At 43.4% G+C, this 287,800-nt stretch overlaps 2 protein-coding genes across 5 annotated transcripts; both read left to right on the top strand.

Annotated features, from left to right (window-relative positions):
- The first annotated feature begins 57,307 nt into the window (after window positions 1-57,307).
- MTFR1L (mitochondrial fission regulator 1 like) lies at window positions 57,308-94,712 on the top strand. The gene is made up of 6 exons (XM_040337128.1): window positions 57,308-57,545; window positions 64,054-64,158; window positions 78,596-78,705; window positions 91,018-91,226; window positions 93,707-94,010; window positions 94,470-94,712. The coding sequence occupies exons 1-6, from the start codon at window positions 57,447-57,449 to the stop codon at window positions 94,579-94,581; spliced, it is 939 nt and encodes a 312-aa protein (XP_040193062.1). The 5' UTR covers window positions 57,308-57,446; the 3' UTR covers window positions 94,582-94,712.
- Window positions 94,713-145,249: 50,537 nt separating this feature from the next.
- Window positions 145,250-260,849, top strand: LUZP1 (leucine zipper protein 1). 4 transcript variants are annotated; one of them, XM_040337124.1, is made up of 5 exons: window positions 145,250-145,465; window positions 225,615-225,693; window positions 242,051-245,200; window positions 255,499-255,658; window positions 258,161-260,849. In XM_040337124.1, the coding sequence occupies exons 3-4, from the start codon at window positions 242,189-242,191 to the stop codon at window positions 255,634-255,636; spliced, it is 3,150 nt and encodes a 1,049-aa protein (XP_040193058.1). In that variant the 5' UTR covers window positions 145,250-145,465; window positions 225,615-225,693; window positions 242,051-242,188; the 3' UTR covers window positions 255,637-255,658; window positions 258,161-260,849. The 4 variants fall into 4 exon arrangements, with proteins under 4 accessions (XP_040193058.1, XP_040193061.1, XP_040193060.1 ...); XM_040337127.1 differs by having other exon boundaries at window positions 255,499-255,669; XM_040337125.1 differs by lacking the exon at window positions 145,250-145,465 and adding an exon at window positions 200,328-200,346.
- The last annotated feature ends 26,951 nt before the right edge of the window (window positions 260,850-287,800 follow it).

The following is a 287,800-nucleotide window of genomic DNA, read 5'->3' as shown; positions in this document are numbered from 1 at the left end:
AACAAAAAATATATATATATATATTTATTTTTTTTTTGTTTTATAATATATATATATAATTATAAAAAAAATTATATATATATATATATATTATAAAAAAAATTATATATATATATTATAAAAAAATTTTTTTTATATATATATTATAAAAGGCTTTAAAGAAGTTAACACAACTTTTTTTAAACACTGGTTTTAATGTTCAAATCTAAAAATAGTGCATTTTATGCAGAGGAAGATATGGGATCTCACATTACCTGTTTATACAGTATTTACATGTACAAATTGCCTTGCTTTAAAGGTATGTTGGGCCTTGTGTGTGCTTTAATGTGTATGTAGTGCGCTGCAAAGTTTTTTTTTTTCTTAGGAGAGGATGCTTTAAAAAAACAAAAACAAATGTTTATGTGGTAAACTACAAAGTACATTAAAAGGAAAATGCTGTATCAAATTTTTTGGTTTCCACCCTTTGACTTTAGAATCTATTCACATTTTTGCGGTTGGGTGCATTGCAATAATGTTTGTGTTAGCCCATTGCAGTGCTATTTATTCTTAATCGCACCCCACTGTATTAAGGCAACACAGCTGCAGTGCACCACAACTCGTAACAGATTTCTGTGTGTTGTGCTGCATTTGAATTTTTTTTATTCCTGTGCACTGGCAGCCCTTTCAAAATTAATATGCTGTTTTTAACGTACAACACAGGAAGAGAACTGAAATGGCCCCTAAAAACGGCAGTAAATTTCCTTTTAGTATACTTGCTCACTCAGCACCAGCACGTAAGTTATTCTGTGTGTTTAGCTCTCTGTTGCTTCTATCTTTTCTTGTAATTCCAGATGAACTCAAAGCTTGTAAGATCAGAGCTTTGCAGGCGCCATAACCTCTCACGACTCCTTGTTCTTTTTACTAAAGATGGTTCCTTTATTTTGGCTGTATGTTTTAGGGTAATTTTTCTGCTGCAAAATTGGGATTGATCAGATGCTTGCTTGATGGTATTACATGATGCATTTCTGTACTTTTTAGTATTAAGGAAACCATCCATTCTGACCAAATCCTCAACTCATTTTTAAATAAAAATATAACTAAAACCTGATATTGGAAAATGTAAATCTGATATCGCATATGCCTGTTCTTTGGCTTTCAGCAGGCTCATGAGAACCATTGTATATCGAATATGCGTAAGATCCATAGCATGCATAGTTGGTGTATAACAAATCATAATTTAATTCTATGCAATATGTTGGTTGTCAGATTGTAAAACATTGTCCTCTGTAAATATTGATATAATTAGAAAAATTGACAAACGCTCTCAGCACACCCTCCTAAAACACTTTCCTTGGTTATGTCATTTTATGTTTAACCTTGTGACATAATTAGATCTTCAAAATACCATGCATCTTGCTAAATATTTTGGGGGTATCTACTTTCCAAAAGGGGTTGTTTAGGGTAATTTGTACTATCCTGGCATTTTAGGGCATAAAGAGGTGGTCAGAACATTAGGGTTTTAAATGTATACATTATATTTTTTTGAATAAAAGGTAGCTGAATACAGTTTATATTTTATTTATTTTTTCTTAAAATTATGAAAGCCTATTGGATTTTTATAACCGAAAGGAAGAAAAATCGTTTTTAAATTTCAGTCCATTTTCCTTTACTGTAGTATAAAAACGGTAGCTGTTAAAGTGGTTGTACACCCACCCTGTACAATCACTTTTACCTACAGGTAAGCCTAGATTAAGGCTTTACCTGTAGGTGCTAGAAATATCTCCTAAACCTACATAGTTTTTAGGGGATATTTACAATAGACTTGTGCCGATGTCTACGGTGCATGCGCCGCAGACGCTCTTTTAGAAATGGCGGTCATGCCGTGACTGGTGGCTCCCGCATGCATGTGCGGGAGTGACGTCTTCCCGACTTCGGCCGAATCACAGCGCCGGAGCTGCGATACAAGGAAGTAACTCAGGGATGACATGTCGCCGGCTGGTGCTGTTGGGCACCGCAGCGGGGGCTTTGATCCCTGCTATGCATACTAGCTCATTATGCCTTTGTATTGCTGGTGTTAGTTTTTTTTTCTGTTAAGTGGGTTTACAACCACTTTAAAGGGCAGCTCCACTTTCGTGGAAAAAATATATAATATATACAATTGCGACACAAGTCCTATTATAATTGTTTTTAAAAATATTTTCTTTTCCATCTGCAGCTCTGTAATTTTCTGTGAAATGCAATATGGTTACTTGAAGGTGTGTACACAGAATGCCCCCCAGATATGTAATTTCTTGCTTGTGTGATTGGCTCACCGATTTTCCCAGAAGTTTTCACTAAGATACATGTCAGATTTTAGGCATCCCCTTCAACAAGTGCCATTCTTGATAAGATCTAGTGGGAGACTGCAATTTTCCTCTGAGCTTTGTAGGTGCAGCAGCTGGTTGATAATTAAACCACTTCCATTACTCACTTTTGCACATGGGCACAGACAAACAGATTTCTTTAGAATAACAAAAGGTGGGGATCTGCGACAAAATTTGTCAAAATCCTTGTGATGTACGTACATCACACAGGGGAAATTTTTAATTTTTTTTCTCAACAAGTGGAGTTGCAGTTCAAATCCCACCAAAAGGAAGTTCCGCTTGTCTCAAAAAATTATGTAAAATTTTAACAATGTTGCATGAACTATTTTCAAATTATTACAACACAAACATTACCTAGTAGTAAATGAGGTGAAACCTGCTGGTACCCAGGTGCTAAAGTTCGTAGAGTTTTTTTTTTTTGTGGGAGAGGCAAGTATTTTAATGGGAAGAACTGGGATACAAATTCCCCAGATATTTTATGAAGTGGGAAATTTTGGTAATGGAAAGTCTGAGTTATTAACTCCCCTTTTGCAGGAATCCTCTAGGATGGTCACATGAGAGATGGGCTCTACCTCCTACAGGTAAAACGAACACTGATATATTTAAAAAGGCCACCCACCCTGCACAGCAAATGCTAAAGTTTGAACATATGTGAACCAATACATATAGAAATAAGGGCAGGAATCCACCATCCTAGAGGACGGAGACCAGATTGATCCTGTAGTCCAGATAGCTGATTTGCAGATCTGCTTAATAGAGGCCCCAGCCCTCTTGGCCCATGAGGTAGCAGCTGTGTGCGTGGAGTCAGCGTTCAGTCCCGATGGACAGCTGCGGTTTTGAGCTGTGTAGGCCATTTTTATTGTCATTCTAATCCATCTAGCTATAGAATTTTTGGATGTCGGTTTTCCCTTATGTGCGCCCCCAAATAGTACGAAAAGGTTAGGCACTTTCCTGACCGATTTGGTGATCAAGTAGTTAAAGCGGAGTTCCAGCCACAATTTCACTTTTTTAAATATAAATACCCCTGTAATACACAAGCTTAATGTATTCTAGTAAAGTTAGTCTGTAAACTAAGGTCCGTTTTGTTAGGTTGTTACAGCATTTAGACATTTTATAAAATAGAAATTGACTGGGGCCATCTTAAGTGTGGGCATCATGAAGCCAGACTGTATGACTTCCTGTATTTCAGCCTTGCAGATCTCGCACATGCTCAGTGCTGCACAAGCAGTGTAATAGGTTTCAGCACCTGTACTGTCCAAGTCACATGATTCTTCGAGACTGGGGAGTGCACAGACTACTGGAAAGTTACACCCACTACATTCCCAGGAGTCTGTGCGGTGTAGGTTAGGAAGCTTTTTTTTTTCATTCAAATTTAAGTTTATTTTCAATAAAATAAATACATACATTTGTATTAAATTAGCAAGAAATAAGTCAATAGCACGCAGAAATATAATAATTTAAATACATTTCAATTCATAATAATCATTCCTGTCTTATTAACTGCCACTTATATCTATCCATCCTATATGCTCTACACCATGTGGTGAAAGTAAGGCAGTTCACATAAGCTAAATTAAAAGACTATTTCAAAGTAATACTTTAAACTTGAAAGAGAAACAGAATATTTTCATATATCAAGGAATTCCTAGGTCTAGCGTTATCACACAATAAGTTATAGAAGGGATAAAACTAATTGAGTGTACCAGATTAAATTACTTAGAATAATTAAAGGATAAGATATCCGGAGTGCATCAACCTCTCCGACACCCCTAACGGGAACTTTCTGTGTCCAAGAGGTTAAGCAAAACCTCCAATCCTTCCTTCCTCCCTCCCTCCCTCCCTCCAATAACTATTACTGGAACTCTCCGATAACCGAAAACAAATTTTCGGAATCCCCATCAAATCTAATTATTTCAAATGTTTGGTAGAATCCTTCAATTACTTAAACATAAACTTATCTTTTCAAAATAAAACAAACTGAGGACCAAAAATCTTAAGGATTCTATCCCCAGAGATAAAATAATGAGATAAAACCTAAGAAGAATCAGAAGAAAAAAAGAGAGTGACAAAAGACAAGAGGAAGTGAAAAAAGAAAGCCAGAAGAAAATCAGGAGAGATAGAAAATTAGCCTGCCTGCCATCTACCAGCATCGTCCAAAAGACACTGATGTCATCAAAACCTTCACGGAGTATAAGTTATCCCCATGTATTCCAACCAAGGTTCCCAGATTTCATAGAAAAGAGTAGACTTATCCAACATGGAGCAGACCCTTTTCTCTTGTTCCATAATCCATGTGACCTTTCTTTTCATATATAGGATGGAAACATTAGTCTTTTTCCATGCAGCTGCGAGTGTAATCCTGGCACCCGTCATAATATATAAGATGAGTTTTCTGGTAACCTTAGAAGTTAGAGGTAACATTCCGTTAAGTAAAGCAATAGTAGGAGATTGATGCAGGTTACAGCCTGTGACTCGTCTGATTATATTGAACACCTTATTCCAGTAACCCCGAATTTTGGGACATTCCCACCAAATATGTATCATAGACCCCAATCCATGGCAGCCTCTGAAACATAGGGGAGAAGTTGTTGGATACATAGAGGTCAGTTTGACGGGAACTAAATACCATCTAGTATAAATTTTTATGTTCGCTTCTATAAGAGAGACATTCACATAACCTTTAATGGATCTGGTATAATTCTTATACCAGTCCGACAAATCCCATTCGTTAAGTTCCTTTTCCCATGCCAGCATATGCGGCAATTTGGTGTCATTAGTAGCAAGTGAATTATATATAATTGAAATATTCCCCTTCCTGGACAAACCCTGATCACATTTACTTTCATAGGGTGTCAAACGTCCAGATATCGAGTCGTTATCCCATAGGCTTTGAGCGTAGTCATGTAGTTGAGAAAATCTTAGTTTTTCTGAAACAGGAAGGTCTAGCTTGTCAATAAAATGTTGCTCGGGGAGGGGACCCGAACGAGAAAAGAAGCGTCCTATACGATACAACCCCTTATCATGCCATCAATTTTAGAAGTAAAGAATGGGTCTATGAAAATATTCGATAAAGGCCTACCTTTAGAGATTAGAGAGGGATTGTTTTTAAGTGAATCCCATAAAACTAAAGTTTGAGATAGAGTCGGAGATAATATAGAAGGCCTTTTCTTGGTATGACTCCACATTAAATCCTCTATCGTTAGATTCGGAATCGCCTGTTCTTCGATGTCTATCCAATCAGGACGTTCATTTTTAAGAAAAATTTCTGATAATTGTGCTAATCTCGCTGATTGGTAGTACCATATCAAATTAGGCACACCTAGACCGCTTTGTTCAGATAAGTTATAGAGAGTGCGAGATGGAAGGCGTGGACCCTTGTTGTTCCATATAAACTTGGTAATTTTGCCTTGAAAGGATTTTAGTTGACTTTTGATTATCGGTATAGGTAATGATCGAAAGAGATACAAAAGCCTAGGGAGAAGAGTCATCTTGACCGAATTATTCTACCAATCCAACCTATATTCTGAGTACCCCAGTCTTTCAGATCCTTCTCAAGTTTTCTATACATAGGGGGATAGTTGGCTAGATATAAATTCTGAATATTGGGGGTCAAATTAATGCCTAGGTATTTAATATAAGAGGCGTCCCATTTGAATCTATAACGTTCTTTCAGTAGAGAAACAGTGGACTCAGTAAGTGAAACATTGAGGGCCCTGGATTTGGCTATGTTTACAGCAAGACCTGAAACCAGAGAAAATTCGTCCATAAGAGAGTATACTTCGGGCAGGGATGTTTCTGGTGCAGTCAAAAAAAGTAAAAGGTCGTCTGCAAATAAGGCGCACTTATGTTCCTTTTTGGCACATCGAACACCCCTGATATTTGCATTTTCACGAATAGCTATAGCCAGGGATTCAATCACAATTGCAAATATCAGGGGAGATAAAGGGCATCCCTGCCTTGTACCTCTACGGATCTCGATAGATTCTGAAAAAATACCTTGAAAGCGTACTTTAGCTTCAGGGGAATAGTAAAGTGCAGACAGGATACCCAGAAATTTAGCGCCAAACCCCCAATGGTTCATCACCTTGAACATAAAAGGCCAAGACACTGAGTCAAATGCTTTCTGAAGATCTATGGAAAGAAGCATACCCTTCTGACCAGTATCACCAGACCATCCTGAGTTCAGTATAGAAATCAGATCAATAGCTCTCCTAACCTGATCCGGACCTTGCCTCCCAGTAATGAAGCCAACTTGATCTTTACTAACATATTGACCGATGAAAGAAGATAACCTATTGGCCATTATTTTAGTAAGTATCTTAAGATCGTTATTGATAAGAGATATCGGTCTATAGTTCTCCACCAGGCTATGATCCTTTTCCGGCTTAGGGATCACCGATATATAAGCCAAATTGAGTTGTCTTTCTATAGGATCTCCCTCGGTCATGTGGTTGAAAAATCTCACCAAATAGGGCGTTAAAATGCTTGAAAATGTTTTGTAATATGAACTCGAAAATCCATCAGGTCCCGGGGCTTTATCTAATTTTAGGTGTTTAATCACTGTCGATACTTCCTCAATTGAAATGGGAGCCTCCATCACCTCTGTATGTATTTCAGACAATTTAGGAAGATTCAGATTGCTAAGAAAATCATCTATCCTCTCTGAAGAAGAATCCTCAGTAGAGGTATAAAGCTTAGAATAAAAGTCATGGAAGGCCTCCATTATTCTCCTAGGGTTTAGGGAGAATGAACCGTCAATCATCTTTATTTTAGGGAGAGTTCTTGATTGAAATCTAGGTGACAATTTATGTGCTAGCATTGGACCTATTTTATCTTTAAATTTATAGAAATTAGCTCCAGTCCATTTTATATCTTCCCCCGCCTTAGTCGTAAGTACCAGGTTCAGAGCAGATCTGGCCGCATCAAGTGCCTGAGTAGGAAAGTTATGAGGATCAGTTTTATGTTTTCTACACAGGTCTAAATAGTTGATTTCCAGTCTTTTTATTTCTAGGTTCTTCTGTTTTTTGAGGTTAGCGGCCAATTGTATTATTTTGCCCCTGATAGAAGCCTTGTGAGCAGCCCACAAAGTTTCAGGGGATATATCATCTGTATCATTGTGTTCAAAATATTCTAGAAGGGATTGCTCAATATCCTTTATTAGGACAGGATTTTTCAAAATAGATCTATTAAGTGTCCAATGAGATACTTTAGGAGAAGTGTCCTCTCTCCTTAGTGACAAAAGAACCATTGAGTGATCCGACCAGGAAACATCAACTATATTAGATTTAATGGCTGCCGGGACGTGATGGTTTGATATCAATATATGATCTATACGAGAGTAAGACTGGTGGGGGTTAGAATAGTGAGTATAGTCTTTAGTTCTTGGGTTTAATTCCCTCCAGATATCAGTCAGTCTGTTTTGATGTAAAATACGTGCTACTTGTAAACTAATTTTAGTCGGTCTGATGACCTTATCGGCTTTGGATTTGTCCAATCCAATGTCGAAAGCCAGGTTAGAGTCTCCTCCCATAACATAATGGACGGAGGGTATCAAGCATCTGAGTGAAAAACCGCTTTTGACCTCTGTTAGGAGCATAATAAGAAACGAATGTGTACATTTTTTCGTCAAGAGTACCTTTTTATCAAGATAAACCTACCTTCCGGGTCTCCATATTCCTTGATCAAGTTAAAATTACAGTATCTAGAGAACAAAACGGCCACACCTTTAGTTTTGTTTTCCGCTTTAGCTAGAAAAAATAATGGATAGTGAGCATGCATAAAAGTGGGGTTGTATCGTTTAGGGAAGTGGGTTTCTTGAAGGAAAACCACATCTACATGAAGAGATTTGTAAACTTGAAGAGCTTTGCGTCTCTTAATAGGAGAATTCAACCCCTGAGTGTTGTGAGTGACAACACTAAGGGGTTTAGATACATCATTTGATCCAGCCATAAGTCTTGTCTACTACTATGGTTAGGCAGGACCGCAAGGATATCATCTGTAACACCGTTATTACGAGCAATGGCAGGCAGGCTAAAGAGAAGAAGAGGGCGAGAAGGAAAAAAGGGAAACAGAAAGAAGAGGCAAAAAGACAAGAATAAAAAAACATACTGCACAACAAGTCACTAAATCGTGCAAGGTCAAATCGTGACCCAGAATGGGGGAAGAGAAAGAGTCTCCTTCCCTCATTCAAACGAAAAACATTAGCATAGTCCCTTAAATGGACTATATTCTTACCCATTGGGTCGACAAAATGTCGCTCCAAGAGGTAAGTTGAGGTCCAATACCTCACCGTCGTCAGTCGTCGACAGATTAAACTTTACATCATAAAAACTTTTTCAAGAACAATGGCATTCAATTAATAGGGACCATAAAAAATAAATAAGAGAGGGGTAAAAAAAGAAAGGGGGAAAACCATACTATATATGTATTATATTATATATTTCAGAAATGAAGAAGTAACCTCCTCCGTATTAAATAGTAAAAATAAGAGGGGAAAAAAAAAAAAAAAAAATTTCCCTCTCTCCTAAAAAAAATAAAAAATCATCTCTGACACTGTGTGACATAAAAAAAATCCTGAGAGATACTTCCTGGGTAAGACTATTCAATATTCAGGTGATGGAGTCTTTTCCAACTTTTCTGTATTTGACCTTGTTCCAAGGATTCAGATTTGGACTAGTAGGTGTGGTCCTCTTGCCTGATGGTAGTTGAGGTGAAGTAGTGTCCATAGCTGGTTTAAGAGAGATAATTTTTAGATCAATTAGAAGTTTTTCACCCTCGCGGAGATTATGTATCACATGGTGTCTGCCATTGTGATTGAACTTTAAGGCGAAGGGAAAGGCCCATTTGTATTTGATGTCATTGTCCATGAGGGCCGACAATAACGGTTTCATCGCTCTTCTTCTCTGGATGGTGTATGGAGAAATGTCAGAAAATATTTGTATTGTAGCACCATGGTATTGGAGATTCTCCTGTTGTCTAGATCTTTTCATAACATCCTCCTTGGCGGAGAAATAATGAGGCTTGACCACCACATCTCTGGGTAAACCATCTCTTCTTAGTGGACCCAATGATCTATGAGCCCTGTCTAATTCCATTTTTGGAGTAGGTATAGATGGTAGAAGGATTTTTATAATGTCCTGTATTGCTGAGTGGACATCCACAATGGATTCAGGAAGACCCCTGACCCTAAAATTCTCCCTTCTTGACCTGTTTTCTAAATCATCAATCTTATCCTGAGCAGCCTCCAGTTGATCTTGCAAGAAATGCATATGGCTATCATGTTGTTCAGTTTTCGAAACGTTGGCATCTAACTTATGTTCTATAGAATGAATCCTGTTGCCAAGACAATGAAAGTCAGCCCTGATATCGTTAGTGATTTTCTCGGCAGTAAGAGCTAAACCCCTTTCCATCATTTCAGATATTTTGTTGTACAGTTCAGCAACATTGAAAGAAGCTTCCGGAACATGTTCAGTATTTGCAGTTACCTGTTTAGGATCCTGAGAGACGGACTCAATAGGAATCATGTGGTCAGCCATTGTAGTTGTGAGAGCTCCCCCAATTGTAGAAGGATATCAATTTAGAAGCTTTGCTGAACCCAGAGAAGGAGGTGATGAGGTGGGAAGTAGAAGTGACGAGACTTGTCCGTCGAACTCAGTATCTCCAACAGATGTCTGAGGGCTTGTAGAAGGAGGGGAGTCTATATCATAAAGAGACTCTTTGATGATTCTATTTTTGTTTTTTTTACTTTGTTTCCCCCTATATGAAGTGTTAAAATAAATATCTGACAACAGTATTCAAATATCAATGTATTGCGAAATCTGCAGTGTACTCCTATACCAGCTCCCTTAGGTAGAACTCTCTTACCACAATTATCAGTCAGCAGAAGTTAATCTTGCGAACAGCCTAAACCCAGCTTAGAGTACATAAGTAAAGGAAAAGACCATCTTTATGGGAATGCCATAAATTTCATACCATTCAGATATCCTATTAATGTATAGAGAGTCAAATCTGCTTCTTTTGTCGACAGACTTCGGACGGTGTGTAAGAATACCTCAGTGAATTCCCATTACAGGGATAATCATAGTATAATCCGACGGTGTATATGACAGCCACTGAGAACTGTATCCAGTCGGTAGCCTGACTTTGATATCAGCGGACAGTTTCCTAGTGCAGTCAGGTGGTCAGGGCATATGAATAAATAATCCAGTTTAGAAAGAAATAATAGCACAAAATATAAAAAAAAAAATATATATATAAGAGAAAGAAAAAAAAAACACTATAAAGTTGTCAGAAATTCATATTGACATTGACAGTCCTGTTCCTTTAATCTTCACAAAACCGAGGTATTATGGTCCATTTGTATAGTGAAATGTTATGGTGTCCAGACAACTAGATTTAATAAGATACTGTCAGTGCCCTGTAAGCAAATAGCTGGGTAATGGTTTTATGCTGTAATAAACGTGTATACCACAAGATGGTGTTGTTACCTCAATGGAAGAGTTTCACAGTGCATCACAACCAGGCAATTCCTGCATTCAGGTAGCTAGATAGTAATAAAGCAATTCAGTAAGGGAAAGATTACCCGTTAGGTATCAAATATTGATAATATCAATAATAGACCGGGTCTTAAATCCTGCACTGTAGTGTGTTAACATGAATCACATAAATTGCAAACAGTTACATGAGACTTCTGAGGAGAAGGTGTTTCAGGCCCTTGTAAATATATTGCTGGATTATGAGCCTCTGTCCCCACACTGAGCTGCAGTCTCCTGAGGTAAATTATATGAGGACAGCGGTCAAGTACATTAATTATCACCTCAGTTTATGTATTTCTAGCACTTGGAGATCCTAAAATGGTTTTGGATTCCTATTATATAACATATAATTATCTCTTGTCCGTGCAGAGTCTACAAAAGAGGGATGTCACATAGCCTCCTCAGAGCATATCCATATACCTCCCGTCCTGGCCTCTGACACCCTTTCAACTGTTACATATAACCATCAAAGGGTATTATGCCATAAAATAAAGAAATGGCCTATCCACCTTGAAGGATGTAGGGGAAGCAGTATTGAGCCCTGAGGAGAAAGGGGTATATGAGAGTTGAGGCAGTGGGTGAAGCAAGATGGCCGCCAGGCCTCCGGAGGTAGGCCGAGACCACGGGCCTTGAGTGACTGAGGGAGGTGAGTGAGTGTCGCCTGTCACTTCCGACGCCTATAGCAGTGTATCCCGGGTGGACGGAGGGGTGGATGCAGCTTAATGGGCTCAGCGATCCGTACTCGAGTCCGGGGCTGTCCGATAATCTGTAGGCCTCAAAATGGCGATGACGCCACTGTATGAAGAGGAGGCCCCGGGTCACAGCAATGGATGAGTTCGTATCGAAACTCCTCAAGAAAGGTATTTTAACCAGTTAAGCCCCGGACCAATATGCAGCCTAAAGACCCAAGGTGTTTTTACAGTTCGGGACTGCGTCGCTTTAACAGACAATTGCGCGGTCGTGCGACGTGGCTCCCAAACAAAATTGGCGTCCTTTTTCCCCCCACAAATAGAACTTTCTTTTGGTGGTATTTGATCACATCTGCGGTTTTTAGTTTTTGCGCTATAAACAAAAATAGAGCGACAATTTTGAAAAAAATGCAATATTTTTTACTTTTTGCTGTAATAAATATCCCCCAAAAACATATATAAAAACATTTTTTTTCCTCAGTTTAGGCCGATACGTATTCTTCTACCTATTTTTAGTAAAAAAAATCGCAATAAGCGTTTATCGATTGGTTTGCGCAAAATTTATAGTGTTTACAAAATAGGGGATAGTTTTATTGCATTTTTATTAATTGTTTTTTTTTTACTACTAATGGCGGCGATCAGCAATTTTTTTCGTGACTGCGACATTATGGCGGACACTTCGGACAATTTTGACACATTTTTGGGACCATTGTCATTTTCACAGCAAAAAATGCATTTAAATTGCATTCTTTATTGTGAAAATGACAGTTGAAGTTTGGGAGTTAACCACAGGTGGCGCTGTAGGAGTTAGGGTGCACCTAGTATGTGTTTACAACTGTAGGGGGTGTGGCTGTAGGAATGACGTCATCGATCGTGTCTTCCCTATAAAGGGAATGACGCGATCGATGCGCCGCCATAGTGAAGGACGGGGAAGCCGTGTTTACATACGGCTCTCCCCGTTCTTCAGCTCCGGGGAGCGATCGCGACGGAGCGGCTATAAACAAATAGCCGCGCCGTGGTCCCGGATCGCTCCCCGAGCGGACCCGACCTCCGCATGTAGCGGGGGGGGTCCCGATCGGACCCCCCACCCGCTAATAGGCGAGGACGTACGTGTACGCCCATGTGCCTGTACGTGCCATATTGTGGACGTATATGTACATGCGGGGGTCGGGAACTGGTTATAGATCAGGTAAAGTCGCTGATACAGGATGGGGTGTTTTTGTAATTAAAACGGTAATACCGGTAACCGATGGCTCCAGATTAGAATCTGCTAGACAGAGCTCGTCCAGAAAGCGTCCATCACCATCCTCGTCCGGCCACGCCCCTCAGGTTAGGAAGCTTAAGCACCTAGGTGCAGGAAGAGGGAAGATTAACTATTCTGCCTAGCAACAACACTTTGAAGGCATCTAAAAAAAAAAAAAAAATTCTTAAAGGACTAATGACATTTTTTTTAAACTACTGATATAATGTTATATTTATGGGTGGAACTCCACTTTAAGAACACTTTTTTTTTTTTTTTTTCTCCTCGGTTAGTGGAATTTTGGCAAAAGGATGGTAGTGTGACTTGTTCTCTGGAATGAAGAGATGAATTTAGGAAAGAATAATGGATCAGTTTTCAATACAAGTCTATCTGGAAAGATGGTGAAAAAAGGGCACTTTAATGGATAAGGCTTGTAGCTTGCTCACTTGTCGAGGTGATGACCATTAGAAATGTTACTTTTAGCATCAATTTTTTTGAGATTCCCTGATGGCCCCAGAGGGGTGACACCCAAAGAAAATCCATTACTGTGCTCAAATTTTGTAGTTTCTGGTTAGGCGACATTTCAGTTGTATATTTGTTTTCCAAATCTTGGCAAAAAATGTCCTTGTTGCGGGTTTTCTGCTCTTCAGGAGTGAATCCACAACTCTTGCAGAGAGGCCTTTCTTCAATAAAACTTCACATTCAGGATCCATGCCAATATTTTCAGTGTATGGAGCTGTGGGTGGAATGCACGTGATTTGTAACGGTAGGTTGTTCTGCACCAGAAAAATCCAAGGAGGCTCCGTCACCATTTTTTCTAAAGTCGAAAACCAGGCCATTTTTGGCCAGTAGGGGGCTAACAGTATCACTCATGCTCTTTCTGTTTGAATTTTTACCCCGGGGAGTAGCTGAACCAGAGGGAAGGCATAGGGTAAAGGTATGTAAATACTGTGTTTTAAGTACACTATCGACCAATGCCAAAAAAATAAAGTGTATATGTATGTGTGTATATATATAATATATAATTAGGGTTGTCCCGATGCCACTTTTTTGAGACCGAGTACAAGTACCGATACTTTTTTTCAAGTACTCGCAGATACCAAATACCGATACTTTTTTTTTTGTCGTGACAGTATTTTTTTTTTCTATTTACATTTTATTTTTTTTATTTATTGCAATTTTTTTTTTTTTTTTTTAAATTAGCCCTGTTGGGGGGCTTTGAGATATTAGGGGTCTTAACAGACCTCTGACATCTCCCCTTTAAGACAGAGAAACTGTCTAAGGACACAGATTTCCCAGTCCCTTTCTCAGCTGCACTGGAAATGATGAATGGACAGGAGACAGATGCTCCTATCCATTCATAAACTGAAGCATCGTAAGCACAGTTTACAATGCTCAGTCATATGAATAGACAGTCAGTGATCACTGACTCTGTTCATTCAGAAAAGGTAGGAGCTGGGTTTAGCGGCTCCTACCGCCGCTCTCCATCCTGACAGAGGAGGCGGAGGAGGACACGGGGGGGACACAGATCACGGAGGGGGGAATCAGCAGCAGGGAGGGGGAGAGCAAAACAGGACGACAGCGGCACGGAAGGGGGGGGACAGAGCAGAGGGCAGCACGGCGGGGGGGGGGACAGAGCAGAGGACGGCAGCGGCACGGAGGGGGGGAGAACAGAGCAGAGGATGTCAGCGGCACGGAGGGGGGGACAGAGCAGAGGACGGCAGCGGCACGCAGAGGGAGTCAGGTATCGGTAAAGTATCGGAGCATTTTCCCCGAGTACAAGTACTCGGGAAAAATGCTTGGTATCGGTCCCGATACTAGTATCGGTATCGGGACAACCCTAATATATATGTATATGTGTGTGTAAATGCAGCTGCTGTTTCAAACCGAATAGGGAAGCTTGTGTTAAATTAATCCATTGGAGTTAATCGCATGTGAAAAAACAGCGCTTGCTAAAGTGTAATCCAAACAGAATTTAAAAAATATATGCAAAATCTATACAATAAAGTGACAAGTGCAACAAACTATAACATGCATTTCATGTGATTAACCACAGAGTCCAAGCAAATGCAGAAAATATCTGTAATCGGGATGTAATAGAGTTAGAAAGTTCTTTGAGATAAACTGCCTCCAAGCATACGACCCACACTGACTGGGTTCAGCATAGACCGCAATACGATATAAAAACCAACAGGATATGGGTGAAATTCCTACTTGACAGATGTTGACCCTCTATGCCAGGGGTCTCAAAGTACCGGCCCGCAGGCCATTTGTGGCCCGCGGACCGGTTTTAAATGGCCTGAAGGCAGGGCGGGTGCCGTGGAAGTGTAGATCGAGGTGCATGAAGAGTAGCGCAGGAAGCGTCTGTCATAAGTTCACTTGTCTCATGTCACACTGCTACTCCCCGGCGGCAGTGTCATCTTAAGAGCATTATAGGCCCCCGGGCAATACAGTGCACTGGGGCCCTGTCTACACAATCATGCATGAGAATTTACTGACAAAAATCATAAAATTTACTGGCAGAACCACATTTTTTACTGCCACTGCAAAAAAAGTACCTAAAATTACAGTTTTCAGTGCCAAACAATGCACATGTCAGTATTTAAACTATAAACCTATAGCTAGTGCTATTGGCAATGTGTTTAAGTTAAACAAAAGTAAAAAAAATTGACATGAAGGTCAGGTTACTATAACCCAGCCAGCACAGAGTTTCCTCTTACATCAGAGTCTGCAGGATTCCCCCTTACAGTGAAAGGGAACTCTTATGTAAAGGGGAACGCTGCAGATCATGATCTAAGGTGGGAACTCTGATATGGAGGGGGGCTCTGGTGACCAGAGACAACCTTATATCAAAGTCCACTGCTTTCTCTTTCCCACTTACATCAGGGTCTGCAGACTGAGTTCCCCCTTGCATTGCAAGGGGGAATCCTGCAGACTCTGATGTAAAGGGGAACTCTGATGTGGGGGGCACTCTGGTGACCAGAGACCACCTTCCGTAGAGTAAATACACTAAGGTAAGGGGGGTCACTAATATAGGAGGGGGAACCTTTATATCAGTGCCCCCTTACATTTTTGCATCACTCCCCCCTTACATCAGCAACCCCCCCGCACTCGTGGAGGACCGGATCTTCTCTGTGATTTCAGCAAACTGGGCATGGGCAGTTCTAACCCGTCACTCTCCACAATTTTTTACTGGGGTTGCTGGGCAGCCGGTGGGGCCCCCCAGGCAAGTGGGGCCCCCGGGCAACTGCCCAGCGTGCCCAATGGAAAAGATGGCCCTGCCCGGCGGCCCCTCCTCTCTTCTCGTCCATCCCCATTTGCTTGTGACATCATCTGAGATAGACGAGAAGAGACGGGGGGGCTGCCGGGGAGTAGCAGTGTGACATGAGACAAGTGAACTTATGACAGACGCTTCCTGCGCTACTCTGCCTTTGAAGAGAACAACAAGTAAATGCTGACCTGTGCCCTGGTGTGCTCTCATGTGCCCTGATTGTGCCCCATGTACCCTGATGTGCTGGGCTCTATACATCAGGGTACCCTGTGCCCTCTACCCAGATGTGCCCTGTCCTGATGTGCTCTCATGTGCCCCATGTTCCCTGATTGTGCCCCATGTTCCCTGATTGTGCCCTGATGTGCTCGTATGTGCCCTGATATGCCCCATGTGCTCTGATTGTGCCCTGATGTGGCCCATGTACCCTGATGTGCCATGGGGTACATGAGAGCACATCAGGGCACAATCAGGGAACATGAGGCACACCAGGGAACATGGGGCACATGAGAGCACATCAGGGCACAGCACATCAGGACAGGGCACATGGCACACCAGGGTACAGGGCACATGAAACGGCACATCGGGGTACAAAGCCCAGCACATCAGGGCACATCAGGGTACAGGGCACATGAAACAGAACATCAGGGTACAAAGCCCAGCACATCAGGGTACATGGGGTACCCTGATGTGCTGTTTTATGTGCCCTGTACCCTGATGTGCTGTGCCATGTTCTGTACCCTGATGTGCCATGTGCCCTGTCCTGATGTGCCCCATGTTCCCTGGTGTGCCCCATGTTCCCTGATTGTGCCCTGATATGCTCTCATGTGCCCTGATATGCCCCATGTGCCCTGATGTGCTTTGATTGTACCCTGGTGTGGCCCATATACCCTGATGTGCCATGTGCCACATGTACCCTGATGTGCTGGGCTTTGTAACCTGATGTGCTATTTCATGTGCCCTGTACCCTGATGTGCCATGTCCTGCTATGCCCTGATGGGCCGTGCACCCTCATGTGGCCTGTTGTGCTGTACCCCTATGTGCTGTGCTCTGATGTGCCCTGTACCCTGATGTGCTGGGCTTTGTACCCTGATGTGCGCTGTGCACTCATGTGTGCTGTGCCCTGATGTGCTGTACCCTGATGGTGAGTGGTCAGTGTGCAGTGTAGTGTAGTGGTCAGTGTGCAGTGTAGTGGTCAGGGTTAATAATGCGTTCGCTGACACCAGTACTGTTTTTGAAGTTTGAAAGTTTGCATGCGGCCCCCCATGGGATATGGAAACTTGTCTTGTGGCCCTCAGGTGATTTGAGTTTGAGACCCCTGCTCTATGCTATACAGCAAGAGGAGTCAAATGAGATCAATGGTCTTGGTGACCGGGGAAGTGGAGAAAACGGCTGACCCATCATCACGATTGGCTCTGGTGGTATCTCCAGCCAATGTCCCCCCTAGTACACAGCACAATGTCCTAGTCTAGCACACTCATGATCTTTCTGTTTGAATTTTTCTGAGTACCCTGGGGAGTAGCTAAACTGGAGGGAATGCCCTAGGGCAGGGATATGCAATTAGCGGACCTCCAGCTGTTGCAGAACTACAAGTCCCATGAGGCATTTCAAGATTCTGACAGCCACAAGCAGGACATCCAGAGGCATGATGGGACTTGTAGTTTTACAACAGCTGGAGGTCCGCTAATTGCATATGCCTGCCCTAGGGTAAGGGTAGATTTAAACCATGGGAACACCAGATTCAACTCCTATAGATTCTTTCTTCTTCCTTAGGGAAGATGAATTTCTCTGCCTTTTTTGATTTTTGCCATGGCAAAAATATCCACCTGCGCTGTACCCCATTTCAGTGTCAGCCTTGAGACATTTTGCTGATTCAGTTCGTATTCTGCTGGATCTAGTTGTCTCCCGCTTAGATCCACTAGAGCAGGCATGTCCAAAGTCAGGCCCAGGGGGCAATTGCGGCCCTTGTTTCATTTTAATGTGACCCCACTGGTAATTTGCATAGATCTCTCTCTTTTGTAGCCCCCAATGAATCTACGAGCGCCGGGCATTCAGAGGCTGCATTCATGGTACTGGTGAGGCTGCATTCATGGTACTGGTGAGGCTGCATTCATGGCAATGGCCGATAAATACAGTATATCCAAATAAAATGCCCAAGCTCATCTTTAGACTCTTCAACACACACAGCCACAAAGGAAAGAGAATTCTTGTTGGGCATTGTATTAGTTAATTTGCATTTAATTTTAATGATTCAAAGAATGTCAGGCAAAATGGTCGGCCCTCACGCATGTTCACTTAATCAAATCTGGCCCTCTTTGAAAAAAGTTTGGACACCCCTGCACTAGAGTATATTTTTTGATGTGAACAGCTGTGACCGATATCGGGCTTCTTGCTGCCCTCAACAGGGTTTTGTGGCATTGTTGGAGAGTACTAGCACATGTCTTCCCTACTGTTTCTTCCTTTGAAAGCTACCAGCACCTGGTGGACTGCTGTAATTTTTCTCAGATTGGAAGAAGCCCTTGATACATCTGTTTTCCAGAAACTTTACCGAACATGCTCATCCACCACCACAGACTTCTTGATATGAGGGACTGAAATATTTTCTTCCAAGGACTCCTTGTACTCCTTTATCTGGTCTGTGGTATTTATCAGTTTAAATCTATGTTCTGGCAAGATAAACTTCTGGAGGGCCGTGTCATAATCTTGGTAAATGTGCGATGGGTCGATGCTAAAGGGGAGAGCCTGATATGTAAGGTGCCGGACTCTCGCCATCCTTGGGTACTTTTGATGGCTTGGATGAATAGGTACACGCAGATTATGCATCCTTTAGGTCACCAGGGAACCTGATTCTGGGAGTAGAGATCTTTTCTCTTCCGTTCATGGACGGACACAGCAGCATTGACCTTAGGGTTATATACCTTCCTTTCAGGAGAGACTAGGCAGAAAAAACAGCACTTTAAGTGTTAAAAACACTTCTCTCAGTAAAGCACCTCCCAGGGGGCGTGTCCCCCGGGAACATCCAGCCTCAGTTTTTTTATGCCTAGCGTTAGGAGAAGACATGGCCTTTCTGGAGCCCATGTGCTCTGGAGATTTTTTGCGATTTTTCGCCTTTATTTGATTTTTTTCCTGCATTTTTGGATCCTGGGATCTTTCAACTGCCGACTGGGTGACAGGTTGGATCTTGATCCTTGTAGTCCCCCCCCATGTTCGGCCATCGAGCGTGTGCCGGCCTTTAGCTAGGCCAATCACGACATACCCCGTTGCTCCAGTGGCGGCCGGTGAGCTATATGCTACAGGGCACACATATGACCGGTCTCTATGGCTGTCAGTGTGCCGGGCCGACAGCCATGCCGTATCTACCTGCGGATGTTGGGTCTGTCTATAATGCCACCAGCCGGTGGTCGCAGGATGGGTAAGTAGTATCCCCTTGCCTCGGCAGGGTGGTTTGGCTGGTGCATTCCTGGGGAGGTCGACTGAGGGTCCTCCCTGCTTTTCTCTCTCCCTTCCTCTCCCTCCTTCCCCGTTCTGGGTGGCGGCTGTGAGGTGGGGGGTTCACCTGGGGGGGGGCTCTGTTACTGCCGGGGGGGCTGTGCTGCTGTGGGGTGCTGTTTTTTATTGTGCTTATGTGCTGTGTATGCTGGACAGTGTCTGCTGTGTGTTACTGGGTTTTTTAAACATGTGTACGGCCGCCATTTTACCGGTGACACGGTTCTATATATCGGCGGCCATTTTCTTGTAGCCCGCATGCGGTTTTTCTGCATGTCAGCGGTCATCTTGGAAAAGTTTTGGCCTCTAGTGTCTGGAATAACGGCGCCAAAGCTGCAGCATTCTTCCTGAGGGACGGCATAGCACGGACAGCGCTCTAAGCTCTGCACAGTAGTACAGCATGTTTTTAGGTGGTGAGTCCCCTGCTCTCTGTGACAGCCGGGAGGGTGGCCTGTGGATCCTGTTTTCTGCAGTACTAAGGCGGCATATATAGGTGGGTCAGCATGGAGTCTGAACCAGAGGCTTCTACCCAAACCATGCCAGAGTTAACCCTTAGTGCCCCTGCTCCTGCGTCCTCGTGGATGCTATGACGGCAGTCCTTGAGGCGTTTGTTGCCAGGATTGAAGCGGAAAGTGGCCAGTAGGAGGGTAAAAAGCGCCCCCTCCCTGCGCCTGCTTCTGGGGATGTCTGACGCGGAATCAGGCCCTGCTACTGCATCTGGCCCTGGTTCTGTCATGTCAGATGCAGATTTAGCCCACACGGACAGTGAGGATGACTCTGCTTCAGGGTCAAAGCATGATATGGAATTTTGTTGGAGCTCTTATCACTGCGGTGCGGGACATTTAAAAACTTGAGGATTTGGACACGCCGGTCCCTTTTGGGTTCCGCAAGCCACCCCGCACCGCAAAAGTGTTTCCTTGTGTTCCATATCTGGACAAACTGTTTATACAAGGAATGGGAACGGCCACAGAAAGTTTTTGCAGTACCAAAATACTTTGCGGTCCGTTACCCGTTTAAGGAGGATTTCCTAAAAAAGTGGGTATCTCCTCCGTCAGTGGACCCTCCGGTATCCAGGCTAAACAAGGCCACCACGTTGCCTGTGGAAGGGGCTCCCGCATTTAAGGACCCCGCAGATAGGAGAGCTGAGGCTGTGGCCCGCTCCATGTTCACAGTGGTGGGGTCGGCGGTGAGACCGGTTTTGGCCAGGGCTCTGGTGTCGCAGACACTTACCGAACGGGCTAAGTCCCTGGTGCAGGAGCTGGAGGCGCAGAATGCTTCTGAGACCTGCGTGGACCTGGCCGATCAGTTGGTGCAAGGCCTAAAATTTGCCTGTGAGTTGGCCCTGGATACGCTTCCCTTGCTCTCCCAGGGCCTACGCGGTGATACTACGCCGCCTTGTGTGGCTAAAGTGTTGGTCTGCGGACCAGTCCTCTAAGAAGGCCCTGGTGGACTTACCCTTTAAGGGTGAACGGCTTTTTGGGGCGTCCCTGGATGACATCATAAAAGATGCCACAGGCTGTAAGAGCACTCTGCTCCCGCAATCTGGGAAGGGTAAGGAGCCTCGCCGTAAGCAAGGGCCCTCATTTACTACCACCAAGCGTTTTTTCCGCCTGCCAAGTGCGTCAGGAAAACGTTTTCAGGGAGCTAAAGCGTCCACTGAAGGGCAAAAGCGCCCCTGGTACCGCAAGCCCAACAAGCCTGCCTCCGCATGAAGGTCTGCCCCTGCCCACATCTCGGGTGGGGGGGCCGGCTTCGCAAATTCGTGGCTCGGTGGAGGTCTCTTCTTTCCGACCGTTGTGTTTGCGAAGTAGTTTCCTCGGGGTACAAGATAGAATTTCTCTCTTGTCCACCAAACAGATATTTTTTCCCTCCAACCTCTGGCTTCCTCCGGATCGCTTGAAGGATCTGTCAGGGGCTGTCCAGGATCTGCTGGTCAGGGGAGTGATTGTCCTGGTTCCCTCAACGGAACAGTTTCAGAGGTTTTACTCCAATCTGTTTGTAGTCCCCAAGAAGGATGGGGTCCGTCCAATCCTGGACCTCAAGGCCCTCAATTGCTTTGTCAGAGTGCAAAAATTCAGGATGATGTTGATTCGCTCAGTAATGGCAGCGCTCCATCAGGGGGATTTCCTAGCATCCTTGGATATCAAGGACGCGTACCTGCATATCCCCATATGCGCAAAACACCAGAGGTTTCTGCGTTTTGCGGTCGGGGAGGACCACTTTCAATTTGTGGCCCTCCCGTTTGGCCTGGCCCCAGCACCGCGGGTTTTCACCAAGGTGGTCGACCGATTCTGGCCCTGCTGCGGCAGCGTGGGATACCTGGACGACATTCTTCCGAGAGCTTCCTCAAGCTCGGTTAGAAGAGGACGTGTCTATCACCTGTCAGACCCTCCGAGAATTCGGTTGGCTACTGAATATCCAGAAGTCAGTACTGGTACCGTCTCAGCGGCTGGAATATATGCGGTTAGTCCTGGATTCCTCAGAGGCGAGAGTTTTTCTCCCAACGGAAAAACTACAAAATTCAAAATACGGCCGCTAGACTTGTAACTGGGAAAAAACCTTGGGAATCAATCTCACCTTCACTGAGAACCCTTCACTGGTTACCAGTAAAAGACAGAATCACTTTTAAAGCACTCTGTCTAACGCATAGATGTATCTATGGGAATGCTCCCCATTATCTATGCGAAAAAAGAAAAGCTCATAATCCCAATCGCGTTCTGCGATCCACCAATCAAAATCTCCTCCAGATACCGAAAGCCAACTACAAGTCCAAAGGAGAAAGGAGATTTGCGGTCCAAGGGCCTAGACTATGGAACGCTTTACCAACCAGCATTCGGTTGGAGGAGAACCACTTGGCATTCAGGAGAAATATCAAAACTCATCTCTTTTGATACCAAAGGAGACAGGAACAACAACCGCCCAGAGGCGATTAAGTTCGCATGTGCTGCGCTATACAGGGAGTGCAGAATTATTAGGCAAATGAGTATTTTGACCACATCATCCTCTTTATGCATGTTGTCTTACTCCAAGCTGTATAGGCTCGAAAGCCTACTACCAATTAAGCATATTAGGTGATGTGCATCTCTGTAATGAGAAGGGGTGTGGTCTAATGACATCAACACCCTATATCAGGTGTGCATAATTATTAGGCAACTTCCTTTCCTTTGGCAAAATGGGTCAAAAGAAGGACTTGACAGGCTCAGAAAAGTCAAAAATAGTGAGATATCTTGCAGAGGGATGCAGCACTCTTAAAATTGCAAAGCTTCTGAAGCGTGATCATCGAACAATCAAGCGTTTCATTCAAAATAGTCAACAGGGTCGCAAGAAGCGTGTGGAAAAACCAAGGCGCAAAATAACTGCCCATGAACTGAGAAAAGTCAAGCGTGCAGCTGCCAAGATGCCACTTGCCACCAGTTTGGCCATATTTCAGAGCTGCAACATCACTGGGGTGCCCAAAAGCACAAGGTGTGCAATACTCAGAGACATGGCCAAGGTAAGAAAGGCTGAAAGACGACGACCACTGAACAAGACACACAAGCTGAAACGTCAAGACTGGGCCAAGAAATATCTCAAGACTGATTTTTCTAAGGTTTTATGGACTGATGAAATGAGAGTGAGTCTTGATGGGCCAGATGGATGGGCCCGTGGCTGGATTGGTAAAGGGCAGAGAGCTCCAGTCCGACTCAGACGCCAGCAAGGTGGAGGTGGAGTACTGGTTTGGGCTGGTATCATCAAAGATGAGCTTGTCGGGCCTTTTCGGGTTGAGGATGGAGTCAAGCTCAACTCCCAGTCCTACTGCCAGTTTCTGGAAGACACCTTCTTCAAGCAGTGGTACAGGAAGAAGTCTGCATCCTTCAAGAAAAACATGATTTTCATGCAGGACAATGCTCCATCACACGCGTCCAAGTACTCCACAGCGTGGCTGGCAAGAAAGGGTATAAAAGAAGAAAAACTAATGACATGGGCTCCTTGTTCACCTGATCTGAACCCCATTGAGAACCTGTGGTCCATCATCAAATGTGAGATTTACAAGGAGGGAAAACAGTACACCTCTCTGAACAGTGTCTGGGAGGCTGTGGTTGCTGCTGCACGCAATGTTGATGGTGAACAGATCAAAACACTGACAGAATCCATGGATGGCAGGCTTTTGAGTGTCCTTGCAAAGAAAGGTGGTTATATTGGTCACTTATTTGTTTTTGTTTTGTTTTTGAATGTCAGAAATGTATATTTGTGAATGTTGAGATGTTATATTGGTTTCACTGGTAAAAATAAATAATTGAAATGGGTATATATTTTTTTTTTGTTAAGTTGCCTAATAATTATGCACAGTAATAGTCACCTGCACACACAGATATCCCCCTAAAATAGCTAAAACTAAAAACAAACTAAAAACTACTTCCAAAAATATTCAGCTTTGATATTAATGAGTTTTTTGGGTTCATTGAGAACATGGTTGTTGTTCAATAATACAATTAATCCTCAAAAATACAACTTGCCTAATAATTCTGCACTCCCTGTATAAGTTTTCATTCATTCATACTGCAATCTGCGGTGCAGCGGTTGGCGACCCAGAAATGGGCGTCGCTTCGCTTTTGCATGAGAGTGCTGAGTCTGATGGTGGCCTCTTTCGAGGCAGTTCCGTATGCCCAATTCCACACCCGAGTGTTGCAGAAAGAGATTCTGTCACGTTGGAACAAGCTTCCTTTGTCTCTGGATTACCAGATTCCGGTGAGTCGACTGGTCAAGTCCTCCCTGGTGTGGTGGCTGACATATCCAGTACTTCGGACCGGAAAACCGCTTCTGCCGTGTCATTGGACAGTGATCACGACGGATGCCAGCCTCTGCGGCTGAGGGGTGTCCAGTCAGCCCAGGGGCGCTGGACTCAGGAGGAGTCCCGCGTTCCAATCAATGTACTGGAGCTCTAAACGATCAAGTTGTGTCTCTCCAAGTGGTCTCTGGGTCTGCAAGGCCAACCGGTCAGAATCCAGTCCGACAACGCACGTACGTCAATCATCAGGGGGGCACACGAAGCTCGGCTGCAGCGACGGCTCTGTCGGCAGTGTACATTCCGGGGGTGCTGAACTGGCAAGCCGACTACCTAAGTCGCCAAAAGCTAGACACCCGGAGGTGTTTCAGAGTCTGTGCCAAAAAATGGGGCACTCCAGACGTGGACCTTTTAGCGTCTCGTCTCAATCGGAAGGTGTCACGGTTCGTGACCAGGTCGAGGGACCCGTGGCCGGACGCGTCAGACGCGTTGGTGGCGCCACTATCGCCTAATATACGCACTTCCCCCTCTGAAGCTTCTTCCTCGCCTGCTGCGCAGAGTGGAAGCCGAGGGGATAGCAACAATCCTGTTCGCTCCAGATTGGCCGCGCCGTCCCTGGTACGCGGACCAGGTGCGTCTGGTGGCAGACGTCCCTTGGCGTCTACCCCTGAGAGAAGACCTTCTGTCACAGGGTCCTATCTTTCACCCTGTATTAGTCGCTGGCTTTAATGGCGTGGCTGTTGAGAGCCAGGTGTTGAAGGACTGAGGTCTGTCGGGCTTGGTGATCTCTACCATGCTACGAGCACGGAAGTCCACTTCACGAAAGATTTACCATCGTATGTGGAAGACCTACATCTCTATGTGTGAAAAGATGAAATGGCACCCCCGTACATACGTGATGTCCTGGATTCTGCTGTTCTTACAGCGTGGAGTGGATCAGGCTCTTGCCTTAAGTACGGTTAAGAGTCAGATTTCGGCTCTAGCTGTCTACTTTCAGCGACCCTTGTCGGCGCACTCCTTGGTGCGTACGTTTGTGCAGGGGGTCCAGCATGTGGCCCCTCCTGTGCGTCCTCCACTGCCTCCATGGGACTTGAATTTTAGTTATTTTGGTGCTTCAAGAAGCTCCGTTTGAGGACATTTGGAAGATTCCTTTGTTGACTCTGTCCCAGAAGGTGTTTTTTATGGTAGCAATTACCTCGGTCAGACGAGTATCTGAACTGGCGGCCTTGTCCTGCAAGGCTCCTTACTTGGTCATCCACAAGGATAAGGTGGTGCTGCGGCCGCAGCCATCATTCCTTCCAAAGGTTGTTTCGGCTTTTCACATTAATGAGGACATCGTTTTGCCATCCTTATGTCCTCGGTTGAAAAACCAGAAGGATCCCACTTTGCATTCCTTGGACGTGGTTCAGGCCCTACGGGTGTACTTGTCTGCTACGGCTCCTTTTCGGAAGTCGGACTCACTGTTCGTGTCGGTGACTGGTCCTAAGAAAGGTCTGGCGGTCTCGTCGGCCACCATTTCTAGGTGGATCAGACAGGTCGTGCTCCAGGGCTATGCCCTAAAGGGGAGGGCGCCTCCCTTTCAGGTTACGGCGCATTCGACCAGGGAGGTTGGTGCCTCTTGGGCTTTCCGCCATCAATCGTCTGTCTTATAGGTATGTAAAGCGGCGACCTGGTCGTCAATCCACACCTTCTCAAAATTTTACATGGTGGATGTGAGTCCATCTTCGGATGCCTCCTTTGGCCGCAAGGATTTACAGGCGGCAGTTTAAGGTTAAACTCTGGTTTGTTTGGGTTGAAGCCTGGTTTGCTGTGTTTTTTTTCCCACCCCTCAAACATTTTTGACACTGCTTGGGGACGTCCCTAAGGTCAATGCTGCTGTGTCCGTCTATGAACGGAAGAGAAAATAGGATTTTTGTACTCACCGTAAAATCCATTTCTCTGAGTTCATGGACAAACACAGCACCCACCCCTCCTTTGTTTGTACTGCTTGTCTACGAACTGAGGCTGGATGTTCCAGAGAGTGGGATGTACCCGGGGGACACGCCCCATGGGAGGTGCTGTACTTGGAAGTGTTTAACACTTAAAGTGCTGTTTTTTCTGCCTAGTCTCTCCTGAAAGGAAGGTATATAACCCTAAGGTCAATGCTGCTGTGTCCGTCCATGAACTCAGAGAAATGGATTTTATGTTGAGTACAAAAATCCTATTTAAAATAAGTTCTCCATTTTGACTTTTCTGTTTAGAATTGCCTTGTTTAGGGGCTTTGGGTTCAAAATCAAACGCTGTTTCCCAGATGGTTTGACTGGGAGTAAAAACCGAACTTCTGATGCAAAGGACGTACTTCGATATTAATTTTTCTGCTAGTAGCTCCAAGACTGTATCCTTCATATGCTGTCTTTTTTTTTGAGGGGGTTGTTAAAAATTTGACTGGGGGTCTTGACGCTAATTTTATTTTGTATCCTTGTTTGATAATTTTGTAGTATGAACTGTTGCAGAATTCTTCCCATTGTGGAACAAAATATTGCAGTCTTCCTCTCACTTACCTGCTGGCATCATTGGGACTTGGTTGCTGCTGCACTGCAGAATCAAATGTTGAGTTTGCCTCTTCCTTTATTAAACAAACGCTTATGTTGATTCTGGGTTTTTTCGTCCTTTGTTTCATTGAAAAAAAAACTCTGCCTTTTCCAGGGGGAACTGTTTTTTGTTCTATCTGCTGATCTCTCTAGTACTTTCAAGTTTGGGCTTGAAGAGCAGGTTGCTATCAAAAGGGATGCTGCAGAGCTTGTTTTTAGATGCATAATCCTTCACATGTTTTGAGCCATAATGCCCTCCTGGCTGTGTTGAGACCAGTGGTGCGTGCAGAGATCCTGACTGCCTCTGCCATGGCGTCAGCGATGTCTGCCACTCATTTCTTTACCACTTCCAGACCTTAGGTGTTTTTCAGATTCAGTGTTTGCAAGACTAAAACATTTTCTTCTGCTAGAAAATTACTTAAAACCCCCAAACATTATATATTTTTTTTTTCTAACACCCTAGAGAATAAAATAGTGGTCATTCCAATACTTTTTGTCACACCGTATTTGCGCAGCGGTCTTACAAGCGCACTTTTTTTGGAAAAAATTCACTTTTTTGAATTAAAAAATAAGACAACAATAAATTTGGCCCAATTGTTTTATATATTTTGAAAGATAATGTTACGCCGAGTAAAATGATGCCCAACATGTCACGCTTAAAAATTGCGCCCGCTCGTGGCATGGCGTCAAACTTTTACCCTTAAAAATCTTGATAGGCGACGTTTAAAAAATTCTACAGGTTGCATTTTTTGAGTTAGAGTAGGCCTAAGGCTAAAATTATTGCTCTCGCTCTAACGATCGCGGCGATACCTCACTTGTGTGGTTTGAATACCGTTTTCATATGTCGGCGCTACTCGCGTATGCGTTCGCTTCTACGCGCGAGCTCGTCGGGACGGGGCGCTTTAAAAAATTTTTTTTTTTGCTTTTCGCATTTATTTTTATTTATTTTAGAATTTTTAACACTGAAAAAAAAAATTATCACTTTTATTCCTATTACAAGGAATGTAAACATCCCTTGTAATAGAAAAAAGCATGACAGGTCCTCTTAAATATGAGATCTGGGGTCAAAAAGACCTCAGATCTCATATTTGGGCTTAAATGCAAAAAATAGAAAAAAAATAAAAAATGTCATTTTTTCAAATGACCAAAAAAAAAATTTGTCTCTTTAAGAGGCTGGGCGGGACTGACGTTTTGACGTCACTTCCGCCCAGCCGAGCTATGGGGACGGGCGAAGGAGATTTTTTCTTCAGTCTCGTCCCCGCTCACCAGCCGACAGCATCCGATCGCCTCCGCCGCTACTGACGGCTCCGGTAAGTGGCGGAGGGCGCGGGAGAGCGGCGGGAGGGGGGGGGCCCCTCTCCCGCCACCGATAACGGCGATCTCGCGGTGAATCCGCCGCGGAGACCGCCATTATCGGATTCCAGACCGCGCACACTAAAGATGGATACCTCGGTTGTGACAGCAGCTGCTGCCGTTACCGAGATATCCGTCTTTAAAAATAGGACGTACATCGTCGTGCGCAGGTCTGGAAGTGGTTAACCAGAAGCATAGTCTAATGCTTCTGTACCAGGAATCTTTTTTTCCAGGTGCAAGCGGAGCTGCTCTAGACAAAATAAACAGATGTGTACCCCCCCCCTTAACTGCTTGTGCACCCCTGAGTGGCATACCGCTTTTTTTTTTTTTTTTCTCTGCCTGCAGCTTCTCCCTGCACTGATCTGTCGGGCTGGGGAGCAGTGCAGGTGGGGGTGAAGTTGGGGCTTGATGTACGTGTTTATCAAGCTCCCCCTGTAGTTGAGAGGGCAAAGGCAGAAATCGCTCCTAGACCTCCTACTGACTTTGAGCCCAGGTTCACACTGGGCTGCAGGAGTGAAGCCGTGCGAGTTCAGCTGAACCCGCACGATTTCACTCCCGCTGGCAATTCCCATGTTCCTCTGTGCCAGTGTTTTGAGGACAAAGGAAACACAAGAACTCAGGAGAAGCCTGGGGCTGACCTTTTTAAATATTTCTGGGCTTGTGTTTCCTATAGGAGGTGGAGCCCATCTCTCATGTTTCCATCTTTCACCTCTTGACCACTGGGCACTTAAACCCCCTTCCTAACCAGATACATTTTCAGCTTTCGGTGCTCTCACATTTTGAATGACAATTACTCGGTCATACAACATTGTACCATATGAAATTTGTCCTTTTTTTCACACAAATAGAGCTTTCTTTTGGTGGTATTTAATCACCGTTGGGTTTTTTATTTTCTCTTCCGTTCACGGACGGACACAGCAGCCTTTGACCTTAGGGTTATATCCGCTTCCTTCCAGGAGAGTTAGGCAGAAAAAAAAAAAACGGAAAATTGAATACCTACCCTTCTGTAATTTTCCTTTCCTGGTGCCTATCCATGGCAGCATACATATGGTTGGTGGCTCTGCCCTCATCCAACCCACAGGACCAATTATAACTCTTTAAAAGAGAGCGACAGCCTCCCATCTGACATTCTTGTAACTAGACTCAAACAATTAAGGAATTTAAGAAAAGGAGGGCGTATGCTGCCATGGATAGGCACCAGGAAAGGAAAATTACAGAAAGGTAGGTATTCAATTTTCCGTTTTCCTGGTGCCTTCATGGCAGCATACATATGGTAAATAACTCGCTTACAGGGAGGGTGCTGCAAAACTAGTTTAATTTTCAATTACAGAGCGGACTGCTGTAAAGTTTTTTCCCCCCGAAGTCGCGGGAAGTAAGCACAGCTGGGTCCAGACTGTAGTGGGTCATGAATGTGGTGAAAGACGACCAACTCGCTGCTCAACAGATAGTTTCTGGAGAGACTCGTGCTAAAGCCGCCCAGAAAGACGCCACTCCTCGAGTAGAGTGAGCATTTACTGATTTGGGAACTGGCAGACCACTAGCCTGGTACGTTTTATGAATGAGTCGTACAATCCAACTTGCTAAAGTTGTCTTTGATGCGGCCAATTTTCTTGCCCCCCTTAGGGACTACAAAGAGACGTTGGTCTTTCCGGAAGGGTTGTGTCAGCTTAATATAATGCCTGAGAGACCTTGCCACATCCAGTTCATGCAGTTTTGAGGAAGATGAATCTTCTTCGAAAGCTGGGAGAACCCATTCCTGGTTAAGGTGGTATATGGAAGGGACTTTAGGAACAAACTGGTGGATTGGTTGGAGGACCACTCTGTCTGGAAAGAAAGTAATATAAGGGTCTTCTGCTCCTAAGGCTTGGATTTCAGAGACCCTCCGACCAGAAGTGACCGCGATTAGAAATGCTTTTTTGAGGGTAATGTCTTCCAGGGAACAGTCCTCCATAGGCGCAAACGGATGAGCCGCAAGTGCGCTGAGTACCAAAGGCAGATCCCACTTTGGATATAGTGACTTCCTTGGTGGTTTCAGTCTCAGGACGGCTTTCAGAAAACGTTCTACTAGGGGATTTAAGGCCCATCTGGTGTCCGTTAAGGCTGACAAGGCTGAGACCTGGACTTTCAGAGAGTTAAGTCCCAGACCTAAATCTAGACCATTCTGGAGAAACAAAAGGACTTCTTGAACTTCTGGTTTTAATGGGTTAAACATGTTGGCCTCTGAGAACTTTCGCCAGATTCTGTAATAGGTGCTATTGGTAGAGGCCTTCCTGGCCTGAAAATTTTTTTTGGATTACGTCCTTTGAGCATCTTAATTCTTCCAGCCTCTCCCGCTCAACCTCCAGGCCCTCAAATCCAGAATTTCTGGATGTGGATGGAAGATATCTCCCTGTGATAGCAGGTTGTGCGTGGCTGGGAGTGTCAAGGGTACGCAGAGAGAGAGCTTGGTTAGTAGAGTGAACCATGGTCTTTTCGGCCAGTAAGGAATTATCGCTAGAATGACTACTTGTTCTTCCGTCAGGCGCTGGAGAAACCTCAAAATCAGAGGGGTTGGTGGAAATGTGTAGCCCAAATGGAATGCCCATGGCTGGACGAGGGCATCCACCCCTGCCGACTTGCGAGCCGGGAGTCTCGTAAAGAAACGGGGAACCTTGGCATTGAGGGGGGCTCGCAAAAAGGTCTATTTGAGTGTTGCCCCAATGGTGACAGATCCAATGGAAGACCTCTTGGTCTAATGACCACTCATTGTTGCAGACAAAGTCCCTCGATAGTCGATCCGCCAGCTGATTATGGGGAGCTGGAATATAGGACGCTCTGAGATTGGTAAGGTTTTTCTCTGCCCAGAGTAATATCGGGGCTACCTCGCTGGACAACGACCTGCTGTGTGTTCCTCCTTGATTCTGGATGTAGGCTACAGCTGACCTGTTGTCCATTTGTAATAGGATGGACTTGCCTTTCAGGGAAGATGCCAGATGAGATATTGCCATCCAGGCTGCCCTCACTTCTAGAATATTGGATACTATGTTCTCCGTATTGAACCGCCATCTCCCCTGGACTGACTGATCTTCGAAGTGGGCTCCCCAACCCAGACGGCTTGCGTCTGAAGTAAGAGTGATCCAGTAGATTTTGGGCTCTTGTCCACCACCACAGACTGGATTTCATTGCAGATGAAATCAAGATCCTCGGAGTTAAGGATTGTCTCCTCCACTGGGAGAGAAACCCCTGTTGGAAGACACAGAGATGCCATCGGGCCCATTTCACCATCGGGATGCAAGAGGAGAACGTCCCCAGAAGACTGACATTCTGCTGCCGACATAGACTTGCTTGCCATGGCCTTCCCTACCTTGGCTATGAGCGATGGCATTTTTTCTTGAGGGAGAGACACCGTCCTCCTCGGGGTATCGAATAATGCCCCAAGATACACCATTCTCTGTGTCGGTAGAAACTGACTCTTGGGGAAGTTTATTAGCCAGCCGTATCTCGTCAAGGTATCGAGAACTTCCTGTAGATGAGACTTGAGCGTTTCTTTGTGCTGAGACAGGATTAATATGTCATCTAAGTCATGGAGGATACGTATCCCTTTCTCTCGAAGAGGATCCAAAACTGTCACCAACACTTTTGTAAAAGTTCTGGGGGCTGACGATATGCCGAAAGGTAGACCGCGAAACTGCAGATGGAAGGTCCCCGACCTTGAAACGTAGGAAGGGCTGGAAATCTTGATGGATTGGAATATGAAGATATGCGCCTTTGAGGTCTATAGAGACCATCCAATCCTCTGGTTGTACTGCTAAGATTACTGTATGGAGAGATTCCATCTTGAAGCGTTCTATACTGATAAACTTGTTTAGTCGCTTTAAATCTAGGACCGGCCTCCAGCCTCCTGTCTTTTTGGGGACCAAAAAGATTGGGGAGTAAAACCCCAAAAAAAATTCCGAGTCCGGGACTAATGTTACTGCTTGTTGAAGTATTAATGTCTGTATATACTGGAAAAGAATTTCTCGTTGGAACTCGGAATTCTGGTGGGCAGAAACGAAACACTGGGTGGTTTGTGTTTGAATTTTTCAGAAGTGGCCGTGAAGTACCGTGGAAGTGACCCAATGGTCTGTGCAAGAATTCACCCAAACTTGGGCGAAAGCCCTGAGACGGGCCCCCACAGGACCTGCAGTCAAAAAGACTTCTGACCTTCCGGAGCAGTGGGTGTGGCCTTCTGCTTTCCCATTCTCAGAAAGGTAGCCTGAGAACCTCTCCAGCCTCCGCGATATTCTCTTCCTGGTCTATATGACCGGGTGTCCTTGTTTTTTGGCTGAAAGGAAGGGCGGTTTATGAATCTCTTCCTTCTGTTCTTATCTTGGGGAATTAGGCCACTCTTTCCCCCTGTTACTCGGTTAATTGCTGTAACTAGCTTTTCACCAAAGAGGGCTTTACCGTCATAGGGAATGCGGCACCACGTCTGTTTGGAAGAGGGGTCTGCCGACCATGGCTTCAACCAGAGAGCCCTTCTAGCGGTTACTGAGTATAGCATGGCACGCGCCGAGCATTGCAAGGTATCAATAGCGGCTTCTGCCACAAAGTCTGAGGCTAGCCTCAGCTCATCCAGAGCTTTGATAATTTCTTCCACTTCGATACCTTGCCTCAGGGCTAGTTCGATATTATCAGTCCACGCCTTAGTAGCTCTGGATACCGATGTTAACGCCACTGCGGGTTTACATGCTACGCCCGCTGCTTGATAGGCTTTTCTGAGATCGTCTCGATTTTACGATCTAACACGATTTTAAATGAAACTGCATCTTCAAGTGGCAGTGTGGTGTTTCTTGCTAGCCTCATAATAGAGGCATCTACCGAAGGTAAGGAGTCGAAGAGCTGTGTGTCTGAGTCAGCTAGGGGATATAGCTTGTGAGAGCGGTTATAGGCGACTGGCCTTTTTTTTTTCCAGCTTCCGCCATTCCTCTTTAATTTCTTCCATAAGCGGGAAGCTTGGTGATTTTTTTTTTCCTCAGATGGGGAAAATACTTCCTCGATTTGGTGGGTGGCTCAGGAGCCTCTTCCCATTGGATTGCGTCTTTTTTTACCGCAGCTATGAATGGGTTGACTAAAGCAAAATTGAAGGAGGAGCATTTTTCTTCTGAGGCATCCCTGTCCTCATCTAAACTGAATCCTGCATTTATATGCTGCTCGGGAGCTTCTGTAGCAACCTCGCTTGATGAAGGAGTTGTTAAATCCTGTGACGATGCTAGCTCCTGAATTGATTCTTTAATCAATTTTTTCATAGTAGCTATGGACTCCTGTTTCTCCTTTTCCTTATCTCCAACTGCTTCCATGAAACCTTCGTTACAGACCGTTTGCCTGGAAGTGCTTCTCTTCCACAAACCCAGCAGGCTTTATCCCTGGGAAGATTCTGTTCTACTTTACTGAACACTCGAATGCTCTTTTTTTTATATATTCGAACTTACCTGGTAGTTGCAGCCACTTACCTAGTGGTATGGTGAGAGTCTTTTTGTGTTGCTGTACTGTGGGAGGCGGCTATTTAAAAGGAAAACCCCAGAAAAAAAGGTTAACCTTATAAGCAAGGAACTATAATAAAGCTATATAACTACCTGCACTATATTTGATCATGAGAACTGTCATACGCAGATGCGCACACACACACACTTTATATATATATATATCTCGCCTTGATTACTGCAATTCCCTTCTCATTGGCTTACCGCTGCATACTCTAACCCCCCTTCAATCCATCATGAATGCCGCGGCCAGACTTATCCACCTTACCAACCGCTCTGTCTCTGCTACTCCTCTCTGTCAATCCCTCCACTGGCTTCCGCTCGCCCAACGAATTAAATTCAAAATACTAACTACAACCTACAAAGCCATCCACAATTCTGCCCCCTGCTACATCACTGACCTTGTCTCCAAATACCAACCTAATAGCTCTCTTCGTTCTTCTCAAGACCTCCTGCTCTCTCATCACCTCTTCCCATGCTCGTCTACAGGACTTTTCCAGAGCCTCTCCAAGCCTATGGAACTCCTTACCCCAAACTATCCGTCTATCTCCTTCTCTTTCAGCTTTTCGAGGATCCCTGAAAACCCTCCTCTTCAGAGAAGCCTATCCTACCCACATCTAACAATTGTATTTTAACTTTGCCCACCTGATCACCCCCCACATCTACTACCCTCTGTTCCACTTCACCCTCCCTTCTAGATTGTAAGCTCTAACGAGCAGGGCCCTCTGATCATTCCTGTATTAAATTGTACTGTAACTAAATGTCTTCCCTGATGTTGTAAAGCGCTGCGTAAACTGTTGGCGCTATATAAATCCTGTATAATAATAATAATATAAACACCTACACACATATACATACCTACATATACATAAACATATATACACATATACAGAGGCACAAACATGCCTAAAAAAAAAAAAAAGATCCCTCAGATCATCACATATACAGCTGCATAACTATATCAAAGATGAAGTGAAAGCTGCGCTTCTCACCCTGGGCTGGCTCCATGTTGAGAATGCACAAGTCTGTGTGAGTTCACCTTTCCCAGCAGCGTGGAGGCGCTTCCCTGGACAGGACAACTGCCATAATGTGGGAGCCGCCCTGTTATATACACAAACAGTGATTTGGGTGTACTAAGATGGCCGCTGCCGATGACATCATCACTGTGCGACAGTGGAATAGATAAATCAGACTCAAACGCCTTGCGCAAAGCGCTGCCGTGCCCTGAATGGTGAGGGGGAAAAAAACAACCTGATGCATGCTGCCAGCCTCCCACGGATTACTCAACGCAAGTTTTAACAGGTGAGAGTGTGCCTTTATTCATGGAGCAGTACCCTTTTCCCAATATAAAAAGAGGAAAATCATACCTGAACTCCAGATCCCCCAAAAAGACTCCCAGAGAAAAACGGGTTCCCCAACTTTTCTGGCGCCTTTAGCAACCCAAGTTAAAGGGGACTTCATATACAGGGGAGCATGAACCTGTACTGGTTGAGCCAACACAGTGGCATAGTAAGGGCTGTATCCAGGTGATCCACGATCCTGCAGGTTTGAGGACAGAAAAAAGAATGTCAGATGGGAGGCTGTCGCTCTCTTTTAAAGAGTTATAATTGGTCCTGTGGGTTGGATGAGGGCGGAGCCACCAACCATATGTATGCTGCCATGAAGGCACCAGGAAAAGCACTTTAAGTGTTAACACTTTCCTCAGTGCAGCTCCTCCCAGGGGGCGTGGTTCCCCAGGTGTAACCCACACCCTACTCTAGCAGCTCCAGTTTTTTTCTGCCTAACAACAGGAGAGGACAGGCACTCTAGAGTCCTGTACTCTGGAGGTTTTTTTCTTGCGATTTTCTCGCTTTTTATTTTGTTCCTGCATTTTTGAATCCTGTGATTCTTCTATCAACAGCCGACCGGGTGACAGGCTGATGTCTTGACTCTTGTCGTCCCCCCATGTTCGGCCATTCAGCGTGTGCCGGCCCTCAGCTCAGCTCTGGGTCGTCCACAACCGGCCCCATTGCTCCAGGGGCGGCCTGGGGAACTACATGTTCCAGGAAACACATATGACCGGTCTCTATGGCCTTGTCACAGTGTGTCTGGCCGACAGCCATGCCGTTAGTGGATGTTGTGTCTGTCCGGGATGCCTCCAGCCGGTAGTCGCAAGTAGGGTAAGTAGTGGCCCCTTTCCCTGGCAAGGTGGTATGGCTGGTGCGGGTATATTGCGCTGCATTATTTCCTATACATTTTTGGATTTTGTGATTGTTCTGTCAATGTTCAGCTTGCATTTGTGAAGAGGGAGGTTTATTTTATTAAATTTTTGTGCTGATTGCACCCTTTTTGTTTCCTTTTCTTTTATACATACACATCGGAAGTAGAACGGCAGCCATCTTGCCGGAGTTCATGTCTCCCTACAGGCGGCGGCCATTTTCTTGGTTGGTAATCGTGAATGTGATTGATGTGACATAGTTCAATGTAATTGCACCTACTCCTGGCGGCCATCTTGTTGGAGTAAATGTCGCCATTATGTTGGTGGGTAATATTAGTATAGGCATAACTAGTGACAATGAATAGACAGCGCACATCCATATAAATATATAGCAAGTCTATTCTTGTGATAACATAACTAGCAGCTGCTTGCAAAATATATGATCTAATGGTGAGCACTGACTGGATCAATTTAAATCAGATAAAGTAAAGTATAAAATATAATATCTTGAAGTGTATATATATTAAAAACTAGTATCTTAAAGTATACTATTAAAAAGGGGATACCAAAAAATATACACATATATATATATATATATATATATATATGTGCTGTCAGTTAAACGCGCTATTAACGGCGTTAACGCAAACCCACGTTAACGCCGTAAATTTTTTTGTCGCGCGATTAACGAGGCGGCGTTCGGGGGTTATACCGGGATGATGCCTGCAGCTGCAGGCATCATTCCGGTACTGTTGTTTAGAGCGGGCGATCGGCTATCCAAACATAACAACCGATGCGGCTAAAAGCCGCTCGGTTGTTATGCTGGAGGAGCGGGAGGGGACACCCCCCCCCTCCCGCCGCCTTTCGCCGCTCTGACCGGGCCTCCCGTCCCACCGGGAGACCCGATCCTCCATCCGGCGCCTTCTGTGTCCAGGCGGAGACTGACACTAAGCCGTAAGCGGCTTTGATTCAGTCTCCGCATTGAAACCACGGAAGCGACGTCATGACGTCACTTCCGGGTTTCTCGGCTGCCAATGGCGCCGGATTTAAAAAAGTACACAGTATTCAGAATCGCCGTTTTCACCGATCTGAATACTTTGAAGTGCAAAGGAGGGCTCGGAGGTCTTTTAGACCCCCGATCCCTCCATAAAGAGAACCTGTCACCACCTATTGCTGTCACAAGGGATGTTTACATTCCTTGTGACAGCAATAAAAGTGATCAAAATGTAAAAAAATTAAAAAAAACAATTTAATATTATAAAAAAATAAAAAATAAATAAGAAAACCAAAAAAAATTTTTTGGCGCGATTAATAGTGAGTTAACTATGACATTAATGCGATTAATCGCGATTAAAATTTTTAATCGCTTGACAGCACTAATATATATATATATATATATATATATATATATATATATATATATATATATATATATATATATATATATATATATATATATATATATATAAAAACATTAGGAAAATTATTAAAATATAATAAAATAGCTAAAAATTATTTAACTACTTCCCGACCGCGCACCGCCGTTCTACGTCGGCAAGGTGGCTGTCCTAGGCGAGAGCACGTAGTATAACGTCCTCCCGCTCGCCCCCGACTCCCGTGCGTGTGCCCGGCGGGCTCGATCGCCGCCGAGCACCCGCGATTGCTCGTTACAGAGCGGGGACCGGGAGCTGTGTGTGTAAACACACAGCTCTCGGTCCTGTCAGCGGGGGAAATGCTGATCTTCTGTTCATACAATGTATGAACAGAGGATCAGTGTTTCCCCTAGTGAGGCCACCCCCCCCCCACAGTAAGATAACACCCAGGGAACATACTTAACCCCTTCCCCGCCCCCTAGTGTTAACCCCTTCACTGCCAGTGGCATTTTTATAGTAATCCAATGCATTTTTATAGCACTGATCGCTATAAAAATGCCAATGGTCCCAAAAATGTGTCCGAAGTGTCCGCCATAATGTAGCAGTACCGAAAAAAAATCGCTGATCGCCGCCATTACTAGTAAAAAAATATATTAATAAAAATGCCATAAAAATACCCCCTATTTAGTAAACGCTATAACTTTTGCGCAAACCAATCAATAAACGCTTATTGCGATTTTTTTTTTACGAAAAATAGGTAGAAGAATACGTATCGGCCTAAACTGAGGAAAAAATATGTTTTTTTATATATTTTTGGGGGATATTTATTACAGCAAAAATTAAAAAATATTCATTTTTTTTCAAAATTGTCGCTCTATTTTTGTTTATAGCGCAAAAAATAAAAACCGCAGAGGATCAAATACCACAAAAAGAAAGCTCTATTTGTGGGGAAAAAAGGACACCAATTTTCTTTGGGAGCCACGTCGCACGACCGCGCAATTGTCAGTTAAAGCGACGCAGTGCCGAATCGCAAAAAGTACTCTGGTCTTTGGGCAGCAATATGGTCCGGGGGGTAAGTGGTTAAGAAACCGTTAAGGTCAAATTCCACGTTCATACCATCAGGTACTATTGTCTGTAAATTATAAATCCACCTAGACTCCTTCTGGCTGATAGACCTGACCATTAGGGGTGCGCATCTTCATTAGCCTCACGATTCGATTAAGATTATCATGTCAACGATTCAATTAGATTGGATATCACGATTGCAGCGCAAGTGCGCATGGCTCTCCCCCCAAAATACTAAAGGAGATGATCAGAGACTGCAGACGTGGTACAGGAGATGATCAGAGACTGCGGGCATAGTACAGGAGATGATCAGAGACTGCGGGCATAGTACAGGAGATGATCAGAGACTGCGGATATACAGTCCCTGACAAAAGACTTGTCGCTTGTGTACAAATTGACCTGAAGTGCCGCTAAAATATATTTCTAATCAAGATTTTGTTACAAGAAATGGGTCATTTTAATCCCAACAGCTTTTGTAATAATGATTTAGTGCAAAACGAAACTGACAAAAAGTATTCTAATATTCACAGCTTGGTAAAGCCCATTGAGTCAATTTTTGCTAAGACATAAGTGTTGTCGCTTTGTTATATGAGCTTCACCTGTGACTAATAATGGATAAATTAGTTAGATTAGGCAGAAGGTAGATTTTTCAGATGAATCTTCTGTTGAATTACACCACAGTCGCTGCAAAAAGAGACCTACTGGAACCCGCATGGAGCCAAGATTTACCCAGAAAACAGTGAAGTTTGGTGGAGGCAATATCATGGTCTGGGGTTACAGCCAGTATGGGGGCGTGCGAGGGATCTGCAGGGTGGAAGGCAACATCAATAGTCTAAAATACCAAGAAATTTTAGCTACCTCTTATATTCCCAACCATAAAAAAGGCCAAATTTTGCAGCAGGATGGTGCTCCATCGCATACTTCCATCTCCACATCAAAGTTCCTTAAGGCGAAGAAGATCAAGATGCTCCAGGATTGGCCAGCCCAGTCACCAGACATGAACATCATTGAGCATATGTGGTGTAGGATGAAAGAGGAAGCATGGAAGACGAAACCAAAGAATATTGATAACTCTGGGAGGCATGCAAGACTGTTTTCTTTGCTATTCCTGATGACTTCATCAATAAATTGTATTAATCCTTGCCAAACCGCATGGATGCTGTCCTTCAAGCTCATGGAAGTCATACAAGATATTAAATTTGGATCTCACAGCACCACTACTTAATTTGCTGACATATTTTTGGATTTTCAGTAAAGTTGTTCAATTTCTATATACAGCCAACAAAACGTTTGTCTTGACAAAATTTCACCTTTCTGTCTTGATTAAATGATAAATCTTTTTTCAGTGAAACTAATTTTATTTCAGTGCATTACACATCATTTGGGAGGGCTTTAGCTTTTCATATGAGCTATTTCTAACACCAATTGATTAATTAAAAGTCAGGTTAATAGCAGGATTTTCTACAAAATAGAGAAGCGACAAGACTTTTGTCAGGGACTGTAGTACAGGAGATGATCAGAGACTGCGGACATGCTACAGGAGATGATCAGAGACTGCAGACCTGCTACAGGAGGTGATCAGAGACTGCGGACATAGTACAGGAGATGGTCTATATTTCTCCTCACAGCCCAGTTCCTGCTGCAGTGGCAATGACTTATCACAGGTGACACATCCGATTCCACTATATGCCCACACCCCCCTGTGTCCCTGGATCACAGCACCCCCCTCCTCCTCTGTACTTACATGCTGCTCTGCGCACAGAGAATGATTGGAGGGAACAATGAGGAAAATAAATTTTCCTGATTTTCTTATAGTGTGCACCCCACTTTAGGCTGGATTGTCACCATTCAATGCATGTTATAATGCATTTTATTGTGGATTTTTAAAATACACTAATGTGCATTTTCAGTGTGTTTTTATGTACTGCCATTGTCATCAATACACCCTTTAAAAATGCACAGATGGCAATGAACCCTCAATAAAAATATCAGTACAGCGAGGACTTGGACTTTTAAATACACTACCCTGTTATTTATTTTCTATTACAATTGACACATTTTCTCACACGAGTAGAAGCAATAGCACTTATTAGAGAATCTGATCTGTTTTCATACATTAAGTGACCGTTCTGCTTCTTAATATCACATAGATGGTGCCACACCACAGAAGTAAACTTCAGAGGTTGTAAAAAAATAGGGCTTGTTGAATACAGTCATCTTATCAGAGGTTGTAAACATTACTTGTGTCATTGCAGCCTTCTAATGAGATGGGCGATCTGCCTGCTCACCATCCCCCGATCTCCATTCCAGCTCTCGTCCATTCTCTCGTCAGCAGGGTGTTTGTATATGCCGCGCTCATGTGACTGACTGCCCGGCCCGCCTCTCTAAACTCTGCTCTCAAGTCTCGCGTCTCTCCTGGCGTCAGCCCCTCCTGGCTTTCTACTGATCTGATAGTCAGTGGGCGGGGCTGACGCCAGGAGAGACGTAAGAGGAGAAAGGCGGGCCGGGCAGTCACATAAGTGCACAATATACAAACACAAGGTAACATCTGAACGGAGCACTCTCCCGGACGGGGGCGGGGCTAAATATCGATTATTACGGTCGCATGCATCGGTAACACCCGAATCGCGATGCAGCGATTAAATTTGACACCCCTACTGACCATGTGTGCCCCCCTCCATGTTGTTTTTTATATTTTTATATTTCCCAAAAGGATAGATATGTGGGGTCTTTATTGTGGAATTGAGCAAAATGTTTGCTTACATTATGCTTAGGGAATCCTTTTTTTGATGTTTTGGATATGTTCCCTAATTCTAACCATGAGGGGTCTTTTTGTTCACCCTACATACTGTAGATTGCAAGTATATTGCAATACATAAACCACTTCCTCCGTGTGGCGACTAATAAAATCCTTGATGGTAAATGTTTGCCCAGTTTTCATGGAAGTAAAATCTAGTCTTTTAATTTGTGGTCTTTTTGAGTGTCTGCACGCATAGCAATATTTGCACGGGACAAATCCTTTACTTGAAGAAAAGTTATATCCACTTTTGGGTGGATATAGGCCCCAATGATTATTCTAGACTACAATTTTCAGCACCAGGAGGTTGAAAAATTAATAAACAAACACTGGCACATACTGAAAAGTGACAGACATTTAAAAAGTATATTACCAGACAAACCTAATATAGTCTACATAAGACCCCCGACGCTGAGAGACTTAGTGGTTAAAAATGTGGTAGAACCAGTGGCGTATCCAAGGTATGGCAGCCATGGCAAGCGCCATTGGGGGGGGGGGGCAAAAATAATTCTCCCTGCATGAAAAAAATTCCCACCCATTCTCCTGCGGCCGCCTCTTGCACTATAGCCCCAGTGCCGACGGCGGCACGGCAATTTACTTGGAAGTACCTTGGCTGGTAGTATAATGTAGGAGCGTGTCAGTTGCGGGCACCCCCATGCTTGTCTATCAGTGTGACCGGCCAGACTGTCTTTAGGCTAACTGGCGGAGGTGGAGCCTAAAGCTCCGCCTACCCTCCTCTTCGCAGCTTCATCTTCTGCCAGTGTGCGAGCGGGTCGGTGATGTCACCGTCGTCACCTCGTGAGGTGGAGATGCGCTGACTGAGAGGCGCTACTGGTGGCAAGGCGAGTGATGTCACTCATGGTGTGCCAGAATTGAAGGAGAAGGTGAGCTGTGCAGGCGGAACGGAGGAGCCATGGTAGTGGTCTGAGTATTTTCCTGACGATCCAGATTGTCGGGGACAGCGTGACAGCCCAGCCCAAGCATCCACAGCACAAACGGACCAGGACAGGCACACCTTAAGGTAATAAATAGAGGAGGTGCTGGAGGCAGGAGGGATGGTGTGACGGTGAAAGGCGGGATGGTGTGACGGTGACAGGAGGGATGGTGTGACGGTGACAGGAGAGATGGTGTGACGGTGACAGGAGGGATGGCTCATGGAGGAAGGATGGATGGTGTGATGGTGACAGGAGGGATGGATCATGGAGGCCAGAGGGATGGTGTCAGGAGGGATGGCTCATGGAGGAAGGATGGATGGTGAGCTTTGTATTCGAGTCAATCTCATGTTCAACTCGAACATTGTATGTTCGATCGTTCGTCGAATTACGAACATTTTGGGCTGTTCGCGCCAAATTCGAGTTACGTTTCACAGACCATAATTCGCTGCGGCATCGCTGACTGATGATTGGCCAAGCATGCACTATGACCCGCATGCCTGGCCAATCACAGCTTCCAAAAAACGGAGAGCCATAATTGGCCAAAGCCAGAGTGGCTTTGGCCAATTATGGCTCAGGGGGTTTAGTACACGCCCCACACTATAAAAGGCCGCCTGCAGGTCGGCCTTGTGTAGTGTGTTGCATCGGTGGTTAGAGAGAGACGGAGAGAGTGTAATTTTTTTGCAGGTAGATAGAGCAGGCAGGCTAGTCAGTTAATGTTACAGTGTGTAGAGAATATATATACATCCCAGGTGTTGTACATATATTTATACACTGTATAGTTTAGCTAGATCAGTTCTTCCTAATTTACTGGCAGGCAGGTGATTGTGCTAGCTGCAGTATTCTTACTTGGTTTATTGCCTGTGTCCTCTGTAGTTTGCACCTAAAGCTACTTGGTGTGAACTGCCCGTGTCCTCTGTAGTGTGCACCTAAAGCTACTTTGTGTGTACTGGCCGTGTGCTCTGTAGTTTGCACCTAAAGCTACTTTGTGTGTACTGGCCGTGCGCTCGGGGCCAGCTTTGTCATCAATCATTGCTCTTTGAAGCTTTTATCACACCAGGTGGGCTGGAGCCAAGCCCTCTTGCTATGCAGATTCTGATACGTTTCAAAGCTTTACAACTTGGGGCCATCTGGCTGTGTGAACCAGGAAGCGAAATTTCAGAACTATTATATTAACTCATGTTGCCTTCACGATTACTGATGCGCTCCCATTTCCTCTTGGAAAGAATTTACTGGAACTCTGCTTTGAATTAAAAATAACCTCTCTCCCTTAAAGTGGAATTCCACCCAAAAGTGGAACTTCCGCTTTAAGCACTCCGCCCCCTGACATGCCACATTTGGTGTGTCATTTTTTTTGGGGGGGGGGGAGTGTGTTTTCTTTTTAGTGGGACTTTCTGTCCCGGCCACCTAGGTGTCTTCGCTGGCAGGGAAGGGCGAGAGATCTTCTTAGACACAACATAGAGCGCAGTTCACAGCCGGGTGCCACTGCCCACAGTAGATATGACTGCGCCAAGGAGAGGAGGGGGAGAAGAGCGGGGCTCCGTGCAGCTGTTTTGTTGGAACGTGGGACAGGTGAGTGTCGCTTTAATAAAAGTCAGCAGCTAAACTTTTTGGGTGGAACTCTGCTTTAAAGAGTGCACTAATCCAATGCACTACATGGTACAGGAATTCACGCACGTGGCTGCTGGGAGGTCAGGAGGGATTAGAATCCACAACTGACAAACATCCCTTTGAAGTTCCCTGTCTTTGTACTGACATTTCTCTGGGCTCCCCTGTTTGCACCTTCCAGCACACCAGGAGTTAGCACAGTGCAATGTGCAAATGGTGGAAGCCGGACAAATGTCAGCACAGAGCACGTGTAGGACTAGGAGCCAGTGTAAGAGTACAAACACATTTGTACTCTACATACTGCTGTTAAAATACCTGTGTGGTAATAAATTCAGATTTATAATCCATTAAGTGCCCACCGCTGTATGTGCATTTTGACCACTTGCTTACTGGGCACTTAAACCCCCCATCTGCCCAGACCAATTTTCAGATTTCAGCGCTGATGCACTTTGAATGACAATTGCGCGGGCATACAAAGCTGTAACCAAATAAAAAAAGTAATCTTCCAGTACGGCACACCTGAGAGATGACTGGTCCACCTGACAGGAAACACAATCAACACATGAGGTTAAAAGGGAGGGATGCGGGTCCAGCCAGGGCTCAGTCCCTTCTCGGGGGGGTTTCCTATGACCGGTGGTATTCCAGAGTACTTTGGGGGGGGTGAAGGAACCAGAGGGTCTGCAGGAGTCCAGGCCGCTGGAGGAGAAAGGCTGCCGTTTTCCAGGCAGTGCAGTTCCATAGGAAATGCTGAAAACACTCCTAGGCGGGAGTGAGCTTTCAGGCCAGGTAGAGCAAGATGGTGCCGCTTCCGTTTCCTGGCGACATCACGTCCGGTTTCCGGTCCACGCCAAAATTGCGGATCCGGACACTAAAGGCCAAAATGGGACTACTTTCGGTAGCTGGACTCCAGCAAAATGGCGCTGATCAGCGTCCTGGCCATAAAAATCCAGTGGAGGTCCCACAGGCCCCTCGCTGCCTGGAATCTCGCAGCTAAGCTCCTGGGAAGAAGGAACCAGCTAAGACCAGGAATGGAAGGAGAGGAGGACACAGCGATGGCTGCAAACCTGGAGGGGACCACGAGTGTTGAGTCTTTCCTCTATTTTCACAAGGGGTGGGTTAAGGGGGGTCTTCTGACCTACTGCATTATCACTTAAAGGGATTTTATTGAATAGATTAAAACAATAGTCATACTCACAAACAGAGTAGAAAGACAGTGCTTATCAGACAATTATGCTGGTAGACAGTATCGCTCAGCAACCACGATAGCAAAACGGATCGGATGACATCAGACCGACATTTATGGCTTACGCGTTAGAGGTGAACCTCCTTCATCAGAGCCTCAGTGGTCAATAGTTGCTCCCTCATATAAAAAGCTCTCAGGTATATATACCCATTTTCTTTTATAGCTTTATGAATTCCCATGATTCTGAGAAGGGCTGCAAGACACTAGACTTTACACTGAAATTGGATGAGATTGCCCTATAGCAGAAAAACACCAGAGCTCAGGAGGAAATTTGTTTTGTGTTAAGGGGGATCTTACCACACCCCCTTGGTGGGAGGGGGGGCAGGAGAGAGTACAGCCTGCTAAGAATTTGTGCTGTCTTGTCTTTTGTCTCCTTAGAACCCAGTGGATCTGCTCAAGGGGCCCATAAAGTTAAAGGCAAAAGTACCCCTCCCCCTAGAGCAAAAAGGTGTGGGGATTGCAATGAAAAGCTCCCACAGGATCATGCAAAACCTTTTTGTGACAGGTGCATACATAAATTGTCGGGTAAGGAAACCTCACAGGTGATGAGGGACTTCCTTAAAGTACAGTCAGAGAGTGAGGGACTTCCTTACAGTACTCTTCTAAGGAAGAGCCTAGCACTAGTGGCAGAGAGGTTATGTCTTCTAGGGAAGGGACTTCATCTCTGGGGGATTTATCTGACAGAGGTCAGAGAACCCTGCAGAGGCCTTCCTCTTCTATTGCTTCAGGAGTAGATGAGCTGGAGGAGTCAGAGGAGCACTTATTAGAGGAGGGGGAAGGCTCAGACCCTGAAAGCCAGGACAGTGACAGTCCTAGACTTGGGCATCTCTTTCCCATGGAGGACATGGGACAGTTACTCAAGGCAATTTATGCCTCTGAAGATATCCCAGAACCTCCAGTGCAGACAACAGCACGGGATAAGTTGTATAACGGCTTGGGAAAACCTCAGTCCAGGGTATTCCCAGTGCACCAAACCCTTAAGGAAGTAATTCTGAGGGAATGGAAGGATCCGGAAAGGAAGGCCCTTTAAGCTAAAAACCTGGAAGAGAAGGTTTCCATTTGGGGAGGAAGAAGAAGAGAAGTTTTTCAAGACCCCCAAATTAGATGCAGCCCTTTCTCAGGTCTCTAAGAAATCGATTTGTCCTTTTGAGGACTCGGGTAGCATTAAAGACCAAATGGATAGGGCTGAAACGCTTCTGCGCAGAGCATGGGATGCCAATGCGGCAGCCATGGCTCCTACTCTAGCATCTGCCTGTGTAGCCAGGAATGTGAATGCCTGGCTAGGTAGGCTCTCTGGCCATGTTGCTAGAGGGGACAATTCCAAGGAGGTTATAGACTCTCTCTCTTCAAATAAACAAGTCAGTAGCATATTTGGCAGATGCAACAGTGGAGGCTGTTAGGACCTCGGCTAAGTCAGCGGCCCTCCTGAACTCCGCAAGGAGGGCAGTCTGGGTTAAATCATGGCAGGGGGACCATATGTGCAGGTCATGGCTCTGCGGGCTACCTTTTGAAGGTTCCCAGCTTTTTGGTCCTGGTCAGGATCAGGTCCTATCACGCTCTGCAGAAAAAGAGAAAAAGTTCCCGGTTAAGGCCAAGAGAGAAAAAGGCAACGTTTTTTCGTGCCCCTCCTAATCAGGGCCAAGAAGGACACGAATAGAAGATGGGGGAAGGGAAAGAGTGGACAAAAGGGTGACTTGCTCTTCTCCAGACCAAAGACGCCAGAAAGCAGTCAAAGTGATGTCAGGGTAGGGGGGGGGGGGAGACTTTCTTGATTTGTCCCTCAATGGAGAAGGATCTCCGAAAGCCCCTATATCCTGCAATACCTGACGGAGGGATATCATCTGGAACTTTCCTCTCCTCCCCTCAAGATTTTACTCTGACCCATCTCCCCAAGGAACCATTGAGAGCAGCAGGGTTGATGGACAATTTGCAGGGATTGGCAGACCAGGAGGTTATCGTCCCTGTTCCACCCGAAGAGCTCTACCAGGGATTTTACTCCCACGTGTTTTTGGTCCAGAAGCCGTCAGGACAATTTTGCCTGATATTAAATGTCAGGAAGCTGAAAAGGTTTCTGATACACAAGAGCTTTCGGATGGAAAGCATATATACTGTGAGGAAACCTCTATTGAAGGATGCCTTTATGGCCACAGTAGATTTGAGGGACGCGTATCTCCACGTGCCTATTGCCCCGGAACACCAATCCCTGCTGAGGTTCGCAGTCCTGACAAGCAAGGGAATACAACACTGGCAATACCGAGCACTTCCCTTTGGCTTAGCTGCAAGCCCAAGAGTGTTCACAAAGATATTGGCAGAGGTTGTAGCTTATCTGCATTTACAGGGGGTATTTCTGATATCCTATTTAGGCGACCTTATCTATGGACAGTCTTTAGAACAAGTGACAGCAGATATAAAGACAGTGATCTGCACCTTAGAGAACTTGGGCTGGATAGTAAACAGGGAAAAATTAACCCTAGTACCATCCCAGATAAAGACTTTCCTAGGATACTCAGTGGACAAAGGGGCTCAGAAGCTTCTTCTCCCAGAGGAAAAAAAGGTTAAAGGTAATATCAGCGGTTTCCTCTCTATTGGAACCCAGGGACTGATCTCGCAGACAGGTCATGAGGGTCTTGGCCTAATGACTGCCTGTATTCCAGTGGTTCCCTGGGCTCGGCTCCATTCCAGGGAGCTTTAGTTTTTCCTTCTATCCTCCTGGGATAAGAAAACAGAGTCTCTGAATGGGAAGGTAGCCATTCCAGTAAGAGTAAGGGCCTCCCTAGATTGGTGGCTGGGTCAGGGCAGACTCACGTTGGGTCGTCCCTGGGCCCAGTGGAACCCTATAAAAATTACTACAGACGCAAGTGCCTGGGTTTGGGGCGCTCACTTGTGGGACCTCCAAGCACAGGGATCCTGGGGGAGCGTGTCCAAGATGGCGACCAGGACAGACGTCTAGGTGCAGAGCTCCGCAGCCAAGGGGGCCTTTAATCCGATTTCCCCATCCTGCACACCTTCGATCCTGTCGGGGAGCCTACCATTCTGCTCCGGCAGATGACGAGGCGGAGATACCAATCTGGACTTCAAACGCCCAAATCTACGCCTGCTAAGCTGGCCAGAGACATAGTGCACGTGTCTGGGGCCTGGAGCATGGCCTCGCAAGCCTCGCCCGCCGCCCCTGACGCGGCTCCAGCTCTCTCGGCCCAAGCTAACTTTGATGCCCTGATGCAGGCGATAGCCGGGTGCCAGGCCACTCTTACCTCCAAGATTGACTCCCTACAGATGGAGGTGAGTCTCGTGTGGAGAGACTTTGACAAGATCCGTGGCCGAGTGGATGAAGTCGAGCACCGGGTGGGTGACACCGAGGACGTTGTTAGAGATCACTCGGCCACCCTCCATACCGTACAGCAGAGACTGAAACACCTTGATTCCCGTGCCGAAGACGCCGAGAATCACAACAGGCGCAATAATCTCCGCATAGTCGGCCTACCTGAGGGCAGGGAAGGGTCGGACACCACGGCCTATACGGAACGCCTTCTCCGCATGCTCTTCCTGACCGCCCCAGTTTGTGGTGGAGAGGGCCCACAGGATGCCACCTGTTCGCGGACCTCCGGGAGCGCCACCTCGCACCTTTATATTCAAGCTATTGAATTTCAGAGACCGGGACCTAATTCTTAGGGAGGCAAGGAAGATGGATGATGTCCGCCATGGAGGCGTCGGAAGTCCTTTGATGCGGTCAAGCAATCCCTGAGATCCCGCAACATCAAGTATAGTATGCTCTTTCCTGCTTGCCTCCAGGTGGTGGATGGTGAGTCTACCCGTTTTTTTGTTTCTCCGGAGGAGGCTGCACACTGGGTGAACACTCTGCCTCGGGCTTAAACCCCTGCTCTTGGACTCCTGCAATGCCGACATGTGAGTACTGATCCATGAGACTGTTCTCCTATCCTGACTTTAAATATTTATTTTTATTTTTTTGGGGGGAGGAGGGGGGTTTATATTCCTTATATTTTTCCCCTTGTTTTTTGTTGCCCCCTTTTTTCTTTTTTCCCCTCCACGTGCCCCGGATTCTTTTCTCTTCCCTCCACTGGTTCTGGGGGACTCCCCGCCGTGCAGACATGCTGCTTGCAGGGTGCTTTATCTACGGACGGTGATTACCCTGTCTCCGGGACGCTCTGCTGTGGGAACTGCTGGAGCCGATGGCTTCCCCCCTCCCTCTGTGGACTCACATGTGAATAAGTTTGTGCCCCCGACATTGGTCGGGTGAAGTAGTTCTTTTGCGCTGTGCCCCCACTGGCAGCGTCTCTGCAATGTACCTCAGCGCCTTTGGCCTGGGGTGTACTCGCCTACTTGTCTGTTGTACATGACCCTCTGTGGTGGTTAACCATGTTTTTTAATGGGATCCAAATGCATCGCAGTTGGGGTGAATGCATCTTCTGTGTTTTTTTTGGGGTTACTGTTTTTGTTCTGTTTAATGCTGAAGGAATGTCTTTATTTTTTCTGAGGAGCGGGACCTGTGCTTTGGGGGGCGGGAACGGGCAGATCAATGTGGGGGGCTGTGCCCCTCGGCTGTCCCCTCTTTGGGGTTCGGCCGGGGGGAATGGGCTTCCCGAGATATATCTCATCCCACTGACATGGCTCCAGTGACATTGATATTGTGGAATGTCCGGGGGATGAATTCTCCCATTAAGAGGTTTTCAAATTTCTTAAAGATTACAACCCCGATATTTGCATACTCCAGGAGACTCATTTGGTGGGGGGTAGGGTCCTCGGCCTTAGGAAGCCGTGGGTGGGGCATTATTATCACTCTACCTATACCTCTTGGGCTCGGGGGGTTAGCATTCTTATCCGTAGAACACTCCCTTTTGTCCTACTGGATCTAAAGTTAGACCCTGACGGTAGATTTGTGGTGATGCACGCTACAATTGATAACCTCCCTATGGTGGTGGTGGGTTTGTATGTCCCTCCCCCTGCTACGATTGGGCTCCTCTCCAGGATAGCGCAGCTGGTGGCCGAATTTCCGGTGGCTGCGGTTGTCCTGGCTGGGGACTTCAATATGGTTCCGTGTCCGAATCTGGACAGGCTGACACCGGACCCGGCCCTGGACTCTCCTCTCTCCCGTTGGGCCTCGACACTGGGATTTACTGATGTCTGGCGGTAGAAGCATCCACGTGGCAGGGGGTAAACATGCAACTCAGCCACGTACTTGGTGATGTCTCGTATTGACCTCATTTATGTCAGCGGCCCTATTCTGAATAAGGTGGAGGAGGTTACTGCCCTACCTAGAGGCATCTCAGACCATGCCCCTGTTCTTTTGAGATTGCGGATTACTGAGGCGCCGGTTAATTGCCTCTGGAGGCTCTCCAGATACTAGGTCACAGACGAGCGGGTGGAGCCGTGGATCGAATCGCCGTGGTGTCGTTCTGGTCCTCTGATCCCCCCCACAAAAGTCCTCCAATAGTTGGGAATGCTTTAAAACCTATATCAGGGGGCAATATCAGGGGGCCATCGGCTCTGCCTGCCGGTCCTCCCGGGAAGCTCTTCTACAGGCGGAATCGTCGGCTCAGGCGCAGGAGGCTAGGTATGTGGAGACTGGGGAGGAGGGCCACCGGCTGGCTCTCTCTGCGGTGCTCCAGGAGGTTCAGCTGCTTAGGGTCTCAGCTGCCAAAAAACAACTGCTTTATAGGTCACAAAGGATTTTTGAACATGGTGAGAAGACGGGGCGTATGTTGGCCTGGCTCTCTAGAGAACAGGCGGCATCCACCTTGGTGGCTAATATTAGGGACAGTGCAGGGAGGTTGGTGACGGATTCGACTGACATCAATTCATGTTTCGCTTCATACTATGCTGACCTTTATGCTTCTAAAGCCGACTATTCCACAGCCGACCTTCAGTCTTACCTTGACACTGTTGACCTTCCTATGCTCACGGCGGAGACCCGGGTGAAATTAGATGCCCCATTCACTCTGAAAGAGATTCGGAGGGCTGTGACATCTATGCAGGCGGGAAAAACCCCGGGGGAGGATGGCCTCCCGGCCGATTTCTTTAAAACACATGGTGAGTCACTGATTTCCATACTGGGGGAGGTCTTCAAGACCTCGATCGGGGACTCTCAGCTGCGGCCCTCAATGTTACGAGCAATTTTCCCTAAGCTGGGTAGGGATCCCGAGCTCTGTTCTTCGTACAGGCCCATATCCCTGCTTAATGTCGTTGCCAAAATCCTCACCAAAATCATGGCCAATCGACTTAATGGAGTGATATTGTCCTTGGTGAATGGAGATCAGACAGGTTTTATGCCCGGGAAGGGCACGAATATTAACCTGAGGTGATTGTTCACAGTGATTGACCGTGTGGCTGGGGGGGAGGGGGCGGAGGTGATTGCCTTCCTGGATGCCGAAAAGGCCTTTGACTCGGTGGAGTGGGAATACCTGTGGGCAGTGCTGCACAAGTTTGGGTTCGGACCGGTTTTTATCTCATGGATAAAACTACTCTACTCTTGTCCCACTGCTAGGGTCCGAACTGGTGGCATTTTGTCTGCGGCCTTCCCACTCCGCCGAGGCACTAGACAGGGCTGCCCTCTCTCCCCCACCCTCTTCACACTGGCTGTTGAACCGTTGGTCGCACTTGTGCTGTCCCCTGGTGAGGTGGATGGTATTCGGGTGCCCCCCTGGTAGAGAAGATCTCTATGTACGCTGATGACACCCTCTTATACTTGAGCCCCTTTTATTTTACATACCCTCTGATGGCATATCGGGAGTCACTCACCCATACTAAGGATACATGCTATCAGGCTATCAGCATTTGGGTTGCCTATCGGATATCATCGATCCATGTCTCTTAGGCTGGGTTCACACTACGGTTTTCCCGTCCGTCAGCCGCATACGATTTCAGTATTGAAAACGTACGGGCACGGACGGAAAAACGTATAGATAGACAATGCATTGCAAATCGTATGCACTCAGATGCATCCGGGTGTGTACGATTTGCTGGCAAAACGTTTTTTAAACGTACGCAAAACCGTGTTCAACCACGGTTTTGCGGTCGTTTTTAAAACAGTATGGCAACCGCATACGTTTTCCTTTAACATTAATGTCAATGGAAAACGCACATATGTGCGGTTCCATACGTTCCCGTCCGTTTCAGCCGCATACGGTTTTTCATATAAATCGTATGCGGCTGACGGACGGGAAAACCGTAGTGTGAACCCAGCCTTACCAGGCTGTTTATGATCTCCTATAATTTAGAGATCGTCTCCATTCGGTAAGAGGCTTATATGACTGTGGTGGAGGTTCTTTCCTTTCAAGCACTTTTCTCGTGTGGATTCGTTGTATACACTTGGGAGATTGTTTATATGGATTTTGCCTTTCTGGCGGACTGATCATTTTTATGACTATTATTTATTTGAACATTCACGTGCTTTGTACTTCACTCAATTTTTGTGTTGCTATACTTATTTAGCGCGATCTCCCCCTTTTTTTGCTCTTATACTTTGGTCACCCTTGTGCTTCCCTCGAGACGGCCCTTGGAATTTTCGAGCGGTTTGGCGGGTTCCCGGGCATTAAGATAAATTGGGACAAATCGGTGCTTTTTCCTTTACGCCCGATGGCCCCCCTCCCCACTTGCCGGCTCCCATTCAGTGGATCGACAGGTTCAAGTACTTGGGCATATATGTACAGAGACACCTGCCGGACTACTTGAAAGCCAATGTGCGTCCGATTTTACAGAAGTTTAACCTAAAGTGTAGTACTTGGTGGTCCCTCCCGCTGGGTAGGGTCAACCTGATTAAAATGACCTTCCTCCCCAAATTTCTCTACTTGTTTAGGCATACCCCCGTTTCCATTCCTAATTCCTTTTTCCTCAAGCTGGATCAGGCCATTGGGTCCTTTGTGTGGCAGGGAACAGTTCCCAGGGTGGCTAGATCCACGCTCCAGCTCTCACTGTCAGGAGGGGGTCTGGCGCTGCCAAATTTTAAAAAATATTATTGGGCGGCGGTCCTAGTCTCTGTGAGGTGGTTGTTTATGCAGGACTGATCCAACCCGGCAGTGAATCTTGAGGTGGCGATATTGGGCTCGTACACGGAGCTCAGTAACTTAGTCTATCGAGGGCCTCGCGGCAGTGCGCATGTTACCGCCCCCATGAGGACCACCGTCGGAGTGTGGAGTAACCCGGAGCTGCCCCAGCTGCGGACCGTGCCGGATCTGCGGGTGTGGGCCAGGTTTGAGATTAAAACCCTCCGATGTTATGCCCGAGGGTCATCTCCTCCCCTTCAGTGAATTAAGGAATAGATTCGCACTCCCTCCATGGATGTATTTCCAAAAAATGCAGCTTGCCCATGCCCTCAGAGCCCAGTTCCCAGAACAGATTACCTTGGCCTCACACTCGGTTGAGCGACTCCTTGCGGCACGGGTCATTGGGAAGACGCTTTCCTCTATTTATATGAGACTCACCTGCTCCGGTGTCACCAGGGCTGACAGGGCATTTGGCGCCTGGCGCAGAGACTTGCCAAACTTGACGGAGGACGATTGGTCTGAAAGCCTTCAGCAGTATATACCCCTTATGATATCAGCCAAGGACCGATTCGTACAACTTAAGTTCCTACACAGGGTGTATTACACGCCACAATGGTTGTTGGTCATATACCGCTTGGCTGACGACCGGTGTCCACGTTGTAGAGTAGAGGTGGGTAACTTTCTGCACATGGTCTGGGGATGCTCACAGATACAATCATTTTGGCAGGAGGTGGCCGCTGACATTGGGTCGATCGGTGGAGTGCCTGTTGGACTTGATCCCCTGGTGCTTCTTTTGGGGGTGAGGGATAATTTAGCTTACGTATATGGGCCGTAACTGCCCTGCCAAGTTTAAAAAAATATGGTCACGGTGTGGATGAGGGTTGGGAGTCTTGGTCTTGGTTCCCCCCCTTCTGTTGGGAACTTACTGCTCCGTTCTATGCTTTGCCCCCCCCCCCCCTGGGATGAGTGGGTGGCTGGGAAGTCCTGTCATTTGTATGTACACGCATATGCCCTGAGTTTATTCTTCATGTCTCAGTTGTTTTTTTTATTGCTATGTCTATTGCTGTACCTCCTGGCTGCCGAATGGTTTCGATTTCTTCTGTGTGATTGTATATTCTACTTTTATGTAGTGCCTACAGCTCTTCACATGTATAATGTTTTATTTTTTTCTAATAAAATTCCTTCTGTTAAAAATAAAAGCACAGGGATCCTGGAACCCGATGCAAGCAAGAGCCTCCTCTTATTACAGGGAGCTTCTTGCGGTGGGTCAGGCTCTGAAGGCCTTCGAAAGCAGGATTCAGGGACTAGACATCCAAGTCCTTTTATACAATGTGACAGCAGTTTCCTATCTAAACCGTCAAGGGGGTACAAGATCCAGAAGATTACTAAGTCTAGTCCTGAAAATTCTGAGTTGTGCCGAAGGGGTCCTTCAATCCATATCGGCGGTCCACATAAGAGGGACCACCAATGTGGTAGGGGATTTCCTGAGCCGACAACCCATCCACCAAGGGGAATGGGAACTAAACCAGAGTGTATTCCTCCAGATAGGTCACAAGTTCGGGTTTCCGGAGATAGACCTTTTCGCCCACAGAGGGAACAAAAAGGTGGAGCGGTTTTTCTCTCTCACCAGAGAGGGAGGTTCCGAGGGAATAGATGCTCTGGCTCAGAACTGGGACTGTCACCTAGCATATGCTTTCCCTCCACTAGCTTTGATTCCTTAGGTTATACAAAGGCTGGCCAACTCGGAGTGCAAGCTGATTCTGATAGCCCCTTGGTGGCCCAAGTGGATTTGGTTTGCTACTCTGAAGAAATGGTCTGTTGCCCCTCCTTTTCCTCTTCCAACCAGGCAGGATCTTCTTCTGCAAGGGCCAGTCGTTCACCCCAACCCAGGATTCTTCAAGTTGACGGCATGGCTCTTGAATCTTGGGAGATTCTCAGAGGCAAAGGATGCTCCGATACAGTGATTGAGACCTAGGTAGTCGAAAACCAGTCACTAGGAGGATATATTTAAAAATGTGAAATACTTTTTCTCACTGGTGTCAGGATAGAGAAGTATCTAGTCCTTTGGTACCAGTGATACTCAAATTTTTACAAGCAAGGGTGACCAAAAGAATTGCAACGAATACCATGAAGGTGCAGATAGCTGCTCTATCTGTATTTTTGGACCAGAGGCTCACTCTAGAGCCCCTGATTAGGAGAATCCTGGTAGCTAGGGAAAGGTTAACTCCCATAAAAGTTATAAGATTCCCTCCTTGGAATCTAACGTTGGTCTTGGAAGCGTTGACGAAATCGCCTTTCGAGCCAGTTCAGATCTCCATTAAATTTTAGACGCTTAAGTTGGCTTTTTTACTGGCCATCACAACAGCCAGAAGAGTAAGTGACCTGCAAGCCTTGTCAAGTAAAGAGCCTTTTCTGTTGATACTGGAAGATAGAGTGGTGCTGAAGCAAGACCCACTTTTTCTTCCCAAAGTTGCATCACAGTTTCATAGGTCTCAGGAGATCATTTTGCCTTCCTTTTGTGAAAACCCAAAGAACAAAGGAGAGGAAAAATTTCAGTTTATAGATGTCAGGAGATGTTTGCTGACATACTTGGACAGAGTGAAGGACTTCAGAAAGTCGACTCACCTTTTAGTTTTATTTAGCGGCCCTAGGAAGGGTGGGCAGGCTTCTAAATCTACAGTGGCTAGGTGGATTAGGCAGACCATAGCTATGGCTTATGAGCAGTCAGGTTTCCCAGTACCAGGTAACATTAAAGCTCATTCAACAAGATCTTTGGTGGCCTCTTGGGCAGAAAAAGCGGATCTGACGTTTGGAAGGAAGGTCTTACAAGTGGTGGTCCCACCCTAAGGTAGGCCTTGAACTTCTTGTCCATCCTCTCAGGTGTGCCATCCTGGAAGATGACTAGAGAAAATTGACAGTTACTTACCGGTAACTACTTTTCTAGGATATCTTCCAGGACGGCAGGCCTACTTCCCACCCCTGGTTTCATGTAAGTACTACGGGCTCTGATAGGCTTTCCGAGTACAGCCCTCGGCTCCCGGATGTCTTATCCTCGGAACGTACGGGGGTGCGTTCCTTGGATAAGACTGACGGCCGTGTCAGCCAATCAGGTTCCCCGATTCTGGTTATCAGTAACCTGATTGGCTGAAGCGTCACCACGGCGGGAGAAGACATCGAGGGACGTTGAAGGAGAAAGGTAAGTGCATTTTACAGGGCACAGCGGTGACAAAGGGCACAGTGGGACAAAGGGCACAGTGGGACAAAGGGCACAGTGGCTTCAATGGGCACAGCGGCGACAAAGGGAACAGAGGCATCAATGGGCACAGTGGCGACAAAGGGCACAGTGGGACAAAAGGCACAGTGGCATCAATGGGCACAGTGGCAATAATTAAAGGGCACAGTGACATGCACAGTGGCGACAATTGGCACAGTGGTGACAATTGATGGCACAGTGGCTGCATTTGATGGGCACAGTGAGGCTGCAATTTTTTTATTTTTTTCGTTTGCGTTGCCACTGTTTAGGAGATATTGCAAACACCTACAGGTAAGCCTTAATCTAGGTTTACCTGTAGGTGTAACTTCCGGGGGTGGGTTTACAACCACTTTAAATGGGTAATATCACTTTAGGCTGCATTCACACCTGAGCGTCGGTCGTTTTGTCACGCGTATTCATGCTTATTTGCGCGTTTGCATACAGCGTCGTCCGACGTTTTTGTACTTCGACGTTTTTTATTTTAGCCAATAGGAAAAATTATCATCTTTTCATCACTTATTGCTATGTTGGTAGATTTTTTTTATCTTCTGCCTGGGTGAAATGTTCTATTGATTAAATCGACGAAACGCCTGTAGCAAAAGCTCGTTGTCGCGCTAGTCGCTTGATTCGATCGTTTCCATTACTTTCTATGGGAAATGGAAATGCTCAAAAACGACCAAACCGCCCGATACGTGGAACTTGTTTGAGCTTCAGGCGTTCGGCGTCAGGCGTTTTGGAGTGGAGATGTGAACCATCTCCATAGGGAATAATGTATTTTTCCCCCTCTAGCGTTTTTGAGCCTCGCGCTTCAGGCGATAAAATGCTCAGGTGTGAAATGAAAAGATTTGCCTAGTCGTCGTGCGTTAAAGCCACACATGAGTGCACTGGGCACTAGGCGCAGAGTTTCGCTTCTGTCGTGTCTGTAAATAGCAATCACACTACCTACAGAGACGCAAACATGCGTAGGCCGCCTTCTTTTCACATTGGCTGGGACTATTTCACTCCTCCATGCTCTCTATTGGTTACTATGCGAGGTTATACCGCTCAATGATTGGTTAGGAAATCGTTGGACAAGCTTTGATTGGATTAGGTGTCCTCGGCCGTCCCTACGGCTGCTATTGTTTGTGTGCAGCAACCGGCATAACGGAGCTTGTGAGGGAGGGGGCGGTGTATAGTTTGGGGATAGACGAAGCTCTCTCTCCCCCCCGTACGGACTACGCTTCATATCCGGTTATGGCATCTGTAGATGTACGCAGCAATGGAGCCGAGGCCTGTGAGGATTCTGAGGAGGATGTGGAAGAGTGGCGGAATGATAGGAGGAAGCGCTCCAAGGTGAGGAGGCTGCTTAGGCCGCTTCGTCCAGCACTGTGTCCTTCCTATGTGTGCCGGGCTCCTATAAAGACGGACACGGCTCCTATTCACATTCACAGTGTCCTAGCATTGGACTGCTTTCATATCATAGGGCTCGGCTGTATGGATGACAGGTATACCATGGAGACGTGGATGTTACACTACAGGGTCCACACTTCCAGTTTCTGCCATGTAATCAGGATTTTTTTAAGGAGAGTAACATAAGATTTTTGCTAAAAATGCTAGTTTCCTGGCTGTCCATCTGACATCCTCACCGCAGTAGTTCTTAGATTGCCCATCGGCTACCAATTTCAGGAGGATCAGATGAGCACCGTCCATGTTTCTCTCAGAATGGGATTTTCTTTATTTTGCCTTGAGTATGCAACGCCACATGCCCGCCAGGAAGCTGACGCTATTCAGAGACATTTCCCAATCCGCGGCTGCACAGATCGGGAAATGTCTCACTGCCTGTAATTAGCGCTGCGGAGTGTCAGCTTCTTGGCAGGCACGTGGAGTTGCGAACATGCCTGAGCTCATCCTTATTCTCCAGCATTGAAGCTAAGCTCTACATGCATAACTCCGCTTACAGTACCAGCCTGATCGTGTCCCGTGATGACTAGCTCCTGCGCATGTGTCAGAGTAAAGTCATACTCGGCTTACAGTGCCAGCCTGATCCCTGTGTGCCAAAATGACTAGCTCCTGTGCATGTGACAGGTGAAGTCATACTTTGCTTACAGTGCCAGCCTGATCCGTGTGTGCCAGGGTGACTAGCTCCTGCGCATGTGTCAGGTGAAGTCATACTTGGCTTACAGTACCAGCCTGATCCCTGTGTGCCAGGGTGACTAGCTCACCAGAACAGGAACAGAGGGGAAATCTTTCAATGGGGATACCAGTTCTGGTCACAACCAGGGATTCCCTCCTTTTGGCTATGGGGCAGGAAATGAAGGGAAATCTCAATAGGCAACAGATGGCAAAACCTGGTTATAACCCTCCTTTATGCCCCTTTCACAAGGGCGCCGCCATGTAGCGGAATCCCGAATGCCCAGTGGGAGATCGAGTAGGCAGATGACCGGTCCGTGTCCCCTCCGCTGTGCAGAGCCGACACAGTGCCGCTCTCCTCTATGGGGCACATGTCCATTTCCATAAAATCCAATATGCCGGCCAGATGGAGAATAGGACCACCTTTTATGGTGGCATGTGTCTGCTGACATCCACTGCTCTATTCTCACCTATAGAGCGTCCAATCGGGTCCGCCTGAAAAACTGACAGGTGGACCTGATCGAACAGCTTGTGTGAAAGAGAACTTATGCTGCGTACACACGTTCGGAATTTCCGACAAGAAAAGTTTGATGTGAGCTTTTGGTTGGAAATTCCGACCATGTGTAGACTCCATCGGACATTTTCTGTCAGAATTTGTCAGAAGCTGGTTCTCAAATTCTCCAACGGAAATTTCGATCGTCTGTATGCAATTTCTATGCACAAAAATCCTACGCATGCTCGGAATCATTGAGCTTAATTTTTCTCGGCTCGTTGTAGTGTTGTTTGTCACCGTGTTGTTGACGTTCGGAATTTCCGACATTTGTGTGATTGTGTGTATGCAACACAAGTTTGAGCCAACATTCCGTCTGGGAAAAAATCCACCGTGTTCTTGTCGGACGTTCCGATCGTGTGGGTCGCGGCATAACTCTCTAAAATGGGGGGGGACAAGTTTTAGTTCTATATTAATGCAGTTTGTTCATCTGGTAAAAACGCATCTAAAGGACTGTAACAAATAAAAAAATTCAGGGTTATGTATAGGGTTGTCCCGATACTAGTATCGATATTGGTACCGATACCAAGCATTTGCCAAAGTACTTGGGCGGGGGGGGGAATGCTCCGATGCTTCACCCGATACCTAGGCAGTCAGGGTGATCAGTGCGGTGGGAGAGTTACAAGCACTGATCACCCTGTATAGGTTTCAAAGTCCGGCTTTTAGAAAATTGGCGGTGAACGGTGCTTGTAACTCTCCCACACACGATCACTGCATCCTCCTCCAGTCCCCCTCCATTCTGCTGTTCCGTGTCCCCCTTCATGCTGCTGTCCCCCTCTCTTCTCCTCCGTGCCGCCATCCCCCTCTCTTCTCTTCCTCCACCCCCTCGATTTGTCAGGATGAAGATAGGAGCTAGTAAATCCAGCTCCTACCTTTTCCGAATGTACAGAGTCAGCGATCACTGACTCTGTCCATTCACATAAATGAAACATCGTAAACTGTGTTTACAATGTCTCAGTTTATGAATGGAGTGGAGCCTCTGTCTTCTCTCCATTCATTTTCAGTGCTGCTGAGAAAGGGACTGGGGAATCTGTGTCCCTAGTCCCTTTCCCTGTCTCAAAGGGGAGATGTCAGAGGTTTGTTAAGACCCCTGATATCTCACCAAAGCCCCCCAACAGGGCTGATCAAAAAAAAAAGAATTGCAATAAATAATAAAAAATATATATTTTAAAAAGTAATAAAAAAAACACACTGATGCTGTCCACCCCCCCCCCCCCTTAAAAAAAGAAAACATTGTAAAAAAAATACTGACACATGTGTCACTGTCACATGAGATAAAAAAATAAAAAAGAATCGGTATCGGTGAGTACTTGGGGGGGGGGGGGGGGGGGGGAAGTATCGGTACTTGTACTCGGTCTTAAAAATGGTATCGGGACAATTCTAGTTATGTATTGAACTTTATACCCAACTGTATGCGAAAGTAGCAGTGCAAAAGTGCATGTACCACTCAAGTATAAGCATTTAATACTGTTTTCTGGCCATTTTTAAGTGTTCAGTGCTGTAAAGTTTGACTGATTTCTTGTCACAGTGTGCAAACGCGTCTAAAGCCTCGTACACACAATCAGACTTTTTTGTGGATTTTTGTTCGAAGGGCGTTGTCCGTGAACTTGTTCTGCATACACACGGCAGAACTTTTTCAGCCAATGTACACCAAACCACATGGTTTTTCAGCTCTTACCGCCACCCTTTGGGCAACTTCTGCTATTGTTGTCTGATGTTTAGCATTGGTTCTTTCTGGGGCTGGGAACTCCGCCTCTGTGACTGGCCGGAGTGGCGTGATGTCACTCTCGCGCATGCGTGCGGGAGCCGCCAGTCACGGCATGACCTTCCTTTAGAAACCGTTGCGCCGTAGACATCATCGCTCGTCTCTATTGGAAATATCTCATAAACCGTGGAGGTTTAGAAGATATTTCTTGCACCTACAGGTATTAATATAGACTTGCCTGTAGGTAAAAGTGATTGTACAGAGTGGGTGTACAACCACTTTAAGGCTTCATGTACACTGGACATTTGAAGAAAACCTATTCTAAACGATAACTTGACAGCTAGTAACTGACATGGAAAAAACATCACTTTTGCCACTTTTACATGCCACATTTTAGGGGCTTTTAATGAGCGTAATAATAAGGAATCGCTTCTGACCATTTGCAATAGAGAAACATTTGATTTTTCAGATCCCTGCATATTGTGGGCTGCAAGATCCCTCTTCATCATAGTGAAGTGTTTAAAGACTAACTCCACCCCCTCCTTCTTGCATGTATTTTAATTAACTCTGGCCAATGTGACTTCCCAGGGTCCTTTTTCTTCGATAGTGGCAGCTGTTTAGTCCTCAATACTACCGAAAGCAGCATTGATGTTTTCACAGAGCTTTGTGGTCTTGTGATCCCATGCTGTATGAGTATGCACTTCCAGGGTGTAACCATGACGGTCTGGACTCACAGGAAGGGGGTGTCACTCATCCTGCAAGAGGATCATCACTGGAGTTTGGTGCAGGGGTACAGGGTTAATTTTTACCTTTACATGCACATTTCACTTTTCTTCTCTTTTCATATCTATGTGATAGATGGACTTTCACTGCTATGTAGAGAATGAATCTTCTCCATACTGAAGGTTTTTTACCTTCATGCATGGAGTGCATGAAGGTAAAATAAGTTGGGCTTTATAACAATTTTAATGGTTTGAGATTGCATGAAGCAACGTTAAAGTATGCCTATGATTACAATTTTAATTTGCATAATTTTACATTGTATTCCAGTTATTTTTTGGCCACTCCTATTTTTACATGATCTTGGAGTTTGTAAACTTACTTTGAAGATCACCACACATTTACTTCCTTGAATTCTGTGATGTGTATTATTCACTGCTGTCACGCGTAGGGTTGCCACCTCATCCCTTTAAAACAGAACACATATTAATTACACAGGTTCTGTGGCTAATTAAGGTGGTAATTAGACTAATTTGGTGCCTTACCTGCATTAAATTAGCCTCAGAACCTGTGTAATTCATATGTGTTCTGTTTTAAAGGGATGAGGTGGCAGCCCTAGTCGCGCGTCTCACAGTGCCTGCCTTCTGAGCTAGGAGGAGGCATTTCAAAAGGCGGAGTCGGTATTGAAATCACTGCTTACAGGCAAGGTATCATAGGATGTGTAGTCCTTAGAAATTGAAAGTAAACAGCAGAGGAGAAGCTGCAAGGCATGCAGGGACTCCAGGGAGTTGTGGAAAGAGATGGCCAGCAGACAGAGAGAACTTGCATAATGAAAGGAGAGCTTAAAATGGATAGCAATTCAAACAATAGTTTTTTTTGACTATTAGAATTAGGGCTGCAACTAACGATTATTTTCATAATCGATTAGTTGGCTGGTTATTTTTCCAATTAATCATAAGAAATCGTAAAAAAGAAAAACGTAATATGCAATTTTTCAGTTTATTTAAAATAATAATGAAATAAAACACGTCATATACATGTATCCTGTCATGATGGGGTTTATAGTACAAGAACCCCCCCCCCCCCCCCCAGGAACACCAATGATGTGGTCACTATCCCCCCCCAGGAACACCAATGATGTGGTCACTATTCCCCTCCGGAACACCAATGATGGGGCAATATTCCAACCCCGTAAAACCAATTATGGGGCACTTGTTGCAGCACGGCGCTCACCGCTGCTTCTCTCTTCCCTCGAGGCAGCAAAGCGTGCAGGGCTGAGAATACCCCGCTGACATCAGTGAGGAGTAGAGAGGCGGACATGTGCGGTAGACGTTTGAGAAGACGGCTTGTACACAGGGCGTTGTGTAACACTTGGACAGAGGCAAGACTGACCAGCAGGGAGGAAGGTGCGTGCAGACCAACAAGTTAATAATGAAAATCACCGACAATGATTTACATTATCATTTTTTTTTTTTTTTTTTTTTATTGATCGTTTCAGCTCTAATTACAATGTTAATTATATAAAATGAAAGTGCATGCTGTGACTATTGAGGTCCTTTAATAATTTTAAAGAACAGTCTAAGGGCCCTTTCACAAGTACGGACAGTATGTCCATATTTCATCCATCTGTTTTTGGATGAAATACGGACATGCATGTATCCCTATGGGATAGCGGATGAACATCCGCTGACACCCGATGTCATCGGTCCCAGCTATGGTCCGATTCTGCTGACGGAGGAAAATCCTATTTTTCCATCCGTCTGCAGAGCTGATCGGATGAACACGGACAGACGGTCGGTGTTCATCTGATCCCCCCCCATAGGAGACAGGGCGGTCTCACATTGTGCAGGGACCGCCCAGTCATCTGCCGGCTCAGTGGGGATCAACGGAGCGATCCCCACTGAGCAAGCGGATAAGAGAGGTACGGATCCTCATGGGATCCGTACGTGGGAAAGGGCCCTTATACCGGTAGTTAAAAACACTGGGTGATATGTCATCTCCTCACTGTGTTTTATTCCTGAATAGCTCACACCATCCCATGCAATGCACAAGCTTGGGGCATGGCCCATTTTACTTGAATAGTTTGCATTTACCGATAGTGCTGCCTGCCAAACGGGGGGTTTAATTTTTTATGTTGCGGGTGTACAACCCCCTCCAAGTGCTGTTAGGTAAAGGGACCCCAAGTAAGTCAAACCAAAATGTATTTAAAGCGTCATTTAATTCTGAAAAAAAACTCTTTCTAATAAATATATAATTGTTAGCACTTCCACATATCAAGACTAGAGTCGCTGGTTCAAATCCCAACCACGGCATCTGCCTGGAGTTTGCACATTCTCCCTGTGTTCCTGTGTGGGTTTCATCCCACTTTCCAAAGCCATGCTGGTAGATTGATTCCTGTCTAAATTGGCCCTAGTGTGTTGTATGAATGTGATTTTAGGGGACCTTGGATTCTAAACTCTTTGAAGGAAGGGACTGATGTGTGTGTATGTATGTATGTATGTATGTATAGAGCCGCATAAATTGACAGCGCTATAGAAGTACTTGTAGTAAATAAATGTCTCTTTGCCCATTTTGTTTTAGGTCTAAATTCTTTACCTATAAACAAACAAGTCTCCAATAGTTCCTTGGAGGTGGCGGCAACAATCTGCAGGCTCATAAAGCCTCTGCGCTGTTACGGGTACAAATTATATGTGGAATTAACAAAAAATCTCAAATATCAGACTTATGGTGTTTACACATTTTTATTTGTTTTTCAGATCATTCCGGTATGGGAAAACAAGGCATGTGGTTCCTCCCGCAGTTTAGTTAGAAAAATCGGATCACACCTGCCTCTGAAGCCGTGTCCAAGAGCATGTTTTGAGGTAATCTTTTGGAATGACCACTTAAATCTAAACTCTCCGATACATATATTTTTAGTACAGAATGTTCTATCTTTGTTATCTGCATCTGTGACTCATCATATAGAAGGCTTAAAGGGGTTGTAAAGTCTCCAGGTTTTTTCACCTTCATGCATTCTATGCATTAAAGTGGAGTTCCACCCAAAAGTGGAACTTCCGATTTAAGGACTTCTTTTTTTTGGGGGGGGGGGGGGAGCGTTTGTAAGACCACTGTACAAATACGGTGTGACAAAGTATTGCAATGAACAAAATGTTATTCTCTAGGGCAGTGCTTCTCTGCCTGGGGGTCAGGACACCCTCGGGGGTCAAATGACAATTTGCCAGGGGTCACCGAATCCTGGGATGTTCCTAAAGCCAGCAACGCTCTTCCAGCCTTTTTGCGGCCGCCCAGGTGGGCTGTTCCTGTAGCCCACGGCCACCCACTCAGCCTTTTCGCAGTCACCCATTCAGTTCCCAGCATCGGTGGGGGGCAGAGGCTAGAGGTCAGCTGACTGGTGAGAAATGTGAAGTGGGAGGGGCTCCCGATTTCGGCATAGGTGTCACTGCTGCGAGACACCACAAAGCTGGAGACAATGTGAAGCCGGAGACACAGTGAGTAACACTACCTGTGATTAGAGTTGCCATTAAAATTCCCAACTACAATTCTCAGATCAGCAGATGACCTTGATCAAGAGCACCTAAGTTGGCTGATCAGAACTCCCCCAGCACTGCCACTGATCCCAACATCCCACTAACACTGCCACTCATCCCATTCCCCCCACCCTTTACCAAGGAGTAAGAGAAGGAATAAAAATACGGAATACATGCAAGGTAGAGGAAAAGAGCGTGAGGAACAAAGGAAAAGGGAGAGAAAGAACAAGAAAGATGGCTAGCGAGAGTGATGCGGAAAAAAAACAAGAAATTAGGATAGAGAGAGATATAGTTTAAGAAAGGAAAACAGAGAGTGGTACATCCCAAAATGTACCATAAGGGGTTTTAATACTGTACGAGTGGAACGGACTCTGGGAGCGCTAAATGTTCGTGGGTTAGGGGCGCAAATTTCTTGTCTTGCCTTGGGTGCCGACTACGAAAATAAGTTTACTCTTAGGGGTCCCTACAACTTGGGGAAATGTTATCAAGGGGTCATGGCACTAGAAAGTTTGAGAACCACTGCTCTAGGGTGTCTATAATGTTTGGAGGTTCTAAATAATTTTCTAGCAAAAAAAAACCACTAAATCTCATAAAGAGGCTCGGTCCTTAAAGGGTCAATAAAGGAATTTTTTTATTTTTTTTAGCTAAATAGCTTTCTTTACCTTACTGCAGTCCTGGTTTCATGTCCTTATTGTTCGTTTTTGCTGTAAATTGTAATTTCAGCAAAAAAATGTTTCCCTAGTCGTCTTCCAGGACAGCCCTTGAGAGATGGAGTCCCTCCCATCGACCCAGGAAACACGTTGCCAGCAGCTCAAAAGGCGGTCTCTCAGGTCTCTGGCCAGTCTTTGTGTTTCCTCAGTCGGGGGAACATGTTGCAGAGGAACATGTGCACAGACTCCATCTCTCAGGGGCTGCCTGCAGGGAAAAGGAGGCTGTTAGGAGGACTGGGTCTTATCCTGCGGCTTCTGGAGTCTCACCTTTGGTGATGCAGGGTTCGGGTACCGTCCAGCTACAACGGAGCAGACCCGTTTTTCTACTCTTCCCGGCGCCGAGGTGAGCCAGTGGGCAGTATGGCACGGTTCCCTTCAAAATCTCTGTCTTTCCCGCGATGGCGGTGGGGGACGGAGACGCTGAGCGTCGTACGTCCAACGGAATCGCGTCATCACTGTGTTCCGGGTCTCGCGAGGCGCGTGGAGTTTGAAAAAAAGCATGCGCTGGGCCTACAATCCCTGACCAGCGTCCAGCAATACCGGATTAGCGGTGGGATAAGGAGCAACGGGGCACCATGGAGGCTAATCCCCAGAGCACTCCGGAGGAAGTAGGCACCAGCTTAACCCAGGTAGGCTGCGGGGCATGCCCTGTACTGGTGTTATAGGCTAGGTGTGGTGGCGGGACGTACTCCATGGGGGGGTCACTGTTCCTGGGAACTATAGTGGTGGTAGCAGCACGGGTATCCCTTAAAGGGATAGGAATTGTTTCTAAAAGGGATGTATTTTTTCCATTTCAGACCAAGGAAACTTAAAGGGAGGACAAGTCAGGCCGCAGAAAGTGCCCTAACTGTTTAAGCAAGCTTTCTTCAGGCTATGACAAAACCTTATGCAAGCAATGTATTGCTAGGCTGTTGAAATCTGAAGCAGATTCCCCCTTGGCGAAGTTCCTGGGCTCCTTTTAAAGATGAAATGGCATCAACATTTAAATCTCTTAGGGACTTAATTGCTAATGTTAACGTGGCTGCTTCCACTAGTAGTGCACCTACAAGTTCCCCTTTGCCTAGCCCCACAATTCCTAGTTCCGGGGAGCCCTGTAGAGAAAGGGAGCATAGCCCCGTGTTAGTTAGAGCTGAATCCTCTGACTCTGACTCAGATCAAGAGGAGAATCAGGTCGCACCTAACAAAGCAACTAAATATAAATTATCTATCGAGGAGGTAGATGAATTATTGGGTGCCATTTATGATACTCTAGAAATTGAAGAGGAGGAATCTTAATTATCTAGGCATGACAAAATGTATGCTGCCCTGGGGAAGAAAAAAGCTAGAGTATTCCCTATCCATTGGGCCCTCTCTGATCTGGTTCATAAAGAATGGGCGGAACCAGATAAAAAAGCTTTTTTCCCAAATTCTTTTAAAAGAAGGTTTCCCTTTTGACGAGAACCCAGAAGAAGTTTGGAACAAGGTTCCTAAACTGGATGCCCCCTTTATCTAAGGTATCCAAGCAGTCGGATGTGGCCTTTGAAGATATGGGTCATTTAAAGGACCCAATGGATAGGAAAACTGACATTGTCCTAAAAAGGGCCTGGGACGCTTCTATGGCAGGGCTAAAACCAGCGTTGGCTACTTCCTGTGTTGCTAGGAACCTAGAGTTCTGGTTATCCCAGTTGGATGAACACCTCAAAGCAGGTACCCCTAGGGAAGACTTACTTAAAACCTTCCCAATGCTCTTTAAAACAACTAACTTTATTTCAGACGCTGCAACGGATGCAGCAAAATTTACAGCTAAATCTGCGGCTCTTTCTGTGTCAGCTAGAAGATCCGTCTGGTTGAAAACATGGGCTGGTGACACAGCGTCTAAATCTCGGTTATGCAGTGTCCCCTTCACTGGAGACTTAGTCTTTGGGCCTGAATTAGAGACCGCCTTAGAGAGAACGGCGGACAAAAATAAATCTTTTCCTGTTAAAAGGAAGAATTTTCAAAAGAAATTTTTTCGTCCCCCCAAGGAAGCTGACAAAACGGGGAAAGAGTTTAAACCCAAAAAGCATTGGGAGGGACAAAAAGGCAGAGGGAGCATACTTTTTTAATTGCCCCGGTCCAGACCCCAAGCCACAGTGACGTCCGGGTTCCGGTGGGGGGAAGATTAAGGAACTTTCTTCCCCAGTGGGAAAAGACAACCTCGAACAAATTCGTTTTGAACATCATCATAAGAGGTTATGCACTGGAATTCCACAGCGAACCACCATCAAAGTTCCTGGTGACAAAATTACCCAGTCACTCGGAAAAAAAAAGGGCCTTACCCTTACTAATAGGAGACATGGTAGATCAAGAGGTATTGACACCAGTCCCTATGCACGAACAGGGGGAGGGTTTTTACTCTCACATTTTTGTAGTCCAAAAGCCCTCAGGGAAGTTCAGACTAATTATGAACCTCCGACCCCTAAATCTCTCCATCCGTTACAAGAAATTTCGGATGGAGTCAATTTATTCAGTAAAGAATCTTCTGCAGAAAGAAGTATTCATGGCAACCCTGGATTTAAGGGACGCCTATCTTCATATCCCAATAAGGAAGGAATGCCAGAAATTCCTTCGCATGGCAATTCAGATCGAGTCAAAGACTTATCATTTTCAGTGCAGAGCTCTGCCCTTCGGTCTGTCATCCTCCAAGGATATTCTCAAAGGTTCTTGGGGAAGCACTGGTTCCCTTGAGACTCCAGTCGGTATCAGTTATACCAGCCCTCAAAATTTCCACTCGCCTACTAGCATTTGGGGAGTGGATTTAAGCTGGGGGCGAGTGATGACAGGGCTGCATGACCAATCTCCCTCCAATCTGTGCCTACACTAAGAGTCCCGATGAGATTGGCGGCCGAAGAGGAAAGGTGCATGCTAGGGAAAAGTAGTTTGGTGAGCCGCGCACAGGCAGAGAAGTACACAGGTGTTCTACTTACAATTCTCATTAAGCCATGGGACCCAACAGTATGACCTCTCTGAGCCTGCCCCCCTCCCCCCGACCAATGTAGCTGGAGAGCAGAAAGTAATGAGTGAGGTGGAGGATTGCAAAAATTACCACTCCGGTGCAGCGCTCACTGAAAGTTGCCTGACATGAGAGCGGCAGCCTTCTAGTTTTTGCAGTTTTCTTCTCCTTGTGCTCTATGTAAGTGTCCAACAGTTTAGCCTGAGCACTGTACAGACTGGTCTCAATGTGTGCTGTGCGCTGTCAGTGTGCGCTGTGCTATGGTGTCAATGGCTGTGCAGTTGTGTGGATCTCAGAGCTGGATGGTAAGGGAGGTCATGTCTGCCTTAGGGCTAGTGACGTCAGCCATCCCAGCGGTGCAATGGGCCAGGTTCCACCAGAGAGATCTTCAGAACTTTCTGCTGGAACAAATAAAAGGAAAAGATCTGGAAGACTCAGTATCGATCCCCTCCCATGATTAAGTCACGTGTCTAGTGATGTAACGCGTGGGGGAAGAGCTACAAACGGGACGGATTGTACATCCGAATGAGGAGACACATCGTATGCTGAGCAGCCAAATGAGGATTGTTTGTTTGCTGATATTAATCGGTGGATTCGTGAGTGTGACCTATCTCAAGCTTGTCAAAATTGTTTCCATATGGTTGTGTGTTATCTGCACAATGAGGATTTCTGTTTTTGTCTGTTTTTCACATGAGCTGCACAACTGTGGAAGATCTGATACTCACATGTGAAGCAAATCAGCTTGGAGTCTGTAGAATTTGATCACCCCATACTTATCTTTCAAGCCAGTACACATGACATGCACTCAGGAGGTGTATTGTAGTTGCATGCTCAGTAGCATGCATTTGGACTAATTATTTTTATACACGTGTACCGAATTTGAATCACCTATGGTTTGTGGTTCCGGTTCACATCACAGAAGTTAATACTCAGCGCATATTATTATTTATTATTATTATTATTATTATTATTGATTTCGTTTTTTGTTTGACTAACATAACATATGCTGCGTTTATTATTTAGGAATTTTTTTGATGTCGCATATAATTAAGTATTTAGTAGCGCTGTAGTAACATTTTTTCATTCACCAAGGTGAAGCGTTCGCTCTGGTGGTGGAAGGACAGAGAGAACCTAAACAAGGGGGTTCTCTGGGTCCCTCCTATCACGTCCATTCTGACCACGGACGCAAGCAATTGGGGCTGGGGAGCCCATCTCAATACCTTCTGGGTACAAGGCAGGTGGACACCAGAAGAAAGAAGGTCCTCTTCCAATTGGAAAGAATTAGCAGCAATCTTAAGAGATCTACTAGTCTTTCAGGACAAGCTACAAGGTCACCATCTTCAGGTCCGATCAGACAACGTGACGGCAGTAGCCTATGTGAACAAGCAGGGAGGTACCAAAAGTCCTCACCTAATAAGAGTAGCAAAACAATTGTTCCAATGGGCAGAGAGTTATCTAAAATCCATTTCTGCAATTCATTTGAAGGGCGAGCAGAACAACGCTGCAGATTTTTTGAGCCGACATTTGGTGTCGAATCAAGAGTGGTCTCTACACATGGAAGCCTTCAAGCTCATAACGAGTCACTGGGGGTATCCAGAGATAGACCTGTTTGCGACAAGGGAGAATGCCAAGGTTCCCAATTTTTGCTCTCTATACCTAGGAGATCACCCTTGGGAGGTAGATGCATTACAAATCCCATGGACCTTCAGTCTAGCGTATGCATTTCCACCACTTCATCTCATTCCGAGTGTTTTGTCCAAGTTTCTAGTGGAGGAAACATGTCTGATCCTGGTGGCAGCGGTGACATGTCCGCTGACACCCGATCCGATCCTCTCTGCTAAAATGTGACGGATGCAAACCCTATTTTGCGGGGATTATCCAGAACAAGCAAGTGCATATTAGGTGTCTAGACACATACTGCACACAACATAATTCCAGGCCATATGCTAAACTGTAGTTTAAAGAGGAACCTTCTCTACCTCAACCTCCTGCTGCAATTTTTATATCTTAATCGTGCAGAACACTAAATATGCATAGGTCCTGGGTTATAGACTGAACACTGGCAAACGCTTTGCTAGGCATGCCGCTATAGGAGATGTTCCTTCAATTAAGTCTTCTGCAGACAGAAAATTTAGGATACTTCTAAAGGCTTTCTTTACTCTTGCAGGTTCAGCCCTGCAACCGCCTATTGCTGCAATTTCTGTTCTTCAAACTGCAGCTAATTTTTCTAGGGCAATGAACAATCAACATGATCTTATATTCCAGGACAAGTTCTGGCCTAACACTTACTAACATTTCCTCCACCTTAAAGCGGGGGTTCGGCAAGTATCCTAAATTTTCCATCTTTACTGTGGGCACTGTGAAGCCCAGCAGCTTGTCCTTCCGGGATACGGTGAATGCTGACGTCCCAGCATTCACCGCTCTATCCCGCGCATGTGCAGTGTTGACGGTGAGCGTCGCCGTCAACACTGCACTGTTCCCGTACCTAAAATGGAGAATTCCTAGCCGCTCACGTCACATGACCTGCTTGCCGAGTCACGTGACCCGCGAGATATCGCGGGATTACAGCACAGCGCGTCTCCTGGGATTCTCATGACTCACTCCCAGGAGACATAGCGCTGGTTGGGGGAAATTGGAATCCACGCCCACTCCCGCGGGGAAAAGTGAGTGACCGCACAGAAACGGCTTGATTCCAAAGGTAAGGATGGCGATACTATCAATGGCTGGTGGTTTAATACAGCCAAAGTTATAATTTAGGGTGACCCTCCGCTTTAAGACTCCAAATGCCCCTCCACCAACCGACCCCCCCCCCTTTTTCCCCAATGAGGTATTTGTCCTATTCTCGACTTAAAATTCCTGAACAGGTTGTTATGAAATCTTCAGGGTCTGCAATTTCCTCTTTGAGATGAGGGGGAATATCTGGCATCCATAAACATTCAACATGCCTATATATGCATTCCCATTTACCAACCGTATTCACACTTTCTGCACTTCATAGTAGGGGACAAACACTTTCAGTTTGCTGGATTGCAATTCAGCCTGTCCTCTGCCCCAGAGTATTCACAAAGGTGCTTGCGCCCCTCTCCTCACTCTCTTAAGAACTCCTGGCATTCAAGTCACAGGGTACCTAGATAACCATTCTGTCAAGGATTCATCTCCCTCAAAACGTATCTTCAAATGTCAAAAAGACTGCCTAGATTCCTCAGGCCTGTGTCTTTCAACAAATTTCGAAAAGTCTGCTCTCTATTCTTCCCTTTTGTCTAGCATATGTAGGCCTTATTCTAGACACTGCCCAGGCAAACATTTTCCTTCCATGCTAACAAACTTGCCTGTCTAAGATCCCATGCTCAGATCGTTAGATCAAAGAGACATTCCCCCCCCCCCCCCCAGTGGCATTTTCTGTGAGGGTCCTGTATCTAATAGAAGCCTCATTTGAGGCTGTTCCTTTAACTTCCACTCATTCCATTCATGACTTTTCAAAACAGAGTGGCCCTGAACACACTCAATCCTTCTCTTGATCCTCCTATGCTTCTCTCCAAGCAAGAAACTCCATAGCTGGGTGGATCTCCCACCCAGCTTTGGAAATGGGCAAAGTCCGTAACCATGTTACATATGTAAAGCAAGTATATAAAGTTGCAAAAATATATTTAATGATTTCCCAAGTTGATGTTAGCCTTCCATTTTTATGAGGACACTGTCCTTTCTCCTATGTGCCCCCCGCAAATTTGATCCCCCGCAGTTACCATCATAAGTAGCAGGCATCCCTCCTCTGCCGCTTCAGGTGCTGCATGGGGCTCGGAAGGGAGCCAGATGCCCCCCTCCCTAATCAATCTGATCATCCACCATACCGCACCCTGATCCATCCATGCTGGGAGCGGCATCCCTCCTGCAGCTTCTCCGCCATTCTGACAGGCTGGGCATCGCAGGGGGGGAGGGGTGTGGGTGAAGATTGGGCTTGGTAAATGTGTTTATCACCCCCTTCTGTGTAGCACAGTGGGCACAGGCAGTGATCACAATGATTGCTCCTAAATGTCCACTGACAGCTGATAATGGTAAACCATGAGTGTTGCTATGTATCGAACTGTCAGTTTATGAATGAGTGAGGAATCTCTATACAGATCCCATATTTATTTAAGTAAAGTGCTGCAGCGAAAAAGGTCTATCTTCAGTCCCTTTCTCTGTCTCAATAAAATAGATATGGGGGGGGGTCTAAAAAAAAAAAAAAAAACTCATACAAACGTATGAGTCCGGTGTAATGGACCGGCTGCTCCTGGTAAGGTCCCTTTCACATGGCTTGGACTCTATCAAGCAGATCTGCCTGCTCAGCAGTGGATCTGTCTGCTGATCCCCCGCTAAGCAGGCAGATAACAGTTCTGTGTCCGCTCCACTGATGCAGAGAGGACACTTGCACAGCCCGCTGTTCTCTATGGGGCAGTCGGATGGAAAAGGACCGCCTGCACAGTTCCAAGGGATACCATCTGATCCGATGGATGAGGAATGGGATCCCTGTGCCTCTGACTGGGCTGGATTGGATGCAGGCGGGTATAAACTGACACATACTCATTTACATATGACTCTCCATAGAGAACAATGGGTGGTCCGATTGGGCCTGCCTGAAAAACGGACAGGCAGATCCGATCGGTGTGCTTGTGTGTAAGGGGCCTAAGGCCTTGTTTGCACAGGGCATACACAGCATACCTTTACACGGATGCACAGGTGTTCCGTGAATCTCTGTGCAGGCCGTCCCATTTTTATGTCATTTGGGATGTAGCAACTGCATGAACAGAGCCATTGCTCCCAGTTTGACATCCATGTAGGTCCGGTTGCATGTCCCTGAGCTCACACTGTCTGCGTTCGGGGTGATGTACCCACACGGCTGTCAGATTGGGAACAGCGGCTATGCCAGTGCAGCCATTCCATCCCAATTAACATAAATGGGAGTGCCTGTACAGGGGATGCATGGAACACCTGTGCATTCCTGTGCTGGTAAACATGCTCCCTCCCATGGACGTACACTTTAGTATGCCACATGTGAACAATGCTTTTAGTAGCAGTTTAGCAGGAATTTTGTAAGTTTTATGTTGTGTTTATGTGTACTCTTAATCATTTCAGTGTATTTTTAGCAAAAATATTTGATAAACATTTGCGCAAATTCCGCAGGGCCTAAAAAAAATCAGTAGCACCTTTTTATTCCAGAGGTCATATGCTTTCAGAAAATATAGGGTGTGGGGGGTCATTCACAATTTCTGAAAGCTGTAAGTGAAAAATGAAAACCTCCCAGATTTTTAGAGACCTTTTTTGGGTACATTTGATTGTCACCATTTTGCAAAAAAGGCAAAATTTCTAATTTTACAAATATTTATTTATTAAATCCGTACAGTTTAAGCTTTTATATTTAGTAGGGATTTAGCAGGAATTTTGTAAAATTGGCTGTTTTTTTTTATCTGCTAATAATGGTTTTAGTGTTTTTTTTTGTGAATATTATTGTATTGATAAACATTTGTGCAAATACCGCAGGGTCTAGAAAATCGTTGGCACCTACTTTTCATTCTAAAGGTCATATGCTTTCATAAAATATATGGATTTGGGGGTCTTTCACAAATTCTGAAAGCTGTAAGGGAAAAATTAAACCCTTCAGATTGTTGGAGAAATTTGGATATTTACACTTTTGCATCTGTTCAATTTTCACTATTTCGCAAAAAGGGCGCAATTTAAAAGTTACAAATATTTTGTTATTTCTTCTTTTATTTATTTTTTATTCAAAGCGGAGAAACTGGTCCACACAGACCCCAACAACAAAATATAGCAGTTACATAGACAGAGAGAAAAGGCACAAAACGGTCACGAAGGGATAAAGTAAACAAGCATAAGTGTAAGGGTCCATGGCGGATCCCAGGCAGGGTGGTGAATCGCCTGCGACCCCATGGGGCCCAGGTAAGGTGCGTGTGGGGGAGCATGTGCCCGTGCCGGAGGAAGGCCAAGTGTGTCTTTCCTGAGGGTCTAGGGTCAGCAGGGACAGTCGGTCTGCATTTTCCAAAGGTGAAGTCTAAGAGAGAAGGAGAGACAGAGGAGAAAAGTGAAGGGACAGTGTGAGGGGGGGTAAAATACCCCCCTCGTTAAGGACAGGGGAAGAGAGAAGATGGAGCATAAAAAGGAGAATGAAAAATAGGTGGGGGGGGGGACGGGTGCGGTTCTTGGGGCTGGGTGGAGCTTAATGTGGCCACAGAGCCTATCATCTGGCGTCGGGGCCTCTGCATGCGGGTCATCCCGACCAGTCTCCAGGGACTCACCCCTGAGGGCCCATCCCTCGTCAGAGTATTTAAACATGTTCCATAATCGCCAGGTCTCTGTGTATGTCTCCTCTTTGTTGACTGGTGAGGATCAAGTCCTCCATTTGACCGATTTTTGTCTACTCGCCTGAGCCACAGTTGGTGTTGGGACTTCCAGCACAGCGGACGACCGCCGCGTGCAGCAAAAAGGACGCCGGGTCATCCTCCAAGATACGATCAGTGAACTTCTGGGTTATGCGTCGGACTTCTTTCCAGAAGCCCTGTATCAGGTCGCAGGACCAAAACGCGTGTAAGAGGGTACCCCTCTTTTTGACACCGCCAGCACCGATCCGATGATGTAGGGAATAATTTATGTAGCAGTGCTGGCGTCCTGTACCAACGGGTCAGGATTTTGTAGTTCGTCTCCTGCGCCCGCGTGCTTAGGGATGATTTGTAGGTAAAAGTAAGTATGTGTTGCCTCATGCTACTGGTAAAGTGGCAGTTAAGGTCCCTCTCCCACTAACCGACACAGGGGATCGGGTCGTACGCCGGAGGTGTATTCAGTATATTGTGCGTGAGTGAGGGTCCCGAAATCAGTACATAGGTCTTCAAACGTCGTGGGAGGGCGGTGTGTGTCGTCAGGTGGTGGTAAACTCCTCAGGAAGTGGCTGAGTTGCAGAGCTCTCATGTAGTCCAGGCCATAGGGGCCTAAAGGATCCATGAATTACTTGGGTCCCTTCCATTTGTCCCCGTTATTGAAATGTGATGCTTGGTGCAGCCCTGCGTCCCGTAGCTCTAGAAATTTCATGTCCCGCAGGCCAGGGGGGGAGCGGGGGTGGCCTATCACCGGTCTAAGGTGAGAGTTACGGGTCGAGAAATGGGCCTCAGTCAGTAGCTGTGCGCACACTTTCGTAGTCGTGGCTATCAGTGGGTGCCGTCTCAGTTCCGGGGGCAGGTCCAAGTGGGCCTGTTCTATCCGGGTCCACAGTTTAGTGTCTGCGTGTCGGCACCAGTCTAGCAATCTTAAGGTGAGCGGCCCAGTAATACGTGCAGATATCCGGCAGGGCTATACCGCCGTATAGTTTGGGTTTGGAGAGCATACCCCGGTTCAGGCGCGGGTGCTTCCCTGCCCACAGAAAACGGGTAAAGGCGGAATGTGTCTGCTTAAAAAAGATCCCGGGGATATGTATCGGGAGGGCCTGCATGAGGTATAGAAATTTTGGGCAAAATTTTCATTTTCAAAATGTTGCAGCGGCCCAGCCACGAGTGCAGACCGCTGTTCCATTGGTCCAGTAGCTTCTGCATTTTTTTTAATAGCGGAGGGAAGTTGAGATGGAAAAGTCGGGACTGGGACACTGGACTAAGCGTACCCAGATATTTTAGGGCCGTGTCTGTCCACTTCAAATTAAAACTAGCCTTGAGCTTTGCTAGGCAGGCCTGAGAGACCCCCACCCCCATGGCCTCCAACTTGGAGAAGTTGATCTTTTAGATTTGAAAGTTGGCAATACCTATCGAACTCCCCCAGAAGGGACCATAGGGAGGTGGAGGGTTTCGTGAGAGTGAACATCAGATCATCGGCGTACGCCGGGATATTATGTTGCGTCCCTTCCAACAATTGCTCCAGATATATCCTGGTTCAGACGAACGTGGCATAGGAATGGTTCCAGGGTCAGTGCGAAGAGCAGGGGTGACAGGGGGCATCCCTGTCTTGTCCCGTTTGTAATCAGGAATGGCTCCGACAGAACTCCCATTTGCCCTGACCCTGGCCGTCGGATTCGAGTATGCCGCCGCCGCCACCCAGTGCAGCATCTGGGGTCCTAGACCTATGTGTTTTAATGTTGCAAAAAAGAACCCCCAGCTCACTCGATCATACGCCTTCTCGGCATCTGTCCCTAGAAGGATGCACGGCGTCTTGTCTCTAGTTGCAACATGCAACAGGTTGAGGACTTTGGTAGTGTTGTCCCTCGCCTCTCTAGTAGGGACAAAGCCTACTTGGTCTAGGTGTACCAGTTTGGGTTGGTGTTGCTATATTCTAGAAGCCAAGATCTTGGTAAATAGTTTCAAGTCGGTATTGAGTAAGGAGATGGGGCATTTTGTTATTTATTAACTCGGTACAGGTAAAGCTTTTATATTTAGTAGGAATTTTGTAAAAATTGCTGTTTATGTGCTAATCATGATTTTGGTGGATTTTTAGAAAAAATATAGTTTTGATAAACATTTGCGCAAATATCGTGGAACCTTAGGAATCAGTAGCACTTTTTTTCTTTTTATTCTACTGATCATGTGCTTTAGCGTATATATGGTTTGGGGGGACTTTTTACAAACTTTGAAGGTTTTATAAGTGAAAAATATAAAAATCTATGGAAAAATTCCAAAATGGAGCCCAGGGCCTGGCAGCGAAAGGGTTAGTGTGGTGATCATGAAGTTTGTGCCTTTTTACACTTGTTGACCATGGCATATTCCTATCTGGACTGGTCCCAAAGATATAAGTGTGTGTGTGTGTGTGTGTGTGTGTGTGTGTGTGTGTGTATATATATATATATATATATATATATATATATATATATATATATATATATATAATATAAATGTTATTATTATTAAAGGACCTAGTGGTCCCCAGGGCCCCCGGATGGCAACCCCCCTTTTTTTTTATAAAAAACATTTTTTTTAAATTTGTATTTCTTTTTATTTCTTTTATATATATATATATATATATATATATATATATATATATATATATATATATATATATATATATATATATATATATATATATATATTTTATTAAAGGGCTCAGAGGTCCCCAGGGCCCCATGTGGCAAACACCCTTTATTTTTTTTATAAATGTTTATTTTTTTATTTTTGTTTATATATATTTTTTTATTGAAGGGCCCAGAGGTCCCCAGGGCCCTGGATGGCAACCCCCCCTTTTTTTTATTTTTTTTTATAAATGTTTCTTTTTTATATATTTTTTTTATTAAAGGGCCCAGAGGTCCCGGATGGCAACCCCCTTTTTTTGTAATTTATTTTTATTAAAAATAAATTATTAAAGGGCCCAGAGGTCCCCATGGCCCCAGATTGCAACCCCCCTTTTAAAATATATGTTTTATATATATTTTTTATTTCTTTTTTTCTTTTTATTAAAGGGCCCAGAGATGGCTACACCCCTTTTTTTATATATATTTTTGTTTATTTCTTTTTTTGTAAAGGGCCCCCGCTTCTAAATTCGCGGCAGCCCCCCCTGCTTCTCAATTTCAGGCGGCAGCACCCCCCCATCCCGGTTCTCTGCTCCAGGGGGCCCATGCCTGAAGATGTGTAAGTGGCCCCATAATTCCTGATGGCGGCCCTGCCGCCCGTTAAGCCCCTGTGCTGCCCACAAATCAGGCTGAAAATCATCAGCGGCACGCAGCCAGTGACAGTACTGCTTCCCTTCCCAGTGTTTTAAAATGTACAGCACCCCTGGCTTCCCTTTAGACGTGCACTTCTCCCTTCCTGCCACTGGGTGCTGCTTGTATATAAAAGTGAATTAGAATGTGATTTTATAACATCCCCAGTTTTCTCTTCCCGAGGCTGACTTCTTCATGTCCTGCTCCTCAATGTGTGTGTGTGTGTATATGTATATATGTATGTGTATGTGTATATATATATATATATATATATATATATATATATATATATACACACACACACACACACACACACACACACACACACACACACACACACACACACACACACACACATTTATTTTATACATTTATTTTATTTTTTTCTGATTTGGTATGTCTTCTTTTTTTTTTTTTTTTTTTTTTTTGTAGGCTATTCCGAGCACCCCTAACTTGTATTTTGGTGATGCACCTCTTGTGCCCACTTTGGCTGATATTAAATGGATTGCAGCAGATGATGATGAAACATATGCGAGAGTCAGGTATTTATCATTATTTTTATGTTTAAATTTAAGGCATTCACTGTAGTTTTATTAACTTGTTTGGAGCAATTATGTGTTTTTTTTTTAAACTTATGTGTTCTATTGCAAATGTGTCTTAAACCAGTGGGGTCAAACTCAATTTCATCGAGGGTCCCCCACTCTCCCTTACATCACAGTGCACCCCCCTTTCCTTACCCTGCTACTGGGAAGAAGCTGGATGCATTGCTTAAAAGCAGAAAGTAAGGGTTTTGAGGAGAACCAGAGCAGAGCGAGGGCCACATGAAGTGGCCTGGAGGGCCGGATATGGCCTGCGGGCCTTGTGTTTGACACCTGTGTCTAGGGCCGAAACAACTAATCAATTTAATCGACAACTAATCGATTATGAAATTAATCGATTACCATTTTCATAATCGGGCAGTAACATAATGGGGTTAAAAAAAAAATGCCCTTTATAGTACAGGGCCATTTTGTCACTGGATGCCCGCCAAGGCCTTTGACAGTTTAGAGTGGCAGTACCTTTGGAAGGCTATGGAAGCAGTCCAACTTGGACCAGGCTTCATCAACTGGGTCAAAATGCTTTATAGAGCTCCAGAGGCCAGAGTAAATGTGAATAATGAACAATCTGATAAAATTGGGGAGGGGGAACGAGACGAGACAGGGATGCCCCCCTGTCACCCCTCCTCTTTGCCATCACAATTGAGCTTTTGGCCACCGCCCTTAGATCCTTTGATCGTGAGGGGTTTTAGAAGTGATTTCGAGGGAAAAGTTGCACTATATGCAGACGACCTTCTGTTATTTCTTGGAGATGCACAGGATTCCCTTCGGAAAGCTGTGAATATTAATAGATTCGGTCAAATCTCCGGACTTAAAGCGGTAGTTCACCCTCAGTGACTCGATTTTCCCATCGAGACAGGCATTGTAGCGCGAGCTACAGTATGCCTGTCCCGATTTTTTTACCCCCGTACTCACTGTGTACTCGTACATTTCGGCTCCCGCGGGGAATGGGCGTGCCTATGGAGAGGGAGGATGATTGACGGCCAGCCCTGGCACGTCACTCTCCCCGAAGACAGCCGGAGTAGGTCTCGGCTCTTCACGGCGCCTGCGCACAGGCTATGCGCAGGCGCCGTGAAGAGCCAAGCCTATTTCGGCTATTTCCGGAGAACCGTGACGCGCCAGAGCCGGCCGTCAATCATCCTCCGTCTCCATAGGCACGCCCATTCCCCGAGGGGAGTCGGTATCTTCGATGTACGAGTACACGGTGAGTACGGGGATAAAAAAATCGGGACAGGCATACTGTAGCTCGCGCTACAATGCCTGATTTTATGGTAAAATAATGTTTTTTTTTTTTTTGGGTTTATAGGGTGAACCCCCGCTTTAAGATAAACTGGGCAAAATCCAGTCTGCTACCTGTAGACCATTTTTTTTTTATTAATTCTTTATTTTAAAGTTTTCTTTTCATTTTCCATAATAATCTGTGAACATTATACAACATTGTATAACCTTATATAACACAAAAAATACACAAAAAATACATTTCGGGTATCCATATACTCGTAAACTGCTTACACCGAATACATAACTACAACAGAATTTCTATTATTGTACCGTTACACTTAGCCACTACTTGTTCTGGATTACCCCGACCTATACCTCGCCTACCCGTTTCCAGATCTTCCCTTATCCACCCCCCTTCCACCCTTCCCCCCCCCCCCCCTCCCCAAAAAAAAAAAAAAAAAAAAAAAAAAAAAAAAGGGCATCCATGTCACTCCCATATTCTCCCTACATCTCCGCCGTCTCCTTCCTCTACTCCTCCCCCCTCAAAGCTCTCCTTCTCTGTATCTTATATAGGGATCCCATATCAGTCTGTACCTATCTTCTTGTTCTCTTATGCCCATGGTAAGCTTTTCCATTTGTTGAATTTCCGAAATTCTACCTAGCCATTGCTGTTTGTTTGGGATGTTTGTACTTTTCCACAGGATTGGGATACACGCCCTAGCTGCAACTAGTAGATGTCTTAACAAAGATTTTTTGAACCTGGCCACAGAGATTGGTAAATCCAGCAGTAAATACGTGGCAGGATTGCCTCCCAGATCCACCTCCACAATATCCTTGACCGTGTCTCTAACCATTTTCCAGAAATCCCCCAACTTTGCACATGTCCAGAAAATATGTAACATATTTCCCTTTTCCCTACCGCATCGCCAACATCTATCTGACACCTCCGGAAATATCCGGTTTAACACTACTGGAGTTTTGTACCATCTGATTAAGATTTTGTAACCTCCCTCTTGGTATCTGGTGGCCAAAGATGCTTTATGTGTGAAATTAAAAATTTTCGTTCTCTGGTTTTCCGTGAAGGCAACCTCCAACTCTCTTTCCCAAGCTCTTATGAACGGTAAATCAGTCGGTGCTGCCTCGTCCACCCATAGGCTATACATCAATGAGAGGCCATGTCTTATCTCTTCCCCCTTTAAGCATATTTCCTCATAACCTGAGAGATCTCTAAGCGGTTTCCCTTTTGGGTTCATAGCTCTGATTGCCGTTTTTAGTTGATTTTGTCTCATTGGGTCGAGTTCGTTTATTGGTGGTTCCTCCCTTTCATCCCTTCCAGCCCTGTGAGTCTCCCCCTCAAAGTGTATTACTCTACTCCAGCCTAACCGTTTTAGCGTCTTAAAGTGTGTATCTTCTATCCCTAACTGAAATTTCGGATTCCCCAAAACCGGGGTAAGTGGGCTTGGGAGGACCGAGCATTTCGTTTTCCTGAATAATTTTTTCATTACTCGCAAGGTGGCCCCTATTGTTGGATGTTTCTTTACTTCTCCTGGTATATCTACTTCCTGTATCCACGCCATACCTTCCAATGGGATATTTGTGATCATTTGCTCTATATGGATCCAGGGTTTATGCTTCTCTCGTGTACACCACTCGACCACTCTTGCCATGTGGGCTGCTTCGTGATATCCCACTGGGTCAGGAAAGCCCACTCCTCCCCTCTCCTTGGGTAGCGCTAATATTTCCCTACGTATTCTCGCCTTTTTCCCTGCCCATACAAACTGCACGAACCTAGATCTTAAGTCCTTTAAGTAACTCGGGGGAATCTTTACCGGTAGAGTTTGGAATAGATAAAGTAGTCTTGGTAGCACATTCATTTTTAAGATGCTAATTCTCCCGAACCATGAGTACGTTTCTTTTTCCCATCTAATGAAGTCAGATTTAATTTGCCTCGTCAACGGAACAAAATTCAATTCAAAAATTCTATTTAAATTTTTTGATATTTTTGTTCCTAGATAGAGTATGTGCGATTCTGACCATTTAAAGGGAAAGTTCACTGTTAGCTGGTCTTTTGCCTGTTTGTTTACTTCTATCCCCATTGCCTCTGACTTGGTGTAATTTACTTTGAAATTAGAGAGGGCTCCGTATTCCCTTATCTCTCTCATCAAAGGTGGCAATGATAATTCTGGGGCCATTATTGAGAACAAGAGATCATCTGCGAAAGCCGCCACTTTGTATTCCACTCCTTTAACCTGATATCCCCTTATGTCTGCGTTTGATCTAATTGTCCTCAAAAATGGCTCCAGTGTTAAAATAAATATAATCGGGGAGAGCGGGCAACCTTGTCTGGTCCCGTTCTGGATTGGAAATGAATCAGATAACACTTCATTAACCTTTACCCTTGCCGACGGGCAAGAGTAGAGGCTTGCAATCCAATTCTGCATGCCTACACCCAGCCCTATGTACTTAAGTGTAGCCTTCAAGAAGCCCCAATCCACCCTATCGAAGGCTTTCTCCGCATCAGTTGAAATAAGTGCTATTGGTTTATGGTGGACTTGGGCCAAGTGAATGGTACTTAACACTCTTTGAGTATTCTCCCTTCCCTCTCTTCCAGGTACAAAGCCCACCTGGTCTGGATGTACGAGGGATGAGATATTGGGTGCTAGTCTGTTGGCAATTATCTTTGAAAATATTTTTAAGTCTATGTTCAACAATGATATCGGTCGATAGCTCGCACAGACTGTGGGATCTTTCCCTTCCTTGGGGATGACAGCTATGTGTGCCCCTAATGTTTCTCTTCTCATCGGGTGTCCTTCTTTCAGAGAATTAAAGGCCTCTAAAAATTTCGGTATTATTTTATCTTGGAAAATTTTGTAGTACCGGAGCGTATAGCCATCTGGCCCTGGTGATTTACCTGGTTTCATTTCCTTTATTACTTCCTGACATTCCTTTGCTGTGATCGGACCTTCCATACTTTCTATCTTTTCCTCTGGTATTTTAGGCATTTCTGACTTCATTAGATATTCTTTTACTCTCACTTCTCTGTTATGTACTTTCTCTACCTGAGATTGATTAGTCAGTTGGTACAGATCTCTGTAGTACTCTCTGAATGCGTTTGCTATTAAATGTGAGGGGCTCACTAATTTATCTCCCTGTGTTTTTATTTTCTCTATATGTTTTCTAGCTCTAGACTCTCTCAGTGCATTCGCAAGCATTTTGCTAGGTTTATTGCCGAATTCATAGTAAGCCCTTCTACATCTATTCAGCTGGGCTTTCGCCTTGTCCATCAATAGTAAATTTAGTTTCTCCCGTAAGGATATCAGTCTTTCCTCCTTTCCTATTTTCTGCACTTTCTTATGTTCATTTTCCACCGTTTTAATTTCTCTTAGTAAGGAATCTATTTTTGCTCCTAGTTTTCTCTTCCTCTGTGCCCCCAATGAAATCAGTATTCCCCTTAGGTAACACTTATGTGCTTCCCACTTACAAAGTGGGGATGTTCCATCGTCCCTGTTTGTATCAAAAAATATCTCTATTTCCTGCCCAATCTTCTCCTCATATTCTGGGTCCTTGATTAAGGTCTCGTTGAGCTTCCAGTTCCATTCTCTAGGTCCTGTTACTCCCCAGTCAATAAGACAACTGACTGGGGCATGATCTGAAATTGTAATCGACCCAATTGAGGATTCTTTTAAATTCAACAGGACTGCTCGGTCAAGGAAGATATAGTCGATTCGTGTGTAGGTTTTGTGTTTGTGGGAGTAAAAGCTATAATCTCTGTCGTGTACATGCTGGGCTCTCCAGCTGTCCACTATTTGCAGGTCGTACAACATATTTCTTACTTGTCTAAGTTTAGAATTAGATATGCTGTAGGACCCCCTGGAAGAGTCCATTTTCGGATCCAACAGCATATTCATGTCTCCTCCTACTATAAGGGCCCCTTCTTTGTTTTCTTTTATTATTTCTACAAATTTACCCATAGTGGACACTGGGTCTTCATTGGGGAGATAAATATTTACTAATGTAACCTTTCTTTCATTTATTAGGCCTTTTATCAATATGAACCTCCCTTCTTCATCAGTCACTACCTTAGATTCTTTCCAAGTTATGTTTTTGGCAAATAAAATAGCTACTCCATTCGCTTTTGATGACTGGGAAGCCCCCATATATACCACTGGGAATCTCTGGCTCTTCCATTTTGGAATCTTATCTTTTCTGAAGTGGGTTTCCTGTAAAAACACAATATGTGTTTTTAATCTCCCCAATTCATACATCAGTTTCGTTCTTTTTTCCGGGATATTAAGCCCTTTCACATTGTACGATGTTATATTTAGTCTATGCATTTCTGATCTCATAGTTACGTTGTCGTTTATATACCCGATTTTCCTAACCCCCGTCAACTTTTACCACCGGTCTGAGCCCTTATCTCCCATAAGTCATATGAGGAGAGAGGAAGGCGACCGGCCCGCTTAACCCTAATGGAAGGACACAAGATGAAGAAAAAAAAAAAAAAAAAAAAAAACCCCGGGTCCCCCCCCCCCCCTTTGTATCTCAGGCTCAAGATCTCCGTCCAGATGTCTGAGTAATTGTAAGAGGAAAAAAAAAAAAAAAAAAGGGAAAAAAAGGGAAAAAAAAAAGAAAAAACACCCCCACGCGTCTCCGACTTCCCTCCTACAGGAGGAGAGACGCTAAATGGGGGGAAGTGTGAGAGCACAGCGGAGAGTCTCCTCCGGTTCCCCTATCAGCACTCACCCTCTTTCTTTTTAAATCTAAGTCTATTGCCCCTCACCCCTCCATTTCTATGAAAACTTATCGCTAACCATCCGGTTTACTACCGGCCAGTGTTGTCCTTCTACACAGACTTCTCCTCTTATCTCAAACTTTTCCCATAAGTAATATGTAAGTTATGCTTATTTGGATATATTACATATGCATTAATAAAACCGAAAACAAAACCAGCAAAGGCGCTTTAAACCAAAATTTCAAAACATAATTTCACATCTCTATGATCACATATAGGTTAGCACCTACCTCTTCCCTTACCCCCATAACCCCCTCTCATGTTCCCGGTAACATCTTCTGTTCCCCCTCTGAACCTCCCCAACACCCCCACCACCCCCCCCCTCCCCTCTCTCACAGCTCCTTGTCGTCTCAACTCACTCCCCACACTGAGCCGTCAACCTTGCCTTTTACTCTACTCTCTTTTAACTCTACTTCCCCTAGTTCCTACATCACTTCTAGAATGCCCTTTCCCACCCTCCCTCCCTCTTACTTCCTCCCGCCCTCTTTCCCTCTCCCCCAAACCCTATACCCCCCACCTACCTCTTAGTTCTTGAACTTCCTCCCTCTTGCGTGCTCACAAAAATACCGCCACTTAAAATACATAGACTAGTGTTGACTTAGCATAGTAAAAAAAAAAAAAAAAAAAAAAAAAAAAGGCTCTAACCACTTCTACAATTTACCCTAGGCACCCCCCCCTCCCCCCCCCCCTTCAACGGTCAAGAAAAAATCCAGTGTATATCTTATAGTGCCAGACATAATTATCTATGTATGTCACTATATCTGTGTGGCAATGTGCCAGTGAGCTCCCTTAGCATCCCCCCCACACAAAAAAAAAAAACAGAACAATAATAATTAAATACATAAATCAATATATAAATAAATAAATTCCCCTTCCCCCTAGTGGCCTACTCCGTGTGAATCATAATACAATGTGTTCTTATTTGTATCCAGTGTCCAGTGTCTTCTCTTACCCCCCCCCCCTCCCGGGCCCAATACACCCCTCCCCTTTTACTATCGGAACAACTAACAGGAACTAGGGTGTTGAATTAGTTTGAGGAAAATAAACAAAGCAGAGAGAAGGAGGAAAAAAAAAAAAAAAAAGAAGGGGGGGGGGGGAACCGAGAAAGAAGGCCACGCTTCCGAGCACCACTGGTGACGGATAGGTGTCCCCCCCTAACCTCCCCTAGTTTCACATTTCAGATCTATATATAACCCTCTGGGCAGCTATCCTTCTCTGCGTCCCGATACATTCCTTTGCAGCAACCAGAAAAAAAAAAAAAAGGTTTAGGAGGCCCCCGTTTCAGACTGCTTTTCATTCCTATAGGTAAGAACCTGTAATACAAATAATTCTTACATATCATCCTTGTCTGGAAATTAAAAAGCAAAAAAGCTGATCCCCCAAAAAGAGGAAAAAAAAAAAAAAAAAAAAGGGGGAAACACGGAACACCCAAACTCTAATGAGGGAAAAAAACAAAAAAAAAAAACAAAAGGACTGTGTATTTTTCTATGGGCCCAGTCTAGCTGCGACTTAGTCCGATCTTGCTAATAAACTCAGATATATGTTTTTTTTCCTTATAATATTTTTCCATCTTTCCTTCTTTCACCATATCCAGGCGGGGCCAGCCAGTTGGGCACGGTTATTGGTTCTACCCCCAAAAATTGAAAAAACCTAGGGAGTTGCGAAGGCTCGCTTAGATAATAGGTTTCTGCTTCCTTCTTCACGATTAAGGCTAGAGGGAAACCCCAACGGTAGGTAGCCCCAGTGTCTCTTATGTATTCTAATAGGGGTTTTAATAACCTTCTCCTGCTTTTAGTTTGCGGGCAGAGATCCGGGAAGATTTGAATATCCGACTCCTCCAAGACCCCTGCTGTACCCTCCTTCCAGGCAATTCTAAGGATATCCTCCTTTATCCTATAGAAATGGACTCTACAGAGTACATCACGCAGGGCCACTCGATCTTGATACCTCCCGAGGGGGATTTTATGCACCCGGTCTAGCTCCAGTGGCGATTCTTGGGGTCTTTTCAATAATTTGTTCAATACTGCCGTTACCACCTCTCTCAACTCCATCCCTTCATACTTATCAGGTATTCCCTTTATCCGCAAATTGTTTCTTCTGCTTCTGTTATCTGTTTCTTCAGCTTGTAACTGTAGTCTAATTAATTGGAGTTGCTGGGATTGGACTCTCTCTTCCAATTCTGCCATTCTGAGCTCCATGACACCCTGCTGCTCCCCACACCTTTCAACTTTTTGATCTACCTCCGCCACTTTTACTCGTACTTTCTCAATCTCCCCCATCATTGCGGCAGTAATGTTTGCTACGATTTGTTGCATATCTTCCTTGGTCGGAAGTGCTTGAATAAGCATACTAATTTGCCTATTATCTGGGGGATGCTCCGTCTCTTCCCTCCTTGTTTGCAGGGAAGTTTGTGATAATGGCAGCTTAAATGATTCGGCTGAACCACTACGCTCAGTCAGGTTCTCCCTTTCATCTCCATGAAATTGGGCGCTGTACCCTTTATCCATATTCAAGGACACGGACAATACCCCAGATAAAGTCTCTGATAGTCTGCCCGGCACCTGTGATGCTCCTACTGGGGGGGGCGGAGGTATAAGTGTTAGTAGTAATGGGGATTTGGATTCAAGGTGAGCCTGCTGATCTAGTGAGAGATGGTGAAACTGGGTGCCTGTATGTGCTGTTAGTCCTTCTGATATTGTAGTGTCTCTCACCTGTGTTCCTGAAGGCTCTGGCGCTCCCCCTTCACTTCCCCCCTTGCAGGTTATCAGTTGAGTCACAGCTGGTATGCCGGGGGTCTCAAGTTGTGCCGGCGCTAGTGCTGGCTGGGCGGGCAGTACACTCTCTGCGAGGGAGTTCCGTCTGCTTACCGCGTAATCCTCGTGCTGTTTCTGTTGGTCTCCTTTAACTGTCATGTAGCGCGTTATGTACGCGTGTCCGGGCTGAGCGGGAGCTCCCCTGAAGTTCTTCCCAGCGCTACGTCCACGCCGCGACATCGACGGCTGTAAGGAATTATCCTCTTGCGGTGATGGTAGTCTCTCCCCCCGGCCAGCCAGTCAACAGTAGTGGGGGTGAGGGGCCCTGGTATGACCGCTCTCCTGTCCGTGTGTGCTCGGGGAACCGCTAGACTCTCCTAGTCAGAGCGTCTAGTCCGCCATGTCCTCGACTCCTCCCCCGGAAACGGAAGTCTCCCCTGTAGACCATTTCAAAGGCCCCCTGCCTGAGGAGGTGGCCCAGATCCATGTGGTGACTAGATTTAAATACCTGGGCATAAATATCTCGAGACCCCCAACATTACATATCAGACAATTTTGACCTGTTGCTGGCCAAATTAAGGGGGAAAACAAACGTGTGGAAATGCCTGCCAATATCTGTGGCAAGTCATTGTAATTAAAATGATTTGGATGCCACACTTCCTTTATGCATTACATAATTCCCCAATCTGGCTGTACAAAAAGTGTTTCAAAGCATACACTGTGTTCAGGGAATTTATTTGGAAAGGTGGTACTGCAAGAATTCAGTTAAGTACCCTTCAGCTACAGAAACGGGAAGGAGGAGTAGTGCTTCTGCACCCCTTTAGCTATTTTCTGGTGTCGCAACTCCAGTACATAGGGGGGTGTAACCTAGCAGGCCGAGAAGCAGGAAGAAAGATGCTCCTACAAAATACCCCACATGACTCAATAGCTGAGGCCCTGAAGGCAGGATCCTTTTTTTTTTTTCAGGACTCCCTACTCTGAATATAATGATGAGTATAGGATACAGTGAAGGTAATATTGAAGTATAGTGTCCTCAACTGCAGAAGATGGGGGCAGTAAGGGAATGGGAGAGATGTGGAAAAAAATAGATTACCCAGTTATACGGCTCCTTGAAAACTTTCCAGGAATTGTGAGATCAATACACTCTACCGAATAAATCTTTGTTTAGATACTTGCAGGTCAGGAACGCACTGGAGCAACAGTTCTGAGGGAGGACTTTAGAATGGAGTACAATCCCAGTACTTCAAAAAATAATCAATGCAGAGGCAGGGAAAGGGCTAATTTCAAAAATATTATACCCACATATTAACAAAGGGAGGGTTAGAACCCCCTATGTATAAGAGAAAATGGGGGGGGGGGGGAGGTGGGAGATATTTCTGAAATGCAGTGGAATAGAATCCTTGAACTGGCCCCATTGGTTTCGCTATCCCCCTCTCAGAGGATGTCACACCTGTTCTTATTATATAGAACTTGCTATACCCCCCCGTAAAAAAAAATTCAGTTCGGCCGTCGGCCAGACCCAAGATGCCCCATGTCCCTATGTTTTGGAGATGTCCGAAGCCGTTTCGCTACTGGACGGAGGTGACGGGAACCATCGACCCAGTGTTTGGAACCTCCACTGAGTTGGAGGTGAAACATTGTCTCCTGGGTTTCCCACTCCTTCCGCTAATCCCAGTAAACACCCAAATGGCAGTTATGAGATGCTTATTCCAAGCAAGGATCCTGATCGCCCAGAGGTGGCAGTCAGCGTCGCCTCCGTCCAGTGGGGAATGGGTAAACGATATGAACAGGGTAATTCTCAAGAAAAAGCGGTGTGTGTGTGTGTGTTATGACAAGATTTGGAAACTCTGGTGGGAAGCAAGATGAATCAACATGTAAACTTTAATAGCGCCGAAAAACACTCAGACGATGTAAAGTGACCTAAGAGAAACTTGAATATGAAGGAGAGGAATGGATGGTAACTTGAGGGTGAAGTGAATGGGTGGGAATTTTGGGTCCAAATAAAACATTAGATAGGTCTGGTAGGATGCCCACTCCACCCAGGCAACACCCAAATCATGTACATTTTATCTATGGCTTGTCAACTGGCTGGACAGAACTTTGGAGGGGGGTTGGGTACCGAAGGGGATGTTTGTTTTGATACATTTTGTAAAACAAGAAATGCATTAAAAAAAAAAAAGGTGAGAGCTCAACAGCTTCTCCTTTTTAGATCATCCTGTGCATACGCAAGCGTAATTTTATGTACATGTGTGCAGTCATGTGCAATTCTGAATGGGTGGGAGCTTTAAGTCCTCTCAATGGAGACATCTGAGGTCTTCTGAGGTGTTGGACCCCATGGAAAGTGTGTGTGGGGGGGGGGGGTGAGCACCATAGAAGCGATGAGGGGGTCTATATAGCCACCAGATCACACCTTGTATATAGCCAGCAAGCTTTTCTTAAAAGTAAGTAAACTCTTAGCTGCTATTGCAGCTGTAAATTTCTTTACATGCCAGTGATATTTGTTACTGTCAAACAGTAAAAAGGTTGTAACAAAGTGCAACTGTCCTCTTTACTGCCTCCAATGATTCATACTAGCCTGGATCTGATGGCTACAGCTCTGCTGTATGTTTACATCTAGCGGTGCAAGTTTTCACTGTCCTGGCCACGCCTGTGCATTACCGCGTGTTTTGAGTTCAGAGGCGGTTGCATAGAAGTCTGTGGGGGTAAGTTAGGTCATCGGTGGGAGGCAAGGATAAGTGTACTTTGTTTTACAGTGCACTAATCCCTTAAATTTGCCCATGACTGGATTTGCTAAGATGTGTTATGCTTTTGTGTTTTATGTACTGTAATTAAATAAAATAAAGTAGAATATATAAATGCAACTGAAAGGAACACTAAAGGGAGAAATATATTTTTTTTTAAATAACAAACCTGTTATACTTACCTCCACTGTGCAGCTCGTTTTGCACAGAGTGGCCCCGAATCCTGTCTTCTGGGGTCCCTCTGCGGCTGTCTCTGCTCCTCCTCGCAAAAGCTTTCTACCTTCATGCGAGCGAGCTCGCATTGTGGAAAGCTTTTGCGAGCGCGCTCCCGTGATACAGCGGCGGCCATAGCGTCATCCACTGTGATGACGGCAGCGCCAGCCAATGGCTGCGCTGCCATCAATCCGCCCAGCCTAGCCAATCAACGGCCAGGCTGGGAACCAAACAGGATGACAAGCACGCGCCCGGGACTTTCGAGGGGTGAGGTAAGTAAAACGGGGGGGCTGTGCTGTCAGATGTTTTTTTACCTTAATGCATAGGATGCATTAAGGTAAAAAAACTTTTACCTTTACAACCAAGGTTTTTTTTTAAGTAGGCATTCTCTTTGTACAGCTCTCGGTTGCAGTATTGCCTCCGTGTGTGTGTGTGTGTGTGTGTGTGTGTGTGTGTGTTTGTTGTTTTTTTTTATTGGATCTTCTGGTTTATTTGGTGCAAAATATATATTTATATTTTATTTTTTGTGTGTATTTAGGAGTGACAGTAGACCCCTGAAGCACAAATGGAGGCCAAGCCCACTTCTAGTAATGCATAGAAATTCATCTGTCCCCAATCTGAAACTGAAAGAGGAGAAAATGTTTTCTTTGAAGAAACCAAGCACATCTCTAAACAGATCTACAGACTTGCAAGATGAGCTGAGCCTCCTAAGAACTCAAATTGCTAGAATTGTTGTTGGAAATGCAGGTATTGTTGAGCTTCACACTTTACAGTAATCCTCAGGAGCCAGGATTAAATTTGGTAAACCCAATGTAATATTTTACTGACATTTTTCCTTTTCAGGGTTGGGGGGGTTAGCTGATGTGGAAGATTGTCTTATGCCATGGTTAAAGTTATGTGTGGCTACTGGTTTGGCAATGGTACATCTTAACCCCATTACTGAAGTTTCTACAAGTTTTAACTTGGTTAATGTATGGCAAAGGTTGCTTTCCACAGCTTTCATTAAAATAATACCTGGTAATCCTGCCATGAAGGTTCTTGTTCAGGCATTTCAGGTTATGGGGTGGCCACACAGAGGTACAATTAGGAGAATGTTGTCACCCCATAACCTGAAATGCCTGAACAAGAACCTTCATGGCAGGATTACACGTGGTATTTTAATGAAAGCTGCCATTTTCAAAAGATGGAAAGTCAATTTTTATTTGTACGCTAAGGTCCCTTTCACACGTGCGGACCGTATGTCCGCTTTTTCATCCATCCGTTTGCGGCTGAAAATGGGACATACATTGGTCACTATATGATTGCGGATGAACATCCGCTGACACCCGTAATCGTCCGTCTCCGCAAAGATCCGATTTTGCAGACGGAAGAAAACCCTATTTTTTTTCTTCTGTCTGCAGAGCGGATCGGATGAACACGGACATACGGTCCGTGTTCATCCGATCCCCCCCCATAGGGGAGAGCGGAGAAAAGACAGGGCGGTCCCTGCACAGTGTGCAGGGGCCGCCCTGTCATCCGCCGGCTCATTGGGGATCAACGGAGCGATTATTACTGATCCGCCCTGTGTGGGGCCTTACAAGTTAAAATATGTAAAAACTTCAGTAATGGGGTTTAGATGTACCATTGCCGAAACAGTAGTAGTTAAAGTGGTTGTAAGGGGGGGGGGGGACCTGCACAGAGCGGCCCCAATCCTCCTCCTTCTCAGGTCCCCACCAGCGCTCCTGGCTCCTCCTCTCTCCACTCATGCGGGCTCGCTCCCGAGATCTACTGCTGTGTCAATTGCTCCCTCATCACTGGAGTTGATGAGCAGGAGCCAATGGCTCCTGATGCTATTGATCTGCCCAGGGAGGAAGAACAAAGCCAAGAGAGCCGTAACTCTCATGCACAGCACTGAATCGCGATGGGGTAGGTATAAGGGGGGGGGGGGGCTGCCACAAAAGGTTGTTTACCTTTTTTAATCCTTGAGGCTTTAGAAACACTTTAAATTTAAAGTGGATGCAAACCCTCACATATTCTCACTAAAGTAAACCTCCTAAGATGATGCAAGAGATTAAATAAATCCTCCTACGCAAGTTATACATCTATATATGCTGTCTTTCCCTGTCTTTAGAATTTTTACATTGTTAGAATTTTCACTTCCTCATTCAGCATCAGGATTGTAGTTTTGGCTTACACTGGGAGACAGCTGATTGGAGGAAAGGAACCCCCACATGGGTAGAAGAACAAAGATACTTTCAGAGCTGTGACAAGACAAGCTCTCTGCTAATCTACTTGTAGCAACCTCCCACGACACAAACGTCAGGCTGCTTTTATCTCCCATCTCAGAACTTGTCAGAAGTTATCATGCTGATAACAGAGAAAAGAAACCGCAGAAACACATGGGAATCGGTGCTTTGTAGAGAGATAAGTAAACACTGCAGATTTATGTCCCCTGGTCAAATTTCATGAATTGGTTTACATCCACTTTAATTTAAAACTTTCCAAAAAGGCCCTGTTGTGGAGCCTAAGAACCCTTTCACATTGCAACCATGGCCGCCTTGGCTGTAAAGAGCCACTAAAAGCACTTTGCGGGGTGCTGTTAACCCCCGCTAGCGACCAAGGAAAGGGTTAATAGCATCCGTGTAGCGCCAAATCGCTTTGCAGGCACTTCACCAGTGGTGCCAATTAATTTCAATGGGCAGGAGCGATGTATATACCGCCCCAAAGATGCTACTTGCAGGACTTTTTTTTTTTATACTTCTTTCACACTAAGGAGCTTTGCAGGCGCTATAGCTTTCACACTGGAGCGGTGCAATGGCAGGAAAAATAGTCCTGCTAGCCGCATTTTTGAGGCGCTGTAGGAACGGTGTATACACCGCCGAACCACCGGCAAAGCGCCCCCCCCCCTTGCGGCTGAATAGCACAGGAAAAACGTTGGGAAATCGCCACTAAAAATGGCTGCGCTTTACCGCCGACGCCTGGCACTGCTCAGTGTAAAAGCAGCCTTAACGTCCTGCCAGCACAGCATCCCAGTGTTAAGCACTCGGGCTTTCATGCTGGGACTGCAGATGAGGCATTTTACAGGCACGATTTTTAGCGCTAAAGCGCCTGAAAACGCCTCCCAGTGTGAAAAGGGTCTTAAGGTGAAAATGCTCTTGAATATAGTACTATGTTATTATTTTTTTTTGACAATTGTTGCTGACTATACACTTATTCTTAAAACTGATTTCTGACGACTTGTCTTTCAGGAACTTCAGGCTCAACAGAATCTTTACCTGGCAACGTAGATACAAGTACCCCTTTTGTTGACTATGCACCCACTTTTCAATCAACCACATCATTTGTAATTAGTGACATTACGGAGGAGGATGAGCTGGATGTGTCAGAATATTCCACTTCCTCAATAATGGAATCTTCGTTTACTCACCAGCGGCAAATAGAGACTAACATGTCTGATGACGAAGACTCCGTTTGTCTCTCAAAGTCCAACAGTTTTGCAGATATGATGGGAATTCTAAAGGATATTCACAAAATCAAAACAAGCAGAGATTGGTAAATTCTATGAGCCATTTATTCACATTACTGAAGTATCAGCAGCCTTGCTCAGACTTGACATATTTTGGTAAAACAACCAGTTTCATGTTCCGAAAGGGGTCTCCTCTCAATGATTGTGAAAACAAAATGGTCGATCCTTTACACAACATATGTCTTGCCTATTGGCAGGCATTGAGGGGAAAAAAACGTTTTATTTAGGTTCAGTGGTCTGATAATATTGGGGAAATAATTTCCTGGTGATATGGCTAGTAGTTAAATACAAGCCATTTTATTTAAACTTGAACCCACATGAATTGATCGTGTGAGGAAGTGGTCCTGTGAAAAATTTGGTGTAGAGAATGAACAAGAAGACTCTTGTTAGACAGGTGCATTGCAGTGACTTAATATGGCATTTGACTAATTTTAGTTATGTTTTTAAAGTAATACTTGTTCTGTGTTTTTTTTTTTTTTTCCTAGGTCTAATAGAAACCAATTTCTGCACAAAGAAGACGATCCCATCAATCTCATTTCAGAGGTCCTGAGGCAAAAGTTTGCACTTTGTGATCATGATGACAAAAAGGACAGTTAATCAAGTTTAAATTTTTCTTCATGTAGTAAAATTCCATAAAGGTCACTTATTTTGTTATAAAAAGAGGGCAAGCGTTCAAATTATTATTATTTTTGTTGTGTTTTCTTACATTGAAATGAGCTTGGTATAAACCACTTGAGCGAGTTTTTTTGTCTATCAACAGATGGCTGCTACATATAGGTCACTAGTACACAGGAATATGCTAAATAGCCAGAAGTTATAACTACAGATTTGTAAACCGCTAAAGAGAAGCCAGTGACTGGTGTCCTGTGCTGTGAATGTAAATCTTAATTATGCCATTTTCCACAGTTTTTAAATGCAATATTTCAAATCTAGGGATGACTAATTTCCATTAGCTGCAGTTAAGGATGTGAAATGTTTCAAGTACTCTTGCTTTGGCATTTTAAAGCAAGTTCTATATACTTCAAGAAGGTATTCAAGACTGGTTGTTATAATCTGAAATTTATTTTCTAGGATTAGTCATACTTTAGACTTCATTCATTTGGCAGTCTTTTAGATGTTAAATGGATTCAAACTGCAAGTAGCTGCTGTAAGTGCTGTATTGCACGGCAATCCTCAAAACATGAAGAATTTCTGTCTGGAAAGAGAAGCACACTGTCCATGGGTTTTGGATTGCTTTATAACTGTTAATTTATCTCAAAAGTGACATTTTTGTAGCCCCAGGCATACAGGAGCTTTGCTGAGAATATGTGCTAGGTGCTAATGTGAATGCTAGAGAACTTCAACATTTGTCTGTGTCACTGGCTGTTAAGACATCTGTCACAAAAAAAAAGTATAAAAAAAATATTTTAAATATGTAATTTTTTTTTTAATATATTTAACGCTAAACTTCAATGAGGAGACTAGAATGTTTCCTGGTTGTCTTTAGAAAGAGGTACCCTCCGCATCTGAGTTAATATCTGTCTCTTGATGGAGATAACTGAGGAAGGTTGTAAAATGGACAGTAAAAAATAGTTTTTTTCCCAGTCATCTTCCATGACGGCTTACGGAGAGAGAGGCTCCTCCCACCTAGCACAGGAAAACTCATGATCCACATTATAAAAGACCGCCCATAGGTCATGGCCCCTCAGTAAGGATGAGCTCCGGCGTGTTCGCACACCCCACGTGCAGAGCCCGCCATGAAGTTGGCACTGCACTGCGCTAATTACAGGCAGTGAGACATTGTCCCGATTCGTGGCCGCAGAGATCAGGAAATGTCTCATTGCCTGTGATTAGCGCAGCACCGACTTCCTGGCGGGCTCTGCACGTGGGGTGTGTGAACATGCCAGAGCTCATCCTTACCCCTCAGTATATGTGTTTCCTGCGGCCAGACACGATCTCTAAAGAAGTTTATTTTTGCTGGTAAGTCGCCAGGGAGGAGACTATGCAGGGTAGCAGGTGTAGGACACCTGCAGACTTTGGCCCTAAGGTAAGGTTTTGGGTGGATTCTCTGTACAATCCTCAGACCAGCAGGGCTGGACTGGGTAGTCTGGTTGTGTGTGTATCCCTCTTTTCCCTACTGGTGGTGGGGCTTCACTTGGGTCTCCCTAGGTGGTTGGCTGCTGGTCATAGGGTGATTGTGTGCACCCTGTCTCTCCTTGTGAAAGGCTCATACTACCTTGTTTTTGCTTCCTGTAGGGCAAGGGATGGGAGCAAAAGGGGAACCGCCTAAGGGACAGATGCATAGCCTGCAAGTACAGGTTATCTACTGCCTGGACACAGCTCCAGTGCTGCAACGCTCTTTAAAAGGATTCCTAGAGCGTTGATGAAGGAATGACAAACTTTGTCGTAATTTTCACTAAGTTTTCTTCGCCACCGGAGAAGCGGCTATCCTCGTGGGCACCGAGGCTCTAGGAGAGCCCTCCCTTAATCACATTTGATCAACTGCCATATCTTAATTTGCTGGCTGAGCTCCTGAGGTTTGGTGCTGATAAATATAGATGGATCACAGCTGCTGGCTTCCCCAAATTTTTCGAAGGGAGTACTGCATGACTGGAGCAGAGGCATTTAGATTCCCCAACTACTTTCAGATTCGGAAAGGGACGCTTGTCTGCTGAGGCAGGTGAACTTTTTTGGTAAGCCAGGACAGAATGCAGTTTGCTATGCTGCAGGTCCCTTTGAATGGACAGCTATAGGGTGGTTGTGTAAGTATTCCCTGGTGCCATCATCGACAGACGCCAGGGAGGGAACGCGATTGGATGTAGTAGGTGGACCTTGATCTTTCCAGGAGTATTACAGCAGATTCTATTTGGTCTGTAAAGCTACATCATGTACTCCAGTTTCGCAATGACACCTGCTATAATTTTGGCAGATGGCCACAAGGTGGTTACCCTTAGGAGGATGTACTCTCTCTTTTGGGTATTGGTTGCTGTGGGTGTTTTCATGCCTCCTACAAACACAGGGTGATAGTGCTTTGTGTTCTGTCCACCATTAGTTTGGTCATTTGGAGGCGGAGACCCTTACACCTACAATCTGCATAGCTGGTGGTGGCAAACTCGGAGATCAGCAGAAGCTGCAACCTGGTAACTGCTTTCTACGCTTGCTTGTGCATGTGCAGGGCTCCTGGGCTCCGTTTGCTTCATGTCTATTATCAATTACACTCTGTTTTCAGCAAGGGGAGGTGACAGCCTAGTGGGGTTTGCTGTGGTTTAATCAGGACTTTCTGTACTTGGGTTTGGGAAATAACCCACTCCTAGGCTGAACTAAAAACATTAGATGTGTATTGGGCAAAATGCAATTGACAGACTCCTGGGCGTAATCTCCATGCTAGGGTTGCATTGACAAACCTGGGTTTAATGATTGCTCGTTAATACCTGCAGGTGTTGGCCTTCTGATTGCTTTAGTTGCACACTTCAGGGCTTATCCAAAGGTGTCAGAAGCTTTCATTTATCACTACATTTGGACTTGTTATGAGCTGGGAAGCTTTGTCTCCCACCTTAGTGTGCACTATATAAAGCAAGCGAGGTGTACAGCAATCGCTGTTAATATACATTGTTTAAATATGTCATTTAAGGAGACTCACTTTTGCTTCTGTTCCAAATAAAATATTTGGTTATGTCTAGGAGCTGAAGCTGTACCTATTATGGGGTAAAAGTATTTGCTATGCGCTCCAGTTTATGTGCCTAGATTTCTATCACCCACAGCTCCCTGGGTTCTACCATATAGATGTATATTAGATAGATAGCCAGAGTCTAGGCTATGTCTATGACATGTGATTATACAAATTGTTGGTTTTGTGGCATTGACATTAATTACATAAGAATTGCTGGGTATGGGGTATTGGATAAATACTCTGTCCTCATGTTTATAAGTCTATGTATCGAAATACACAACATTTGGAGTTTATGCTTGTGTTTTTTGGGTACCATTATTTTGGTACCATGATGGTTAATGCCTTCATATGCGATCTAATGTATAGACTCTCTGAGGCTACGTTTCCAACCCAAGGGTAAAACATATAGATGACAGAGCTCCCGGGTGCTCGATCCACAGTCGTTGACTAAGTAGAGTAATGTAGGAAAGATGATCCGCACTCTGGTTGTTGCTCCTTAAAAAATCGTAATTTTGCTGAAAAGCCATAGTGCACACAAACACAGATAAAAACATAAAATACATACTGGGTGATCCATGTGTATGCCACTAATTTTGTGGCGATAACACACACACACACACAATTCTAAAAAACAAACCTTAAATAAAATAGTTTTTTTTTTTTTTGTATGAATGTGTGTACACACACATTCACACTCATACATACAAAAAAAATTAGATTACAATTTTATTTAATGTTTGTTGTTTGGAATTGTCTGTTTTTGTGTGTGTGTGTGTGTGTGTGTGTACATACATGTGCATATTATCACCACCAAGGTGTGACATTAGTGGTATACACATGGATCACCCAGTATGTATTGCAGCTGATTCTCTTTTTTTTGATGACTAAGGCCTTGTAGGCTGAAACGCATCAACTGTTTTTATCTACGCACTATGGCTTTTCTATAAAATGAAGATATCATTTTTTTTGTATTTATTTTTTTAAGAGAAACAACCAGAGTGCGGATCATCTTTCCTACATCAGTCTCCTAAACTATTGATTGGCATAGTTTTGCCACCAGTATCACGATGTGCCATAGGAAGTCAGACTTTATTCTTTTGGCAGAGCACCCATCATTTAAAAATAAGTCTGGTTCATTCTTGCCCAATTCTTTTTCAAACACCCATAGCTGCCGTACCAGCATTTAGAGAAAGATCATAGGTATGGACTTATGCATTTGAAGTATGTATAGCATTGTGGCAGAAATATCGCTGGGTAAATACAAGGGACTATTATCGGGCTGTCCATTGATACCTCTTGACTGAAGATTATGTAGGGTGAGATCTAAAGATTGCAGATCAACCTCTAGTTAGTTGGTTCTGTTCTGGGGCCCATATAAAGGCAAGAGGGTGTCAAAATATTTCAATCACCTTGTGATAGTAATATTTTAATGATCGAAGCTTGCCAGGCATCATCGCTATTTCCTCTAGAAAACCTCAAAGCTCATTCTGACAGAGCAGGGGCAACTTCTTTTGACTAAAAAGGTCAGCGTTTCTCCTTCCCAGATCTGCTAAATGGCTAACGGATCCAGCTTCCAAATCTTTATTATCCCTTAGCGACCAGGCCTGTTCTCTAACCAGAAACAGGCTGTCCAGGGGAAGGAGTTTAAAGCTGTGGACCCGCCCTAATCAGGTAGTTCTATGTTGTCTTCTCTGCAAGCCATCCTGGAAGATGACGGGGAAAAAAAACACATGGTTATTACCTGATGATGCTCTTTTTTTCCAGGAATGTTCCAGGATGGCGTCGGTCCCCCCTAGGTGGGAGGAGCCTCTCTGCTGTCCTGGCAGATTCCTTTCTAGGGAGCAAAGATCTGACAATTCCATCTGGAATATCCTAGATCTGAGGATCTACAAGGGGGCAATCAATTGAAAATTAAAGGAAAAAAAGCAAATGGTGCATATATGTTACAAATCTAAATATATGCTTATTTGATATACAATGGCCTTGCGTACATGGACTTCTTTGTTTCCTCTATATCTATAATATATATATGTATGTTTATATAATATTTCAACACTCATCCATATTCCATCCTCCTGTTGATGCAAAAACATTTCTAGGTACATACTCCACCATCCATAATTACAAATCTGGTACCCTTTGCCCAATCCAAATTCCATCTTGCCTAGTTTGTTCATCAGCATTAGTGGAAGTTGATGGTGCAGTGCCATCTGAGGAAAATTGTGGTCATTCTCTGTAGGAAACTGGCTATGCATTTGGCCAGTTCTGACCGCACCTATTTCCCACTAACTCCTGCTCCCTTTTATTAATTTTTTTAAGCAATTTGTGACTTGTTTAAAAAATGTAGCTGTCAACAAATAACGTAAAACACAGGAATGGGAAGAGCCACACTATTCTCTTCTGTAATGGTTTCTCTGCCCTTTAGGCAAATACATATAGGAGCATAATGATGGGAGGTGTGGAAAACCTATGACCTCTGGGCTGGGAACTAGAATTGACCTGGAATTTCAGAGTGTTTGCATTCAAAATAATCTAGTTCTGCTTTTAAAAGAAATGCCGCTCTTTTGCTTTGTTCACCATTGTGACACATTTTATACTTTTGAAGTGCATAGAATCCATATTCGGATAATAAACACTGGTACATAAGTGTCTGAGTTATACTACCCATTTTCAATGCTTCACTGCTTTGTGTGGTGTGTGTGTGTGTTTTTATTTTTATTTTTTATTTTTTTCTTTCAGTTCAAAGCGATTGATTTCCAGTGCACGTTTGATTGCAGCAATGAATAGTACAATATTGTATGTGCTACAGTCTTGGGTTTGATGCGTCCGATTGTGTGCACTAAATTCCAATGCAGTGTAATGCTTAACAAGCCTTTTTATACATTTTACAAAGCAACAATGTATTAACTGAAAGCTATCAAAATAGAAAAAATTCAGTACAAAAAATGCAGCCTGCTACACCCAGACTTGCGTTCTTAATTTTTACTAATCTTGCTGCATGGACTTTTGTATAATTTCATTTGGCACAGTGTTTTTCATGAAGGTTTGCCATCCCATTATACATCCCAATGTTACATTTTGTAATTGTGTCTTTTATGTACCTCACACACTTGTTTTAATTTAGAATATATTATGCTGTGTACTTTTATATTGAATTCAGATGAAGATGTGTGCATTTTACCTAACTCAGGCTATATATGAATATTATTGCTTTGTCAACCAGAGGAACCTGCCGCTTATGTGTTTATTCAATAAGGTAAAGTGCAGTAACCAATAGCAGCCAATCAGGACCAAACTTTTTCTGATCTAAAATCTGATTAGTTGCTATTAGTGTCACCATTATTGTTTGCACTGCTTTATTATATAAGCCTTTTATTGTCTTTAGTGCTGGAGGCAGCATGGATTATAAGCTAATACAATGGTACTTGGCCATCTAGTGTGGCTTGTTTGAAGACTTTGTACATGCTACTGTTACATAGGTGCTGTAAAGAATACTTATTTAAAATAAACCAAATTTTCAAACAAGAGTGAGCAAGTTATTTATCGTTTTTGGACATCTGTGCTGAATATATTCATCGGAGAGCTCTGGGCCTGATACCTCTACAATGCACAGGGATGGGGACATCTGTTCTGGTGACAACTGATGGGGCATTTCACTTCTTAGGGATTTTAACTTGGTTCCTGTTGTGCCTCTGGGGCAGAAAGTGAAGCGAAATCTCCCCAGTGGCCCAAAAAGAGGGCTTTTTACCCATTCCCTCCTTGATCCAAAACCTAAAGAAAAAAATGGCTTAGATGGTACTGACTGAATTTATTGTACTATCTTTACATTTTCTTCATCAAGGTACATAGGAACACTGGGTTATACTTTGCATTTTAGGAGGATTTGACTACTAGCAAATAAAAAAAGCGTTGGTTATCCACGTATGTCTTTCACCTGGTGCTTTGACTGATCTTCAGCACTGCTTTGGAGGTTGTAACTGGAACTTGCTGGACTGAGGATTGCAGGCACTGGGCTCTACTTATGGTGTTCTTCGATTTACTAAAACTGGAGAGTGAGAAATCTGGTGCAGCTGTGTATGGTAGTCAATCGGATTCTAACTTCAGCTTGTTTGCTTTTATAGGCATATGAGCTTTTGTTTCAGCTTGAAGAAGCTAGTGCTTTTTTGGGCTCTTTTGCACATTTTTATTGAGCTCCTTTTGAGCATAAGGGTTTCCTTTTTCACAAACCCTCCCCTCAGCTAATTTTTCGTGTGTTTCTTGCTTTTTGGGGCATTTTTGGGCCCTTCGGTCAAATAGGAGCGTCCCAATCGGTGCAAAGCCGACTTTGTCGCAGCACCGATTTTTTTAAAAGTAGTTCCTGCACTACTTTTGGTGACTACGGGGGCAATTTCAATAGAAATCTGTGCATGAACCAGCACAGATGTCTTTTGAAGCCACCCCTGAAGTCGGACTGAAATGCAGCTTTGAAATCGTGTGAGTTCAGATGGATTTGCACTATTTTAAAGCTGTGTGAACAAGGGCTGATGGTGGCTTCCTATTGAGAGAGGCCCAGTTTTACTCTACACCATAGCAACTCAACATTCTGGCTGTGTGGCACCTACCAATCTGCCTGATAGCCAGAACCTGGTAGCTTACCAACCCAGCCCTGAAATCTTCTCCCTTCTTTTTTGGAAAAAAAATTGCCCTCTTTATTGCAATGACTGCTTTTCTCCACAAAAAAATAAATCATTAAAATAAGAGGAATTATACTTTGCCAGTCAATAGCTTTTTTTTTTTTTTTTTTAATGCTGCCTTTAGGAAGAACACAAACAATGTTCTGGAATTCTGCTGTTCTGTGTCCTTTGAACTCGAAGAAAGGGGTTTTGTAGTGAGCTAAGCTGACCATATACTATACAAACTAATTGTACAGTTTTCTTTCTACCATCAACTATGTAGTGCAAGGGCCAGCATGATTTAGGTATAAATGGAATGGATTTTTTAGGTCTGTCCTCATATTATATAGCTTTGTTACATTTTAAAGGAGATTATACAACCAGATGGTAGTGTATATGGCTACCCTTGTCCCTACATCACATTTGCAAGAAACTATAAAAAAGTTACGTGACCTGTTTGGGTGGTATTTTTTTCTTAGATGTTGGAAGTAACACTAATTTTGTCATTTATATTTTGTCTTTAAACACGTATGAAGGATAAAATATGTCAGAACTAGTGCATATGGGTGTTTTGAGCTGAAATGTATCTAGCAGGGTCCACTTGCAACTATTGTTGCGTTTTTTTTTTTTTTTTTAATCTCTTGGGGCACGTTCACACTGAGGTGAAGGGGCGTCGGTGGTAAAGTACCGCAATTTTTTTAGCAGTGATTTATCGTTGCTTTTCTGCCGCTAGCGGGGCGCTTTTAACCCCCTGCTAGCGGCCGAATAAAGGGTTAAAAGCACCGCTGCGGAGTTGCTTTGGCGGCGCTGCCCATTAATTTTAATGGGCAGGGGTGCTTTAGGAGAGGTGTATTTTTTAAAACTATTTTCACTGTATACACCGCTCCTAAAGCGCCTCCAAAGATGCTGTTTGCAAGACTTCCTTTTTTTTTTATGTCCCGCAAGCGCAGTAGGAAATGGTTAAAAGCATGTCAGGGTTTTTTTATTAATTTTTTTACATTTTTTTCGTCATCTGTGCCCTCATTAAGAGATTTTCCTTTTTTCAGTAAAGTCTCTTTTTAAAAAAAATAAAAATAAAATGCCTAGTATACTTGCCATCTCTGTGCAGTTGGTTTTGCACAGAGCAACCAGAATCATCCCCTTCTCGGGTCCCTCTTCACTGCGCTTGGCCCCTCCCTGTTGTCGAGTGTCCCCCCAGCAAGCAGCTTGTTATGGGGGCACCTGAGCCAAGTCACAGCTCCCTGTGTCCATTCAGACATGGAGCACCGGCTCTGCTCCCCCCCCCACTCCCCGATTGGCACCCATGGCTGTCAAAGTCAGTTAGCCAATGGTGCCGCTGTTGTGTCTCGGCCAATCAGGAGGAGAGTCCCAGATGGCTAAGACACTCATGGACATTGCTGGAGAGAGATGGGGTTTAGATAAGTATTAGAGGATGCTACACACAGAAGGTTTTTTATCTTAATGCATAAAGATAAAAAAAAACTTCTGCCTTTTACAACTCCTTTAACAACCTAGCATACTGCAGGCAAATGGCCGCTGTAGGTAAAGTAATGAACCTGTACCTTGTTGCCTAGTTTAGGGTGCGTGCATTCGTGCCCCCGGCACCCACTGTGATTGTACACAGCTGGAGTCTGTCAGCAAGTGCCCGCCAATGATGACGACTGGGACCTGCTGATCGGCTGTGTACATTCTCAGCCCTGAGCTCTGTACAGAGGGAATGATCTCTGATTTAGGGATCAATTAGTAAAAGCAGCACACATTACACATAGTTGGGCACATAGTTAACATCTAGGACGACCAAGGGGTTAACTCCTCCCCAAACTAGTCAGTCTCCAGACCTTAATCCTATAGAGCATTTATGGAGGGAGCTGAAACATCAAGTTGCAAAGAAACCTTAAGGATTTAGAGATGATATGTAAAGAACAGTGGACCAAAACCCCTCCTGAGATGTGTGCAAACCTGGTCACCAACTACAAGAAATGTCTTATCTCTGTGCTTGCCAACAAGGGTTTCTCCACCAAGTACCAAGTCATGTTTTGCTTGGGGATCTAATACTTATTTTACTCACTGAACTGCAACTCAATTTATAGCATTTGTATTGTGTTGGTTTTTTTTTTTTTTTTTTTTCTGGATTTTTGGTTCATATTCTGTCTCTGCCTTTTAAAATACACCTATGATAAAACTTTTTTTAGACCCTTCATTTCTTTGCAAGTGGACAAGCTTACAAAATCTGCAGGACATCTACCGACCCTGTCATCTGGTCCATCAGCTTGTGTCTTGTCATTGGAGCCACAGGCTTTCCGGTCAACTACAAGAAATGTCTTACCTCTGTGCTTGCCAAAAAGGGTTTCTCTACCAAGTACTATGTCATGTTTTTTTTTTTTTTGGGGGGGGATCAAATACTTGCGTTACTCCATGAACTGCAACTTTAATTTATAGCATTTTTTTTTTTTTTTATATATATTCTGACTCTATTTAAAATACATCCATGATGCAAAGAAATTTAAGGTCTATGAGTTTTTGTTAAGTGGGCAAACGTGCAAAATCTCCAGGGGGATCAAATATTTATTTTACCCACTGTATACCATGGTTTGAAGATGCTATAACTTTCACACAAACCAATCAATATGCACTCATTCATTAATATTTTTTTTTTTTTTAATCGGAAACATAACAGAATAACTTTTGGCCAAAATGTATGAAGAAATTTAATTTGTTATTATTGGATATGTTTTATAGCAGAAAGTAAAATATATATTCTAAATTGACAGTCTTTTTTTTTTTTTTTTTTTTTTTTGTATCACAAAAAAAACCCCCAGAGATGATCAAATACCACCAAAATAAAACTATTTGACAAAAAAATTATATAAATTTTGTTTGGGTACAGCGTTGAATGACCATGCAATTGTCAGTTAAAGTAGCACAGTGCCGAATAGCAAAAAATGGCCTGGTCATGAAGGGGGTAAATCTTCTGGAGCTAAAGTGGGTAAAGTGACACTAATTAAAAAATTTTTTTTTTTTGTTTTGGAAAGAGTGGAGAGGGATTAGAACACCTGTCAGGTTCTTATTGCTACCTGTCCGTTAGGGAGATTTACCCTCTCTATGTATTTACCATTATTATCAAATATTTAAGTAAATGAAAATCCCATATTATGGGTTGTCCCCAAAATAAGTAGGTGGAAATCTTCCAGTGGGGACACTAGTAGTGACCCTGGTGGCAACTAGGGATTCCCTTACCCTTCCTGTTGTGGCTATCGGACAGGAAGTGGAGGGAAATCTCCCCAATGGGACACAAGAAAAAAAAAACTGACGGGTTAAAACCCTCCCTCTAAAATGCAAAACAAAAAGTATTACCTAGAGTTCTACTTTAACTTTCTTGTCCTTTTGACACAATAAAAAGTGAGAAGAAACACTTCCAAAATGAGGTAAGTTCTCACTTGGACCTATGTCACCGGGACAAGTGTCCACATTGGAATATTTCTACACCTATTCCAGTTCTGGTGTCGGCTTAAAATGTTGGACTTTCCCTCCCTTTCACTCTTGGGTACAGCGATTGACAAGATAAATGTAGATGATGAATCACCCTAATGGGGACACAGCTAGAAATAAAAACTTGACCGGTTCTAACCAGTCCCTGCTCTATAAAAAAAGGAAGTTTTACTTTTAGGTATACTTTAAAGGGGTTGTAAAGGGAAAAAAAAATTCCCCTAAATAGCTTCCTTTACCTTGGTGCAGTCGTCCTTCACTTACCTCATCCTTCGATTTTTTTTTTAAATGTCCTTATTTCTTCTGAGAAATCCTCACTTCCTGTTCTTCTGTCTGTAACTCCACACAGTAATGCAAGGCTTTCTCCCTGGTGTGGATAAAGCCTCTTGAGGGGGCGAGCAGGCAAGTCAGAACACTCTCTACTTTGCAGATAGAGAAAGGAGCTGTGTGTTAGTGGGCGTCCTGACACTCCTGCTCGCCCCCTCAAGAGGCTTTCTCCACACCAGGGAGAAAGCTTTGCATTACTGTGTGGAGTTACAGACAGAAGAACAGGAAGTGAGGATTTCTCAGAATAAATAAGGACATTTAAAAGAAAAATGGAAGGATAAGCTAAGTGAAGGAGGACTGCAGTAAGGTAAAGGAAGCTTTTTAGGGGAAACATTTTTCCTTTACAACCCCTTTAAGTTGATTGTGAAACTTGATTTACTATGTTCTATTTTGACACCTGTGAACATTAACCCTAAACCTGGTGATCCTAAAGGTCTGATTATACAGCGCAATCTTAGATACACTATATAGTGTAAGGTCCTGAACAATTTTTTTAAATCAACTGAGTTAGACCCCCCACCACCAATAGTTGTTAGTAAATCTAAATGAGATTGTACAATTACTTTGTATTAAGTAGGGTTGTACCGATACTAGTATCGGGACCAATACCGATCATTTGCACGAGTACTTGTACTCGCACAAATGTTCCCGATGTTTCACCCGATACTTTTACTGTTTTATTTCACAATCACTCCTAAGCGCCACTGTATCTTCAGCCAGCAGCATGACTCAGCGCTCACTGACATCATCAGAGTGCGCTTGTCTCAGTGTTTTCTGTGCGCTCTTCAGGCCCAGAGAAAAACCATGGCTACTACCGGGTTCTCGTTCGGGGGTTCTTCAACCACAACTCTCAACCCAACCACACCATTTTCCTTCGGAACAAATCCATCTGCAAGGTGAGGAGGAGAAGGCGGGGGAACGTGCAGCACTCTTTGTGAAGAGAACCTGTCACCATGGAGTTTTATAGGAGATGTCCGCTGACACGAGGGCGCTAAGTGGTTGTTGTGTCCCTGCCGCCTCCTTCTATTGGATGTGTCCCATGTGCTCAGCCATCATCCTCATCCTCTGTCCTGGTTATTGATGGCCGTGCTCACCATGGGAGAGACACACAGAAGGCTCGCACACAAGGACTAAGGGGATCTTAAGGGGAGAGCCATATATCAGTCCCGCCTATCAGTGCCAACCACCTATCGGTCCCCATCTGTCAAACTGCCACATGACATTGAAAACAAATTATTGGCGAGTGCTTGGAAAAAAGTATCGGTACTTGTACTCGGTCTTAAAAAAGTGGTATCGGGACAACCCTAGTATTAAGGGAGGCCAGCTTAAAGTGGAGATAAACCCGATTCATGAAATTTAAGCTGGGCACATATATCTGCAGTGTTTTGTTATCTCTCTTCAAAGCACTAAGTCCCATAGCTGTCTCATGCTCCATTCTTCTGTTATCAGCCTGATAACTCCTGACAAGTTTTCTGTCACAGGAGATAAAAGCTGCCTGAATTTTGTGTTGTGGAGCATGCTATGAATAAATTAGCAGAGCCCTGAACTATTCAACAAACGGCTCTGAAAGTCTCTACCTATGAGGAGAGGGGGTGTGTGCCTTTCCTCCAATCATCTGTCTTGGCTGTATGCCTAGGTTTCACTGCAGTGTTGAACAGGAAGAGAAAATCTCCTAACACAATGTGCACTTTCTAAACCGTATATAAAGCTGAAGACAGTAGATATATATATACATATAAAACGTATGTCGGGAGGTTTGTTTAATCTGTGTATCATCTAAGGCTGTTCACTTCCCTGGGTATATGTAAGGGTTCACACCCACTTTAAGACTGATGGTGTACAGCAGGTACCCAAAGGTGCATAGTTCTTTCTATTTTTTTAGTTCTGCCCCGTTGCCCGGGAGCCTCATTAAAAAATAAAAGAACCTCCCACATTTGGGGCACATGAACACTGCCTCCCACAATACAGTTCTTGGTGCCTGAGTAGCCAAGCAGCAATCTGGAGGACTCATGCAAGAGTTATTTGGTTAGTTTATCCTTAGTTACACGTTTTCTAGGTATTGGTCATCATTGTCTACAGCTCCTACCAAGAGGCATTTAAGATATTGGGTGTGGTTGTATAGACAACATTCCTCATTAAAGGTTACAACACAATACTAGTTTGTTGGCGTGTCTTCATCTTTATTTCGGTTGTAGTAGTCAACAAACCTTTCAAGAGAGAAATGTGAGCTGCTATTAATGACCTAAAAATGTCACTTGCCTGGCTCCTTAACCTTTGGCTTCAGTATGCTCAGAGCCAATGACCTGGAAAACTTCTAAAGTCAGTATGACAGCCAGGGAACTTGCATTTTCGAAGAGGTCAACAATAGCAGACTCTAATGAGGTATATTTAGATCTTTGTTACTTTATTTTAAAGCAAACCCACCTTCCCAATGCAGTTCTACTTGTGACCACCAGAGTGCAGACTAACCTAACCTTCACAGATGGGCAATGCCCAGCAACTTTCTTGAACCAATTATGTATTTAAATAAAATGTAAAAAATACAAAACACAGAAGGGTCATTTATAAATCAGCATATATGTCTTGGCCAAAGGTGTGACATTACAGCTATACACTAAGGTCCTGTTCTTATTTGAGCAACTTGGGATGGCAGGCAAAATCGTGGCAAAATGCTCAATATGCGTTTTGGTGCCATTTATTGTTAATGGCACCCCGAATACGCTAAAGAAACAGGCATTTTGTCACGAGAAAAAATACATGAAAGCTTACATAATTTTGCCATTAAAAAATTCCCCAAAGTCATCTCCAAGAAAAGGGTACAGGAGCTACTTTGGCACTTTTTTTTGGAGAGGAGGGCACATCATTCAAGTTAACAGTATCCGAAAAAACAAACAAAACAGCGTGAATAAATCCTGTGTTGTTCAAATGTAAACAGGGCCTCATACAAATATGAAAGGGACAGTGGGTACTACTTATCAACACAGTGTAAAGGAGTAAGGCCTCGTACACACGATAGGTTAACCAGAGGACAACGGTCTGATGGACTTAAGTACGCCTGTTTGAACGAGGCCTTAGAATTGCAATTTCTCAGACTTCAATGTGTACCGTGCCAACTTTGTACCCGTGAAGCAAGGGCCACATTCCCTAGAATGGGTCGCGTTCGGCTGCAGTGTTGCCAACCCAAACCGTAAGTGTTTTTTTTGTTTTTGTTTCAAGGGTTTTAATAATCATATATATATATATATATATAAAGGGCTAGATTCAGCAAGAATTTACGCCGGCGTATCTATAGATACGCCGGCGTATCTTCTTTCTTTATTCAGAAAGCAAGATACGCCGAAATTAGGCTAAGATCCGACTGGCGTAAGTCTCTTATGCCGTCGTATCTTAGGGTGCATATTTACGCTGGCCGCTAGGTGGCGCTTCCGTTGTTTTCGGCGTAGAATATGCAAATGACCTAGATACGCCGATTCACAAACGTACGTGCGCCCGGCGTAATTTTTTACGTTGTTTGTGTAAGGCTTTTCCCGGCGTAACGTTGCTCCTGCTTCTATGAGGCGTACACAATGTTAAGTATGGACGTCGTTCCCGTGTTGAATTTTGAATTTTTTATGTCGTTTGCGTAAGTCGTTCGCGAATAGGGCTGGACGTAATTTACGTTCACGTCGAAAGCAATGACAATTTGCGGCAGAATTTCGAGCATGCGCACTGGGATTCTTTCACGAGCGGCGCAGGGGCCGTTCGTAAAAAACGTAAAATACGCGGGGTCAACAATAATTTAAATAAAACACGCCCACATCATTCCCATTTGAATTAGGCGGGCTTACGCCGGCCCACATACGTTACGCCGCCGTAACTTAGGGCGCAAGTTCTTTATGAATACGGAACTTGCGCCCTAATTTACGGCGGCGTAATTACGCCCGCACTAAATTACGCAGGGCTATCTGAATCTAGCCCATAGTATGTTACTGTTACAAAGTTATACATTTGTAATATAATTGTAATTAAATATTTTATCTTAATTTTTTAATAATCTCCTGGTAAAATGTTTTTCCCTTTTCACTGACTTTTTTTTACCTAACACCTTTTACTGGAAAATACTTTTCATGCTTTTTGTAGAACTGGTAAATAAAGTGAGAAATGCTAAGCAAAGCAAACCTGTACGGCAGAAACACATCTAGCTAGCCATAGGTACCATAGGTATCATAGAACTTCTTATGTTTTATTCTTCCTTCTTATGAGTGAAATCTTATAAATGGACTAACAGGGTCTTCTGATGCCTCCTGTATTGAATTGTATTGTAACTGTACTGTCTGCCCTCATGTTGTAAAGAGCTGCGCAAACTGTTGGCGCTATAGAAATCCTGTATAATAATAATGTATGCTTAAGATTTTTGGACGCGCAGCATTAAAAATATAAGTAAAAATAGAAGAAAAATATACAGTTGAGTAAATCGTAAGTCTTAATTAATTACAAAACAATATTTTTATTAACTTATTTTTAAATGTTGACAAGTTTATATAAAAGTATTCATCAAGTTACATTTAACAATTGTTCAGAATACATACAGCCCTCATTGTTTATTTATTTTTTTGCGATCTATATTTCAAATGATACGCAGTGTCCTTTTTTACTAAAGCATTCAATTTATGCCAGCATGTAAATGGTAGACAATACACCAGGAAATACCGAAGTCCAGCATTACCTCCCACAATGCTTTGTTGCTGTTGGGTGCTCCTGAGCAAAGTGAGTGCAGTGACATCATCAGGTTGGAATGCATGCTTTATCCGGTTGTGTCTGGGGAAGTTATTCCTCTTCTTTGGGACTTTTCTCGCTGAGGAAGGGCCTGTAGGAATGTGTAGGGATAAACTTACAGGAGATAAGGAGATTATTTGTGCCAGTATTCTCCAGCTTGTCCCTCAGACCCAGTATCAGGACAGATTTGAAGATATCCATCCAAAACCGAGATAAATCAGCTAATTTAGTGATCAATACCTTTTATAGGTATTATTGTAAGTCTTATCTAGGTCAGCCTCCAAATCTTTCAGTACAAAAACCACAATTTATATTTTACAAATATCTGCGGCTGAAAAATAAAATCAGTTTTATAAATAAATGAATACATTTTAAATGAACAGCATGATAGGATTGAGAACAAAAGAGAATGCACCCATGTGAGGGTCATAATTTGTCTGCACAGGATCGCACTCACATAAATATCAAATTGGGAGCAGCGGCCTAAAGCCCCGTACACATGTACCCAATATCATCTGCATTGTACAGTAGATACCGACCGACATTCGGACCTTGTATACAGGTCCTTGTTTGATGGCTGGCTTCTGTCGAGTTAGATTGCTGAAAAAACAGAATGGGCTCTCTGCGAGCGCTGACTGGTCTGTTCTGGTGGGGGGGGCGGTCCTCCTGTCAGCTCTGTTTTAAAATCAAATCATAAGTACAGGACCTCCTCGCGAAGGTCCCAGTTTTTTTCATTCAGCCTGCTGGACTTAACAATTTTTTTTTTTACCAGGCTTTAGGCTTATAGTATGGTTATAGCACCAAAGGGGGACCCGGGTGGTGGTGCAGGTCTGGAGAAAATAATTTCAATCCTAATGTGAATGCTGGGTCAAGCACATCGCTGGTTGATAGGACAATTGGGGTTCTAGCAGCCAATGACTGAGACGATTACAGCACAGCTGTGGGGGGAGACCTGCACTGGGGATGACAGGGGTAGGTTGGGGGCAGAGACCATAGGCAGCCAATGCTGAATTGAATACTCATTATGTGCACATTGGGAATATGCCACTGACCTCAGCTGTGGGCCATATGTGGCCCATGGGTGATAGTTTTAAGACACCCGATCTATGTTATTCTGTCTTACCTTTCTTTGAGCAAGAGGCTAGGCCACAGTTTACATTATACAGCTGATCACAGACTGGTAAATATCTCCCTGATGCCAATTACTGCCAAACGAGAAGAAAGAGTACATATAAGGTTACTATTTCATTGTCTTGAGAGAATTATCTACTAGTTTTCTCAAAGATTTTAGTACATGTTAGAAAATTACTGCTGTCAAAACCAAGCACTTACAACATTGGAAGCACTCATTGCCTCCTATGTACACAGGGGGGGATTTACCAAAACTGGAGCACACAGAATCTGGTGCAGCTGTGCATGGGAGCCAATCAGCATCCAGGTTTTATTGTCAAAGCCTGAGGCTGGGTTCACACTACTACACTACTTTCATCCTACTTTACTCTGCTACATCGGTCCTACATTTAGCCTACATTGGTCCTACATCCATCCTACTTTCATGCACAGGATACTACTTTGGTCCGACTTCAATGATATTCAATGGGCCTGAAGTAGGATCAATGTAGGACCAAAAGTAGTACAGGGAGCATTTTCAAAGTCGGAACGACTTATGTAGGACCAGTTAAGACAGCTCTCATAGGGAAACATTGATTTTCACACGTCATGCTACATGAGGCTCCCAATGTAGGAACGTTTGTCGGACAAGTGTGAACCCAGCCTTATTGAACAATCTGAAGTTAGAAGCTGGTTGGTTCTCATGCAAAACTGCACCAGATTCTGCACTCTCCAGTTTTAGTAAATCTCCCCCACTGTCTGCTAACATCCTAAACATTGCATGGAACCGTATGAAATGTCGAGGCACTTGATCTAGTGTGGGTTTAGTTCTATATATGCTAGAATGTATGGATCGAGCGCAATCGATTTACATAGGCAGCTCACAGACACTTGTAAAACTTTTTTCAAACAAATGAAAATTCCTGATAAAGTTAGCTCCCGGAGCTTGATTCAAACAGTAGCCACAAGCTACTATGGGGCTTGGGGGTGAAAGGGAGTTATATAAGGGCAACTCTTGAGGCAAATTGAATGTTGAAAGTGCATGTGAACGTAACGCATATCCATTTGGCATGGTAGAGTCACACTGATCTCTTCTCCTTTGGAACAATCAACAGGTAATTTTTTCCACACTTTCAGCGAGAAACAGAGACGTATTGCTTGGTGAAAACATTTGAAGGAAACCCATTATTTCACATGTGCCTCGGTGAGATGTGGTTCTCAAAGACCAGGTGGGGAAATGCCACTATAAAACTTTGATACCAATAATTAAATACTTGCAGTTCCTACAGGTGTAGACAATAAATAAGCTTGCTCTATAGATTTCAAGCAGCTGAAAATTATCCGTAGGAAACTTCTACCAAGCTGGCTGTAGGCTTTAAAATGTATTTCCACTTTTGCAGCCAAATTAGGATAATACTTACTTTATTTTTGTTACATGTCCCAATTCACTTTGCATAAGTTTAAAAAATTGAAGCTTACCTTTTAAATGCTCTTTTCTACAAACTCCTGCACTGTAAAATCCCACTAGTTCTCTTTGTTTATGAGAGAAATGGGAAGCTTTGTCTTTCAGACCCTGGATTACTCAGTCAAGAGAACCTGTCACCCAAAAAATCATAATTTGTCCCCTATGTGGTGAATTTTTTTTTTAAATTGTAAAAAACCTAGTTGCACCCAAGCACATAAAATATCCCCCCCCCCCCCCCCCCCAAAAATAATTTTAGGCCTCCCTCCCCCACATACACGCATGTACAAACAAACGTACCTGTCGGTGGCGCCTATGCATGAAAATGCTAATTGCGATACACATTTTACATATCGCCACACACACCAGAGGGAGAGCAATATTTCTAGCACCAGACGTCCTCCACAACAGTAACCTGATGACCTATAGGGAGCTTTTAAAGTGTTAGCTATGTAAAATATAGGATACTCAAGTGTCACCATTTCATGGGTGCAAGCAAATTTAAGGTTTGACTTGTTGGGTATCTATCTACTCGTTGCAACCTCATCTTTTATATCTAAAAATCGTGTAAATATCGTGTGATATAAAAAATTGGAAATACTATTATTTTATTCTCTAGCGTGTCTTATTTCAGAAAATATATAATGTTTTGGGGGTTTATGTAATCTTCGGGCCCAAGATGATTTTTTTTAACCACTTTAGCCCCGGACCATATTGCTGGTCAATGACGGGGCCCCTTTTTGCGATTCGGCACTGTGTCGATTTAAATGACAATTGCGCGAACGTGCGACGTGGCTCCCAAACAAAATTGGCGTCCTTTTTTCCCACAAATAGAGCTTTCTTCTGGTGGTATTTAATCACCTCTGCGGGTTTTTATTTTTTGCGCTATAAACAAAAATAGAGCGACAATTTTGAAAAAAATGCAATATTTTTTACTTTTTGCTGTAATAAATATCCCCAAAATATATTAAAAAACGATTTTTTTCCTCAGTTTAGGCCGATGCGTATTCTTCTACATATTTTTCGTAAAAAAAATCACAATAAGCGTTTATTGATTGGTTTGCGCAAAAGTTATAGCGTCTACAAAATAGGGGATAGTTTTATGGCATTTTTATTAATATTTTTTTTACTAGTAATGGCGGCGATCAGCGATTTTTATCGGTACTGCGACCTTATGGCGGACACTTCAGACACTTTTGACACATTTTTGGAACCATTGTCATTTTTTTAGCGATCAGTGCTATAAAAATGCCACTGGCAGGGAAGGGGTTAACACTAGGGGGCGAGGAAGGGGTTAACTATGTCCCCTGTGTGTGTTCTAACTGAATGGGGCGTGGGGCTGACTGGGGGAAATGACGGATCATCTGTTCATACATTGTATGAACAGATGATCCGTCATTTCTCCCCCTGACAGGACCAGGAGCTGTGTGTTTACACACACAGCTCCCGGTTCTCGCTCTGTAACGAGCGATCGCGGGTGCCCAGCGGGTGATTGCGCCCGCTGGGCACATGCGTCGGCACCAGGGGCGAGCGGGGGGGCGCGCACGCCCCTATTGGCTGAACTGCGAGATGACGTATAGCTACGTGATCTTGTGCAGCCGAGCTGACCTGCCGCCGTATGACTAGTGGTTAAGCATGTGTGCAAAAAAGGAAACAAATGAATGAAATAGGTTGGATTACCTTTTAAGGCTGGGTTAACAACTAATACCGCTGAAGCTTGCAGCAGGGGTCCAGTGCTTCCCTGTTCTCCGTTTCAGGAACGAATCATGGCCAAATTTTTGCCTGAATTTGGCCATGAAACGGAGCAAAAGACACACAGCGTTCCTGAGCAGTGCGCTCCGCAGCCACAATGGAGATTTGTGAAACGGCACCATAGAGAGCTGGTCACAATCTCCTGTCATGCGCATTGGATGCAGGGAGCCCGCATTTATTTTGCATAGGTGTGAACCCAGCCTGAGATTGCAAATGTGTTAGCCTTAGTATACAAGATCCCACTAACTGGTATGTACTTCAACCTCCAAGCTCTCTTATGCGATAGACAGACCCTCCAACACGACTCCTTTCATAGGGTTCAGTGGTTTAAAAATTATAGTAAATAGTTTGTTAACTGTCGTATGAGTTGATTAATAATGGAAAACAAATACCATTAAAGGGTAATACTCTTTACTTTATGGAGTGGATCATGTTGGAGGGCTGGGAAAGGCAAGATGGTAGCACCTTTACATGCTTTTGATTTGATATTTAAGGGAGTAGCAGGGCATTATTGAGCATGAGGTGAATTCAGGAACAAAGGGCATATAAATTGCTGGTGACATATGACAAGGGAAATATGAGTTCAAGTTTCCTTCAGGCTGGGTTCACACTAGTGCGAATTGGATGCAGGTTTCCCCATGACAGGAGAGTGTGACTGGCTCTCAATAGAGTCAGTTCACACATATCCATGGTGTCTGCGGAGCAGATTGCACAGGGGTCCTGTTCATCTTTGGCTCTGTTCCAGGTCCGAATTCAGTCACAAATTCGGGCCTGATTCATCCCTGAAATGGAGAACAGGGACACACCGGACCCCTGCTGTGAGCCGCATCCATATTAAGTGTGAACCCAGCCTTTATTATAACATCAGCATTGTAACAGCAATACGAACAATAGTTATGTTCATCTAATATAAGCTTGTCTACTGGCCATCTCTTTCCACAACTTCCTTTGTATGCTTTTCAGATTCTCCTCTGCTGTTTACTTTCATTTTTTAAGGACTCCATATCCCATGGTACCTTGCTGCTTGCAATCAGTGATTCCTGTACTAACTCCGCCTCCTGAAACTCCTCCTCTTAGCGCCTTTGTAGCCCAAAAGGCAGACTCTGTGACACTACAGTGCCTACTTACAGGGCAAAGTGAATACGTGTCAATGAAATACGTGTGTGGGGATCTTCACAAAGTAAGTTTACAAATTTCAAGCTCATTCAGATTAAAAATGGTGGGCTAGAAATAAATGAAATACAATGTGGAAATAAATGCATCCCTCCCAACTGTCCCTGATTTTTGAGGGACTGTCCCTTTTTTGAAACAAAGTCCCTCTGTCATCCGCATTTTCCCTCATTTTGGTCTGATCTATATAGTTGTATATAAAATGCACTTTTTATCTATCAAAAAGTGTTTTACAGTGCTAAACCTTTCATCCAATTTCTATACTGCTGCATTTGTAAATTCCAAAAACCAATATAAAGGAATAGTAGTGGTAAAAAAAACACTTGTGGGTTTAACTAATCTTTTTTATTGTACAATTCTCCTTTAAGGGGGAGTGGCAGGGTGTGTGTATTATACCTAGATACACTAAGGTGTCCCTCATTCCCATTTCAGAAAGCTGGGAGGTATGTACATATATGATTTTATATTTTGACTATAGATATACTTTAACCATCTCAGATAATCAGTTTACTCCATGTAGATAGACCAAATTTTGCATGGCATTGTCCTCCAAGAGTTGTGCAATATGCCATACTGTATAAAGGGAAAAAGGTTCTCCACCCCCCCCCCCCCATACTTTTACCAATAACAGTTGAAAAACCAGAACAGTTGCTTTAGGTTCAAAATACACATTTAATTGTGTTGCCCCATTTATCACCTTACTAAGACTACTTTCATTTCTAAGTGGTGTCCAACAGTATTATGTAGTGTAATGCGTAACAGAAAATACATCTTGCATGTTTTTGGGGCCCACTAAAATTCATACAGTGTGTCATACTGTGCTGTAGTGCAGTATACCAAATGATCAGTAGAGATGATCAGTATTTTTTTTAGAGACGTAACATGCAAAACACGTGATGACACTCATTAAATAGGCGTGGGAAAAATATATGAAAACATGGCTTAATGTGTGTTAGGTCTATATGCATTTTCGTGATGCCAAGTTTATATTCAGTCTTACATTATACCGTATATACTCGAGTATAAGCTGACCCGAATATAAGACGAGGCACCTTATTTTACCACAAAAAACTGGGAAAACTTATTGGCTTGAGTATAAGCCTAGGGTGTCCATCTGCATGCCTCACTGTGTCCATGTGCATGACTCACTGTGTCCATGCCTCACTTTGCCCATGCCTCACTGTGCCCATGCCTCACAGGTGCCCATGCCTAGACTGACATTTAACATGGGAGTCTAGGGAAGGGGTGCCGGCTTTGAAAAATCGGTGCTCCCCAGTCGTAGGTCGCCCAGAGCAGCAGGAGTGGGCACGGTTACTGGAGCAAATCCCCCTGTGATCCTCCCTGTGTTTACGAATGCTTCAATTTATAAATGAACAGGGAGACTCTGTATAGAGAGCTTCCTGTTCATTTAGTCGGCAGCTAGTGCTGCAGAGAAAGGGTGTCTGTTTAAACCCCTGATATTTCACCAACCCCAGACAACAAGCTTTGCACACTTGTAGAGGAGAAATGGGGCTACATGTGTGCCAAGTTCCGGGTCCAGGGGACATATGACCGACCAGTACCGGGTCCCTAAATTCCCCAGAGAAATGACCGTTTAACATGGGAGTCTATGGAAGGGGTGCCTGGCTTTGAAAAATCTGTGCTCCACGGCCCTAGGTCCCCTGGACAACAAACTTTGCACACTTGTAAAGGGGCTACATGTGTGCCCAGTTTGGGGTCCAGTGGACCTACGGCCAGCCAGTACCGGGTCCCCAAAGTCCGGGAGATCAGGCGTAAAAAGGTGACTCCAGTATAAGCCGAGGGGGGCATTTTCAGCACAAAAATATGTGCTGAAAAACTCGTTTTATACTCGAGTACAGGGATGGACTGGCCATTGGGACTACAGGGAGTTTCCCGGTGGGCCAGTGGCTCAGTGGGCTGGCTTCAGTGATAGCGGACCGCCGCCCCCCTCTGCTCCTTTGTCTCTCCCTTCCCGCATCGCTCACCTCTTCTCCCTCCCTGCAGCACTCACCTGGGGGGAACAAAGAGGCAGGGGGAGTACCAGAGGAGCAGGGGGGACGACAGAGGAGCATGGGGGGAGGGGACAGACAGCTGACTCAACAGCTATGGCCTGGGAGTTTCTCACTTCTGCCTAATCTTGTCCCATAAGGGGGGCACCAAACTGATTCTTTGCCCCGGGTGAAATAATGTCTAGCTTCCCCACTGGTACTGCCTATAAGAGTACCAGCACCAGACGTTCTACTCTAATAAAGTAGAACGGCTAGTGAAGGGGGAGAGGGGGCTTGGGTGGCCGGGGGGGGGGTGCAGGAGTTGTCCGGCCGCCATGGGAGAGACCTGTCAAAGTGGGTCAGTCTGGATGAAGTCCAGGGCCAAATTTCTGTCCCAGTCCAGCCCTGCTTGAGTATATATGATATTTCACATACTATGTGATAGGAAGCTATTGGTGTCTCATACATACAGGCGGGGACCTTGGCTGGCAAACTGACAGCAGCCAGTAAAGCCTGAACTCCTGTCCTGCATGTTTATATGAGATCAAAGGCTCAGGAGACGGTGAACACATGACCAGGATGAGATCCTTAAAGGATGGATCTTTAAAGCTAGCAATTCACTAAGGCCGGACATATACAGAGTGAATTACTTTCCAGCACTGCCCTGTATTTTCTGTTGAACATATGTCAACACACAGCATATATGTGAACTAGTAGCAAATAATAACAAATCTCTGCACATGCGTTAATGTGCATCAAATCCAATAAGTGTGAATGGGTCCTAAAATAGGTAAGAAATAGAAAACGGCATATTTTTACCCACAAATTCCCTTTTGCTGCTCACAAGATGCTGAGGTCCAGAGATCCTGTCTATATATACACTTCTGAATATTACTGGGTAGTTTGATTTACAAGCGACGTTCTGTAGCTGAAAATATACAGACCTGTTAGCTGTCTGGGCTCCCTTAAATATAGCAAATGAGTTTTATGTGTTTGTTTTTAAATAGATGATCGGCAACAATGCCCACAGAGGATCTAATCTAAGTGTATTTGCAAACAGGAAACCAATTCAATGCCTGGAAGGTAAAGAGCGGCGGCTGGATACTTTTGTATACTAAGCAGGGATATGTGTGCAGGCCACAAACACATTCATATTATTCTCAGAAATTTGAGGGCAAAGCCATGCAGCAACTGCAGTCTCCAAGACTTTCTGTTTTATACATGTTTGGGTTTGGCTGCAAAGAGCAATGGCGCACAATATGAAGCCTACATTGGGCAGATTGATGAATTATCAAAAGTTTTGCCATCAGTCTGTTTTTTTCACTATTTTATTACGAGGTCAATTTATTCTCCACTCTAAAGCCTGGTACACACGATCGGATTTTTCACAGACAAAGCGTAGGACTTTTGTCCGAAGGGCGTTGGCCAGAAAATTGTCTTGCACACCATTGTCGGCCAACAAACAGGAAACAACGTGGTTTTCAGCTCTTTAGTGCCACCCTTTCTGCTAATTTCGTGTTTGGTGAGCATTGATTCCGAGCATGTGTGTTTGTCCTTTGGCGTTTTGTTTGACGGAAAATCCAACAACACACAATTGTTGGCGGAAAATTTTAAAGTCTGCCATCCAACATTTGTCTGCGAAAAATTAGACAACAATTGTCCGATGGAGCGTACAAACGGTCGGATTTTCCGCCAACAGCCTGTCATCTCACAATTCCTGTTGGAAAATCCGATCGTGTGTACGAGGCTTTAGACATAAAGGTAGTAATGAAAGGTACGAGAGTTCCAGTTAAAGTTTAAAGCACATCTACAATAAAAAGAATAATAATAATCTCAACCTCCACTTGCACCAAAAAGCAGGCAATGCCAGGTTAGTTTATTTCCTCTGGACCACTGCTTCTTGGGCAGAGAGCATGACCTTTTGATTGGTGTCTATCCAGTCCTGACATTACACAGCTCTGCCATACAGCACAATCAGGTGGATGACACCGCTTACAGGTAAGACATACAGAATGATAAGGCCACCCCTGTGCTTACCTTCTCCTCCAATCAGAATGTTCCCAAATAGTACATTTGCATGCAGCTCACCCAACCGGCTCACAGCCCTGCATCCTCCTCTACCATTCTGAGTGTTGTTGTATGGGGGAGTTTTGTTTTGTAAAAAAAAAAAAGGAACATTACTTACTTTTAATACGATGTGTCCCTTGTGCTGCTGGCTCCTGCATTTATTGATATTTCCTCCATTGTGATTTTCTAATATGACAGGGGCTGATGGACCTGTGATAAAAGGCACTCATCAAGCCCCTCTTTCTGCCCACCTCTTCCATTCTTAGAAGCTGTACTATAGCCAGTACAAGACAGTATATCTAAAGCCCATTCTGTTTAGTTTTGGATACTGTGGTGAGGGTTTAGAACCCCTGTCAGGTTTATAGCTGGCTGTGTCCCAGTAAGTCCCCTTCCACATGGGGCAGGCTCTGTTGCAGTCTGCCTGCTCAGCGGGCAATCTGTCCGCTGATCCCCGATGAGCAGGAGGATGGCTGGTCCATGTCCACTGTCCTCTATGGGTGGATGGATGTAAATGGACTGCCAGTCCTTTTACACCCGACTGCCATCCGATCTGATCCACCAGACAGATGGGGAATGCAGCATACAGAGTGATTCTGAACAGGAGGGGCTGGCTCATTAGATACAGCTGTTGTGTTATCAGTGTTCTGACGAGAAAAGTTGCAGGGTCTGCATCCATTAAGAAATCATTAAAAGGGGTTGTAAAGGTACAATTTCTTTCCCTAAATAGCTTCCTTTACCTTAGTGCAGTCCTCCTTCACTTACCTCATCCTTCCATTTTGCTTTTAAATGTCCTTATTTCTTCTGAGAAATCCTCACTTCCTGTTCTTCTGTCTGTAACTCCACACAGTAATGCAAGGCTTTCTCCCTGGTGTGGAGTGTCGTGCTTGCCCCCTCCCTTGGACTACAGGAGAGTCAGGACGCCCACTAACACACAGCTCCTTTCTCTACCTGCAACGTAGAGAGTTTGCTGACTTTCCTGTAGTCCAAGGGAGGGGTCGAGAATGACACTCCACACCAGGGAGAAAGCCTTGCATTACTGTGTGGAGTGTATTATGGGAAAAAGGTGTCTCCACTGATGCTTTATCGCCAATCCTTCTTTCCACAACAACCCCAATTTTTTTTTTAAAGCGGGGGTTCACCCTTAGAGGGCACTTTTCCCCCTTAGATTCCTGCTCGTTTTTACTAGGGGAATCGGCTATTTATTTTAAAATATGTGCAGTATTTACCCGTTTACGAGATGCATCCTCTCCGTCGCTTCCGGGTAAGGGCTTCGGGAATGGGCGTTCCTTCTTGATTGACAGGCTTCCGAGAGGCTTCCGACGGTCGCATCCATCGCGTCACGATTTTCCGAAAGAAGCCGAACGTCGGTGCGCAGGCGCAGTATAGAGCCGCACCGACGTTCGGCTTCTTTCGGCTACGAGTGACGCGATGGATGCGACCGTCGGAAGCCTCTCGGAAGGCTGTCAATCAAGAAGGAACGCCCGCTCCCGAAGACCCATACCCGGAAGCGACGGAAGAAGATGCAGCTCGAAAACGGGTAAGTACTGCTCATATTTTAATACAAATAGCCGATTCCCCTAGACCGAACGAGCAGGAAGCTAAGGGGAGAAATTTTTTTTTTTTACAAATGGGTGAACTCCCGCTTTAAATCCAATTGTCATTGGGACAGAAAGTAAGGTTAAATCTTCTGAACAGGGGCACAGACAACAAAGCAAACATTATGGGGGTGTTAACCCTTCCCTATGCTAGCTAAAAATCTGGTTATACTTAAAAAATTTACCTGTTCCAACTTACATACAAATTCAACTTAAGAACAAACCTGCAGAACCTTGTTTGTTACTCAGGGACTGTCTGTACTGCACTGCAACATAGTGTAATAGAAGAGTAATGGTAAAAAACACGTATGGGTTTACCTAATCATTTTTTGTGCATTCATTCTTTGTTAGCTATGTACCTGGTGTATGGTAGGGTGTGTTCCTTGCTTACGTACATTGTGCTAAAAGGTATCTCTCTTTTTCATCTCAGAACATTGGGAGGTAAATGCTAAATCAATTGCTTGCTGAACACATTTTATGGGAAGACCAAAATCTGCATATACAGTAACTTGAGCCCAGGTTCACAGTGGGCTGCGGGAGTGAAGCCGTGCGAGTTCAGCTGAACTCGCACGATTTCACTCCCGCTGGCAGTCCCCATTTTGGCCGCGATTTCAGAGACATCTGTGCAGGTTTCTGCATAGATGTCAATGTAAATCGCGGCACGAAATCGCAAAAAGTAGTGCAGGAACTACTTTTTGAAATCGGTGCAGCGCCGCAGATGCGGCGTCGCACCGATTAGGACGGTGCCATTGCCGGCAAATGCCGCCATTTTGAGATGCGATTTGACATCTCAAATCACATCTCAAATCGTACCAGTGTGAACCAGGCCTGAAACAGATTTTTTGGCATACTCTCACTTAAAGTGTTTGTAAAGGATTTATTTTTTTCTTTAAAGATAATAAACACGTATTTACCTGCTCTCTGTAATATTTTTGCACAGAGCAGTCCCAATCCTCCTCTTTTCAGGTCCCCTGCTGGTACTCTGGGCCCCCCCCCCCCTTGCCAAGCGCCCCAATAGCAAGCCACTTGCTATGGGGTCACTCATGCTTGCCCCTGAGCTAGCTCTCTGTGTCCATAAGACACAGAGAGTGTGGCTCAGCCCAGCCACCTGCTTCCTCCTCACTGGTTGTGATTGACAGCAGCGGGATCCAATGGCTCCTGCTGCTGCATCTCAGCCAATGAGGAACGAGAGACCCGGAAAAGCCTCCGCTCTTGTACACATTACTGGATCGAGATCGGCTTAGGTAAATATCACTGGATCGAGATCTGGCTAAGGTAAATATCGCTGGATCGAGATTGGGCTTGGGTAAATATTAGGGGAGCTGAGAGGGGAGCTGCACACTGAAGTTTTTTTGTTTTTTTTTAAAAAGGTTCGAACAACTTTAAAGTATAATTAAAGCGGTTGTAAACCTGCATGAGAATTATTATTATTTTTTTCCTCCTGTAAGGGAAAAGTCATAGTGAGCTAATATGCACCGCATATTAGCTCATTATGAAATACTTACCTCGGAACGAGGTGCGTAGCACTTACCTGGTTCACGCCGAGCGAGATTTCATCTTGCCTCGGCGTGTCTTCCGGGTATCACCACTTCAGCGCTGTGATTGGCGTGCGCGCGGGAGATTTAAAACTCGGCAAGGTCCGGCGGCTGCCGGTCCTTTCGCCGTAGATTCCCCCTGCGCATGCGCAGCAGCGCATTGCGAGGGGAATATCTCCTAAACCGTGCAGGTTTAGGAGATATTCTCCTTACCTACAGGCAGTGCTTTAACTGGGCAGGAACGCGGCGGTACTCAGTACCGCCACTTCCAAAAATGGCCCTGGAGAGTACCAGCACCTCTCCGTGCGCCCAGTACGTGGGTTTACAGTACCGGAACGCAGCCTGTGGGCTTGTCGAGTTGCGGGCCGGTAATGTGTGTCAGACAGGCAGCGCAGTCACAATAGAAACTGTATGCCGCCCCGCCGGAGCCGACTCACTGCTGCCGAGTGCGCTCCTGGCTCCCTTTCCTCTGTCCTGTCACTCCTGTCTTGTGTGTTTCCTCGACCCCCCCCATGGAGGAGAGTTGGTTCATTCATCGGCGTGCGCCGCGTGACGTCACGCCGGGGGGGGAGGTGAGAGGTGAGAGGAGGACTCGCGCAGGGAGCTGTGTCGGCGGCAAGGATTGGGGGGGGGGAGCACCGGCGCCTAATAGAGTACCGGCACCTCTTTTGGCCCACTTAAAGCACTGCCTACAGGTAAGCCTTGTTATAGGCTTACCTGTAGGTAAAAGTACAAAAAGTGGGTTTACAACCACTTTAAAGGCAAAACTTTTTTTTTACTTTAGCATGTAAAAGGGTTAATTCTCTCTGTTGGGTTTCTATTGCGGTCTGTGCCTCCGTTAGGAAGATTCACTGTCACCAGAACAGGAGGAAAGAAAAAGTCTTTAATTGGGGACATTAGTTCTGGTGATAATAAGGCATTCCCTCTTTTTTTAATGATTTTGGTTATGGGACAGGAAGTGAAGTGCTTGCATGGGTTTCTTCCGGGTACTCCGTTTTTTCCCCCCACTCTAAAGACATGCTGGGAGGTTTATTGGCTCCTGTCTAAATTGGCCCTAGTATGTGTATGTATAAATGTGAGTTTAGCTCCTTAAGGGCAGGTACTGATGTGAATGTACAATATATATATATATATATATATATATATATATATATATATACTGTATGTAAAGCGCTGCGTAAATTGACAGCACTATATAAGTACCTGTAATAAATGAAGTGGCAGAGATGACCAAAAAACCTGAGATGGGTTATAACCCTTCCTTACTCTATCCAAAATGGGAAAAAAAAGTTCTGGTAATTTAGGTATTTTAGGTATTTCTTATATTTAGAACAAGGTTTTTAGTAGATTGGTATGTGTAGTGTAATAATTAAAACACATTATTCATGTAGTATTTTACTGTATAGATGCCCATTGACAGCAAACTAGTTTTAGGGACAAATCCTAAAACTTCAGACTTTCCCTTGATTTTAGGGAATGCTGCCAGATATGCAACAAACAGTCAATGGAACTGAAAGGGAAAGAAAAATACAGGTTATAATAAACTGGATCCAATGTGGTTTCCTGTTCCATGTTAACTTTTATTTAATCAGCTCCTTTTTCTTTTCTTTTTTTACATACCCCCTCTGTCAAGGAAACAAACAAGAAACTTCTATCTCAGTAGAAACAATAATTAGAGGGGTATAAGACAGATAATAAGGAATGTTTTTAAACTCCACCCTTGACTATTCTGAAAAGAATACTGGTAAATAACATGACCTTTCTAAACACATAGCAGTGACTAATATTTGCAGACTGTCCTAGTTGTGTCTACCAGATTTATGTGGCATCTTGCAAATACTCCTGTATGAAATGCAGTTTTCTTACAAAAACTTTTATATTTTTTAAATTGTACTTTTGTACGGTTACATATAGCTAACTCTGGTTAGCTATAAAGAGGTTCCATGTGGATGCCCCACCCCCTCAATGTATCAATCATTTAATTATCTATAGTCTAGGGTGGCATAATGCAATGGAATTTTTGCCTTATTTATTGTTTACACTCTTAAGCTCCACACACACAGGCCGTATGTTGGGTGACATCGGGCCGGTTCAATAAAAACCGGAGGAAATTTCGTCCGTGTGTATGGCAGCCGGTCCGACAGAAGCTGTGCCATTTGGCTGGCTTCTGTCGTACGAGCATGCTAGAAAACCAATGGCAGAGACAGCAGATCAAAGTGTTCTGGTGGGGGGTCCCCCTGTCAGAACACAAGAGAGATCACAGCAGGGGAGATGTTAGTACAGTGTTTCTAATAGGAGCTGAAAATGTTTTTTCCCTTCAACCCGCTGGGTTGAATGGGAAAAAACTCATAGTGTGTACCAGGCTTTAGTGTCTTCTGCTTCAGCTCTGAAATGGGGGACCCCCAACATACAATGAAAGATCAGCTGTAGCTGCTGGTCCTATCTTATACGGGACAATGTCAGCAAGGGAGCAGTCATGTGACTAAAGAAGAACAGTGGGACCTGTTATCTATAGCAGAAACTGGCCATAGATGACTCAGATTCCCCTATCCATGCAAGCAAGGAGGATGAAGTAAGCCTCCCTGCTGTGCCATTGTTTTCTGACTGTGGGACATCTATGCTGTCATAATACACAACTTCAGCTGCTGACTGACAAGTTTTCCAACATTCGACAAAAGATAGTTTGTAAGGAAGGAGCAGGTTTAGGTTATTCACCTCCTAGGGGCAGGTTATGCACCTACAAGCCATCTTTAAGCAGCACTCTGCACCAACATTGTCTGAGCAGTAAACCTTCATGCAGAAAATTCAAAGAGACTTTATTCTTTACCTTTCACTCTGTGTATTCCATAGCATTTAAGACAGGAATGCAGAACATGTCCTACTCTTCACTAGCCCACATTTGCCACATCTCGTGTACCAGGTTTTACTCCTGTGACTTCCAGGCCAGGTCTAGTCCAACCCTGTGTCATGGCAGGTTCCAGTATGGAGACTTGGCTCGAGGTGAGAAACCAAAAAGCACACCAGTCTTTCACTATCATCAGAGCTGCCAGCACCCACCAAGTCACCCGCCTACTCACCGGCTTTCTACTTCAGTGTCCCAACCCAGAAGGTTGTATGAGATGTTCTTTGCTATTAGCACAATTGTTATCCAATACACTTGTGCTGCATCCACACAGGACATCCCTAACCTGGAGGATTAACTTGCTTTAACTTCCACTATTCAGATTCCAAGGTTATACTTGTTATAGACACTTCTCCCCATGGGCAACTTCTTTTCTTAATTAAGGTCTATTTACTTGTAGACTCAAAAGTAGTTATACATCTCACATCATCCTCCAAGACATTTTCCACATACATGTACAATTGATTGACCTAATATCAGCTGTGCAATATGGCTGAGGTAGAATGGCTGTCCTGCTGAAGCAGTACACTGTTCCTAGCAGTAGAGAGGTGCATAGAGAACTGGTGCCACCCATACCTGGGATGGAGAATTGTACATAAACATTAAAGTCCATATGACATTGATTCCCTCAAGACAGGCCTATTGGAGGGATGGTGGTAAAAATGGCAAAGAACTACATTGATAGCACTTGGTCCTCACTAATCTAATGTCGGAACCCCAGAGGTCAGTCCCCTGCACATTATATATATATATATATATATATATATATACACACACACAGTATATTACCAAAAGTGTTTGGATGCCTGCCTTTACATGCACATGAACATTTATGGACCTTTCTTTGTACACTGGTGCGCAGTCATGTTGGAACAGAAAGGGTTCATCCCCAAACTGTTCCCACAAAGTTGGGAGCATGAAATTGTCTAAAATGTCTTGGTATGCTGACGCCTTAAGAGTTCCCCTCACTGGAACTAAGGGGCCAAGTTCAACACCTGAAAAAAACTCACACCATAATCCCCCTTCCACCAAATGATTTGGACTAGTGCACAAAGCAAGGTCCATAAAGACATGGATGAGTGAGTTTGGGGTAGAGGAACTTTTCCTTTCCTGCCTGAGTCCTGACCTCAATCCAATAAAACACCTTTGGGATGAATTAGAGTGGACTGAGCCAGATCTTCTTGTCCACATCCATGCCTAACCACACAAATACGCTTCTGGAAGAATGGTCAAACATTCCCATAGACACACTCCTAAACTTTGTGGACAGCCTTCCCAGAAGAGTTGAAGCTGTTATATCTGCAAAGGGTGGCCCAACTCAATAATAAACCCTACAGACTAGGACTGGGATGCCATTAAAGATCATGTGCATGTAAAGGCAGGCGTCAATATACTTTTGGTAATATAGTGTATGTCACAGAAAACCAAATATGAAACATCTGCAGAGGAAATAGGTCATACACAACCCAAATTCTACAGCATCAGCTAGCCAAATTAAAGCAACAGCACTTCACTGAAATGCACATAGGCATCAATGGCATATAAACTTAACATACAGTAGGCACCTGCCTACAAGTTTCTCTTTATCTTTCGGTATGTATTCCATCTTGTGAAGTCTTTTTACCAAATCTTTTATTGTGCCCTAAGAATCATTTAATTTAAAAGATGAATCTATACTATTTTAGTTATTGGGAGGAGCCTGATGGTCTGAGCCAGCTCCTGGCTTCCTATTAGTCTAGGACAGTGATGGCGAACCTTGGCACCCCAGATGTTTTGCAACTACATTTCCCATGATGCTCATGCATTCTGCAGTGTAGTTGAGCATCATGGGAAATGTAGTTCCAAAACATCTGGGGTGCCATAGTTCGCCATCACTGGTCTAGGATATTCTAATAGCGACAGCTCCCTAGCAGAATTCCCTTTTCTTTCCCACTCACCTTTGAGCATTTTAGCACCCAATGTTGCATTCTAAATAATATAAAATACATGTAAAAATCGAACAGAAAGAATGGGAACCACTCATAAAGGCCACATCAGCGTGCAGTCATAGGATCTTAGCATACAGGTTTACTGTTTACTGTTTTTATGTTACCATAATTGTCTCCTATCTAGTAGGCCTATGCACAGACCTCAGATACATTGCAGTCCCACTGATCACTGCCTAGCACTGAGTCGTGCCAGACAGTTATTACTTATGTTTATTGGTCAGGGACATGTGCTGCAGGGCTACACAGCCTGTGGGCTCACTTTACCTTGTAACACCACCCCATGCCCAGACTTCATCATCATAGCTCCATAGCTGGACTGAGCATTATAGCACCCAGTGATGTCAACTCACTCTAAAGTCCAGGGAATTTTCCTGTTTTTTTTTTTAAATCCCTCACACCCTTTAGGATATACAGTACAAATCTCCCCTTGACTCCTCTCTTTTACCAGAAACCAGTCCTCTTCCCTGCAGAGTTGCCAGATGATACATGTTATGCAACAGAGTTCTGATACATTTGTATCTGTGTAGCGATGTGATAACTACTCCTCCTTTTATTTACCAAGTGTATCTAATGACCTGTGACGCAGTGTGTTTGTTTTGCCCAATTTCAATTACAACATAAAAAAAAAAAAAATTCCAGACTCACAATAGGAGGAGTTTTTCAGCTGTAAAAAAGATCTAACTCTGATAAAAGCTTAAAAACGCAGAAAAACACGGCTATTCTGCATTTAACAGTGTTTTTGAGCCATAAGCTTTTGTGGGAATAGATAGCTAGATTCAGAGAGAGTAAGGCTGGCGTATCAGTAGATACGCCGACCTAACTCGGAATCTGCGCCGTCCTAAGTTTAAGTGTATTCTCAAACTGAGATACACTTAAACCTAGCTAAGATACGTCAGCCTGCGCCGTCGTATCTTAGGGTGCAATATTTAGGCTGGCCGCTAGGTGGCGCTTCCGTTGAGTTCGGCGTAGAATATGTAAATGACTAGATACGCCTATTTACAAACGTACGTGCGCCCACCGCAGTAAAGATACGCCGTTTATGTAAGGCGTTTTCAGGCGTAAAGTTATTCCATCAAATAGCTGGACTAGTCAATGTTAAGTATGGCCGTCGTTCCCACGTCGAAATGTGCAAATTTTATGTCGTTTGCATAAGTCGTCCGTGAATAGGGCTGGACGTAATTTACGTTCACGTCGAAACCAATACGTCCTTGCGGCGTACTTTGGCGCAATGCACACTGGCATATGTACACGGACGGCCCATGCGCCGTTCGTAAAAAACGTCAATCACGTCAGGTCACCCCCCATTAACATAAAACACGCCCCCTCATTTGAATTAGGCGCACTTACGCCGGCCCTATTTACGCTACGCCGCTGTAAGTTAGGAGGCAAGTACTTTGTGAATACAGTACTTGCCTCTCTGACTTAAGGCGGCGTAGCGTAAATACGATACGCTATGCCGCCTTAAAGTTGCGGCGGCGTCTCTGAATCCAGCTAATAGTTTTGCTTAAAAAAAAAAACACGCTGAAAAACGCTACTGTAAAAATGCTACAAAACTCATTCTACAGCTACAGCTTTCTACAGCTAATGCTACAGGTGTTTTTATAACATCCAGTGTGCATGAGGCCTAACTGTGCATCCAGCAAGCCATTGTAGGCAATGAATGTTTTTTATGTAGGGGTGGGGCATTCATTTAAAATAGATGTAGTTTCTATAAAAGGTATTTTGCAAACTTATTGTATAATTTCATTTTAAAATACTGTTTATAACTGAATATATATAATAATAAGGACAGAAGTACAGTCGAGAAGTTATTGTTTGTTAGTAAAATTACCGATTTGGTTAACTAGCTATAACTTTTAGCCCATACAGTCTATTTAAGTCTACAGATCTTGCAGATAATACAGCGATAAACATCAATTGCACTACAAACACATTTGGCAATACATTTTTAGACATCCTTTGACTCCTCTGCTGAGTACTGTGACACTGGTTGCGGCCGTTGATGGGTTGAAGGTTTTTGTAGGTGGCACAAATCCTGTGTAATAATACCAGTTATGACTCTGTCTCCCAGTTTATATAATGTACAGCATAATGTATACAGTGCAGTGGATGGGAGCCAAGGTTGGTGCAAGTGGGGGTCCCACCCTAAAATGGCTAGGCCTGCTTTGGCTCCCACAACAGAGAATCCCCAGTGCCCAGGTGTCTGTGTGGGTACACAGTGTGGGTAAGCTGCAAATCAGCGCTCTGCCACTCGCCAACCTTTTCTCTGCTTCCTATTCTCTGATCTGCTCCATTGCCTAACAGAACCCAGGCTTTGCTGGGGGATGGATTTGCATATGAATGAGTCATGTAACATGTGGTCATGTAACAAGTTAGGAGGACTGCTGGGGAAAGGTGACAGACTCAGTGAGTTTCACTCTGTAATCCCAGGAGACAACTTTCAAGGTACAGCTGAATAAACAGTAGGACTGCCCTGGCAAATCCAGGGCTGTTGGTAAGTATGCAATTATGGCTGCTGTCCCCTCTGCACTTTGTGATGAGGCCATTAAGTGGGACTTGCCTATTGCAAGCCATTATTGGGTAAGGCAGACCATACACAGTTCGAATCCTGCTGAACCGGCCGAGTTTCGAACTGTGTATGGGCAGATTGAATGTACTGAGTTGATCGATCAATCAACTTAGATACAACCATCCTGCTGTGTTTTACCTGCAATTATTGCTAGTGTGTTGCTATAGCCGCTAGCAATAATCACTGTCTTCTTGAGGCAGGGGCAGCTTCCCTCGCATCCTGAGAAGACCATGGTCCGGCAAGAGGGGGATTCCAGCATCAGCACTGTCTGTGTGGATGGGGGAATTGAGCTAATTTCTTTCCTGCAACCCGTGGTTGCAGGAAAGAAATTCACTCCATGTATGGCCTGCCTAAGCCCTCTTGGAGAGCACATGGACTAAAACATAAGGGAAAGTGAAACTCTATTCAAAGGGCACAGACAAAAGCTCCTAATGTAGACGCAGGAAGGACTAAAGCTTGTTCATTCAGCATTCTCTCACTGAGATATACTATGAGGACTCTATCTCTATCATACAATAATGTTCCTGTTTGATAATATATAAAGTTTGATGATTCAGTGGGTGTTACTTGTTGTCACTACTCAATATATGGACTTTCAGATAAAATACAGTGTGGATTATTGTCTATTGTTAAAGTGGGGGTTCACCCTAAAACTTCTTTCTAGTATTACAATGTCCCGACACATTACAATACACTTATGCCTATTTTTTTTTTTTTTTATGCTGTACATACCTCGGTACAGCTAATTCACCCACGGCTTCCGGGTTGCGAATCCCGCTGGAGTGGGCGTTCCTAACTTGCTGGTGATTGACGTGATGACCAAAAACGAGCTCCCCCCGTCGCGTAAGCTGCGTCACGATTGCCGAAAGAAGCCGAACGGCGAGTCGGCGATATACTGCGCCTGCGCACCGTTGATCGGCTCCTTTCGGCAATCGTGACGCAGCTTACGCGACGGGGGGAGCTCGTTTTTGGTCATCACGTCAATCACCAGCAAGTTAGGAACGCCCACTCCTGCGGGATTCGCAACCCGGAAGCCGCGGGTGAATTAGCTGTACCGAGGTATGTACAGGATAAAAAAAAAAAAAAAATAGGCATAAGTGTATTGTAATGTGTCAGGACATTGTAATACTAGAAAGTAGTTTTAGGGTGAACCCCCGCTTTAAGGACACAAGTTCTCAATAGGAACTGCACTTGTTATCCACAAGACCCAATGTAAGCACTGGTGCAGCATTAACTGTCTTAAATGTGAAGGAAGGGGCATGAAATGTCCCCTCACAACACACATGGAATGCTGGCATATGGTTACAAATTGACATAAAAGTTTTGAAAATACTTACTGTGATTGGTGTTATTAACGGTCCAATCAGCAGGAATCCAGACCTATAAAAGAAAGAAAATGCGTCAGTTGTCACAGCCGTTTTGGAGCATCTGAAGAAGCAACATCCCTCCCTGTCGTGGCTAAGTTATGAGGTTTGTCCTTTTCTTTTGAAAAGGGACTTTAGTGTTATGGTATTGTGGTTTGAGCTTTAATAGCTGAGCCATATTGTATTGTTTTGGAATTACCGTATTTATTGGGGTATAGCGCGCTCCCGCGTATAGCGCGCACCACCCCTAAAGTTGCCCCGAAATTCCTGTGAAAAAAAGATTTTTGTACTTACAGTTTGGTGTCTTGCACGGCATCCATCGGCGGCCTCGTGGGGTCCGGCGTCCGTCTGCGGCTTCGGGTGTCCTCTTCATCGGGTCCGGCATCCTTCTGCGGCGTCCTCCTTGCTCGTTTCCCGCTATCCCGCGCCGAGTTTGAATACTGCGCCGGCATATACCGAGCGCAGTACACTCGCGTATAGTCGGCAATGCTCGCGCAGACGTCCTGGACGTACAGGACGTGAGCGCGAGTGTAGCCGAGACTGCCCGACTATACACGAGTGTACTGCGCTCGGTATATGTCGGCGCAGTATTCAAACTCGGCGCGGGAAAGCGGGTATCGGCGTATATCGCGCACCCACGATTTTGCCCTGATTTTCAGGGCAAAATAGTGCGCGGTATACGCCGATAAATACGGTATATTATATTAATGATATATTTACAGTTGGAAATATTTTATTGATACCGATAATAAAGGCCTCGGCCATTAACTTCCACATCATTTGGTATTTTATTTATTTAAATTATTTAATTTAAGTATTTAAGTGTTGAATTATGACTAGCATTCCATGTTGTTACTCTATAAACTGTTCCCCCAGGTTGACATCTCTGTAGAACAAACGCTTTCTTTGTAATCATGCCACAGTGGGATAGCAACATGAGATCTTCCTTATCTAGGTTATATGTAGAAGGAATAGCTCATGGTATTGTAGACAGAAAAAAATATATTTTATTAAATCACAGGCAAGGTGACACAAACCATATAATGAGCCCACAACAAGGTTGAGTGAGAGGAGATCAAAGCTGACTGACTGGCAGTTGTGGTGTCTGCCTTTATAGGGCTTTTTATAGAGTTTAGCAAAAGCCTTCCAGAACCTTCTGGCATTAGCCACTGCCTGTGGCAACTAAATGCCATCAGCCATTGGACAATACCACAGATGAGGAGAATCAGCTGTAGCCTGTCACAATCCAATGAGAGAAGGGAGGCCTAACACTGCATTTCCTCCTTGTAGTGCCTTCTGTTTGTTTGTGTGATTCTAACGTTTTTTTTTATAATACACATATATATATATATATATATATATATATATATATAAAGCAAACATGACATACCGTATTTATCGGCGTATACCGCTCACTTTTTTGCCCTGAAAATCAGGGCAAAATCGTGGGTGCACGTATACGTCGATACCCGCTTTCCCCGCGCCGAGTTTGAATACTGCGCCGACATATACCGAGCGCAGTACACTCGGGTATAGTCGGGCAGTCTCGGCTCCTTCCGCGCTCACGTCCTGGACGTACAGGACGTCAGCGTGAGAGTTGCCGAGCCTGCCCGACAATACACGAGTGTACTGCGCTCTGTATATGTCGGCGCAGTATTCAAACTCAGCGCGGGAAACGAGCGGGGAGGACGCGAAGACGCCGCAGAAGGACGCCGGACCTGACGAAGAGGACACCCGAAGCCGCAGAAGGACGCCGGACACCGACGAAGAGGACACCCGAAGCCGCAGAAGGACGCCGGACACGACGAAGAGGACACCCGAAGCCGTAGACGGACGCCGGACCCGACGAGGCCGCCGATGGACGCCGCGCAAGACAAGTACAAAAAAAACTTTTTTTCCACAGGTTTGAGGGCAACTTTAGGGGTGCGCGGTATACGCGGGAGCGCGTTATACTGCAATAAATACGGTATATACCTGCTCTGTGCAGTGGTTTTTGAACAGAGGAGCTCCTATCCTCCTCTTCTCAAGTCCCCCACTGGCGCTCCTGGCTCCCCCCACCTTTGAGTGCCCTCAAAGTAAGCCACTTGCTTATGGGGGCACTCGTGGATACCAGCTCTACAGCATGGTTCAGCCCTGTCCCCTTGCTCCCTCCTCATTGGCTGTGATTGACAGCAGCAGGAGCCAATGGCTTCCTCTGCTGCTCCTCTAGCAAATGAGAAGAGAGCCGCAGCTCTTGTGCACATGGCTGGATCGGGATCAGGCTCAGGTAAGTATAAGGGTGGGCTGGAGGGGGAGCTGCTTTTACAAAAACATTTTTTACCTTAACGCATAGAATCTAAACTAAAGAAAATATCGGGACTGTCTCTATGGACCTCCACTTATGTAAATGATATTTGCCTTGCTATCCTACTAACTTAAATGCTTCAGTATCCCAGACTCCACACTAAATATAACGATCAGCTCTGTTTTCACTGGTTGTATGCTTTTTGTGGGTCAGTGACAGTGTTGCCAACCGTCAGTATTTTTACCGACAGCCAGTAAAAAACAGGCAATTTTCTCCTGCCAGTGAATGCCAATAAAAGTAAAAGGTTGCCAGTAAAAAATAATGCTGTGGCGCTCGGCTTGGTCCCCAGCCGGCTGAGACCATCAAAGTGCCTGGTACAGTGTGATCAGGCAGCTGTGGCGGAGGCGGTGCCCGTGCATGTCATGTGATGTCATGGTGCAATGGAGCCAAGCAGAGCAGCCAGAGCCTCATGTGCGGGTTTGCGGTATGGGAGCAAGGCAGGTAGGGACTGGGACCGTCGGTGCTGTTTAGACTGGAGGGACCACTTGGCTTGGAGAGATACTGTCACTGTGACTCAGGAGGGGACATGTTGTGTCAGTGAGGTCTCATCATCATCTGTGTTGCTGCACACTGCTGTCAGTGTCACTGTGAGAGTCAATATTATGTGTGTGTGCCGCCCATTCTAATTTCTTGCCCTCCTGAGTCCTGTCCCTGAGCTACTTACTAAATAAAAAAAAATAAGAAGTATGGGCCATATTCTGAGTATAGTTACGACGGAGTATCTCAGGATACTCCGTCGTATCTCTCTTTTTTGACCCGCGTATCTATGCGAGTGATTCCTAGAATCATAGATACGCTGAAGATCCGACATGTGTAAGTCACTTACACTGTCGGATCTTAAATGTAATTACCCAGCCGGCCGCTAGGTGGCGTTTACGTTCAGGTCTCATTTGTTTATGCAAATGAGCCTGATACGCCGATTCCCGAACAAATTTGCATCGCGTAACTGTCGCTTACGTCGTTTGCGTAAGCGTAATGTTACCCCTGCTATATGAGGGGTAACCTTACGCCAGTCCCACGTAGGCCATGTTAAGTATGGCGTCAGGTCCGCGGCGTCTTTTCCCGTCGGGTACGTCGTTTCCCGTTCTTGAATACGACTTTACGTCAATGACGCACACGTCGGCGTCATTGACGTTTTCCGCCGAGAACTGGAGCATGCGCACTGGGCTATTTTTAGCCAGGCGCATGCGCAGTTCAATCAAAAAACGGGGGCGCGCTTAATTTAAATACAAGCCGCCCCCTTGGAATTACGCAGGGATACGCCGGGCCAAATACACTACGCCGCCCCAAACTACGGCGTAGTGTTTGGGGAATACAGCACTTGCTCCTGTAAGTTGGGGCGGCGTAGTGTAAATGGCTTACGCTACGCCCGCCTCAACTCTACAAGAATATGGCCCTATGTTTTTTGCCCTATTATCTACCTTAAATCATATTGCTAATTGCATATTGTATTTGTTTGTAGCCTAAACACTCAAAATTTGCACTTAAAACTGTAGTTTTGTAAACTTTTGGAAATGTCAGTAAAAACTTGCTTGTGCCAGTAAATTTTGGGTGTTTTGGCAGTAAATTTCAATCTGGTAGGTTGGCAACACTGGTCGGTGATTCGGGAAATATTAAAACAAAGGATCAGCAGATCGTTCAGACAACTTTCATTTTCGGGACTGCAGCAATGACAGCCTGTAGCCATGTTCTGCTGAGAGAATCCCTGGCGTCTTTGCCTACATCCATCAGCTGTTCACAGAGTCAGCAATGAAAACTGCTAGATGTGCTGTTATACCGTTTTTTTGTGGTTGAGCCTGATTTACACTGATGTAGATTTGAACAGCAGATGTATGTTAGCATAGGCATTCTTTCCCCTTTAGCAGGCGGTATTTTTAAAGAGATTTTCTCATGTCTTCATCCTGTAATATGACAAGGTAAAATGTTTTTAATGAGCAATGGGTATAAAAATCAGAGCCTAAAAAACTGCAATAAATCAGGGTTACATTTTAATTATTAGGACTTTAAAAAAAAAAAAACTGTTTGTATTTGACAGACTGCTGTAAGCAACGGCCTTATTTTCTTTCAGTTTTTTTCAATCTGCATTTAAGCAAATTTTAATCTCATCCTGCTTCACCAAGGAAATGTCCTGGCCAAACTTTCAATACTAAAACTAATATGGCTAGTATATACAGTATTTAATGTCGTTAACAAATATGCGGCCTCTCGGCAGGTGGGCGCTGAACGGCCCGCAAATTTGCTCGCAACATTGCAAAATCAGCTGTGCCTAAAGCATGTGCCCTGCACACTCCCAGCACTGTAAGGCCCCTTTCACACTGGGGCAGTATGTGTAGTGGCGGTATTTGCAGCGGAATTGCTGCGGTATTCGGTTGCTAGCGGTGATAGAGGCGCATTGCGGGCGGTATTACTGTGGTGTCCCATTGTTTTCAATGGGAAGGAGTGGTATACACCGCTCCACTCACCGCTCCAAAGATGCTGCTTGCAGGAGTTTTTTTTTTCTCCCGCTAGCACACCGCCTCAGTGTGAAAGCCCTCGGGCAGGAGTATTTCAGGCGTTATTTATGCGCTATTTTTAGCGCTAAAATGCCTGAAATACGCCTCAGTGTGAAAGGGGCCTTAATGGCAGCTAATGGAAATCTCCCAATCACTGCTTGCCAATCACGGAAGTCACATGATCAAAGACCCCACCTTGCCTCCCAGCATCTGAAAATCCCTAAAGGGCTGGGAGGCATTGGCGCCAAAGAGCTTAGAGTAAGGTGACCAGATTTTTTAAATGAAATCCAGGGACATATTTTTTCTTTACTAGTAATGGCAACAATCAGCGACTCTCTGCCCGTCGCCGCCCGCCTCACAACCTCTCAAGTCTTACTCTTCGGGCCCCGGCTACTACTGGATGGGGAGCGGAGGAAGATCACTCTGCCAGGGAAGGCAAGGAGATAGGCAGGTGGCTGGCCAGGATTTGAGCCAAGGCAGAAGAACATGCGAGCGAAGCTGAATGGGCATGCGCTCGAATCTGAAGAAATATTCCCTCCGCTCCGACCAGCACATGATCATCAGAAAGGGGCACAGATAATGGGAAAAATACAACCCCCCTATGCTAGTAGGCACGCTGGAGCGGGGGTGTGTAATTCTATTTTTTTTATTTTAATTCTGCAGTGACTGTCTTTGAAATTGCCCCTGCCCCCTATTAGATCCAATCTGGGGACAAAACCAGGGACAGACTTGGACCGGGGACAGTGTCCTCAATCAGGGGACTGTCCCCTGAAACTGGGGATGTCTGGTCACCCTAGCTTAGTGTGCATAACCCCCCAACAAAAAAAATGTATTACATTGCAGCGTACCAGTACTTAGATGGAGTGGCTGCATTCATTTATTTTCTTTATACTAAGAAAGTACAGAAATTACTTGTTGATCCTGGTAGAAATAGTCACTTCCTGTGAGCTGAAAAGAAGGTATAAACAATAATATCTCTCCTTTGTAAACTACTAGTCCCATCAATCCACCAAGTAATGGAGAGGAACAAAGGCAGACATGTTTGAAGTCCAGCCTGGGTGACAAACATTACTTTCTCTATAGATACAGTGGAAAATGATAGTAGACACACAGGGATAGGTGCTAATACTTGTAGTGCTGCTCTAGGTGAAAAAAATAAGTATATATATTCCCACGGGTACACAGGAATGGGGTGCTGACCTCTATGACTAACCCCAGTGCGTGGGGCAAAACATGTCAGAGGACATGGCATGTGGAGTGGTACAAGGCTGAGACCAGCTTATACTGTACACAGTTTGAGCTGTGATTTTTTTTTTCCCCAAGTACACAGGGATAGGTAGTGTGTTAATGACAGCATTACCATGTGGAAACACAGCCTTGGAGGTGCAATCTTTGCATCTGTGGTCTAGAATAGATCATGGGTGCTCAACCTGACTCCTAAAGGCTGAGACATGATGGGATTTGTAGTTCCACAACAGCTGGAAGGCAACAGTTTGAGCACCCATGGTCTACATAGAACTTGTCTTCAGATGAAGTCAAAGCCTTAATACTGCGCTTGAGCGGTAACTGGCAAGCACATGGCAATAACAAACACATAAATTAGTGTGACCTCAAAGAAACCTGTAGAGTACCGCTCCAAGCGCCAACATATAGAAATCTGGTGGATCCATTGCTTGTGTGAGACGGCATTCAGTAAGAGCTCGCCAAGGCTCACTATGACTGCCTATATAATAAGTGAACAACTGCATGCCAACAGTCAACCCAATCCTCGTCTGAAAAGTCGGCTTTAGCCTGTCTCCTCCCAGGCCATGCTTCACTAACGCGTTTCACCCCCTTAAAAAAATAAGACGCTCTATACCTGATTTCAGTCCGTTTTCATCGGTTTTGACTGATCGTGTGTACGCTGCCTAAGAGATACCAACAGCAGTGCCCATGGAGATTATGGAAAATGTTACCTTCACTTCCTGTCCTGCTAACAACATTGTTCAAGACATGGAAGTTAATAGAACTCTCCATAGCAACATAGATAGAACTAAATATGTTTTTCTTTAGTAGAAAAGGGGACAGTTGGACCCCTGTCATGTCTTTTTTTCTCTTTCCCTGTTGCAGATTTTCCTTTTATTTATTGTCTGGTCAAAGCATTGTCAGTAGGACAGGAAATAAGGGAACATTTCTTTACCAAAGCCCCAGATTGCAACAAAAAACAGGCAGGGGTTATAGTCATTCTCAACTCTATCTAAGACTATACAAATCTTTTGGCTTGACACATAATTTAACTCAACTCTCTACAGACTAATAATTGCTACTAGCGATATTTAATTTGGCAACAGAATTATTTTTTTTATCCATCAGTGGATTCTTAGGCTAGGCATAGGCAGGCAGAAACCACACTAAGAATTACATACAGTATATTAGGTAGAGTCTCTTAGTAGACAGTCTAGTGTTCCAAGCTTTCATGAGCCCTTGGCCTCATGAAGGAGGAGACATCAGGTATAATTAGTCAATAATAACTGCGGTCTAATGCCGTTTTTTCTTTTTAATCACTTGCTGTCCAGCCATCATATGTAAACGGTCAGACGGCTCACTCCTGAGGTCCTGTGAGCCCTCTAGTGCACGCAGTGGTGCGCCCTGTGATCACTGTGTTCAAGACCAAGTACCAAATGCCCTGTACCATGTGATTACTTTGTCCAGCACTGTTCCTCAACCTGCTGGGAGAGGAAACCACAGAGTGCTTCCCCAATGATCACAGGAGCTTTTTTTCTTTTACACAGTACAATGTCACCAGAGCAGCCAGCCAGTGTCCTTAATCACTAACCAACCCAACACTCTGTCACAATGGTGACACTGTTAACACTGTATGCCAGTGCAGCCAGCAAGTGTCCTTGATCACTAACCACACCAGTACAGTGTCATCATACCAGTGCAGTCAGCCACAGTATCCCTGATCATTGCCACACCAGTACAATGTCACCATACAGGTGCTGTCCACTGCAGTGTTCCTGATCGCCACTGCACCAATACAGTGTCACCATACCAGTGCAGCCAGCCACAGTGTCCCTAATCACCACCACACCAGTAACACTGTTGCCAAATCAGTGCAGCCAGCAACAGTGTTCCTGATCGCTGCCACACCAGACCAGTGCAGCCAGCAACAGTGTTCCTGATCACTACCATACCAGAGCCAGTGTCACCGGACCAGTGTAGGCAGCAACAGTGTTCCTGATCACTACCACACCAGTCCCATTGTCAGCAGACCAGTGCAGCCAGCAACAGTGTTCCTGATCACTGCCACACCAGACCAGTGCAGCCAGCAACAGTGTTCCTGATCACTACCATACCAGAGCCAGTGTCACCGGACCAGTGTAGGCAGCAACAGTGTTCCTGATCACTACCACACCAGTCCCATTGTCAGCAGACCAGTGCAGCCAGCAACAGTGTTCCAGATCGCTGCCACATCAGACCAGTGCAGCCAGCAACAGTGTTCCAGATCGCTGCCACATCAGACCAGTGCAGCCAGCAACAGTGTTCCTGATCACTACCACACCAGTCGCATTGTCAGCAGACCAGTGCAGCCAGCAGCAGTGTTCCTGATCACTACCATACCAGAGCCAGTGTCACCGGACCAGTGTAGGCAGCAACAGTGTTCCTGATCACTACCACACCAGGGCCAGTGTCACCGAACCAGTGTAGGCAGCACCAGTGTTCCTGATCACTATCACACCAGTCCCATTGTCAGCAGACCAGTGCAGCCAGCAACAGTGTTCCTGATCGCTGCCACATCAGACCAGTGCAGCCAGCAACAGTGTTCCTGATCGCTGCCACATCAGTCCAGTGCAGCCAGCAACAGTGTTTCTGATCACCACCACATTAGGGCCAGTGTCACCGGACCAGTGTAGGCCATCAACAATGTTCCTGATCACAGCCACACAAATCCCAGGTTTACTGGACCAGTGTAAGCCAGAAACAGTGTTCCTAATCACTCTCACACCAGTCCCATTTTCACCAGACCAGTGCAGCCAGCAACAGTGTTCGTGATCGCAGCCACACCAGTCCTAGTGTCATTAGACCAGTGTAGGTCAGCAATACTGTTCCTGATAGATGCCACACCAGTGCAGTATTGCCTTTGCCTGCTGCCTCCTGTTTGCTGACCACGTCTCTGCCTGCCCCCTAAACTGACCCATCTAAGCATCCCACGACTTTGTACCTGCAAGTCACCAGTCAAAGCTGTCACCTGCAGACAATTGCACTCCTGGAAAAATGGGAACTCTTTTGTTTCACCCTTTGTTCAGCCTCTATGCTTCATGGCCAGTGAAAATGGCATTCTTAGGGGCAGCTACAACATACCAATAGGCTAGGCTTGCTTGGATTATAGGCTCAAGGACAGCTATAGGTAATGCTACACTAAGTTATAGTGCCTAACCACTCATACAGTGGTAAGCATTACAGTACAATGTTTTTGATACAAAGTTGGTTGATTTTTATGATACACAATATACCATGTCCAGTTGATAATCAGTCCACACATTTAAAAATTCTCACCTATGTGGTATCCCCATACTTGGAAGGAGTAGCAGAATGTGTTTTGGGGTGAACTTCGATGTCTATGTGTGAGAAATATCTTATTAAATTGACAAACTTCTGTAAAAAAAAAAATATTTTATTTCCTTTCATCATTTTCTAAAAACCTGTGACAAAAAAAAATGATCTTCAAAAGATTCACCATGCCTTTATTAAATACATTGGGGTCTACTTTGCAAAATATGGTAATTTTGTGGCAATTTCTCATGTCCTGGGCAGGGCCATCTTAAAGGCCACACCATGTTTCTTACTAACAACTGCGGAAGGTCTACTTTTGAGAAATAGGTCAGAAGATCAGGATTTGATAAAGGTCAGATATTATGTACAGTATGTACCATATTTTGTAGACCATATAACTTTTGCACAGCATAACTAATATAGTATACAGTTACTTTTGTAAACCAAAGAAATGTAGCAGAATACATTCTGGGAGATCTGTACTAATTATTAGTGTCCTGATTATCAGTGCAGCCCCAACAATGCCCAGCAGTGATGTCTTTCAGTGCCTGCTCATAAGTGCAGCCTTGCCACCTATCAGTGCCCGCAAGTACTAGTATTAGTGCCGATCAGTGTCACCTATTACTACTGCATATCAGTGGCATCAGTAAAATTTTATAACAGAAACTAATAAAGAAACTTTTTTTTTTTTTCAGTTTTTTAGGGAGAAAAAAACTGTGGTGATTAAATATACCACCATAAGAAAGCTCTATCTTTCTAAAAAAAAAAATGCTAAAAATGTCATATGGGTATAGCGTTGCATGACAGTGCAATTGTCATTCATAGTATGAGAGCACTGAAAGCTGAAAATTGGCATGGGCAGAAAAGGGGGTAAAAGTGCCCAGTAGGCAAGTGGTTATGTTTTATTGGCCGCCATTGAGAGGATTGCTGCGCCTCCCTCCTTCCCGGGATCTCCTCTGCTCCATGCAATGTGCGGGCAGAGAGAGTGGGGGGAGAAGGTAGTGAGGCAGAGAGACAGGGTGCCCATCCATCACACCCCCACACGCAGCGGCCACAATTACATCTCTGTCCCCGCCGGCTGATTGGGAGGTAACAACTATGCTGCCAGGAGTGATTTTAGGTGGGGGTTAGAGGATAGGTGCTAGGGTGTGTTTTGTTTTTGGTTAGAGAGAACTTGTACTAGAAGTAGAAGGAGGCAAGTGAAGTTTGACCCCCCAGCACAATTCCTCTCCCATCCCAAAGCACACCCTAGCACATATCCTCTAACCCCCCCAAATCAAAGATCCCATCCTGGCTCTATCCACCTCCCGATCCCATCCCAGCTCCATCCACCCTCCTGATCCCAGCCTGGCTCCATCCACCACCCCCAATCCTATCCTGGCTCCATCCACCACCCCCAATCCCACCCTGGCTCCATCCACCACCCCCAATCCCACCCTGGCTCCATCCACCACCCCCAATCCTATCCTGGCTCCATCCACCACCCCCAATCCTATCCTGGCTCCATCCACCCCCAATCCCATCCTGGCTCCATCCACCACCCCCAATCCCATCCTGGCTCCATCCAACACCCCCAATCCCATCCTGGCTCCATCCACCACCCCAATTCTATCCTGGCTCCATCCACCCTCCTGATCCCATCCTGGCTCCATCCACCACCCCCAATCCTATCCTGGCTCCATCCACCCCCCAATCCCATCCTGGCTCCATCCACCACCCCCAATCCTATCCTGGCTCCATCCACCCTCCTGATCCCATCCTGGCTTCATCCACCACCCCCAATCCTATCCTGGCTCCATTCACCCCCCAATCCCATCCTGGCTCCATCCACCACCCCCCAATCCTATCCTGGCTCCATCCACCCCCCAATCCCATCCTGGCTCCATCCACCACCCCTAATCCCATCCTGGCTCCATCCACCACCCCTAATCCCATCCTGGCTCCATCCACCACCCCCAATCCCATCCTGGCTCCATGCACCCTCCTGATTCCATCCTGGCTCCATCCACCAACCCCAATCCCATCCTGGCTACATCCACCACCCCCAATCCTATCCTTGCTCCATCTACCCCCCAATCCCATCCTGGCTCCATCCACCACCCCCAATCCCATCCTGGCTCCATCCACCACCCCCAATCCCATCCTGGCTCCATGCACCCCCAATCCCATCCTGGCTCCATCCACCACCCCTAATCCCACCCTGGCTCCATCCACCACCCCTAATCCCATCCTGGCTCCATCCACCACCCCCAATCCCATCCTGGCTCCATCCACCAACCCCAATCCCATCCTGGCTCCATCCACCACCCCCAATCCTATCCTTGCTCCATCTACCCCCAATCCCATCCTGGCTCCATCCACCACCCCCAATCCCATCCTGGCTCCATGCACCCCCCAATCTCATCCTGGCTCCATGCACCCCCCAATCTCATCCTGGCTCCATGCACCCCCCAATCCCATCCTGGCTCCATCCACCACCCCAATCCCATCCTGGCTCCATCCACCCCCCAATCCCATCCTGGCTCCATGCACCCCCCAATCCCATCCTGGCTCCATCCACCACCCCCAATCCCATCCTGGCTCCATCCACCCCCCGATCCCATTTCAGCTTCATCCACCCCCCTGATCCTATCCCAGCTCCATTCACCCCCTGAACCCATCCCGGCTCCATTCACCCCCCTGATCATATCCCGGCTCCATTCACCCTCCTGATCCCATCCACCCCCACCCCATCCACCTCCCCCCAATCCCATTCCGGCTCTATCCACCCCCTGATCCCATCCCGGCTTCATCCCCCCCCCCCAGCTCCATCGACTCCCCTGATCCCACCCCGGCTCCATCCATCCCCCAATCCCATCCCGGCTCATCCATTCCCCTGATCCCATCCTGGCTCCATCCACCACCCTGATCCCATCCTGGCTCTATCCATCACCTGATCCCATCCTGGCTCTATCCATTCCCCCTGATCCCATCTTGGCTCCATCCACCACCCAGATCACATCCTGGCTCTATCTATCCCCCTGATCCCACCCATTCCCCTGATCCCATCCATTCCCCAATCTCATCCTGTCTCTATCCATCCCAGCTTCATCCATCCCCCTGTTCCCATTCCAGCTCCATCCATCCCCCCAATCCCTACCCAGCTCCATCCATTGTGGCAGGCTAAAGGGGGGGGGGGGAGCCGCATCAACGCACTAGCCTGCTCAGTATGGGGTTGATACCATGTTTTGCCGCCCCAGGTGACACAACTGCCTAATACCACGGTTTTCTATCAATGTGGAGGCATTTGTTCATGTTTTGCAAGAGTGCCTGGTTTTGCCATACACTTGAATAGTTTTGTGTATGTAAGTGACACAGAGTTGCGAAGTTGCCTGGTCGTTGTACGTGTCCCCTGGCCTCCAGCAAACAATGCTGCCGCTGCCTCTCCCTCCCTCCCTCACCGGCTGGCTGTGTGTGAGCGCGTCTCCCCGGTCTGTCCCTTCCCCTGGGCTCTCCGGGGCCCCGCCTATTACTGCACGGCCCAGCTTCTCCTTATATGGTTGAGCCGTGACGGCAGCAGTGTGGAGGCTGGTTCTAGGGAAGGGAAGCCCACCTTGCATTGTTACTATCCCCTGCCTGGAATGTGATGTCTGAGCCCTGCACTGCAGGGAAGAGAAGGGGGGAAGAGCTGCTCAGGAAACCGAGCCGCCGCCACCTACTCCAGGGACTTTCTTCCTTTCCTGTGCCATTATACACCAGGTAAGTACAACTCCGGGGTGCTCGGTACAAGTTATCGGTGGGGCTCGCATTACTTTGTCATGTCCTCTGAGGAGACTTTGAGGTGGTGACCCCCTGGGGAGTGCTCAGGCATCCTGTGCTGGTGTACAGTCTATAGCAGGACCCATTGGCTTGTAGTTAGAGCACTTTGGGCTCCATTGAGCCTTGCTTGTGTCTCCCTGAGGGATATATGAACAGTGCTGGATGTGGAGGAATGTGCTGGGTCTAAGGACTGCAGTAACCTCCTCTGCAGTGAGGAGATCAGGTGGCTTCTAACAGCTGCCTCTATCAACTTCTATGGCAGGAAGACCTCATTGTACATGGAGGAATTTAAGGCATTTCATTCTGGATTTTTTTTAAAGCAGGCCACCCTTTTTAAATTAACTCTGAAACCCCCCCCCCCCCCAAATAACAAGTCACCTCTGCGAAGCCTACGAGGGGTTAAACGCTGCTCCAATAGGCCTGGCTGACATTAAAAGACGATTATGAATTCCTTATGCTGATTTTGGCACGACTGCAGACACGACGTTCTATGTGGGATTATAAAATGACTTCCTTATTGCAAAGAATTATTATTATTTTTTTATTATTATTAATAGTTTATTTTTACAGTGAGGTTACTTGGTGCCAGTGTTGTTGCGGTATAGAAAGCGTAATGGGGTTTATCGAAGAGGGAGCTGGTCCTTTTTTCGCTTGTTAGGTTACGTTTGCCGCAGTCCTGTTCCTGTTAGGATTTGTACTCTCTGCTTGAGTCATCAATCTGCAACACATTTCACTGTTTAATGCCTGCGGGGCTTAAAGGAAACCTAAAGGAAAAACTTTAAAAAGAGGGGGGGGGAGAAAAAAAATAGAAGGAAGAGGAACACCAAATTTATTCTGGGGTAATCCACACAAGGCCCAAAAAAGAGTTCGCACGTTGCCTTGTTTCAATTACATTCAGATGGATTTCTCATGCTTTTTTCCCAAAGCCTTTTTTTTTTTTTTTTCCGCTTGCAATACGAGCTTAGCCTAAATATTGGCGCGGGGCTACTGTGCGGAACCAGATGAGCTGATTAATTTAGGAGGTAAAAAAATGCTGCAATAAAATCAGCAAAACTGCATCAAGGTCGTCTGCAGGCTTAAGCTTGCTGTGCAGTTCAGCAAAATTCCAATTACTACTTTCATCTAATGGCTAGCCGCAGAGGAGCAGCGTCTTCGCTCAAGGAATGTACTCATTCAATCCTACTGTTTTTGTCTGAATGTGGAATTGTAGCTGAAATCTTCTAAGTTTTTAGTCTGATTTCTGGATGTATTAACAGGTCTGTTAGGGGTTTTGATTTCTCGGCAGTTAACGTATGGTAGCAATAATTGACGCCATTTAGTTTGGAGTGCACACCACAATAATAATGCAAATGATTGTATGTATCCTGTGATTATTCTAGGCTCTACCCGCTAAGTCCGACATTGTCAAATAGGGTTCCTCTAGGGCAGAGGTCTCCAAACTGCGGCTCGGGGGCTGGATTTGTCCCTTTGCTTGCCTTTATCAGGCCCTGGGGACACTATTCCTTTTGCAGATATGAGACCGTATTTCTTCTACACTAACAATGGGGCATGATTGCCATCACTGATGCCAACAATGGGTCATTACTATTCCTACCACTGACCCAAAGAATGGGGCACTATTCCTTCCACTGATACAACTGCAGGGCCCTATTCCTTCCGATGATGACACACTATTTCTTCCCCCTAATACCAACAATGGGGCAATATTCCTCCCACTATCACCAGTGATGGGGCATTCTTTACTCCCATTGGCGCCAGGACATTATCCTCTTACAATGGCTACAGTTTCGGACCCCTTAAAGTCTTGAAGGACAGTAAACTGGCCCCCCCTGCTCTAGGGTATTGAATAAAAAATTGGGGACTGGGCAAAATGGTTATTTTTTAAGTCTTGTGTTTGTATTATGACTTGTGTAGTCATTGTAGGTGTCAAAAAATAGCACCCCCCAACACAGTGCCCCTTCTTTTTTTTTTTTTTTTTTTTTTTTTATATATATATATATATATATATAATGTATGTGTGTGTGTGTGTGTGTGTGTGTGTGTGTGTGTCACCTTCCCACGCCAGGTGTCTTCCCCATTGCAGCATGCTGCTTTCCCATGCCAGGTGTCTCCCCATTGCAGCATGCTGCTTTCCCATGCCAGGTGTCTCCCCATTGCAGCATGCTGCTTTCCCATGCCAGGTGTCTCCCCATTGCTGCCCATTCTTCCAACTGACCTCTGATGCTGTCATTTTAGTGGAGGTTCCCTTATACCTCAATTATTTTATGGGATGTAAACAAGAGGCTGCACCAACATTTTTTTTGCCCCTCTTGTGATTTTAAAAATGTTGAATAAGGACTGCGCCAGTTTCTAGCGTTGAAATAAATGGAAGCACTTGGTGTAGTGGTGCAGACATGCTAGGTTTACTTGCTTGATTATGAAATGTATATCTCTTTATCCATCACACATTGGGTATCTCATTGTGGGTCCAAAATTGTGTTCAAAACTGTGCAGGTACTCCTTGACATGTCATGTATATAGGGGGCATGACATTTTTTATCTCTGCCATGAAATATGTGGCCAGGATTATACACAGAAGTAGAGTTTTGACTGCCAGATCTTCTGTGATGCTCTAGTTTTGATTAGTGTAAGGAAGGAGTAAGAAGAACTCCTGATGGGTTTTCACAGCCATCTTTGGCTTTATTAGAGAGATTTACACCCTCCCTTCCTGTCCTGCTGAGAATGGTTTTACTGGACAGGAAGTGAGGTCAAATCCTACAACAGGGAGATGGACGGGGACACACACACACACACACACACACGGAAAAGTGGTGTCTGTTTCTAAATTGCAACCAAGTTCCTATTCTTTCCTGCACCTTAAAAAGTGGTGTGATTGGTTGTTCTGGTCAGCCTAAAGCTGAACTTCAGTATTGATTACTGCATTATTACATCAGTCCAGCTTGGCACAATTCAAGTGTACATATGCCATGCTTGATGGACCAGCTCTCCACTGGCGAATCTGGAAATCACTGTAGTAGTTGCTGCTATGACGGTGATATCTGGAAAGTTCTGGGTCCTGGGCCTAGCGGCCTCCCTTTTGCATAGCAACCTCAGGGGGCGCTTACTCGCACTGCCACCATTCACAGAATGCCTTGATTTCTTTCTTTGGATATAAGGCACTCTCTTGTTTCAGTGGGATGTAGAGGGACAGTGATGTCACGAAAAGAAAGGTACATTTTGCTGGGAAGAGGTGACTTAAGTGACCTTTTTTTTCTTTTGTCCTGTTTTGGTGAAGGAAAGAGTCATGTTAACTTTTTTTTTTTTCTTGATGGCTACATTATGCCTTGGTCTAATGTTGTAGAGTAGTATACGGATGTCCATAACCAGCTGCCTAACAGCCAGGTTTGTATATCCGCCTAATGAGCCATCACCTTCACTTTCCTGTTTGTCAGGTTTTCCTAATTGGCTCAGTTGCATGTTGATTTGTAATAATGTTCTATTGTGACGCTTCCTTCCAAACCTGGACAAATGACAACAGCCAGATGGCTACTGTGCCTAAAATGTAACAGGCAACATTTAGGACCCATTCACATTTGAGCAATTGGGAGGAAGATGTGCGTTAAGGTGCCATTCAGGATTGGCACCCAAAGATTGTAAAATCGCACCTAGTTTAAGGCAAATTTTTGGTCCCTGAACTTCTTTGGCACAGCAAACGAGCATAGGGTAAGTGAATGGGCTGCCCTATGTGTCACATGCGGAAACATACGTGAATCATGCTTTTTACTATTGCAAGCAAAACTAACTCGGAACAAGTTTTTAGCAATAATGAGATGTGTATACTTTTTTTGTTTTTTTTGTTTTTTTACACCTTTCTATTGCTTCTTCAGGAATTCAAAGTACCGGTATTGAGGCTTTTAAAGTGGCGCACCCAATGAAATTCACATTTAATCTTTCTACCTTTGCTTTTGTCTAGTGCAGGGGTTGGCAACTTGAAACTGAGTCCCATCATGGGAGCCATGCCTCTGTGGCTTAGTCCTGCAATGGGACTTGAAGTTCCACAACAGCTGGAATGTCAAGGTTGCCTTTAATACCTGGTCTATAGTAAAGTTGTTTTATTCACACAAACCATTGAGTGCTGAATTCAGCCATGCATGTATTTGATGAAAGCTACAAATGTTGGCTGCATTGAGCCCAAGCTTAACGTTTGGATCACGCCAAGGAAGCAGAAGTGTTTATTCAATAATGATATGCTTTCAGATACTGTTTTAATATGATCTAGAGTTTAGCATCTACAGTCCAGGCTGTTCGCTGCTTAGATTATTTTCTGATCAGTTACCCCAAAAATGCCATTGCATTTTCTATTGGCAGAGTTGGTATTGGACATCAAAATCATTTGGGATAATCGGTCTTTTTAAGAGCACCTTGGCATCACAACGTCAACTTAGTATGAATGAAACCTAAACTTTAGCTCCTTTTCCATGGGGTAAATGCAGCGATGCCTAGCAGGCAGCTTTGGGTGCAAGTGACTAGGAGCTAGTACCACTTGCACTACCTATTCACCAACATATGAAAATATGTTGGCCTGTATCGTCTTCAAGCAACTATCGTGGAGTAGTGCTGCTCTTATGAAGATTTTAGATTACTGTTTTTTTTGTATCATATCTTTGAAAATGTGGGATTACAATGATCCACTTATATCCTCCTCCTTCTTTTTTTTTTTTTTTGTGACTGCGACATTATGGCGGACAATTTTGACACATTTTTGAGACCATTGTCATTTTCACAGAAAAAAATGCATTAAAAATGCATTGTTTACTGTGAAAATGACAATTGCAGTTTGGGAGTTAACCACAAGGGGGCGCTGAAGGGGTTATGTGTGACCTCATTTGTGTTTCTAACTGTAGGGGGGTGTGGCTGTAGGTGTGACGTCATCGATCGTGTGTTCCCTTTTATAGGGAAACACAATCTATGACGGCGCACAATGAATAACAGGGAAGCTGTGTTTACACACAGCTCTCCCCGTTCTTCAGCTCCGGGGACTGATCGCGGGACTCCAGCAGCAATCGGGTTCGCGAGTCCCGCGCCCACGGAGCTTCGGACCAGGTCATGCGCACGCGACCCCACGTATATCAGCGTGAAGGGGTCCTTAAGTGGTTAATGTCCTTGTGATTTCTTGACATTGAGACAGGAAATAAGGGAAAAATCTCCCCAAAGTGGACACGGCACCAATAAAAAAAAAAACCTGGTGGATTTCATCCCTTCCTTGCTGGCTTCTAATTTCAGCTTTATCAATTAAACTTTGACAATAAGCCTAGGTTCACATTGGAGCGATTTGAGATCAAATCGCATGACAAGTCGCAACCTATTGGAGTCAATGGCACTATTCCCATCAGTGCGACACCGGTTTGCGAAAAGTAGTTCCTTCACTACTTTTGCCAATTTCAGGTGCGACTTCAATAGACATCTGTGCATGAAGCCATACAGATATCTATCAAGTAGCCCCTGAAATCGCGCTGACCTCACTACTTTGAAATCGCGCGATTTCAAAAGTAGCATCAATGTGAACCAGGGCTAAAACCTGGAAGCTGGTTGGTTTCTATGCAGAACTGCACCAAATTTTGCACTCTCCACTTTTAGTAAATCGGCCCCACTGAGTAAAGTTTAATTTGCAAGAACTTCCAATAAGCCATACATTTGTACATTATGCCAGTATTGCTTGTACTGACATTGTGGGGTGGGGTATGTGGGTCCCTGTGGCTTTGGGTCTGTCAAACAGCTTTCCAAAGGAAACATAAAAAAAAAATCTTCTGGGTATGCATGTGATGTACAAAATGATGCATAAGAAAGGCATGCTGGTCGACATGTGGTCAACATCTGTGCTTGCCAGTCCATTCAAAGATGGGAGGATTCACAACTGTCTATGAAATCTGCTACTCATGACGCACATTATACAATTTCGCTGTACAACCACATATAGATCTTCCAGCTATGCAGTGCAAGGAACTACCTAATTGCATGTAAATTTTATTAATAGTTTAAGTAGGTCCTCTTACTACGTAGTTGTTGTTGTTGCCTTGATATTATATATGTTGTGTGTTTGTTTTTTAGCAGTTGCTCCATTGTGGGTTGGGAAAGAGCGTTGTTGTTAAGCATTTTAATTTAGTACTGTATATGAATGTTCACATTAAGAACGTGCATGCAGTTGTATATTCTTGTTAAACAGGTTCTCACAATGACAGGAAAGGTTAGTTTTTAAGAGCACAAACATAATTGCTGGTTTATTATTCATCAGACTTAAAGCGTGATTTGCCCTATATATTGACTGTAAACGCTAAGGGTGGAAAACAATTAGATTTACAAAATGTGATCCTTTAGTGTAAAGTATACAATTCAGTAGTACTGTGTACCCTATAATATGTGGGTGTTTTTTTTTTTTTTTTTTTAATCTCTTCAGCAAAAATCGCTAGCATTTTGTTATCTCTCTTCAAAGAGCTAGTCCTGTAGCTCTCTCCTGAACTGTTCCTCTGTTATCAGCCTGATAACTCCTGACAAATTCTCGGACACATCAGATAAAAGAAGCCTGACATTTCTGTCCAGGGAGGTTGCTATAAATAGATTAGCAGGCAGCTGGCCCTGTTACAAAACACCTCCTGAGTCTCTACCTATGACGAGAGGGGTGTGTTTACCTTTCCTCCAATCGGCAATGTTGGCTGTATGCCCAGACATCACACAGGAAGAGAACATTTCCTAACACGATTTGATCTTTCTAAACGGTATATAAATGTGAAGACAGCAGATATGGATGTAAAACCTATGTAGGGAGATTTGAATCATGAGGCTGTTCACTTCACTGGGCATATGGAGTGTTTATATCCACTTTAAGGCTACATTCATATATGAATGGGTATCATTCGAAAACTTCGAACGACTTGTCATGCAACTTTGTCTACAGTTGTATGTGACAAGTCGCACAAGTGTGAATAGAGCCTTACGTTAACTTGTTATGAAAGAAATATGGCAGCCATTGCTGACCTCTCCTGATATTTCTTGTTGTGTCTAATGCTTTGGCTTCAGAACTAACCTTGTACAAGTATAAAGATGATGGCTGTGCTGGGTCCATGATATTTACAACCAGCATTTCCAGAAGGCGGCCAACAATGGAAAGTATGTTTATCTTATACCAGTTGCTTGGAGCTTTATGTTGCTTTGTATCCTATGGCTAGGTACTCGCTGATGATGCATTTAGTTGCTTATCATGCATGTATAGCGCTTTTCTGGTGTTTGGTAAGCGGTCCAAACGAGGTTGCTAGACATCCCAGATGCTGGTAAAAAGCTCAGAAATGGGAGCTAAGGAAATGGAAAATGAGAAACCTCTAGCTATTCATTCTCTTTATTTGGAGTGGGGACAGTTGCTTTGAGAATTAGTGGCTATGAGTACCTGACAACCATGTAACACTTCAAGATTTGCCTCACCTACTGCTTGAGAACAAGTGCCTTGTCGGCCATCTGTGTGCATATGCCATAATTCCTTAGTAATGCACTCAACGCTCTGTAGATGTATCTTTGCCACCTAACGACAAAAAGTACTCACTGCCAGCATCCATGGCTTTGGGCTATTGGACGGTAACCGTACTTTGGGCAACTTGATAAGTTTAGGCACAAGCTAAATTTATAGCTGAATGGCTGGCTAACACACACACACACACACACGTTGCTATAGTACAGTTGAAAGTCCTTATCTTGCTGTGCAGTCTTACCTGTCCAAAGTCCTTTCTATAAATAATAAACGTGTTATGGAATATGAATCGCAAAGCCTTTTATAGAATCTTCTCTGGGGCTTTGGAAAAAAGGAAAGTTTGTTTTATGTTCACCAAAGAACAAGGCAGTATTCTGAGTAAATCGCATTATTTAGGTATGAAATGTAGACCAAAAACCCTGCATCAAACTAATTATCTTTGTAAACTTACACTGTCAATACAGTATTGATTGCAGGTGGGCCAGTGCAAGTTCAGCATAGCTTGGCTGCACCATGGATGCTCATAAGCGATGCTCCTAAAAGCAGAGGAAATTATGAGTTTTGTGTGTGTGTGTGTTGGGGCATTTTAAATTTGCACTAAAATAGCCTATGACATACAAACACCCCCCCCCCCCATTGGCTTTGGAATTATGCAGGCAGTACCAGATGGGAGGTTGATTGGCTACAGCTGAAAGTACCCTATTTTTCCATGGACCCCTGGCTGAGAATAATTGCACTAGAAAAATGTCTGGTTAATATAAGACCGCATCTGGTGCAGTGAGTGAGTGAATAACTTGTATAGCGCTACACATGCGAACTTAATCGCCTCCAAGTGAAATTACTTTCTGTTTTCAGCCCAACTAACGAACAGGAGAACTTTAGTCTGAACTGTATATGAAGGAGTCCCCCTTCATATTGGTGACAGTGTGTCATTTCTGTCCTTGTAAACAATACAAATAAAATGTATGTTTCAATGTTTTTCTGGAGGGCCTCGGCAGCCAATTAAGGAAGCTCCTGGGTTTGTAAAAAGAGGGCTATAGCAGAGGTTAGAATTGAGGGCCAGGATACGGCGTGTGTTTGTGTGTGGCTGATTCAGACGCTGTCCAAGTGCATAGAGTAGCATTTATTCATGAGGGGAGCCTACAGGTACCTAAAGTGTCCACTTCTATAATCTATGCATTGGGTTATCTGATCACTTTTTTTTTTGGTGAACCATTCTATACACATACACTGGGAGGGGGGGATTCCATAAAGCCATTTAGTTGTGGCTGCTGCTTAGTTATATTTTAGTTTTCATTGCTCTTGTTTAGTTTTGCGCATTAGTTCCCCCCATTATTCAATTCCATAAAGCCGCTGTTGCACTTTTTTGGTGTTTAATTGCTTGTTAAATGTGTTGCACCTAATTGATGGTGATATGGATGTGTGACAGAATCAAAAAAGGCACCAGCATCCCTGAATTTTCAATGCGTGTCTCGCATTACTTTTAGATTTTGCAACCGTGTCTTGTATTAATCTATCTGCTCCAGTCTTAGGCTGGGTTCACCCAATTTCACCCAATTTCACCCAATTTCCCCATGCGGCTCCCAGCAGGGGTCTGGTGCATCCTGGTTCAGTTTCAGGTCTGAATTCTGACATGAAACAGACCAAAGGACACACAGGGTTCCTGTGCAAATTCGCACTGGAGCTGCAGCCGGTCAAAATCTCTCCTGCTATTGCGAATTGAATGCGGAGAACAAATGATGTGATCCCAGCCTATATTAATTCAAGGGCCTGTGTTTCAAAAGTACAGCTAATATGGATTTCCTTATCTGTAGCATGACTACAACCTATTGTTATGCTGCGCTGAGTCATTGTCCTGTCTCCTCCCATTCTTCTGCTCCAATTTAAATGTATTTAATGTTGAAATTGGTTACAGATAATAGCTTTCACCTGGGTTCACCTGGTTTTCATCTCAAGTGAAAAAGGCATTTCTAATGTTTTGTACACTCAGCTGTAATTTGCCGATGACTGACTGGATAGTAATATAAACTTCAGGTTCTCCTCGCTTTAGTAAAGAAGTCCTTTTACTGTACCCATTTTATATATTGTCATCACCAGTATTGGTTCCACCATTTTAAGTCCAAATGTACTGTATATACTTTTCTAAAGTGGCATTGCCAGCTAAACCACTGAAATATTCAACATATTTTTTAGAAAGCAATGTGGTAGATGAGAATATGATCTACCAAATGAAATAAAATTCACCTTACATTGTCCAATGTTAGTTCTGAGGAGAAACACGTAATTAGAAAAACCATAAGATTCTTGCGGTTTATATGACAGTGAAATTCCCCTGCGGGTAGGTACTGTGTGTTTTTTCTTCAGTTGACTCAGAGGAATGTCTCAATTATGACGTTGAAAGCTTGTCATTTAAGAATTATGTTTTAGGTGTCACAAGAAAAATGTATCCCAGACGTTAATTTAATGTAGCTGTTTGTGAGAAACGCAGGAATTCTCAGTATGTTTTCTTCTGTACATTTAGTGAAAAGTAAAATTGCTTACTTGTAGGTGGTACCATTATGTCATGTTTAAAAATAATAATTAAGGGAGTTTGTGGTCGGAGACATTCCATGACTTTGTGAAAGCACTGGTTTTAAGGTCCTAGTCAGCTGAGATGACCACTTTCTTAAGTACTTCGTTTATATAGATCTGTTACTTTAAATTCTTTAAGTTATAGTGTGTGTGTGTATATATATATATATATATATATATATATATTTTTTTTTTTTTTAAAGTAGTGTCTGAATTTATGTGAGAATACGTGCACAACCCCCCTAACTAAAAAAAAAAGTTGGAACACTGTAACATAAACAGCATGTAATGAGAATTTCTCTTACCACCTTCCAGGACGGCACCCGAGAGATGATGGCTCCTCCTGCAGGAAACACAATCACATGACAGTTTAAAAGGCCCCGCCCTTCCCCTTGCTCCTCAGTATTGATTGTGTTTCTCCAACACAGCGACACGTTTGTTTTGTTTATGGAAACCTAGAGACCGGGGAGGGTCGAAGGTACCCCTGTGAGACAGGTTTAAGGGAGGCCGGGGAGGGCTGAACTTACCTGTAGACTTCGGTCCAAACTCACAGGTCGCCCTATGGAAGCACCAGTGCTCTGAGCTGCGGGGAGGTGAGCCATCACTGCGTGCTATCGAATCCACCACCATTCGAATCGCCGTTTTCCCGGGTCTCCAGACGTAAAAACGCCGCGCTCCAGGCCTCATTCTGAGACAGGAACTGCATCACAGGAAGTGGGCGGTTCTGGACGGCGTAACCCGGAAGTTCCCAGTGGAGCGAGGAGACAGCGTGGGTGGTGGACGGGTCGGCTTGCGGTGACCAGTACAGGAGTACCGACAGCCAGGACCGAGTCACCCTCCTCATGGAAGAGGACGGAAAGACCGACACGACCGCTGGCAGATCCAGGTCGGGGGGCGGTAAGTACCAATCCCCCTGGAAAGGGAGGGGGGAAGTGGTGAGAGTTCCCAAACTTTTAGGGAACGACCGGAGCAGGATCTGGTCCCTTCTCGTCTACTTCCTCCCCTCCCCAGTACAGCCAGCAGTCTTGGGGAAAGACAATTTAAATGTACATTTCATGTCTTTTCAGAAACCCCCAGCGGACCCCAGGAGGCCTCAGCTCAGTCTCCTTCCGCTACAGGGCATAGTTCCTCTAAAAAATGTGGGAATTGTAGAGAGAAGCTCCCCAAGTCCTACACAAAACCTTTCTGCTACAAATGTATTAATATACTGGCGGGAAAGGAGGCTGCTGCCATGATGAAGAGTTTTCTCTCATCCATGCAAACAGAAATGTTAGCAACAGTCAAAGCCTTTCGGGAGGCAGCCGGGCAGTCGGCACAGACTGAAACAGAGGAACTTACCCCTAAGGAAGGCACTTCCTCTCAGGAGACCCCCTTTTCTAAGGGCCCAAGTGTTTTCTTTACACCCTCACAAAATCCCCCTTTGGGGGAAGCAGATGGTGAAGAGAGTGAGGTAGCCAGTCTACCTAGGTCTAGGCACAGCTCAGGGGAGGTAGATGGAGACTCCATTAGTCAGTCTCAGGAGGACACACGTCCAAGAAAACACCTCTTTGCTGTAGAAGATCTAGAGAGTCTCCTCCAGGCTATCTACGCCACAGAGGAAATTCCTGAGACCCCTAAACCTACCTCAGCACAGGATAAAGTTTATAGGGGCCTGAGTGACGCTCAATCTAAAGTATTCCCCCTGCACAAATCCCTCAAGGAGTTAGTCCTTCAGGAGTGGAGAGACCCTGAAAGGAGAATAATCAAACAAAAAACCTGGAAAAGAAGGTTCCCCTTCTCCCAGGAAGATGAGGAAGTCTTTTTTAAGCTTCCTAGACTTGATGCGGCTTTGTCACAAGTCACTAAATTGTCTGATCTCTCCTTTGAGGATACAGGTAACATCAAGGATGTGATGGACCGTCGAGCAGAGTCTCTCCTTAGGAAAGCCTGGGAGGCCAATGCGGCAGCACTAAGCCCAGCCTTAGCAGCAGCATGTGTAGCTAGGAATACAGATGTTTGGGTAGAGACACTCACCGACCACCTCGTCCAGAATTCGGAGGCGGAGGAGGTAGTTGAGTCACTTACAGTAGTAAGGAAGGCGATTGCTTACCTAGCAGATGCAGCTACGGAATCTGCAAGGGCAGCAGCCAAGACAGCAGCCCTCATTAACTCTACTAGGAGGGCAGTTTGGATCAAGGCCTGGGAAGGAGATGCTACATCCAAGGGAAAACTCTGTGGCATCCCCTTTCAAGGTTCCCTGTTGTTTGGGAAAGACCTGGATGATGTCCTGGCTAGGTCATCAGAAAAAGGTAAAAAATTCCCAGTTAAACCCAAAAAAGAAGGTTTCAAGAAAACTTTTCGAGGCCCCCAGGGGCAGGGTAGACAAAAAACCAAAAAGGAACCTTTCAGGCGTTGGAACTTTGGCAAAGGGAACAGGAAGAACAACCTCCTTTTCCCTCCTCCAAAACCCAGCGACAAACCGTCCAAGTGACGACGTAGTCAGAGTGGGGGGTCGACTATCTCAATTCCTTCCCCTATGGGAAAAAATTTCGAACAGTCATTACATCTGCCAAATAATTCAAAAAGGCTATCGCCTAGAGTTTCTGGCTACACCCCCCACCATGATCACCATTACTCACCTTCCCAGGGATACCCTGAAAAGGTCTGCCCTCTTGGAGGGCATACAGGACTTAGCCAAACAACTAGTGGTAGTACCAGTACCAAAAGCTCAGCAGTACCAGGGATTTTATTCCCATATTTTCGTAGTACGGAAACCCTCCGGGAAATACCGTCTAATAGTAAACTTGAGAAACCTGAACAAGTTTCTAGAATACAAAAAGTTTGCTATGGAAAGTATTTATTCGGTAAGAAAGAACCTCATGAAGGAGGCCTTCTTGGTGACCCTAGATCTCAAAGATGCCTATCTCCACGTGCCAATCCACGTGGATCACCAGGTATATCTGAGGTTTGCGGTCGTGGTGGAAGGAGAAACCTTCCACTGGCAGTTCAGAGCACTACCATTCGGGCTAACCTCCAGCCCAAGGATTTTTACAAAAGTCCTAGCAGAAGCGGTGGCATACCTGCACCTTCAGGGCATATCCCTTATACCTTATTTAGACGACTTACTGATTTCAGGAAAATCAGCCGCCCAAGTCACGCTGGATGCCAACAAAGCAATGGCACTCCTAGAGAGCCTAGGGTGGATAATCAACATAGAAAAATCCTCCCTCAACCCAGAACAGGTCAAGACCTTCCTGGGATACGTAGTGGATACCAGGCAGCAGAGACTCTTCTTACCAGAAGAAAAAGTTTTAAAACTAGCCTCAGCAGTCGGGAACCTTATCAAGAACCCCAAACTCTCCAGACGAAATGTTCTGAGAGTTCTAGGCCTGATGTCAGCAAGCATCCCAGCGGTGGTTTGGGCTCAGCTTCATGCAAGGGCATTACACTTCTTCTTCCTGTCCTCATGGGACAAAAGGAAAGAGTCCTTAGATCAGGATATACTACTCACCCCCCAGGTTCTGTCCTCCCTGGAGTGGTGGACATCTCCCCAAAACCTGAGGGGAGGGCGACCGTGGGCTCAGTGGAACCCAGCGAAGGTTACCACGGATGCCAGTTCCTGGGGGTGGGGCGCCCACCTGGAGGGGAAAAAAGCGCAGGGACAATGGGACAGCTCACTAGCTCGCAGGTCATCCAATTACAAAGAACTCAGAGCAGTGGGGGAAGCCTTAATAGCCTTCCAGGAAGACATCAGAGGCAGAGAAGTCCAAGTAAGCTCAGACAACTCTACAGTAGTAGCGTACCTAGGTCACCAGGGAGGGACCAGGTCCAGTCCCCTACTAGAACTTTCCAGGGAAATACTAACCTGGGCAGAAGAAAGAGTACTCTCTATCTCAGCCATATACATAAAGGGGACGAGCAATATAGAAGCAGACTTCCTCAGCCGTCACAAGTTGAGGGAGGAGGAATGGGAACTGAACCCAGAGGTGTTTCAACACCTAGTCCAGTATTTCGGGGAACCGGAAATAGACTTGTTTGCCAACAGACTAAACAGGAAGGTAGAAAGGTATTTCTCGATTTCCTGGGAACTACAGTCGGAAGGTCTGGATGCGCTATCCCAGACCTGGCGCTTCGGGCTGGCCTATGCCTTCCCGCCGGTAGCGCTCATTCCGCGAGTTCTTCAGAAACTCAGCAGGTCTCCAGGCCAGATTCTTCTGATAGCACCATGGTGGCCAAAAAGAACTTGGTTCGCAAACCTAAGAGCCATGGCAATGGTGGAGCCTCTGAAGCTCCCGTACAGGGCAGATCTCCTCAGGCAGGGCCCAGTACTCCATCCAAAGCCGGAATTCTTCCAGCTAGCAGCCTGGTTAGTGAGCGCCAGATTCTAGAACGCAAAGGCTGCTCAGAGAGGGTCATAGATACCCTTCTCATGAGCAGAAAACCAGTAACTCAAAAAATTTACCAAAAGGTATGGAAGACCTTCTGTTCCTGGCGTAAGGAAAGACAGGTAGCTTCAACTTCTATCCCGGTTATCCTGGACTTCCTCCAGGATGGGGTAGATTTAGGATTAAAAGTTAGTACCCTTCGGGTCCAAATAACGGCTCTTTCAGTCTATCTGGATAAAAGATTGGCGAAAGAGGACCTTATAAAACGTTTCTTGTTAGCTAGAGAAAGAATTTCTCCAGTCCAAAAATATAATTGTCCGCCTTGGGACTTAACTAGGGTGTTAGAGGCGTTATCTATACACCCATTCGAACCTCTGGAAGAGGTTCCCCTTAAGTTTCTAACCTTAAAGTTGACTTTTTTGTTAGCCATTACTTCGGCCAGGAGGGTAGGGGATTTGCAGGCGCTATCCATGAAAGAACCCTTCCTGAGGGTACAGCCAGATAGGATCACCCTCAGAGCAGACCCCCTGTACCTGCCGAAGGTGGCATCCCTATTTCATAGGACGCAAGACATACTATTGCCGTCCTTTTGTTCTGAACCAAAGAACGAAAAAGAAAAGAAATTTCATTTGTTAGACGTGAGAAGGTGTCTTCTCATTTATCTAGAGAGAACTAAAAGTTTTAGAAGATCTAACCACCTGCTAGTTCTACACGCTGGGCCCAGGAAGGGACTGCAGGCATCAAAAGCCTCAGTCTCAAGATGGATTAGAGAAGCAATATCCAAAGCCTATGTATGTACTGGAGCAACAGCTCCCAAAAAAATCAAGGCTCACTCTACCAGAGCCATAGCAACTTCCTGGGCTGAGAAAGCAGGGGCCTCCTGGGAACAAATCCGCAGTGCGGCCACCTGGTCCAGCCATCATACATTCCTGAAGCACTACCGTGTGGAAATGTTGTCACAGCAAGACTTAGCCTTTGGTCGAAAGGTGCTACAAGCTGTGGTCCCACCCTGAAGGTAGGCCTGTGTTTATTACTCTATTATCCTCTCGGGTGCCGTCCTGGAAGGTGGTAAGAGAAAACCAACGTTAGACCTACCGGTAACGGTATTTCTATGAACCTTCCAGGACGGCAGGCCTACTTCCCACCCTATGTGGAGGGGAAAAAAAAAAAAAAAGGTAAGTACCTATAAGGACTACGTCCCTTGTGAACCAGTTCAGGATTACTCTATTGCATACTGAGGAGCAAGGGGAAGGGCGGGGCCTTTTAAACTGTCATGTGATTGTGTTTCCTGCAGGAGGAGCCATCATCTCTCGGGTGCCGTCCTGGAAGGTTCATAGAAATACCGTTACCGGTAGGTCTAACGTTGGTTTTACTAAACCTATATAATTCACAATGGAAAACCTCAAATGTTAATATCTTAAAATAGTATATTTTTTTTGGGCTTGAAACTGCCGCTTACCATAGCCGATCCTAGTATGGATGTATACATGTGAAAGCCTCAGTCATTGCCGCTCCTCAAGCCATGCCACCTCCTGAGCGACAATGGGGCGCTACACCTCAACCTGAAGTGGCACCTTAAAGTACTTGATGGCCTTATTTTAGGGGGGAAAAGGGTAATTTTGAAACTGATAGCAGCAACACATGTCAAAGTTACGTCAGGGCCATGTTTACCATGGTGTTGCATCCCCTCTTCTTTTAATACTCTCTGTAAAAGTCTGGGAACTGAGGAGACCAGTTGTTGGAGAGAAATGTTGTCCCATTCTTGCCTGAACAGATGTTGCTCTAAAGTCTGGATTTATATTTCAGCATGGATGGTGCCTTTACAGATCTGCAAACTGCCCATTCTATGCACAATAATGCTCGCCATCTCATCAGAGATGCAGGTTTTTGAACACTGATAACAAGCCGGAAGGTCTACAGGGCACAGTGTTCATGGTTGCCCAAAAAATGCCAAATCGGTGTTCATGGTTGCCCAAAAAATGCCAAATTTCTATTTGTTTGACCACAGAACAGTTTTTCACTTTGCAACAGACCATTTTTAAATGAGCTTTGGTCCAGATCATGTTCAGATATGGCTGCTTCTATGCATGATAGAGCTTTAACTTGCATATTTGGAAGGCTCTGGAAACTGTTCACAGGCAGGGATTTTTGGAAGTATTCCTGAGTCCATGCAGTGATGTCCATCGCAGAATCATGCCTGTTTTGAATGCAGTGCCACCTGAGTAACCAAAGATCATAGGCATCCGATTTTGCCTTTCAGCCTTGTCCTTTGGACACAGATCTCCAAATTATCAGAATCTTTTGATGTGCACTGTAGGTAATGATACATTTTTAAAGTCTTGCAATTTTATGTTTACATTTAGTCTGAAATTGTTTGACAAATTTTATATGCAGCTTTTTATAAATTTTGTGAACCTCTGCCCATTTTTACTTCTGAGACAATCTAAATCTTTTTACCTAATCAGTTGCACAATGTTCTTTCCGCTTTTCCTTGTTAGTACCGCTTAATTTGCCAGCTTTTTGTTGCCCTGTCCCAACTTTTTTGAGACGTTATCTTTTTTCTATTTTGAATAAAAATGCTTTCTACCCAGCATCCCAGCGCGTGTGTGTGTGTGTGTGTGTGTGTGTGAGATGTAAATCCTCTCAATTATTTTTTTATTTTAATTTTAGCATTGAAACTTGTTTTGTAGTTCTGGGTAGAGGGGATTGGAACACAGTTTTACTTGTCTGTCCCCATTGGGCCCCTTTGCACACAGAGCTGTCCAGCTGCAGTGTCTCTCCTGGTGTTTTAGGGCACCTGGGACAGACGAGACAGTTGCAATGTTCAGCCCCTCTGTAGGCATATTGTCAAAGTCTCCTCCATCAGGCTGTGGCTGGACAGGTCTAAATGCTGTACTGAGCAATACCGGTTGTTCAGGGCCCTGTGCGTTTGGGCAACAAGGACACACTGCAGCTGGATGATCCTGTGTGCAAGGGCTTATAAGATGGCCATAGATGGGTTGCAATTCGGCTGGTTCAGCAGGGCACTAATGACTTTTGATTAAGGGGAATGTTGGGAAAAAAAGGTTTCACCGATACCAGTTTTGTTGCTGATAATGATACTGAGTATTTGCATGAGTACAAGAATCGGAACAGATACCTATGCGATTTGAGACCATACAAAATGAATAGGCTCAAATCGCACTGCAAAGAATCGCATGCGATTTTAAAAAGGAATGTGGTGCGATTCCTTTCTGAATCATGTGGTTTCCTGCACCACTCCTGTGTGAACCCAGGCTGAAGTCGCTATGGCAAATCGCACCGCAAAGGTATCGGTAGTCGCCAGTAAAAAAAAAACGATATTGGTGCAACCCTATTTTTCGTTCAGCAGCTGGAACCAATTGTCTGCAGCTGCTGATCAGTGTACTGATAGCAGAGGGTTCCCACTGTCAGAATGCAATGGCACGGCGTGGAGGATTCCTCCATACGCTTGTGTGGATGAGGGAATTTTTTTATTTTTCCATCAGTCCTGTTGGGGGGCTTAATAGACCCCTGATATCTCCCCCTTGAGACAGAGACCGCGGATAGAGATTCCCCCCAGTCCCTTTCTCTGCAGCCTCAGCTGCTCTGAATATGAATGGAGAGGAGACAGCGGGACAACCCTAATGCATAATCATGTCTGTAAATGTCAGTTTTACAATGCTTCATGGGATGTGTAGTTCTGAAACAGCTGGAAGGCTGTAGTTTGGGGATCCCTAGAACCAAATGATGCAAGGTTTATAGTGATCTACAGCGCTGGGCAATGTTGATAAACATTTGCCTGCTTTTGGGGTTGGTTCAATCGCAATTTTTTTTTACGATTTTAATCGTGCAGCTCTAGCATACAATAAATGCATGGCACACCAAATGCATTTAGACACGGGTTTTGCAAAAAGGTTCTGGAGCTTTTTTTTTTGTGTTTGTGCATTTGTCAGGTGTAGGGCAGCCCAATAAAGTAAATGGGCTGCCCAATTGTTCACAGGTTGAAACGCATACAAATCAAGTAAAAAAACTGAGCGGGAATGAGCGTTCCTGTAATGCAAAGTGTGAACTTTTAAAGTGCTGTCTGTGTCTACTGTAAAGATTTCCTGTTGCTTGTTTAGTGGCATAAAGTCTTAAGGGGCACAAACTGTGAACTGGCCATAGGCAGTTTGAATCTTGTATGGTTCGAGATTCGAACCATGTATGGGCGGGCTGATTGTACCCAAATTGACTATTTGTGGGGTGTTTTAGTCTTAGTGGGATGCCCGTGACTAAGGCTTTTGGGTAACAAAGATATAGTACATTAGTCTAATGTACCTTAAAGAGGAACTGCAGTCTGCTCACATAATTTGTAATAAAAACATCTTTGCCATTTTGAAGTTTCCCTCCAACCACTTTGCATATTTATATACAGTAAAACCTTGGATTGCGAGCATAATTTGTTCCAGAAACATGCTTGTAATCCAAAGTATTTGTATATCAAAGCAAATTTCCCCATAAGAAATAATGGAAACTCAAATGATTTTTTTCACAACCATTTATAGGTCCTTCAGTTTATAGTCCATATAAAAAGATTATAGCAATGTCACCGGGTTGTGTAACCATACAATGTCCATGCACAAATGGAAGCTTCCACAAGGGGATTAGAAGCAAAATCCATCAGGAGCTACAGAGTGTAAAAGACAAGAGAGGCGCCTCTAAGTGTAGCAATATGTTGCTAAATGTTGTACCTTCATTAAATGTAACAATGTTGCTACACTTCGCGGCGCCTCTCTTCTATACTCATGTATGTGACATGACACTACTTGTATATACAAGCGATGTCTTGATATACAAGTGTAAATTTATGAAAAAATGTTGCTTGTCTTGCAAAATGCTCTCAAACCAAGTTACTCTTAAACCAAGGTTTTACTGTACTGTGATTCTGTACTTGCCAAATATGCTGCAGAAATCTCCCTCCACTGAGTCTGGCTGCATCCATTTTAACTGTGCCTGTTCACTTCCTGGATTTACACAGAGGCACACCTCCAGCTCTCATTGGCCCTCTTATGACTCATCCCCCTCCCCTCCTCGGGGAAACTCTCACGAGTGAGAGATCTGTGCATGATGTCATAAGCCTAGGCTTTTTACCAAACAGGAAGTGGGTTGTTAAAGTTATTTACTGGCAGATTTTTTTACTATCCAAAGTTAAAACAAGGGCAAAAGATTTTAATAGATGACAAAAGTGACAGAGGGTCCACTTTAATAGCAACAAGCTGTTTTTGAGGGTAATTGCACCAGCATAGTAGGGGCTCAAAATGTACATTTTGAAGATTGCTGCAATTTTTTTTCTCCTTGCATTAAAGCGGATGTGCCACTAAAAAAATATATTAAAAGCCAGCAGCTACAAATACTGCAGCTGCTGACTTTTAATATAAGGACACTTACCTGTCCTAGAGTCCAGCGCCGTCCGCAGCAGATGACGAGCGATCGCTTGTCACCCTGCTGCTCCCCTCTCCATCCACGGTGAGGGAACTAGGAAGTGAAGCGCTCCGGCTTCACTGCCCGGTTCCCTACGGCGCATGCGCCCGCCGATTGGCTCCCGCTGTGTGCTGGGAGCTGAGTGTTCCCAGCATACAACGGGGGGACGGACGGGAAGTAAGGAAAAAACCCGTCTTTTGCCCGTATCGTAGGGCCGGAAGTGGGTGCAGATACCTGTCTGTAGACAGGTATCTGCACCCCCCTCCCCCTGAAAGGTGTCAAATGTGACACCGGAGGGGGGGGAGGGTGCCGATCAGCGCGACTTTACTTTAGAGTGGAGATCCGCTTTAATGCAATGCGTCCATATTTAATGGACTGTCAACACCGACCAGCACACGAGACCTGCATTATTATTATTATTATTATTATTATTATTATTATTATTATTATATATGTTTTTCTTTTAACGCCACACCATGAGCCTAGGTTCACACTGCTGCGAATTCAAAATCGCGGTAAAATGTGCGATTTTACCGCGATTTTGCGGCTGCGATTTTGCCACGATTTCGGACGCAATTTAATGTAAATCGCGGCCCGAAATCGCAAAAAGTAGTACAGGAACTACTTTTTGAAATCGCAGATGCAGCGTCGCACTGATTAGGACAGTGCCATTGCCGACAATTGCCGTCGATTTGAGATGCGATTTGACATGTCAAATCGCATCTCAAATCGTTCCAAATCGTACCCAGTGTGAACCAGGGCTGAGGCTGATTTTAATAAAGGATTTGAAAGATTTGCTTTAATTATCCAGTCACATGAAAATTCCTGTTTACTTGTACATCTGTAAATGATTGGATAATTGAGGTGAATCTTTTTAACTCCTTGTTACTACTATTCAAAATTCTCTCTAAAACGCATGCATTGTGCTATGCTTTGTATTGTGCAAGAGGAATGGAAATTCACATATAGCTGTGCTTTTTAAATTGTTATCCGCAATATGAAATTCTGAGGTATGTGCCTGCTGTACCATGTACTTGTATGGGAAAGTATCCTGTTCTCTTTTGTATTGCTGCTTTTATGTGAAATCCCTGTTGTTCCTGCTAGTCCCTCTGCGTTCCTGTTAAGAACTGAACACACTAAGCAGGAGAGCACACCATGGTCAGTTCTCTAGCTATGCTGGGAACTTGGGCTGCTCTCCTCCAGTGATCAGACTTGTCCCCTCCCTCCTAACTGCACAGCCTTCACTGGGAAGAGCAGTGTACTGCTGTTTCTCCTCCCCCTATCTCTTATGCAGCTGAGAACAGAGGAAATGTGATTCCCTCATATAAAAAATAAAAAAAAGGGGGGGGTGTATGTATTGTGGGTTTTTTATTCTCTATACACCATGTGAAAGTTACGAAACTGTTAAATCGATGGGTTTACTTCTGCTTTTAAGTTTTGCAGTTCCTTGCAGCTGGTCTGGGGATTCAGTACAAGTACCGATACTTTTTTTTCATGTACTCGCCGATACTTATTACCAATACTTGTTTTTTAAATGTGTCCCCAAATGCAGCCTTGTCCCCAAAGAGAAAGCCAAGCCCTCCCTCCCCCTGCCTAGTTGATCAGCGCGGGGAACAGCTTTCATTTGCATAGCTGTGTGTTCCCCGCCGCGCATCGTTGTATATAGCCACTCCCCCTTGCCCGGGCACTTTGATAGACAGATCACCCATCCAATCCTGGGATGGGTGATCTGTCCATCAAAGTGCCCGGACAAGGGGAGGGGCTATATATGATAAGGTTCTGCGGGGAACACACAGCTATTCAAATGAAAGCTGTTAGGTTCCCCGCGCTGATCAACTAGGCAGGGGGAGGGAGGGCTTGGCTTTCTCTTTGGGGACTAGGTAGCGGCAGTAGCTCTCCTCCATTAGTGACATCGGTACCGATACTAGTATAGGTATCGGGAGAACCCTAATTCAAACACCACTGACACACTGCATAGGCAGATGGGTGAACTCCCCCTTTTTTTTTTTTTGCAATTAGTAACCTTGGCCAGTGGTCTCCAAACTGACCCGGGGGCCTAATGCAACCCTTGGTACACTATTCCTTCCACTGACATTACCAATGGGGCAAATTCTGGCCACTAACACCTTGGATGATGGGCCACTATTCCTCCTGCTGACACCACAGATTATGGGGCATTGTTCACTTCCACCGATGCCAGGACATCTTCTATTCGCACTGACTACAGTCGGGCCCCTCTAAAGTCTGAAGGATAGTAAACTGGCCCTTTTTTATTTATATAAAATGTTTTCCTTTTTTTTTTTAGATTTACCATATAATATGAGGTCAAATCTTAACAGTTTCAATTGTATACAATCAGGCAGGCCCTCGCACTACATGGTTTTGGTAAATCTAAAGGCTATCCAATTACAAAAGTTGTATAGTGTGTATCCAGCTTCTGTTTTTGAAAGTGTAAACTGCACACTCCCAAGCTGCAGCTCCGGCAGAATCCCTGTCCATGCAGTTTGGTCCTTGTACCACCACTGATGCATCATTGAGCATCTAATTGATATGTGAAGGTTGTGCAATTTGGATGTGGATGAAGAGGAGACTGCTTATCTAAGCGCTTTGCTCCTTTTGTCCTATGCAAGTGCAATGACTTTTGTTGGTTCCATTCAAAATTTACAGACGCTTGTCTGACATGCCATGCTCTAAGTTCCTGCGTCTGTTCTGGGTAACGTTTTGTAAGATTTGTTCCTATGGACAGTGGTTTGGGAATTCAGCTTCAGTTGATTTCAGTTTATACTGCGTTGACCCATCTAGTCTCAGGATGTGTGAATTCTACGGTGTGCTTCATCTATGTAAATTGGTGGGTATAGCACAGAATTATTCTCTGCTTTATGTGACAAGTACCAAGGTTACCTTTTTGTTATATTCCAATGATAATTTTTTTTATTTATTTTTTGTGTGGGATAGGTTTTGTGTAAGCATTTTTGTCAGGGACTCGCCGCATTTTGCATATCTTGTTTTAGTTCTCTTAGGAACCATCAAACCATGTATCCAATGTAGTTTAGTTACGTTATCATTATTCTAATGTGTGTAATGTCATTCCTGCCAGAAGGCAGACAGTTTTCTAGTTGTATGGTATTTATGGAGCTATAAAATGTTGCCCAGGCTGAAGTACACTCGAGTCAATAATTTATTCATCTTAACCTCTGAATCCTGTCAGTAAACACTAAATGCTCTCTGTTAATACTGTATCCTCCAGGGATGGATTCCCCCCCCCTTTTTTTATAGGGGATTTACTCTATCATTTATCCATTAATTTTATACCTGCACCATGACACGCACAGTATGGTAACTATAATGGCCAGCTTCATCCATACCACCTGGCTTCCAGTAATGCATATGAAACCCTGCAAAACAAGCTGCTCTTATTCTATACAGTAATGCTGCTTCCAACTCCTAACCTCAAATGAAGAGTGATGTCATCAGGGTCTCCCCTATATTTAGCAAAACTGAAGGACTTGTCAACTTATAGGGGGTCTCTTTTTTTTATTTTTAGAAGAATCTTACTCAGTTATGAAGCATTCATCTTAATTGGCTGGAAAATGCACATGACAATATAATATAAATATGTATGTATGTATGTATGTGTAGCGCTGTAATTCTCTAAAATGCAATATGGCAACCTGGAGGTGTTCTGTGTACAGAATGCCCCACCAGATATGTAATTTTTTGCTTATGTGATTGGCTTACTGATTTTCCCAGAAGTCGGCACTTGGATAAAAATCTGATTTTTGAGCATCCTCTGCAACAAAAATGTCATTATGGGTAAGTTGCTCCCAATGGGAAATCACATTTAAAGTGTAAAATCACCTTTTACAGAAAAATATGTAAGGTGAATTTACACAGGACCCCCTCCTCACACAAAATATATAATTTTTTTTTTGTTTGGTTACATCTACCCTTTTGAGCAAGCTGGGATGAACAGATGGGATGGGGGTGGTGATCTATAGGAGGAAGGAACAAGAAGTCTGGCATGACATGTGACTTCAAGAAATGATATTTTATAATGTCTTGAGGTGTGAGAGCAATTAAAATAACTTCATTGTTCAAGGCAGGTTGTGATGATATTTGAACTGTAATACCTCCACCCATATGTTGCTCTGCAGGCATTCCATTGACAAATGGCTTAGTCTTTACCTAGTTGATATTTATGAACCCTTCTCCCCACCCCCCCCCCCCCTTTTCTCCTTTGCATTAAAAAAAAAAAAAAAAAAGTCAGAATTTAATGTAAGGTACAGAAAAAGAGGAATGTTATCATATGGTTCATTAGTACTTTAAGCTTAGTACATTGATACATGTTCCCTGGGGCAAGACCCGGGTTCTCAAACCCGGTTTACGACAGTAACTTGCATATTATGCCGTGTACACACAATTTTTTTCCGGCATTAAAAAAAAACGATGTTTTTCGGCATGTAGAAAAAAACTAAGTTTTTGCAACTTCATCATTAAAACGACATTGCCCACACACCGTCGTTTTTAAAAAAATGATCTAGCAAAGCGCGGTGACGTACGACGGCACTCTAAAGGGGAAGTTCCATGCGGATGACGCCACCCTTGGGGCTGCTTTAGCTGATTTCGTGTTTAGTAAAAGACGATTCGCGCTTTTCTGTCTGTTACAGCGTGATGACTGTGCTTACTTCATTACGAATGGTAGTTTTACCAGAACGAGCGCTCCCATCTCATAACTTGCTTCTGAGCATGCACAGGTTTTTAACATCGTTTTTAGCCCACACACGATCATTTTTTACAACCCGAAAAACGACGATAAAAATGCAGCATGTTCGGAAAAAAAAATGTTGTCGTTTTTCAGAAGCCGAAAAATTATGTGAAGCCCACACACGATGATTTTTAAATGACATTTTTTTAAACTTTTTTTTTCATGCCGAAAAATGATTGTATGTGTGTCTGTACGCGGCATGAGGCTTTAAAATTTGCACTTTTTAATTCGAACGTTCGAGTCCCATAGAGTTCAATGGGGTTCTAAATGTTCGCACGAACGTTCAGTCCATTCGAAGGTTCTGGTGCGAGCCGAACGGGGGGTTGTTCGGCTCATCCCTACTGGTTACAGTGAGCACAGCTAGATTTGCCTTACACAACAAATGCAGCCATACTCGTTACAGTGAGGCAAGCTAAATTTATCTATCAAAAATACACACAGCTCTGCTGAACACAGTGAGCCAGCGCTAAATTGAACTAATCCTAGCAGCTATCTAGGAGAGTGCTACATTGGTCTCATTGTATTAATTACTGTATCTACAGCATGTGATACATTGGCGTAAACAGTAAGCTGACACTTAGGAAGAAATAAAATAACAATTTGGCTTATTTAGGGTTTTTGACATTTAGGGCTGTTCTATACAACAAAATTAGGTGTCAAAATCAGGGGTCAGGCTCCAAGACCCGTTGCTATAGCAGCACTACTACCGACCTGCAGGATAGGTACACTGGCGGATAACGAGGGCTCACCTGTCTAAGTACTAGATGGTGTTCACCAGAGCTCCTAATGGTGAAGATGAATTTTGCTCTGTGTTAGTACCAGCCAGGTAGCGACCCTCAGGATCGTCCCACCAGGAGGTGAGCATGCAGGGGTCCAGAAGCAGATAAGCAGGTAGGGATCAAAGAGAAGCATAGTCAGTAAACAAGCCAAAGGTCAGTAATGAGCAGTTGCAGGTTGGGATCAGGCATAAGCATAGTCAAAGAACAAGCCACGGGTCGATAACGAGTGGTAGCAAAATATGGAGGGAAGATGAGAGCGAGACAGTGGCTGAAAAGAACACAATAATCAGGCATAACAGGAGGTGCAGAGACATGGCCTAAATCAGGAATCAGGCAGACGGGACGGCTATTTTTTTCAGAATTTCAAAAGGTAGGAATCTGCAAAGTTTGTTAAAATCCTTGCAATGTACATAGATCACCCAGATATCAACAAAAGGAGTTACTCTTTAAGTGAAGGTAAGATCTTGAAGGGGATTAATTATTCAGAAACAGGAGGTACCATATACATTATTCTTTGTGCCCAAACACATGCCACTTTTTTTGTGGCTCTCGGGCCTCTGAATGCACTATTCTGTTCAGCACTCTGTCGCTCGTCTCCTTTTAAAAAATGTAATCAAAAATCATTTAGCATGTTGATGAGGGAGGGGTGAAGGAGCCAGGGAAGTCAAAATATAAACCGATTTTGCTTTTCAGATTTAAACTTCTGACTTCATTGACTTAACAGATGCAGATTGTTTGGTTATTACAAGTTAAATGTATCGGTTGTTAAAAGGCAAAATAGTCCTGTTGTAACATGCCTTGCACAAATATTTTTACTGCCTACCTGCTCACAGGTAATTATTCTGAACGTTTAAAGAAGAGATGCATGTTCCAACACAAATTGCCCTATTAGCTAAAAATTAGAAGGCATGTTTTTCAGCATTTTGTGAAGAGCTGAAATTTATTGCATACTCCTTTTCTTTTTCTTATACTGCTGACATAAAATTTTGATATTACTAAATTTTGATATATTAATATAAAGTACTTATTACTAATTCCAAAACAATTAACTTTTTAAGGTTTATAAATGTGTTTCTTAAAACCTACAACATTCGCCAAATTGTTTATTCTGTAAGGTGCAATAGGTACTCATGTTCAAAACCTTAAAGCCAGACTTCAGGAAAGCTAAAAGGTCAGTCTTGCAGCTGCTTTTACTTGCCTGATCTCAACTCCACTAGCGCTTCCTCATGCTTCAGCATTAGACTGTCCCTCAGTCTCCTGTCCAGTGTAAGGCTCTGGGCACTTCATTGGACTGCTGGAGTGAAGGGCAGAAGAGGTCTAGCAGTGCTGAGGTGGTTGTGGGAATGGAGGATTAAGTAAAACCTAAGTACTCGGTCTCTCTAGACAGAACAAACTGCTAACCCTTGGAACAGAGGCGCAGCCCCACTTCGAGAGGGTACTTTTGGTTTTCCTAGAGATCTGCAATAATTCTAATGAGCCAATATCCTCTTGGATGCAGGCACAGATACAACTTATGTAGGAGGATTTGTTTCATCTCTGTATGACCTAATGCTAGTCAACTGGGTATACGAGAGTTTACAACTGCTTCCCAGCTGGCCACTATACATACATATATGACCGGGCGGGACAAGCATTCTGGGAGGATGTGCCTAGAAGCGCACAGTGGTGCATTCCTCTGACTCATCAGAGTACTACATGTCCAGTAGTAAACAATGGCTTTTCATCCATAAAGCTATTGAGAACTACGGAGATCTTTGTCATTTGCTCTCTGAGTACATGGTACGGGGTCAATCACAAACAGTCCTGTACCATGGGATAGCTGTGGCCAATCACTAGTAGTTCTCAGTGGCTGCATGAACAAAATCTGTCACCTCCCTAGAAGTAGTGCAGTATCCAGTATAGTAACACTGCACTGCTCAGGATGTTTAAAACAATTACATATAGTCACCAGAGCAAGTGCCAAAGGGACTTATTTATTTTATTCTATTCTGGGTACAGTATTGCATCGTATTTTGCGCAGCAGTTTTTCAAAAGCATTTAAAAAAAAAAAACTAAACGGTAAAGTTAGCCCAATATTTATTTTTTGTATAATGTGAAAGATGTTACTCGGCTAGAATCGTGATCTTTGGTCTAAGCAAAAAAAATCGTGATTCTCATTTTAGCCAGAATCGTGCAGCTCTACTTCTGACTTCATTTTTCAAAAGATGACTGAAAAACCTATTTAAGTGACTAATCTGGAGCAAGTATACAGATCAGGAAAGGCAAAGATAAGTCAGTCTTTTTCCAGGACTTAAATAGAAATCATATGATTGTCATTACAGCTAGGCAACTGGCCTGATTCCGTACTGGTCCCATGAAAGGTTTCCTTTTTTTAAGCTCTATTCTAGGGTTAACAAGACAAATGAACCAATGAAACTAAAACCCTCTAGGAACGGGTTGGATCATGTTTTGCAGCTGGACACTAGTTGAATTTAACATGTGGTTTTAATGTTGGGATTGTGCTTGAAGAATGTTAGATTTATCTAGAACATAACTAAAATAGGATTATTTACACAGCTCTGAGTGCGTCTTCCAGGCCATTTTCTTCAGTTACTGAGATCCTTCCCCTCTTTTGATCTATCATACCCAACATCAGGCTCTGTCTTGATCACTGAATAGATTATGTTGCTCCTGTGATGTATTAAACAAATAAGCTTTTAGAAATGACCGGGAGCTGGGTTGGGCACTGTTTTAGAGAAATGAGCGGTATCTACTCTATAAACCTCACAGTTGTGTTTGGAATGAAAAGTATGCTGGTTAAACATTTTTAGATGTGGCGTGTATCCCCTAAAGAATTCGACCAGAACAATAAGAGTGCAACAGTGTGTACCTTGAGGTAAACTGAATGTCTGGTTTACATTCTTACCACTAATATGCAGGGCTGTGGAGTCGGGGGAAATTTTGGGTACCTGGAGTTGGAGTCGGCAAACAATGCACCGACTCCGACTCCTACTAAATTTAGATTGGAATTAAAAAAAAAAAAAAAAGCAAGTTTAAATGTCCCAATTCACAAAAAGTTATAATTAATGACTTCTCTACTGTAAGAATAAAGACCAATGCATGCAGTGCCTCACGTAACCGCAAAACGAACACGTTAAGTGACCGTGAAGAAGCATGCTTTTCATGTGCTTCACTATATGGCACGCAACGCACAATTAGGAGCTGCAATACTTATACTTTCCATAGTGTTGTGTTCTGCTTTTACAGGGAACGCATGTTAGAGAACCAGTAAGTGTCCAAATAAAAAAAATTCCAACAGGAGTTTTATAAAGCACTAAAAGAAGTTGAAAAGTATGATCGCTCATCAAAACTTACTGTTGAAGAAGCCATCCTTGGTTATCCAGAGATCATTAGTGATGTGGCCAAAATAGTTACTGCAATGCCACCCACCCAAGTCAGTGTCGAAAGATTATTTTCAGCCCTAAAAATAATAAAGTCTGACTTAAGAGCCTCTATGAAAGAGGATCTGGCAGAGGCAATTCTCTTCCTTAGAACTCTACATTGAATTGATTTGCTAAGCCTATAACTACATTTCAAGATTAATATAAACCATTTCTAGGTTTTACAGATTTTGTTTTTGGTTCATTATAGATAAGCTTTGTTTTTGTTCTAAAACAACCAAATAATGTGGTTTGTATTTTTGAACTGGTAAAGATCCTGTTCCTGATGTTTATGCCTGCTGCTACTATCCAGCCACTTGATTGTTTTCATTGTGTTTACTGTATTGCACAGTTTAAGCAAAAGACAGACTGTTGGCTTCCCAGCCAGTAGTCCTGTGGTAGGTTGCGTTTCTTTCCCTCAAGGAATGTATAAAATACATTCGCATATTAATACAGAGGAGTCGGAGTCGGGGAGTCGGAAGTACATAAAACTGAGGAGTCTGAGTCGGAACATTTATCTACCGACTCCACAGCCCTGCTAATATGTCCATTATCCAGACATTATACAAGGAGACTTTTCTGATTCTTACAATTCTTGCTTAGCATGTCAAAGTCCTATAGGTGCTTTTATGCTGCTAAAAAGGTATTGGCAATTCTAATCTAATAGGGAAAATGCAGGGTTGCTAACTGGGACTAAGAAGTACTGAAGGATTTGCTTGTTTTGAATTCCCCCCCCCCCTAAAAAAAAATAGCAGTGCACTTGCTATGCCTTGTGCCTCCATAGATGCATGGCAGTTGTATTGAATCTAAGGTACTGCTGTCTCCGATTTACTGGTATCGTGAGATTTGGTGATGTTACTGCTGTGCTGCTTACTGGACCTGAATAAAAAATTCTCTGCTTCCTTCATTCTGTGAATCTGTGCATCCTCCACCTCTTTCTGCATCTTGATGATTACCCCACCAGCAGTCATCAGATGGGCAGCTCCGACATGACAATTAGTCCCTCAATCTCAAACTGATGCATTAGTTGGGGGGGGGGGGGGTAGTTTATGTATAAAATGGCACTGTACAATACTATTGAAACGAATGTGCTAAAAAAAAAAATGAACTAAACATGCTCCCAAAAAATATTTACAGTAAACCAACTACTAATTCCAGTGCAAATAGTAAGTGCTAAAGTAATACAAAATCAAATGGTCTATTCCACCAATCTTCAGTAGTGACCATCCACCATCAAATTAATGGAAATAAAGATGCAAACATGTTCACTCCCCTACAAACTCCCACCTTCCATGTTGGACTTTAAAAAAGTTCAAAAAGGCAGCGTCTGTTTAAAGAACTGACATTAGCTTTAATGGAGGATTACCAACTCAAAGAAACTCCCAGCAACTCAAAAAAGAAAAGGGGGGAGAACATAGTGCCCTGTTTTTGTATTTTAAAACCAAAGGTGTTTGTTAAAAACATGTAAAACCGCTCTTCAGTATTGACGCACTGGAGCAGGGACAACATCCCCCCCCCCACGCAACTCCCCACTCAAGCTCTGTGTGGCTGACCTCTCCGGATGAAGCTGGGCTAGCCTCTCCCTCCTCTGCAACACTGATAGGCCTCAGTGCTCTGCCTTACCTTTTACCCTGGCTTTTGGCCAGTTTCCTAGTTATGGGTGATGTCATGGTCCTGAAATTATATTCAGTGTTCCCAGGATCTAGCTGGATTGACCCCCCCCCCCCCCCCCAAACTATTTTTTTTCTTCACTTTTTTACAGGGAAACCCGACACATCCTTGATATACATACAGCAGTGTGCAACATGGCCTACGAAGTATTTAATTAACTTTTTTGAAATGGTATATATTAAGGTTATCATAAGAACTTTGCAGGGGAAAAAAGGGAGAAACTAAACTTTAAATCTAAAGTAGAGCCCATGAAAATATACAGTTGACCACATGGGTATGGCTCTTGGTATAGATTGCTTTAAAGTGGTTGTAAACCCCCACCTGGAAGTTACACCTACAGGTAAGCCTAGATTAAGGCTTACCTGTAGGTGATTGCAATATCTCCTAAACCTACACGGTTTAGGAGAGATTTTCCAAAAGGTATACACCGTTGTCTACAGCGCATGCGCGCCGTAAAAAACCCCATTCATAAAAAAGGCAATGCCGTATTTGACGCCTCCCGCGCGCATACGCGGGAGTGACATCATTGCCGCTTCAGCCAATCGCAGCGACGATTGGCTGAAGTAACCTTCCGGGTATCTGTGAAGAGATGTCTGTGGCCGGAGTGGGAGACGAGGACGGCTTTGGGGGGGGCTTTGATTCTAAGGTAATACATAATGAGCTAGTATGCTAGCTATAACTGATTTTATATATATATTAAATATATGTATATATTATTTTTTTTTTTTTTTCTTTAACGTGGCTAAACTGACAGTGCCCGTGTGAACAAGGCCTTGGTCCCTGTGTTTTTTTTTTTATTTGTTTGACAAGTAAATACAAGGGATTCTTTTATTCTTTTACAATTGGTGTTTTGTTTGTTTGTTTTATATATTTTTTTTTGTAGCTTGCATAATGTCATCTAGTGCATTTTTTTTCATGGGCAATTTATCGGGGCAATTAGCTGGTGTTGGTGCTTCAATCCATCATGGCACCACGGTTGGTATGGTGTCAGAACGATTAAAGCGCATTATTTCCTCTATTACATTGTAATATAAATTAAATGGTTCAGCTCGCCATAATGCTGAATCAGTGGGACCCCCAAGTTTGCCACGCTGCCTGCCACCAGATAAGGAATGCCACTTGCCATGCTGCCTGCCGCCATATGGGGAATGCCACACTGCCAGTTCCACCAGATGTGGAACTGCACTGATTTCACTGGTTAATTTAGCACAGTGGTCGTACTTGAGTGATGGCGGGAGGTCGGTGATGCTAGGCAGGCAGAGAGAGATGTCGTCTCTGCTCGCCAGCCTGCTTCTCTCATCCATCCACCTGCCTCTCTGATCCACTGGGCACTCTCGCCTGCCTTGCAATCTCATGCCGCCTGCCGCAGCTCAGCTGCAAAAAAACGCTACAGGCCAGTAGTGGGCCGTGGTCTGGTGGTTGGAGACCCCTGATCTAGTGGATTCCGCATCAATAAAATTCAGTTGGTCCCAAGTAATCCATATGTATTGTGGAAAACGTAAAAGTTCTATAACAGTAATTTTTGCTTATGCTAAGCAGCCATAGATCAGAAGTACTCTTCTTGCTTTCCTTTCATAATTCTACGTTCACTATCTGAGTAAGTTTGTGATGCTTGCTTGTTACTCAAGCATTGTTTAAAAAAAATAGGTGCAATAAAAACTGATGTTGCTTGATTATTGAGCCACTTTTATATCATTACATGCGGAGTCTACACATTTTGTTGAGATGAATAGGTTGCCAATGCACTCTAATGAGCTGAAAATTTGTGTGTGGTGTGTGTTTTTTTTTATTTTTCTTTGTTTTGTAACTCATCATGAAGCAGATGCAGTGCGTTGTGGTACCAGTCAAAATAAACGCATGAAGATATCCTCGCAGGATTTCTGTGAGATCAATAGGCTTTTTTTTTTTTTTTTTGGCATCTATATCAAAACTCTTTTTATTATACAGTATATTTAAAGCAAAACTTCAGCCAAAAATTTGATAAAAGTGAAAGGCTCAATAAATGATCTCTTAACAAGCTGTAATTTTCAATTCGGAGATTTCACCAGCAGTATTTATTCTGCCATTCGATGTCCTCAGACTAATGGCCAACATCATTTAACCCACTTCTTCTGAGCCTGGTGCAAAAAGTTGCTAGGTGACAGGGTATTTTCTTCAGAAGTTTTAGGGTTAGGTTACTGGGTGAGTAATAAGAGGTTAAGTATTCCTTTTAGGTGATAAACTGGCCATATATTGAGCAAGTTTCAGCCAGCTTCTAAAAAAATTCATTTAGTGGGTGGCTCTGTCAACACTGCTCTGCCCAAGCCAGGCATAAGATTGCTGGCCAAACGGTGCCTGCATTCAATCGGATGCAGGCACTCTCCGGGTGTTGTAACAACTGGTGGTGCCAACTGTCAGAATACAGTAGCCACCCCGGGAGATTAGTCCATCTTGGATGTGTAGTGTGGGTGAAGGAATCTGTTGGATTTATTTTTTAATTAAGTCCACAGACTGAATGAAAGGTAACTATGGATTTATCTTTTGGCCCGCTTTAGATTCGTTTTTTTTTTTTTTGCAAAAATATTTAGTGCGTAATAGGGGTACTAATTTCATTTTTGAATTTCGTTTAGTTTTTGGTACTGAAGAACACTTGCTATAAACAGTTGTGATGGAGACCAGGGTATTGGTATTGGAAAGCTGTTTTGAAAGAAAAAGTAGATCTTCCTTTTATCGACTGAATGGAGCTTGTAGTCCCTTTTTGGTAGATCACCAAGACAAATTCTCTCTTGGAATTGTGTGTTTGTGTGTGTGTGTTTGTGTGTGTGTGTTTGTGTGTGTGTGTTTGTGTTTGTGTGTGTGTTTGTGTGTGTGTTTGTGTGTGTGTTTGTGTGTGTGTTTGTGTGTGTTTGTGTGTTTTTGTGTGTGTTTTTGTGTGTTTTGTTGTGTTTGTGTGTGTTTGTGTGTTTGTGTTTTTTTTTTTTTTTTTTTTTTTTTTTAATGCTTTTGGAAACCTTGGACTTAATTTACACTCCAAATCATCCCAGACGCTTCACTCCAAGCCTCCCATCACCGCTCCACCGACCAAAGGATGCCGGTGTTTAGTCGAGATGGTTCCCCTATTGGATAGGGTCTGGCCTCGCCGGCGCAGTCGGAGGCTACGGAAATCTCAGAGCCTTACCAGCTTGCCGGCTGTCAACGGAGCATGCACAATAACCAATGAACACGGCGTTCGCTCTCGGGGCTGGTTATACACGCCTCTCTCTCTCTCTCTCTCTCTCTCTCTCTCTCTCTCTCTCTCTCTCTCTCTCTCTCTCTCTCTCTCTCTCTCTCTCTCTCTCTCTCTATCTATATATCTATATATCTATATATCTATATATATATATATATATATATATACAGCAAGGGGTGGATATGGTTATAAGAGGCTGCATGATGGCCACTGCTTTATGATGGGCAGTGCTTTTCTCAAAGGGGCGGATTCCTTTATGAAAAGCATCCGCCCCTGCCACTTGCTGTATAGAGTGAGCGGAGAGCAGCGTGTATAACCAGCCCCGAGCATCGGGAGTGAGCGCCATGGTCATAGCGCATGCTCCGTTTACAGCTGACGAACAGCTGTTCAGGCTCAGATTTCCGTGGCCGCCGATGCGCCTGTGCAGTCGAGGCCAGACCCTATCCGATAGAGTAACCATATCGTTGGAACACCGGCTCTAAAAACACAACAAAAATAAGGGTGGAGCTGCTAAACTTCTAGAAGTTAAGAATAAAATGTATTGAAATTGTACAAAACCAAGAAAATTCACCAGTTCCACGTTCTTGTTTTTTAACCTGTCAAGAGCTTGGTCGCACGGAGCATGGACCGGGTGGATTCTCGGAAATCAGAAAATGTTAATTCCATTTTATTCTGGACACCTGGAAGCTGGGCAGCTCCATCCTTGCTCTTTGGGATATAATTTAGGAGTTGGTGTTCTAGGGCAGAACTGTTATATGCACTCTTTAATAAATGTTCAGCATATTTGTGCGGAGACCTAGCTTCACAAGCTGTAAGACCGGCCATAGACGGAGACATTTTTGAAAATGGCCTTTTTTTTTTTTTTTTTTTTAAACCCCCCCCCCCCCCAGTGCTGATGGGGGAATGCCTCCTGTGGAGCCAATGTGTTCTCCCAGCAGGGGAAGCTCTCTCTGCTGGGTGAAGACAGTAATTACTGAAAGCAGCTAGAGTAGCCGCTGGCGATAATCGCATGTAAAATCTGATCGCTCAACTACATTCCACCTGCCCATACATGGTTTGAATCCTGGCCGATTTTCCTGCTGAACTGGCTGAGATTTAGGCTCAGTTCACACTCCCCCCAACCCCCCCCCCCCCACATCCAATTCGCATGACAGGAGATTGTGATTGGCTCTCAATGGAGCTGGTTCACACATCTCCGGGGCAGCTGCTGAGCAGAATGCACAGCAGTCCTGTGCGTCTTTGGCTCCCTTTCAGGTCTGAATTTGGGCCAAAATTTGGATCTGCTTTGTCCCTGAAATGGAGAAGAGGGACGCACCAGACTCCTGCCGCATTAAGTGTGAACCCAGCCTTAAACTGTCTATGGCCCGCTTTACTAACCATTAATTGTGTGATGCTGAACAGTAGCCTTGTTTTCAGGGAGATGTAAAGCATCTCAGAGGTGTACGCCAAAGTTTCTAATTTTCAAATGGCCCTCACATCGTGTAGCTGTCCTAGGAATGCTTGAGGAAGCCAGTGGACATTTCTGTTAGTCTATTACTGATGATTGTATGTCTTTAATTAATGCTCTTGGCAAAGCAGAGATGCCATTTTGACTAAATGCTTGGCATTGGCTCGGGGTCACACAGGTTAGAGAAAACGCGTCTTTCTCCTGTATGGTTGTAAGGTGTAGACTTGACACCTAATCCTGAACTATGCCAAGTTTGCATATACACATGGGTTTTCTTTTGTTTGCTTTTCTCAGTTGTGTTGGAGTCTGTTTGCTGTTAACGTCTTAGTGCTCTGCCACATCACTCTACAAGGCATTCGAGCCCATGTTTACTAAACAGTCTGGGTGGATGTGTACAGAGTTACATTTACCTACTCACCTCCTGCCAGTGACTTTTCTTTCGCTGGGCTAAAAATAGGTCTCCGGAGTGTTTTATTATTGATAAGGGAAGCGGGATCAAGAGTCTAAGAAACGTCCTAAGCTTTTTTTAATGATTGGTTCTCTGTGTTTATAGATACTGTAACCACATTAAACTGTTGCATCTTTATTTCCTCTGTAAAACTCTAGGAAAATATAGTCTAATTAAGAGACCTGGTGTATTATTACTAAAATCTTGGTGTGCTTTGTGTATTTCTTCCAGGTCTGTGCAGTAATCCAGCAAAAAACTTTGCCTCAGTGTAGGAGCTTCCTGTAGTCTCCACCCCTCCTGTAGTTTTCTGCAGGCAGCTTGTAGTGGTTGGGGCCTACTGTGACCCTCTTACAGCTCTGCACAGGCTACAGTGCATCTGTAAATTATTCACTGCTTCACTTTTTCCACGTTTATTCCAAAATGTAATACATTTAATTATTTTCCTCCAAAAATCTACAAACAATACCCCATAATGACAACGTGAAAGAAGTTTGTTTTGAAATCCTTTTGTAAATAAAATAATTGATTAGTTGGCTAAGAGTCGGTTCACACTAGGGCGACACGACTTCCAGCGCGACTTTCAGAGGCGACTCCGACACGACTTGAGCATGAACCACAGGGCGATTTACAACACAACTTGAAGTCGTCTCCAGGACAGGAGACTTTCCAGTGGCCAATCAAACAACAATCAGCTCTGGGAGAGAGGGGGGGAGGGGGGCAGGAGAGGTTTGCCTGAGAAATGTATGTTATCTTCCTGGAAAGTCGCTTCAGTTAAGACAGTAATCAGACTTGGAAGCGACTTCCATTGAAATCAATGGGTACAAATCGCCTACAAGTCGGATTGAAGTAGTACAGGAACCTTTTCTGAAGTCAGATCGCCTTGAGTCGTGTGTATTAACACCGCTCCCATTCACTTCCATTGTTTTTCTCTACAGCGCGACTTGGGACGACTTGAGGCGACATGGAGTCGGATCGCAAGTCGCCCCAGTGTGAACCGGCTCTAATTGTTTCAATTAATTGGTTAATAAAAAAAAAAGTCTGGTGTATAATTTAGTTAATATGTAAAGTTTAAAATAAAGTTAATTTATTCTTTTAAATATCCTTATGAAGTGGTAAATATAAATTACCAACTATATGGTTGGGGAGCAAAATCTCTAATCCCACTCTGAGAATAACAGACAAAATGGATATACTGTTAGGGGGTGAATCTGGTAAATGTCATCAGACTCGGATCAAATTTATTTAAAGAAAAAAAAAAGTTACTGGTTTTTTTTGTTTGTTTGTTTTCAAACAAAACTCATATATTATATGCTGGCCATACAACTTCTTCCTTCAAAAAAAAATTTTTTAAATTTGTTTGCATTTTCTAATCGTCAGTGAGGTCAAACCGACATTGTTTTCAACCACAGTGACAGGAAAGTTTAGAAATAGAAAACTTTTTGGTCAAAGGAATTTTCAGACCGTGTATGTGGTTTACGTTCAGAAATTACATTCATTTTAAAACTGAATGTTTTAAAAGCAAGTGAAAATTTCAAACAACATTCTTACAAAGATTTTTCATATTTAATTTAATTTAATATAATAACAGTTGTGATTATTTGCTCTTTTTGTACTATAAAGAGCTAATTTCAGTGGTGTGTGTGTGTGTGTGTGTGTGTGTGTGTGTGTGTGTGTTTTTGATTTTTTTTTTTTTTTTTTAACCCATTAGGTTACTGGCCGATTAATCAATTATGAAAATGGTAATCGATTAGTTGTTTCGGCCCTAAAATAAGTATTCACAGCCTTTGCCATTACACTAAAAATTGAGCTCAGGTGCATTCTGTTTCCCCTGATCATCCTTGTGGTCAGTTTGGTTGATTGGACATGATTTGAAAAGGCACACAACTGTCTATATAAGGTACCACAGTTAACAGTGCATGTCGGAGCACAAACCAAACCAAGCCATGAAGTCCAAGGAATTGTCTGTAGACCTCCGAGACAGGATTGTATCAAGCCACAGATCTGGGGATGGGTACAGAAAAAAAATTCTGCAGCATTGAAGGTCCAAATGAGCACAGTGGCCTCCATAATCTGCAAATGGAAGAAGTTTGGAGCCACCAGGACTCTTCCTAGAACGGGCCACCCTCCCAAAGCAATCGGGGGAGAAGGGCCTTGGTCAGGGAAAGATGAATGAAGCAATGTACAGAGACAACCTTTGATGAAAACTTGCTCTGGACCTCAGATTGGGGCAAATGTTTATCTTCCAATAGGACAATGACCCTAAGCACACAGCCAAGATAACAAAGGAGTGGCTACGGGACAACTCTGTGAATGTCCTTGAGTGGTCCAGCCAGAGCCCAGACTTGAACCCGATTGAACATCTCTGGAGGGATCTGAAAATTGCTGCACCGACGCTCCCCATCCAACATGATGGAGCTTGAGAGGTCCTGCAAAGAAGATTGAGAGAAACTACCTACAAATAGGTATGCCAAGCTTGAAGCATCATACTCAAAGGGACTTGAGCCTGCAATTGGTGCCAAAGGTGTTTTAACAAAGTATTGAGCAAAGGCTGTGAATACTGTAAAAATTTGTATTAATGTGCTTAACGAAGCCAGGGAAAGATGGAAAAATCTCAGACATCAAATTACAGATTAGACATTCTTATAATATGTCAAAAAAAGTTAGATTTTTTCCCATCATTTACACTTTCAAAATTACAGAAAACAAAAAAATGGTGTCTGCAAAAGTTTGGGCACCCTGCAGAATTTATAGCATACACTGCCCCCTTTGCAAAGCTGAGACCTGCCAGTGTCATGGATTGTTCTCAATCATCGTCTGGGAAGACCAGGTGATGTCAATCTCAAAGGTTTTAAATGCCCAGACTCATCTGGCCTTGCCCCAACAATCGGCACCATGGGTTCTTCTAAGCAGTTGTCTAGAAAACTGAAAATAGTTGATGCTCACAAAGCTGGAGAAGGCTATAAAAAGATAGCAAAGCGTTTTCAGATGTCAATATCCTAGAGATAGCAATGATTGTTGTGATACTCATATCAGCGATCGATTAATTATCTTTCAAGTATTTTAATAGTTTTAAATGCTGTGTGTCTATATTAAAAGCTTGTGATATTCACATTATTATTTTGTCAAAACTGTACAAGTAAGCCGACAATGATGTGAAAGATTATCCTCCGCTCTTGCCTCCATGGTGAGTCTGCATAAAAAGGCAGCTGACATGGTCACATGGCAACCCATGAATAAGTCGCGTGTCTAGTGACGATACGCGTGGGGGAGGAGCCGAGTGACGCGACCATCCACCTGAGGAGATCGTCTAAGCACTGAGCGGCGTTCGTACTACTTTACAGCAGAGCCTAATGTGATCGAGGCTTCCGTGAGTGCAATCGCTGTATTGCATTGGTTTTCTTCCTTATTCATACGTTATTTGCACCATATCTGTGTTTTCTTTTTTACATGAGCGGCACTGTCCTGAAGTGAAAAGTGACATAGGAGTGAAGTCTGTAAACTTTTGAACTATCCCATGAATATTGGACTGTGGTGTGTCTATTTTTTTCCATATGACAGAGGTTGTACTGACTTGCTGTAGTTGCCCATGAAGATTGCATGCTGGTCTTAATAGGGATTTATTCCTAGCACTTCACTGGCACTTCACTGGATGATATTATATTGTCTATTTTGCACTTGTGATGCGTTTTACAAGGGGGTCTCTCTTTCTTATGTAATTTTGTACGTAGAAATAAGTTATTATCAGCGCAACACACCTATTTTATCACTATTATTGGTTTTGTACACTTTTTTTGTGTCTGCAGCGGTATTATTTAGTTTTTTTATTTCTATACATTTTCCTTGATTAATTAGTATTAGTAGCGCTGTAGTACCATATATTCAATATCCTCTGTTCGAAATCGGGAACAGTGGAAGTTAAAGCAAGATCTGGAAGACCAAGAAAAATATCAGACAGAACAGCTCGCAGGATTGTGAGAAAAGCAATTCAAAACCTACGTTTGACTGCACGATCCCTCCAGAAAGATCTGGCAGACACTGGAGTTGTGGTACACTATTCCACTATAAGGAGATACTTGTACAAATATGGTCTTCATGGAAGATGTATCAGAAGAAAACCTCTTCTACGTCCTGACCACAAAACTCAGCGTTTGAACTTTGCAAATGAACATATAGACATACCTGATGCATTTTGGAAACAAGTTCTGTGGACCGATGAGGTTAAAATATAACTTTTTGGCCGGAATGAGCAAAGGTACGTTTGGAAAAGAAAGGGCACAGAATTTAATGAAAAGAACCTCTGCCCAACTCCAACTGTTAAGCATGGGGGGGGGGGGGGCGGTGGATCAATCATGCTTTGGGGTTGTATTGCAGCCAGTGGCACAGGGAACATTTCACAAGTAGAAGAAAAAATGGATTCAATAAAATTTCAGCAAATTTTGGATGGTAAATTGATGCCATCTGTGAAAAAGCTGAAGTTAAAGAGGATGGCTTCTACAAATGGATAATGATCCCAAACACACCTCAAAATCCACGGGGGTTACATCAAGAGGCGTAAACTGAAGGTTTTGCTATGGCCTTCACAATCTCCTGACCTCAACATAATTGAAAATCTATGGATAGACCATAATAGTGCAGTGCGTGACAGACAGCCCAGAAATCTCAAAGAACTGGAAGACTTTTGTAAGGAAGAATGGGCAAAGATACCTCAAACAAGAATTGAAAGACTCTTGGCTGGCTCCAAAAAGTGTTTACAAGCTGTGATACTTGCCAAAGGGGGCAGATATTAACTCTGCAGACGCTTTTTTTTTTTTTCTGTAATTTTGAAAGTGTAAATGATGGAAATAAAATCTAACTTTTTTTTACATATTATAAGAATGTCTAAATCTGTAATTTGCCTTTTGGTGATTTTTTTCCATCTTTCCTTGGCTTCGTTATGCACATTAATACAAATTTTTACCTGTGGTGCCCAAACTTTCGATCCCCACTGTACATGGGATTTATTTATTTTATAATTTTTTCACATTGTCTTCACATTGTCATTATGGGAAATTGTAGATTTTTTTTTTAAGGAAAATTATGCATTTAATCTATGTTGGAATAAGGCTGTAACATAATATGGAAAGTGAAGTGCTGTGAAAACTTTCCAGATGCAGGACAGTTATGCTGTCACTGCTATATTTTTAATTTTTTATCTTGCAATATCTGTGTTTTGCAAAGATGTTTGGTGCACACAAAGTTGACTTGTATCCTCTGCGGCTATTGAATTTGTGCCTGGAGTTCAGCTTTAATGTTATTTAACCACTTAAGGACCGCCTCATGTAAATATACGTCAGCAGAATGGCACGGACAGGCACATGCACGTACCTGTACGTCCTCTGCTTGACGTGGGTCGGGGGTCCGATCGGGACCCCCCCCCCCCCCGGTACATGCGGCGGTCGGTAAGCCTTGGGGAGCGATCCGGGACGACGGCGCCGCTATTCGTTTATAGCCGCCCAGTCGCAATCGCTCCCCGGAGCTGAAGAACGGGGAGAGCCGTATGTAAATCCCTTTTATTAGGGAGACTCGATCGATGTCAGTCCTACAGCCACACCCCCCTACAGTTGTAAACACACACAAAGTGAACCCTAAATGTTACAGCGCCCCCTGTGTTTAACTCCCAAACTGCAACTGTCATTTTCACAATAAAGAATGCAATTTAAATGCATTTTTTGCTGTGAAAATGACAATGGTCCCAAAAATGTGTCAAAATTGTCCGAAGTGTCCGCCATAATGTCGCAGTCATGAAAAAAATCGATCGCTGCCAGTAGTAAAACAAATAAAAATGCAATAAAACTCTCCCCTATTTTGTAAACGCTATAAATTTTGCGCAAACCAACCGATAAACGATTATTGCGATATTTTTTTTTTTTTTTTTTTTACCAAAAATAGGTAGAAGAATGCGTATCGGCCTAAACTGAGGAAAAAAAATGTTTTATATATGTTTTTGGGGGATATTTATTATAGTAAAAAATATTGAATTGTTTTCAAAATTGTCGCTTTATTTTTGTTTATAGCGCAAAAAATAAAAACCGCATAGGTGATCAAATACCACCAAAAGAAAGCTCTATTTGTGGGGAAAAAAGGATGCCAATTTTGTTTGGGAGCCACGTCGCACGACCGCGCAATTGTCTGTTAAAGCGACGCAGTCCCAAACTGTAAAAACCCCTTGGGTCTTTAGGCAGCATATTGGTCCGGGGCTTAAGTGGTTAAAGATAGAGTGTGTGTGTGTGTGTTAGCTGCAGAAGAAGAACCACATTTTTAGTGGCTGTTGTAAGGAGCAGGCTTCATTGCATGTAGATTAAAAAAACTAACAAAAAAAAGTTGGGCGGAGTGTGTGTGTCTTGTTTTATAAGAGAGAGGGGAAATTTTTTTTTTTTTTTTTTACAAATTGTACATCACAAATTTAGGCCTGAATGTGTTCTGCTATGTTTCGCGGGCAGCAAATGGACCATCATTACAATATGCAGACAGCAAATGCTAACAATGGCCATTTGTTGACAAACGTAGAAAAAAATGGGTGATATGACAAAACTTTCAGGCAACTCCCTCAACACCAATTTGGCCACCCTCAAGCACCTCTTTCCCATCTACCACTCCCTCTCTCCATAATCAGAGTGGTGCCCAGCGTGGAGTCCCCCAAGTTTCCACCTTGGCTTTGGAGCTTGGAAGAGTTTCCCTCTCTTATGACTGCTATGTGGGATTTCCTGCAGAGCGACAGGTTAAACAACCATGCAGGGTCTCTGGGTGTTGATACTGATGTGGTAAGGGCTGCAACTAATGATTATTTAATTTTTTTTTAATTTTGGCCGATTATTGTTACGATTAATCGGATAATAGCCTTAAACAAATAGCAATTTTAATTTTTTTGTGGGGACAATTTGTTGTTGGGCAGATTACAAAACCCAAATTGCCGCAAAAACGCATTACATGCTTTTCTGCAGCTTCTCCATTGAAGTATATTGAGCCAAAAAAAACAAAATGGCACCGTTTTGCGTTGAAAAGTCCTTACCCTTTCCAAATATGCAGCAGTTGAAAAAAAATCATGGATGTGAACATGTCCCATAGGAAAACATGTAAATGAACTGTAGTGTGTTCAGAGGTGTGAACCCAGGCCTGAGATGTTTAGTAACATAATGGGGGTTAAAAAAAACAAAAAAGTACAAAGAGCAAAAAATCGCTACTGTAAGGGGTTCATTTTTTTTTTACTGTGGGACAGTGAAAGTAATATTTACAGTAGTGATTTGCTTTTTTGTACTGTAAAGGGCTAATTTTAGTTTATTTTTTATTTTTTTATTTTTTTTTAACCCCATTATGTTACTGGCCGATTAATCGATTTATGAAAATTGCAATCGATTTAATTTCATAATCGATTAGTTGTCGATTAATCGATCAGTTGTTTCGGCCCCAGATGTGGTGCATGTATAGCCCAGTTGTGCTTACATGTGTATGTGGTGCCATTTTTAGAGCAAGCATCTGGATGAGGACCTTTTACAATCTTTTAGGGAACATATCGTGGGAGAAAAAAAGGGGTACCATATGAGTTCTGTCCTGAAAATGGTAGCAGCCTGGCAGTTGACCTGGAACAATAAACTTTTCTGATTTGCATGCTTTTTCTAGGTCATTGACACAATTTTGAAACCAGCGGATCAGCATAACAGTCAGGCAATAAGCTTTTTAAAAGGATGTCAGCAGTAATAACCTGCAAGACAAAGGCATAATGAGCTAGTATGCATTGCATACTAGCTCAATATGAAATATAAAGATGAAGTATGGAATACTTGCCTTGGAACTATGCCCTGCAAGTGCCGCACTCTGCTCCTATGGCCGACAACTTTCACCGGAGTTGCTTCTGGGTTTGTGGCTCCGCCGCTGTGATTGGGCAGAGCTGCGATGCTGTCGCGATAGCCGCTGGCCATGGCATGGACCCTAAAAAAACGCACCAGTGGGCCATTTCTTCAGTCCGCATATGCCAATGACTGCAGCAGCGCATATAGTGAATAAACTTGCAGTTTAGGAGATATTTACAGTACCTACAGGTAAGCCTTTATTATAGGCTTACCTGTAGGTACAAGTGGTGTAACGGTGTTTACAACTGCTTTAAGAACAGGTTAAACTTTTTTTTTGTTCTGCAGAAATTTATAACATGAACTGAATCTCCAAATACAAAGAGGTCTGGACTTTGTCTGGCTCAGTCTGAATATTCACTTTGTTTTGATTTAGATAAAAAATTCTATTTTCGTCTGTGAAAAGGAAATGTCTTGATTTTGGTCTGGTCTGCAATGCTGAGTGCTAAATGAAATATACGGAAAAAGGCGGAGTAGTGTGCACTTTTAATTGTATTACCATTGTGGGGGAAAAAAATCTATTTTAATTTTTCAATTAAACTGTTAATAAAAATGGATGATGTAGTCACAGAAGGGTTTGTGCATGTACAGCATATGTTCAACAATTAGCTGGTCTCAAAGCATCCTATGGTCTGCTGAGTCACTGCCTTCCCCACACCTTCTGTTAGTTAAAGATTACAGTAACTCTGTCATATAGGAAGATATGTGTCTCTGGGTCCAAGTACAGCAGTAGATAACATGATTGCTAATGGCCATACCATAAAAATGGAGGACTGACTAAAGATAAAATGATGTTCCTGTTTACCACCTGGCAGTTTCCTGGAGATGGGCTAAGGTAGATTTCACTTTAAAACAAATTATTCCTGTGCAAATTAGAAATGTGTGCTCTATTTTTGGCTCCCCTCTGGAGCATTCTAAACTCATAATAGACCATGCTTCTTCAAAATGCAACTTTTCATGAGGAACATGGTGCCATTGCAAGCAGTGTTAAGTTAGTCGCCGAAAATTTAGGCATAATTTTTGTCTGCTGCAAGTTTTTTCATTGACCTAATGAAAATGTAGAGCCAGCCGCCGTAACTTAAATATTCCCATTTAAGTTACACGGCCGCAAAATTTCGGCCGGCGCAAGGCGTTCCTATTCAAATGGGGCGAGTCCCATTTAAATTAGGTGCGCTCCCGCGCCGGCCGTACTGCGCATGCTCACGACGTCATTTTCCCGACGTGCTTTGCGCGGTTTTACGTTGCGCCGGGTTTTGAGAATCGCGACGGGAAAAAAAAAATTTTAAAAAAAAAAGACGGCGACGCGGGATAGAAGGGTCTACTTTTACAAGGTCTAAACAGTTTTGGCCTTGTAAAAGCAGCCCTAATATTGCGTTTGCAAACTAATACTTACGGAGAAAAAACGAAGCGTAAAAGCTTTGTGGATCTCCGTAAGTGCTAATTTGCATACCGACGAGAAATGCCCCCCAGCGGCGGCCGAGGTACTGCATCCTAAGATCCGGCAGTGTAAGTCCCTTACACATGTCGGATCTTCTCCCTATCTATTGGAAACTGATTCTGTGGATCAGTTCCAAAGATAGAAACAGGGATACGACGGCGTATCAGTAGATACGCCGTCGTATCCCTTTTGTGGATCTGGCCCTTAGTTTTTGTCAATTGACTAAATTAAATCGCGAAAATCAATGTCAATTTCGTCAATGAATGAAAATGTGAGGGAGGGACGTTTGCCCACCTTAACTTCTGCTTTCCTCGGGGCTCCGCCTGTCTGTTTAAAGCCTTAGCCCCCTTACTCTATCGTCAAGCTAAATTGTTTGGCTCCCTCTGCCTACTGACTGGGAGTTCTGGAACAATGCCCTGCATACCACGTGGTGAGTGTTTTCCCTCCCAGCATGGTAGTGGTGCCTAGCAGTGTGTAATATAACAGCCCCCCCAGACCAGTTCACTCCCTCGCTCAAATTTACTTTACCCATTCCCAATTCATGTTTAGATTTATATTCTACGAATATACCGTATATACTCGAGTATAAGCCGAGGCACCTAATTTTACCACAAAAAACTGGGACAACGTATTGACTCGAGTATAAGCCTAAGGTATCCATCTGCATGCCTCACGTTTAACATGGGAGTCTATGGAAGGGGTACCCGACTTTGAAAAATCGGTGCTTCCCGGCCGTAGGTGCCCCAGACAACAAAATGTGCACACTTGTAGAGGAAGAGTGGGGCTATATGTGTGCCAGTACCGGGTCCCCAAAGTCCGGGAGATCAGGCACAAAAAGGTGACTCAAATATAAGCCGAGGGGGGCATTTTCAGCACAAAAAAAAGTGCTGAAAAACTTGGCTTATAGTCTAGTATATACAGTAAGTTTGGAAATTCTAGAGAAATGCTTAAAGGGTCACTAAAGGAAATGTTTTTCACACAAACTACACACATTCATCCGAGAGAGCTCGCATTGTGTTTAGTCCGTGTTTAGTCCGTGCGGGCGTGATACAGTCCGTGATACAGCGAGCGGCCATAGCCGCTCACTGTATCACTCGGCCCCGCCCCTTGGCGCGCCGCGTCACTGGATGTGATTGACCACACCGCCAGCCAATGGCTGCGCTGCTTTCAATCCATCCGCTCTAGCCAATCAGCAGCCAGGCTGAGCGGCGGAGAGGATCTCTGAACCGAGCGCGGGACTTTCGAGGGGTCAGGTAAATATAACGGGGGGCCGGTATACTCTGAAGTTTTTTCACCTTAATGCATAGAATGCATTAAAGCGGTTGTATACCCGCATATGCACTTTTTTTTTTTTTTTTTTTTTTTTTTAAACCTGCAAGGCAAAAGACATAATGAGCTAGTATGCACCGCATACTAGCTCATTATGAAATACTTACCTCGAAAGGAGGAGCAGAGAACTTACCTGGTCCACGCCGAGCGAGATGTCATCTTGACTCGGCGTGTCTTCCAGGTATCGCCGCTCCAGCGCTGTGATTGGCTGGAGCGGCGATGTCGTCACTCCTGCGCATGCACGCGGGAGATTTCAATTCGGCAAGGTCCGGCGGCTGCCGGTCCTTTAGCCGAGGATCCCCCCCTGCACCGCTGCAATCAGCGGTGCATTGCGAGGAGAATATCTCCTAAACCGTAGAGGTTTAGGAGATTTTCTCTATACCTACAGGTAAGCCTTATAGGCTTACCTGTAGGTAAAAGTTTAAAAAAAGGGTATACAACCGCTTTAACGTGAAAACTTTTTCCTTTTTTACAACTCCTTTAAAAAATGCGTTACAATTTTAACAAAACCCATATGATTTTGTTAGTCCACTAAAATGTACTGGAGATTTTAGTTTACTAAAATGCAACTATAAAACTTGGCATTTTAGTAAAAAATTAGGGCTAAAACTAAATCGAAATTTGACATCAAAATGAACACCGATTGCAAGCAGCATTTTCTGAAAATGTTACTTGCTTGGATGTCGCGCTGATCTTGTTTTAATTTTTTGACCTGGCACGTGTATGCAGATAAGCACTGTGACTGTACTAATCTGTGTACTTGCTTTGGGTTGGTGATTTAACACTGGCTTAGAATATATCAAACACAGACAGCCAGGAAACTAGCATTCTCAGGTGGGAATCCATATTCTTTCATTGCATGTTTTCTTTTAAAGGATTTGTAAAGGAATTTTTTTTTTTTTATCTTAATAGCTTCCTTTACCTTAATGCAGTGCTTTTCATGTCCTGTTTGTTTGTTTTTGCTGTAATTCTTCTCTGATCTCCACACTTCCTGGTTGTCTGTTTCCTGATCACCACAGTACTGGGAGCTTTCTCTCTGTGGTCACTAATCAAGGAGGTGTGATTACTGTGTGTCCTAAAACCCCTCAGCACGAGGGCTTGTCTCCTCTCTTTCGACGCCGAAAAGGCATTCGATCGGGTCAGCTGGGGATTTCTTCGACTCTCATTGGAACAATTGGGCCTGGGGACGCCCTTTATTTCCAAGGTGATGTCCCTTTACTCGCAGCCCTCAGCTTCAGTCTTGGTGGATGGTTCTACTTCTGCGCCCTTTGACATTTCCAATGGTACCCGGCAGGGCTGCCCCCTATCCCCACTCTTATTTGTCATTGTAATAGAACACTTAGCTTGCGCCATCAGACAAAATGTCTCCATCCGCGGTATCCAAACACCTTCCTCCCATTACAAACTATCCCTCTATGCTGACGACCTTTTGGTATACCTACAGGACCCCCCCATACCTCCCTACCATCCCTCTTCGCGGAATTCCGTCGCTTTGGCACATTTAGCAACTTCAAACTCAATCTGTCCAAGACTGAGGCTCTCAACGTTTCCCTCCCTGCCGCTACGATGACTAGGCTCAAAGCCAATTTTTCTTTTAAATGGCAGACGAGGGGAATCTCATACCTTGGCGTCCTTATCCCTTCTAGTCTTTCCAACCTTTTTTCTTTGAACTATGTTCCCCTGCTTTCACGTTTGCGGAAGGACTTGGAGGAGTGGGGGGGACTTCCCTGCCGTGGTTCGGGAGGATCAACACCCTGAAGATGGACACTCTACCCAAACTCCTGTATCTCCTTCAAACGGTTCCCGTCTTAATCCCCAAGTCCTTCTTCAACTCCTTACGCTCCCTCGCCATCAGATTCCTGTGGCGGCGGGGGCTATCTAGAGTGAAGTACAATGTGCTCACCCGCCCAAAGCTGCGGGGCGGAGCTGGCATTCCTGACTTCGAGACCTACTACAAGGCCGCGCATATTGCGCGTGTCTTGGAGTGGTTCCCGCGTCCTTTCTTGAAGGCCTCCGTCGCCCTAGAACAAGACTTGTCTCACGTTGACCTACGAGCACTCCTATGGGGATATAGAACTGAACTGACACACATACCTCCCCCCTCCCCGCTTACTCTGGCTTCTCTCAGATTATGGTACAACAGGGGGTTATGTTCCCTACTGTCCTCCGACCCCTCTCCGTTATCTTCCCTATTCGACAATCCCTCCTTCCCCCAAGGCTTTGGTGTATCTTCGTTAGGCCCCTTCAAAAGGACTGAATGGCCCCAGGCACGCTCCTTTGTGCATCCTACGCTGGGGTCGCCAGCGACTCCGGCAGGCGCCCATGACTGGCTCACTACACTGCACTTGTCCACACTTACAAAGCACTTACATTCCTCCTCTCAGGTACACCGCCCTCTCACGGAGTTTGAACGATTGTGCTCCCTCTCGGAGACGCCCAGGCACCTACTCTCGGCCATATATAACCTACTGCAAACACTCACGCACACCGAGCTACCCTCTTACACTAGGATGTGGTCTGCAGACCTGGGTGAGGACATCCGGCAGGCAGACTGGCAGACTTCGTTTTACTTTACTCACAAGTCCACGATCTCCTGCTACGCACAGGAAAAAAACTACAAGATTCTGTCAAGATGGTACAGGGTTCCCTCCATGTTGCACAAAATATTTCCGTCCACCCCGGCATCCTGTTGGCGATGTTCCGCTGCTGTGGGGACTTATCTACATGTCTGGTGGGATTGTGAGAGGATCCGGCCCTTCTGGACTCAGGTATTTGAATGTTACAACAAAGTCTACGATAAATCACTGGTTCCCTCACCTAAAATTGCTCTTCTCTCTATCCTGCCTGGTTCTGTTAAATCGCAGAGGCGGGGCCTCCTCCGTTTTTTCATGTCTTCAGCAAGACAGCTCATACCTTCCTACTGGAAGTCGACCGCAACTCCTCCATTGTCACGCTGGGTCTCTATTATGAACGATACCATGAGAATGGAGGAGATGCTGGCTCTTGACAACGACACTTTTGATAAGTATACAATGCTATGGCTCGTCTGGCTCCACTTCTCTTCCTCTGACACCCTGGCGAACATGTTGTCCACCCAACCATGATCACCCCTGACTGCCTACGTCTGTGTCACCCCCTTAAGATAAACTAGGTCCCCCCTCCCACCTTATTCACATTGTTTCTCCCATTTGCCCCCTCAGCAACTCTCACACTCCCCCATGATCCCCCTCTGGTTTTCTTTCCTCTCTCCTCCTTTCCTTATATTCTCTCTCTTTCTTCTCTCCTTCCCCCTTCCTCTCCGCCCTCTCATGCCCCTGATTCTTACCCCCCCCCCCTATTTTTGTGTTTTTTTTTTTTTTTTTTTTTTTTTTTTTTTTTTTTTTTTTTTTTTCGGCCTTGGTTCTTTTTTGTCCTATGTGTCATTTTTTTTCTGTTGATTTTATTGTTTCCTTCCTGGAGACTCTGGTTACAATGTTGTCACCTACCAAGAGGCCATTTTGGCCGCTCACAATTTTTTGTTTCGGGTTCTTGTCATAATTGTTCCTGTTGAGTTATATGCTGGTGGGAGTCCTGCTGTGGGCGATAGCCATTGGGCTGACTCTCCACCACTACGTATTCATGACTGTACCCTGACTGTGACACCTTATGCTGTTCATGTATAACTTGTTAAAATTCTAATAAACATATTTTCAACTCTAAAACCCCTCAGCACCAATCAGTTTCGTTTTCCAAACCATCACTGCCCTTTATTGGCTCTGTACATCACAGAAGCAGGAAACATGCAAAAACGAAACTAGAAACTACAGATACATTATGATTGATTTTTATCTATTTTTAATCATTTTTTAAAGGGATCAGTTAACCATTATGTCTCCATACCCTGTAAACAGCCATTTCGGCAAAAAAAAATTCCTTTACAACTCCTTTAAGCTAGGCCAGGACAAACCTCGCTAACTTTATAGCTTAACCTTGTTCTAATGGTAAATAACAGCAATGCCAGATGTTCCCATAGCTTTCCTGCATTGTGGTGTATGTACCTGTTCCTCACAACGTAGTCAAGTCCTGGCCTTGGCGCTAACCAATATCTGCTTGAGAAGAGAGAGGGAACATTTGGGCATGGAGTTTCTTTCCAACGTGATATGACCATTGATGGTGGACAGGAACTGAAATGCCAGAGGTATTGTTGGATAAGAACCTGGCAGCTAACGTGACTGTATTGACAACCAGATGGGCTGAGCTAAGTTTACCTTTCTCTCTGGCAGCCAGGACTTGGCTACATAAGTTTGTCCAGCACTATGCTGGCTGTCAGTACAGTCATATTAAAGTAGAAGTTCAGCCAAAAACAAACTCTCTCTAAATCTACTGGCCACCACATTCTAATCGAAGACTAACCTAATCCTGTAATGCAAAAATCTCTATACATGCATACCTTTAATGCAGCTGGTCTAGTCCCACGCTGAACTGTCAGCCTCTCTATGTAGGCCTGTGCTGGAGAGGCAGCCAACAATGGAAACCCAATAGTAACTCTATGGGTGACGTCACTTCCCAGGCATTTCACAGCCGGCTGTCTCCTGCACATAGCTTTTGCCGCTGGAGACAGGTCCGGATTGGCTGCAGAAATTGTATGTGTAGCTTTGATTTATTTTTTGCTTTACTGGGCTAGATAGGCAAGTCTTAGAATGTTGCTACTAGTAGATTTTAGTGCTGATTGGCTGAACTTCTACTTTATTGGCCATGTTCTTACTCAGTTCTGGGGTTTTGTGCATTTACAGTGTAACTAAATGTAAAACATTTTCTGTTTTGTTTACATTAGTGGAGAGGAATTAAAAATACCTGTCAGGCTTTTATTGCTGTCTCTGTCCTGATAAGGGTATCCACCCTTTCAATTTGTCATATATTTTCCATTATCCTTTAAAAGGAGAAGAAAATCACACATATTGGGTTGTCCCCAGAACAGTAGTAGAGGGGAAATCTTCTGTGTGTGTGTTTAAAAAAAAAAAAAATCATATTTGCCTTCTCTGTGCAAAAGTCAGCAGCTACAAATCCTGCAACTGCTGACACTTGCCTGTCCATGAACAGTGCTTTCAGGAGCAAATTGAGTGGTGACTTCAGTGTATTGTCCTGCCAGTGACTTTTTGTTCTTTATGAACCGTGCCGTGGTATTCCTGGCTAAACTGTTTTACGTTAGTACATGGATCACAAGATTGGCTGAACAGAATCGGCCTTTTGCAAGATTACAGTAACATTTTATTCATATCAACTGTTAACGGTTTATCTAGAGTTTTGCTCTAGATAAAGGAGTAAGACTTTTATGTCGTCAACTGACAAATAAGGGCCCTTTTACATGGACGATTTAATCAGGTCCCTCCTGTCAGTTTTTTAGGCAGACCTGATTGCAATGTCTATGGTTTGCTATGGATTGGTGGGTGTAAACTGACTTGTGTTTGGACCTCGGAGGTAGGTGGGTGTAAACAATCAGCGCACATTAAAAAGCAAATGGAAGAGCGACCGCATCCTCTTCTTCTGTTTGGGTGGAATGGATCGAAGGCAGCCGAGTGATATGGCTTCCCATAGAGGAACGCGTGGTCTGTCCGTCTCGCTGTACTCCGGTCAGGGGACAGATCCCCTGCTGATCGGAACAGAAGGCGTCCGTGTGAAAGGTTCATTACAGAAGACCCTGGAAGGTTGGCTACAACTTCGAGATATTTTGGCTACCTGCCTTCTGGGATTTGATTAGCCTCAGTTTACAGGTATACATTATCACTAGTGATTTATATTTTATGGTCTCATTGCTAGCTTGATTTTCTGATTTTTAGATCAGTTACAATGAGCTTGATCTCTCTTTACCAGGGAAGGATGTGAAAATAGATCTATGAAAGAATGCAAAGCAGTGGGTTAAATGGAGAACATGGCTATTCACTCAAGGTTTTAAACGTCATTTAGATGTCAGCAGTTTATTCTGAAATGAGGTGAGGCTCCAGCATTTATTGCATTATTCTTGCTATATGAGGTGTGTAGTCACAGAGCGAGATTACTGAGTGATGCTGTAATCAAGGTGGGAAGAATTTGTTTTTGTATTGAAAAACATTAAAGCTCTACTGTTGTCATTGACAATGCGTATAATACAGCAAGAACATATCGCTGAGCACTTCTGAGAATTGGCTTGTTCTGCTTCAGTACGCACTCTTCATCCTTTGGAGAGATGTTGGCCAGGTATAAGGCATGCACATCTGCAGTCCTTTATGTCCAGGTTGATGGTCCCTTGCAGGAAAAGATTGTAAATGTATTTATTTGAAAAGTGTAATACAAGCAGTCTTGGATTCTGATCTTTCTGTGCTTATTCAGATGTGACAGTTTTACCATAGTTCATGGTAAAGAAGTGTCATTAAAATGCTAAGTGGGCTAATGCCATTTTCTTACTTTGCATTTGTGTTTTGCCAAATTGTTTATCCGCATTTCAAAATGCAAAATAAATGCAGTACGTAACAAAGAATTATATGCAAGCATTCAGTACAACTTTTTTGGGCCCTTTTTTACTAGTAAAGCATATAACCTTCAAATGACAAGATAAATGTAGAAACATTGGACATGTGAATCTGTAAGAACAGTTCAGACCTTTTTTCAAAAACTCAAAGATTAACAGGGATAGAAGTTGGATGCCTACTGCAAAGAGTAACATTTTGATGGGAATAGTGGAATTCTGGTAGGTGTTTTTCCCGGTTAGGATTTGTATGAATGGTTATAGAGTCAGAAGAAAGGTAAAGAATATCTGGTTTGAGGGTGTGAGGGGTGAGAACTAGTGGGTTCAGGTGGTCTGGCTGGGCAAAGGGGAAGGGTAAAGGTGGTGGAACTCGCATCCCCAAGTTTTTAACAGACAAAATAGTTGTGTTTTAGTTGGAACTGTGCATTAGGGCTTTACCCTCCTCCCAAGAATGTCAAGTAATTTTCAGTAGAACCATGTATGATCCATTTCATGGTGGTTTTGGGAAGGGAGTTCAAGGTCCTCTATCTTCCTGATCTCCCCAAACTTGTTAAGTCACACATAAATATCCCTAGGCTGGGAGGGTTTTTTCCATTTTGCAGGAATGAAGACCTTTGTTGCATTCAGTAGGTGCCGGAGAATCTATCTACAATAAAATTTGAGGGAGATGTGGGAGTTTTGTAAGGGAAGGAGGCCGGTCCTTTTAGAATCAAATGGTTTGTAAATCTTTGAGCTATAGCCTTGACTTCTTCCTAGAATTTTTCCAGTGTGAGGTACAGGCAGAATATAACATATGAGAGTACGTACTTCCGAGTTGTAGCATCGGCATAAATCTGTGACCATAGGGTAGAAGTTAATTACAACAAATGGGGCTCTGTACCACCTGGGTATGATTTTGAAATTGGTCTCCTGGAGATTAGTGCAAATTGAGGCTTTCAAGGAGAAATGTAAAACCCTCCAACACTGTTCCTGCGTAAAAGAAGTCTTAAGTCATGTTCCCAAAGAGTTGGCATGGACCCTGTACCGATACAAAGCTGGTTTAAAAGGGGTCACTGATCTGGTGAAATGTGAGTAGAGTGGACAGAAAATATTCAGTTCTAATCAAGGCTGTGGTGGTTGTCTGGTTTTGTGAGATGATGTTCTATAGCAGGCCACTGGCATACCAATCATATGGTGACAGTCGGCCATATGATTTTGCAGATATACACGTCTGAATGATATTCTCATTCAGATTCACTCTAAATAAAATATATGTAAAAATTGTTGCTTACCTGTTTACCTGCCTAAAATTCCTGGCATATACTGCCCTAAACCTTAGTACCATGTGGTGCACCATCCAGCCACATTCAGCTGCAGCAGCTTTTAACCCCTGGTAATTATACATGTTTCTGATGGAGGGACTGAGCATTGCACCTGTGCCTTCCACCCAAACTGATTCGGTGAAATCTCATGCATGGGGGGCTATATGACTTGTTCGCATAAAGCCTAAAGAGGGGCTTGGAAGGTTTTCCATAACTAACCTGGTCCAAACTGCGCTTTCAGATCTCATTATCAGTTGTAAACTAGAAGTGCATGCTGCCTAAATAAAGATATCAAGGCTTGGGTGGTACACTGTATTTTCAACACATCTAAACTCAAAAGCAAAATGTTTAAAGTGTGTAAATCCTCACCTTGTAAACTAACCCATTTTAAAATTAAAAACAAAAACCTCTGCGGTAGAGGTGTCAGGACAGGTCTGATCATTGGAGGAGAGAAGAGCGATTTCCCTGCATAGCTAGAGAACTGATCACTGCGTGTTCTCCTGCTTGGTGTGGTCAGTTTTTAATAGGAAAGCAGAGGGACTGCCAGGAACATCAGGGATTTCACACAAAGGAAGCAATACAGAAAGCAAGATGCTTTTAACACAAGTACAGGATACTACAAGCACAGGAATATAAATGTTGGTTTTACATATTATTTGCATAAATTTGATGGCGGCATTTGTTTTTTTCTTTTTTTAGGCGCTTTTTATTTTTCACCTAGTGATTCAGCCAGAAGCTAGACCAAGCTGGCAACAGTGGCAGGTAAAATGATTGAAACAAACCATTTAACACTGACGGGTGCTTACAGTGCCCACAATTGTGGGATGGGGTATGGCAAATTTAAGGTTTAACAACATATTGCCTAGTTTTTCAGAGAACGGCAGTGCCTGCCGCACTTGTGAACGAGCCCTAGAACAGGAAGCACCTTACTGGTGGGCTCACCCGGTGGAAAAATAAAAGGGAAAAATGTAAAGAAAATAAATGCAGCCACTTTAAAGTTTTTGGTAAGCTGCAATATATTACATCCTTGTTTGGGAAAAAGTCTGTTCCCTACCTGCACTTTGGACTCTATTCTAAATGTTAGCTGCCTATGGGGGTTGAACCCTAGAGAGAGAGAGAGAGATAGACCCCATCTCGTGAAATGCTACTTGCCTGTTTGCTGTGCTCACCATCTGCTTTCACAGCTTTCTGTGACATTGACACAGAAGTAAAGCCAGAAGTCCTTATCTGCAGGTTTGCTTTGGGTTAGGAAAAGTATATTTTATCCATCAGACAAGCGTCGGGTATATGGATTGGAAATGCTTAAGCTCATTCATTTGATCTATTTTGATTAAGCAGAGCAAAGTATGCATCTCCCTCAATTGGACATTACAGAAACCACCATCAAAATCCCTGTGGTTTTCTAAAGTGAATGAACTGAGAGATATGGAGGATCCCACGGCTACCTTGTACCTCTCCAGGTCTCACGGCTACCGTGAGACCTGGAGACCCTGGCACCATTTTGTGTACACTGACGCCTACCTCCGGGAGGGTTTGCAGTCTGACTGACCACCTGGATTAGTTTTACTCCCTGGGCGGGAGGCACTACCTGTCTACTTCCTTTCCCCCCCTCTATGCACTGACAACTATTTTCAAAACTGTGCTATTTGTTCGTGACCACCCATACTGTGTATTGGTGTGCCTGTTGATATGTAGATCTAATTGTGTGACCCCTTTTTTGATACTTTATTATATTATGTTTGTTGCTTACTTAGGTTGTAAAACACAATTTCTTTGGAAAATAAAGGAATTGCAAAAATTGGTTTAAGGGGCTGTTCTTTTCTTAGTGCCCTCTGGAGGTCATTCTGATTTCCGTGAGAGCACTGTATGCAGACTTCTGTGGAGGCCTGGAAGAGTTTATGTGTAACTATTGAGTGCTTACCAATCAAATCTTGGGACATGGTTAACCCTTCCACTGTATTTTTGGGCCAGTGAATAGACCAGTTCAATATTGTCTGAGGGGTTTTCTTTTACCTGCAGCAAGGGTCAGGTAATTGCATGTTCCCTGACTTCTGGTTCAGAGCTGACTAAATGATAATTAAAAAAAAAAAAACATTGTATTGCACTTCTTTGGGGGGTCCTATATTAGGCTTTTCCTCCTTGCACAACTGTCAGGTCAGGAGTCTTTCCCATGATTGTGATTCCTACTGAACCAGACTGAAAGACCATTTAAAGGTTTAGGAACCATTTGCAGGTGTTATGGCTACATTAGCTGATTAGACTGGGACACTTTGAGCCTAGAATATTGCACCTTTTCACAATATTCAAATGTTCTGAGATTGTGGATTTGGGATTTTCATGAGCTGTAAGCCATAATCGTCACAATTATGATAAATCATGGGTTGAACTATCTCATATATTAGTTTCACCTTTTAAGTTGCATTAGTGAAATAAATGAACTTTTGCACAATATTCGAATTTTCACTTGTAGATATACATACTTCCACTTTTTATGTTTTCCAAGCGTAGAAGTTTGCCTGTTTCTATGTGTGGCATTCTATCTCTCTCTGGTTTCCCTTTTCATATCTGTCTTTCTTTTTATTTATTTTTTTATAAATAACTAATATTTGTAAGAAGTTATAAGCCCTGTGTATACAGAGAAATGGCTTGCATACTGCCCTGTGCTCACTAATACAGAAAGGTGGGCAGGGGAGTCCCAGGTTATACACAAATCTAGATAGGTCTTTTTCCCTTCTAGGGTATATCACTTTAAGAGGTGAAGCGCTGATAGGCTGTGCTCTGACTGATATAGAATTCAGTGACCGGAAGGAAGCTCATGGGTCCTGACGAAAATTCCCGGGGTGGAATGAAACATGTAAACACCTCTACATATCATCTCTGATGTAACGCACACTATTATACCATCTGATCCCGTGGCAAGAAATCCTGGGCAGTACTGAGAACTATTGCAACTATTGACCATCCATGAGATACAAGTTGTCATCTGTATTTGTGTGCCATCGATCTACAGGATTGCTGTGCTCACATGCAGACAACTGATTCTCATTGTGTCCATACTACCTGCCAGCACTTCAAGCCTGAAAGCCTGGAGACTGATGCAGACTGGAACCATGAGACAGCTGCAGCAAAACTGAGTTATACGGACCTCAACACATGCAGACTGGCTATACTGGCAGTGCAATATGATAGCCACAATGGCTGGGACACAAGCATGGCACTGGCCATGCCAGCTACACAGTACTGGGGAGTTATTGTTGCCTGATTTCTCTGTATACAAGGTGAATTCACTGTTGCTCGGCCTGCCTGACTTATCCACCTGTTTCTAGTATACCATGGTCTATAAACGCTGGCAGTATATCTTGCTAATCTCTGGAGAAGTCCAGGCTCATGGTGAACTTATGGACTGGAAGTGTCTACAGTGACTATAGCTCTCATTTGAGCCCTATTCATTTATCACTCATACCCGAGGACATTGAATGGACTGCATTTTTCTCATACTTCTGGCATACATACCCCATGGGATAACTGCATTTGCCCATTGTGGCTTTAAGGTGCAGAGTCCCCACATACAGTTCCTGTATTTATTTGGGTCTCTTTATACTAGAGCCGAAACAACTAATCGATTAATCGACAGCTAATCGATTATGAAATTAATCGATTACAATTTTCATAATCGATCGGGCAGTAACATAATGGGGTTAAAAAAATTAGCCCTTTATAGTACAAAAAAGCAAATCGCTACAGTAAATATTACTTTCACTGTCCCACAGTAAAAAAAATGATCCCCTTACAGTAGCAATTATTTGCTCTTATTTTTGTTTTTTAAACCCCATTATGTTACTTAAAGTGGAGTTCCACCCATTTTTTTATGTTTGTCTGTGCTGCATAATCTCTAATCTCATAGTGTTCAGAATGGACAATTTTTATTTAATTTGTTGCTTGTAAATACCTTTTATTTTGTAGTCCTTCATTACTTCCTCCTCCTTATTTGCCTAGGCTATTTGCAAGGGTTTCTGGGATAGGCATCATGTTTCCCAGTAGTCCTTGCAAACCTGACTGAAACCTATTACATTGCTTGTGCACTGAGCATGTGCGAGATATGCAAAGCTGAAATCCAGGAAGTCATACAGTCTGGCTTCATGATGCCCACACTTAAGATGGCCACGGTCTATTTCTAGATTATAAACTATCTAAATGCTGTAACAACCTAACAAAACGGACCTTAGTTTACAGACTAACTTTACTAGAATACATTAAGCTTGTGTATTACAGGGGTATTTATATTTAAAAAGTGAAATTGTGGGTGGAACTCCCCTTTAACATCTCAGGCCTGATGTGTGCAGAAACACACTACAGTTCATTTACATGTTTTCCTATAGGACACGTTCACATCCATGATTTTTTTTCAGCTGCTGCGTATTTGGAAAGGGCAAGGACTTTTTAACACAACACGGTGCTATATTTTTTTTTCATTTTTTTTTTTCGGTTCAATATACTTCAATGGTGAAGCTGCGGAAAAGCATGTAATGTGTTTTTGAAGCAATTTGTGTTTTGTAATCTGCCCAACAACAAATTGGCCCCCAAAAAAATTTTTTTTAAGGCTATTATCCGATTAACCACTTCCCGCCCGGCCTATGGCCGATTTACGTCCGGGAAGTGGTTATGAAATCCTGACAGGACGTTCTAGAACGTCCTGCAGGATTTCATGCCGCGCGCGCCCGTGGGGGCGCGCATCGCGGCGATCGGTGATGCGGGGTGTCAGTCTGACACCCTGCATCTCCGATCTCGGTAAAGAGCCTCCGGCGGAGACTCTTTACCACGTGATCAGCCGTGTCCAACCACGGCTGATCACGATGTAAACAGGAAGAGCCGCCGATGGCTCTTCCTCACTCGCGTCTGACAGACGCGTGTAGAGGATAGCCGATCGGCGGCTCTCCTGACAGGGGGGGTTCGCGCTGATTGTTTATCAGCGCAGCCCCCCCTCGGATCGCCACACTGGACCACCAGGGATGCCCACCCTGGAGCACCAGGGTGGGCAAAAAAAAAAAAAAAACTGAAAAAAAAAAAAAAAGTCTAAAAAATAAATAAAAAAAAACATACAGAAAAAAGATGCCAGTCAGTGCCCACAAATGGGCACTGACTGGCAACAATCAGTGCTGCCACCCCAGTGTCCATCAGCGCCACCCCAGTGTCCATCAGCGCCACCCCAGTGTCCATCAGTGCCACCCCACAGTGCCCATCCATGCCCAGTGCCCACCTAGCAGTGCCCATCTGTGCCACCCATAAGTATCCATCAGTGCCGCCCATGAGTGCCCATCAGTGCCGCCCATGAGTGCCCATCAGTGCCGCCTATGTGTGCCCATCAGTGCCGCCTATGTGTGCCCATCAGTGCCGCCTATGTGTGCCCATCAGTGCCGCCTATGTGTGCCCATCAGTGCCGCCTATGTGTGCCCATCAGTGCCGCATACCAGTGCCGCCAATCAGTGCCACCTCATCTGTGCCCGTCAGTACTACCTCATCGATGTCCATCAGTGCCATCTCATCGGTGCCCATTAGTGCCGCCATATCAGTGCCCGTAATTGAAAGAGAAAACGTATTTACAAAAAAATTAACAGAAAAAAATAAAAACGTAATTTTTTTTCCAAATTTTCAGCCTTTTTTTAGTTGTTGCGCAAAAAAAAAAAATCGCAGAGGTGATCAAATACCACCAAAAGAAAGCTCTATTTGTGGGGAAAAAAGGACGCCAATTTTGTTTGGGTACAGTGTAGCATGACCGCGCAATTGCCATTCAAAGTGCGACAGTGCTGAAAGCTGAAAATTGGCTTGGGCGGGAAGCTGCGTAAGTACCTGGTATGGAAGTGGTTAATCGAAACAATAATCGGCCAACTAATCGATTATGAAAATAATCGTTAGTTGCAGCCCTACTTTATACATATGGACCTTGGGTACTTCTAGCGTGAAGGTCTATATAGAGGGGGGTAGTTCATACAGTCACCTCTGTCCCAGCTTCCTACGGAAGGACTTTAAGATGTTGCTGTGTGTAGGAGGAGGAATATAGGGGTGGATGTGGCTAGGTATAAATGTATGGGGAGTGTTTGAGGTGTTAGGTAGGAGGGAGGATTGGCATGCTGTAGGAGCCTTCTCCTATCCTCTTTTTCTATGCTGTTTTTATATTTAATACATTTAAATGAGGTAGTATTCTTTGGGTGGTATATCGTGGCGTGTGTTTTTTTTTTTTTGTTTGTTTCCATTTTCTCTAATTTTTTATAGTATGCATATATATGAAAATGCCCTCCCCTTAAGTGTGGGCAGCACTCCTCACTATTTCCATTGAGATCGTGTTTCCCCATTTCATACCCCTTCTCTCCTCTTCCCTTTTTTTTTTTCTTCCATTTGACTGTCATCTGATCTGGTCAGCGAAATGGATGGGGAACTGTTTTTGCGGACTGGAGGTCCGTTTTACATCTGCTGTTCCGAAGAGGACATTGGATGGTCCAACTGGGTCCGTCTGAAACTGACAGGTGGACCCGATCGGTCTGCCTGCGCGCAAAATAGATGTGTGTGTGTGTGTGTGTGTGTGTGTGTGTGTTTTTTATGTTTAAAACACATTACACCATTTTGATGGGAGCAGACTCTATCTTTATTATTGGTAACCAAAGCATATTTTGGCATGTTGGAATGTGCATGTTAAAACACTACAGCATGTTTGGGCTTTTTTTTTTTTTTTAATATATGTTTTGTTAATGTGTAACTGTTTACTACTTTGTGTGCATACTGCTATCCAGGGGCCAACTTGAGATGATATTCAACTAGAGCTTTGTTTTCAGTACAGTCGGCTACATGTTTCCTATGTCATGCTCCTTCCTTCCTTTTTTTTTGGTTCTTTATCCTCTCGTTTTTCCTGTTTTCTTTTTTTTTTTTTTTTATATATTGCCTTCTTGGTTGTGATTGCTACACGTGTCACCATAAACCATATCTATACCTATGCTGTTCAAAATGTCTGTTTTTTATTCTATTTTCCAACACAATTTTCAAAAGAAAGTTTTAATGCAGGGATGTCTTTTTTTCAGAACTTAGATTGGGATAATTTTGCCATTTTATTTTTATTTTATTTATTTATTTTTTTTCTAGTGGAACTTCCGTAATTTTTTTTGATCTTTCCATCTATTAACCTCCCTGGCGGTATGATTATTTCAGATTTTAGGTGCTGAAAGCGGTACCATTATTTTGCATGGACATTTGGCGTTTTTATATTATAGGCCTGTAATTCCCAAGAATAACTCACTTAAATCTGACCAAGGGTCTAGTAGACATCCCGGGTATGATAAAGCTTGATACACAAAATTATAAAATAATAATTCAATAATGTAATCAAAGCAAAAACGCTGAAATTTGCTTAGTTGCAGAATTGTCGCTGTCATTACTTTTTAGTGTTTTTGATGACGAATTTCCCCACAAATCGCTATCGCTCAATTCTACAAGTGATTCTAATTTATTATCGCTGTTTTATAGCTGCTCTAGAACCACTTTTGATATAAACGGACATTTTTTTTTTGGTTGCTATGGACAATCTACAGTATACTGTATGTGTATTGTGTTTTTTACTATTTTGAATTTGGCGCCGTTCTCCGTCCCCGTGCATCGTAACGTCGCAGGGAACGGAGCTCGGCGGTACTTGGGTACTGTGTGAATCGAGCGGAGGAGGACACGGCTCGCTCACACAGCGGGGAGACATCGCAGGATCCAGGGGATAAGGTAAGTAACAATGCCTGGATACTGCGATGCAATCCCGAGTCTGGCTCGGGGATACCGCTAATGGTACTGGAATTCCACCCCGAGCCAGACTCTGGATTACCGCCAGGAGGTTAAATCCTCTGCCCTTGTTTTAACTTTGGATAGTAAAACGTACAAATACCTTCTACAGCCCACTTCCCGTTTACTTGTCTGGTAAAAAGCCCAGGCTTATGACATTGTGCATCTCTCTCGCGCTTTCTCTCTCTTGCGCTCCCCCAATTAGAGCTGGAGGTGTGTGTCTGTGTAAATCCAGGAAGTGAACAGGCAGCAGCTTCAGCTGCTCAGTTTTTAAAATGGTTGCAGCCAGACTTGGTAGAGAGATTTCAGCAGCATATATGGCAAGTACAGAATCTCTGTGCATTTATATATAAAATAATATGAAAAGTAGTTGGTTGGAGGGAAGCTTCAGAATTGCAAAGATGTTTTTATTACAAATTATGTGAGCAGACTGCAGCTCCTATTTTAAGCATGCATATAAAATATCTGATTGGCCTTTGTGGATTACTGAAGTAGTCCAAGCCATTAGTGACAGCGCAGTCTTCTGGGTGCTGTGCCAAATGGTATACTATTCTTCATCGTATATTTACAGTGGGCATAATGAATGAATGTGACATGCATTCCATACTACATGTTCACCCCAACAGAGAGCTGACAGGTTTTAATATCCTGGTTGAAATCTAATGAGAGTGAAGTATATAAGTAAATGAATTCAATTTGGTGGAAAGTAATATTATATGAATTGTAGTGAATGCAAAGCAATGAGGAGCTCTGTAAGGGTGGACATGTAGTATGTAATATATACAACGATCGGCCATACTTTTTATGACCATTCACTTAATATTGTGTAGGACCCTCTTTTTCCACCAAAACGGCCTTGGACCTCTGAAGGTATGCTGTGGTATCTGGCACCAAGCTGTCAGTAGTAGGTTATTTTAATTCCTGTGAGTTGTGAGGTGAGGCCTCCTTGGATCAGAGTTGTTTTTCCAGCACATTCCACAAATTCTTGATTGGCTTGACATCTGGAGAATGTGGAAGCCAAGTCAACACCTCAAACTCATTGTTGCGTTCCTTAAACCATTCTTGAACCATTTTGCAGTGTGATGGGGTGAATTATCCTGCTCAAAGAAGTCGATGCCATTAGGAAATGCCATTTCAAAAAAGTGATGTACTTGGTCATGTTTGGGAAGGTAGCATGTGTCAAAGTAACCTCAACATGAATTGCAGTACCCAAGGTTCCCAGCAGAACATTTACCAAAGCATCACGCTGGTTTCGCCAATTAAGCAATGCACACATTCAGCTATCCACATGATCTAAAAAAGAAAATGTGATTCATTGGACCCTCCACTGCTCCGTGGTCCAGTTCTGATGCCAACGTGCCCATGGTAGGTGCTTTTGGCTGTGAACAGGGTTGGCACGGGCACTCTGATCTGTCTGCTGCTACACAGCCCTATACACAACAAACTGTGATGGACATTTTTTTTTTTTCAACACGTCAACTTCATAAACAACGATGTATACTGTATATCTCAACTCTATCTAGATCTCTATTCCACCAACTTCCATATGCAAGTAACAAGATAACCATTCAATATTCACTTAACCTGTCAGTGGTCATAAAGTTATGGCTCATCGGTGTATTATGCAGAGATGTAAGCTGGTGTGAATTTTAGTAAAGGGGGAGGCCCTTCATGGTGATAGGCACGTAATTTTTTTTTTAAATTTTAAAATTTTTAAAATAAAATTTTATTTAAAATCTTTTACGTTTTTTACGTTTTTTTTGTTTTTAACAATTATTAATAATGGTAGTCATGTTTTTTTTTTTTTTCCATTTCCCTAAATATTCAGCCTTGTAATTGTTAATGAAATGCATGCTTTCAAAAGGAAATTCATCACTTCTAGAACAAAGCTTAGTAGCTGGAAAAATATGCAGACAAATCGTTCTGACCAGACCTCAAAACTTCCTGTCTTGCCAAGTCTCTTCTTAGGAGATATTTAAATGACCTGTTAACAAATGGACTAAAAAGGAATTGGCAAGTGCATGAATCATGAATTAAAAATTTCATGCCATAAGAGACATGAGTGTGTGGGATACACCTACATCTGTGGAATAGCTAGTGACTTTACATTTTTCTCATGAAATCTAGTGTTAATTCCTGACAAACTATATTTAGAATGTATTTAAATATAGCAGAATCTATAAAAACCGATGAAGCAGTCTAGGTCTTTTGGTATAAAACAGAGGTGCTCAAAGCACATTTATCCACCTTTTTTTACCCTTCCACCCCCAACACGGCATACTTCAAAGATGCAAGGGTGCATACACCTTTAGGCTGCATTCACACCTGAGCGTTTTGTCGCCTGAAGCGCGACGCTCAAACGCTAGAGGGGAAAAAATACATTATTCCCTATGGAGATGGTTCACATCTCCACTCCAAAACGCCTGATGCCGAACGACTGAAGCTCAAACAAGTTCCGGACCCTTTTTTGTCGCGCGAATCGGGCGGTTTGGGCGTTTTTGAGCGTTTCTATTTCCCATAGAAAATAATGGAAACGCTCGATTCAAGCGACAAGCGCGACAACGAGCGTTTGCTACGGGCGTTTTGTCACTTTTAATCAATAGAACATTTCACCCAGGCAGAAGATAAAAAAAATCTACCAACATAGCAACAAGTGATGAAAAGATGATAATTTTTCCTATTGGCTAAAATAAAAAATGTTGAAGTACAAAAACGTCGGACGACGCTGTATGCAAACGCGCAAATAAGCATGAATACGCGCGACAAAACGCCAGAAAAAAACGACCGAACGACCTATGCTCAGGTGTGAATGCAGCCTAAGGGGCACACGACCGCCAAGACAGGATTGTTTCAAGGCACAGATCTGTGGAAATGCTGCAGAACCTTTTCTGCACCTTGAAGATCCCAATGAGCACAGTGGCCTCCATCATCCAAAAATAGAAGTTTAAATCCACCAGGACTCCTAGAGAGGGCAGCTCAGCCAAACTGAGCGATCAGGGAGAAGGGCCTTAGTCAGGGAGGTGACCAAGAACCCAATGGTCACTCTGACAGAGCTCCAGCATTTCTCTGTGGAGAGAGGAGAACCTTCTTGAAGAACAACAATCTCTGCAGCACTCCACCAAACGGAAGCCACTCCTCCAGTAACATGCACATGACCGCTTGCCTGGAGTTTGCCAAAAGGAACCTAAAGGACTCTCGCCATGCAAAACAAAGTTATCTGGTCTGATGAAACAAAGATTGAAGGCTTTGGCCTGAATGGCAAGCATCATGTCTGGAGGAAACCAGGCACCGCTCATCACCTTGCCAATACTATCCCTACAATGAAGCATGGTGGTGTGGGGATGTTTTTCAGTGGCAGGAACTGGGAGACTAGTCAGGATCGAGGGAAAGACGAATGCAGAAATGTACAGAGACATCCTTTAATGAAAACCTTCTCCCGAGTGCACTGGACCTGGGCGAAGGTTCATCTTTCAACAGGACAATGACCCTAAGCATACAGCCAAGATAACAAAAGAAGTGGCTACTGGACAACCGATCTCTAGAGAGATCTGAAAATGACTGTGCACTGATGCTCCCCATCCAACTTGATGGAGCTTGCAAAGAAGAATGGGATAGCCTGTCCAAAAATAGGTGTGCCAAGCCTGAAGCATCATACTCAAAGACTTGAGGCTGTAATTGGTGCCAAAGGTGCTTCAACAAAGTATTGAGTAAAGGCTGTGAATGCTTATGTACATGGGATTTTTTTTTTTAATAAAGCCAATCCGCTTCTAACTTCAGCTTGTTACGCTTTTGAGGGGGAAAAACTTGAATAGGAAGGTTTCTATGCACAGCTGCACCAGATTTTGCACTCTTCAGTTTTAGTAAATCAACCCATATGTGTCATGTGACTTATTCCAGAAGGTTTCCCAGCTGTGCAGGATCTGGGGTTCTGTACAACCTCATGTCTTCAGCCCTGCCAGCTGAACAGGTACAATGGCATAGGCTTGCCACATTTACTAACTGGGCAGACCCCATCAACACATCAGTATGGCCCAAGACCTTCGGACACAATCTTTCTTTTTTAAATATATTCTTTGTGTGGACCAAATGCTTTTGCAAACACAGATCTAACTTATAAAAGTAGCAGTGACATCATTACTGTGCTGCCCATAGCCTGTGCTAGGATGCAGCATGTCTACGCATTTAAAGCTGCCTACAGAAAACTACAGGAGTGGGTGGAGACATGACCGATCACTCTGCATATGGAGTGAGAGCAACAGTGACCAGTCTTTATTACAGAATGCTTCTACAGGAAGGAAAGTTTTTTGCACTGCATTACTGTATAAACCTGAAAGACACAAAGTACAACAAAAATATGCACGACTCTTGTATTTAGACTCTATTTGCTTATCCTGGAGTTCAGCTTGGAAACGAGGAATACATGGCTTAAAAGAGCAGGAGGGAGTTCCTGTAGAGCATTTCCTGTGATGGGATGATTACATAACTTCCCTCAAATGGTAGCACCCCTTCATCACCACCTCCTAATACTGCAGGAACAAGACTATATACATGATGTGAAACATGCATTATGCACCAGGTAACACAGATTTGCAACTATGCATGTGCAATTGTAGTACAGTTTTTAACTTGCAGTTTCATTGCTTTAAAAAAAAATGCTTTAATGCTGCTTTAATGAATGCATAACGGTCTTCATTGTCTTTTATCTGTCTATAATTCAGCTTTATGAACATTCACGTTTTTATTGCATTGCTTAACTTTTTGCAAAAGGAATGCTTGCCAGGAAGGCCTAAAATAACCATCAAAGCCAAATATTTTTTGGAGCACTCAAAAGTGCATAGACTTTTGTACAGTACTATGTGTGGTTTCTATATATACCTGATTTTTTTAAATACAATCTGGATTTCTTATTGACCACTTGACCTCCGGAAGATTTACCCCACTTCATGACAAGGCCATTTTTTTTGTGATGCTGCACTGCATTACTTTAACTGACAATTACACGGTCATGCAACATTGTACCCAAATGAAATTTATGTCCTTATTTTATTTATAAATTTAGACTAATATGTATTTTACTACACTATATTACAAAAAGTATTGGGACGCCTGCCTTTACACACATAAACTTTTAATGGCTTCCCAGTCTTAGTCCCTAGGGTTCAATATTGAGATGGCCCACCCTTTGCAGCTATAACGGCTTCACCTCTTCTGGGAAGGCTGTCCACAAGGTTTTGGAGAATGTTTGACCATTCTTCCAGAAGCATATTTTTGCGGTCAGGCACTGATGTTGACGAGAAGGCCTGACTTGCAGTCTCCGCTCTTATTCATCCAAAAGGTGTTCTATCGGGTTGAGGTTAGGACTCTGTGCAGGCCAGTCAAGTTCCTCCACTCCAACCTTGCTAATCCATGCAGGGCCGATCCTAGGGTCACAGGCGCCTGGGTGCAGAAATATTTCTGGCGCCCCACATGGCTGTGGTCATTTTTCTAACTCCTCCCGTTTACAAATGTTTATATGGCAACGACTCAACCACAGAAATGCTCCCCGACAAAGTCTTTATTACCCTGGGATCCTTGCATGATCTCTTAACAATAAACAAAATACAGGAAGAGAAGCAGAGTACTTTATTGGGACCTGGAGGGGGGCCTTTCTGATGGACACAGAGAGGACTTATGTTAGAGAGTCTGTTAGAAAGACCCCCAGACATACTGCAGACATGATATAGGAGATGGTCAGAGACTGCAGACGTAGTGCGGGAGATGGTCAGAGACTGCAGACATGGTACAGGAGATGGTCCATTTAGACCCCTTTCACACTGGAGGCTAAAAATGGTGCCTGTAAAATGCTTTGAGGTGCTTTAGGAGCGGTGTATACGCTGCTCCTAAAGCACCCCTGTCCATTGAAAGCAATGGGCAGCACTGCTTTTAATCCTTTTATTTGACCGCTAGCAGGGGTTAAAAGCGCTCCGCTAGGGGCCGAAAATCACATTTAAAACTACGACAAAGTGCTGTCAGTGTGAAAGGGCTCTGACTGACTGGGATGCCAATAAAGTTTGTTCGTGTGTGTAGGCAGGTGTCCAATACTTTTGGTAAAATAGTGTATTTGTTAAAAAAAAAAACACAATAACCATATTTTGATTGGTTTGCGCAAAAGTTATAGCATCGACATAGTATGGGATATTTTTTATTTATTTAAAAAAATAAATTAACTTGTAATGGTCGCGATCGGCAACTTATAGCAGTATTGCAATATTGCGGCAGACATTTGGACACTAACTGATACTTTTGGCATTGGGGACCAGTGACCTGAATACAGTGTTCAGTGCTAAAAAAAAAAAATATGCCCTGTCGCTGTGCTAATGACACTGGCTGGGAAGGGGTTAACCTCAGGGGTGGTAAAAGGGTAAACTGTATGCCTAACCAGTGTTTTACTAGGGGAAGAGATGAATTGCAGCGATACGCATTTAATTTCTTCATGTCAGAATGGCGACCTGCCTTGTTTACATAGGCAGACCACCGTTCTATCTCTTTGCAGGATGATGTGCGGGTGGTTAAGTAGAATCTAGATTCTCATTAAATGCAGATGTATTTCTTTACGTGTAAAATGGTCATTCTAATTAGGCAAGAGCTGTCACTGTGTGCTTTTTATGGCAATTTTTTTACATTCCCATGGTGCTTCAGAGTAAAAGTGGAGTTGTAAAGTTGGCCTATCCCTACACTAAAGTCATGTCCTCTCCAACATGCAGTAACTGGAAATGGGGATATGATATCGCTGTGTGACTCACACTTTACACACGGATTACTTCCACAGCTCCACCCTCTTATTCAGTGGAATGGCTGATTGTGTCATAAAGTTATGAAATCTGTGAGGTAAGGGAAAGATATAGAAGTTACTATGATGCATGCTGTTAAAACCTAATTAGTTAAAAACTTATCATAGACTTTAACCACTTCCCATCTGGGCCAATTCTGGCACTTCGCTCCTACATGCAAAAATCCTCTTATTTTTATTTTCTAGAAATTACTCGGAACCCCCAAACATGTTTTTTGCAGAGACCCTAGGGTATATATATATATATATATATATATATATATATATATATATATATATATATATATATATATATATATATATATATATATATATATATATTTTTTTTACAGGTTACCTGTTTTAGAGTTAGAGGAGGTCTTGGGCTAGAATTGCTACGAACGCACACAGCAAAACCTCACGTGTGATATGAACGTTGTTTACATATGCGGGCGTGACTCGCTTATGCGTTCGCTTCTATGCTTGAGCACGCGCTTACATTTTTTTATTTTTTTTCACTTGTATTCCTATTACAAGTGTCTGTAAACATGCCTTGTAATAGGAATAGTGTGTGGCAGGTCCTAGACCCCACATCTCTCCTTCAGGCTGGAAAGGCTGAGATAATAATAAAAAAAAACCTCTCTCTGCATTGTTCACCTCCGGCACTACGTGATATAATATCATAAAGTTTCACCCTCCGAGGGTCATAGAGATGACTGGGGACCATCTTCCCCACTTTATATAATTTATTCCTTTGTGTGTCATGTTTTTGTATTTTTATGTTTTGCACGGTGTGATGAGTAGGGTGCTGGTCCTCGGGCCTGCCCTGAAAGTCTTGGGAGGGGGTGGACATGGCCTTCTGGCTTAGTTCGCCCTCTCTCGTGGGGTCTCTCTTCGGTGGAGCCTTACTTGGGTTGGTCTGTTTCGGCAGACCCTCCAGAGAAAGGGGTCCGTCTGGCTTTGGCTGGATGGACCATAGTGTAAAGTACCCTGTTCCCTGTCAGGAGCCTAACGCCCCGGGGGATTCAGGGCAGGGCCCTCTGATTTTAGAGGGCTAGTGTACCCGCTGCACGTTTTTGTGTCACTCCTTTATGTTGTGCACATTTTTTTGGCACCAGGTGAAGTTTTTTTGAGTGCGTTTCACACGCCATGGGCTTTCGATAAAATGATTAAATAAAAAAAAATCTCTATGCTTAACTTTTAGCAGCGACCATTCATTCTCCGGCGGGGCGAGCCGTGAGAAGCACTGGATGGTTGCACCCCATCCTGCAGCCAGTTAGAACAATCAAGCGGCTGAGCTGCCGCTATGATTGTTCTTATGGTGCACAGAATCGCCGGCTGAAAAAAGATGATATCTGGATGATGCCTGTAGCTGCAGGCATCATTCAGATATCCCCACTGAAATTCCAGGATGTCATATATGACGGCCTACGGGCAGTAAGTGGTTAATAAAATACTTGGGTTTGCCTCTTCTATGACATGACCTCATACAAAAAAATAGGGCAGTAACTGTCATCGTGTTACTATGAAGATGTGACACATAAGGTAAGAATCTATTTACCGTAATAACTTGTGAAGGCATATGGTAAGCGGTGATCCTTTGCAGCTTGGCTAAATGGAGACCACCTTTCAATAAATGACCACCAATATTTATATATTTTAAATAATTTATTGAAGACCGTTTTAAATTACTACAGAGGCATTAGTAAGGAGGACGAAGGTAAGTTGGGTTTGAAAATTGGCATAGATTTTCTTTTTTGCCTGGTGATTATGATGACCCACATATAGGTAATAGATAATCTGCTGTGCAAGATGGTACCGCACACTAGAGATGCTGCAACTGCCGATATTTGCCATCAACTCTTTGGAGGGCAGCAGGAACTCGTATGCCAACAATGGAGTATTCTGGTTGTTGGGGATGCCAGGACAGCACATATGTATGTTAGGCTTGTTGCAATATTTTTGCACATGCATATCTACAGCATGGGCATGTAAACTTTATATTAAATGTTTTGTTCAAGTTCCAACAGTTTAGTTCTCTTCTAGACCGCATCGAGTACACATGATTACCTACACCCACAAAATCGGTCTCTTGTTTTTCTGTACAAAGTAATTGCATGGTAGTTTTGAATTATATGTTGCATAGAATATACCGTACTTGTGTTTCTTAACAGTGGTAAGTAGGTTTCCCATGAAGTGTAAGCTTGGGTTCACACTATTGCGATGCGTGAACCTGCACTGGAATTGTGCTGGTACCTGAATTGCATCTCCCTCGCTGGACGTTCACACTGCCCTCTGCAAACGACTGCGGGTGTCAAAACAAAGTTAAAATAGAGGTAGAGTGTTATACTTGGGTGGATGCTGCATCTGTCCACTGGCGCCTCTGCACTGAGAACCGAGCGATCAACTCGGTATTTAGAGCTGTGGACTGTCATGTCGCAGCTCTCTGCTTCCCCCTCGCTCACTCAAATGCTGGGCTGTGGGTGTGGCCAGCTCAGGCTCTAAAATATAGCTTTATTTATTTTTTTATTTATTGTCGCATTTTCTTTTGTTTATAGCGCAAAAAAAAACCCAGCGGAGGTCATCAAATACCACCAAAAGAAAGCTCTATTTTTGGGGTGCAATTGTCAAAGCGACACTGCCGAATCGCAAAAAATGGCCTGTTCATTGGGCAGTCAATTCTTCCAGGGCTGAAGTGGTTAATGACACCCCCAGATGGGTTTGCAGCGCAAACTCTGAATTTGGACAAGAATCGGATCACATGGGCGCATTTTCGTGCGAGTTCAGCCATACAAACTGGCTCAATTTGCATGGCACAGACATCATATGCACATCAATGTGGTACGAATTGCATGAGATGTCTGTTCGCAATAGTGTAAACACAGGCTTAAAGTATTTTTTCCATTTTATTATAAGTTATGCAGGTGCATGGGTCGAATTCCAAACAGATTTTCTTTCGAAAATCTGAAATTTTGTGCATTTTGTAATCCATTGATTTTCTAAATTCGACCAACCAAGCCCTCAATTTCACCACATGTTGCTACAGAAAATAATTTTCATGGCTGGGAATCTTCTTTTCTTGCACTCTTGTGCATTCATTTTTCGCTTTTTAAATTTCTCGCATGATTCTCCCTTTTTTCTAAATTAAAAAAATAAATAAAAATCTTTTGTTTTTCAAAAAATTTCCAGCAAGGCTCGATCACTTAAATCTGATGGCCGCACGAAAATCGGCCATTGCTGCAGCCCACTAATGGTGCAAAATTTGAACAAAAAATCTTAGGTAAGATTTTCGAAAGAAAATTCTTTTGAGATTCAACCCCATATATAGGCCATATATGGGGTTGAATTTCAAAAGAATTTTCTTTTGAAAATCTTACCTAAGAATTTTTGTTACAGAGAAAAAAAATAAATATGTATTTCCAGCCACAGAGACGCATTTTAAGCTTAAGCCCTGCTTCAAACCAGTTTTGCCTTTTTAAAATCGCGCGACTTCAAAGCTCAGATCAGTGCAATCTGGACCCTCGATTACTCTGCGAATTCATTTAACAGAAGTCTATGCAAGTTGCAATGAAATATAAAAAAAATGGTGCAGGAATGTTTTTTAAAGTCTCAACGATTTGAACGGTTCCATTGTGAACCAGGGTTAAACCTGTTGAGGCATAATGTTGTCTAATAGCAAATCATGCCAGATCTCACACAGGGCATGAGCAGGCATGTTCTAGAAGAGATCTTGTATTTGCATTGCAGATATCTCTGGAAGGCACTGGTGATGTCTTTCCCAGAAGGCCCTGGCTAGGTTGTTGGTTCCTCAATGTAACAGGAAATAGAAAAGACTTAATGTAGACTTCATTCAAACCAAATCCAGGAAGTGAAGGCAAATTTTTGTAATGGTGATAAAACCAGCAATAAAAAAAGACCAAGGTTCTCATCCCTCTATCCCTCTATCTATCTATCTATCTATCTATCTATCTATCTATCTATCTATCTATCTATCTATCTATCTATCTATCTATCTATCTATCTATCTATCTATCTATCCATACATACATACATACATACATACATACATACATACATACATACATTTTGGTATGTGATCACCTCTGCGGTTTTTATTTTTTGAGTGACAATTGTGAAACAAAATAAAAACTATTTTTTTTACCTTTTTTTTTTTTTTTTTTTTTTAATAACTACCCCCCCTCCCCCCCCCAAAAAAATATGTATTCTGCTACTTATTTTTGGTTTAAAAAAAATGCAATAAGCATATATGGATTGGTTTGTGCAAAAGTTATAGCGTCTACAAAATAGGGGATAGATTTATGCCATTTTTATTATATTTTCTTTTTGCGGGACTGCGACATTGCGGTGGACAGATTTGACACTTGTACCTAATCATTAAGAACAGCAGATCTGTCAGGAAAGTAGAGAGAGAACGGAGATCAGTCTGTTTACATTGACAGATCCCTGGACCCTCTCTGTGAGGATCGATCATGGGTGGCGGTGGACATCACGGCCACATGCATCGGCTCCTAAGTTGCGCTGCCTATATCCCTTAAAGCAGTCGATGTACAATGATGGCGGTTCACGCAGGAGAGACAACCTGCCGCAGTACAACTGCGGCATGTGGTCGTTAAGTAGTTGAAGTCTGTTCACTTTTTTCCTTTTAAATTCCTGGATAGACTTTAGGTCATGACACAGAAAGGAGTTGACCAAATCTCATTGGCTCACACCCTGCATGATCTACTTTCAGCTGGTCAACTCCTTCCTGTGTCATGACGTAAAAGTCATCTATCCAAAAAGTAAGGCAAAATTAATGGAGCAGTGTTTTTAAAACGGCCATGAGGAGAGTGAGGTAAGCATGTGTAGAATTTATTCTACACATGCTTACCTCACTCTCTCCTGGAAAGCTGTGTTAATGCTATATTGGCACATAGGGTAGCTGGAATTTAGAAATAAAAGGTGAACAAAGGTAAACTTGGCCTTTTTAAGGCCTGGTTCACAATAGTACGAATTCTGATGCGACTTATGCCACACAGAATCGCATGGCAATGGAAATCACATTTTCAGTGGTGCCCATTCTATTCAATGCAACCCAGAACTTCTTTGTGTTTTTTTTTGTTTTTTTTGTTTGTTTTTTCAGGGTGCAACTTGACCCCATAGAATATGCAAAGTTGCATCACATCGCACTGTAAATCAAATCAAAGTTGCATCACAGTAGTGAGAACTTGGCCTTAACCACTTTGTGCGGCCGTCATTTGTCTATAGGCCGGGTGTGATCTGTCACCCCACCCATGTCTACGGGACACAGCTGATATCTGATCAGAGTACGGCATGCTGCCAGTACCATGTGACTGCTGGGACAAATCGCAGCAGGTCACGTGACATTGTACACAATGGACAGCTTCCTTTCATGCCATCCATTGTTACTATGTGGTCAATTTGATCACATGGTACAGACTAATTTTCATGACGGGGACCGTAAAAAAAAAAAAAAAAAAAACACGTGGAAGTTCATGCAGCTTGACTTGTTTTGTCAACACAGTTTGTATCTATAGTGTTTTTCTCTTGTTCTCTTTTTCTAATAGTAAATGAAGCATAAAAATATGGCAATACTATAAAAAAAACATTTAAAGCTGTTGTAACCCTAAACAAAATCCAGTTTTCTTTTTAAAAGCTTGATGTACAGCATAGTGCTTGTGCCTGGTCATTTGTCCCTGGTTGGTGGTTGATCCTGCCTGTTGCTTTGTCCCCCTGTGTGTGTGCTGACCACGGAAATCATGGCTGCTGATCCATGATCCCGTGGTCAGTTTTACGTGCCTCCATCAGCACGCAGTCTCTCTCTCTCTCTCTGCCTGTCGGCTATTGAGTCAGCGCCAATCTGCTCCTCTCTCCCCTCCCGCTGCTTATCTGTGTAAAATAACTGCCTACTTACTAGAATCCCCTCTGTTATATGAAGCTATGTTGCACAGTGTCTGTTTTATAAAAATTATGCAGCGCAATGCCTTATTGCAGAGCGCCACTGTGCCGTCACGTGACTTTCGCTCTCCTCCTGGTTAAGGTCAGAGGGGAGCCTCGGCTCCTCCCACTGTAGTTCTCAGATTGGGCAAGGAGAGCGGCAGGCTGTCACGTGACCACACAGTGTCTCTGAAATAAGATATTGAGCTGCATAATTTTTATAAAACGGAGAGGCACACTGCAACATGGCTTCATATAACACAGGGGATTCTAGTAATTAGGCAGAGTGACTTTACAAGTACAAATTTGCCTTCTGAAATTGTTTTCTTCATGACCCTTTATAAGCATATTTCACAGTATTTTTCTCTTACAAAAGGTATAGTAATTTTCATTGCTGGATTAAAAAAAAATATATATATATATCAAATTTATGCTTCAAGATTTTTGTCTTGTGTAGCCGTATTCCCATGTAGCAGTTGTCTGCCTGCAAGTGTACTGTGGTTAAAGCCCATTCAGTTGTAAACCTAGGTCTAAAAAATATTAACAAAAGGGGCAGCACATAAATGCGTGGGGTTCATATACCACATTCTTTGAGCAGCAGTCCCTATGCATGGACCAGGAAAAAGCCTGTATTCTGTATTTTGGTACGTGCTGTGTCATAAAATTTGTGGCACCACGTATACATCGCCAGCACATGTCGATACTTGTGCGCATGCTGTGGTTTGATCCTAACCTAAATTTTATTGTATACACTTGCCAGTAAAGTCATTTTCTGCATGGTTTCTCTCCTATACAGAGCTGTTCTCTTCTCCTCTTTTAGCTCTGCATCGGAGCAACTTTCCCATAAGTAAAATGGAATAGCATTAAGATAAGTTGATACTTAACCTGAAAACACAATTTATTCTAAAATCGAATGCGTTTGTGCTAGATTAGTGTGAAAACACACAGTAAAGTAGGTAGCAGAATCAAGTGTCTTGGATCGAATCCATTGTGTGAGAATGTAACTTTTGTGATGAAAGATCAGACTGATGTAAAAATGTGAATAATTTATGTTGGTTTTGTTGCAATTAAATGGAGGTAATTCTGGAGAAGTTTTTACATTATTCACGCTAGAGCTGTGTGACTGTCCTTTTAGTAAGGGGAAGTGGAAATTTCTAGTTCAGCTTCCTAAAGAATTTTATTTATTTTTTATTGTAATGAAGATTGTACAGTGAATTTGCAGCTTCATGCTAAAATTATCAATTATAATATTTGGGATTTTTATAGCACCAGCAGTTTTGCCCAGCGCTTTACAATATAATGGAGGACATCACAAGAAGGTTAGGAGGGCCCTGCTCCTGCGAGCTTACCTAACACTTTTGTACGCTTGTAGCCATAGAGGTCCTCCTACCTTGACTTGCAGTTATAAAAATTAAAAAGCATTACCCGTGTGCTGGGTGTTTGAAAACTTCTCATTGTCCAACTCCTTTGTGGTTAGGGCAGTATGTACATATCGTTACTGCCTGTGTAAGCAGCAGCCAATAATATAGTGTGCTTTTTGTCTACCACCAACAGCCTATAGCTACTGAGGAAACCATAGACAAGGGTTTGCAGTATAGGTACTCTAGTCTTTCTATATGTCATTCTTAGGGTTGTTACAGGGTTATAAGTGGTGTGGGTTAACAGCAGATTTATATTGTAAATCGGATGCCAAAACCCATATCTGAACAAATATTTTAATTTGGACCTAAATATAATGGCTATGTGGCGTCTGGTTTCAAATATGCCAGCCTGGGTTGCTAATGTAATTGCTATTTTAATGTACTGAGGTCTGAGAGTCTTAACTGTACTTGCAGTTGATGCTTTAAATGAGTAATTTCTACAAATAACCTAGTTCTACAGACTGTGATTTCTATTGCAGTGTACCTAAGGCACATCTGCCTTTTTTTTAACCAGAGCAGCTTTTACACTTATCTTGTACGTGAAATATTCAAACCGATCTAATTTAATATAATCCTACAATCGGAAATAAAATCAAGCTCCAGCAAAGACTGTTTATTTGTATTGTGTAATTGTATTGCTTATTTTTCTCCCTTAGCCTAGGTTCACATTGGAACGATTTCTCATACGATTTGAGAGATCAAATCGAATGGCAAGTCGCAGCCTATTGCCGGCAATGGCATCGTTCCAATCGGTGCGACACTGATTTTGGGGCGCCGCACCGATTTGGAAAAGTAGTTCCTGCACTACTTTGGCGATTTCAGGTGGGACTTCAATAGACATCTGTGCATGAAGCCACACAAATGTTTATCAAGTAGCACCCAAAATCGTGCTGACCTTGCTACTTTGAAATTGCGCTACTTCACGTGAAATAGCGCAATTTCAAAGTAGCATCAATGTGAACCTAGGCTTGGAATGATTTGCCTTGCCTCCCTGTCCTAGTGGCAGGTGTCATAAGGACAGGAAACGATGAGATATCTCTCAAGTGGTGACAGTAACAAAAGTACCTTTTATTTAGCTATGTGGGGAAGGGTTAAAACTTCTGCTTTTATTGTTTACTATATCTTCCTGTTTGACATGGACCCCTTGCCATTTCTTACCCTGCTATCACAGACAGGAAGTTGGAGGAAATCTCCTAAATGAGGACTTGGGTGACAAAAACTTGACTTAATCAAAAACTACAAAATGCTGCTTTTTATCATATGGCTAAACTACGTGCACTTGTATTTTTACTGGAAAATTATTACATAAAATTCCAGTCCACCCCCATCTTGAATTGTAACATTGAAAAGAAGCGCTCCATTAGTGTGACGCAATGATTGCATTATGCTAAGGCCCGAATCGACACTACAACGACGGAGCCCGGGCAGAACGATTCACCACTTCAGGTCTCGATTGCTGGCTGAGGTAGGGGGCAGTGTGGTGCATCACACGGCCCCCCCCCCTTTTTCTTTTGTACACAAAGTTTGTACAAAACATACACTTCATGCACGGCAATGTAAAGCAGTGCGATGCGTTGCATTGCTGTACGTTGCCATGCAATTCAGCACAGTGTGCTGCGATGGAATGCAGCATGCATTGCCGTGTGAATAGGACACATAGGAAACAATTGTTTTCTGTGTGTCCCTGTGGTGACAGACCTTTATACAATGCAGTAAAACTGTCACTGCATATAGTGTGAATTCACCCTGCGCGTGGGAATGGTGCCTCAATGCGTTTCACCGAGAACCGGAACCGAGTTTCCGAGCATCACTGGCACCCCCACACCTTTGGCCAAATGTGGTACTGCACACCCCTTTTGCCTTGAATCCTGCTTGTCTTGCGAGACACCGCTCGCAAACCGAGGCAGAATAAAAGCAATAAATTAAACAAATTGCTCGTAAACCACGTTGCTTGCCATCTCAGAGGTATTAGTGTGGGTATGTATGTATGTATGATTGATTATTTATTATACATATATATAATAATATGTATATGTGCGCGCACACACACACACTTGCAATAAAATGTATGTGAACCTTTTTGGAATGATATGGATGTCTGCACAAATTGGTCATAAAATGTGATCTGATCTTCATCTAAGTCACAACAATAGACAATCAGTCTGCTTAAACTAATAACACACAAATAATTAAATGTTACCATGTTTTTATTGAACACACCATGTAAACATTTACAGTGCAGGTGGAAAAAGTATGTGAACCCAGCTATACTAATGGCATCTCCAAGAGCTAATTGGAGTGAGGTGTCAGCCAACTGGAGTCCAATCAATAAGATGAGATTGGAGGTGTTGGTTACAGCTGCCCTGCCCTATAAAAAACACACACCAGTTCTGGGTTTGCTTTTCACAAGAAGCATTGCCTGATGTGAATGATGCCTCGCACAAAAGAGCTCTCGGAAGACCTACTATTAAGAATTGTTGACTTGCATAAAGCTGGAAAGGGTTATAAAAGTATCTCCAAAAGCCTACACGGTAGGACAAATTGTTTATAAATGGAGAAAGTTCAGCACTGCTGCTACTCTCCCTAGGAGCTGCCGTCCTGTAAAGATGACTGCAAGAGCACAGCGCAGGCTGCACAATGAGGTGAAGAAGAATCCTAGAGTGTCAGCTAAAGACTTACAAAAGTCTCTGGCATATGCTAACATCCCTGTTAGCGAATCTACGATATGTAAAACACTAAACAAGAATGGATTTCATGAGAGGATACCACAGAGGAAGCCACTGCTATCCAAAAAAAAAACATTTGCTGCAAGTTTACAGTTTACACAAGAGCACCTGGATGTTCCACAGCAGTACTGGCAAAATATTCTGTGGACAGATGAAACCAAAGTTGAGTTGTTTGGAAGAAACACACAGCACTATGTGTGGAGAAATAGAGGCAAAGCACACCAACATCAAAACCTCATTCCAACTGTGAAGTATGGTGGTGGGGGCATCATGGTTTGGGGCTGCTTTGCTGCATCAGGGCCTGGACGGATTACTATCGTTGAAGGAAAAATTAATTCCCAAGTTTATCAAGACATTTTGCAGGAGAACTTGAGGCCAGCTGAAGCTCAACAGGAGATGGGTGTTGCAACAGGACAACGACCCAAAGCATAGAAGTAAATCAACAGAATGGCTTAAACAGAAGAAATTACGCCTTCTGGAGTGGCCCAGTCAGAGTCCTGACCTCAACCCGATTGAGATGCTGTGGCAGGACCTCAAGAAAGCAATTCACACCAAGGATATTGCTGAACTGAAACGGTTCTGTAAAGAGGAATGGTCAAGAATTACGCCTGACCGTTGTGCACGTCTGATCTGCAACTACAGGAAACGTTTGATTGAAGTTATTGCTGCCAAAGGAGGTTCAACCAGTTATTAAATCCAAGGGTTCACATACTTTGTCCACCTGCACTGTGAATGTTTACATGGTGTGTTCAATAAAAACATGGTAACAATTTAATTTTACTTTTTCTTGTATGCATGTGTGTGTGTGTGTGTGTGTGTGTGTGTGTGTGTGTGTGTGTGTGTGTGTATATGTGTATATATTATCTTTTCATGTTACAACACTGAAGAAATGACAGTTTGCTACAATGTAAAGTAGTGAGTGTATGGCTTGTATAACAGTGTAAATTTGCTCACTATTTTGTATGACCACCATTATTTTCCAGCACTGACTTAACCCCCTGGGGCATGAAGTTCACCAGAGCTTCACAGGCTGACACTGGAGTCCTCTCCCACTCCTCCATTACGATATCACAGAGCTGGTGGATGTTCAAGACCTTTTGCTCCTCCACCTTCCATTTGAGGATGTCCCACAGATGCTCAATATAAATAAATATAAAAACACATGCATACATACATTTCATGATGTGGGAAGAGCTTTTATCTGATTGGAGCAATAGATTTACTTTACTGTGTTCTTTTCTCTATGGAAATGCTATAAATTCAATTCACAGAGGTGTATGTAAATATACATGTTCTCTTATTCAACAGGCAGAAATGCAGACCTTTCATCACAGAACAAGTCTGAGGCATTGATGTATTCATAACTGGAATGTATGCATTTTGAAAGGTATGATGACTGTAACAAGTATAACCTTCCAACTGTATGAAAAGTTAGATCCTTGTTTTAGATGGTAGAGACTTATGTTAGGTGTGTGGGTTTTTTGGATTTCTAATCGCTTTCTGCATCAAATACAATGGTCACCAGGATCAGCAGAACAAAAACTTTTTTATATATATATATATATATATATATATATATATATATATATATATATATATATATATATATATATATATATATATACACTTTAGATTCTGTGTTTTAAAAGGCTTTGAGAAAACGGACAATTGAACTGGCATGATAAATGCCAAATATCTATCCTGAGTTCCTTTTGGGTTCACTAATATTGTGTTGTGTTTTGTTGTTTTCCAATATTCTGGTGTGTGTGTGTGTGTGTGTGTGTGTGTGTGTGTAAATGAGTGAATGTGACATTCACTGTTCATTTACTACTGAATAATTAATTCAGTCTTTTATAAAATATTTATTTGCCTGCACAACCACTGAATGCAGCAACCTTTATGGACATTCATGAAAACCTGAAAAAGTTTCCCGTATTTACCCTGTTTATTACCTGGTGAATATGACAATCTCTATATTTTTGCTGCACATTTACAAAAAAAACGTAATTTTGTGGATTCACCAGTGTGGAGTAGTTTCGATCTAAATTTGCATTATGGTCTGGAAGTGTAAACATTTAAAGGGATTCTGTCGGTGAAAGAAATGGCCACAAATCCGCCCTTGCGATAGCGTGAATACTTCACCTTTCTTGCTGTTGAATGCTTCTCTGTTAAAGATCATCCTCTAAAGTCTGCTATGAAAACAATACTTTCGGCAGTGTCTATCTTCCCGGGTTCATCACTGTTTTTTTCAGTAGTTCCTAAACCTAGTACACACTAGTGTGTTTGTGTTTTGTGTTTTGTTTTGCGGGCTGAACCAAAACAAAACTGGCACGCTCGAGAGGACATCCTGTACTTACAATCCGATGTTGGTACAGCAATCTCCCTGTGAGCTATTGTGTTCTGATAGGGGGACACCCCCCAAATCAGAACACACACCGGTTAGCGGGATCAGCCATTGGCTGAAAGTGCTGATCAGATACCAATCAGCAGACCTTTTTCACTCATGCTGCTTTGAAAGAAGCCAGACTTTTGTCTGGCTTCTGTTGGACCAGCTGCTGTACACACGGCCAATGTCTGACGGTTTCTGTTAAATCAGCTGATGCTGCCCGATATTCGGCCTGTGTATGGAGCTTAAGTCACTACAGGACCCAGTACTGATGTGGAGGTCAGTGGGAGGAACCATTAGGTGCTACAGGGAACAGGAGGATGCATGTCTAGAAGTTTTGGTTTCTCAATAGACCATGTAAATGGCACCACATACGCTGACACACCTGGCTGGTTGGAGAATGTTTAAGAAAGAGATATAGTTGCAGTACCTTAGTGGCAAAAGAGAGATGAACGGCAATGACACAGCAAACAGTTAAACAATCGCAAAAACATGCTGCAAATGAGTTTGTTGGGGGCCCAACTCCTCTGTCGGAGCACTTAGAATTGTGTCCATTTAAGCACTGATAAAGGCACTGGCCTTGTGATGCTTGCAGGCCACATAGTCCCTCTTTTTGTCAATGTGTAGTAAGGTTTTTGGCCAGCGTCCCTCACCAACTCCTGTGGTAGCAAGTGATTTCCCTCCTTACTGCTGGCAGCACAACTGATCGGTGTCCATCCGCAGTGACCTTCCCTGATCAGGCAGCGGGCTCTGTAGACATCTGCCACTAAAGTTGCAGTCTGTTGGCAGCTCGATGTGTAGTCAATTTCTCTGAACATCCTCCACACTCCTTCTCAGGCTGGGAAAAACAAAAGGAAACCACCTCTCTTCCGAGCCCCAGTGCCTCAAGGGATCTATAGTTTTCTCCTCCCAGCCCCAAGCCAGCTCCTTTTTTTGTAAAGAACTTCCTTTCCGTAATCTCTTTCCTCGGTCAAGAAAACCTAGGTTATTTATTTAAATATGGGGGGAAAAAAATGCATTATATAAATTCATAGAATGCTTGTCCTGTACAAAATAATGGTTTTACGTTTACAGTGTTTAAAAAACATGTGAGTGCAAAGTAACATTTTGTGAGCTACTGCAATATTTCTGCACAGATGATGAAAATCGTAAAACATTTTTTATCTTGCAGCTTTTTTTGCATGTTAAATTTGAATATAAATAACTTTGCTACACAAACCATTTTGTTATTAAAATTATATTTTAATTTTATTTTGCAGCCGCTGTATGTTTCAAACTGTCAAATGCAATTCAGTATGGCAACCCCGTACACGTTATGTACATAATGTCCCCTTTTAACCACTTAAGGACCGGACCAATATGCTGCTAAATGACCCAAGGGGTTTTTACAATTCGGCACTGCGTTGCTTTAACAGACAATTGTGCAGTCGTGCGATGTGACTCCCAAACAAAATTGGCGTCCTTTTTTTCACACAAATAGAGCTTTCTTTTGGTGGTATTTGATCACCTCTGTGTTTTTTATTTTTTGCGCTATAAACAAAAATAGATGGGACAATTTTGAAAAAAATTCAATATTTTTTACTTTTTGCTATAATAAATATCCCCCAAAAATATATAAAAAAAACATTTTTTTTCCTCAGTTTAGGCCGATACGTATTCTTCTACCTATTTTTTGGTAAAAAAAAAAATCGCAATAAGCGTTTATCGGTTGGTTTGCACAAAATTTATAGCGTTTACAAAATAGGGGATAGTTTTATTGCATTTTTATAATTTTTTCTTTTACTACTTATGGCGGCGATCAGCGATTTTTTTTTTATTTTTTATTTTTTTTTTATTTTTTTTTTCGTGACTGCGACATTATGGCGGACATTTCGGACAATTTTGACACATTTTTGGGACCATTGTCATTTTCACAGCAAAAAATGCATTTACATTGCATTGTTTATTGTGAAAATGACAGTTGCAGTTTGGGAGTTAACCACAGGGGGCGCTGAAGGAGTTTCGTTTCACCTAGTGTGTGTTTACAACTGTAGGGGGGTGTGGCTGTAGGTGTGACGTCATCGATCGTGTCTCCCTATAAAAGGGATCACACGATCGCTGTTTACACACGGCTCTCCCCGTTCTTCAGCTCCGGGGACCGATCGCCGGCGGCGATCTGGTCCGCGGGACCCGCGGTCACGGAGCTTTGGACCGGGTCGCGGGAGCGCGCCCGCGACCCACTGCTGGGCACTAGTACAGGACGTACCTGTACGTGCATATGCCCAGCCGTGCCATTCTGCCAACGTATATGTGAAGGAGGCTGTCCGGAAGTGGTTAATGTCTTTCCTGCTTGAGTGATTTGGCTTGTGGTTTTCGCTGAAGTCTGCACTAAGGCTTTAATTTCACATGTGTACATATGTGTTCATATGTGGCTCTCAACTTTGGAGTTCAATTTTGACACAACTTTGGATGGGTGCAACTTTGTTGCGACTTTTCCCTCTGCAAAGTCGGACCCACTGTTGCACGTAAAACATGGGTTCAACTTTCATGCAATTTCTGAGGGTTAATATTGAAATCTTTTGCCCTCAAGTTGCATGACAATCAGACCAATGTCATGCATTAACTACTTTGTAGTGCAACTTAACTTAAGGATCAGGCCTTTTTTTGACATTTGTTTAAGTAAAAAAAACTTTTTGCTAGAAAATAACTTGGAACCCCCACACATTTTTATATATACAATATCACCCAAAAGTGAGTACACCTCTCACATTTTTGTAAATATTTTATTATATAATTTCTTGTGACAACACTGAAGAAATTACACTTTGCTACAATGTAAAGTAGTGAGTGTACAGCTTGTATAACAGTGTAAATATGCTGTCCCCTCAAAATAACTAAAATTAATGTCTAAACCGCTAGCAACAAAAGTGAGTACACCCCAAAAAATGTCCCGATTGGGTCCAAAGTCTCTATTTTCTATGACCATCATGTTCCAGCACTACCTTGACCCTCTTGGGCATGGAGTTCACCAGAGCTTCACAGGTTGCCACTGGAGTCCTCTTCCACTCCTCTGATGACATGGAGCTGGTGGATGCTGGAGACAGTGTTACTCCTCCACCTTCTGTTTGAGTTTGCCCCACAGATGCTTAACAGGGTTTCGGTCTGGAGACATGCTTGGCCAGTCCATCACCTTTACAACATTACAGGAACCTTTACAGCTTTCATTTGAATAGCTGTGTGTTCCCCGCCGTGCCTCGTCATATATAGCCCCTCCCCCTTGTCTGGGCACTTTGATAGACAGATTACCCATCCCAGGATTGGATGGGTGATCCGTCTATCAAAGTGTCCGGACAAGGGGGAGGGGCTATATATGACGAGGCACGGCAGGGAACACACAGCCTTTCAAATGAAATCTGTAATGTTCCCCGCGCTGATCAACTAGACGGCGGCCGGGGAGGGCTTGGCTTTCTCTTTGGGGACACATGGCTGCATTTGTGGACACATGGCTGCATTTTAAAAAAAAGTATCAGTAATCGGTCGGTATCGGCGAGTACATGAAAAAAAAGTATCGGTACTTTTTTTTTTTTTTGTAAGATCTTGTACTTCCATAAAACCTAGTCGAGACTGCCTCAACATAGTAATAATAAAGATCTGGTACACCGTTCCTTTCGTTTTGGGTAATGTTGACGTTTTTTCAAGTTAATCTAGATCTCTTGTGCCCCCAGATAAACTTGACAAAAGCAGATTGTAAAATAGAGAAAAAAGATCTAGGAATCGTTTGAAAAAGATGCAGAAAACAGGGTATTATGTCCATTTTCAATATGTTAATCCTCCCGAACCATGAATATAGATTACAAGATCTTAAAAAATATGATTAAAGTAGATGTTTAGATGGGTCGGATCTGAAGGAATATTCCTAAATATTTTAGTGCAGAAGAGCAGAATCTAAATGAGAAATTCTTCAGCATTGTCACTTGCTGTGGTAAGAGTGACACATTAATTTCTGATTTTGAAACATTTTCCCTTTACATTATTCAGGGCTCCAAAGCGCTGAAATTCAGATAGAATAGAAGGCATAGAGATGTGTGGATTGGTGACATAGAGTAAGGCAGGCTATACACTTTATACCATTTTTTTTATTTTATTTTTTCAATTTTCTTTAGATTTTTGTTTAACTATGTAGTGCAAGAGCCTGCCTGCATACACATTGAAAGTGTTTGACCTCATATAGTTTTAATAAATCTAAAGAAAAATTAAATAAGAATATTGTATACTGTATGGCCAGTCTAACAGATTATCAGCAAACAAGGCAAGTTTTATTTCTTGTTGTTCTAACCTTATGCCGGTGATGGAGTCGTTCTGTCTAATTGCTAAATGCTCCATTACTAGAACAAAAAGCAAAGGAGATAAATGACATCCCTGGCGAGTACCATTTTTTTTTTTGTATTGATCCCTGTTTTGGCCTTATGTTTAGTATATAGCGCTAAAATCTTGTAAATCAAATTTTGGGCCCATCCCTATTTGCCTTGGGGAGTGATCAAGGAAAATAATCCAACCTGATCGAAAGCCATCTCCGCATGGACCGAGAGAAGGCATGCTGGTATTTTCTCTTATCGTCCATGGACGGACACAGCTTCTTAAATCTTGACAAGTGGGTTATGTTCCCTGTTTACAGGAGAGGACTAAGCAGACACATGTTAGATAATTAAATACATGTTACTTTAACAGAGTTGAACAGCCCCGCTGCTTAAATAAAAAAATTGGGTATGTCCCTCCAGACATAATCCTCCTTCCTGCAGTATGCAGCCTCAGTTTCGTTCTGCCTAGCAAAGGAGAAGGACGTATGGCTCACTTAGGGCCCGGCGCCCTGAGGAGAAATGTTATTTTATTTTAACTTTTTCTTGAAGAATCTTCTTTCAACTGTCGGCTGAGAGACAGGCTGGATAATATAGATCCTTGTAGTCTACTCAGTCCGACCAGCGAGCGTGAGCGCACCTTTGCAAAGAGGCTGGGTCTGCCACGACAAACCCCATGACTCCTGGGGTGGCCGGTGAGCTTTGCTCCGAGGTCCACATCTGACTGGGCTGTGGTGTTGTCTCACTCACAGTGGACCGGGCCGACAGCTACCTCCATTGCGGTTGTAGGTCTGTCAGGAATGCGTCAGCGAGTCCTCGCTTGGACAGGTAAGTACAGTCCCTCCCACTTAGGTGGGTTGGTACGGCTGGGGTTCGGGGGTCCTCTTCTCCTCCCTTCACTGCTCCTTTCCCTCTGCTGCATTGCTAACATTGCCGCTGTCAGGAGGGGGGGGGGGGCGCCTTCTTGAGGGGACTGTGGTATCTGGCCTGCATTTTTTTTTTTGGGTGGTTTGCATTGAAAACTCCCATCGGCGGCCATTTGGTCATAGCCGCACTATGGCACAGCTTACATTGCGGTCTGCCATTTTCCTGTGGTCGCATTCTGAACGCTAGGCGGCCATTTTTGAGTAGTCCTGGCCCCTAGTGCTGAATCCTACGGCGCACACAGGTCTCTTCAGATGCCGCACAAGTTACCTCATGGTTTTTTCCTCTCCACGCTGTGTACTGAGGGCGGACGGCAGCGCTGGGCAGTCTCCTCCTGTGGTGAGTCCCCTGGGTACCCCTGGTCAGCACAGCAAGTGGATGAGGTACCATAAATAGGGCACTGGGAGCTTCCGTTTTTGTTATTTGGAGCCAGTATCTGGGTTCCTTCCCTAACATGCTTGTGGTGGCAGCAGGTGTTAGCACCTGGGATTCCCACAGACGTTTTTACTGTTAGTCCTGGGCACTTTTGTGCCAGGGTGGGGGCGGACTGCTGACGGGCGAGGGTTTAAAGTGTGCCCCCCGTTATCCCCTGGGGAGTGCTCTGTCATGGAGCCATGAACCAGGTACCTGGGTCGGTGCATGATAAGGCACTTGTAGGTGCGCTTCTTACTGCTGTAAGGGACCCTCTTAAGCTAAATAGTGCAGCTGAGCTTCCGCTGAGGGCTCGGTCTTTTTTGGGTCACACAAATCGGATCGCTCCTGTGTAGGTTTTTTCGTTCTGTGCCCTTCTTTGATAATGGAATGAGAAAAGCCGCAGAGGGCTTTTGTAGTCCCTCACCGCCTGGCGGCTCAGTGCCCCTTTGAGGAGAGCCTATTCAAGAGGTGGGCTTCTTCTCCGGTGGAGGACCCTCCGGTTGCCAGGGTGTATTGGTATACAATAAAGAAAATAGATTCCGCGCCACGGATTGGGTATGTTGGCTGCTGCCCTCTAGGTAGCCCCCCAAGTGGGGAGTGAAAGATAGATATATTGGATAAGTGATAAGGGTGATGGCGCTGCCTAAGTGCAGTAAATATTAGTTGCTGTCTCCAGTAGTGCTGCTAATTAGCATACCATTTAGTGAAGGTGGTAATCCGAAATTTTTTAGTGGATGTATATGAATCTGGTGGGCAAAATAAAAATAAGTGTTGGGCTCCTCACTGCGATGGGCTCATGACTGGAGCCACCAGTGTGGGTTGGTGCCCTTAATGTGCATACACATACACATATATATATATATATATATATATATATATATATATATATATATATATATATATATATATATATATATATATATATATATATATATATATATATATATATATATATATATATACATACACACACACACTATAATATATAAATATATAATGTGTGTGTATATATATATATATATATATATTTTTTAGTATAGTGGTGATTAAATGCCACCTAAAGAAAGCTCTATCGGGCTTAAATAAAAAAATTTGGTATACTGTTACATGACTGAGTAATTGGCATTCAAAGTGTGACCGTGCTAAAATTGGCCTGAGCTGGGCAAGGAAGGGAGTGAAAGTGTCCAGTAATGAAGTGGTTAAACAAGCAATGTATTGGAGTACGCAAACAATATTGTAGCTTCAATTGTACAAGACTTGACATCTCGACATATCAGATATGAAACTGCAAGTAGTGGTGCTGGCACTACCTAAGTGACACGCCTCCAGTCTTGAGGCAGAAAAGTAAAGAAAAGACATGCGAGGAGACGGATCTGGGCAAAAAAAACATTTGGTTTAGAGAAGTAGGTTTACAGATTATAATAAGTGGACCTATGAGAACTGGGGAACAAGGGGTCAGGATTAGGAGTTGCAATTGGTATGGTCACCCATGCACGGAGTAAATCCCAGTCCAACCGTTCATGGAAAGTTAAATTGACCAAAGCATCTTGTTAAAATGTAAGTATCCCCAGGGTTCCAACTTACTTTTTTTTTTATTTTATTTTTTATGAAATATTTAACTGACCAAAGGTAGCAAGGTTTATTGCTGGGGTTTACATGCACCTTTTAAGAAAAGGTAGCTTGACTTTTATAGAAAATTTTCTATCTATGTGCTCACTGGATTGTGCACTATATACTGGTTTGTTTTTATTTCCCATCAGACCAGCATCTAAATGTTACAAGCTTATTGTACAGTCTCCTTTTAGATTTGCCAAAACATAATGTAACTCCACTTTGTATTTAGTTACAGGCTACATCAGGGGTGTCAAACTCAATTTCATCGTGGGCCGCATCAGCATTATGATTGCCCTCAAAAGGGCCAGTTGTATCTGTAAGATTAGATGTCCAGCGCATCCCCTTCCCTTTAAATTGGATGTCAAGAGCCACCCCACCATCAGGAGTTGAGTCTCCCACTCTCTCTTACATCACAGTACACCCCATTTTTCTTATGCTGCTGCTGGGAAGAAGATGGATGCATTGCTTGAAAGCAGAAAGTAAGGGTCTGGAAAGGGCTGGAGCTCTCCTGCAGCTGCAGGAAGAGGTACGAGGGCCACATGAAATGGCCTAGAGGTCCGGATTCGGCCCGCGGGCCTTGTGTTTGACACCTGTGGGCTACATGATTTATTGTCTCGCCGAAAGATGTTAGTCAGATTGTGCCATGATGTATTGTCGGTTTAATAGTTTAAAGAACCCTATAAGGTAATCTATTTATTTTCAGTTCCGTAACATGAATTATATTGTCAAAATGTATAAAAGCTAATAAAATAAAAAAATCTCTGCAGTACCTTTCCTGTGTTTTTGTCTTGTTAAAGACCCTGCATGTACCTGCAAAACCATTGCACAGAGCAGGTAACTACCGGTACGATATGTTTATTTAAAAAAAAAAAATTGAAGTTTTACAATCACTTTGTTGCACACTCCGACTTTGGGGATTCGGAAGTGAGGTACTAAGGTAGATTCTCACTTGTACTGAGCAGACACCAAGATGTTAACTTGTATTTTAACTTTCTCAAAGTGCTCATTGAACAAGAATGCAGGTTTTACTGCCACTGTTTTAATAGAGAATATTTTCAAGATATAATCAATTTTTAAAGACATCGCAATTTTCATGTATGGGCCCTTTCAAACTGGGCAGGGGAGGTGCGATGGCGGTATAGCGGCGCGATTTTTAGAGCCCATATACCGTCGTGTTTACCAGAATATTCAGCCGCTAGCGGTGTGGTTTACCCCCACTAGCGGCCGAAAAAGGGGGTTAATACCGCCGGCTATGCGCCGCTGCAGAGGCGCATTGCCGGCGGTATTACCGCGGTTTCCCATTGATTTCAATGGGAAGGAGCGGCATAGGAGTGGTAACGCCCCGCTCCTATACCGCTCCAAAGATGCTGCTTGCAGATGCTGCTTGCAGATTTTTTTTTACACCTACGATCCGAAGGCGTACGCCTGTCGGATCGAAGCCAAAAGCCGTCGTATCTTGGTTTGAGGATTCAGACTAACGATACGACGCGGCAAATTTGAAAGTACGCCGGAGTATCAGTAGATACATTGTTGCGCTGTAAGTTGCAGTTGTATGTAAATATACCTTTTTAGTGAAGTTATGTACTAGTAGAACTAAATTATACATTTGGATAATCGGTAATTCAAAGCAACGTTTTTTTTTTTTTTTAGGTTTGATTTGCTTAAAGAAAGCAGCAGCCAACAAGATATGTTTGACACACCTGTGGTGACGGTGAATCGGTTGACATATAGATTTGTGTCAGCTTCCTATTTCAGTAGAATATAGGTGTGTCTGAGCCTGCAGGACCATACAAGTCTAATTTTTGCTCTAAGACAGATATTTTTATGTGTGGGTGGGGTAGAGTAAGCTCAGTGTTGTATGCAAACGCCCTGCTAGCCTATACTCTGTTATGTTTACTTCACTCTCTGACTTGGGTGGTACATTTTGGTTTTACAGTTTTAGGAAGTTCAGATTGCTCTGTTTTTTTGTGATTGTGTAAAGGTCTGCAAGCTAGGAAAACCAAAGCATGACTGCAGCTATGTTATAGAAATAAATCTATATATAATCTGTCCATTAATCCGGCCAAATTTTGATCCATGTATGGGCAGGCTGGTTGTACACAAGCCGATCTATCAATCGGCTTATGTACAACCACCCAATCGGAACATTTTCTCTCGATCAGTGCTAACGGCTATAGGTGTGGTGCTGATCAGTTTATTCTGATAGCGGGGAAGTCCAAATACAATGGCTCAGTAGGAGGGATTCACATTGTGTGCCTCGATGGGGGAAAGCCTAGTTATTTTCTGTCATTCAATCCGCTGGCTAAATGAGGGGGGGGGGGGGGGAGATGACATGTGTAAGGCCAACCCTTAAAAACTTTGAAAACATTTTTTATTGGAACTTGTACACCTTCAAAGCTTTTTAACTATTTGCTTTAACCGCTTAAGCCCCGGACCATTTTGCTGGTCAAAGACGGGGCCACTTTTTGCTATTCGGCACTGGCTCCCAACGTGGCTCCCAACATGGCTCCCAAACAAAATTGATGTCCTTCTTCTTTTTTTTTTTTTTTCAAAAAATGTTTTCTTTTGGTGGTATTTTGGTCACCTCTGTGGTTTTTATTTTTTGCGCTATAAACAAATAGAGCGACAATTTTGAAAAAAACGATATTAACGTTTTGCTATAATAAATATCCCCCAAAAATATATAATACAATTTTTTTCCCTTAGTTTAGGCCGATACGTATTCTTCAACATATATTTTTGGTTAAAAAAAATCGCAATAAGCGTTTTATTGATCGGTTTGCGCAAAAGATATAGCATCTACAAAATAGGGGATAGTTTATGGCTTTTTTTAAATGTTTTATTATTAATAATGGCAGCGATCAACGATTTTATATATCGTGACTGTGACATTATTATGGCGGCACATCGGACACTTTTGGGACCATTGTCATTTTTACAGCGATCAGTGCTATAAAAATGCAACGATTATAGTGAAAATGGCAGTGAAGGGGTTTACCACTAGGCGGCGCTGTAGGGGTTAAGTGTACTCTAGGGAGTGCTTCTTGCTGTAGGGGGGATGGGCTGTGTGTGACAAGACTGTCACACACAGCCCAACCGTCCGCGGAACTCACGGTTGGGCTAACTTAGCTCGCGCCAGCGCGTGTCCACAATGCCGATTCCTTAAAGGGGACATACAGGTACGTCCTTTTGCCCAGGAGTGCCATTCTGTTGACTTATAAGTGCGTGCGGCGGTCGGCAAGTGGTTAAAGCGGGGGTTGACAAATTTGCTTGGAATCTAGGAGCAAGCTAAAAAAGTTAGGAGCCAGAAAACGCCCCCCGTCCCGACAAGCTTGAGTGCAGAAGCGAACACATACGTGAGCAGCGCCCGCATATGTAAACGGTGTTCAAATGCAATTTTGAAGCGTGACATGTTGGGTATGAATTTACTCGGCGTAACATTATCTTTCATAATATTAAAAAAAATGGGGATAACTTTACTGTTGTCTTATTTTTTTTAATTAAAAAAAGTGTAATTTTTTCCCAAAAAAAGTGCGGTTGTAAGACCGCTGCGCAAATACGGCGTGACAAAGTATTGCAACGATCGCAATTTTATTCTCTAGGGTGTTAGGATAAAAAATATATATAATGTTTGGGGGTTCTAATTAGAGGGAAGAAGATGGCAGTGAAAATTGTGAAAAATGACATTAGAATTGCTGTTTAACTTGTAATGCTTAACTTGTAATACCAACGGCCACCACCAGATGGCGCCAGCTCACATCTGGTGGTAATAACTTGTAATACCAACGGCTCACCACCAGATGGCACCAGCTCACATCTGGTGGTAATAACTTGTAATACCAACGGCTCACCACCAGATGGCACCAGCTCACATCTGGTGGTAATAACTTGTAATACCAACGGCTCACCACCAGATGGCACCAGCTCACAAAAAAAAATTTTTTTTTTTTTTTTGTCCACCTTCCAAGCCAAGTCGCCAGGACACTATTTCTAGGCGCCATGGCGACCTGGCGCCCGGGATTTGTCGATCTCTGGGTTAAAGTACTTGTTAATAAATATTGAAGTAGGTTCAGTTTACTTTATCCTAATTTTGATTGCATATATTTAACATGCTCTTAGTGCGTGTGAATTTAAAGAATTAATAGAACACTGTGTAACTTCTAATTCCTTTCTCTAAAAGCTTTTCGTAGCTATTAGACCACTAATAAGCACAGACATGTACACTTGCTTCCCACCAGCTTGCATGTCTGTTCTGCAAACCAATATTAGTATCTCAAGGAGACAATATCTATCAACCAGGAATCCAATCCTACTGAAGGACTTTTTTTGCTTGGAATATGTGCGGATAATATCTATAGTAATAATTTCCCAACCCTACTAAAATGAGTGTATGGCTGATAAGCTGTTCAATGATTGCAAGAGATTCTCCTGAGTTTCTAACATCTCTTGTGATAGTTTGGTCCTTTTTTTCCCCTAAGGACCAATAACTAGCACTTCATGCGGTTGGAGAAACTAATCTCATTAGACTAGCCTTTCTAGCTTTGAGGAAAAACCATTCCGTGTTTGAAGGCCTAGTCCTTCACCCTTCTCTGTGGAAGACTGAATGAGGAAGCTACCTGGTATTTGCTGCCTTTACTGTTGAAAAAGTATTGGCACTCCATTGACTCACTGAAGACCATGCTTGCCTACACTGGTAATGGGCACATTACTACTGGGGGGTTGGAAACTTTTGTATCGTCCATGGAAGAAGCATGGAAGTACTTATTACTGCATAAACAATCACCCTTTGCTCATTGCAGGCAATATAATTTTTTTTTTTCTACAATTTCTATGGCTTTTGCATAGCTTCTGCTCAAACCCCAGACCACAGTACTAGTAGTTAATGGGTAGAGTGCTGCTTGAAATCTGGAAACGAGAGCAAATAGGCAGGCCGAAATGATGCTTTTCTGGATGCTGAAATGTACATTTTCTGCAGGCAAGAACTTATTTACACACAGCCTCTCAGTACTTGGGTTGATTAGGACACGCCTCTTAAAACACATTTTTATTTATATAGAATCAGGGGCTTCTAAGTAGCTTGACCATATCCTAAAGGTAGGGCGATTTGAATCTTTCCCTCATAATTAGGTGCCACGCGTGAAGAATAGTCCTGTATAAACAGAGCACCAGCAAACCCAAAATGAAGGTAGATCTATGCTGCTGGAAAGCCTGCATTTGTTTGAACCTTTATGCTTTTCCCTGTGCAGGCAAACCACACGTTCACTTAAAATTTTTAGAATTACTCCCTTAATTCCTAGTGATATTAAAGCAGGGAACATGCAGTAAATAATCCTTGGTTTCTGGATAAGCAGATCAGCTACATTTTGCATATTAACTGACCTCTCGGCTTCACAAACTGGTACAAAATTATCAAAAGGTTATATTTTGATACAAAGACAATGCTGAAAATAGAAATATATTTTAGGAAATGTAAAACGGAGCAGCGATTTTTCTATAGAAAAGGGTTTTGGGAATACTAAGAGAAATATTTGCATTTTTGAAACATAAATACATAATAAAATGCAGCTAGCCCTTTTTTGTCACATCAGAACAGATGAGAATAGACTTGATTTATTTTGTATATTTTATTCAAAAGCACAGAATTCTGATTACAGAATGTTCATTTGCAGAGATGGATAAACTGTTATGATCTGCAGTTTTGAGGAATGTTCTGTATAATTTCTTCTGTATATCTTCCTGGGGATAGTTTGATAGATACATTTTACTGCATCACATAATACTGGACCTGTATGCTTACTTTTAAGCTAGCTCCAGGTTCACAAAGTAGATATCTTAAGGTGCATACTCTCTTCCTCAGTATCTGAGCTCCTCTATCTCTAAGGCCCAGGTGCTCTATCCCGAATCCCCTACAGGTTGCCTGTTTCAAGTCTGGCCAGCCTTCTTCCGACCGCACAATGGAAACTGAACAAGAGGGTGCAGCTGTGAACCTAAAGCTGGAACTGGAGTGCTGAACACGCTCAGCTGTCAAAGCGGCATCTGCAGCAGCTGACAACACAAATGGAGGGCAATTTGACAGTTGAGTGGGTAAAGCGTGCCAGCGTCAGGTTAATGGCTCGCTGACTCTATGCCAACTTTGGTCCAGTTCCTTGGCAGTGCATATTGTGTTTTTTATCATTCAATAAATGTAACTTTATACAAACCTTTGTCCTGTGCCCTTCACTTTGATTTCCATCGTCTGCACTAGCTGGATTCTCCCTGATCCATTCAGGGTGCTGCAGGATTGGTTCCTATGGGCTCTCATATGGAATCCTTTGATTTGCATGGACTTTGTGTCCATTAAGAACTGACTTTTTTGGAACCACTTAGTCATAAAAAGCACCTGTGAAAAAGACTATACTGACTACTGATCATGCAAATTTACGGTAAATGTGTACTATTGTGCGTGCTTTTTTTTTTTTTTTATTCTTCCACACTCGCACTTATTTTTAGCTACTGAATGTTATGAGTGACCATGCTGGTCAGTGCAAAGGTAGCCTTTATAAGCTGTGATACTGGCATCACAGCACTTTTAGAATCTGGGAGGGGTTCTCCCTATCAGATCCTGTTTATATTTTGGCATAGTGGTGCATGGCTCCACTAGCAAAGCCACGTCTTTTATTCACAGATCTGTGAATGGGAGAAAAAAAACTACAAGTCCCATCTGCAGCTCTTTAACTGAAGGTCTATACCATGTTTAAAGACATGAGTCGAATGAAGAGTCCGTAGGAGCCCAAGCATTGCACCTGTAATTTACTGATCATGGTTGCGATGCTTTTGCTCTAGTGCAATAAAATGTACATTGTTTTCATTATGGGCATGCATAAATTGCTGCAAAAGGTGACATTTTTTCCTTTGAATGCAACTTTTAAAATGCACATATTGGAAAGTTTTTAGATGCAAATGGACTTTTTAGATCTTTGTAGCTAGGTTTTAGGATTGAAGCACCCCTGTCAGATGGCTCAGGGAGGAAATAAACTTTCATAGCATAAACCCAAACAAGGAGCCTGTACATACAGGTCCATGCATCTGCCCCTGTCAAACCCAGCTGAACTGCATGCATGCAGATTGGCAGTGGGGAAAAAATTAAATGGTTTTGGCTGCTGTACAGTGCTGAGTGCTTGTGTGAATGATCCTTTTTTCTGATGCCAAAAAATATGCAGCAAAAGTCTGAAGAGAATTCAATCTTTCCTTAAAGTATCAATCTCCTGGGTCCCCCTGCAGCTCAGTTTTTTTATTTTATTTATTTATTTGGTTTTTACATTGGAGACCATAGGGGCTAACAAGTAAGAACTGCAGGGGGATTTAGGAGTTTGACACTTCTGAAATTCCTGTTTCCCTTCAGACTTCTGTACTACTATTTCTCTGGAAGCAGCATTCAACAGTATGGGCAGAAGGAAAGGGAAAATATACAGAATTATTTTACAGGTATGCCTTGGCTTAACTGGTGGTTTTAAATCTGGCATTCTACTTCAATTAAAGGACGTTGAAAAACTTTTACATATACCCAGTGAAGTGACTGACCTCAGGTGGTACACAGAGATGAAACCAATCCTCCTACATAAATTGTACCTGTTTTAACTTATCTGCTATCTTCTTTCCTGTACCTGTTTATCTGCAATCTTCTCTTTTTCTATATCCATTCAAAGTCCAGAATTGTATAAATCTTGTCTGAGCTGACAGAAATAAGGGAATGGAGAGCTGAAAATTACACTCTGCAGAGCTCAGTAAGGAGAGCTCTGACAGCTGATTGGAGGGAAGGAGCACAACCCCTTCACACAGCACAAAGGAGCAGAGCTTAGGCTGTCGATTAGCTGGAGCTCCCTTCCCATCACTTTTTTCTTTGGGTGTCAGAAAAACTTTCAGAAGTGACAAAAATTACACCTTGTGCTCCTGATTGAAACAAGTACACACTATAGGGGGGTGTTTTTGCTCATATTTCATGTCTGAAATTTACAACCAGTTTAATATAGTTTTGTTATTGAGATGAAATGTATAACGAACCATATTTTTTTAATATTTATTTTGTTTTATAGGCTAAGATGGTCTCTGGATGTCAATCAATGTGTGCTTATCAAGAAGAAAAAGGATAATTGGTAATCTCATTCTTGGATTTTACATTACCAAATAAAATTGTTAAAACTCCTGTAAGAGGCATTCATATACAGTGCAAAATGGAGCATTCAAGTCGTCATCTGCGATTTAAGCTACAAAGTCTTAGCAGACGTTTGGATGACCTTGAAGAAGCAACTAGGAACCTACAAAAGGCAGAAGATGAGGTTCTTGATCTTCAGGATAAAATTATTCAAGCAGAAGGGAGTAATTCAAGCATGCTGGCAGAGGCAGAAGGGTTAAGGAAAAGAGTGATGAAGCTTGAAGGGAAAGATGAAGAAGTTAAGAAGGCTGAGGATTTATGCAGGCTTATAAAAGAAAAGCTAGAAAATGAAGAAAATATTACCCGGGAACTTAGACTAGAAATTGAGCAACTCCAAAAAAGAATGAGTGAGCTAGAGAAGTTGGAAGACTCTTTTAGCAAGAGCAAAAGTGATTGCTCTCAACTCTGTCTTGGCTTGAATGAAGAAAAAAATATGTCAAAGAAGTTATCTTCTGAACTGGAATTACTAAGGACCAGGGTAAGAGAACTGGAATCTTCTGAAAGTAGGCTGGATAAAGCTGAACAACTATTAACCAGCGAGCTAGAGAAAATTAAGACTTTAACACTTAGTTTTGTTAATGAAAGAAAACGTTTCTTAGAGAGAGAGAAGCAAAATGAAAAATTAATATTGGAACTTAAAGAGCAACTGGAAGTAAAAGAGAAAACAGGAGAACAGAGCAGAAATGAATCCAATCTTTTGGAGAGACCCTCTGATCAGCATGGAGAACACAACAGTTTCAAAATTGAAGACACACTAACTTCTAAAATATCACGCAGAGTAGGTTCTGATTATGTTAAACAGTCTGAAATTCAAACGAGCAGCGAAAATGAAAAGAATAAACATCAAGAAGACAACAAAATAAAAGAACTAAACCAAGAAATTGAGAAACTTAAGAATCAGTTTAAACACTTTGCTGATTTAGAGGAAGAACTGAAAGAACTTAAAGAAAAAAACTGTGAACTACAAGATAATGTCATCAGCGAGCAGAATAAAAACAAACAAGTAACTGATGAATTACAGACTTTAAAAAGGCAAGCTAACGAGTTTAGAGAAGTTGAAAACGGAGTTCTGGAGAGTGATGATCTATCACACAATCAAATAAAAATTGAAACCAATAGAATGGCATCCACTGAACCACCCATTTCAAAATATACTCCTCGAGATGAATCCCCTCAACATTTGAGGCGTGAAAGGTCTCGAAATACAGAATCTCTTTATAAGAGGCAATTATCAAACAGTAGCTCAAGCAGTAGAAAGTCCTCAAGATCTCCTCTGAACGATACCACAATCGGAAACCTACGGAAACCAGAGGATAAAATATCAGTGTCATATTTTTCAAGTGGTAAAGATTTTGGTTCTACACAAAATGACATAAAAAAATTAAAAGATCAGCCATCTGTTTTAAGTAGGTATCCACCAGCTGTTCAAGAGCAAAGTACTCCAAAGTCCTGGAAAGCTTCTACAGGTAAACAAACAGACAGGTCGATGAAACTTTTTGGTGAAGACTATTCCAGTAAAGCTAACTCAAAGAAAGAAATTTCATTAGATAATGTAGAGATTAAAGGGAAACCATTTTTAGAGTCTTTTGAGAACAAAGTTACTACAAACGTTCATGAAGAAATCATTCCAGCTGAAAACTGTTCAGTATCATCTACACTGTGCTCAGATTGGGTTAATCACAGCTCGGATCTTAGTAATGCCGAGGAGAATGGTGATTTTAATGTGGAAAATGAACTTGGTCCACGTTTAAACTCAGAGGATGCAGTTAAATCTATATCTAAATATCCAGGTCGTTCAGGAGGAGACGGCATCACAAATGATAATGGGCAAAATGAAACCAAGCAAAAATCTATATTTTCAAATAAAGAGGAATTTGATTCACAAAGCAATTCAACTTTAAATTCACAACGATCTTACTATACTAGAGAGAAATCGAGATCTAAATCCTCAAAGCCATTAATTCCAGAAAAACCACATATGTTGGAAAGTTTAGACTATAGGGAACCTGATAGAAAAGGTTCTAGGTTGTCAGGACTTCACACCAAGAGACAGTCCAGTCCTAAAGAAAGAATGGCACTACAAGAAAACCTGAGGACATCCTCTTTTGAAAATCACGGTCCTTCTCTCCAAACAGAGTTAGTGACTGAATCCTTTAGAAATATGTCCTCTTTCGATGGCTTAGATACAGAGATTAGTTCTCACACAGCAACACGAACCAGATCATGTAGTCCAAGAGAATCCTTGCAGTCCACAATGATCATTAAGCCTATTATTATTGAAAAAGATATAAAAGAAAGTATGAGTGACTACAGGGCAAGATCAAGCTCAGAGTCTAGCAGATCTCAGGTAAATTTGACACCAAACAAAGTGACGACCAGCATAAAAATTTATCCATCTGAAGCCATCTCTCGCACAAGCACAGATGACCCCACTAGAGAGAGGCATACTTCAACGAGTAATATTAGGCTTTCTGCAAATGATCAGGCAGTTTTGAAAAACAACATAAGTATACCATTTGAAATATCTATTAACAAGGAGGATATGTTATTTAAAGTGTCAAATACAGATAAGACTTTGGATCACAAAGAAATGACCAGGGCCAGTGAACACAGACTTCGGAAGGAGCGAGCAAAGGGAACTGATAATGAACTTGAGCGTGAACCAATGACATGGAAAAGTCATAAGTTTGAAACTAACCATGTGGACAGTAAACGGGGAACTGCTAAAAGTTCTTGGAGGAAAGGGGTCTATGGTTCAACTGAAGAACTAGATAGAATTGACAGGGATTTTTCTGAAACCAAAAGTAGACGTAAATCATGCTTTGATGAGGAGAAGAAGCCTGTTAGGATGCGTAACCACGAACTTTACTCAAGAAATAAAAGTTCAAGTGTGAGCAGTTGGAGTACTACTCCAGAATTTATCTCTAAAAGGAGTCAGAGCACCCTAACTGCAACGGAGATTGTGTCAAGAAGAAATGTATCAAATGACTCCTTGTCGGGATATTCTTCCTGGAGCCGCTCAAGTGTTGAAGTGAGTGGACAATTTATGTTGTGTATTCTGTACCCCTTTTTTCTTTGTTTCAATATATTTCAGTTTTAAAGCACATGTTCAGTCCAAGCACTTCTCTTTTTAGATACAGTGTGGAAAATTTAGATTTCTCTGTCAGGTTTTTATTGCAAACCAGGGCTCTGTTAGAGCATCACAGTTTTCCTTGACAGATAAGTTCACCTTCCAGAACAGGTTACATGCTCCACCCATTTTTAACATGTAACCTGTTTCCACTATTGCAGCAGTTCAGCGATCAGCTGCCTCTGTGTGACAACAGTTGAGGGAGAAGTTCTCAGTAACGGCTGTCACTTTATGAAAAGAACACAGCCATGCGGGGCACCGCACACACAGTTGCATCATTCATTCAGAGTTTGGTGAATGAATAAACTACAAGTACGCATCCTTTGTGACTGTCGGCTTGTAGTTCTTAATAAACTACCACAACGCTGTTGAGTGTTCTGGTAGTTCATTGATTCTTTCTGTCAGTGTGAACCTGCCTGTAGAATGACAAATTCTGTACTTATTGGCGTATAACTCTTATCTTTTCACCCTGCAAATCGGTTGCAAATAGTGTGTGCGTTTTCTATGCCGATACTGCAATTTGGGCTGCCTCGGAGAGAACGGGGAGGGGGTGGGGATGACCACCATCGGATTGCATACTGTTTTTATTGATGGCCTCTTTAATTCAAAGTCCTGTCTCCTGGGGCAGCATTGGACCAGTGTTCTGTCTATCATAGAAGCCGGTCCAGGAGGCAGGACTTTGAATTTAAGAAGCCGCTGCATAAACAGAAGATTCTCGCTGTATGTAATCTGATGGCGCTCATCCCGCCCCCTCCCTGAGATGGGCATTGATCAGGCTGCATTCATGGCAATAGGGAGGCTGTAGATGGCATTAATCAAGTTGCATTGATAGGCAATTTTGAGGCTGCAGGTGGGCATTGATTAAGGTGCATTGATGGGCACTGACCCTTATTTTTCTTCAAAGTTCTTTTTTTTTTTTTTTTTTTTTTTTTTTTTCTCCGTTTTAGGCCGATACGTATTCTTCTACATATTTTTCGTAAAAGAAATCGCAATAAGCGTTTGATTGGTTTGCGCAAGAATTATAGCATTTACAAAATAGGGGATAGTTTTATGGCATTTTTATTGAAACATTTTTTTTTCTAGTAATTTTTATCGGTACTGCGACCTTATGGCAGACACTTTTGACACATTTTTGGGACCATTGCCATTTTTATAGGGATCAGTGCTATAAAAATGCATTGATTACTGTAAAAATGCCACTGGCAGGGAAGGGGTCAACACTAGGGGGCGAGGAAGGGGTTAATTATGTTCCCTAGGTGTGTTCTAACGGAAGGGGTGGTGGGACTGACTAGGGGAAATGACAGATCGCTGTTCATACATTGTATGAACATTTCTCCCCCTGACAGGACCGGGAGCTGTGTGTTTACATACACAGCTCTCGGTTCTCGCTCTGTAAGGAGCGATCGCGGGTGCCCGGCGGTGATCGGGCCTGCCGGGCACGAGCGTCGGCACCAGGGGCGAGCAGGAGGCGCGCCCCTAATGGCTGGAATGCGAAATGACATATAGCTATGTGATTTCGCGCAGCCGACCTGCCGCCGTATACAGATTTAAAAAAAAAAATGGTATTTATTCACCACTGGGTTTTTTATTCTTTGCTAAATGAAAAAAGACTGAAAACTTTTGCAAATTGTTCTTCATAAATTTAGCCCAAAATGTATTCTGCTACATTCTTGGTGAAAATTTCCCAGATCAGTGTCTAGAATTTAGTCTGTAGGAACGTTAGAGTCCACAAACTATAGCATATATCTGAAAATTTATCAATCCTGTAGTACTGACAGACTATCATTTCTTGAGGCCTTAAAATGCCAGGACAGTACAAATGGCTGGAGACACTCGGGAACAGAGTGTCTCCGAGCATCACCGGTGCCCACGCACCTCTGGCCAAATGCGGTACTACACACCCCAGCGACTTGAATCCTGCTCGTCTTGCGAGACAATGCTCGCAAAGCATTTTATATATTTTTTAAAAATGGCTTGTATTGCAAAACGCTCGTAAACCGCGTTGCTCGCAATCCAAGGTTCCACTGTACGTTCCTAAAATTAAGCATTTAACTGATCCATTCAAGTTTGGGGTGTTGGGATTAGCTGTGATTGGTCAAAGCTAATCGCATGGTACAGATGGGCTGTGATTGACCATGTGATCAAATTGACCAATCACAGCTAGCAACATAATTGTATACAATGGATGGCATGAAAAGGAAGCCATCCATTGTGTACAACTGTCATGTAGCCTATTGTGATTGGTAACATGGGACCAGCTCACTCTCGTGGACACAGCCGGTGATAGATCGTACAGCTACACGAGCAGTGCTTTTTGACAGGACATCGTATGATGTTCAGTCAGGATGGGAAAGCCGCTGCTCGATCACCATTCTGCTATAGGCCATGTGGGAAGGTGTTGTATAAAAATACATGATGAATGCAAAATAAAAATGTACTTGCCTCCCCTTTCACAGTGAAACCAGTGACACCAGACAAGATCTTCAGGTTGTATTCAGAGTGTAAATAAAATAATTATTCCACCCCTCTTAAAACATGAGCCTAAATCTAAAGGGCTACAGAATTCCAGTTCTCAGGTCACATTTTTGCCACCTCCTGAAGAGCTGATAAAAGGGAAGTTTGCAAATTAAAGGTAACAGTAACATTCTTAAAAATTACTAAATTAGTAGATATTAAAGGCCTCACCTCATCCTTGTTCACCAATTTAAAATGGGGCCTTCTGGGTTTTGTTTTTTGTTTTTTTTCTTTTGGGAGGGAGGGTCATGCTCATAAGTTTACATACCCTGGCAGAACATGATTTATCTGCCATTTTTCAGAGAATATGAATAGCACAAAAACATTTCTTTCACTCATGGTTAGTGTTTGGCTAAAGCCATTTCTTATCAATCAACTGTTTAATCTTTTTAAATCTAAATAACCATAATCATAATTGGAACTGTTCTCATTAATAAAATCTTGTATATAGTCCCTTGTCATCCCCTCCAAGAGCTTACATACTATTGATGTTGGGCTAACTGGGAATTAAAGACCAGTTAACCCAGTGTTTCTCAATTCCAGTCCTCAGGCCCCCCCAACAGGTCAGGTTTTCAGGATTTCCCTCAGATGAAAAGGCTGTGGTGATTACTAAGGCAGTGAAACTGATCAAATCACCTGTGCAAAATAATGGAAATCCTGAAAACCTGACCTGTTGGGGGGGGCCTGAGGACTGGAATTGAGAAACACCGAGTTAACCTAACATCAATAGTATGCAAGCTCTTGGAGGGGATAAGAGACCGTATACAAGATTTTAGTAATAACGGTATCATTAGCAGTAATCAGCATGGATTCATGAAGAATCGTTTTTTTAAACCTTTTTTGAGGAGGTGAGTTGCCATCTAGATAAAGGAAGGCCCGAAGACGTGGTGTGTCTCGATTTTGCAAAAGCATTTGACATAGTTCCCCAAAAAAGCTTACTGTACAAAATTAAAGTCCATTGGCATGGACCATAGGGTGAGTACATGGATTGAAAACTGGCTACAAGGGCGAGTTCAGAGGGTGGTGATAAATGGGGAGTACTCGGAATGGTCAGTGGTGGTTAGTGGGGTCCCCCAGGGTTCTGTGCTGGGACCAATTCTGTTTATGAACAAATTAAACAACCTGGAGGATGGGGTAAGCAGTGCAATCTCTGTATTTGCACATGATACTAAGCTAAGCAGGGCAATAGCTTCTCTGCAGGATGTGGAAACCTTACAAAAAGATCTGAACAAATAATGGGGTAGGCAACTACATGGCAAATGATGTTCAATGTAGAAATTTTTTTAAATAATGCATTTGGGAGGTAAAAATACAAATGCAATCTATACACTGGCGGGAGAACCTCTGGGGGAATCTAGGATGGAAAAGGACCTGGTGGTCCTAGTAGATGATAGGCTCAGCAATGGCATGCAATGCCAAGCTGCTGCTAACAAATCAAACAGAATTTTGGCATGCATTAAAAAAGGGATTAACTCCAGGGATAAGATGACAATTATTCCGCTCTACAAGACTCTGGTCTAGGTTCGGCCAGAGAATACTGTCCAGTTCTGGGCACCAGTCCTCAGGAAGGATGTACTGGAAATGGAGAGAGTACAAAGAAGGGCAACAAAGCTAATAAAGGGTCTGGAGGATATTGGTTACGAGGAAAGGTTGAGAGAACTGAATGTATTCTCTCTGGAGAAGTGACACTTGAGAGGGAATAGGATTTCAATTTACAAATGCCATACTGATGACCCCACAATAGGGATAAAACTTTTTTGCGGAAGGGAGTTTAGCAAGACTTGTGTCCACTCATTAAAATGAGAAGAAAAGAGGTTTAACCTTAAACTACGTAGAGGTTTCTTTACTGTAAGAGTGGCAAGGATGTGGAATTCCCTTCCACACGTGGTGGTCTCAGCGGGGGGGGGCATCGATGGTTTCAAGAAATTATTAGATAAGCATCTGAACGACCACAACATACAGGGATGTACAAGGTAATACTGACATATAATCACACACATAGGTTGGACTTGATACAGTCAGGTCCATTTAATATTGGAAAATCGACCCAATTCTAATCTTTTTGGCTCTATACACCACAACAATGGATTCAAAATGAAACGAACAAGATGCGCTTTAACTGCAGACTTTCAGCTTTAATTTGAGGGTATTTACATCCAAATCAGGTGAACGGTGTAGGGATTACAACAGTTTTGTATATGTGCCTCCCACTTTTTTTTTTTTTCATTTGGGTAGTTTCTGTTGCCATTATGATTTAAAGAGTAAACAGTTGATTGATAATAAATGGCTTTAGCCAAACACTAACCATGAGTGAAAGAAAGGTTTGTGTTTATCATTCATATTCTCTGAAAAATGGGCAAGAAATCATAAATTCTGCCAAGGTATGTAAACTATTGAGCACAACTGTATGCAGTCCGGAATCAATTTTTAAATTATTCATCCAGAGTTTCCATAGTTTAGTGCTTAACAAGGGGAGTACCATTGCTCTGTCATGTTGCCCTCAAATTAAACCAGAGTAGAGCTGTGAGAACTAGTTTGTAAACCCATATGTATTTACTGCAATAGTGTCGGTGAAGTTTCAGTCTTCGTCTAAATCAATGAGATAGACTGGCTTATCTTCACATACACAGTATTTTACAGTGTAATCTTGTACCAATAGCTTTAGAATGATAAAGGTCATTGATTGAGGGGGAAGCTGTGTAAACTTTTACATTTTGATAAATACAGGAGATTCTACAACTTTTTAAAATATTAACAATATAAATGGGATGTGAACTCCATTTTAGGTTTACTCCAACCGTTCACTGCTATATTTTTTTCAAAGGTGCAAGCTAAATTAACTCCTTATTGCCAGCCATCCCAACCAAATGTTTTTTATAGCTGTTGATCAGTCTGCATAATGGTTATGCTAGAAGAAACGTTGAGTAGGCCACTTTAAAATGTCTTAATTTTTTGAGCCACTTTGTCAGTTATTTACTCTGTTTGGATTGTCTTGTGTGGACCAACAATGTATTAGAAATTAAAATACTTTAATTTTATTACCTATAATTTGAACACTTGGCAAACACATGACAAATACATCTCGCATGCCTATATGCATTAGCACTTAGAAACTGATGCCACTTGCAGATAACATTTTGAGATTAATCCTTTTTTATAATTTGACAGCAAGGCATCCTCTCGCCTTTTTATATTTTTCTGTACCACGCATTTTTGTCAATATGACATTTCTATTTTGATATTTAGGGTTTTCTTTTCTTTTCACTAAGCTAAAAAATAGTGCAAATTAAAGGGTTTGTAAAGGAATTTTTTTTTTTATCTTAATAGCTTCCTTTACCTTAATGCAGTGCTGTTTTCATGTCCTCATTGTTCGTTTTTGCTCTCAAGTTGCTGTAATTCATCTCTGATCTCCACACTTCCTGGTTGTCTGTTTCCTGATAACCACAGTGCTGGGAGCTTTCTCTCTGTGGTCACTAACTTTAAGGAGGTGTGATTACTGTGTGTCTAAAACCCCTCAGCACCAATCAGTTTCATTTCCAAACCATCACTGCCCTGTATTGGCTCTGTGGCTCTGTACAGCAGAGAGGCAGGAAACATGCAAAAACGAAACTAGAAACTACAGGTACATTATATGATTGATTTTTATCTATTTTTAATCGTTTTTAAAAGGAATCGGTTAACTATTATGTCTCTATACCCTGTAAACAGTCATTTCAGCATAACATTTTTTTTTTATATACAACTCCTTTAACCAGATTATTTTGTTTTTGTTTCAGTTTTCATAGTCTTGCTGTAGAACAAAAGTGATCTTTAGCAAACTGAGATAGGCAGTGATTTTTTTTATAATTTTTTTTGCATGTAGAGGAATTCTACTCTATATGTGTATCAAGCATCAAAGATTCAGCGAGCCATCAGATCCTTAGTAGGCACCATAGTGTTCATTTGAAAACCAGCATCCAATCAGTGCTGGCAGCCAATGGCTGAGAGCGCTGACAGGTGTGTTCGATAGCTCAGCGGGGAGATCGCTGTACTAACATTGGATTTCTTTTTATTCGGAAGAAACTTTTATCTGAACACTTTAAAGTGGAGTTCCACCCAAAAATGGAACTTCTGCTTTTCGGAAACACCCCCCCCCCCTCCAGTATCACATTTGGCACCTTTTAGGGGGTGCAGATACCTGTATAATACAGGTGTTTGCACCCACTTCCGGGGAGAGTCACTCCACTAACCCCCCCCTACTGCCTTCTGGGAAACACACTGGTCCCATGAGACAGCGGGGACCACTGAGAAGGCGCCGCGCTCCTCATGCATGCGCAGTAGGTAAACGGGCAGTGAAGCCGCAAGGCTTCACTTCCTGATTCCCTCACTGAGGATGGCGGCGGGGGCAGCAGAGAGACGAGCGATTGATCGTCTTCTGCTGCCGACATCGCGGGCACGCTGGACAGAAGTGTCCATTTATTAAAAGTCAGCAGCTGCAGTATTTGTAGCGGCTGGCTTTTAATATATTTTTTTGCAGGACCTCCGCTTTATAAAGCACCCATGTTCCATAAACACTCACAAAAGAATGCAAAGTTCTAGTGTACAAAACAAATAAGCAGTTATAGCTTCCAACTGCATAGAGCTCACTAAACAGAACGCACCCCCACCTAGTGGCTGAAAACTGAAATCCCAGTGCCAATAGAGCATTAAAATTGAACTCTCCAAATTCAGATAGTAATAACCAGCATTGAGTAACCAACCACATTCTACCCCAATATCCGATCTATAATCAGGTCTACTGGGGCCGAGCCTGGTGCGTCAAGCCAACCTCCCCAAATCCTCTAAAATTTAGCAGGGCAACCACAGTGTTTGTAAATGTATTTGTTCATACCTTAAAGTAGTACCCATATGGTCTAGCCATTCCTTAAAGCGGGAGTTCACCCATTTGTAAAAAAAAAAATTTTCTCCCCTTAGCTTCCTGCTCGTTCGGTCTAGGGGAATCGGCTATTTGTATTAAAATATGAGCAGTACTTACCCGTTTTCGAGCTGCATCTTCTTCCGTCGCTTCCGGGTATGGGTCTTCGGGAGCGGGCGTTCCTTCTTGATTGACAGCCTTCCGAGAGGCTTCCGACGGTCGCATTCATCGCGTCACTCGTAGCCGAAAGAAGCCGAACGTCGGTGCGGCTCTATACTGCGCCTGCGCACCGACGTTCGGCTTCTTTCGGAAAATCGTGACGCGATGGATGCGACCGTCGGAAGCCTCTCGGAAGCCTGTCAATCAAGAAGGAACGCCCATTCCCGAAGCCCTTACCCGGAAGCGACGGAGAGGATGCATCTCGTAAACGGGTAAGTACTGCACATATTTTAAAATAAATAGCCGATTCCCCTAGTAAAAACGAGCAGGAATCTAAGGGGGAAAAGTGCCCTCTAAGGGTGAACCCCCGCTTTAAGGGATGGAGGGGGAAGTGCTTTTCCAGTGAAGGAGACATTTTTTGCCTGAAACAAGGCTCTGGAAACGGCTTCTGTAGTAAAGGCATCTAGTATAATATCAAAAACTTTCAGCAGACGGTGCCCAGGGTCAGAAGGGATGTCTGTTTGGAATACTCTATTGACCGTTGCAAGTACCTGTAACTTGGGATATCTCCACAGCATGTTGATGAGATCTCCGTGATCTCTGCTACATTTTGGACAAACTGGTTCTGACAAAAGCCCCATTTCACTGGGGTATAATGAACTCCCAATAAAAGGTACAGATGCGATAAACACTGAAAATTATAAAGAGAACTAGCTTGCACTGCTTCCAGCGCATTTTCCCACTGTTCACCGGACAAGTCTCCCACAGATCCATAGCCTTACAGGGGTGGGCCTCTAAATAGATATACAGTAAGAATTGGTAACAATTAGAAATAAGGCCCTTCTGTATAACACAAAAATAGGTGTTGGAAAGTGAAAAGACAGAGGGCAGAATTTGTGCCTGCTCTGCGTGGGACAGCTGCAAATGGTAAAAATACATGAATTGTGGTAGACCGTACAAAGTCTGCAACGAAGGAAAGGATGGCAATTTACCAGCCTTCATACATGTAATGCCATAAGCATCCCACTTGGGAGCATAAGTATATTTCAAGGACAAAGAAAAATACCCCCAGAAATGGGACTTTGAAGGCCAGACTCAAAAATACAAAAACGTTTATTGAATGGACCGAACAAGATTCCGGTTGATACTTGTTGACAAAAGACCTTATTCGTCGAGATGGTTTAACATAAAAACACTTGCAAAAGATATGTAGGTAGAAAGCACCAGGGATGAAAAGTGCACCAAGTGTTAAAGAAAAAGAGAGAAATGTTTTTTTTTTACAACACAATAGTGTATGATACAACATAATAAAACAAAAACACTCTCCAAGGGATGGTGGAAGATGCCCGACGCGTTTCTGGTCTTGTTGGTAAACAGAAGACCATCGTCAGGGGCCAGAGAGTTGTACGGTGTGTGAATTCTCAATCGTTTGATCTACCGGTAAAGAGATTCCTTGATGGGGTAACAATTGGTCAGTGGGCTCAGGGTGTATCTCCTCGAGTGCAGCCCTTCCCGAAACAAACAAAGGTCCCAATACGGGGGGGGGGGGTTTCCTTATATTTCAAAGGCCCCTGAAAAACTGTGGGGTTTGTTCAGGTTGATCCACCTGGATCATAGGAAAGAAGCAATTGCTGCAATGAATCCACGGCCCGATGGCGTTAATCCCGGGTGTGGAGGGTGCCATTTTATTTTATTTTATTTTATTTTATTATGTTGTATCATACACTATTGTGTTGTAAAAAAAAACATTCCTCTCTTTTTCTTTAACACTTGGTGCACTTTTCATCCCTGGTGCTTTCTACCTGCATATCTTTTGCAAGTGTTTTTATGTTAAACCATCTCGACCAATAAGGTCTTTTGTCAACAAGTATCAACCGGAATCTTGTTCGGTCCATTCAATAAACGTTTTTGTATTTTTGAGTCTGGCCTTCAAAGTCCCATTTCTGGGGGTATTTTTCTTTGTCTATGCATAGCAGGGATGTGGCCACTCTCATTTAATGGGGATCTGTGAACTCCTTTTCTTTACATAAGTATATTTCAACATCGCATAGTTGGTACAGTAAACTCCTCCAGCATTTTTTTCATTCAACCAGCTGGGTTGAATAGGAAAAAAAACCTAAAACTGATAGCTGAAGCTAGCTGTAGCGCTAGGGGGTTGGCAGAGGATCCGCCTTCAAAAATATGTATTCATCAACACGCACAATTGTATTAGATGACTGCAGTGAGGAGACTCTCCTCCTTTTTTTTTTTTTATAGGCATTATAACTAAAAAAAATAGATTTTTTTTTCCCCCGGAGCATCATTAATGAATAACTGTTTTTTGTTTTTGTTTTTTTTTCTGACAAATTGGCCATCCAATAAGTGTACACAAAAGTTGCAGTATGACCATTTTTTTTTTTTTTCAATCAGATTGATAATTTAGATCTGGTAATGATGACCTTGAAAATGGGTGTGGTTTAGATGAAAATCGGACCACCATAATGCTTCCAAAAGTCAAAGGTTCACAAATCTTACTGTACTTTTTGTTTTTAAAATATTGGTTGCAATAGGAACTTGTAAGGAAAACTATTCCCTAGCAGCTTTTTTGTACTCTGATGGCCCCCTTATTTTTTTATCATTGATTTATATTCAGGTTGATGACAGTTTTAACTCCAGAAGAAAGTATACGAGTGAGAGACCGGCAAGAACAGATTCTGCTGGATGGAGGCAGGCTCAAAACCCAAGACAAAAGGGCATGGTGGAAGAACGAATTCGACAATTGGAGCACTGAATTATCCACTAAAAGGAGAATGGTAAGAAAAATGTATGTGGTCAGTACCTTTTCATGGTGGCAATACAGTGAGTGCTTATATCTTGGAAAATTGGTCTTGGTAACACATTTCAGATGCACACTATATTAAAAAAAATATTGGGACGTCTGCCTTTACACGCACATAAACTTTAATGGCATCCCAGTCCTAGTCCGAAGGGTTGAATATTGAGTTGGCACCCCCTTTGCAGCTATACCAGCTTCAACTCTTCTGGGAAGGCTCTCCACAAGGTTTAGGAGTGTGTCTATGAGAATGTTTGACCATTCTTTCAGAAGCGCATTTGTGAGGTCAGACACTTATGTTGGACAACAAGGCCTAGCTTAGTCTCCACTCTAATTCATCCCAAAGGTTTTCTGTTGGGTTGCTGTCAGGACTCTGTGCAGGTCAGTTAAGTTCCTCCACCCCAAACTTGCTCATGTATGTCTTTATGGACCTTGTTTGTACACTGGTGCACAGTCATGTTGTAACACCCCAAACTATTCCCACAAAGTTGGGAGCATGAAATTGTCCAAAATATCTTGGTATGCTGTTGCTTTAAGAGTTCCCTTCACTGGAACTAAGGGGCCTAGCCCAACCCCTGAAAAAACAACCCCACACCATATTCCCTCCACCAAATGATTTGGACCAGTGCACAAAGTAAGGTCCATAAAGACATGGATGAGTGAGTTTGGGGTGGAGGAACTTGACAGGCCTGCAGAGTCTTGACCTCAACCAGATAGAACACCTTTGAGATGAATTGGATACTGCAAACCAGGCCTTCTCGTCCACATCGATGTCTGATCTCTTAAATACGCTACTGGAAGAATGGCCAAACCTTCCCATAGACACACTCCTAAACCTTGTGGCCAGCTTTCCAAGAAGAGTTGAAGCTGTGCTAGCTGCAAAGGGTGGGCCAACTCAATATTGAATCCTACAGACTAAGGGGCCTTAGTCTGTAGGATTCAATTACACTATTACATTTTCTGCAGATTTTTGGCTTCAGATTTTTGGCTTCAGATTTACCAAAACCATGTAGTGCAAGGGCCTGTCTGATTAATTACAAATTGAAACTCTTAAGGCCTGTACATGCGATCGGATTTTCTTATAACAAATGTGTGATGGCCGGGTTTTGTCGGATAATCCAACCGTTTGTATGCTCCATTGGACAATTGTCGGAATTCCCGACAGCAAATGTGTCTTATCCGATTTTCCGATTGTGTGTACACAAGTCCGTGAAAAAAAAAAAAAATCAAAGGTACAAACACACATGCTCCAAACCAATGCTAACCATAAGACAACATTAGCAGACGTTGCCCAAAGGGTGGCGCTAAAGAGCTGAAAAAACACGTAGTTTTGTGTATGTTGGCTAACAATGTTTTGCCCTTTTGTATGCAATACAAGTTCATGACCAACGCGCTTCGCACAAAATTCCACGGATTTGTCCGATGGAAATCCGATTGTGTGTACGAGACTTTAAGGTTTGACCTCGTATGGTTTTGGTAAATCGGAAGAAAAAAAACTGCAGAAAAGCGAATCTAGTGTGTATGGGGCTTAAAGGCAGGTGTCCCAATACTTTTGGAAATGGTGCATATATAGTGTATATAATATAAACTGAGTTAATAAAGGATCATCATTTTTTATTTTTTAACTTGTCCGTTTTCCTTCAACTGATGTAAGAAAAGTGAAGCTCTTCCTTTTGGTATGCAGAGGAATTGAACAGTAGATGCAAATGTAACAGTGTTTCTCTGCATCTCCCGATCGCACAGTGTTGATAAACACTGTGCCTGAAGGTCTTTTTTTTTTTTTTTATCGCAGCTGCTGAATTTACACAGGAACTCCCATTTTGACAGCTGGGCATTGCAGGCAAATGCACAGTGGGATGGGGCAGTGGGGCAGAGGGACAGGGCAAACTAAACATGCCCTGAGTACATTGATGGATTTTTTTTTTTTTTAAGCATATGTAGCATACCGAATGTCCATAGCTGGTTAAGTTCACAATTTAGCTGCTTTACAATTGATCTTAGTAGCCACCTGCCATTCTCCTGCTAGAATAAGTACCTGCTTCTGTCCCTTTATCTCCCCTTGTATATTCCCCTACATAGCATTACCCAGAATATAGGGAGGATCAGCATTCTGCGCTAATCGGGCTGTACAGCCTTGTACAGTGTAGTCTGATAATCTGTGCGCCCCTTCAAGTATGTTCAGAGTGCTGCTCCTTTATTGTCCAGTCACAGGCTCCATCTTGGTTCCAGGCTGCACTGCTCAACTACTTTGTAATGTGCAGAGAGGTCCAGGACCTGGCTGTGCTTTCTAGCTGGGTCCCCCCTTGGTACAGTTGCCGGACAAGTCGACTAGTGAAGATTGTTGAAATGGGTAGGAATTTAAGCATTTTACCAGGTGGGCTGCACTGAGGGAATTTGGGCGAAGTTTTACTTTTGTGGGTATAACTGAGAATAAAATTGTAATAGTATGACTTTGGAATAACTTGCTGTATATTTGTTTTAGGTCTGTGCTTTAAAAGAAGATGGACGTTTATCCACTCTACCTAAAGACGATTGCTTGTTGATTTCCTACTGCACTTCCTTCCAAGTATTGAATGGACCTCAGCCAATGTGTATAGCTGTGCAACTTTTTTTTTTTTATTTCTTTAGCTTTATCAGCCATTCTGGCAAGGGAATTACTGCATGATCTCTCAGGGTGAAAAGAAGGGCACAGATATTGCACCTGTATATAGGGCTCCGCATTGGACATGACTCTTTGGGGATATATATACACATATATATACTTTTATATATTGAGGAAAACATGGTTTGCATGGCTACTGCTCTTAAATGTGTAGGTACTGAAAGTACATCGTTTTTAAAACTACTTTAACTTATATGTGCAGGGCAAGTAGAAAATTTGCGTGCAAATTCTTTGTACAGTCTGGTTCTGTTAAATGAATGCTAAGCATGTAACTTTGTATAAATTACAGATAAATGTATGTTTTTTTGCAGCAAATTATTGTATATGTATATAGGGGAAACAGATGTTGATTATCAAAATAATGATAAACCCTCCCCCGAGCACAAGCTTTTTAACACTTTTAACATTTGTCATAGACGCAGTCTTACTTTTATCATAATAGTACTTATTACTCATTACGAGATTTTTTTTTTTTTACATTGTTTATATTAAACTCCAAATTGTATACTGACTACTAAATAAAATGTATTCTTTATTTACGAATATAAAAATGTTTTTACAACGAAAAAAAACCAAAGGATTTATGTGATATGCACTTGGTTAACTATCCTTCTTTTATTTTATTTTTTTAGTAGTCTTAAATGTGCTTGTCACCTACACGCAGTGCAGAGGGATAGTTGTGAAATTAATCATGTGATTGTTCCTGGGGAGTACTGTCACAAACCATGGGATTGTCTGGGGGTGTCCCTGCAGTGTTTGTAGGCATAAGGTGTTCTAGTGCAGTGGCTCTTAGGACTTGTAACACCTTGTCAGCGTTGGGTTCTTGTATTAAAGAAAAACAAAATGTCTGAGCACAGCTATAGACTGCATTTATTTCACAAGGGATGGAAGTAATTGGGCAGTGTAGAGGTGATAAAAAAGTAATGAGTTTCGGTGAGTTCTTTCTCTGTGAATGGATCAAAGGAAAACTCTGATGGCAATGCAAAACAAACAAAATAAAAAGTTAGGCCTCTTGTACACTAGGCAGAAAAAAAAATCCAGCTTTTACAGGCAATTTGGCGTGTTTCTTTTTTTAACCTGTAAACCCACATGTATGTTGGCCTATGTGTATTTGCATGCTTTTACCGTATGTTTTAGTTTTTTTAGCAGCTTTTCTCATTTGGAGCAGCTAAGCAAGCGCTCTTTGTGCATTAGGTCTTAGGCAGTGTGGAGTTGTTAACATGGATGAATGAGAATTGAACCTCAACCCCCAGCACAGCAAGTATTAAATGCTCCTTTAGTGTAGGCGGTAAGGAATAAGCAGAAATACTTGCCTTTTTTATTCCCCCAGCAGCCAGTGCTCTCCTTTTTCCTGTTATGTAGACAGCCTGTAATCTGTACAATATTGTGTCAGTGTACGTTTTACCAAGATTGGCAATATTGGCACACGTTTAAATTGTGGCAAAACATGAGATCACTTTGGGGTATCTCCTTTTCGGGATTTTTTTTTTCAAACTACCCTGCCATTTTTCATTCCTATGTATTTCTAACGAAGGAAAAAAAAAAACCTTTTGGTCCTTTTTTTTTTTTTTTTTTTTTTTTTATAGTAAAAAAAACAAAAACCCAGTAGGTAAAAAATGGCACCAAAATAAACCTATTATCTATCTAAAGAATATAACTTTTTTGATCTGGAAAAAGGTATTACAGGCTGAAACTCAAGTGGTTATAGCTAATTAAGATGATAATGACCATGATTAGGGGTGGAGAAATGGGCCAGGGACTAGCGTGAATACTTCTGCAGATTACTGATTGAGAACCACTGCACTAATACACCTTTCAATGCAACTATTTGCCAAAAACCGCAACTGGTTGGAGCTCCGTTAAATTAAGCCTTTTTTCCCCTATGAAATTGATAAAGCTGTCCATAAATTGTTTTTATTCTATTTTTTTTTTCTTCGGCCAGCTGGCTGAAGGGGAAAAAACAAAAAAAAACAATGGATTCCTCCTTCCATGCAAGCAAGTTGGAATAGAGGATTCATCCCCACTGAAATGTATTCCGATAGCAAGGACCCTCACTGGGGCACTGATCAGCGGCTGCAGTCTATTGCTGATCAACAAAAAATTCCCATTCGACAGTCAGAGGGTTCCTGCAAAACCGGTAAATTTTCTAATATTCCAAACAGCTTAAATTATTTTGACATGTGCCGATAACGGAACAGAAAATTGGAAAGTTAGCAGGAAAATCATCATTAGTTTCTATGGATCTACTAAACACGTTTTGTATTGAGGTAAATTATTTAATACAAATAACTGTAACATAAATGTTACTTATTTTAGTCTTGTTTTACTTGGATGACTAAGCAGCATGCTACTGATATTTCTGAATGTGTGAGCATGCTGGAAAAAACTGCATCATTCTCTCTATAGCTGTGTTAACATGGGCTCCTTTGCGTTATGTAGTAAGATATGCAAGGTGAACAACGTGTTTAGGTGTGGGTATGTCAAGTTTTCCTACAAAAAAAAAAAAAAATGGCAATGACCAACCCCAAAGTTCTGGTCAAATTTGCAGTGTCACTAAAAGTATATCTGTTACAAATCTGGACAATTCAAACGCAAAGCAATTTATATTTTAATCTTGACTTATCTTGTATATGACCAACTTGCTCTGGGTTCTCCTACCTCCTTACTGTTCTTAATGGTCTTATTAAATAATAGGGGAGCTCAGGAGGTAAGAGAAGAAAAACCTGGCTTTCAGAAATCGGTATTTGCTTCTAAAGCTGGCCATAGATGGGTAGAATTTTGAACAAAATTTTTGAGGGAAAGAAGATTCTAAAAGTTTGTTTTGTATTTCTAATCATTAGTTGGTCAAGTCAACCTTTTGGTTTTCAACCACATTGACAAGAACATTCAAAGGAGCTGGATGGAAACATTTTCTTGAATGAGAAAAATGTTAACGGTGTATGTGGTTTTCATTCCATAAAGTCCATTCATTCCAAAATAAAGTGTTAAAGGCAAGCAATATCTTTCAAGCAAATGTTCTGAGAATTTTCGTATTATTTTTTCCAAAGACTTTTTATTCAAAATTCTATACATCTATGGCCTGCTTTAATTTACTTTATATATGTCTTTAGATCCTATTTTGGCATGTGATATATTTCCTAAAGGTAACCTCTGCTTATACTTTCATATGCTCTGTTTAAATCGCCCACTTTTGGGAACACTTTAAGGTGTGCCTATTAACAAAACACTCCTCCTGTATTGTATAAACTCTTTCTTTGGGTTCAGTTTGTTTTGATCAGTCTTCATTTTATCGTATACCAAAAGGTCGCTACTTTGTCATGTTATCCAGTGTCAGGGCTGTATTCGTTTTTAGAGCCCTTTCACACTGCCAGCCCCGGAAAATCTCTGGTAAAGCGCTAAAACTAGCAGCGTTTTTTGGGGGCTAGCGGGGCGCTTTTAACGCCCACTAGCGGCCGACTAAAGGGTTAAAATCGGCCACAAAGCGCTGCAGCTGAGGCACTATGCAGGTGCTTTGGCGCTTTCCATTGATTTCAATGGGAGGGGACACTTTCGGAGCGGTGTATACAACACTGCTTTGAAAGCGCCCCAAAGAAGCTGCTTGCAGGACTTTTTGCCAGTGTAACACCCCAGTGTGAAAGCACTCAGGCTTTCAAATTGGGATTGCAGATGAGGCTTTTTTCAGGCACTATTTTTAGCGCTACCGTGCCCGTAAAACACCTCCAGTGTGAAAGGGGTCTTAGAATAGTAGTGTGCAATATTTTTGGTGTCTAAAGTGCACTCCATCCGTTTCACCTGTTTTTAAACTATATTTAAAAAAAAGACAAAGCTGTGAATGACCCTTTTTTTTTTAGGAGAATGAACTGATCAGACCGATTTGTCTAGTTAAGGTACCCTAAATCTAAGATTGGACACATTTTATTTATGTTTATGGGCAGCAGCAGTAGTTGTCAGACCTATTTATCAGATCTTGAGGGAAGTTGTGATGGGTCCTGTTGGTATGATCACTGTATTTCCCTTGGCTAAGAAGCCATTGGAGGTGTTTTTGGTATTGGCTGCCCCTCCCTCATACGTAACCCAAACATACGATTGAATTGAATTGATTGAAAATGGCTTGATTGCCTGTACATCTGTCTTCTGTCTAATGGCTATGACTGCTCTTAGAAAACTGATTGAAATGGCCAGTACTGGGTTATTTACTGTGGACTAAACTACCCCTTCAATGCAAGCTTGTTTTGCCCCCTTGATTCTTGTAGGCTCTGTCAACTTTAGCTTAGAGATAGACCTTAATCATGTTTAAAAAGGGATCATTTTGCGCCCTTATTTAGTAAGAAAATGCCAAGAGCAAGAGTGATGATATTTTGTAAAACTGCAGTAACCCATAAAAAACAATAAATCCTCTTCCCCACGTGAGTTTAGAAAAAACAGGGGGGAAAAAATCATTGCGGGCCATTTCCTAAGACTGGGGTGGCCAGAATCTGGAGCAGCTGTGTGTAGCAATCAATCAACGTCTAGCTTACATTTTAAAGCTTAAAGTAAATTCATTGATTTAACAGTTTAAAAAAAAAAATACCTGCCTGGATTGTAACTTGCATTGTTTGTGCTCTTCACAAACTATCAAACCATCCACAGGCTGGTGTCAAAACTGATCACCTGTGCAGCATTATGGCAGTTGAAGATTAAACAGAGGCCAATATGGCAGCTTCCTTGGCTGAAAACGATAGGAGGGCTTACTTCCACTCTAACTGAAAAAGCTGAAGTTAGAAGCTGATTGGTTACTGTGCACAGTCGGCTTCAGATTTAGTCTGCTCCTGTTTTAGTAAATTTCCTCCATTGTATTTTGCCTTAAAAAAATAAGCCAGGTAACATAAAAACGCTCAACTTATTTGAGCCCAGAATGTGATTCGTAAGTATTTTTAGTGGAAAACATGTTTTGGTTTAATCTTTTTATTTAATGTAAATGTAATTTATCAGAATAGTTATTACTCTTAAGCCATCATTGACTAAAAAAGCATTTTTTTTTTTTTTTTTTATTGTAAAATATTTATAGAGCTATAGCCATAATGGCCACTTTTTTATTTCCTTTGATTATATACCATTGAAAGCTACAGTCTGCTAGTAGTGCAAGCTCCTCTGGTAGCCAGTGAAACTTCACTTTTGTTAAAGAAACAAAAAGCCCTCCAGGTCAACTATATTGCCCTTCAGATACATACATTGCATGTTTTTTATGATTAGTTTTGTAGACATAGAGATTGGCTGGTCCAGTGCATAGTGGGAGCATTGGTCCTCTGCTAGGTTGCAGCACTTGTAAGCATCAGTGATGAAGCTACTATTCCGTGGAAGGCATGCCTTATTTTTCAAACATCTTCGGTAAATGTGACCCCAAATTCTCTGCAACCCTATATAGGACATGCTCGGTTTACAGAAACAGGTCCACAAGTTGACTAAATCTGGCCATACACTCAGATTTTTTTTCATCTAACCTGCAAGCTGAAATAAAACAATATTTCAGTAGTTCCCTCCTTCCACACTATACAGCACGGATGGACAAATCTCCAGCTGTACATACTGTATTTTGACAGCCAGCCCTGTCGCCTGTCAAAATACCCAAACAGTGCCTGAATCTGACTTTATGCTGCCTTAGTTCTGCCAACCATTGTCTGCTCATCTCCTTTTAGATTTTTAATCTAGGCATGTCAATGAGAGCTGGTAGACCATGTTGCCCACTGAGTGAATTTTAGCTTGTTTCTTAGGACTGTCCAAAATCTGTATGGTGTATGGCCAGCTTAAGAAGTCTTGACCAAAGACTTGCAGAAAATAAATTCCCAATTTTTTATTTGTAGTTGTATGAAATTGGTATTTGCTGTTCGAAATTAAGACAATTTTTTGCTAACACATAAATTAAAAACGCTTTTTTCTAGCAATGGTTTGTATATGTGTAGAATATATTATAAGATGTATATTTTTAATAATCATTAAACTGGAGTTTTCCTTTTAAGAAATTCTGAAGAATTGGAGTCTGGTCTTTGTAAGGGAATGTTGTCTTCATGCATGTGGATGGTAGAATACCTAGGAAATTGCATTTAGTGCGGTAAATTCAAAATTGAGGCAGCTAGTGTATATTCATACTTGACACAATTCATTAAAATGCCTACAGAGTCTGTTATTTAACGTGTAAATTAATGTCCCGTTTGGGATTAATAAAGTATTCTGAATCTGAATAAAGGCAGCAATTTTTTCAGTTTTGGATAGAGTGGAGAGAGATTTGCTCTTGTATGTCCTGCTTACTGTTATTGAAAGTGAAAGTAAAAGAAAATCAAGATTTTGTACTGACATCAGAACACTAATAGAGGGGAATTATTTCAATGGGAATACCAGTTCTTGTTACCCTGGTGACATACTGGAATTTCCTTACTTTGGATAGATTTCCTATCCTTTTCTGTTTTGGCTATGGCACAGAAAGTAAAGGTAAATCTCCCCAATGGGACACACATGGCCACAAAAACCTACCAGGGGTGTCCCTTAAGCCTAGTACACACAGGCCAAATGTTGAATGTTGGGTGGCATTGGTCAGTTCAAGAGAAACCAGCCAACATTTGGCCCATGTGTACTACAGCCAGTTCAATCCGTTTCTGTTGAAGGGGCATGACTGAAAAGTCTGCCGATCAGTGCTCTTGGCCAAAGGCTGAAAGTGCTGACTGGAGTGTTCTGGCAGGGGGACAGGCCCCCTGCCAGAAGCACACCATAGCATAGCAGGGGAGATCACTGTACTAAAATTGCATAGTTGGTAAAGAAGCTCCTTCTGAGCTATTTTGCTTTTAGTTACACTTTAAGAGCACCGGTAAGTTGTAAAATTACCACCAGCTAGTGGCTTTGGAGATTTTCTTGTTTGCCCATGCTTCATTGGGAACCAAGTTTCACCCTGGCACTGTTTAAGGAACAGTGTCCAAGGACTATAACCACAGTCATGCAGCCCTAGAACAGATGCCAGAAAACCAGGGTGGGGAATGCAGAAGGGAATACTATTGAGGCTCGGTTCACACCTAAGACGGATCTGTCTCACACAGCAGGGGTCTGGTGCGTGCTGGCTCACCGTTTCAGGTGCGATTTCGGCCTAAATTTTTGGCTGAATTCGCACCTGAAACGGACCAAAAGACGCATAGCATTTTTTTGCAAAATGCACCGGACCTGCTGTGAAGATATGTCAACTGGCTCCATAGAGAGCAGGTCAAATTCTCCTGCTATTGTGCGGAGAAGCTGCAGGATCCTTGTGTGTTGAAATTAAGTTTTGTCCTCGCCATGCTAATACCATAGACTGCCATTTGTTGGGCTGGACCTTGTAGTGCACTTTACTAGTTCTGTTTGTTTTTTATGCACTGCACTTGCAGTTTTCTTGTGGGTTGCAATCTCTGAAATGCTGCAGGAAACTTTTTTCCTGCGTTTTCAGGCCTGCACAAAGCTTGGTCTGCATAGCTGCACAGATGTGACTAGCCAAAGTAAATATTCTTGCACAGTTTCCAGTGACAGTTAAGGCCCGTACACACGATCAGAATATCTGACGGAAAACACCGCTTTCGACTCAATCATATGATAATCTGATGATTCATACACACCTTTCGTCTGAAATTACCAGAAAGGACAAACCTGAATTTTTTTTCTTGTACAATACCAGACCGTACGATTTTTCATTTTAATCAATGCAGTTTTGGTCCGATATACTGTATTTATCGGCGTATAACACGCACATGCGTATAAAACACACCCTAACTTTAAGAGGGAAGTTTCAGGAAAAAAGCTTTCCACAGCCCCCTGCATATAACTCAGGCACAGTTTACCCTCTATTTTCACGGTAGAAAAGTGAGTGTTATATGCCAATAAATACAGTAAATGCAATACGAAACATTACATCACTTCCAATTTTTTCTATTCTGTTGTACGAGAATTTTTGTACTTTAGTAACCACCTTTTTCAATATGGAGACTAGCGTGCAATAAAAGGATGACCATTTGTACGATAATCTCATTGTGTGTACCAGGCATTATTTTCTCTAAATATAACTTACAAACTGTTTTATCTCAGAGTGCTGTTAATATGCAAACTAATATATCTCATAAGCCAGATGCCAGAGTAATGGGTTTCCTATGTCTGTCCTGTATTTAGATAACTGAAAATCAAGAGATGGGGGTCTGATAATTATATAGGCTCCTTATTGACTGGTATGATTAACTAAGGACAGGACCACATGCACCTACAGTATTTTTTTAATTCTTCCACATGTATATTACTGTTGGGCATTAAACAGTAAGAGGACTGCTTATTTAAAGGGGGGAAGCAACATTGGACATTGATGTCCATAGTGCCCCATAAGGTTTCACTCTGAATTCTTTGGGGCAAAGAAAGAAGGAATAAGATATTTTGGGCAACAGCTTTGGTTTTTCTTGCAAGTTTCTCAATTGCTTTTTACATGGCCCCTCTGTCTTTTTCACAGAAAAGATTGTTGTCTTTCAATGCATTATTAGTGTTATGTTGTCCATTTAGGGCGCCTTGAGGACTGGCGTTTAAGAAATGCTGTTCTAGTGAGTCTAATTCAGGGTAAAATTTGCCATCAACATAGTTTCTTAGACATTGCCATAACTAATGTGCCTTGGTAAGTAGAATGAGCCATGCTATTTATGAAATGTATCTGTTTCCCGTTGATATGGGAATGTACACATTCAAATATAATTGTGATTTGTCCCATAAATGACATTCCAAAAAAAAAAAGGCTCAAAATCCTCACATTTACTCTATGGGCCAGATCCACAAATAGCGGGTGTAACTTAACTTTTCCCATTTAAGTTACACTGCCGCAAATTGTCCAAGTTAGTGCCCGATCCACAAAGCACTTACCTAGAAATTTGCAGCTGTGTAACTTAAATCTGTCTGGCGCAAGGCGTGCCCAATCTAATGGGGCGAGTCCCATTTAAATTAGGCGCGCTCCCGCGCCGGACGTACTGCGCATGCTCCCGACGCGATTTTCCCGACGTGCTTTGCGCGGATTTACGTTGCGCCGAGTTTTGAGAATCGCGACGGGAGTAAAAGAAAAAAAGAGTTGCGGCGGGAAAAAAAAATAATTTTAAAAAAATTTGACAGCGACGCGGGAAAGAAGGGTCTACTTTTACATGGTGTACTAAGTTTACACTTTGTAAAAGCAGCCCTAATTTTGCGACGGCAAACTAACACTTACGGAAAAAAACGAAGGGAAAAAGCTTTGTGGATCTCCGTAAGTGCTAATTTGCATACCCGACGCGGAATTTCGACGAGAAATGCCCCCAGCGGCGGCCGAGGTACTGCATCCTAAGATCCGGCAGTGTAAAAGTATTGCACCTGCCAGATCTTGGGAATATCTATGCGTAACTGATTCTGTGAATCAGCCGCATAGATAGAAACAGGGATACGACGGCGTATCAGCAGATACACCTGCGTATCCCTTTTGTGGATCTGGCCCTATGTACCCAGTCACCTAATATTATAACTGGTCGTTTACACACAACATCTAGGTAAGTTAGCAGATGTAGGAAATGCTTTGGGATGTCATTGTAAATAAAGGGAATGCACCGTTGGCTGCAGGCTACACTGGTATAAGATAAATTGGGCAGGTGACTGGATGACAACGGTGTGCCTATTTATAATTATATTTGTAAAATAAATATCATTAACATTTGGGCTTGTTAAATGAAGGTGAAAAAAACACGAAGGCTACATTCACAATGGTGATTAAGGCCAGTGTGGACTATAGCAGCATCTTTCGATTCCTGCTGCGGCCCTCAGCAATTAGGTGCGGCCGGCAGCCCCGTTCACTATGACAGTTTGCCAGCGGCCACAGCCATTCGCAGCTCACTGCACAGCCAGCGATTTTACCTGCAGTGATCAGTGCTGGACGCACAAAGGCATACCTTAGGTCAGGGATCCTCAAACTACGGCCCTCCAGCTGTTGTAGAACTACACATCCCATGAGGCATTGTAACACACTGACATTCACAGACATGACTAGGCATGATGGGAATTTGTAGTTCCTGAACAACTGGAGGGCCATGGTTTGATGACCCCTGCCTTAGGGTTTTGGTGAAGCAGTGTGGAAGGACAAAAATGCATTGTATTACATATGATTGTATTGAGCAGTATACACTTGTGTTTATTGCCATGTTTGCTTTGATAAATATAGCATGTACTGTTCTGATGCATTGTTACTGCTTTCCCCCCACATTATACAAGTCCATGTGAATGCACTTTTAAAGTATTGCAAATGCAAGCCATTTTCCCAGCTTTTGTGCCGTTTTTGACTTGCTTCTGATTCTGAGGACTGTGTACATTAACCCTCAGACTGGATTTGCACCATTTTTTATGAGAATAGGCCTTAGAACATGTGTTTACCCATTAAAAAACAGCATGTTAAAGCATCCCACAGATGTGAATTGGCACCATTTCAAACTGTGTAAAACGCATAGGTGTAAATGGGCCCTTAACAGGCCACCGTGATCAAACTCTTTTTAGGATGAACAGGTGTTTTTTTTTTATTATTATATATGAAGTGACGACCGCTTTAAGTTGTGTCACATGAAAAGCATCCATACATTTTAAAATCCTGTTGCTCAAGTTTTAAATCTTTAAAGGATTGCCTCACCAATGATAAAAATCTGAATTTGCAGATTTTGTAGAGGACAATAGAACCAGTTGTACAAAGACTATTCAATAACAGGTGTAGGTGTCATATGACCATCTTTGGTAATTGAACATGAGTGTGCCAGGCCTACCTGATGATTAGTCCATGTATGTGAATCTCAAGTAACCTGTGTCCGGGTTAAAAACGCAAGACTTCTAAAGATAGGAATTTGTATTGGTGATTAACACTCTGTTGAGCACCTGTTTATTTTATGAATAAATCTCACATTTTCCGTTTGAACTTGCTGTAGTTAAAAAAGCTTTCTATGCTAATGATCCCAGGAAAGATGACCTAATGCACGCAAGTGATACAAACAGGAACAAAGATCTTATCGTTTTGGGTGTTGCGTTCTTGTCTTTTATACAATACACAATAGGAACAGTTACATATTCAAAGGAGGACTCGGTGAACTCTTGGGTTGAAATTTGCTAGTACTACATTAAAGTCCAATTATTGGTAAAAAAAAAAAGATATAAAACTTTACCTCACCTTTTTACTAAAGAAGTGGCCTTATTCAAAAAGAATCTCATATTTCTAAAGTGGTTGTAAACCTCAGACTTGAAATACGAAGCCTATTCCTCTAGAAGTATTTACTTCAATCCAGAGCACTAAATGTCATTTCTGTCTGCTGCCTTGTTCCTCTATCTCAGGGGTGCCCAACCAGTGGCCCGCGACCTCCTGCTCTGGAATGGAAGAGAATACTGTTATTAAAGGTTGGTTTATTACTAAAATCCATGTGTATATATGGTCATATGTGTTCTGCAGGGGTTACTGGGCTGCTTTCAACTGATCCGCAGGTGCAGAGAAGTGCACATGTGGGTTACATGCACTGAGCCATAGACTATTACTTGCGAGTTTGTGCTTTCTGAAAGTGCACCACACCTACAGGATATAATAGAAGTCTATGGCAAAGTGCAGCTAACCTGCAGCAAAGCCACAGGTGAACCCGCAGGTTAACATGCATCAGTGTGAAAGCAGCCTTGGGCCCCTTTCACATCGTCCCGATCAGACCCTATATTCACCTCTAAGGAGTGGCAGATGTAAATCTGTGTCTGTTTACAAAGCCTACCTCCGATCCGCAAAAAAAAAAAGTTCAGTGGGCTCTATAGAGTGGGCTGCCATCCACCCACTCCACTCATTGTGGCCTGCGACCGGTTACCAAGTCACTTAAGTGGCCCCCGCTCTTCAAAAGGTTGGGCACCCCTGCTCTATTTGCATGAATCACTTCTGACAACTTTTCCTGACAAGAGAAAACAGGTGACGGGAGGGCACAGCCTGTGATCTGACATCTTCTTCAGCTCTGTTCCTGTGTGGAGGGGGGGGGGGTCCCTTTTCCTCCAATCATCTCTCGGAGTGTAACTTCCTGCCCCCTACATTTCAGAGCTGAGAGATCCTGTGTAAATTCTGCACTTTGAGGGGATGTAGGGTAAAGGGCTGCAGATATAAACAGGTACAACTTTATGTAGTTTCATCTCTATCACCTGGGGTCATTCACTTCACTGGGTATATGTGAGGGTTTACAACCACTTTAAATGCTGTAACCCCTATTAACCAGTCGGAATTTAATATTTTATTGGTGAGCAGGGTATGTTCTGATTGGTTGCTATTGGTTAGTGAACAAGAAGAACTCTTTATTGAATAATGCTAAAATTATATTTTTATCTACAGTTTTTTTTTTTCCTAAATAAAACTTTGCAGTATGGATGAGAGACTTCTCAAAAGTAATTTCATGTTAGTTTTTTTTTCATTTTGTTGGCTTATAACAGTGTGTACAAAATTCACTTAAAACCCTCCGGTGTACATTATACCACCACTTTTTTTTTTTTTTGTGTTGAAGCAATATTCAGTAACCAAGTAGTCATAAGTTGTCTTTAAGTCTGTCTGCATTAAACCACTGAAAACGTGTATTATTGCTTGTTCTATGTTAATGGCATTACATTGGCCTCTTTCACAGTTGAGGCTCTTTTTGGGTGCTAAGTGCTGGCCTTAGTCTTTACAGCCTCAAACCAGTCTTGTCTGCTTATAGTAAAAGCATTAAATTTTACATTGCAGGGCTTCAGATTATTTTTTTATTAGTATAGAAAATAGTACAATTCACGGAAAGAGCCAAACACTGTTGCTTGGTGCAATAAGTATTTTTTTACAGTATGGTAGTAAGCAATGTGATCTAGTTTGGTGAGCACAACACATTCTGGAAACGTGACCACAGGATCTCCACATCTTTTTCACACCGATATCCTATCAATAAAAGTATTTATTATATACTCTATAAACTGTGTACTAAAATGGTTTGACACGTATACTGCGGTAGGAAATCTGTTAAGTATTTTTTTACACAACTCTTTATATTCAGTGAAGGCTTCACGTCATGTAATTCCAAACTGCTTTGTATCTGTGTATGAAGTTCTCTCTATTGGTAAGAATGTTTTCATGAGCCCATGTACACAAACATTTTCACCAAAGGACATTCTCAAGCTGCTTAATGTCATATATCCCATATACAAACTACAGAAATATATTTTAGTACGCAAGTCTGTCTTAACCTGTCACATTCCGCTGTCCATCAATTTGTTTTTATTGTAATGTGGCTGTACAGATTATATTCATTATGGACATTTGATAATAAAATAAATGTTAAAAACTCCTAATCCTCATGTCTGTGTTTTTTTTTTTTTTTCCCCCCCCAACTTCAGTCATAAATATTTTGCATCTGAATGGATTAGGAAACACAATCTGGTTACTGATCTTGTTGTTAGCTTAGGTGCACACATATGTGGGTTTGGGAACACGTGTTCCTCAACCCGCAGGCAAAAATGTACAGCTCTTTTGCAGATGCGTAGGGGTGCCATTAAGGTCATCCTCATTGGAAACGCAGCACATTTTCAGGTGCGTGAAATTAAATGCCGTAACACCACATGGTTTAATGCGGCTGCGCAATTAACCCTTTCACAGTACGCATACAAGTGGCCTCACTGCACTAGGCTCTTTCGTTGGGGCTGCATATATGTGTATCTGTCTTTGTGTTGGGAGGATGCCTCACAGTGCACTGAGAGCCCTGGATCCCATACTAACAATTGGGATCTGGAACTTCCACTTCCAGGTCACCTGATCGCTGTGCTAGCCTCTGACTCCCTAAGGCCCTTCTCCCCAGATCACTCAGTTTGGCCAGGCAGCCCACTCTAGGAAGAGCCCTGGTGGTTCCAAACTTCCATTTACGGGTGATGGAGGCCACTGTGTTTATTGAGACCTTCAATGCTGCAGAATTTTTTTTGTACTTTTCCCCAGATCTGTGCCTTTGGTGCAATCCTGTCTCAGAGGTCTACTGACAATTCCTTGGACTTCATGGCTTGGTTTGTGCTCTGACATGCACTGTTATCTGTGGGACATTTTATATAGACAGATGTGTGCCTTTCCAAATCATGTGCAGTCAACTGAATTCAGGGCACAGGCCGCCATAAGATTAACAAACATGGTTTCAACCCTTTCCCACTCCATTCAAAAATGAAAATTCAAAATTTTGGCTATACATGCACTTTATATGGGTCTGTGAAAATGCAGTGTACCTTGTTTACTGGTCGAAGCATCAGCCTTTTTCTGTGCTTCCTGCACGCTTGCCCACACAATGTATATTGGAGAAAATAATTCTTTCATCACTTGCAGATTTTGTAAGTTTGCCCACTTAGGATAAAAATTTTAGACCCTTTATTATTTTTTTTATGTGTATTTTAAATGATACAGAATGTCAACCACAAATCCAGAAAAACACGATACAAATGTTGTTATAAATTTGAGTTTCAGTTCAGTGAGTAAAAAAGTATTTGAACCTCAAGCAAAACATGACTTGGTGGAGAAACCCTTGTTGACAAGTACAGAGGTAAGATGTTTCTTGTTGTTGGTGACCAAGTTTGCACACATCTCACGAGGGGTTTTGATCCACTCTTGTTTACAGATCTCTAAATCCTTCAGGATTCTTGGCTGTCGCTTGGCAACTCAAGTTTCAGCTCCCTCCCATAAATTTTCTATAGGATTAAGGTCTAAAAACTGGCTAGGGCACTTCACGACCTTAGTGTGTTTCTTTTTGAGCCACTCCTTTGTTGCCCTGGCAGTATGTTTTGAGTCATGCTGAGGGAAGAAGGTTCTCATCCAAGATTTTACAATACATGGCCCCGTCCATTGGTCCCTCAATGTGAAAAAGTTGGCCTGTACCTTTAGCAGAGAAACAGCCACAAAGCATAATGTTTCCACCTCTGTGCTTGACTGTAGGGATGGTGTTCTTAGGGTCATAGTCGGTCAGTATTTTTCTTCCTCCAAACACGGCAAGTCGAGTTATTGCCAAAGAGCTAAATTTCGGTCTCCTCTGGTCACAGCACTTTCTCCCAGTCCTTCTCTGAATCATTTAGATGTTCATTGGCAAACGTCAGAGAATCCTGTACATGTATATATTGTTGAATCAAAAGAAATAAAACAAAGTTTATATAATATTCTGTCATACACCCGACACCATCATATCCAGGCTCCTGAGACGTCACTTCTGGGGAATGAGTTCTGATCCATGGAACGCACACCTACTCTGCGAATGTTTGTTTGTGTTGGTGCCTCTCAGGCACATGCTTTTGATACATTTTATTTAAATACATTTACTACACTATAAGATCATTCTCTTCTGGCTTTTGTTACCTATTGCCCATGAAAGATATACAGTAAATTGCCGAAGCTTATGGTGACATTGGAAGCCAAGTCGGTTAATCCTTTTCTTCACTGCCTTGGTGGATTTATGTATAAGGGCTTGATAGGCCTTTACTGGGCATGAGGGTCTGGTGAGTTAGCATTTTTACTACTTGGTGATGCACATTGTTTTTAAATAGAAGAAATGCAGTTTTGCCAAGGATGTTGGGGTGTCAAATTTTTAATGACCGAATATTATATGAACTATTGTTTCGATTTTTTTTTTTTTTTTTTTTTTATTCAACATTTATATATGTGAATTTTTGATTATTTTTCAAACGTGTATATTGATATGCATTTTTTGGATGTTTTTTCATGTTTTTACTTTTAAAGGAGTAGCGCAGGGGTGCCCAACCAGTGGCCCGTGAAGCCCTCTGATATGGCCCTCGACCTCCTGCTCTGGGATGGCAAATTGGCAAGCCCAAATCACGGGTTGCCGAACCGCCATCCCAGAGCAGCAGTTTTGTGAATGAAGCTGCTGGTAGAGAAAGCAAGTGGCTGCGGAGCATCAGTGTGAAAGCAGCCTTAGGCCCCTTTCACATGATCGATCTGACCCAATCGGACTCGCTATTAACCTCTATGAAGCAGCATATGTAAACAGGCTTGTGTCTGTTTACACTCCCCTACCTAAAAAAAAAAAAAAAAAAAAAAAATAAAGGGATCTGCCCCCTTCCATCTGGGAGGATCAGATCTGAGGGCCCATAGATTAGAGTGGGCTGTTTCCATGGACACAGACCTGTCATCCTCCCGTTCTGCTCATTGTGGCCCACGACCGGTTACCAATTCGCTTAAGTGGCCCTCGCTCTTCAAAAGGTTGGGCACCCCTGGAGTAGCGCCTACTTTTTTCATTGTCACATTTTTTAGTAGTGTTTACTGGGGGACATCTGACAACATACATTAATAAAAATTTGCACACACAGGCAACTTGCATTTTGAAGAGGGAGTGGGTATCTCGGCATTCTCTCATGTCTTTAATGGTGAAAAATGTGTGTGCACAGAAACTGACAGCAGATTGGAGTGCTAACTTCTCCAAAGCATCACTGGTTTCTATCTAATGCTGTCAGTGCGCATTATTAGAATTCTGAAAGCTAGATGTACCTCAGGCAATACACATTAGGCCAATTTTCCTTAAATTCCCAATTAAATTATGACTCAAATGTATGCCTTAATGTTAAAGGTGTTTGTGAATACAGCACTCCAAGGTATACCTCTACCATGGCTCTACAAGGCCTACAACAGCCACAAACACATTTTTATGCTTAAATAGTTCAGTGTACTAAACATGATACCAAACTACTCAGCTTTAAAGAATGCTATTTGTGTTTGAGAATAAGCTGTCTGTAAGCATGTCTGAGCAGGTAATAGATTGCACACCAGTACAGAAAGTGCAGGAACTTTTTATTCACTGTCTGCAGATTTGCCAGTTTGGGTCTTGTGGTCTAAGAGAAAAGAAAAAAAAAAAGAACCTGTTCAGCAAGATTTTAATTGCTAGCTACATTACAAAACTGACAGAAGATTGAGGGTTGTTGGTGAAAGTAATGCTTTTTATTTTTACAGAACAAAATTGCCATGAAAAGGAGATTTTATATATTCCGGAGACTTAAAGTGAACCAGTCAAGACCGGAAGGTGTTTCTGCTCCATTGCCGCGTACACACGACCGTTTTTCGGGTTGTAAAAAATCTAATTTTTAATGGTCTTGAAAAAACCAAGTTTTTTTTCAACCCAATTATTGTTAAACCGGCCTTGCCTACACACGATCGTGAAAAAAAAAACACACGTAATACGGCACTATAAAGGGGAAGTTCCATTCGGATGGCGCCACCCTTGGGGCTTTTGCTGATTTCGTGTTAACCACTTCCCGATGGTCGTACGACTTTATACAGCCGCAGGGTGGCTCTAATTCTCTACGGCCTCCGCTCCTCCTGGCCACTGGGGAGCGCGCCCGCTGCATCACTGAGATGCCGATGCGCGTGCCTGGCGGCCGTGATGTCCGCCAGGCTCCCGCGATCGGCGGTTACAGAGACAAGGATGTGGAGCTCTGTGTGTAAACACAGATCCACGTCCTGTCAGGGAGAGAGGAGACCGATCTGTGTCTCTTGTACATAGGTACACAGATCGGTCACCTCCCCCAGTCACCGCCCTTCCCCCACAGTTAGTAACACTAGGCAGGGTACACATTTAACCCCTCCCTCACCCCCTAGTGTTGACCCCTTCAATGCCAGTCACATTTATACAGTAATTAGTGCATATTTATAGCACTGATCACAGTATAAATGTGAATGGTGCCAAAAATGTGTCAAAAGTGTCCGATGTGTCCGCCATAATGTCGCAGTCCCAATAAAAATCGCAGATCGCCGACATTACTAGTAAAAAAAAAATAATAATATCTCTGTCCCCTATTTTGTAGACGCTATAACTTTTTTGCGCAAACCAGTCGCTTATTGCGATTTTTTTTTTTACCAAAAATATGTAGAATACGTATCGGCCTAAAAAAATTGAGCTATTTATTATAGCAACAAGTAAAAAAAAATATTATTTTTTTCAAAATTGTCGCTCTATTTCTGTTTATAGCGCAAAAAATAAAAACCGCAAATACCACCAAAAGAAAGCTCTATTTGTGGGAAAAAAAGGACGTCAATTTTGTTTGGGAGCCACGTTGCACGACTGCGCAATTGTCAGTTAAAGCGACGCAGTGCCAAATCGCAAAAAGTCCTCTGGTCAGGAAGGGGGTATATGTGCCCAGTAAACAAGTGGTTAAAAGACGATTCGTGCTTTTCAGTCTGTTACAGCGTGATGAATGTGCTATCTCCATTACGAACGCTAGTTGTACCAGAACGAGCGCTCCCGTCTCATAACTTGCTTCTGAGCATGCACGTTTTTTTCACGTCGTTAAACCCCACACACGACCAGTTTTTACAACGTTAAAAATGACAACGTTAAAAACGACGTGAAAAATTAGAGCATGAAAAATGCTCTGGAGCCCACACACGATCGTTTTTAATGACATTAAAAAAAGTCATTTTTTACAACCCGAAAAACGGTTGTGTGTACGCGCAGTGCTTTAAGTGGGCCAAAAGAGGCGCCGGTCCTCACCCCCCCCCCCCCAATACTGAACATGAAAATACCCTTGGCTGCGTGTGATGGGCACAGTGGCTGCATTTGATGGGCACAGTGGCTGCATTAATTGGGCACAGTGGCGACAATTGATGGTGGCACAGTGGCTGCGTGTGGTGGCACAGTGGCTGCGTGTGATGGCACAGTGGCTGCGTGTGATGGCACAGTGGCTGCGTTTGATGGGCACAGTGGCTGCATGTGATGGCACAGTGGCGACAATTGATGGCACAGTGGCAGTGTGAGTTGGCACAGTGGCTGCATGTGATGGCACATTGGCGACAATTGATGGCACTGTGGCTGCGTGTGTTCGCACAGTGGCTGCATGTGATGGCACAGTGGCTGCGTTTGGTGGCACAGTGGCTGCGTGTGATGGGCAGAGTGGCGACAATTGATGGCACAATGGCTGCGTTTGATGGGCACAGTGGCTGCGTTTGGTGGCACAGTAAGGCTGCAATTAATGGGGGGGTTTTTTAGTTAGAGAAGGCAAGCTCAAAATAACTCAAATATTTTTTTCTGCCATTTTTTTATTAAAAAACTGATGGTCACCTCAGTCCAACCCCCCCTCCCTCCAATACAGTCAATTATTTTCTTACTTTCTTCTGTTGCAGTCCTGAGTCCAGGATCCAGACAGTAGCAGCACTAGGAACTGTAGACGCAGGCTGAGCTGAGGCTCCTCGTGACTTGGGCTTCTTTCCTTGCCGCCGACACAGCTCCCTGCGCGAGTCCTCCTCTCACCTCTCACCTCGCCTCCGGCGTGACGTCACGCGGCACACGCCGGGGAATGAACCAACTCTCCTCCATGGGGCGGGGGGGGGGTCGAGGAAACGCACAGGACAGGAGTGACAGGACAGAGGAAAGGGAGCCAGGAGCGCACTCGGCAGCAGTGAGTCGGCTCCGGCGGGGCGGCATACAGTTTCTGCTGTGTTCCGGTACTGTAAACCCACATACTGGGCGCACGGAGAGGTGCTGGTACTCTCCAGGGCCATTTTTGGAAGTGGCGGTACTGAGTACCGCCGCGTTCCGGCCCAGTTAAAGCACTGTAGTACGCGGCATTACCGCTGGAGTACAACTACCATGCTGTGAATGCATGCACAAATCAATGTGTCTGCAAATCCTCAGATGAATTTCTGTTTGCGGAGCCCTTTACCCTAGGCCCACAGTGTTCTTAGGGCCATCAGCACTGTGTAAGTTCAGGCCCCATCAGTCCAGTCCTGGAACATTAAAGGCCAGCAAAAAGCCCTGGCAGTGGGACTGTTCAATGCCGGACCAGGTATTCAATGTATGTAGAAGTATGGGCTGAGTGTACAACCTAGGCTTAGGATCCAGGGGATCTACGGTGATGCAAATAAATTTCCATATTGATAGAGGTACTTGTAAGCACTTGTAGCTGCCTGAGATTAAAGACTCGTAGACACAATCAGATTTTCACATGACCGTTCGTCTGTTTTTTGTTGCATGTCAAAAGTGAAGAGGTTACTCACCATACAAAAATTCTTGTACGACAGAATTCAACTTCGGAAGTGGTGTCATGTGTTGAATTGCTTTTGTATGTATCCCTCCGTTTCTGAGAATGCGTAGTCTTGCTCTTACGATTTTTTTCAGACAAAAAACATACTAATTATATGAAAATCGTACGTTGTGTTCACGTACGATTTAAAATTTTATAGTCTGCACATCTAGCTTTTGTCGTACAAAAAAAAATCTGAATCGGCTGTTGAAAAAAGACCATACTAATGATCCGAAAATAGGCAGATTGTCTGGCGAAATTTTACTTCTGATTTTAGTATCGTGTGTATGGCCATACACTATGCCAATTTCTTTCCTGCTGCCATGGGTTACAGGAAAGAAATTCACACGATTCCCCCATCAACACAGACAATGCTGACCGGGGAATACCTTCCTGCTGGGCCATTGTCTTTTGGAGAAGACAGTGATTATCGCTAGCGGCAAAAATATTCACAAAAGAAATCGGCAAGCTGGTTGTACCTGTAGCAGACTTTCAAACCTCTTCCAGTCTAATAAGAATGTTTAAGGCCACAGACCGCTAACATCCTTCAATATGTAGTGGGTTGTGAGCAGTGCCGGCCCAAGACATTGTGCTGCCTGGTACCAAGAATGAAATGCTGCCCCCCCAAAAAAAATTACGCCCACCAAAATGCCCCCACATCCATTATTTTATATCATGATAACTAAAGTGGACCTATCATGGCTCTATACATGTATATAGGAGTATAAAAAGGACCTGTTACGGCTCTATTCATGCAATTAACCCCACAGTGGAGCGGAGAGCGGAACGAGAGGAGCGGTCGGGTGGCAATTAGCCCCACAGTGGAATGGAGAGTGGAGCTGGCGGAATGGGATGGCGTGCAGGCAGGAAATTTGCTGCCCCCCTGAAAGTGCTGCCTGGTACAATGGTACCATCGGGTCCCATGGTAGGGCCGGCCCTGGTTCTGAGGCATAGTGGGTGCAAAGATGGTGAAATTTATTGGGCGCCAGACACTTCTTGGATGCAAAAGAGGTTTTATTTCTTTTAACAGTCCTTTTTATTTTTTGCAAGGGAAAGAGGGTTAGGGCCAGGGACACCCTTAGGTAGTTGCAATTTCAATAGACAGACTCAGACTTCAATAGGAAGACAGGAAAAGGCCCCAGCAAGGTGCCACTTCTGCACATGCAGGTTTGCTGTCTCCTATGGCAACAGTATCTAACAGTTCCTAACACAAAGTTCAACAGTTCTCTCAGCTTCACGACAATGTCCACTCGTAGCTCCCCAGCCCCTTGAGCTCCTGGTTTCTCACTGAACTCTCTGATTCACTGACTCTGAATCGCGTGAGTTCCTCAAGGCTTTTGTTGTGGTATCTCACTCAAGCGTCACCCACGCTTCCCTGCTGGGTCCCTAGCTTGGCACTTCAGATACCTTTCAAGTTCACCCCTGCTAACTGGCATATCCCTGGCTCGACACATAAGGCTGCTCTGCAAGCATCACCTCTGCTGGTTGGGTCCCTGACTTGATCACCGTCTGAAGTTTCCCGATTATCCACTGGGCCCATTCGGTGAGAATACTGCGCCGGTACTTGCTTCAGTTACCCACTGTGGTCCCTGGTAAAGGTGGTTGGTCCCTTAGTGGCGACAGCTTCCTTTCTACCTCCGACCAGGACAGGTTCTCTGGCCGGCAGAATCGTCACTTTTGGTTGGACTGCAAGCCACAGTACCAACCCTGCGCTGCCCTCTTACTTTTGGATAGGCCCTCACACAGCCTGGTAGCCAGATACCCTAGGGACACATGTCCAACCAGACAGCACACCAGGTGGCACAGAACAGAAATCACCTGACTCTACCCAAATATATAGGTTCTCCCAGCAGGCTAAGGGATTCAAGAAAACCCCGGCCCATTGGCTGAGATATCCCATATACCCATAACTTGACCTTGAAATGTCCTTCTCCTATCTAATGCCACCAAGTGCCTGGCCACCTAGTGGCAGAATAGAAAAAGTACAACAAGGCCAAACTTAGGGAGAAATCACTGGATCTCTAACAACTATCTACAGTAGCTACTCCTGACAAGGAATTTGGGGAGGAGCTCCCTGACTAAACCGCAGGGCGCTGCATACTCAAGTTGATCAATCGATCAACTTGGAACATTCAGCCTGCATATTTACAATTTGAACTGTGTATGGCCGGCCTCAATGGACTGGTTAGCTGAGACACTTGATAAGTTAACATTAAGCGTCATCGATTTTCTACATAGACAGACAGTCAGTTATTGTTTTAGTATAGCTATAGCTTTGAATTAGTAGTGCTGATTTGTTAAAGCAATAGTGTCGTGCGTGTCAGCCAGCTAGAGTAAATTTTTATTTTTCCAAGTGCAGGTTACAAAAACAATGCTGACATTAGACCTGTTTGTAGAGCAAATTCACTGTCATTCACCACCATTTGATCTTCCATGAGAATAGATGCCAACGATAATATTTGTCCTGTTTTTATAAACCAGGGAATGCCACATTTGCCACACACATTAATTGTGCACATGCACCCAGGTGAGGTGCCTAGTTTGTTTTAAATGAAACCTGTACTTTAGGGTATCTCTCCAAAATAGAACCATTTTTGGGTTGTTTTTTTATATAATGATGTAAAATGAAGTTTGGCAACCTGTCAATCGTGGGCAGATGACAGGTAGATTGTGTCCCTTCCTTGCCAACTCTCAGGACCTGTACAGGAGTGGGGGTGGGATTTACTGGAACCAAAACCCTTCTTCTCGCCTACCCCGCTGACCAGGGCCACACCCCTCCCCCTGTCCTGCCCACTGCTTCTGAAATCAACAGTTGGATGACTGGGGAGTCTCTGTTAAGAGAGCTGTGGTTTAATTGTTACATTCATTCCTAGGCTTTATATGAAGATCACCCTCTTCCATGTTGACAATCTCTCTCTTTTATTGAGCATTTGTTGACCACTCTTATTAGGGGGTCACAGGCATTTTGGTAAGCTTTGCATGTGAGTGGACAGGGTCACCTTGGCTATCCTAGACATTTTTCTATTTCCATCATAGCTTATGGCGCTGAAATTTTTGACTACCCATATTAGTGAATGAAGGACACTTTTTCTATTTACTTATAGTCACTGTGCCAGATTCACATAGAATTGCCCTACGCGGCGGCGTAACGTATCCCATTAACGTTACACCGCCGCAAGTTTTCAGCGTAAGTGCTTGATTCACAAAGCACTTGCTTGTAAACTTGCGGTGGCGTAGCGTAAATCCGCCCGGCGCAAGCCCGCCTAATTCAAATGGGGCGGGGACCATTTAAATTAGGCAAGTTCCCGCACCGAACGTACTGCGCATGCTCCGTCCCTAAAATTTCCCGACGTGCATTGCGCTAAATGACGTCGCAAGGACGTCATTGGTTTCGACGTTAACGTAAATGGCGTACGGCGCCATTCACGGACGACTTATGCAAACGACGTGAAATTTCAAATTTCGACGCGGGAACGACGGCTATACTTAACATTGGCTAGACCACCTAGAGGGCAGGTTTAGTTTTAAGCCGCGTATCTCTACGGAAACTACGTAAATTTACAGCGACGGGCAAAGCGTATGTTCGTGAATCGGCGTAACTAGTCATTTGCATATTCTACGCCGACCACAATGGAATCGCCACCTAGCGGCCGGCCTAGAATTGCAGCCTAAGATCCGACGGTGTAAGTCACGTACACCTGTCGGATCTTAGGGATATCTATGCATAACCAGATTCTATGAATCAGACGCATAGATACGCCGTTGTATCTCTGAGATACGATTGTCGTATCAGGAGATACGCCGTCGTATCTCTTTTATGAATCTGGCCCTCTGTTTTCACTGTACACAACTTTATTGGTAATGTTATAAGTCACTAGTGTATTATAATTTTCTGTGGTATTGTTATTTTTTGTTGCTTATTAATATTTAGTTTATATTTACTGTAACCAATCTTAATTTTTCTCCTGCAGCAGATGAAATCTGGCTTCTACTCTTCTCCCTTCCACCAACCATGCAGCTGCTGCAGAAGGAAAATACAGATTGGTTCCAATAAATGCCACCCCTCCTGTCCAGGTTTCCCTTCCTTCTGATATGTGCTCCCCTTGTTCCACCCCCCTCCACCCGTTGCAGCGCTGCCGACTTCCCCTCCTCTCCCCGCCGGCTGCTGTGGAGAAACTTTCAAGACGGGAGCAGTGAAAGGGGCGGATAAATACCGGTTTGTCATTTGGCAGCCCCTCCTTTTTAAAATGAACACAGTGATTGGTACCACTCACTGTGTTCATTCATAACGGAAGCAAAGTAAACTACGCTTCAGTTTGTGAATACACAGGGAGAAAAGTCCAGAGCTCTTCCTATTCACTAATTTTGTGCAGTTGGGGCTGCAGAGATGAAGATGAAGGACTGCGCCTTTAAACACTTTTCTCTGTCTCAAAAGTGAGACATCAAGGGACTGTTAAGACCCTTGATATTTCACCAAAAGCTATTTGTGGGACGCCCGTGCGATCCCCCTCACTTCTAATGGCACCCTGAGCGCGATTTTTGCCTCCATTCGTCAGGCGACAAGCACGGTAAAATCGCGCAAACAGAATCGCAGGACCCATGTCACCCTAAAGTAGTACAAGAACTTATTTTGAGCGACAGACGTCCCGGGGCGACAATCACGGCAAAATCACGCCGCAATCAGGGTGCACATTGGAAGTTACAGGGATCACGCGGGCGTCCTGCGATTTGACGCTTTTTCGAATCGCATGCAGAATCGCGCCGATTCTGCCCATGATTCGGATCACTCAGATGTGAACAGAGCCTAAAGGCAAATATATTGTACACTGCAAGTTCAGTTGCACGTTCACCCAGGGAGAGCGTCCTTTCTGATAGGCTGATCCACGCTGTGTCTCCAGCAGTCACATTTATCGGGTCTGTGAAGCTTCCAGACCCGCATAGGAGAGAGCCTAGGATCCCGGACATTGTTACATCAGCCAGGAGAAGGACATTCGATCGATGTTTACATCTGGCTGGGTAATGTACTGTGCTCACCATTTGCACTAATGATGTCTTGCTAGACAGCCCACAAACTAAAACTGCAAGCTTTAACTATTTGAAGTCTGAAGAGGGTGCTGGTCTGATGCAGACATTTGGAAAGTTTTTTTTATATACTTTTTTTATTATATTGTGTACATTGTGGAAACTTTCCCTTTTTTAACCATATAAAGGACTGGATCTTCCGAAAATTAAAGTGTTAATGTATGTTTTTTTCTTCACAAACATTAAGTGGATTTATAATTGGTGAACTTTCAGGAGCGCAGAGTTTTCCTTTTTGGTGTATTTGTGTATTTGTGGTACTTCAGGGTATCCGGATCTCTGCAGCACGGACTGTTCTCAGCCCATACGAGGGTTTCAAGTATTTCATGGGATATTAGTTATTTCCCATTGAGCGCCAGTGATTTTTTTGTATCAATAGATCTGAGGAGAAGCTCTGCTGATTTCTATCATCCAATCATGTGCAAGCAAAAATGCTGTGTTTTTTATTTTCCTTTATTTTCTAGAGCAACTTGCAGTGCACAGACTATTTGCTTTTAGTAAATTAACCCCCATGCCTTCGTTAGTTCATGTATCAATGCAAAGGTAGATGGATGCAAGAAAAAACCCTCATATTGCAGGTCATTCACAGTTTGATTAACATTTTAAAAGTAACAAAATCCACAAGACAAACCACTTTATCACGTATCATCAGGATAAACAAACATATTGTTCAAGTACCTAAATATAACCATTATCATTAAAGCCATCTATATCTTGATCAACCTTTACCCTAATGGAAACAGAGTGTTCAACTCGTAAATCTATCTGTATATTTACGTTATCGTTTTACTGATAATGGTTAGCTTTAGATATTTGAATGTTAGATCTATGTATCTGAATGATATGTTTACTTATCCTGATGATATCGTATGTGAATATATTGTTATATTACAATAGTTTTATCTAAAGATACATGTTTATGGTGCTACTGAATGTCCCAGGCAGCCTCTGATGATACCCTATTGGGTTGAAATACAGAGGGAAAGAGTCTCTGTTGTGTGAAATGCCTATGTGTTAAACCTGAAGATATCGGTAAGGTTGTGGCCTTTTTTCGTTTTAAAACTAATAAAATTGTGAATTACCTGCATTATTCAAGTTTCTTGCATTCATCTACCTTTCTGAGGGTACACCGACTGAGGAGGGCTCATTCATTGCGGTGTGGAAAACCTGCGTTCCATGCACGTTTCCTGCACTGCGTTCAAAACGCACTGGGCGTGTGATTTTCTGCAGGTGTCAATGAAAACCCCCCATTAACACAGTGCGTTTGCCTGCACCGGATCACATGGTACCGCAATACCATTTGATATGGTGCAGTGCAGTTTTGAAAAATAGTGTATGCACTACTTTTGATGTGATCCATTGTGATTTCAGCCCATTCAAATGAAAAGTCACACCGCACTGAGTTGCATAGGAATCGCACAGGAACTTGGACCATGTTCAGGTGTAACCTGGCCCTAAAAAAAGGTTTGGCAATCTTCAATTAATGTTGCAAGGTTTTTTGTTGCATGCGTTCATCTTTTATTCCCTCTGAGGTCCTACAAGCCGAACAGTGTGTTTCTAATCAGTAGAGGTCACTATTTTGTTCTCTAAACTGTACAGGTGGATATCAAAGTGCTGTAATATTTAATTGGCTGTACCTTGGCTAGGAAAATACTAGTTATCTGGCTGTCTCTGGATTCAATAGGTTCCTATTCCTAGACCCAGGACAAGCCTGCAGCCAGTGAAGTCAGAACTCCATATTTGTGCACTTGTTCTGGATCAGTGATTCCAGCTACTAAAGTCACTGGATCATAATAGCAGAAAGACAACTTTCGCTTTCTGATATCTGAGATAGGTAGGGCCGTCTTATCCAGTGGACACAACTGGGCACAGCCTAGGGGCCCAAGGTGCCCATGGGGCCCAATCAGGCTGGGCAGGGCCGATCCTAGGCGGGTGCACCGTGCCCTGGCGCTGTAAGTTACCGCAGAGAAGGGGCGCCAAGCTACCGAAGCTGTGGCATGCCACTTGACTGCACTGGTTGCTAGAATTGCCAGCCGCCTGGCGCCTAACAACCAGTGATAACAGTGGCAGCCCCAGCATTCAGAGCGTACCGCAGCTGCCCCAGCATTCATAGCGCGCTGCCTACATGGCTGGAAAACTAGATCGGCTCCACCCACCTCTGCCATCTTCAGACTCAGACAGCATAGCATGCCGCAGGTCACCATCTTTATTGTTGGGGCCCCCATGCATTTCTTTGCCCAGGGGCCCATGAAGCTATTAAGATGGCACTGGAGATAGGTCAGCAATGGCAGCCTCCAGTACAGGTTTCCTTTATAGCTTTGAACTGTGAACAATTGTTAATTCTGCATTTTTGGTGATGTCATCCGGCTTTCCCAAAATATCTGCACAGATATTGTAGAGGCAGTCTGTTAGTTTACTCCTTTGCCCCTTGATAATGTTCTTTCGAACGAAACAACAGAGCTACAATGGGAAGAGCTACAATGGTGATGCCATCACACCTGTTAGGGTGCTGCATGTGTTTGACTGTAATTTATGCGAGTTTACTCCTGCTTGTTGTAAATAGTTTTAACCTTTATTAAAAACTTGAACTTTTAATACTACGCTAAGAGTTCCTCCTCTGTCTCCCCTTCTCATTGAGTGTACTGCTGGACTGTTTGACTGCATGGTCTATCCATCTTGGAACCCTTGCTGTTGGCATCGATCAATCCCATAGGGATATTGGGTTATACTTCCACCCTGGGTCCCAGCGGCTGATTGTGGATCATCCTGATTGCGCTTGGTTTTGTCCATTTTGGAATCCTGGCTCCTGGCATCCATCAATCTCATAGGGACATTGGGATGAGGCACAGCCTGACCTCCAATAGCTGGTGAGTGGGGTGTGAAGAATCCTTCTTCATCCACTTTTGGAGCACTGGATTTTGTTAACACCTAATTGTTTATATGAACTTTTTTTTTGTTGCACAGAAGCACTTTATTTTCTGGACTTTGTGGATTGTTTGTTTTAAATCACATTTTTCTTTTTCCTTTGATTGTATGATTATTACAAGGATCTTATGCACTAATGATAGGGCAACACAATACCTATTTTTATGGTCTATTCATTTATTAGCCCCTTTGGCAGGTGTTGTCTAATTTTTAGACTAGACAAGTTATCTGCTTCTTTTGCTCATTGCTACAGATGAAATATGGACGCAGGGCCGATCCTAGGGTCACAGGCGCCTGGGTGCAGAAATATTTCTGGCTCCCCCACATGGCTGTGGTCATTTTACTAACTCCTCCCCTTTACAAATGTTTCTTTGGCAACGACTCAACCACAGAGAGGCTCCCCCACAAAGTCTTCATTACCCTGGGATCCTTACATGATCTCTTTACAATAAACAAAATACAGGAAGAGAAGCAGAGTACTTTATTGGGACCTGGAGGGGGGCCTCTCTGATGGACACAGAGAGGACTTATGTTAGAGAGTCTGTAAGAAAGACCCCCAGACATGATACAGGAGATGGTCAGGGACTGCAGACATAATACAGGAGATGGTCAGAGACTGCAGATAATAGTACAGAAGATGGTCCATTAGACCCCTTTCACACTGGAGGGGTTTTTCACGCACTTTAGCATTAAAAATTGCGCCTGAAAAAAGCCTAATCTGCAATTCCAGTGTGAGAGCCCGGGTGCTTTCACACTGTAGCGGTGCGCTTGCAGGACGTCAAAAAATTTCCTGCAAGTAGCTTCTTTGAGGCACTTTCGTGTGTATGTAAACACATCGGCGCCAACACCTCTGCAGGCGCCTGGGTGCAAAGCACCTTGCGCACCCTGCCTAGGGTCGGCCCTGTATGGACGTGTATCTTAAGGCAGGTAATTTATCCGTACACCCTGTTAGGCCAAGACTACTCTGTCTCATCATGTCTTGTTCTTTTCCTTTTGATTAGCTATATCATGATGGAACACTGCAAAAGGTATTGCTGCTTCTCTTCTCCCATCCAGAAGTGGACGAGTAGAAACAGGCTTTGTAGTGCTCCTAAGTTTTGATGTATAATACATACTATTTGTACAATATAACTCCTATCTATTATTTTACTATTTCATTTAACCACTTTCCGTCCGCCGCACGCACTTATACGTCGACAGAATGGCACTTCTGGGCACAAGGACGTACATATACGTCCCCTTTAAGGAAGCGGCAATGTGGACGGGTGCCCGCCACAAACTCTGTGAGCCCCACTGCGGGTCCCGCAGACTCGATCGCCGCGGGGATGCCCGCGATTGTCTCACGATGAGGAAGAACGGGTAGATGCTGATGTAAACAAGCATCTCCCCGCTCTGCCTAGTGACAATGAC

This window comes from Rana temporaria, chromosome 2 (assembly GCF_905171775.1).
Source record: "Rana temporaria chromosome 2, aRanTem1.1, whole genome shotgun sequence".
In the NCBI taxonomy this organism is placed as follows: domain Eukaryota; kingdom Metazoa; phylum Chordata; class Amphibia; order Anura; family Ranidae; genus Rana; species Rana temporaria.
Note: the sequence above shows the minus strand (reverse complement) of the source record. Positions and strands in the feature narration are given on the sequence as shown.

Bases quoted from the DNA above. Each gene is read 5' to 3' on its own strand.
- LUZP1 (XM_040337126.1), top strand. From the start codon at position 242,189: ATGGAGCATTCAAGTCGTCATCTGCGATTTAAGCTACAAAGTCTTAGC. The intron at 245,201-255,498 runs GTGAGTGGACAA...ATTTATATTCAG, and splicing joins GGAGCCGCTCAAGTGTTGAA to GTTGATGACAGTTTTAACTC.
- MTFR1L (XM_040337128.1), top strand. From the start codon at position 57,447: ATGGCATCTGTAGATGTACGCAGCAATGGAGCCGAGGCCTGTGAGGAT. The intron at 57,546-64,053 runs GTGAGGAGGCTG...TTTGTTTTTCAG, and splicing joins ATAGGAGGAAGCGCTCCAAG to ATCATTCCGGTATGGGAAAA. The intron at 64,159-78,595 runs GTAATCTTTTGG...TTTTTTTTGTAG, and splicing joins GTCCAAGAGCATGTTTTGAG to GCTATTCCGAGCACCCCTAA.